The sequence below is a fragment of the Cervus canadensis genome, chromosome 11 (genome assembly GCF_019320065.1).
Source record: "Cervus canadensis isolate Bull #8, Minnesota chromosome 11, ASM1932006v1, whole genome shotgun sequence".
Taxonomy (NCBI): domain Eukaryota; kingdom Metazoa; phylum Chordata; class Mammalia; order Artiodactyla; family Cervidae; genus Cervus; species Cervus canadensis.
In genome coordinates, this window is record NC_057396.1 from 36,798,950 (window position 1) to 37,052,468 (window position 253,519).

At 43.2% G+C, this 253,519-nt stretch overlaps 2 protein-coding genes and 1 non-coding gene across 4 annotated transcripts; 2 read left to right on the forward strand and 1 right to left on the reverse strand.

The window, feature by feature from the left end:
- Positions 1-63,103: 63,103 nt before the first annotated feature.
- Positions 63,104-235,637, reverse strand: PARVA (parvin alpha). Of its 2 annotated transcripts, XM_043482462.1 has the most exons (14): positions 235,230-235,637; positions 132,681-132,770; positions 132,529-132,599; positions 129,514-129,616; positions 125,493-125,573; positions 109,754-109,894; positions 101,004-101,119; positions 97,403-97,461; positions 95,799-95,818; positions 94,201-94,262; positions 93,468-93,536; positions 90,718-90,819; positions 89,613-89,685; positions 63,104-65,163 (listed from the first exon to the last, which is right to left on the reverse strand). In XM_043482462.1, the coding sequence occupies exons 1-14, from the start codon at positions 235,483-235,485 to the stop codon at positions 65,087-65,089; spliced, it is 1,320 nt and encodes a 439-aa protein (XP_043338397.1). In that variant the 5' UTR covers positions 235,486-235,637; the 3' UTR covers positions 63,104-65,086. The 2 variants fall into 2 exon arrangements, with proteins under 2 accessions (XP_043338397.1, XP_043338398.1); XM_043482463.1 differs by lacking the exon at positions 125,493-125,573 and having other exon boundaries at positions 235,230-235,608.
- TRNAG-UCC lies at positions 201,404-201,476 on the forward strand. The gene has a single exon. It is a non-coding gene; the product is annotated as a tRNA-Gly (tRNA).
- On the forward strand, positions 230,505-231,468 carry LOC122450238 (60S ribosomal protein L6-like). Its single transcript, XM_043482464.1, has one exon. The coding sequence runs from the start codon at positions 230,545-230,547 to the stop codon at positions 231,406-231,408; it is 864 nt and encodes a 287-aa protein (XP_043338399.1). The 5' UTR covers positions 230,505-230,544; the 3' UTR covers positions 231,409-231,468.
- Positions 235,638-253,519: the final 17,882 nt, after the last annotated feature.

Genomic DNA, 253,519 nt, shown 5'->3' on the forward strand with positions numbered 1-253,519 from the left:
TATCTAGTCAAAGCTATGGTTTTTCCAGTAGTTACATATGGATATTAGAGTTGGACTATAAAAAAAGCTGAATGCTACAGAATTGATGATTTTGAACTATGGTGTTGGAGATGACTCTTGAGAGTCCTTTGGATTGCAAGGAGATACAACCAGTCAACCCTAAAGGAAATCAGTCCCAAATATTCATTGGTAGGACTGATGTTGAAGTTGAAACTCCAATATTTTGGCCACCTGATGTGAAGAACTGACTTATTGGGAAAGACCCTGATGCTAGGAAAGATTGAAAGTGAGAGGAGAAGGGGACGACAGAGGATGAGATGGTCGGATGGTATCACTGACTCGATGGATGTGAGTTTGAGTAAGCTCCAGGAGTTGGTGATGGACAGTGAAGCCTGGCATGCTGCAGTCCATGGGGTTGCAAAGAGTCGGACCTGACTGAACTGAACACCAGAGTCTGGCACACAATAGGTCCTCAATGATTGTTACTTTCTCTAAGGAGAGGACTTCCAGAACTTTCAGGAAGCGAGAGGGCATTAAAAAAACCAAACCAAACCAAAGAAACTGAAAAACATGTAGTGGGTTAGATGAGGCTAGGTTGGACAGAAGGCAATACTATCAAAATAGAAGGATTCAGATTCAACCAAGAGTACTAACAGGTTGAGGAGCACTGGGCTCAGAACTGCACATATACTGACTTCTGCTGTTGTTCAGTTGCTAAGTTGTGTCCGACTCTTTTGAGACCCTGTGAACTGTAGCCCCCCAGGCTCCTCTGTCCGTGGGATTTCTCAGAAAAGAGTACTGGAATGGGTTGCCATTTCCTTCTCCAGCGGATCTTCCCCAGCCAGGGATTGTATATATGTCTCCTGCATTGGCAGGCACATTCTGTACCACTGATCCCCCAAGGAAGGTCATGGGGTAGATATACAATCACACTGCGTTAGCCACAAACGTGTGAAGATGATGGTCTTTATCTAGTTGGCAAATGAAGAAATGATGTCCTGAAAGACTAAGTACCTTGCCCCAAGTCTTGTTGCTGGAGCTCTCTTCAAGGAATGAACGTCTTCTATGCTTTTTTTTTTTTTAAAGAATGTTCATACTGTGAAATTCACCTCTAGATAGTGGTTCTTACTATTCACAAAAAAGGGCAACTATATAACTGTCTAATTATCCACTATATAACTGTCTAATCCCAGAGTAATTTCATTGCCCTAAAGAGAATATCTGTACTCATTAACAGTCACTCCCCATTCCTCCCTCCCTTGGACCCTGGCTACCAGTGTTTTGCTTTATATTTCTATGGATTTGCCTTTTATGAACATTTTATATAAGTAAAATCAAACAGGATGTGACCTCTGTGTCTGGCTTCTTTCATTTAGCATAATGTGTCAAAGTTCATTCATGTTGTAGCATAAATCAGTATTTCATTTCTTTGTTTGACTGAGTAATACCCCATTGTATGGATAGGTGACATTTTGTTTATTCATTCATTGGTTGATGGAAGTTTTGATGATTTTCACTTTTTGAGTAAAATTGTGGTGAACATCTGTGTACGAATTTTTGTAGATATATGTAGATATATGCTTTCAATTCTCTTGGGTATATATACCTAGGAATAAAATTGCTGAGTCACGTGATAAATTTACGGTTAACTTTTTGAGGAATTGTCAAACTGTTTTTCCAAAGTGGTTGCATCATTTTACATCCCCAACAGCAATGTATGAGAACTCCATTTTCTCTACATACTTGTCAACACTTGTTATTATTTGTCTTTGGGTCGTAGTCATCCTAGTGGTTGTGAAGCGATATCTCACTGTGGATTTGATTTGCATTTTCCCAAGGACAAATGATGTCAAACATTTGTTCATGTGATTATTGAGATATATATAAACACATATATATATGCATATATATAGTCACATTTTAAAGCTCTATTAAGGTAGAATTTGCATACCATGAAATTCACCAATTTTAAGTTTACAACTCAAATGGCTTTAAGACCTTAATTTTTTCCTGATATAGGTGCTTAAAACTATCCCTTTAATCCCTGCTTTAGCTACATCCCCAAAATTTTGATATTAGGTTTTTATTTTTATAGAGTTCAAATTATTTTCTAACTTTTCATGTTTTTTATATTGAACTATTGTTGATTTACCATTAGTACATTATGTCAGTTTCAAGTGTGCAGTTAAGTGATTTAGTTATTCACATATACGCATATACGTATTTAGATTTCAGGTTGTTTTCTGTTATAGTTTATTACAAGATGTTGAATACAGTTCTTTGTGCTATACAGTAAATTCTTGTTTCTTACATATTTTGTGTATATTAGTTTGTATCTGTTAGACCCATACTTCTTATTTATCCTTCTCCCTTTGGAAACCATAAACTTGTTTCCTACGTCTGTGAATCTGTGTTTGTTTTGTATATAGATTCATTTGTATTACTTTTTGATTCCACAATAAGTGATATCATATGATATTTGTCTTTCTCTATCTGACTTCACTTATTTTGATATTCTTTAAGTCCATCCATATTGCTTCAAATGGTAATCTTTTATTTGTTTTCATGGCCAAGTTATGTTCCATTTTCTGTATTTATATCTCTATCTCTCTCTCTATATGTGTATATCACATCTTATTAAACCAATCTGTTGATGAGCATTTGGGTTGCTTCTGTATCTTGGCTATTGTAAATAGTACTGCTATGAACATTGGAGTGCATGTATCTTTTCATATTAGAGTTTCATCTTTTCCAGATAAATGTCAGGAGTGGAATTGTTGGATCATATGATAGCCTATTTTTAGTTTTATAAGGAAACTCTTTCAGTTTTCCATTGTGGCTGCACCAGCTTACATTCCCACCAATAGTTTTGAAAGGTTCCCTTTTATCCACATCCTACCCAGTATTTATTATTGATATTTGCAGACTTTTTGATGGTAACTATTCTGACTGGTTTGAGGTGACACCTATTGTAGTTTTGATTTGCATTTCTCTAATAATTAGCAGTGTTGAATATCTCTTCGTGTGCCTTTTGGTCATCTGTATGTTTTTCTTAGAGAAATGTCTATTGAGTTCTTCTGCCCATTTTTTGATTGGGTTGTTTGGTTTTGTGATTGGGTTGTTTTGGTTTTTGATATTGAGTTATATGAGTTGTTTGTAAATTTTGAATACTAATCTCCTATCAGATGTATCATTTGCAAGTATTTTTTCCTATTTCATAAATTTTTTTTTTATTTGTGGTTTTCTTTGCTGTGTGAAAGATTTCAAGTTTGATTAAGTCCCATTTGTTTATTTTTTGCTTTTATTTCTTTTAGGAGACTGACCTAAGAAAATAGTGCTATAATTTATATCCAAGAATATTTTACCTATGTTCTCTTTTAGGAGTTATATGGTGTCATGTATTTTATTTAGGTCTCTAAACCACTTTCAGTTTATTTTTGTATATTGTATTAGAGAATGTTCTGATTTCACTGATTTACATGTAGTTATCCAGCTTTCCCAGGCTTCCCTGGTGGCTCAGCTGGTAAAGACTGCCTGTAATGCGGGAGACCTGGGTTCGATTCCTGGGTTGGGAAGATCCCCTGGACAAGGGAACAGCGACCCACTCCAGTATTCTGGCCCGGAGAATTCCATGGACAGAGGAGCCTGGCAGGCTATAGTCCGTGGGGTTGCAAAGAGTCGGACATGACTGAGCGACTTTCACTTTCATCCTGCTTTCCCAACACACTTACTAAGGAGATTGCCTTTGCTTCATTGTATATTTTTGCCTCCTTTATTGTACATTAATTGACCATAGGTCTGTGGGTTTATTTCTGGGCTCCCTGTTTTATTGCTCTATATGTCTGTTTTTTGCACCAGTACCTTGCTGTTTTTGACTACTGTAGTTCTGTAGTATTATCTGAAGTCTGGAAGAAAGGGTTGTATCTCCAGCTTCATTATTTTCCTCAGGATTGCTTTGCAATTCTGGGTCTTCTGTATATATATATGTTTCTGGGAAGTGTCTTCAGCTGCTTTTTAATTGGATTATGTGTGGTTTTTATTTATTTATTTATTTATTTTTTTATGTGTGTTTTTTTAAAAATATAAGAGTTCTTTATATATTATAAACACTAAATACTTATCAGATGTATGATTCACAAATATTTTCTCTCATTCTGTGGTTTGTCTTTTCACTTTCTTGATAGTGTCCTCTTATGCTTAAAAGCTTTTAATTTTAATTAAGTAGAATATATCGAGTTTTCTTTTGTTACTTGTGTTTTTGGTGTCATATCTAAACTTCTACTGATTAAGTTAAAGATCATGAAGCTTTATCTTTATGTTTTCTTCAAAGAATGTCACAGTTTTAGCCCTGATATTTGATCTTTAATCCATTTTGAGTTAATAAGGACCTAACTTCATTGCTTTGCATGTTAAATTGTCCTGCACTATTTGTTGAAGGAATTATTCACTCCCCATTAAATGGTTTTGGCATCCTTGTCAGAAATCAGTTGATCATAGATGTATTCCTGGACTTTAAATTCTATTCTATTGGTCTGAATGTCTATTCTGGTGTCAGTACCACACTGCTTTGATTACTATAACGTTTTAGTGAATTTTGAAAGAAGTAATATTTTTCTTACTGTATTCTACTTTTTAAAGATTCTTTGCATTTTCATAAGCATTTTAGGATCAGCTTCTGAAACTATATCAACTGGAATTTTGGAAGAGATTATACTGAATATGTAGATCAATTTAGGGAAGTATTGCCACTATGGCTTTCTTGGTGGCTCAGATGGTAAAGAATCTGCCTGCAATGCAGGAGAGATGGATTCGATCCCTGGCTTGGGAAGATCTCCTAGAGATGGAAATGGCTACCCGCTCCAGTATTTTTGCCTGGAGCATTCCATGGACAGAGTAGCCTGGTGGGCTACAGTCCATGGGGCTGTAGAATTGGACATGACTGAATAACTAACTTTCACTTTCTTTTCATTGTCATTTAATAATATTAAACTTTTTTTTTACTTATTTTTGTTATAGTTGGGGTATAATTGACATATTATATTAGTTTCATGTATAGAATATGATTCAATATATGTATACATTGTAAAATGATCACCACAAGGTCTAGTTAATATCCATCCTCATAATAGTTAGAAATAAATTTTTTCTTGTCATGAAAGATTTTAAGATTTACTCTCTAAGCAAATTTCAAATTTGTAATACAGTATTGTTAGCTATAATCATTCCAATGCACATTGTATCCCCATAATTCATTTATTTCTTAACTGGAAGGTTGTACCTTTTGCCTCCCTTCATCCATTTATCTCATTTCCTACCTCTCACCTTTGGCAACCACCAATCTGATTTCTGTATCTTTGAGCTTTTTTTCTTGTTGTTGTTTTAGATTCCACCTATAAGTATGATCATACAGTATTTGTCTCTGTCTGATTTATCTCACTTAGCATGATGCCCTTAAGGTCTATCCATGTTGTACCAAACGGCAAGATTTCATTCTTTTTTATGGTAGTATAATATTCCAGTGTGTGTGTGTGTATCACATTTTCTTTATCCATTCATCCATCAATGGATACTTGGATTGTTTTCGTGTTGACTATTGTAAATAGTGCTTCAATGAACATGGAGTACATTACCTTTTCAAGTTAGTGTTTTCCTTTTCTTTTTTAACATCTATTTTTCAATCGGAGTATAATTGCTTTACACTATTGTGTCAGTTTCTGCTGTACAAGTGAATCAGATATAAGCATACATATAATCCCTTCTCCTTGCATGTGTTTTCCTTTTCTTCAGATAAATGCTCAGCAGTGAACATTTTGGATCATATAGTAGTTCTATTTTTAATTTTTTGAAGCACCATTATATTATTTTCCATAGTGACTGTACCAATTTACATTCTCACCAACAGTGCACAAATATTCCCTTTTCTCCACATCCCCGCCAACTCTTATTATTATTTCTTGTCTTATCTTTCTTTCCTTTTGGCTGCACTGGGTCTTTGTTGCCACGTGCAGGCTTTCTCTAGTTGCAGCGAGCAGGGGCTACACTTCATTGCAGTGCACGGGCTTCTCACTGTGGGGGCTTCTCTTGCTGCAGAGCATGGGCTCTAGTTGCATAGGCTCAGTGGCTGCAGCACGTGGGCTCTGTAGTTGTGGAACATGGGCTTAGCTGTGTCACGGCATGTGGGATCTTCCTAGACCAGGGATCAAACCCATGTCCCCTGCATTGGCATGTTGTTCAGTTGTAAGTCATGTCTGACTCTTTGTGACCCCAAGGACTGCAGCATGCCAGGCTTAGGGATCCTTCACAATTGTCAGGTGGATTCCTAACCACTGGACCACTAAGGAAGTCCATATTTCTTGTCTTTTTGATAGTAGCCATTTTGACACGTGTGCAATATCTCATTGTGGTTTAGATTTGCATTTCCCTGATGATTAGTGATGGTGGTCATCTTTTCTTGTACCTGTTAACTATATGTCTTCTTTGGGAAAATATCTGTTCAGATCTTCTGCTCATTTTCAACTGGATTGGTTGTGGTTTTGCTATTGAGTTTTATGAGTTTCTTGTATATTTTAGATATTAATCCGTTATTATGCATATGTTTTGCAAATATATTTTCCCATTCTGTAGGTTGCCTTCTCATTTTGTTGCTGGTTTCCTGTGCTGTACAGAAGCTCTTTGGTTTGATCTAGTCTCATTTCTTTATATTTGCTTCTGTTGCCTTTGCTTTTGGTATCAGACTCAAAAAATCTTTGCCAAGACCTATGTCAAGGAACTTTCTGCCTATGTTTTCTTCTAGGAGCTTTATGGTTTTAGATCTTGCATTCAATTCTTCGATTCACTGTGAGTTAATTTTTGCCCATTGTGTAAGATTGTGGTCCAGTTTCATTCTTCATATTGTGGCTGTCCTATTTTCCCAGCACCATTTATTGACGAGATTATCCTTTCTCTGTTGTATATTGTTGTCATAAATTAATTGGCTATTTAAGTGTGGGTTTATTTCTGAGCTCTCTATTTTGCTTCAACAACCTGATGACTTTTATTTCTTTTTCTTGCCTTGTGCCCTGATTAGCTCCTTCAGTACAATGCTGATTAGAAGTGGTGGGACAGATATTCCAATCTCGGTCCCGACTGTAGAGACAAAGCATCAGTCTTTCCCCCTCAGCTATGATGTTAACTGTGAGTTTTTTGTAGATGCTTTTAATCAGTTGAAGAAATTCCCATCTATTTCTACTTTGTTAAATATTTTTATTATGAGAGAGTGCTGGGTTTTGTCCATACTTTTGCTGTATCTTTTGAGATGATAATGTGGTTTTATCCTTTATTTTACCAATATGATATATTACATTGATTAATTGTAATCAATTATCATATGTTGAATCACCTTTGAGTTCCTGGGGTAAGTTTCACTCTGTCATGATGTATAATCCTTTTAATATGCTGTTAGATTTGTTTTGCCAGCATTTTGCTCAGGATTTTTACATCTATGGTCATAGGAATATAGTTTTCTATAGTTTCTTTCTTGTGAATTCTTTGGGGATTTGGTATCAAGGTAATTCTGGCCTCAAAGTGTGAGTTAGGAAGTATTCTTTTTTCTTGTATTATGTTTGAATTATTTAATTTTTCTTCAAATTTGTCAGTATTTTGGACATCTTACTTCACTAAAAACAGAACTTTATTCTGGGCTGTGTGGCGGAGGTGGGGAGGGCAATGCATGAAATGTAATTGGCACCCAGATGCTTATGCTGGTAGATCATATATCCCAAAGTGCCAAAGACAATGCCATCATGAGTAGACAAGCTGAATACATAGCCAAGTATGTAGTCAATGCATGTTCAGCCTGGATAAACATAAAAACCTATGTTATAAGTGAATCTCAATACACAACCTCTCTTATTTGTAGACTAACTTTGAAATTTCCAACTAGAGCTGCATCTCTCTTCTCATTTGATCCTCATGGATTCTCTTGACAAAGGACTGCAAAGATTGTTTTCCCATTTCTCCCCCAAGGAACAAATACATATATTTCTTGTTTGTGACTGTTTCCAGTCTAATTTTGTCTTTGTTCAAGCAATGCACATCAAAATAGCTCAAGGAACTCATCTCCTAGTTATCTCTTGCCCTACAAACGTCCTCTTTCAAGAAACTTTTCAGGAAAGTCCAAGCCTAAAATGTTAATGGAAGGATCACACAGTTAAATGTGTATTGAGTAAAGAGAGAAGTATTGTGTGGGCTAGATCACCTTGTGAGGTCTTCATGAACCAGGCACAGAGTTGAGCTGAGACTTGAAGTATAGGAAAGACTTGGAGTGATGTAGAGATGAGAAGGGTCATTCAAGCTTCAGAAAACAATGTGAGATGTTCCCAGCTCTCAGTGGTGATATTGCTACCTATATGTGTAGCAATAAAGAGGTAACCTGATTGGATCTGTGTATGGGAAAACTTGGTAAGGTAGCGAACCATTGAGAGCATTTTTAGAACTTCGAATAGCATTAGAATTCTATTTCCACCATTCTCCAATATACACTTCTTAGTACACTAGTATCCCTCTTAAGTATTGTTTTAACTGAGATATAATTGACATATAACATTACATTAGCTTCAAGCATATAATGTAGAGATTTAGTATTTGTATAATTTGAATAATGATCACTACAATAAGTTGTTAATATCTATCACCACACATAGTTACAAAATTATTTTCTTGTGATGAGAACTTTTAAGATCTACTCTCCTAGCAACTTTCAAATATACAATACAGTATCATTAACTATGGTGGTGGTGGTGGTGGTTTAGTCCCTAAGTCGTGTCCGACTCTTTGAGACCCCATGGACTGTAGCCTGCCAGGCTCCTCTGTCCATGGGATTCTCCAGGCAAGAATACTGGAGTGGGTTGCCATTTTCTTCTCCAGGGGATCTTCCCAACCCAGGAATTGAACCTGGGTCTCCTGCATTGCAGGCAGATTCTTTACCAATTGAGCTATGAGGGAAGCCCAACATCCTCTAACTATTAACGAATTTCTCCCAATGGAAAAAATATTAAGAGGTTCTGTGGTCAACTCCATGCAGTGATTATTGTTAAAGTCCTTACAGAAAGTTGTCTCAAAGCCTTCAATCAGTGAAGACTTATGTATCTTTAATGGGGCAGTGTAGTATCCAAAAATTTCCTACTTTATTTGGCCATCATGTCCTGTTTAGAAGAAGATGCAAGCAGCATATTCAAGATAGAAAATTAAATATGGATTTTAATGTTGATCCAGTCCAACCTCTAACCTTTCAAATGTAGCCTTGAGGAAAGTGCTTCTCTAAGGTTACACATTAAGCCAGGGCCTGTGCTAGGGCTAGAATCCAGGTCTCTGATTCTGGCCCCTGACAAATTGTGGTGGGTCTTGGTTGTCATGTGTGTCAGTTAGGGGAAACACTAAATGCTCTAACAATCAAAGTCAAAATTTCAGTGCCTTGACTCAACAGAAGTTTATTTTTAATTCATGCGGTAGTCTAGTATGGGAGTCCATGGTTAGCAGGCACCTTGCTTCCCTGTTGCTAATCAGAAAACCGGGACCCTGCAGTTGTGTGACTCTGCCATCCCCTGAGGCCACAGAGTAGCTAGGGAACTCCGATTTGCTTTCTAAAGTCCCTGGCCCAAGAAAAAGCATAATGCAATGGTTAAGAGTATGGACTCTGGAGTTAGATGTCTTAGGCTGGAATTTCATATCTGAGACTTATTAGCTGTGTTCAACTAATTATTCAGTAAAAATTCAGTAATTATTCAACTACTCTGACCCTGTTTCTTTGTCTGTGAAATGGAGACAATAATAGAACTTACCTTATAGGATTGTTATGTGCATTAAATGAGTTTATGTTTGTCTAACATTTATCTATATCTGACACATATTATGCACTTTATAAAGGGAAAGTGTTAGTCACTCAATTGTGTCTGACTCTTTGTGACCCCACGGACTGTAGCCTGCCAGGCTCCTCTGTCCATGGAATTCTCCAGGCAAGAATACTAGAGTGGGTAGCCATTCCCTTCTCCAGGGCATCTTCCCAACCCAGGGATTGAACCCAGGTCTCGTTACATTACAAGCTGATTCTTTACCATCTGAGCCACCAGGGAAGCCCATGCACTTTATAAGTGTTTTATAAATAATAGTAATAATCATGATACTTATGACTCTTGCTCGCATTCCACTAGCTATGTCTGGTTGTAAGGAGAGCTAGGCAGTTATTTCCCAGTGATTCTTAGAAAGGAATTTTTGAATTATTTGTAGAGAGCTAACCATCTTTGCAAAAGCTAAACATCAAAAGTTTTTGGAAATAAAGTTTTATTGGAATGTAGCCGTGTTCATTTTGTAGTTTTTTCCTTTTTTTAGTGATTAAATACCAAGTGGACACCTTGATCTAAATATCCAGCCTCCAGAACTGTGAGAAATGGATTTCTGTTCTTCATAAGCCATTCAGTCTGTGGTATTTTATTGTAGTATCCTGAATGAACTAGGACAAGTGTGTTCAGTGTGTGTGTGTGCTCAGTTGTTCAGTCGTGTCCGACTCTGTGACCCTGTGGACTGTAGCCCGCTAGGCCTCTGTGCCCATGGGATTCTCTAGGCAAGAATACTGGAGTGACACATGGGTTTAGTTGCTCTGCAGCCTGTGGGATCTTCCCGGATCAGGGATCAAACCCGTGTCTCCCATTGGCTGGCAGATTCTTTACCACTGTGACAAGGGCCTAAACTAGCTTATTATAGTGGGAACAAAGGACAACAACGCATTAAACAAAATAATAAAACAATAAAGTAAAAGAATAATTCACACTGTGTTCTTGAACATCATGCTCTCTCCTAAGCCTCTGTCAGCCTCAGATAGGGGAGTGACTTGTAACTGCACTTGGCAATCATAACAGCTTCCTAGGGAATGGCTTGACTTTGCCTCTGAATAGTTTTTAAAAACCTAAGGCTAATTATGTTTAATGTACTGGTGCAGCTTGGGTTTTGGCTTATTGGCTATTATCTTAATGACAGGATTTTTTCTTATCTTGTGAACTGAAATCTCTTTAACATGATAATTATTACTGAACAATACAGGATTCAATTTATTCTGAATATAATCATGCTGTAATATCAGGCATTGCTCTTTGCAATCAATGGAGATTGTTTTTTTTTCATTATAACAGAAAGAAACACTAATTTTAGGAGCCACAATAGAAAGATAAGGTCCATTGGAGCCATTATTGGTATAGGCAACTGATTTCAGGTCATAGCTAGTATTGTTTGCTGAATCACAATAGACTGAGATCCCAGGGCCACTTGTGTAGATAAAGGTACTGATGTAAAATACACACCTAATCTGAGGGAATTGTTGAGTAAGCCATGTGCTTCCTAGATATCAGCCAAGTATAGAACTGTTCCCATCATCTTGGTCTGTAGCTCATTGTATTGGGCAAAAGCCTTCCTAGGAAACTGCCTCATCCAATATCCAATATTCAAGTTTAGTATAAGATCACTTATCATTTCCCCAAACCACTAATGGACATGTATGGGAATATATTAGTCCTTTTGTTGACATGATATTTATTATTTAAAAAATTGCCAGGAGAACTGGGTTATGAAAGTCAATTCAGCAAATATTTACTGAGCACCTACTTCTCCTGCTTATTCTAAACAAAAGCCCTCATTGCAATGAATGTTCTTACTCTGGAAAGCGGGGGCAGTGAGTGGAAGATATAATTTAAGTGGTATGCCTATGTGGTTGCCCTGTACACATTAGAGTTTTCAAAATGCTGCTTTAGAGTTCAATTGTCATGTATCTTCTTTATATTTTAACTTTTTATTGATATCTAGTAGTTCAAGTCCTTCAGTGTTGCTCTTTTTTCAAGTTGGTCTTGGCTCTTCCCAGCTTTTGCATTTTCATATAAATTTTAGAAACAGCTTATCAATTTCTCCCAATAAAACATTGCTGACTTTTTGATCAGAAGTACACACAATTTATAGAATCAATTTGTGGAGTTGGTATCTTTAAAATACTGTCATCAGTTTGTGAAAATGGTATATTCTTCCACTTATTCAGATTTATCTTTATTTCTATCAATTACGTTATGTGGTTTTCAGTGTAGAGGTCTTGCATATCTTTTATTATATTTATTACTATAGGTGCATGTGTGCCAAATAGCTTCAGTCATGTCCAGCTCTTTGTGACCCTGTGGATTGTTTCCCACCAGACTGCTCTGTCCACAGGATTCTCCAGGCAAGAATACTGGAATGGGTTGCTATGCCCTCCTCCAGGGGATCTTCCTGACCCAGGGTTCTAACATCTTGAACCTGCATTGCAGGCAGATTCTTTACTCCTGAGCTACTGGGGAAACTCATTACTATAGGAACATGATGTTTTTTGATGCTACTTTTAGAATGCTGAAAAATGGACCCCTACCAATATTAGGTCCTAATCCCTGAAACCTGTAAATGTGACCTTATTTGGAAATGAGGTTATGCAAATGTGATTAGGTTAAGGGTTTTGAAGTGAGAAGATTGTCCTGGATTATCTGGATAAACCCAAAATGCCACCACAGGTCATCTTTGAAAGAGAAACAGGGGGAGGTTTGACAGAGGCACACACGGGAGAATGGTGTGTGAAAATGGAGCAGAAAAAGATTTGAAGATGCTGGTTTTGAAGATCAAGTGATGTTACCACTAGTCCCAGAATGCCAACAGCCTCCAGAAGGCAGAAGAGGCAGGAATAGACTCTCTTCTAGAGCCTCCAGAGGAATGTGCCCCTGCTGACATCTTCATTTTGTCCCAGTGAAACTGATTTTGAACTTCTGGCCTCCAGAGGAATAAGAGAATAAATGTCTCAAGATCCTGAAAGAAAATAAAGCTTTGGTAGGCTTCCCTCGTGGTTCAGCTTGTAAAGAATCGCCTGCAACGGGGGAGACCTGGGTACGATCCCTGGGTTGGGAAGATCCCCTGAAGAAGGGAAAGGATACCCACTCCAGTACTCTTGTCCAGAGGAGTCCATGGACTGTATAGTCCATGGGGTCGCAAAGAGTCGGACACTACTGAGCAACTTTCACTTCACTTCTGAAGTTGGTAAATGTCTCTAGTTAAAGGGACTCCAAATTCCTGATACCACCACACTTCTGCTTTCTCCTGCATCTTGGCCCAGCAATTTTTAACTGTTTTTTGGGTTCCTCAATGATTCTGAACAGATTTTAAAAATTTTTTAAAGTTCAGCAGAAGAGTGGTTATCTAATTTCACATTACTCAATAACCACATCTGGTTTTTCCTGAGTATATTATAATTTTTAAAAAGTTTATTAATTTCTTGTATTGTTTCTAATTTCTCTACCCTACTGTCTTTCTCTCTTTCTTCTTTTCTTTCTCCTGTCTCTTCATTTCATGTTAATCTGTTATGTTAAAACATAAACTTTCTCTAGATGTCTAGGGGGTCTTGTTTTTTAAAAACATACATTTGAGAAAAGAAGACACTAAATGTTGTTTGGAGATGCATGTGTGTTTGTGTGTGAGAGAGAGAGAGAGAGAGAAGAAGGAGGTGGGGGGAGGTTGTTAGCAGACTTCACTGATTAGGGCTAACCTGGCCATTTCCTTGAGAGGACATTAAAACGTTGGTATATGTAAATCCTTTCTCTTGAGCAGCGGTACACTCCTAGCTTTGAAAGTCCTGGGAAGCCTCACTAATCAGTTTGATGATTTTTCACTTCTTTCTTCAGTATTCAAGCCAGTGCCTCCCGACTTCCTTGATTTGTTCCCTAAGTTTAGAGCGCCTCTGCCATGGGCCTGACCAGTTTCATTTCTGGCCCAGTCAACTGCCATCAGGGACCTGGTCACATAGAGTATAGAGCTACCACTTTTGTACTGAGGCTAGGGTATTTTTCCAAGAGGATATCAAATGGAAGGACATTATGAGCCAACTCTTTATAAGGCACATGTGTATATCTTGACTCGCTTTCTTAGAGTACTTTTGAAAGTTCTGGAATCTGTTTCCAGAGAAACTACTCCTTTTGGTTTGGGTGAGTGGGAAATAATCAAGCTCTCTTGAGGAATTATCTTCTTATCTTTACAGACTTAAAAGTTTTCATAAGACTAGCCTGGGATACATTTCGGATGATGGGATATTCATCTACTCATGATGGCCCTGGGCCCTCTCATAGCAGTGTCAGTTATGGGACCTGCAGAGACAATTAGAGTAGAAACTTCTTTCATTGTTTAGGTGAGTTCTGTTAGTTTCAAATTTAGATGAAGCGACTTGGTGAACCTACTCATATTCTGACTCTTTGCGACCCTGTGGACTGTAGCCTATCAGGCTCCTCCGTCCATGGGATTCTCCAGGCAAGAATACTGGAGTGGGTTGCCATTTACTCCTCCAGGGGATCTTCCCGACCCAGGGATGGAACCTGGGTCTCCCGCATTGCAGGCAGACGCTTTAACCTCTGAGCCACCAGGGAAGCCAATAGAAATGTAGTGGTAAGCAAAACAGAAATCCCTAAAGATCTTTCCATATAGATTCAGGCCACTTATTTTTTACAGTGACAAAATTATTTTACAGCTGAGGGGGCATCTATTGTTTTCTCTTAGTCTGAATTTTCCTTTTCATTTCCAATGGTGTCTTTTAAACAACAGCTTTTCACTTTGCTTAAGTCCAATTTATGATTTTTTTTCTGCTTTCATGACTAGTTCTTTTTTGATGTTTAAGAAAATATTTGCCTATTCCAAGGCTATTATCATGTTTCCTTCTAGAAATTTCATGTTATATCTATCCCTTTATGTAGTATCTATCCCTTGATTAAAGACTTGACCTGGTCTGAATCACAAAATTGGTCCAGAAATGGTCAGCTACAGCTCCAACTAGTGCATGAGATACTCTTTACCTTTGGGGCAGTGAGTTTTGTGGCACGGAAGTCTGGGCTGCTGTTGGCTGTCTTTGCTTCCTGAGCATGAAGTATATAGAGAAGAAGAAAGCAGAGATGAGAGATGTAAAGAAGCAGCTTCCTGAAAGCATTGTTTGGATACCTGGTTCCCACTGGACCTGAAGCCATATATCTTGAAGCCATTCAAGTCCCTACTTTGTCCTCTGGAAGTTTGAGTTGTGTTTATTTCAACTACACTTAAAATTTAGATGACTCACGAACAATGTAAGGATGTAGCACACAGGCTTTCCAGGTAGCACTAGTGGTAAAGAACCTGCCTGCCAATGCAGGAGATATAAGAGAATTAGGTTCGATCCCTGGGTCAGGAAAATCCCCTGGAGGAGGGCATGGCAACCACTCCAGTATTCTTGCCTGGAGAATCCCATAAACAGAGGAGCCTGATGGGTTACAGTCCATGGGATCTCAAAGAGTCGGACACGCACACACACAAGGATGTAGCACAATGTATTTAATTCGTTCTCTATGGACGGACATTTAAGTTGCTCCAGGTTTTAACTATCATGAGCCATGTTGCCCTGGCGGCTGAACAGAGGAGTAGAATGGAGGAAGACTTTGCCAAAGTTTATCTATCTACCTGGCTGCGCCAGTTCCGTACACAAAGTCTTCTATCTTTGTTGCAACATTCTGGATCTTTTTAGTTGCAGAAGGCGGGATCTTTAGTGGTGGCTTGCAGAATCTTTAGTTGCAGCATTTGAACTCTTAGTTGTGGCATGTGGGATCTAGTTCCCTGACCAGGGAGAGAACCCAGACCCCCTGCTTTGGGAGCGTGGAGTCTTAGCCACTGGACTGCCAGAGAAGTCCCAGGAAGATTTTAGATAAATGGCAGGGCTGTGTTTTGAGGGAGATGCTGTAGATTTCAAAAGAAGAATAAAGCCAGCCTGCATAACTGCGCCAAGGAAAGGGGATTGTATCATCAGACTCTCCATGAGAGGACTGGAGAGCCCTACCTAAGGGCAAAGGAGTGGCCAGGAAGCATGTCCCACATGCCTCAGCACCTGTGCCAGGAAAAGGGAGAAGGCAGGAGAAGCAGGCTGACATTAAGTGTGCTCCTGAAGTGGGCTCTGAGAAGGGGCTTGCCATGCTCACGACCATGGTCTTGGCTTCAGCCCTGTACACAGATCTCTTCCTGCTCACCTCTGTGGAGGTGACTCATCCTGAAACACAGGGTCTTTCTGTGACCTTGGCCATAATCTTGGATACAATCATTTGAGTAATTTTAAAGTTTGCAAGACAAAATATGTGATAAAGACAATATCATCAGCCTCATCATTATTATTATTACTAAGGTGCATTTGGAAAGTGAGAGAACATACTGGAGATAAAAGTGCTTCAGCATAAACTTTGGAGTCAGATCTCAGAAACTTTTACTGGCCTAAACCTCTGGGCAAGTGACTTCTCTGTTGTTGCTGTTAGTCTCTAAGTTGTGTCCAACTCTTTGCAACCCACGGACTGTAGGCCACCAGGCTCCTCTGTCCATGGAGTTGTCCAGGCAAGAATACTGGAGTGGGTTGCCATGCCCTCCTCCAGGGGATTTTCCTGACCCAGAGATCGAACCTAAGTCTCCTATGTCTCCTGCATTGGAAGTGTCTTTTGCAGTGGCAGGTGAATTGTTTACCACTGAGCCACAAGGGAAGCCCCGAGTGATTTCTTAGGCCTCCATTTATTAGTCTATAAAATGGGGATAAAAAACACTTCCTTCATATAATTGTTGTGAGGAGAAAATGAGGTAATTTTTAGCAGCATGACCCAGGGAACAGAGCCAATGAATGGCTCAGATGGTAAACAATCTGCCTGCAATGCAGAAGACCTGGGTTCAATCCCTGGGTTGGGAAGAGCTCCTGGAGAAGGGAATGGCAACCCACTCCAGTATTCTTGTCTGGAGAATCCCATGGACAGAGGCTAGAGTCCTTGGGGTCACAAAGAATTGGACACAACTGAGCAACTAACACTTTCCGACATTATTAATAAGAAACAGTTCAGGAAAGTAGAGACAGGTCCAAATTCTCATCACCAGGGAGAGTCCAAAACAGTCTTCAGTCCTTGAGTTCTGACACTTGTTCTTGCTGATACACTGCACAGCTTCTGAAGTGACTTTTGAAAAGGATGCATAGGAAAAAAACTATCCTCATAACTGGTGAAGGGAGATTTTTTGTTCAGCGTTAGACAGTTTTCCTCTCTAAAATATTCTGCGAATACTGACTTGCTTACTTATTTATTTATTATTGGAGTATAGTTGCTTTTACTGGTGTATTTAGAGTGAGGTCCTTGCAGGCACAGACCTAGGGCAACCGCAAGATTTCCTGCTGCAAGTAAGAAGTTAATTTTAGTATGTTTTCTTTCCTCCTCTGAGATCTTTCATGCCTACATACAACTAATACCACTTCTCATCACCAGCCTCAGGTGAACACTAATCTACTTTCTGCCTCTATAAATTTTCTGAACAATTCATATAAGTAAACCATATAAATAGGCATTCTCAAGTGTCTGTCTTTCATTTAGCATCTCAATTCTTTTTGAGATTTATCTGCAATTTAGCCTATGTTAGTAGTTTGTTTCTTGTGCGGTGTGTGTTTAGTCACTCAGTCATGTCCAACACTTTGCAACCCCATGGACCACAGCCTGCCAGGCTCCTCTATCCATGGGAATTCTCCAGGCAAGAATACTGGAGTGGATTGCGATGCCCTTCTCCAGGGGATCTTCCCAATCCAGGGATCAAACTCAGGTCTCCCACACTGCAGGCAGATTCTTTACTGTCTGAGCCACTAGGGAAGCACAAGAATATTGGAGTGGGTAGCCTTTCCCTTCTCCAGGGGATCCTCCCAGCTCAGGGATCAAACAGGATCTCCTCCATTGCAGGCAGATTCTTTGCCAGCTGAGCTACTGGGGAATCCCAGTTTGTTTCTTGTTACTTTCAAATAATATTTCACTATATGTTGTGGCTCAGACGGTAAAGCGTCTGCCTGCAGTGCGGGAGACCCAGGCTTGATCCCTGGGTCGGGAAGATCCCCTGGAGAAGGAAATGGCTCTTTCCTCCACTCCAGTACTCTTGTCTGGAAAATTCCATGGACAGAGGAGCCTTGTAGGCTACAGTCCATGGTGTCGCAAAGAGTCAGACACAACTGAGCAGCTTCAGTCACTCACTCATATGTTTGTATCAGTTCAGTTCAGGCACTCAGTCGTGTCTAACTCTTTGCGACCCCATGAACTGCAGCAAGCTAGGCCTTCCTGTCCATCACCAGCTCCTGGAGTTTACTCAAACTCATGTCCATTGAGTCGGTGACGCCATCCAACCATCTCATCCTCTGTTGTCCCCTTCTTCTCCCACCTTCAATCTTTTCCAGCATCAGGGTCTTTTCAAATGAGTCAGTTCTTTGCACCAGTGGCCAAAGTATTGGAGTTTCAGCTTCAGCATCAGTCCTTCCAGTGAACACCCAGGACTGATCTCCTTTAGAATGGACTAGTTGGATCTCCTTGCAGTCCAAGGGACTCTCAAGAGTCTTCTCCAACACCACAGTTCAAAAGCATCAATTCTTCTGCACTCAGCTTTCTTTATAGTCCAACTCTCACATCCATATACGACTACTGGAAAAATCATAGCTTTGACTAGATCTTTGTTGGCAAAGTAATGTCTCTGCTTTTCAATAAGCTGTCTAGATTGGTCATAACTTTTCTTCCAAGGATCAAGTGTCTTTTAATTTCATGGTTGCAATCACCATCTGCAGCTATTTTGGAGCCCAAAAAAATAAAGTCTGTCACTGTTTCCACTATTTCCCCATCTATTTGCCATGAAGTGATGGGATCAGATGCCATGATCTTAATATGTTGATCAGTCTTCTTCTATTGTACCATCTTGAATTTCTAAAATAAATCCTAGTTGGTAATATGGATTTTACTGTACATTTTATCCACTAGTACTTTGTTTAGAATTTTTCTTTCTAAATAAATGAATGAGCTTGATCATCTTTGTTTTGTATTATCTGTAACCAATTTGGTTGTTAAAATGTTTGCTAGTGGGAATTCCCTGGTGGTCCAGTAGTTAGGACTCTGTTCTTCCATGGCAGGGGGCGTGGGTTTGATCCCTAAAGTTACAGAACTAAGATCCTGCATGCCATGAGGCACAGCTAAAAACAAACAAACAAACAAAAACTAACTAAAAAGTGCTAGTAAAATGAATTGGAAAGTTTTCTATATTTTTATGTCTCTGGGAATAATTTAAATAGACAAATAATAATTTGTCTTATAGCTTAGATGAAACTGAGTTCTAAACCCATTTGGTTTTAATGCCATTTTTTTTTTTAAAGAAAAAGTATTTATTTATTTGGCCATACTGGATCTTAGCTGTGGCACATGGAGTCTCCAGTCTTTGTTGTTGCATGCAGAGTCTTTAGTTGCAAACTCTTAGTTACAGCATGCGAACTCTTAGTTGTGGTCTATGGGATCTAGTTCCCTGACAAGGGATCGAGCAGAGGCCCCTAGCACTGGAAGCTTGGAGTCTTAGCCACTGGACCACCAGAGAAATCCCTTTAATGTCATTTTCAATGCTAGATTTTTGGGGTCATTTTTCAACAAATTTTATATTTGGTCTATTCAAACTTTCTATTTCCTTTCAGATTAATGTTGACAATTTTAATTTTGCTAGAAAATTATCAATTTTTTGTAGGTTTTCAAATTTCTGCCTATGGATTTTGCATGAGATATTCTCTTAACTCTTTTACACTCTATTTTGTCTTTGGTTAGAAATTGGTTATACCAATGTACAATTCCATCTAAAACAGGAAAGAGTTTCTGTTTCCTTCTGTCTTCTTCCACTCCTGATGTTATCAGATGTTAAGTCGCCAAGCTGATGTGTACAAATTTTATCACAGTAATTTTCATTTCTCTGATTATAAATGAATGTGAATATTTGTTCATGAGTTTTTCAGTTTATGATTCTCTGTCACTGCTGAAAATATGTTCCTAACCTTCATCTCTTAAAAAGTTATTTGTAACTTCCAGTGCTGGTCAAGATGGGTTAAGTCCACTACAGCCTATGTTTCCCACAGATTATAACTAATAACTCGGGATAAAAATTAAAAAAAAACTAGTTTAAGTCTTGGAAAAATTTTTAAAAAGTAATATTCAGATTGGGGGAGGAAGTCAGATCTTGAAGAAAAATCAGTATGGGAATGAATTCCTGATTTTGTTACCTCCTTTCTATCCCAGCTTTAACCCATGGGTGGCTCCAGTTATAGAACCGTAACAGGTATGGGGAGTAAATCTCAGAGAAAAACTTCTGGCAAGAAGACCAAGGAAGGTAACCTCTGTTCTTTCTGCTTGAAATGAGTTTCTTATAGGCAGCATATAATTGGGCCTCACTTTTTTTTCCCTAACCTATCTGACAATTTTTGCTTTTAATTAAAGCAATTAGACCATTTACACACAATATGATTACTGATATTGTTCTGTTTACTTCCCCATCCACCGCTATTTGTCCTATTTTTCTTTGATCCTTTTACCCTCTCTTTCTAACTTCTCTTAGATGAATTGAACACATTTTGTGATTCTATTTTATCACAAAAGTTATGAATAGATTGTTAATTTTAGCTCTTTTTATTGTTTTAGAAGCTGCTCTAGGGTTTGTAATATACATCGTTGACTTATCACATTCTACCTTCAAGTGATATTACGCCACTTCATATGTAATATAAGAACTCTTCAATAGTGTGCTTCCATCTCTTTCCTCATAAACTCTGTGCTATTGTTATGTTGCTGTGGTTGTTGTTCAGTTTCGAAGCTGTGTCCAACTGTTTGCAACGCCATGGACTGCAGCACATCAGGCTTGTCTGTCCTACACTATCTCCTGGAGTTTGCTCAAACTCATGCCCATTGAGTCTGTGATGCCATCTAACAACTTCATCCTCTGTCGTCCCTGTTTCCTCGTGGCCTCAATCTTTCACAGCATCAGAAACTTTTCCAATGAGTCAGGTTTTTGCATTAGGTGGACAAAGTATTGGAGCTTCAGCTTCCACATTAGTCCTTCCAGTGAATATTCAGGGTTGATTTCCTTTAGGATTGACTGGTATGATCTCCTTGCAGTGCAAGGGACTCTCAAGAATCTTGTCTAACTCACAGTTCAAAAGCATCAATTCTTCAGCAGTCAGCCTTCTTTATGGTCCAGCTCTCTCATCCATACATAACTACTAGAAAAAATATAGCTCTGACTATATGGATCTGTCGGCAAAGTGATGTCTTTGCCTTTTAATACTCTGCCTAGGTTCTTCATAGCTTTCCTTCCAAGGAGCAGGCATCTTTTAATTTCCTGGCTGAAGTTTACTGTCCCCAGTGATTTTGGAGTCCAAGAAAATGAAATCTATCACTGCTTCCACTTTTTCCTCTGCTGTTTGCCATGAAGTGATGGGACAACTATTGTTACAAATTTTCCTTTTACATATGTTATAAAATCCACATTCAGTCATTGTTGCCTTTGTTGAAAGGGTCATTAACTTTATTAGAATTTATATGAAAGAAGAAATCTTATATATTTACCTAGGTTGTTACTGTTTGCAGTGTTCTTTCTTTGTGCAGATCCGTTTTTGAAATCTTATTTCTTTTTGCTTCTGCCTGAAGGATTTCTTTTACTATTTCTTGTAGTGTGGGTCTGCTGGTGGTAATTTTTCTTTCTTTTTTTTTTTTAGCTTTTGAGTATCTGAATAAATCTATTTCATCTTTTCTTTTGAAAGATATTTATGTTGAGTATAGAATTCTAGGCTGATATTTATTTTCTTTCAGGATTTTAAAGATTTTTCTGATGTCTTCTCATCTGCATTGTTTCTGGGAAGTTATTCTTGTTCCCCCACATGTTATATATTGCTTTTTATGGGTTTATTTAGGTATAATTGATAAATTATAAGGTATTTATAGTGTACGTTTTGATGATTTGCGACACATATACATTGTAAAGAGATTCCCACCATCTCATTAATTAATGTCCCATGATGGGACTTCCCTAGAGGTTCAGTGGTTAAGACTCTGCATTTCCGCTGCAGGGGACACAGGTTTGATCCCTGTTTGGGAAATTCCTGCATGATGCAGTGTGACCAAAAAAAAAAAAGACAAATCTCAAAAAACACCCAATTGAATAAAAACAACACCCACATTCACTACCTCATATATTATCTCTTTTTTTGGCTAAGAACATTTAAATTCTACTCTTTTAGAAAATTTCAATTATAAAATACAGTGTTATCAACTATAGTCACCTTGTTTTACATTAGCTCCTCAGACTTTATTCATTTTTACCTTAATATTTATATCCTTTTACCTGCCTCTCTCTATTTCCCCCACCTTCTCTGGCAATCCCTTTTCTACTCTCTGTTTCTATCACTTTGACTTGTTTTTTAAGATAACATATATTTTAGTGATAGCATGCAATATTTGTCTTTCTCTGACTTGTTTCACTTAGCATAATGCCCTCAAGTCCTATCCTTGTTGTTGCAAAAAGCAGGATTTCCTTCTTTCTAATGGTTGAATAATATTTCATTGTGTGTATGTTTATGTAAGTGTGTCTGTGTATCTATCTTTCTTCTTTATCCATTCACCCTTGATGGAAACTGAGGTTGTTTCTGTGTCTTAGCTATTGTGAATAATGCAACATGAACATGGGAGTACAAATATCTCTCTGATACTATGTTTCCATTTCCTTTGGATACATACCCAGAAGTGAAATTGCTGGATCATATGGTAGTTCTATTTTTAATTTTTGAGGAAATGCCATACTCTTTCCCATAGTGGCTACACCAATTTACATTCCCATCAATAGTGCACAAGGGTCTCCTTTCTCCTCATCCTTGTCAACACTTACCTCTAGTCTTTTTGATAGTAACTATCCTAACAGGTATGAGGTGATATCATGGTTTTGATTTCATTTCCCTGATGATTAGTAATGTTGAACACCTTTTAATGTACCTATTGGTCATTTTTATGTCTTCTTGAGAAAAAAATGTCTATTCAGTTTTTAATTGCATTGTTTTTTGCTATTGAATTTTATGAATTCTTTATATATTTTAGATATTATCCCCTTACCAGATATACGATTTGAAAATATTTTCTCTCATTCAGTAGGTTGCCTTTTCATTTTGTTGGTTTTCTTTGCTGTGTGGAGTTTTTTAGTTTGATATAATTCCATTAATTAAATTTTTTTGCCTTTGTCTTGGCATCAAATCCATAATATCATTGCCAACACCGAAGTCAGGGAGCTTACTCCCTATCTTTTCTTCTAGGAGTTTTATGGTTTCCTGTATTACCTTCAAGTCCTTAATCTGTTTTGAGTTAATTTTTGTGTATGGTATTAAACAGAGGTCCAGTTTCACTTTTTTTGCAAATGTCTGTCTACTGTTTTCCCATAATTTATTAAAGAGACTCTCCTTCCCTATATGGTATTGGTTCATTTGTTGTAAATTAATTGACCACATATGCATGGGTTTATTTCTGGACTCTGTATTGTATTCCACCAATCTATGTGTCTGTTTTTATGCCAGTACCATACTGTTTTGATGACTATAGCTTTATACAATGGTTTGAAACCAGAAGTTATGATGCAACATATTGTTTTGTTTTAGCTTTCTTAAAAAATATAACTGCTTTTAGGTTTTTTATCACTTGTTTCGAATGATTTATGATGGGAAGTGGTATGTTTTTCTTAATATTTCTTGTTCTTGTGGTTTGCTGAGGTTCTTGGATCTGTGGGCTTATAGATTTTAGCCAGTTTTAAAAATTATGATAATTATTTCTTGATATATTTTTTCTTCTCCTCCACTTTCTCTCCTTCAGGGACTCTGATTATAAACACAATCAGGCCACCTGAAGTCTATGGGAAGACTTTATGCTCATTTAAGAAAATTTTTCTTTTCTTTCTAGTTTCTTTCTTTGGATAATTTCTATCCTTCCATCTTCAGGTTCATTAACCTTTTTTTCTGCAAAATCTAATTTGCCTTTAATCCTATCAAGTATATTTATCATCTCACTGAACATTGTAGTTTTCTCCTCCAGAATTTTTGTTTTGTTTCTGGTTCTTTTAAAAATATCTTACATACCTCTACTTAACTATTTTTTAATGTGTGGAATATAATCATAGTAAGTGTTTTATTGACTGATGTTTGCTAATTTTAATATCTGTGTCAGTTCTGATTTGGTTTTAATGTTTGTATTTATTTTATCTCACTATGGGTCATCTTTTGCCTTTTTTTCTTTTGCATCTGGAAATTTTAAAACTTGGATCACAGACATTGTGGGTTTTTCCTTGATGGATGCTGGATACTTTTGTTCTCACCCTTTGATCTGAGATACAGTTAAGTTATTTAAAATCTTTCAGGAGTTGTTTCTAAGATTTATTAGGCAAAGCTAAAGCAGTGCTTAGTGGAGGCCTTAACTATTCCCCACTATTAACACAAGAGTCTTCTGTGTGTTCTACCTCACACTCTGAGAATCATAAGCTTTCTCAGCCTGACTGGTAGGAACAGGCACCATTCCTAGCTCTGTGAGAGTGCTGGACATTGTTACTTCTAAATTTTTAGATGGTTCTTTCCCCAGCCTTGGCTCCTTTCCTCACACACATGTGCTTATTATACTCAGTTGAATAGTCGAAGAGACCTTCTACAAACCCTGGAACTCTTCTTTTGTGATGCTTGGTCTCCTGTTTTACTCTTGTCCTGTAAATGCTAGTACATTTACAGTCTCCTCAGGCTCTCAGCTACATCTCCTCAAGTCAAGGATTATTTCCTTTTTGGTGAATTGACCTCTTTATTATTGTTAAGTGTCTTTCTGTATCCATCACTATATTCTTTGTTCTAATTCTTGGTATTACTAATGAAGTGACATCCTTCTAAGTATTCCACCCAATGCCTATGAATTAGGAGGTTTTCCATGTTGGCTGGCAGGAAAATAAACTATTCCTGGCTTGGTGCGAGCTTTGGGGATTTTCCCTCTGCTATTTTTGTTTGATTATTTCCCTATCCTTAGGTAGTTTTCTCACAAGCATGCTCTGATCTGTACTCAGCTGAAGACTCAAGAGGCTCTGATGTTCTCTGGAGCTGTCTCTTGGCTGATTTTTCTCTTCTCTGGTTTTCTGTCCTGGGAGCTCTAGCCACTTCGGCCTCCCATCTTATAGCTGTCTCTTTTCAACATAAGGAAATTGCAAGTCTCTGCCTCCCTTCTCTTTTCCTGTGTTGTGGCAGGAAAACTCCCTCCAAGCAGTAAGCTGAGGCAATTGTTGGGCTCAGCTTTTATGTTTCCTCTCTCTTAGGTGTCACTGTCCAGAGCTGGCTGATGACCAATATCTGAAGACCATTGTTTCATATAGGATGTCATTTTGGGGTTGTTTCAAATGAAAAGCATATCCTATCTCTGTTACTTCATGTTGGCCAAAAGTGGAAGTTCTCATCTTTGGTAACTTTAAGCATATCTATCTTATGGAGTCAGACCATACCTAAGATTTCAGTTATTACATCGTGTTGTATGTGGGGCACACAGTTTACTCATGGTTCATTAGTTTTCAAATGTCTGACATTGATATCTTTTATTATAAGCTCATCCTCAGTGGGCATTTTCTGTTGAAATCCTCTGGAACCAGTCAACACTGAAGGCATATCCTTCCAGGGTAGTTTTGTATGTCTGTCTGCCAGGTTATGTTAATTTCTCAGTTGTTCAGTATTCCCACCTATTAAAAATCCACAGAAGATACACTGACAAAATATATTCAATAATTCTTTTCAACCACTGGACAACTTTGATGTCCTCAGATTACATGGAGAAACCCAATTTCAAGTCCAAAGGCATGTATGTTGCAGGCTTACATTTTTGAATTGTCAAAGAGGCTTTTCCTATTTATCAATCTAGATCCTAAGAAAAGACTGACAAACTTTCTTATGATCCTTACATGCTAATAGATAGTTTTTCCCCCTTAGGAGGTGCTGGGCTTTGTGTAGATACCTCATTTCCAGCTCCTAGCATTACAAAAGGCTTTTCTATCCTTACAAGGGTGTGGAAATCCAAATCCCTAGGTTACTGAAACCGGCATCACTCTTCTTCCTCAAGGTCTTTCACAGAGTCACTTCTCACATTTACTATTCTGATTTTCAGTTTCTTCTTCATTCCTAGGATGTGGAGATTTCTCTTTATTTCTTATGACAGTAACTATTAAGATATATATAACTATATATTAGTATACTATATAGTTTTATATAGTTAATATATAACTAGTAAAAGGATGTGTGTGTGTGTGTGTTAGTCACTCAAGTTGTGTCCAACTCTTTGCAACCCTATGGACTGTAGTCTGCCAGGCTCTTCTGTCCATGTAATTCACCAGGCAAGAATACTGGAGTGGGTTGCCATTGCCTTTTCCAAGGGAATATAACTCTTCCAGATAACTACATGACATCTTTTGGATTACTAGTTAGTGGCAACTTAGTGAAGCTTCCAGCCTTCAATAATTTGCAAGTAAAAAATAAGTACCTAAATACAGACAAGACAAAGGGTTTTAAAAAAGATATTGTCAGTAATTAAAGAAAATGGTGGTTGAGAAATGGGAGCAGGGAATGAAAAAGCAAGAGAAAAAGAGTGGGATCCAGGCCAAAGGGGATAGGTGAGGTAAAACTAATAACCACCATTCACTCACTGACAATGTGTAGGTCATTTCACATGTGGTGTCTTGCTGTCTGAGCCCAGGGAACCAGAATGTGAGAGGTCTGATTTTAACTGAATCTGTTATTTGTATTAAAATGTGCTGCCTCCCTTAAGTGTAGAACACACTGGATTCTTGTGAGAAAGAAGAATGAGGATAAGATTATTATAGCCCCTTGGAATGAACATCTTGATCCTGATCTCACTATTTTGCAGTGAGAGTGTATGCATATATAGACATATATGTATGTACATATATGTGTACATATACATATGTAATTATATTTTCTATATGATAATAATGATGATTTTATCTATACTTATACCTCCAAAGCAGGATTTTTTGTGGTGATTCAGGCTACGTGTCTATCTGATTTTGTCAGTGGGAATTTGCTGGATGTCAGGCCTAAACACTCTTGCACTGTGTTCGGTGAAATTTTTCTGCAAAAGTCTGGGTAGTAAATATTTTTGGCTTACAGGCTGTATGTTCTCTTCTTGCAACTACTCAACTCTGCTATTATAGCATGAAAGCGGCTATAAACAATATGTAAATACATGAGTGTAGCCCCGTTCCAATTACATTTTATTTACAAAAACAGTCAGTGGGCCAGAATTAGTCTATGGATTACAGTTTGCTGACCCCTGCTCTTGAGTCTATTCCATGATGAAACGCCATAATAATATACATTTACCCATAAACCAAGCCTTCCACTGTACTCATGAGCCCTTCAGGGGCTGAGTCAGATAGAGTCTGGATAGCAACTCTTGAAATTGCAGCAAGAGTTGAGAGAAAATGAGATGTACTCTCTGGCACACAAGTCTTCTTATCAGAGAAAAGTTAAACAGTGCTGGTGATGGCCAGGGAATTTTCACAAAGATAGTTATATTATTCCATTGATACTTTGAATCATCCTTGTCTTCTCAGAGCCTGATGGGGCTGGTAGAATAATCAATGTGAGGTTGGGTTTTTAGATTATTACTTGTTAGAGAATTGTGTGAGTTTTAAGGAAGTTTTTTAAATAGTAGTTTTGTGTTAATCTTAACAGTTAGTTTAGTAATTTTTTTCCCATTTATTTTTATTAGTTGGAGGCTAATTACTTTATAATATTGTAGTGGTTTTTGTCATACATTGACATGAATCAGCCATGGATTTACATGTATTCCCCATCCTGATCCCCCCTCCCACCTCCCTCTCTACCCGATCCCTCTGGGTTTTCCCAGTGCCCCAGGCCCGGGCACTTGTCTCATGCATCCAACCTGGGCTGGTGATCTGTTTCACCCTTGATAATATACATGTTTTGATGCTGTTCTCTCGAAACATCCCATCCTCGCCTTCTCCCAGAGTCCAAAAGTCTGTTCTGTACATCTGTGTCTCTTTTTCGGTTTTGCATATAGGGTTATCGTTACCATCTTTCTAAATTCCATATATATGTGTTAGTATACTGTATTGGTCTTTATCTTTCTGGCTTACTTCACTCTGTATAATGGGCTCCAGTTTCATCCATCTCATTAGAACTGATTCAAATGAATTCTTTTTAATGGCTGAGTAATATTCCATAGTGTATATGTACCACAGCTTCCTTATGCATTCGTCTGCTGATGGGCATCTAGGTTGCTTCCATGTCCTGGCTATTATAAACAGTGCTACGATGAACATTGGGGTGCACGTGTCTCTTTCAGATCTGGTTTCCTCGGCATATACGCCCAGAAGTGGGATTGCTGGGTCATATGGCAGTTTAGTAATTTTATAAAAATACAAAGGGCTGGGCCAAATAGTGACTTTCCAGTCATGACAACTTCCCTTTTGAATGCCATTGATCTTAGTTTCATCGAGGGTGTAACAGGCAGGGCTGAATTTGAACTGGTACCCACTGACCTGATTTGACTACTCAAGACTCTGGGGCCCAGAGAATGGATGGGGCCTGAATGATATTGTCTTATGCATCGAGGTTAAATAGATTCACTTGGCATATAGAATGTCATTTAAGAAACCATGATTTTTTTAGTTTGCTTTCTGTTTGGACTAGGACTTTCTTACATAGTGTTTCTATTTTCTTCAGGGAGTTTCTTTCTCTTTTTTTCTTTATTTTGGCCCTGCAGTGTGGCTGGTGGGATCTTAGATCCCCAACGAGGGATCGAACCCAGGGCCTTGGCCATGAAAGCATGGAGTTCTAACCACTGGACTGCCAGGGAATTCCCCTTCTTGGAGTTTCTAATAGCCTTTCTGTTCTTGTGTTGATAAAAGGATAATATGCCTTCATCTTATAATCCAATCTATGCAGTTTCCATTTTTAAATAAAATTTTCTATTTAATTTTTGGAATAGAAATAAAATTTTAAATAGAAAATTTAATTTTTGGAATATGGTATACATTTCCAAGGGTCAGATATCAGTAATTCTAAAATAGTCTCCTTCTAACTTTATTCCTATATTTGCTCAATTCCTATAGTACTACTCATTATTATTAGTTTATTAATAATCTTTTCATTGAATTTTTATGCATATGCAAGCCAGTGAACATAATATTTTTTCTTCTCTCCTTTTTATACAAGGGATCATATAAATATTTTTCTGTATCTTGCTTTTCACTTAGCAATATATCTCCATGATCTTTTTGTGTTAGTCCATAGAGAACTTTTTCATGTGTTTTTACAGCTGCAGTTTTCTGTTGTTTAAATAACCATACTGCATTCAATTCTTATTTTATTGACATTCTAATCTTTGGCTAATGACAACAATGTTGCAATGAATAACTCTGTCCACTGGTCATTTTGCATGTGTCTAAGTATAGAATAAATTATTAAAGTGAATTTTTGGGTCGAAGGTTATATGCATATGAATTCTGATAATTATTGGTAGGGGCTTCCCCAGTGGCTCAGCAGTAAAGGAATCTGCCTGCCATGCAGGAGTCACAGGAAACAGTGGGTTCGATCTCTGGCTTGGGATGATTCCCTGGAAGAGGGTATGGCAACCCACTCCAGTATTCTTGCCTGGAGAATTCCATGGACAGAGGAGCCTGGCAGGCTACAGTCCATGGGGTCACGAAGAGTCTGACATGACTGAAGCAACTTAGCATGATCGCACACAATTATTGGCAACTTGTCCTCAACACAGGTTGTACCATTAAAACCCCTAATGGAAATGTATAAAAATAAACGTTTCTTCAAAATGATGTCATCACATCAGTCTAAAATCTTTTGGATTTTTGCTAGACTGATGAGAAATAATATCTAAACATAGCTTTCATTTACATTCCTTTTATTATGAATAAAGTTGAATATTTTATATGCTTTATGAATTGTGTATATTTTTTCTCTGAATTTTTTATATCCTTTTTCAGTTTTTTTAAAAAATTGTAGTTTAGTTTTTTTCTTGTCTCTGTCTAGGACATTTTATATTGTGAGGAGATTAGCCTTTTGTTCTGAAAAGAATTGCAAATATTTTCCCAGTTTGTCATTTACCTTTTGCTATTTTGGTTGTTTAGTAACTAAGCTTGACTTATGTTAGAGTAGTTCTTTTTTGGTCTTCAAGTTGTTTTTGTTTTTTACAGGAGTCAAAATTAAACAATTTTATTTGTGGTTTTTTGATTTTGTGTTTTGATTAGAAAATTCTCCACTCCAAGGCTATAAAGAAAATTGTCTGCTATTTTTTCTAATACTTTATGATTATCACTTAACATTCAAGATTTGATGCTTTAGAATTTATTCTGGTATGCAGTGTGAGATATGGTTCTAACTACATCTATCCTCATTATTCACAGATTCTGCACTTACAAATTCACCTACTTGCTAAAATATGTTCATTACTCCAAAATCAATACTCACAATGCTTTTGCTGTCATTTGTGGACATACAAGGAGTGGCGAATATTAGAATTTCCTGTCATATGCATGTTCTCAGCTGAGGTTGACCGCGATGATGCTCTCCCTTCTTGTTTCAGCTCTGGTACTGGAAATGAGTGTTCTTTTTGTGGTCTATTTAGCACCACATTTTGCATTTCTGTACTGTTTCTTGGGAATTTTGCTATTTAAAATGGCTCCCAAGTATAGCACTGAAGTGCCGTCTAGTGTTCTCAGGCACAAGAAGCTTACAATTATAGTACCTTACAGAGAAAATATGGATGTTAGATAAGCTTTGTTCAGGCATGAGTTACAGTGCTGTTGGCCATGAGTTACATATTAATGAGTCAACAATGTACATTAATAAGGGGTCTTTAAACAGAAAGGCCCATAAAACAAGGTATTTGTTGATCAGTTGATGAAATGTTGTGACCAGAGGCTGGCAGAACCCTAATTCTGTATTTCTCCTAGCAAAAATGGTTCAGTATTCACTAATTCAGTGTCTGCAGCTTTTTTATAGAATATAACTACTGTTGGTAATTCCCTAGTGGTCCAGTGGTCAGGGCTCCGTGCTTTTACTGCTGAAGGCCCAGGTTCAATCTCTGGTTGGGAAACTAAGATCCCGCAAACCCACCCTTCACCCCAGCCTGGCACTACATACATACACACACACACACACACACACACACACATATATATATTTAAAACTACTGCTGATGAGAATTGAATGTCTGTGGGTTTTCACAATGGCTCCTAACTGCCCCAACACCATCACCGAGTAGTTCATCTCTCTCCACTAATTTGAGATGTCTACACTACAGTCTCATTTCTTATTCTTTTTGTTCATCAGTCTGTGAATTCATGTACCAAGAGCACATGAAGCTTTATTAAAAAAACTTTTAAAATCTGCTAAGCATAGTTCCCTCCTCATTTCTCTTCTTTTTTTAGAATTTCCAGGATAGGTTTGTTTTTATCTTTCATATAATTTTTAGAATCACCTTATCTAGTTCTGAAAAACTTACTCATATTTTTATTGAGTTGATTTACAAATTAACTCAGGAATAATTGACATCTTTATGATACTGAGTCTTACTACTCACTTAGGCAAAACTTTTATTTTCTTCGGGAGAGTTTAGAAGTTTTCTTCATGTAAACCTTGCAAACTTCATTATTATTATTATTGTTACTCTCACTACTATTATTTCTGTGAGATTATCAGTCTCAGAAATCCACAGGGCATCTATGGAGGATGGGAAAAAGCACATATGTTCCAAGCCTGATTGGTATATCTAAACAATATTTTCACATATTTAAGGAGAGAGAAATGTAAATAAACCAAATCTTATGTGGAGTAGAAGAGATTAATAAAAATGTAGGAAAGGCTTTATGGTTCATTTAACTTACTTTAGCAAATACTTCCAGGGCTTTACTGTGAATCAGACACTGTTCTAAGTACTTTATAATTATTAATTTATTTAGCCTCACAACAACTGTTTAAGATGGGTTTATTACCATCATGACCCTCTTTTTACAAATGAGGAAGCTGAGGCAGACAGAGGCTTGAGGTCACACAGCTTGTTGAGGGGGCACCTGGGATCAGACAGAGTTGACTGGCTTCTGGGGCCTTGCTTTTAAACAGATGTTATTCTGCATTATATGGAGGAGCGGTTGGAATAGAGACTAGATTATTATGGCCCAAATCGTAAAGCTTCAATGTGTAGAAAATAGGTAACTTGCAGAACAAGTATGAGGTTTTTATTCATGACTTGAGAGAGATCTCACAGTGTCATTAACACTGTGGAGGCTAGAGGCGGACTGGAATATAGTGGCAGAAGAGTCACCTTCATTCGCAAAGCTAGCCCCATGAGAGGGGCAGGGGAAGAACCTGGGTCCCTTGAGTAAGAATCAATGAATCTGGGGGTGGTGAGGATACCTGTGGGATTCTGTGCAGGCCACATGGCCATGGCGAATCATCCAATGATCCCACAAACTTAAAAAAAAATTTGGCCATACCTCATGGCGTATGGAATTTTAGGTCCCCAACTAGGGATTGAATCTGTGCCTCCTGCATTAGAAGCACAGAGTCCTAACCTCTGGAGCACCAGGAAAGTCCTGAAATTCAACTGTTTTTTATTCTGATTAATAAGGAGAGAGTGGCTAGTTTAATGGGACTGGGAGGAAGCTATGTTATTTATAGTTATTTTGTTGTTGTTCAGTTGCTAAGTCATGTCTGACTCTGTGACCCCATCATGGGCTGCCGAAGAACCCCATGAAGCATGCCAGGCCTCCCTGTCCCTTACTGTCTGTCTCTTGGAGTTTGCCCAAGTTCATGTCCATAGAGTTGGTGATGCTATGTAACTATCTCGTACTCTGTGCCCTCTTCTCCTTTTGCCTTCAATCTTTCTCAACATCAGACTCTTTTCTAGTGAGACAGCTCTTCCCATCAGGTGGCCAGAGTATTGGAGCTTCAGCTTCAGCATCAGTCCTTCCAATGAGCGTGCAGGGTTGATTTCCTTTGGGATTGACTGCTTTGATCTCCTTACCATCCAAGGTAATTTCAAGAGTCTTCTTCAGCACCACAATTTGAAAGCATCAATTTTTCGGTACTCAACCTTCCTTATGGTCCAATTCTCACATCCGCATGTGACGACTAGAAAGTTCCCCTTCACTTCCTGCCGTTAGGGTGGTATCATCTGCATATCTGAGGTTTTTGATATTTCTCATGGCAATCTTGATTCCAGCTTGTAACTCATCCAGCCTGGCATTTTGCATGATATGTTTTGTATATAAGTTAAATAAACAGAGGGACAATATACAGCCTTGTCATATTCCTTTCCCAATTTTGAACCAGTCAGTTGTTTCATGTAAGGTTCTAACTCTGGTTCTTGACCTGCATACAAGTTTCTCAGGAGACAGGTAAGATGGTCTGGTATTCCCATCTCTTGAAGAAGTTTCCACAGTTTGTTGTGATCCACACAGTCAAAGGCTTTAGTGTAGTCAATGAAGCAGAAGTAGATGTTTTTCTGGAATTCTCTGGCTTTCTCTATGATCCAACAAATTTTGGCAATTTGATCTCCGGTTCTTCTGCCTTTTCTAAACCCAGCTTATACATCTGGAAGTTGTCAATTCAAGTACTGCAGAAGACTAGCTTGAAAGATTTTGAGCATAACCTTACTAGTATGGCAAATAAGTGCAATTGTCCAGTAGTTTGAACATTCTTTAGCACTGCCCTTCTTTGAGATTGGGATGAAAACTAACCTTTTCCAGTCCTGTGGCCACCGCTGAGTTTGCCAAATTTACTGACATATTGAGTGCAGCACTTTAACAGCCTCATCTTTTAGGATTTGAAATAGCTCAGCTGGAATTCCGTCACCTCTTCTAGGTTTTTTTTGTAGTAATGCTTCCTAAGGCCCATTTGAGTTCCTAGGGCCCACCTCAAGACGTCTGGCTCTAGGTGAGTGACCACACTATTGAGGTTATCCCAATCATTAAGCCCTTTTTTGTATAGTTCTTCTGTGTATTCTTGCCACTTCTTAATCTCTTCTACCTCTGTTATGTCCTTACCATTTCTGTCCTTTATCAAGCCCATCCGTGAATGAAATATTCCTTTGATATCTCCAATTTTCTTGAGGAGATCTCTAGTCTTTCCTGTTCTATCATTTTCCTCTATTTCTTTGCATTGTTCATTGAAGAAGGCCTTCTTATCTCTCCTTGCTATTCTCTGGAACTCTGCATTCAGCTGGGTATGTCTTTCCCTTTCTCCCTTGCTTTTTGCTTCTACTCTTTCCTCAGCTATTTGTAAAACCTCCTCAGACAACCACTTTGCCTTCTTGCATTTCTTTTTCTTTGGGATGGTTTTGGTCACTGCCTCCTGTACAATATCATGAACCTCTGTCCATAGTTCTTCAGGCACTCTGTCTACCAGATCTAATCCCTTGAATCTATTCATCACCTCCACTATATAATTATAAGGGATTTGATTTAGGTCATATCTGAATGGCCTAGTGGTTTTCCCTACTTTCTTCAATTTAAGTCTGAATTTTGCAATAACGAGTTAATGATCTGAGTCACAGTCTGCTCCTGGTCTTGTTTTTGCTGACTGTGTAGATGTTCTCCATCTTTGGCTGCAAAGAATATAATCAGTCTGATTTCAGTATTGACCATCTTGTGATGTCCATGTGTAGAGTCATCTCTTATGTTGTTGGAAGAAGGTGTTTGCTATGACCAGTGAATTCTCTTGGCAAAACTCTGTTAGCCTTTGCCTTACTTCATTTTGTACTCCAAGGCCAAACTTGCCTGTTACTCCAGGCATCTCTTCCTACTTTTGCATTCCAATGTCCTATGATGAAAAGAACACCTTTTTTTGGTGTTAGTTCTAGAAGATCTTGTAGGTTTTAAGAGAACTGTTCAACTTCAGTTTCTTTGGCATCAGTGCTTGGGGCATAGACTTGGATTACTGAGATGTTGAATGATTTGCCTTGGAAAGGAACTGAGATCATTCTGTCCTTTTGAGATTGCACCCAAGTACTGCATTTCAGACTCTTTTATTGATTATGAGGGTGACTCTTCTATGGGACTTTTGCCCATAGTAGTAAATATAATGGTCATCTGAATTAAATTCCCCCTTACCCATCCATTTTCGTTCACTGATTCCTAAGATGTTGATGTTTACTCTTGCCATCTCCTGTTTGACCATGTCCAGTTTACCTTGATTCATGGACTTAAGATTCCAGGTTCCTATGGAGTATTGTTCTTTACAGCATCAGATTTTACTTTCACTACCAGACACATCCACAACTGAGTGTCATTTCTGCTTTGGCCCAGCTACCTCATTCTTTCTGGAGCTATTAGTAATTACCCTTCATTCAACTCCAGTAGCATACTGGACACCTTCCAACCTGGGGGGCTCATCTTTTGGTGTCATGTCTTTTTGCCATTGTATACTGTTCATGGGATACTGATGACAAAAATGCTGGAATGATTTGCCATTTCCTCTTCCAATGGATCACCTTTTGTCAGAACTCTCTACTATGACCCATCCATCTTGGGTGGCCCTGCACATCATGGCTCATAGCTTCATTTAGTTATGCAAGCCCCTTCACCACAACAAGGCAGTGATCCATGAAGGGGATTTACAACTATAATGCCACATAAAAATGGTTTGGTTAAGTAACTACATTATCTCCTTTCAGATTAGAGATGAGGGTGGTCAAACCTATACCCTAAAACTCTGGGTGAAAGATTCTATTCATAAATAGATAAGAAAAATTAAAGAGGCACGGATATATAGATTGGAACTATGGAAAGAAAAAGTATATAGGAAGGATAACAAGAGGTGAAGGAGATAATTGACATTAATTATGCACTGACTGTGCCTCTGTTCTTTACAGACATGTTGTCGCTCAGGAATAAACCACTAAGACAATGAAACAAAAGGTCTAGAAACAGATCTTTGCATTTGTGGAAATTTAATGTATGATAAACATAGCACATCAAAGAATGGGGATAGGAACACTGGGTCTCCACTTAAGAAGAGAGAGCTCAAGTTCTATCCCCAAATAGATTCCAGATGGAATATAGAGTTAAACCTAAAAATAAAAAGTTAGAAGAAGGAAATACACTCCTTTATCATTGTGAGTGGGAAAGGACACAAAAGTCAGAAGCCATATGTAGAAAGAAATGGATGAACCTGATTACATCAGATTTTAAAAACTTTTGTGTGACAAACTGTATTATATCAAAGAAATAGCCTAAGTGAAGCTTTTTGCCACAGTTGTAATAATATTCAGAGTTCCTAAAATCAATAACCAAAGACAAAGACCCCAATAGAAAAAGTGGGCAAAGATGATGAGTAGGCAATTCATAGGAAAAATACAACTTGCCAACAATCAATAGAAATCAAGCTTAATGTCACAGTACACCTGGAAAGAAAGTGTTAGTCACTCAGTCATGTCTGACTCTTTAATGAATGATGAAATACTATTTTTTGCATATATTTTTCAGTGATTTAAAAATTGATGGCATCCGTTATTGTCAAGGGTGTTAGGAAGCAGGTAGTCTTAAACAGTGAGGGAGGGAATTAAACTGATACAGCATTTTTGGATTCAAATGTTCATCCCCTCAGACGTAACAATTCAATTTCAAGATATCCATCCAAACAAAGGAACACAGTGATAAGAACCAAGTCTTTGGAGCAAGGTTGACTGGGGTCCAAATCCTGGCCTGATAACTTATTTCCTGCAGACTTTGGGGGCAAGTCATTTAACCTCTTTTTTCCCTCAGTTTTGTTGTCTGAAGAATGGAAATGATAATAACACCAACCTCAGGTGGCTTTTGTGAATATTAAATAAGTTAATGCATGTAAAGTACTTATAATAGCATGATGATAATTACTATTTCTGTTCTACAAACACAATAGCCAGGATGTTCAGTATTATTTGTAAAGATTTTTAAAAATGGAAAGAAACCATCTATTTGAATAAAGTAACCATTCTTTTTACTTTAGTGTGGAAAGGTTCAATAAATACTATTGAAGACCATGTAGACATTAGAAGAACAAAAGAGGCTGGTCATTCATTAGTTGAATCTTTCTTTCTTTCTTGGGGCTCCCAGTTGGAGCAGTGGTTAAGAGTTAAGAGTTAAGCAGTGGTGTCTGCCAATGCAGGAGACACAAGAGATATGGGTTCAATCCCTGGGTAAGGAAGATCCCCTGGAGGGGGAAATGGCTTCCTACCATATTCCAGGGACTGTTCTAGCACTGGAGATACAGTTGTGGAGGGAACAAAATCTTTAACTGAAAAAGAAGGTGCACCAAGAAATGTTCAAAAGGCAGTTGCAGAACAATGTGTTTGGAATAAATCTACTAATGACAAAAACTAATAATCATATAAAAATCTATGGATATGTGGAGTGTTGAGAAAAATATGTAGAAAGATACCCAACATCTTTAAAAATTTTTTAATCTCTGAAGTGGGCGTGCATCTGACAATTGATGGCATTTCAGATTACATGAAATCTGGTATGAGCAAAGGTAATCTCCGACGTAGGATCTACGATTGGGTAAGTGATGAAAGACTTCTGCATTGTTCTATATACTTTAATATTGTTTGAAACTTTACTAAGAGGCTTACTTGTGTAAGATAACAACAACAAACGTAAGACGTTACGAAAACTTGAACGGACTTTTTGGCCAACACAATACTTGTTTATCTTTTAGCCTTTGGAAATGAGATGGAAAGATGTCTTCTTGCAAACACTGGAGATAAGATGAGACAGAAAAATAAACTCCAGAGCTCCCAGTGTCTCCATTCTCTCTCTATCCTAGTCTAATGGTGCTAGAAGAAAAAAGTCTTATCTTAACAGCCCTTACTTAACAGTTCTTACTACAAAGAACTCTTCTCAAAGGTTTACCAGACCCTGGTGCCAGTGCTACCATAGTGGGAAGGAGAATCAGAGCACAGGGCTTCCAGCAGAGAGCGTTTCTCAGTATGACCAGCCCAAGAGATGTTTAGGGGACATGCAGAAGTCTCTGAATGCATAGGCTCAACTTTCCTTTTTAGTGTGGCAGTAAGATATGTTCTTTTTTTTTTTCCCCAATTATTTTTATTGGTTGGAGGCTAATTACAATATTGTAGTGGTTTTTGTTCTTTTTTTTTTTTAATTGAAGGATAATTGCTTTACGATATTGTGTTGATTTCTACCATAGATCAACATGAATCAGCCACAGGTATATATATGTCCCCTCCCTCTTGAACCCCCACCTCTCACCCTGTCCCACCCCTCTAGGTTGTCACAGGACACCGGTTTGAGCTCTCTGAGTCATATAGCAAATTCCAACTGGCTATCTATTTAGTGAGACATTTTCTGATGAGCTGCTCTTTGGGGGAGAACGTGAAAATCATGGTACCTAATTTAAAACAGAAAATTCCACTTCTACCATTGTCCTCCATCAGATGTAGCCTTTCCTAAAAGCTGGAAGGAGTTGTAATGTGAGAATTCTGGTGAGCTCACCTGGTCTCTCCAGTAGGTTGTAAACGATACAGTGAAGCCCTTCAGGAAAATTAAAATGCGCTGGGTTTGAGGCCCTCCCGGGGAAGGACAGAGAAAGCTGTAGGGATGAGCTAGGTAGGGAAGAGGGGGTTGGGCACATTTCCCTAAAGTCATTTTCTTGAGGATGAGAGAAAGAGGGACAAGTATAAAGATCAGCTGAAGAAGTGGGACTCTCTGATGAAATTCTTTTAATGAGCTCCCATCCGCAGCCGTGCGGGAAGTGGCCTGTACCATTTTACTCCTGGGCAGCTGTAAGAAAGAACTGAGCAGCGGGTTTCTGTCGTGTCATGGATGTGAGCAAGGGCGGAGACCTAGCTGGTGCTCTGCAAAGCATCCTCGGCCAATGGCGCCCTGTGCATTTTTCTGAGACTCTGGATCATTCGCAGTTTGCCCCATAACTCCCACACATTTGCCTCTTAGTGTCCCAAAGCTCTCCCTGCTTCAACGTTCCCATAGGAATGTGGATGCCTGCCAAGCGACCTCATGAACATTCCATTCATCTCCTTGGCTGGGAGGCAGCAAGGAAGCCAAATTGGCTGATATTTAACTGTTTGGGTCCCAAATTCACCCTGCAATGAATGCCAAGCTTGTTGGAATTTTCCAACAATCATGAAGAAAAACAGAAGATAAAACAAAAGAGAAATACTTATTTCTTCATATGATCCCGTCTCAAAGACAGTTATTTTTAAAGGTAGCCTAATGAAAACCACATTCTCTGGTTCTCCTTGTGAAATGGTCTTCCGGCAGACAGGCATTTTGAAGTAAGGAGGCTTTGTGAGGTGTGACTAAAAGCAACGTGACTTTTTTTTTTCTTCTTCTACCCAGCAAACACAGCAGAATATAGCCATCCAAATGAAGGTTTCTGTCTTCCAAGTAACCTCAGAGGGATGTTATTCTGCAATTCTAAGATGCTAAAACGTGTGCAACATTCCTTTTAGGGGAATTTCTCTCTGAGTCTTGCTCTCACTGTTTTGCTTTCTGTTTATCATTCACCCAGCATGGTCTTAGACACCCCCTGTGTGCCAAGCCCCCTGCCAGGCCCCTGGGGACAGAGTGAGGAGGGAGATGCAGTCTCACTGAAGGATGGTAAGAGGTCCCCAGGGGTCAGTGGAAAATCTTAGCCCAACCGAGGTTTGAATCCCACTTTGCCTTGTGTGGGTTGTGTAACCTTAGGCAACGTTTAAACACTCTTTGAGTCACAATGTCCTCATTCCGAAAATAAAGATGGTAAAACCTACTTCATAGGATTGCTTTGAAGGGAAAATCAGATAAAATGTGTAGTAAGTAGCTTTAATATAGAGGCTAATACAGGTTAAGTGCTCAGCAGATGAGAAAGCTGGTAATTATAATTGAATTATATAGCCAGTTCAATCATCTTATTTGGACAAGACTCTAAATGTACCTTTGGAAAAATCAATTATTTTATTATTGTTTATATGGGTAATACAAGATACTAAGTGCAAAACAAATAAAAATTAAATGATGAAAACAATACCTCTTCCTTTCCTTTGCCCCTCTGGCACTAGTTTTCCTCCGCAGGGGTAGCTAGTATGACTAGGATCTATTTCTTGGATATGGGTCTCTAACAACATTTGTTCATCCTTGCTACATCATTCTGTTTCTAATGATTATTTGGCATTCCATCGACTACGTGTATCATACTTAGTTTAGCCAGTCCCTTTTCGATGAACATTTGTTTCTGATCTTTGGCCATGACAATGCAGCAAAGACCATTCTTGAGCTTGGCTTTGAGTAAGAATGATGAACCAAAGACATACGGTGGACTCCTAAGACAGGTTGGACATTGTCTTTGGAATAAGGTGACAATGTCTTTGGAATAAGGTGACTAGTTGGAAGCAGATAATGCTGATCTGAATGGATTCCTTCTGGACTGTTGTCTCAAAAAAATACTAACTATTCTATTCCTAGAATGTTCATACCACTCCTCAAATCTGTCTATTTGAAAAGTGTAGAGTCTACATAATAATACTATAAAAACTGAGGCATTTTCAACCAGACATGATTGCCATAAAACCCCTCCAAGATACATCATAAATGGACTAGTCTTTCTTTGGTTGGCAAAAACGAGTCAAGGATGCAGAAATTACAGACAGCTACTCTAGAAGCAGCTGTTAAGAAGATTCACACTCTAATTTTCTGCCACAGCTTGAAACAGCAAAATGTATTAAAATGCACCACATCGGTTAACATGCGTTCGATTAGATGAAGCCTGCCAATTTGGAAGGAGGGCAGATATTCCTTGGTGGCCATCTTTGCTGTTGCCCAGGCCTGTGTGTGGCTGTGTGGGCTGTGTGTGGAACCGAATCAGAGAAAACCTGTATGTGAGGTTCTGGACCTGGGGATTAGCCTTCCTGGATGAATCATTATTTCTGAATCAGGAGAAAGGCCCACGTGGAAGGGAGGCAGGGGAATAGAAGTCTTTCTAAGAAGTCTCTGCTGTCAGAGGCACGGAGGCTCAAATGAGCTCCATGCAAATGAAAACCGGTCCCAACACCGTCTTGAGCCAAAGAAAATTCTTGGTTGGGGTTGAAAAAATGTCAGATAAATAGTTTCTCCTTGCTTCTCAGCAGGCCCCGGCTATCACTGCAGTCCAGATCTGGCCTCTGAGCAGTTCTGGCAGGTTTATCTTGGACCAGCCGCTGTGATGAAATCGCAGTAATTCCAGGTTTCCCTCAAATCTAGACTGAGCCAAAGGCAATCTGGGCTTCTAGCATCCGGCTTACTTCACTGCCCTCCCTCCAGTCCCTCCTCAACTTTCAAGCTTCTGATTTTTTTTTTTTAAACTGAGATGGGGATGGTGGACAAAGCCCTTCCAGGGCAGCCCAGAAATCTGAAAAATGTCTGTTTCAGGTTAGTTCAAGACACATATACGGAGCACAGGTGGATCTGTTTAGGTGGGCTGGGTGGAGTGATGCTGACGGACTTGGATTGTGTATCTGACGATAACGCCAGGCTGTTTACCACACTCCCTACACAAAAGCTCTCTAATTCACCAACAGCAGCGCGAGGTGGGAATCGCTGTCCCTATTTTACAAAAGAGGAAACTGGGTCTCAGGAAAGTTACCTTCGAACTCAATGGCAAGGAGAAGTATCTGGATTTGAATCTGGCTGAAGCCTGGATCTCAGGCCTGAGATCTGTTACAGGCTTCTCACTATGTTACAACACTGGCCATAAGCCAGAAGACCTTATTTAGCATCCAGGAAAATTGGCTGGGATAGAAAAACTAAGGTGAATGACGGAGGGGAAACCAAATCTCAGATGGGAGAAGGTAGAAATGGGTGGGTAGGGTACCTGAGAAAAATGACAGAGGCAGGCCTGCATTCACCCCGAGCCTGACCTCTGAAAACTTAGTGAGTCCTGGGAGCCCAGGGGAAGGTTATTGACCAAACTTCCCCAAAAAGCGCTTATTTGAGAAGAACTTTGAGTGACTGGCACAGAGCCCGAGGTGCTCTGAGAAGCTGCCTGTTGCTCTTTGCTGCAGAGGGAGAGGAAAAAGATTCCTGGTGCATACAACATAGAAATACGCCTGTGCTCTAAGGGGTTCTGGTTCCAGACACGCTGGCCCAGGCTGCTGAGAGACCTGCAGTGAGACTCATGGGGTTTAGGGAATGATGTTTATGGAATTTCTTATAATTCCTTTCAAACAGACTTCCTGGGCCAGATGGGTGGCTCACTGACTACTCCTCCAATTCCGGGCTCCCAAGAGGGTGGCTGCAGATCTGTTTTAAGCACAAAGCATCCTCAACCCAGAGACTCTGAGCAGAGTACACCCCAGCAACATCCAGCAGCATGTGCCGGTAGAGAGGAGCATGACTCACAGGGAACCAGTGGGATCCTGGACCTCCTGACACGTCTGGAAGGATGCTTGTGAGCAAAGTGGGCCTACAAATGTCTTTTATCTTCTCCTGCAGCATCTTAGAGCCTATTCCTTGGATCATCCTGAAGCAGCTCTAGAAGGCCCAGAGGTACCAGGAGGCTGATGGTAAAAGTGAGGAACTTTGGATTCAGATTCTGACCTGAGGAAAACCTATTGTCTAAAAAGCAAAGAGGGAAGAAGCATCTCACATCCCTGATGACAGGTTCTCCCTGGACTGAGTCTCCAGCTGAGGGAGGGGAGACTTTGAATCTCTGAATTATTTTGTTGGAAACTATGTGAGGCATTATGAGCCACAAGAACGTGGTAAAACTGCTCAACTCTGCATCTCTTGGAAGGGGGAGGGCAATGCCTACTGAGTAGAACAGAAGAGACAAGGAAAGATAAGCAAAAACTGACCTTATGACTATATGACTATAACTTTTGAGACCCACATATCCACATGCTAGTTTAACTTTACACATTTTTTTAAAATTGGTAAACTAGAACATCCGATTGGGCAAGGGGCACAGAGAATGTGACTGATAGAAAGAGGGTGGGCTCTGAGTTAGATACAGCTGAATTTGTCCTTGGGCCTGACACCCTGGGGCCCTGAGACTTTGGGCAAGTTACTTCCTGTCTCATGATGTCACTTAATCATTTGCCAATGGGAACCAAAAAATACCCTGACAATCTTTAAATGTTTTTTTTTAAATTGGAAGATAATTGCTTTACAATGTTGTTTTGGTTTCTGCTGTAAAACAACGTGAATCAGCCATAAGTATATATATATATTTATATCCCCTTCCTTTTGAACCTGCCCCCACCCCACCCCCATCCCATTCCTCTAGGTTGTCACACAACACCAGGCTGGGCTTCCTCTGTTATATAGCAGCTTTCCATGAGCTATCTGTTTTACACATGATAGTGTATAGACGTCGATGCTACTCTCTCAATTCGTCCCACCTTCTCCTTGTGTCTGCAAGTCTGTTCTTTACATCTGTGTCTCTATTCCTACCCTGCAAATAGGTTCATCAGTACCATCTTTCTAGATTCCATATATATGGATTAATATACCATATTTATTTTTCCCTTTCTGACTTCACTCTGTGTAACAGGCTGTAGGTTCATCCACCTCACTACAACTGACTCACATTCATTCCTTTTTATGTCTGAGTAATAATCCATTGTATGTATGCACCACAACTTCTTTATCCATTCCTCTGCTAATGGACATCTAGATTGCTTCTATGATCTGGCTATTGTAAATAGTGTTGCAATGAACATTGAGGTACATGTGTCTTTTTGAATTATGAATACTCTGTATCTTGACATGAATGTTAACATATTTTCAGAATTTGTAGCACATTATGTGCACTTAAGTAAATGCTAGTTAATAATAACAGCAATAAAAATAACAATAACCCAAAGGTGTCAGATGGTAAGCTCAAGGGTAGACCCTTTGCCATGTTCATTTCTATACTCCCAGCACCTTACAAACTCCTTGGCACATATAGTAGGCAACCTCGAAATGTCTATCGTATTAAAGTGAGCTGCTTTGTTGGGTGCCACCTCTCTGTAAAGCATTGTTCTGGATACACTTGGGGGTCACAGAAGTGAGTGAAAGGCTGGGTAAAATCCAACAGACAAGGATTCAAGTCTCTGAGTTCTTCTCAATGTTATTGTTTCACTTAAAGCTAGAGAAAATAGCATCTAGCAGGATCAGAGATAGTTGGTTAGCTCCGCCTAAACCATTCTCCCCTTTTTCCTTGCTAGCAGAATCCTGATTGTATTCAGGGCTCCATGCTTCCTCTCCATGACTCAGGGAGGCAGAGTAAATATTCACTGTTTCAGGACAGTCATCCTGGTGATCTCATTCCCTTAGGTTGAGATTGTTTTAAGGGTGGCCATGAGGCTCAGTCCTGGCCAAGGAGACATGGGAGACATCTCTAGTGGATACCAGGAAAGGTGTCTTTGCTTTAAAAAAAGAGGAAGAGGACACATGGGGGGAGAATTTCTGTCCCTTTTCTACTGGCTGTTGTTGAGGCTGTCTGTGAGGCCTGTTGCGGAGGCAGCTATCTCAGGCCCATACAGAGAAACACTGAGCCATGAGGATGGCAGCACTGAACTCCAGAAAGAACCTGAGTCCTTGATGACATCACAGAGCCACTGAATTAACCAGCTGAGAGCTCTTGTTTTGTCGATGAAGTTTCCTTTTGGTTTAGGCTGATCAAGTCAGAACTTAATGCACTCTCTAGGTGAAGGCAACCTCAATGATACAGTCCTTCGCGGGTTTGTTAACGTTGGTTCTCCTTCCTTCCCCTTCCCAGAAACAGGACGTCCATCCGCCAGGAACACTGCGGGAGGGGTTCCTGCCTTGTGTGGGAAATGAGGCAGGTCCTTTCAAACTCCGAATTCTCTGCTCCTGTGCTCCTCAGACAGGAACTCTGAAAAGCTATTGGATAGAGTCCCTTAGGGAAACGAGAGGCAGTGTGGGGCACTGGAAGGAGTGCAGGACTTGGAGGAAGAAATCCTGACCTTGATCAAGGCCAGCCCTGCAGTTCTGGCTGAATCACATAAGCTTGCTGAAGCTCAGTTTTCTTACCTGCAAAATGGGGATAAAATGAGCCCCCCTACCTCAGGATAAGGATTAAGTGAGAAAATGTCAAAATGTTTTACAGTGTGAATGCCTCTTTACAGACGATCTTAAAAAAGGCTCAAAGAGCAGAGAAGAAAGGCTTTCATTTTCCTTACTAGAAATATATAGAAAAATAGAGAGGTGAAATATATGGATATTTGTTGGGAAACAAAAAATTGGGGGAAAGTGGTGGTCTTCTCTAGGAAGGATTTCATGTCCTCTTCCCAACCAGCTTCCCCAAACAATATGATTCTTTCTAAGTGGTTTAAAGAGCAGAGCAGCTAAAAGCATAGGGAAAAAAGAAGTCCCTTGGACAGTGGCCTGCGGCCCTGCTACCATGAGCTATTAATAGCCTGTAAACTCTTGGAGCAGAGCCCCAGCCTCTCCTACCCGGGGACTGCTGAGGGGTCAGAGCACTGCCTGATATGGTCTCAGAATACTGGTGATCCCGGGAATTCTCCCAGTTAGGGAACTTTTTTCCTGCTGGGCTGGGCCTGGCTGGACTTCCTCCTGCTGAGCTCCCAGCCTGAGTTACTAGTCAGGTTTACGTTCGGTCCAGTAACAGAACCCGATTCTGAGAGTGGTCGTGTCCTGTTCAAGGTTGTTCAGAAAGGAAATTCGGTTCTAGAACCCGCTTGCCTGTCTCTAAACCAGTGCTCTAACACTTATATCACTGAGGAGTCTGGAGACTGCCGGGCCTCCAACAGGACCATCCACGTCCTCTGACTATGCCAGCAAGAGGTGTAAGGAGCAAGAGAGCAGCAGGGCCGAAGCCGCCTGGCGCCTGGACGCTACGGGCCCGGGAGCCGACATGCCGTTCGGCACGGCCCTGGTGGCCAGGCTGTGTGCCCGCGGAGCAGGCAGGGCCTCTCTTTCCCTCTGCTTGCACATCACACCTGATCCTTTCACTTCTGTGCTTAGAGAAACTTAGAGACCCTCTGGTTCCCAAACACGGGACAAACACAGTCCCTTAGCTTGACATTCAAGGTCCTTCACAACCCAACCCCTGTCCTCCTTTCAACCCTTATCACTACTCTGGTGCCTTCTGTTCCCACTCAGACCTGTTTTACAAGTCCGAGTATAGCCATTTCAAGGGCAAAGATGTGTCTTTTGCCTTTCTGAACCCCCAGAGCCCATCCTAGCATCTGGAGGAGCTGTGATGCTCTGGAACTGCAGGAAAAGCTGTCTCCCTTTTAAACTGGGTTCAGACTGCTGGGGATCCTGGGTCTGGGATGCTGGGTCTTTTTTCCTTTAGGATGTGCTGGGGTCTGGGGTCTTGGTGCTTTCTGGGGTTTTGGGTGAAGTCTGCTTCCAGAAGTCCTTTTCCAATGGGTTTGGCACAAATATTAGACTATGAGTGTTGTTTTTTGGGGTCTGGATGGCAGTACTTCCTATAGGGGAATGAAAGCATGAACATCCCCTGAGTGCTACTGAAGGGCCAGGAATTGTGCTGGCAGCTGGTGCCCCAGGAATCACGTCCAGACAGGAGCCAGTCTATTGAAGATACAGTTTTTCCCACAAAGACTGGAAAGTGGAGAGCTTCTTTGGTTGGCCTATTCTGAGAACTCGGATCACTGAGCTTATACATAGTCTACTGAGCTTGTGTTCCCTCACCACCAATACCTGGAGCTCTGGTGAGTATAACAGAAGGGTTTGCTGGGAATGACTGATCCTACACTCTGCAGTGAGAACCTGACCCAGTTTGTACTGCATTCTAGTGCACCATGGGAGGGGGGAGGTCTGAGAATTACAGGGTGAGTTGTCTCTAACCTGACTCAGGCAGGAGTGCCCTCCTTCCAGTTTCTGTACTTCCCACCTGGGAACTCACTGCCAAGTTTTACTGGGTGCCCCATCCTTGGACCTGCAGGGAATTATCAGCATCTGCAGTGATTCAGTTGGCTGTGAGCACAGTCATGGGGAATTAGCGACCATCAAGGTTACTTCTATCTGGTTGGTCTGCCCTACCACCCAAATCCCCAAATGACTTCTCACCTGTGACCTTGCTTGCTCAGAGTTCAGTGGCCTGGATGTCTTTGTTCTCCATCCCAATCAGCACTAGATCCCTCCTGCCCTGGGGCAGAGAAGAGGTCGCCCTCCCTCCGCCTTTGATGGGGGAGGCATTTCTCCGCTGGGCACAGGCACCTCGGGGGAGCGGTGAACTCAGGGCTCTGCCGCTTGATCTCGCCGCATTCTTGGGTGCGTACTTTCCCACGTTCCACGCGCTCTTTCGGTGTCCTCATGGAAACTCTGTGAAGTGGAGATTACCATCACTCCTGTTTTGCAGATGAGAAAAGATTCAAAGAGGAGCCGCCACTAGTGGCCAAGTGGGAACTGCATACAGGACTCCTCAGTACCTGACTCACGTCCTTCATTCAACCAGTGAGAAGCTGGCCCTTCAGCACAGGCCCAAGGGTTTCTCCTCCCTGCCTTTCCCAACCATCAGGGCACCTGGAAGTGCGGGATGCCCTTTGAAGAAGACGTGTTCACAAGACTCCATGAGCCAGCTGCTGGGGGGCCTGGGGCTTTGGCTGGGACGTGCTTTGGACCACGCCCTGTCCTGAGGCTGAGTCCTCTCTGGACACTCACACTGGGTCACTCTGTGGTCTCATGTTACCTGTCTTATACCATTTTTTTTCCCCGGACCTTCCTCAGTGCACCTTTGGGGTGGAATGGTTTCATAGGTAACCCATTTCCTGAGACAAGCCGAGCTAACTTGCTTTTTCACTTTTCACCACTTCACATTGTCTGTGCCATTTTCTCCCATGTCCCATGTCCCTAAGAAGGGAAAGTAAACTGCTCCTATTTAGTGAGAACCCACTGTATGCCAGGCATGGACACATCATCTCCCTGAATTTACTCATAGTAAGTCTGTGAGAGTTTATTCCCATGTTTACAGTTCAGGATAGTAGCTTTTCCTTTAGTATCGTTCCTTACCTAAACAGTGACGAAAGTGGAATTTGAACCTGGGCCTTGTAACTACTCCTTTTTTATATCCCCATTGTCTTCTGAGGAAGTTGGAGCCCACTGTGGTGGCCACATAAATTCAAACTCTGCTGGGTCTGCACATGGGCTCTGTCAGCTTCCACCGACTTTGATCTCTTGTCCCAGGCACTCCGCTCAGCCCTTCCTTCTAGTGGTTTTATTTGCTGAGAATCCTAGGCTCTGGGAGCTGAGAGGAACTTCAGAAGTCCCCTGGTCCCCCTCCTGCTCAATCCTCAGAGGCCCCTTGGAGGTTAGCAGGACAGATATTGTCTCCTCCTTTCTTAGAAGAGGAAATGTTTTCAGAAGGGCTGTGCTGGGTCGTCTCTTTGCCCCTCCAGTCCTGCTTCCATGCTTCTCTGTGCCCCAGGAGGCTGCAAGAGCTGGGCTTTCCTAGGGGCCGGCAGGAGACTCGAGGACCAGAGGAGAAAGAGGGGGTGTTTACCCCCCTGCTCCTCTCTGCCCAGCCTTGGTTTGGTAGTAGTGAGTAGATTCTTCCACCAAAAGCCACAGCTCCCATTTGGCAGCCCTTTCTTGTAGCTATAGATCCTGTTGGGTCCCTGTAGGGCCCCTGCTCCCACCCCTGGTGTGGTACCAGGTCCCAAGTGGTGCTTGCTTCCAGTGCCTCAGCATCCCAAATTGCTCCCTTAGCCCCACCCCCGGCTTTGAAACTGTGACATTCTCCCTCCTTCTGAGTGGCCCTTGCATTTCCTGCAAGGACTCCTGCAAGTCAGTACCTGACTGAGACAGAGGTGCCATGACTAGCCCAAGGTCTCTCGGCATCTCAGGAGGGGAGCTGGCTCTTGAACCTGGGTCCCAGGACTCCTTGCCTGATGACGCATCTCATGTGCTATCTGCAGCCCCAACACTTCTGTGCAAGGCTGAGCACCTTTGCACCCCATCTCTCCTATGGATTCCTGGGGTACACCCCTGCCTACTCTGGGTCACTTTGGAGGAACTGATTACTCTTGGCTCTTCTGGGTCCAGACCCCATGCCCTGACTGGCCCCACCTTCTCCAGGGCTTTCATCGCTGACCCAGGTGCAGTTCAGTCCTTCAGCTTAGTAGTCAGAACCCAGCCCTTGAGGCCTTTTCTGTCCCTGGACTCAGCCCTAAACTCCAGGGATTTCCCCAAAGCTTCTAGTCCATCGAGCTCCTGGTCACTAGCTAGGTAGGTGGCCAGATTCTCCTCCCTCTGCCTGGTGTTGGATATTGGAATCACGTCTGCCCATGGGTCTGTCTCTTCCACCCCATCTAAAACTTGTCTGAGCTTCAGCAGCCATACCGGTGCCGGCTCCTCAGACTACCTTCATCATCAGCTCCAACACCCTCCATTGGTGCCAAGAGCTCTATCCCTTTGAGGAGACCATAACCAGTAGCCAGATTTGGGGGCACAAATACTGACATCCTTACCCTTCACCCCTCGGGAAGGGAGCCAAGGCTGGGCTCATGATCAGTAATACTTTGGAAAACAAGAGAGATAGGAAAGGAAACTGGGGCAGAAATGCAGGTGTGTTGGGAAATGGCGAGAGGCCACCACTCAGCTCTGCATCCTCTTAGGCTCATCAGTGTGAGTAAGATAACCTCACTGGGGCGCTGAGGGGCCCTCTGTGGGCCCAGGGCCTGAAGGAGGCTGACCTTGTGGGTAGGGACCTCGTGGCCTGAGGTGCACAGGGTTGGGGTGTATGTATACAAGAGGGGCAGTGCAGGGGGACCCACAGGACTGGTGGGCCTGTCCCCAGGTGTTCTGCCCATTTCCCATTCTTGCCTATGCAGAGGTAGGTCCTCCCTTCTCTCTCCTGGCAGATGTATCAGGGGGCTTTCATCCTTCCCCCTCCCCCACTGAACATCGTCCTGGACTTGCAGCCTGCTGCCTCCTCCATGAGCCATGTCACAACGATTCTGACTCAGCCTAGTTTATAGAACACGAGTGACACATTTCTGTCACCTCTGGGGACCTCCATGAGGAACGGCATGGGATTTGGTTTAAATCCTGACTCTACAAGTTCTGGCATTCCTGGGCTGGAAGGCCAACCTCACAGGGCCGCCCTGAGGAGTAAGGGGGTACTTGATCTGCAGAAGGAGGGACTCAACACGTGAGCCACATTCGGGTCAGGATCCCGCCGAGGCCTGGAGCTCAGCCTCACTCACAGAGGGCCTCCCCAGACCATCCTCACCCAGAGGCAGCAGGGGACAGAACCCATGTGGGTCTCATATGTGTCATAAACAACCTGTTCTCACCCAAGAGCTAGCGGCACTGTGGCTAGTGCCCAGAGTCTAGGCTGGGGAGTCGTGCAGACCTGGGTTGGAATTTGGCACCACCATCTCTAAGCTGCAGACAGCTCATTTACAACATCTGTGCAAAATGAAGCTGATGACATGTCCCTTAATGGGGTGCTGTGAAGATTAGGAGAAATGCTTATATACAGAGCACACATTCAAGTGTATGGTCAGGCCACTCAAGATGACTGTCCTCTTGCTCTTTGGACATTCCCCTGCCTGACCCACACCTGCTTCACCTCCATTCTATTGACATGAATGTGCTTGTTCCCTGCCCATTAGACTGTAACAGCTCCACCTGCTAGCTTGTTAAAGGAAAACCTTTGCCTTCATGATGCTCATTAACCTGAGGGGTTGTGAGGGGCATGTTCCTGCTGCTGGTTTTCCTGGTAGCTGATGCGCCGACCTGATGTCAGTTCCCCTGTAAATGGTAGCCTCATTCTCCTCCGGATGGCGAAGGCCTCTGCTGTGTCCTCCCCACCGCACATGGTGGGGTGTCGCTCCGGGACCTTGCTTCAGACATGTAAGGTCTCCCTAGCCGTTAAACCACTGAGGTCTCTGTCACTGTTTCTGGTCTGCTTAGTTGTCTTGAGACTGAACAACTACCAGGCCTGTGGAGTGCAGCCCAACATCAGGCATGCCAGCAATTTTAATGTCATCCTGTAATGGGGTCAGAGTGTCTGGGGCCAGCTTTACTACCAGTCCACTCTGTGGCCTTGGGCAGACTGTCCATGGTGGGGCGGTGGGGCTGAATGAGATTATTTCACAGTGCTCTCAGCACCCTGACCCCATGACTCTTCCTCCCCTTTCTCGGCTCTGCAGATCAACTTCCTGGGAAGCCCACTCTAAGATGCGGGACTGCCAGGGCCAGGCAGACAGGGAGTGGGGAAGAAGATACACCTGCTGGGAGCATGGATCAAGGGCCAACACCTGTGAGGGAGCAGGAGAGGGCGGGGGGGAAAGCTGAACGGTGAGGCGGCTGCAGCTCTCACCAGGAGTTCCGAAGCTGGGCTGGCTACATGGAGACGACCTGGACGGGAACAAGGTACTGGCCTCTGTCACTGTGGACCAGTGCTTGGGTCCCCAGGGGAGGACATGTAGACCTGGACCACCCGTCTCCTTGGCTGAGGCTGATGGCGGCATGGGAGGCAGCTGTGGGGGGAAGGGAGAGGAGGTGGGGGCATGAAAGCCTGGTTCTCAAGGGGGTTCTGGGTGGGTGCCAGAGGATCCACAGCAAAGTGCTTCCCACCCCAAGACTTTTCTAGAGGAGAGTTGGTCTGCTGGCTTCTCCGTCTCAGGTCTGGCCTGGCCTTCCCCAAAAGAGGCGAGTCAGTGTCTGTCTGTGAACACTTGCCCTCTGCCTGAGGCTGCCAGAAATTCTGAAGGCAAAAGCTGAAGAATTTGAAGCATTTATGACTTAGCAGGATTGTTCCCAAACTGCCGGCTTCTTGATATAGTGCCTTCTGGATTTTACTGAGGTTGCGTCTCAGCTCTGAGAACCTGGCCAAGGGCTCCCCGGGTCTCACTTTCCAGGCTGCTCTCTGGCTGCAGGGTCTCTGCAAGGTTGGTTGGGTAATGTGTGGGTGTTTGCAAACCTTGCTGCCTGCCCAAAGGTAAAAAGCATGGAAGCTGGTTCTAGCCACTTCTAGAGGGTCATCTTGACCATGCCACTTAACCCCCCCGGCTTTGTTGGCTCATCTCCCATGCGGCTTGGTGCTACCCTCAGAACCTGGGATAGTGGCTTTTTCAGAAGAGAACAATTGTGGAACAGGACACTCTCTTCCAGTAGACATTTCCTCCTCTCAAGCTTGGTTGGTAGTTACTCTCGGATTCTGCCTCCTGCCCCTACTCCCAGTTGCAGCTTATTGGCTCAGGAGTGGGCATCTGACCTAAACAGGGGCAGTGACTAGCATTCAGGCACCTATTGGAGCCTTGTGTTGGTTTCCTAGTAGTAAACTCTGTATAGCATTGTGTTGGGAAATAGCTTTCCTTTCCTCCCTCGCTCCCACGCTACGGCAGACATCACTGGTCAGTCTAAGAAGGAAGAGTGTGGGCTCGATTAGTCATGTCTGCCACAGGAATGTGAGAAACAGTGAGCAGGCTGCTACTGGCTGACCCTGGTCTTGTGCTTGCAGGAGTGAGAGCAATAAGAACTTCATGCCTACCACGGCATTCCCAGCTCTGCAGAATGGCCATAATCACACTCATTCAGTCCTCTTGACAAGCGCTGGGTTATACAATGGTCCTGCTTGGTCTGGGATGGTTACTGTCGTAGTTGGAACAAAGCTTCAGAAGGGAGGCCTGAAGAGGGTGAGGTGGGAAGGTGGCACCTTCTGAGTCAGGCAAACAGAACCAAGCCCAATACTTTGTGTGACAAGCCCCGCCTCCCCTTACACCTTTCTATAGAAAAAGAGCCTCAGAGAGGTAAAGGTACTCACCCGATGACACACAGCTAGCAAATGCCAGAGCTTGAACCCAGGTCTTTTGCTCTAAATAGAAGTTTTCAGGGGTTCTAGCTGTACCTAATGGTTGTACCCTCTTTCCTGGGTTTGTCATGGGTCTTTGTAAGTTGACTCCCTGTGTCACTGGGAAATCTAAAAGGAGAAGATGGCTGCTGTGTATGGCTTGCTTTCTTTCTCTTGAAAATCCATTCTGAACTGTGATCTTATAGTTATTGTAAATATGCATCGATGCGGCACCTTAAACTTTTTGAAATGCATTTATTTGGAGGCCAGTGTGAGTAATCCTGGGTCATTGGGGGAGGAAGCAGAGACTTTCAGTGGAGCCATGCTCTGAGCAGGGAGGCTGGGCGGGGCCTGGACTGTGAGCCAGGATGGCTGTCATCACATTTCTTTAGTTTCCCACTGCTGGGTCCTGGGTCCACTGATATGCCTAGCCACAGACACAGGAGCCAGCTCCCTGACTGCGGAGTTTGGGAAGAAGACTGGAGAGGATGGGGGTAGGGTCCAAGGCAGACAGCAGCTCAACAGCCCTGCAAAGGTTGGGTTATTCAAGACCCAGTGTCTGGCTAGAGTGCGTGGGCACTTTGATGGCAGCTCTCTTGCCCTGGCTCTCTCGTCCTGGCTTTCTCGTCCCCCTCATAGGCTTAAGCTCCTGTCTTTTAAAACTTTTTAATTTAGTTAGTTATTTTTGGCTGCACTGGGTCTGCATTGCTGCGTATGGGCTTCCCTTAGCTGCTGCAAGCAGTAGCTACTCTTTGTTTCAATGAGCGGGGTTCTCCCTGTGGTGGCTTTCTCTTGTTGCAGAGCACAGGTTCTAGGCATAGCAGTTGCAGCACACAGGTTCAGTAGTTGTGGTACACGGGCTTAGTTGTTCAGCGACACATGGAATCTTACCAGACCAGGGATTGAACCCGTGTCCCCTGCATTGGCAGGTGGATTCTTAATCACTGAGCTACCAGGAAAGTCCTTAAGTTCCTGTCTTGACCCCTCCCTACATTGCCATTCCCCGGTGGAGCTCAGAAGGCTAGTTGGTCAGCCCCCTCGGTGATCTCAAGCCTTGTTTACTGCCAGGGCTCCGCGCTACCTGCTGGAGTCCTTCTCCCTATATACCTGCCTGGACTGTGGAACCTGTGTGAGTCACACCTCTGGGACCTCAGCAGGTCTGGCTGCTTGCCCAGGGCCCAGCCATTGTCAACAGCCTCAGCCGGCCCAGACCCAGGCCCTTCCCTCCCTCCAGCCACATGCCTTGTGCTCAACCTGTCTCCTGCTTTCCACCCAAAGTTGCACGGCCCCCCAAGTTGCCACTCCAGGGCAATGACAGGCCATGTCTTTGGAAAGGAAGTGAGACTCCTTCAGACTTTTATGCCTGCATCCCTTCACAGAGCATCCCAGTAACCAAGTGTTTGGCAGAAAAGACACAGAACATACCATCAAAATAACACCTTTGGAGTTTTGTTAAACCTCTCCTCACCCTAGGCTTCCCTGGTGCCTCAGATGGTAGAGAATCTGCCTGCAATGCAGGAGACCCAGGTTCAATCCCTGGGTTGGGAAGATCCCTTGGAGAAGGAAATGGCAACCCACTCCAGTATTCTTGCCTGGACAATCCCATGGACAGAGGAACCTGGAGGCTACAGTCCCTGGGGTTGCAAAAGAATCAGACATGACTGAGTGACTAATACTTTCACTTTCTCTTCACCCAATTACAGAGTTTCTTACAGTCAGTTAAGAAAAGCCCCACCATTCCCCCTTTGCCAATCAAATGATGAAACACATAAAATGAAGTCAAGAAGAAATATAGTATTTAAGATGATCCACAGTTAAAGTCAAGCCCCACATTGCTCTTTTTAAAAGATTTTTGTTTATCTTTGGCTGCACTGAGTCTTCCCTGCTGCGAGCGGGCTTTCTCTAGTTGCAGTGAGAGGGGGCTACTGCTTGTGGTGCACGGCTGTCTCATTGAGGTGGCTTCTCTTGTGGAGAAGGTGGGCTCTGGGTGTGCAGCTTCAGTAGTTGCAATGTGTGGGCTCAGTAACTGTGACACACAGGCTTAGTTGCTTCACAGCATGTGGAGTCTTCCCAGACCAGGGGTTGAAACCGTGTCCCCTGCATTGCCAGGAGGATTCTTATCCACTGCACCACCAGAGAAGTCCCTGACCCCTGTTTCCAGCTCATGTGGCCTGGCTTGGCCAGGATTATAAGAATATGAAGGCAGCAGGGAATTGTGGAAAGAATTTCAGAGTGGAGATTTCAGAGTCAGAGCTGGGTTTGAGTCCCAGCTGGTGAACCTCTGTGGACACTGTTTTCTCTTCTATAAAATATGGATAACAATAGTTCCTACCTGAGAGTTTGCTGAGATGTCTGCAGGAGCCAACCCTATGCTTGGCACATGGTCAGAGTCCAGCAAGCGTTTATTTAAAGTCTTTGCTTTGCAGCTGCAACTCATCACTGATTCATGGCCTCCTGAGCAGAAAGGGGCTGGAAGCTTAGCTTTCGCAAGAGGGAGCATCTGTCCCTGGCAACACCCTTGGCTATGGCAAAGCACAGGTTATGTATGACACAACCAAAGGGAGGTCTGGTCCCAGAGACAGGGAGTAGCTGGGTCCTAGCAGGGATAGCAGGTGGAGGGGCACAAGACTGAGCAGAAGCATGGGAGATGCAGCCCAGGTCCACGTGGGGTCTGGAGTGTATACACAGGGGGACGAGGCATGTCTCTTTTGTTCTCTGTGGTGTTCTGTGCCTAGAACAGTGTCTGGAGGCATGCTGCTGCTGCTGCTAAGTCACTTCAGTTGTGTCCAACTCTGTGCGACCCCATAGACGGCAGCCCACCAGGCTCCCCCATCCCTGGGATTCTCCAGGCAAGAACAGTGGAGTGGGTTGCCATTTCCTTCTCCAATGCATGAAAGAAAGAAGTGAAAGTGAGGTCGCTCAGTCGTGTCCGACTCTTAGCAACCCCATGGACTGTAGCCCACCAGGCTCTTCCGTCCATGGGGTTTTCCAGGCAAGAGTACTGGAGCGGGGTACCATTGCCTTCTCCGTCTGGAGGCATAGGTAATGTCTAAATATTTATTGAACGAGTAAAGAATAAATTGATGAATGAACAACCTTATCAGTCAGAGCCTGGTTGTTGCAGGAATTCCATTTAAAAACAAGGCAAGGGAGAACAGCTGCTGGCTCTGTCGCTGACGAGGCATGTGAGCCGTGTCAAGTCACTGAGTCTCTCTGTGCCTTCATTTTTCTTTCTGTAAAATAACGATGATGATGGTGCCTACCTCATAGGGTTTTTGAGAGGATTAAATGAGAATATTTGTATAAAGTGCATACTGTAAGTTCTCAAGAAGCACCTCTGTTCATTTTGTTTGACAAGGTGTAAGATTGTCTGAGCTGTGTTTCAAGAAATTTAAGCAGGAAACATGCACAAGATGGAAAAGCGCAAAGGGAAATTATTTCAGAGGCCATCACAATGTCCAGGTGTGAGAGGACAAGGTCTAAGTCAGGGAAATCATTGAGTGCCTGAAGAGGAGGGGAATCAATGCAAGACAGATGGTTCATGAAGACATAATTAACAGAACTGAGTGGCTAAAGCAGTGTGGGGAGCAGAAAATTCAGAGCACGTGCATCTGAGAACGAGGATTCTTGGGAAGAAGAAACCACTTCTGGAAGAGACAAGGGATGTCTAAAGGAGAAGCAGGTGTAAGGAGGATAAAAATTCAGTCTGAGATGTGCCAGGTTAGATGTGGGCTACCCCATTCAAAAGGAGATGTTGTAAAACTGGAAATGAACTGGCTGGGTGAGACGTTGGGACTGAGGGGGAGCAGGTGCAGGTGGCGGCCACAGAGAGACGTAAGGAGAGAATCGTGGAGGTGCCTCCAGGGGGCAGTCACAATCGGGGCTGGGGCAAGGAAGACGGAACCTGGGAGCAGACAGAGCAGCAGCCAGAGTGTGGGAGGGAAGCGGAAGAACACAGTGCCTCTGAAACTTTGGCAGCTGAGTTCCTGGAAAGAAGTGATGGACAGCAAGGTCAGATGCTCCACAGCCAGGGAAATAAGGGCTGGGTTAGCCTGATAGATGGAGTGATGACCGCTAAGAGCAGTTTCAGCTTCTTGAAAACTAGTAGTAGGTCTTAGGAATTCATAAAGGAAGGAAATGGGATCAGTATGGGTCTGTAGACTTCCAGGGAACATCTTGAGGAAAAGAATGGGGGGAAAATGGAATTTCAGGGGGGAGTGGCACAAACACAAGTATTTTTCATCCTAGAAATAGGCATGGTTTGGAGTGAAAGTCAAGATACTGAAGGAGGAGGGAGACTTGAGTTTGTAGGGGGATGAGGGAGCTGGTTTGGGATGAAGCAGGTGAAGGTAGGGGCAGCCTGGGAATTGAGGTGGGAAGAAGTGAGAGGCAGCGAGAAGTTGATGTTGTGGAAAGAACATGACACAAACAGCTTTGATTTCTTAGTGAAGAAAGGGATGAAAACTTACAGGGGGAGGAAGTGGGAGAGTGGCCTGGGGAAAAGGTAGGAATAGGTGTTTGGGGAGATGAAGGTAATTCACACGAGATGAGAGGAGACTTGCAGAAGCTAGGGATCCCCTAGTGGCAACTGAAGATGCCCCCAAGAGTGATCAGTTGCTGGTGTATGTTCACTCTGATTTTTTTGCAGCAGTTCTGTGCTGGGGATTAAGACTAGCAGTGCCTCTCAACGGGGCTGAACAAAGGGTGATTTGGAGTGGAGAGAGAGATTTGGGTGCAGTGACAGAGTCAAAACGTCTTACAGTTAAAATGTCAGGTTGGACTTTGGGCTCCTTGCTGGCTATTTGGAATTTGTGGAATGAAGTGATTTTCCAACAAAAAAGCAAGACTTTAGAAAAATGTTCCTAAGTCTCCATTTGGCTATCGGGTGAGTTGTGTGGATTTTTTTTGAAGCACCAAATCTGTATGGAAGATGAAATTGCTGATCCTGGGGGCAAATGCCACTAAGGATTACATGGCAGCTGGGGCTGGGGTATTTTATGAGAAAAGCTAACTAGGGACCCTCAAAGGTATCTGTCCTGCCTCATCACTGAATTATCTCAAATGAACTGCATTTGTCACCCCCACTAGGATGGAAGACTCCATCTGGACAGGGATCCTGTACTTTCTGATCCCATTCTCTGCATAGAATGGGGCTGACCCCAGAACAGGCATTTCACAAATATCCTCTAACTTGATTGCATTCTGATCATGTGCAGTTTGGGGACTTGTTCCAGGGTATTTGGTGTTTTGTTCATCAGTACTAGGGCAGGCCTGTGCTGCCATGGGCGGAACACCTCATGTAGCCTTTGGAATCATCATGAAAAGAAGAAAGAAAGTTCTGTATCTTAATGGAAAATTGCACTGGTAGTGTGCAGATCAGAAAGTCATTTAATCCATGAATGAAGACACATGGATGGGTAAATTTTATAAACTAAAACAATCTGGCAGATCCCCTGCTGAGAGTGGTTGCTGGTAAGCCTGGTCATGAGTCTGGACTACATGCAATCCCCATGCAGGACAGTAGGATGTTATGGAATTAGCTGGAGAACCAATGATGCAGGAAGTGTGGGCTCAAGTACTGAACAGAGGAGGCAATCAGTGCCCCTCCCTGCAATGTGCACTCATCACCTAGAGACTCACAGCATGGAGGAGATGCAGCATACGCGGCCTGAGTACCTAGCTTAGCACGTGCTCACTGGTGACTGTCTTATTATCTATTATTTCAAGCCAAATGTCTCCTATTCCATGAGAGTATATCCTCCAGTATCGTGGCAAATAAGGAATGATTGGATGTCCTTTGAAGCTGGAATGAAGAAAGCCTTCCAGGAGCTGTTTTTCAGAAACACTGGCAAATGTTTGCCATGGGCAACACTGTGTTTCTAAAGGGCAGGTGGTGAGGCCATTGTCAGGGTTTCCAGGAAGATACATAAAAGCCTGAGCATCGTGCAGTCCTAATCCTAGCTCCCAGACTGAGCAAATGTGTAGCAGATTAAATATTTATCTATTGTCCTGTCCACCTCAATAAAACGGGGCACTCTTTAAAGTGGTTGCCTTAATGACGTTTGTGTGTCTTGGAATGCCACCCCAGGGCAAACAAACGACATCTGAAAATGTGAAAACATGAAAATCAATAACAAGAAATGAAAAGTTCATTTCACTGATAAAACATCATTTATCTTAATCATTGGGGCTTCTCAGAAATTCCTAAGTGCCCTTTTAAATGCCAGCATCAAGGCTAATGCCCACAGTGTGCAGAGGGGAGTTGAGGCGAGAATCCTGATTGCTTGGGCCAGGGAGCCTGCTAAGGAGAAGAATGCTTGTGGGGCAGGTGACCACTGGACTGCTTTCCAGCCAAGGAGCTCCCAAGCAGGGGTGTCTTCTAATATTTCTGGTATTTCAGTTCCAGTGAAAATAAAATTATATACTACTTTCCTATGAAAGATATTTCACAAGACCCTAACTGTGCAGCAAAAGTGACCCACTTTTGGTAGGCCTTATGTAATAATAATAATTCATGCTGATTAATAAGAATTGGGAAAATGAAATTACTACTGCACTTCCAGACACCCTATACCTTGCCCTGCTCCCAGGCTGGAGAACAGCATTCCGACTCCCCACATTGAACCCAAATAGGGATGAAATGGTAGAAGTCCTCTGGTAAGCAGGTTGGAGGCACTGGTCCCCAGGGAACAGCTTTCTGGCGGTAGTCTCTCCTTTGCTTTACATGTGCAGCCTCATCCAGCCTTCTGGTTTCCTTGTGTGTGTGTTCAGTCGTGTCTAACTATTTGCAACCCCATGGACTCTACCTCACCAGGTTCTTCTGTCCATGGAATTTTTCAGGCAAGAATCCTGGAAATCCTGCTCCAGGGGATCTTCCTGATACAGGGATCTAAACCGCATCTCTTGGGTCTCCTGCATTGGCAGGCGGTTTCTTCACCACTCCACCACCTGGGAAGCCCTGTTTGGTTCCTTAGCTCTTCTCATAAGACCCAAATGTAGAGAGGATGGGGATGGCCTGAGAGCTCCTTCGATCCCTGCAGGAGGTAGAGTATTGAGCGCCCAGTAGGCCTTGCCTTTGGATAGCACACCCAGGCTTCCTGTGCATGCTTGAGACCAGATTAGCGTGTGGTGGGGCAGAAGCTGGAGCTCCTCTCCTGGGCCCTTTGCTCTCCAGCCACAACCATGATAAGGCAATGGGAAGGGCAGTCCATATTACTGACATAGGTTTCTCCAAAGTTTTCCCACACAGTTGCCAGAAGGCTTTTTTAAAAACATACATTGCTTCCTATTTTTCCTATGATAGAATCTGTAATCCTCTTATCTGACACTTCTCCCCTCTCACTCTGTACTCTAGCCATCCTGACTTCCTACCAGTTTGTTTAGGGAACGGAGTCTTCTCCTAGCTGGGATCCTGTTCTTAATAATTCTTTACTTGAATAGCTCAGTGATTCAGGTGTCACTTCATTTTTATTTATTTATTAGAAAGTCTTTCTTTTTAAAAAAAACTTTGTTTTTTTATTTGGCTGTGTCAGATCTTCGTTGCATCCCGTGGGATCTTTCGTTGTGGTGCATGGACTCTAGTTGTGGCTCGTGGGCTCAGTAGCTGTGGCACACAGGCTTAGCTGCTTCTTGGCATGTGGGATCTTTGTTCCCCGGCCAGGGATCCAACCTGTGTTCCTTGCTTTGCAGGATGGATTCTTAACCTTTGGATCACCAGGAAACTCCCTCAGGTATCATTTTAAAATGTTATTTTGCCAGAGACCTCTCTTGACCTCAAAATCTAAATGAGACCTCCTTCAGAGTTTTATGTACTTCTCCAAGAGGTCATCTCAATTTGTCAGTACCTTTAATTTGTGATTATTTTTAAGCTCTCTGAGTGAGCCTTGCTGGCCACTGGTCACAGTTCACCTAATGCATCGTGGACACTCAATACATACTTCTAGACCATATGGCCTAAGGGTTAAATGAATGGATGAGTTCCACAGAGTACTCAGCCTGCAAATACTTCAGGGACCAAATAGGTCCCGTGGTCAAGCACGACTGGGATGCCCTCTTCTGTCCCCCCTTAGAGAGTCATAATCTTCATTAGTGCAGGGAACACTGAGTCGGGCTCCAATGAGGAAAAAAAAAGCATAAAATAAAACCCAAACTGTTTTATTAACAGTTTATTAAAGGGAGTTTAATTTTCTTTGGCCTCTTGTTTTCTCAACTCAAGGGTGACATATTTTTCACCTCACATCTATTAACTTCTTACAGAATGTACTTTTCAGAGATGCTTCACTGGTGCTTCCTGCCTGGGAAATCTGCAAATCCAAAAGATGGTCGAGCTTGGGGTGGGGACTGGGCATCCTCCATTGAGCACACTCATGGCGCCTGGCTGTCATCATGAACACATGTGCAAACACTAAAAAAGCAAAGCATCGGGCATGAGCAAATCTTGTAGCTACCCTGGGTTTATATTTTTTAGGAAAGAGAGAGGAAAAAACAGTGAAAATTCTCTGTGTGCAGATAGAATCTTTGCAGTTATAACAGTGAGCAACTCCTATATTACTCGTCTTTTACTGGAACCTGAATTTACAAGTGTTAGGAAGCTGATGAGTCTACCAACCACCCAGTAATTGCATCTCAATTGTTTTCTTGTTCTCAGTATTCGCAGCAACTCTTGAATTTTCCAACGGATATAAGTGAATTTTGGGCGGGGGTGGAGATTGCATGCAATATTAGCATTAGTGGAGGCTTCAGAACACACCCTTTTGGCATCTTTAGTATGTTGTATGTAGGTAGGGTTCTTGAGGTGGGGTTGTAATTAAGTGCAGTGGATCTGAAATTATTTTTGATCAGCCCCTACTTAGGGCAAAACTGCTTGACTTACCGACTCCATCTAGTCTCATTTTCCAGTGGAAAAATAAATTAATGATAATTTTGGGGGAGTGGATTATGTATACATTTGTTCTAGCACTGGAGTATGGATGATTCATATTTGAACCACAATGTATACATGTCTGAGAGTCAAGTTATTGGAAAATTACAGCCCAGGGATACTGTTGATGCAAATAAGCTTCAGTGTACTCTGTTGGGTTAACCAGGAAAACCACAACAAAATAAACTGATAATGATAAAGCTAAGCTAACTGTAATTCATAATTAAAAAGTACCAAGAGCAGCAATTGCAAATAGCAACCAACTCAAGACAACATTGATGATGTGCTGATAAAGAGTCCTTCTCCCAGACTTTGGAAATGTCAGCTCTGTGCCTGCACATGTGAAATTGGAGCCTTCCCATAGAGCAGACGGGCTCTGCATGGGTGGCTGGGCTTGTAGCAGGATACTGTGGGGTACTCAGTGACTTTTAGTATTTTCTGAGTCAGTTACAAATTAGTAGCCCTAGTAATATGTACAACTACAAGCTTAATCAAACTGTTCACCATTTACCATAATGATCCAAAGGAGGCCTTTAAGAAATAAATTCAGTTGAGGACACAGGGGAATGTTTCTGGTAATGTCCTCTCCAGCCCCCACCCCAGTAGGTCCCAGTCTTGACTGTTTAGAACATTACCTCGTTCTGGTGGGGCTTTCATTTTCTAGCTCATACAGAGCAGGGATGTGCATCTGGATTTATAAAGTACTCATATTCTCAGTTTAAGGAGTTTTAATACCCAGCACAAAATAATCTCTAAGATAGAACATTAAATGAAAAAAAGCAGTGTGCATGATAGTATGTATAATATGCTATTTATGCTTAAAAATTGGTCTTATATATGTTGACAGATATTTATATACCTTATATTGTGGGGGTATCTGGAAGCTAATACTAGAAACAGAACAAAATAGTTGCCTCTGGAGACAGGTATTGTCTGCTGGGAAAAAGGAGGGAGGAAGATTGGGTTTTTCATTAGATATCCATTCATGCTTTTTGAATTTTGCACAATTTACACATTAATTATCAAAAATATGAAAGAATCTAAATTTAGAAAAGAGGAAAAAAGGATCCAGTGAGCCTACAGAGACTTGATTTTTGCCTCAGCTTTTTTTTTTCTTTTAAAAGAGACAAGGGTTATGTTTGGTTTATTTGTTTTCTGATGCCTTTTACCCCCTCTTCAAAAACAGTCATGTATTAAGCAGGAGGTTCCATAATATAAAGAAAAACCTCTAAATGAGATGGCAGGGTTATAAAACCAGGCCCAAGCCCTGGAATTTCAGAGTAAGATAAAGACCTTGGTCTCAAAACACCATTTTCTGACAAATTGGACCTGCTATTAAAAAAATTTCCAAGTGTTCTGATGTGTTTTCATATAGTGCATATGTAAAATACAAAAAGGAGTGCGCTTAATAAGTCACTTGCCCACTGTCCATTTGCAGCTTGAATATAAGAAAAAAACACAAAATGGAGACAAAATTCATATAGCAAAGCACATTTAAATGAGTTCATTTCTCTTATTTCATCTGCTTTAGTATTGCTCAAGGAGACAAAGCAATTATTTATGCTGATTTGCTATCAGGAATTTAAAAACGAGCAACAGAAATAATACTGTATTTAGTGTTTCCTAATGACAAATATTTCACTAATTATGTAAAAAAGGATTGTATTCTTTTACACAGATTGACACAAGAGAGTGCATATTTCTCTGTATCTTAAAATGCTGAGTAATACTTCTTTCTTAGAGTGAAATCTCTCCAGAAATAAGTAGTATATTGAAATTATATGGGTTTTGAGTGACTGCAGTGAGACTGTAGAGTAAGAATTGATGAAAAGCAGGAAGGAATGTTTGGACACGATGGAAGGCCTCCCTCTGGGTGGTGTAGATAGAGGTCATGACGAATTCCTCAAATCAGAGAAGGGCTTTGTGCTACTGGGCCTAAAGTAGTACTAAAGTAGGCACAGACATCCAGAGGTGGGAATACAGGCTGGTGTCCACTTAGCATACTTTGGAAAATTCTACAATGAAGATACATCAGTACAAGTTATTACCTATCCCAAGGCTTTGGTCAACTTAGAGTACAAATGTTAAATACCACAAGCCAACATCCCACGGTCTGAAGATGTCCCCTGTATGCTAAGTGTGCAAGTATTTGCCCCACGCTTTTTGTCCTCCTAGTCAACCCCCTTCAGCCCCTTTCCTATCCCAGGCCCTGAAGGCTGGGACAACTTGAGCCCTGTATTCCAAACTTGGGTTCATGTAGAGGGGATCCATGTAACCACAAGCCCGCGGGTAACCCATGCAAGGAAACCTACTCAGATTGGGTCTAAATAACTTACATTTTTGCTTGCCTGAATTAGCCAGTAATTGCATGTGGGTAGACTTCGCCAGAAATGGTCTAAATGATCAATTAGAGGGCAAAAAGGAGTTCCTTTCTTTAAAGCTCAAGAGTCCCTGTTGAAGAGCCCTGCTTCCCAAGCCCTGCTCGCATGGGCCTGTGCCCAGCTCTCTGCGGTGCCTGGGTATATTGTACATTTGCCTAACGATAATGAATCGAGGACTTATTTTGTAGGAAAATATAGGGCACTTCCATTACATGCAATCAGGCAAAAAGGCTGCAAAATGTGCCACTCCATTAATTTTAAACAGAATCCTTTCCAAATGTCACCCTGAAACCAGAACAAGGGGTTATTACAAATCTGAAGGAATTAAGAGTAATTTTCATTTGTACAAAGGAGTTGAGGGATACGGCTCCTGCCACACACACACTATTAATTGGGCTAAATTTGATTTGCCAATTTCAGTGTGAACCACTGAGTCCTGACTTAGCCTGCCTGGTGCTGAGATCAGGGGGTCCTTCTTCTTGAAGGGCGCAGGTGCACATGCACGCATATACACACATGCAAACGCAAGTACAGAATGTACAGAAAATGTAACATAATGGGCTAGTTATTAACCAATATGTTCTTCAAAGAAGCAAAACAAATGGCAGCTTCTGGGAAGTCAGGCAACCTCTCTGAGCCTGTTTCCTTATCTGTAAAAGGGGCTGATAACATCATCTTCAGTGGGAGTCGTGAGTATTCACGAGTTGGAGTAGGTCAGAGCACTTAGTGTGGTGCCCAGCCCATAGGTTACACCCATTAAATGGTAATTCTTATCTCTGTTTTCATTTTCTGAGGGTGGGTGAGTGGGTGGGTGGGCTCTTGTGCCTAAGCCGGTTCCAGATTACACAGAAGGAAATCTGGACCTGGAACCAGGTTGGGACAACCTTCACAAGCCATTGTGGGGTCAGCCTCAGAGCCTAGGAGGTCAGATCAGCCCACTGAGTCACTGGTCATTTCCTTCCTGATCTCAGTTCCCACTAACTCTGGGAAAAGAGCAGCCGGACTTGGAGGAGAGCGCAGAGCAGGAGACAGGAATAAGCAGGATAAGGCGGCTCTGGGGACGGTCCAGTCTGACGCTCACTCCACATTCCGGTACTTGGTGAAGAGGTTGTACAGCACTCGCAGCGTAGATTTCAGGTCACAGTTGACAATGTCTGCATAGGATACAGAACAAAAAACACATTGCTTCAGTGGCGCCCAAATTGGCGGTGTTTGTCCCCTTCCTCCCGCCACCCACCACGGGTGCCCAGCATGTCCCAGGGGAGGGTGAGCGCGCTCTCTCTCTCTCCCCCTCCCCCCCTCCCTCCCTCCCTCCCTCTCCCCACCCCCCGCCCCCCGTAGGACGTCACTGTGTGCTCCAGAAAAGCCAGCTCCCTGTCCTGCTGGGACAGAAGAGCATCCCACAAGACGACCAGGGGCAGGTGGGTGTTGAAGGATGATGGGAGGGCTGTGCAGCCAGACTTCAGAGCAGGGGGCAGTGAGGGGCAGAGGTGCTGGGGTATTGGTGTTGCACCTCTCACTGAGAGACAGCGGGCCCCAGGGCATGCAGACTTTGCCCTGGAATCAGCATCTCAGGTGCGAGGACCCTGACCCGACTCTGTCCCCTGGTCTCACCTGTGTCTGGGGGCCCCTCTGCCTTTACCCTGCACCACAGAGCCAGCTGTGAGTGGTGGAAAGGAGGGGACAGCCTGGGGCTACAGTGGGGGACAAGGCGGTGGCTTAGGACTAAGCCACCTCTCGTTTAAGAAGGGAGGGCGGGCCCCTAGATGGCATAGGAGCCCGCCTGGCAGGGAATACTAGGTAGATAGGTGTCGTCTGAAAGGTTAAGGACGGAGCAAAGTGGCCGGGTTTGAGTGGGGAGCTGGACCCTACTATCAGGAGAATTCCACTGCAGGTCCTGAGCTTTCATGCAACCATTTCCTCCCATCCTGACTTCCCCTGTCCCCTCTCTCTGTTCTTCTCTTCACTGGTCACTTTCTCTGGCTGCCTCGCTAACCGTCTGCTGACGCTGGCTCCTCCACCTTCCCTCCACAAGGCTCTGCTCTGGCCCCTGTGCAATCATGACCCTGCTGGAGAGCCCTCCCTGAAGAACCAGCATAGAGAAAACATAAAGAAAGGGCCTCTTTGCCTACTATAGGGCTACATGTTTGTGCGTGCTCAGTCACTTCAGTTGTGTCCAACTCTTTGTGACTCTATGGACTGGAGTCTGCCAGGCTCCTCTGTCCATGGAATTGTTGAGGCAAAATACTGGAGTAGGTATTGCTATGCCCTCCTCCAGGGAACCTTCCTGACCTGGGAATCAAACCCGTGTCTCTTGCATCTCCTGCACTGCAGGTGGATTCTTTACCCACTGAGCCACCTGGGAAGCCCATATAGAGTTAGACTGTAATTATAAGGAAAAGTTAAAAAAAGAAAAAGGTAAAAGCCTGATGACTATACAAGGCAGGAGAGTTGGGGTTGAGGAGTACGTAAGGCCAAAAAGGGCAAGTGGAGGGTAATTTCAGGAGCTGGGGTGGCTGTTTCCCTTGAACTGGATGCTAGTTACAGGTGGCTTGTGGAATATTCCACTAACCCACACTTTTATGTGCCACTCTGTTTATGTGATATTTTTCATAGTAAAAGTTATTAGAAAAAAAAAACCCTAACTGTGCAGAAGGTCAGATGAAGTAAATAATGTCAGAGGATAGAAAGTAATAAATGCTCTAGGATTCAAAAATAGGAGAGAGAGGCTGAGCTGCTGTGAGAGAAGGGTTTGGGGACAGGTCAGGGCTCCAGCAGTGGTCTGGTGAATAGGAATGGGGATCACTCAGGACCAGCAGAGTGGGAGGCGGGGGCTCCAGCGGCTCCAGGTCTTAGCCTGGGGACTCTGGCAGTTGTGGCTGCTGCCATAGTTAGGTGTGCCCAGGTCCCAGCACTGCAAAGATTAAGACCAACTGGGCCCTAAGCTGAGGGCCTAGGACTTGGGAATCTCCTTAGGGCTCCGTCAACTCCTGGAACCCCTCCTGCCTGCTCCTGCCCAGGCCTTGTCTCCATTGTACACCAATCCTGCTCCACCCTGTTGGGCTCAGACTCTGCTCCAAGCTCACTTGCTGATAGATCAGGGGCTCAGGGACCACCCACCAGGCCTGGAGCGCAGCCCCCTTTCTCCTTCCGTGTTGGTTCCTGCACAGGTCTGAGCCTCTAACTGGGATCCTGCCCCGTAGCTGAGACCTGCTACCTCACCCTTCTCAGGCTGAATCACTTTCTGCCAAATACGGTCCCATGTCCTCTGGGCTAATTCCTGTCCTCCCCTTACTGCCTGATGTTCAGTGTTCCTTAAATTCCACCCAAGTCAAAGATTAGGGAGTTAGCCTAAGGAGGAACTGTTAGAGAGGCAGATAGGGGCAAAGGTGAGCTCAACAAGGGAGTGAGTGAAGGGGCAGGTAGGGTAACACTGGGGCCACTGCAGCTGGTTCCTCAATGGGCTCTTCAAAGCCTCTTGCCCTCTCCTGTCCATTGTACTCATTGCAGCTTGACTACTTGGTTTCTGGGTCTGGTTGTACAAGATGCACACTCCACGGTACATTATTCACATTTGCACGGTGTTACCATAGACAACAACATAACTCTGGTCTTAGGAGGTTTCCCTGCTGGCTGAGATGGTAAAGAATGTGCCTATAATGCAAGAGACCCAGGTTCGATCCCTGGGTCGGGAAGATCCCTTGGAATAGGGAATGGCTTCCCACTCCAGTATTCTATGGACAGAGGAGACTGGTGGGCTATAGTCTGTAGGGTCTCAAAGAGTCGGACATGACTGAGTGACTAACAGGAGTTGTCCATCTCACAGCTTGTATGGTCATATAGCCACGTCACTTAAAAGTCCAAAATCCTCATCCATGGTTTTACAGGGCAAAAGCTGACTCCATCCCACCTCTCCAATCTCACGTCAAGCCATGTTCTGCTCATTCACTCTGCACTGACCACACTGGCTTTCTTTTACAACCTCCCAATAGGCTATCCTCCTCCATTATCTCAGCCTCTGCACACACTGTTAAACATCTAGATTGTTCTTCCCAAGTAGCTGACTCCCGATCCTCTTGTAGACCTCAGCTCAAAGCACTGTCTCCTCCGTGAAGCCTTTCTGACACCTGGTCTTGGTGAGGGCACCCTGTCTTATGTTCTCAAAACTCCCACACTCTTCCTTCACAGCACTGTCTCCAGTTCTAAATCAATGATTTGTGTGCTTATTTGATGAAATCTGTCTCTACCTGGACTCTGAGCAATGTGACTGCAGAGAATTGACCGTGTTTTACTCCAGTTCCTGGGCTGGTACCTGGCATGCACAGACCTCAGACATGTTAATAGGAGATAAATGAATGAACTGATGCTGAAGCTGAAACTCCAATACTTTGGCCACCTGATGCGAAAAGCTGACTTATTTGAAAAGACCCTGATGCTGGAAAAGATTGAGGGCAGGAGGAGAAGGGGACAGAGGATGAGATGGCTGGATGGCATCACCGACTCAATGGACATGGGTTTGGGTGGACTCTGGGAGTTGGTGATGGACAGGGAGGCCTGGCGTGCTGTAGTTCATGGGGTCACAAAGAGTCGGACACGACTGAGTGACTGAACTGAACTGAATGAATAATTGCCCAATGTCCTGGAATAGCCAAGAAAGAAAATTCCAGAAAGAGGGGATGAGTAATAGAGCCATATGCTCCCAAGAGGGTAAGAGCTGGAATGATTCTCGAGAACACAGTCCTGCTGGTGGCTTGGGAGTGAGCATGGCCATGTGCAGGTGGGGGCAAAGTGTTCACAGCAGAATGAGCAGTGGCATGGGTGCAAAGGAGGAACTTGGGAGCCTGATGAGGGACAGACACGGATGGAGATGAGAGGATTTGTTTTTCTCCTTTAAAGATAGGTGAGTTCTAAGGTTGCTTGAGAAAGAAAATAGCCAATATGGGAAAAGGTTTCAAAATGACCATTTAACCTAATTAATTTTATTTCTTCTTTTATTGAAGTAGCTTGGTTTACAATATTACATTAGTTTCAGGTGTACAACATAGTGATTCAACATTTCCATAGAGTATACTCCATTTAAAGTCATTAAAGACAATGGCTATATTTTCCTGTGCTGTACAGTACATCCTTGTTGTTTACTTATTTTATACAGAGTAGTTTGTATCTGTTAATCCCCTACTGCTCTCTTGTTCCTCCCTCCTTCCCTTTCCTTCCTGGTAACCACTAGTTTGTTCTCATATCTGTGAGTCTCTGTTTTGCTGTATTCATTCATTCATTTTTCAGATTCTACATATAAGGGAGATAATATAGTATTTGTCTGTCTTTCGCTTATCTCACTAAGCGTAATATTCTGTAGGTCCATCCCTGTTGCTGAAAATGGCAGTATTTCATTTGTCTTCATGACTGAGTAGTATTTCATATTATACATATACCACATTTTCTTAATCCATTGATTTGTTGATAAGCACTTGGGTTGCTTCCAGGTCTTGTCTATTGTAAATAGTGCTGCTGTGAATATCAGGTGCACATATCTTAGAATTAGAGATTTCATCTTTTCTAGTTACATACCCAGCAGTGGTATTGCTAGATCATATTATACTTCAACTTTTAGTTTTTAAGGAAGCTCCATACTATTTTTCATCAGTTCAGTTGCTTAGTCATATCCAACTCTTTGCAACCCCATGGACTGCAGCATGCCAGGCTTCCCTGTCAATCACCAACCCCCGAAACTTGCTCAAACTCATGTCCATTGAGTCGGTGATGCCATCCAAACATCTCATCCTCTGTCATCCCCTTCTCCTCCTGCCTTCAATCTTTCCCAACATCAAGGTCTGACTTTTCCAATGAGTCAGTTCTTTGCATCAGGTGGCCAAAGTATTGGAGTTTCAGCTTCAGCATGACCTCTTCCAATGAATATTCAGGACTGATTTTGTTTAGGATTGACTGATTGGATCTCCTTGCAGTCCAAGGGACTCTCAAGAGTGTTCTCCAACACCACAGCTCAAAAGCATCAACTCTTCTGTGCTCAGCTTTCTTTATAGTCCAACTCTCACATTCACACATGACTACTGGAAAAACCATAGCTTTGACTAGACAGACCTTTGTTGGCAAAGTAATGTCTCTGCTTTTTAATATGCTCTCTAGGTTGGTCATAACTTTCCTTTTAAGAAGCAAGCATCTTTTAATTTCATGGCTGCAGTCACCATCTTCAGTGATTTTGGAGCCCCCCAAAATAAAGTGCTCACTTCAGCAGCACATATGCTATTTTCCACAGTGGCTTCAATAATTTATATTCCTACCAGCAGTGTAGGAGGGTTCCCTTTTCATCCTCTCCAGCATTTACTATTTGCAGGCATTTTCCTGACAGCCATTCTGAGAGGTGTGAGGCACTATCTTACTGTCATTCTGACTTGTGTTTCTCTGATTAGTGATGCTGAGCGTCTTTTCATGTGCTTCTTTCCCATCTGTATATCTTCTTTTGAAAGATGTCTCTTCAGGTATTCTGCTCATTAATCAGGTTGTTTGACTTTTTACTATTGAGTTGTATGAGCTACTTATATATTTTGGATGTTGGTTTAGTTGCTCAGTTGTGTCTGACACTTTGCAGCCCCATGGACTGTAGCCTGCCAGGCTCCTCTGTCCATGGGATTTTCCAGGCAAGAATACTGGAGTGGGGTGCCATTTCCTTCTTCAGGGGAACTTCGCAACCCAGGGATTGAACCCAGGTCTCCTGCATTGCAGGCAGTCTCCCGCATTGCAGACAGATTCTTTACCAGCTGATCTGCAGGGGAGCCTCTAGTAACCACTTACTGGTAATACAATTTGAAAATATTTTCTCCCATTCAGTAGGTTGTTTTGTTTTGTTTTTCAATGTTTCTTCTGATGTGCAAGCTTTTAAATTTAAGTCCCATTTATTTATTTTTGCTTTTGTTTCTTTGCTATTAGGAGAGAGATCTACCAAAATCTGCTACAATTTGTCAATTTGTCAAAGAAGGTCAAAGAGTATTTGGCCTTTGTTCTGCTGTAGGAGTTTTATGGTTTTAGGTCTTAAATTTAGGTCTTTAATCCATTTTGAGTTTATTTTTGTATATAATATGAACAAATGTTCTAATTTCTTTCTTTTACATGTAGCTGTCCAGTTTTCCCAGCACAAGTTATTGAAGAGACTGTCTTTTCTCCATTGTATATTCTTGCCTCCTTTGTTGTAGATAAACTGAGCACAGGTGTGTGGGTTTATTTCTGGGCTCTCTATTCTGTTCCACTGATGTATATGTCATTTTTATTACTGTAGCTTTGCAGTATAAAGTTATGGCAAATGATTCTCCCAGGTTTGTTCTTTATTCTCAAGATTACCTTGGCAATGTGGGGTGTTTTGTGGTTATATATAAATTTTAGGATTATTTTTTCTAGTTCTGTGAAAAATGTCATGAGTATTTTGGAAGGGATTATGTTAAATCTGTAATTGCTTTGAGTGGTTTGGACATCTTAACAGTATTAATCCTTCCAATCCATGAACATGGAATATCTTTCCATTTCTTTGTATCATCTTCAATCTCCTTCATAAGTGTTTCATGGTTTTCAGATTATAGGACTTTCACTTCCTACAAGTTTACTGAATTCATTTATTACTTCTAGTAGTTTTTTGGTGGAGACTTTAAGGTTTTCAAAATATAGTATCATGTCATCTACAAAGGTGACTTTGTAGATGTCACCTTTGTAGTTTTTCTTCCTGCCCAGTTGGATACTTTTTATTTCTCTTTTCTGACTGCTATGGCTAGGACTTCCAACACTGTGTTAACTAGAAGTGATGAAAATGGGCATCCTTGTCTTATTCTGGATTTTAGAGAAAAAGCTTTTTAGCTTTTCACTGTTGAGTATGGAGTTAACTGTGGGTTTATCATGTTATTGTTCAGTTGCTCAGTTGTGTATGACTCTTTGCAACTCCATGAACTGCAGCACGCCAGGCTTCTTTATCCTTCACTATCTCCCAGAATTTGCTCAAACTCATGTCCATTGAGTCGACGATGCCATCCAGCCATCTCATCCCCTGTCATTCCCTTCTCCTCCTGCCTTCAATCTTTCCCAGCATCAGGTCTTTTCCATTGAATCCACTCTTTTCATCAGGGGGCCAGAGTACTGGAGCTTCAGCTTCAGTATCAGTCCTTCCAATGAATATTCAGGGTTGATTTCCTTTAGGATGGACTGGTTTGATCTCCTTGTTGTCCAGGGAACTCTCAACAGTGTTCTCCAGCACCACAGTTCGAAAACATAAATTCTTCGGCACTCAGCTTTTTGTATGGTCCAACTCTCACATGCATACATGACTACTGGAAAAACTATAGCTTTGACTAGATGAACCTTTGTTGGCAAAGTGATGTCTCTGCTTTTTATATGCTGTCTATGTTTGTCATAGTTTTTCTTCCAAGGAGCAAGCATCTATTAATTTCCTGGCTGCAGTCACTGTCTCTAGTGATTTTGGAGCCCAAGAAAATAAAGTCCATCACTGTTTCCATTGTTTCCCCATCTATTTGCCATGGTGTGATGGGAATGGATGTCATGATCTTAGTTTTTTGGATGCTGAGTTTTAGGCCAGCTTTTTCACTCACTTCTTTCACCTTCATCAAGAGGCTCTTTAGTTCCTCTTCACTTTCGGTCATTAGGGTGGTATCATCTGCATATATGAGGTTATTGATAGTTCTCCTGGAAATCTTGATTCCAGCTTGTGATTCATCCAGCCCAGCATTTCTCATGATGTACTCTGCATGTAAGTCAAATAAGCAGGGTGACAATATACAGCCTTGACATACTCCTTTCCCAATTTGGAACCAGTCCATTGTTCCATGTCTGGTTCTAACTGTGGCTTCTTGACCTGCATACAGGTTTCTCAGGAAGCAGGTAAGGTGGTCTGGTATTCCCATCTCTTGAAGAAGTTTCCACAGTTTGTTGTGATCCACACAGTCAAAAGCTTTAGCGTAGTCAATGAAGCAGAAGTAGATGTTTTTCTGGAATTCTCTTGCTTTTTCTACGATCCAACAGATGTTGGCAATTTGATCTCTGGTTCCTATGCCTTTTCTAAATCCATGTTGTACATGTGGAAGTTCTCTGTCATGTACTGCTGAAGCCTAGTTTGAAGGATTTTGAGCATTACCTTCCTAGCATGTGAAATGAGAGGATAATTGTGCAGCAGTTTGAACATTCTTTGGCATTGCCCTTCTTTGGGATTGGAATGAAAACCAACCTCTTCCAATCCTGTGGCCACTGCTGAGTTTTCCAAATTTGCTGGTATATTGCATGCAGCACTTTAACAGCATCATCTTTTAGGATTTGAAATAGTTCAACTGGAATTCCATCACCTCCACTAGCTTTGTTCATAGTAATGCTTTCTAAGGCCCACTTCATACTCCAGGATGTCTGGTTCTAGGTGAGTGACTACACCATTGTGGTTATCCAGGCCATTAAGACCTTTTTTGTACAGTTCTGTGTATTTTTGCCACCTCTTCTTACTCTCTTCTGCTTCTGTTAGGTCTTTACTGTTTCTGTCCTTTATCATGCCCATCTTTGCATGAAATGTTCCCTTATTATCTCTAATTTTCTTAAAGAGATCTCTAGTCTTTCCTGTTCTATTGTTTTCCTTAATTTCTTTGCATTCTTTGCATAAAAAGGCTTTCTTATCTTAAATCACCTTTATTGTATCAAGATATGTTCCTTCTATACCAACTTTGAGAATTTATTTTATCATGAATGGATGTTGAATTTTGTCAAATACCTTTTGTGTCTACTGAGATGATCATATGATTTTTATCCTTCCTTTTTTTAATGTGATGTAGCACATTGATTTAGGGATACTGAACCATCCTTCCATTCCTGGGATAAGTCCCATTTAATTTTGGGATTTTTATATTGTTGAATTTGGGTAATATTTTTGTCATGAATTTTTACTTATATTTATCATAGATATTCACCTGTAATTTTTTATTTTTTGTAGTATCTTTGCCTGATTTTGGTATCTGGGTAATGATGACCTTGTAGAATGAATTTATGACTGTCCTCCTCTCTTCAGTGTTTTTTAACGGTTGAGAAGGATGATATTAGTTCTTTGTACTATACAGTAGGACCTTGTTCTTTATCTGTTCCATATATAATAGCTTACCTCTGCTAACTGGAACCTCCCACTTCATCTCTTCCCCAACCCCCTCTACCTTGGCAACCACAAGTCTGTTCTCTATGAGCCTGCTTATGTTTTTTATATATGTTCATTTGTGTCATATTTTAGATTCCACATATAAGTGATTACAGACGGTATTTATTTTTCTTTTTTCTGCCTTAACTTCACTTAGTATGGTAATCTCTAGTTGTGCCTGTGTTGCTGCCAAGGGAATAATTTCATTCCTTTTTATGGCTGAGTAGTATTCCATTGTATATTAATACATGTATGGATTCTTCTTTATTCATTCATCTGTCAATGGACATTTAGATTATTTCCATGTCTTGGCTATTATGAAGAGTGCTGCTGTGAACACAAGGGTGCATGTATTTTTTTGGATTATAGTTTTGTCCAGAAATATTCTGAGGAGAGAGATTGCTGGATCATATGGTAATTCTATCTTTTGTTCTCCGAGGAACCTCCATACTGTTTCCCATAGTGGCTGTACCAACTTACATTCCCACCAAAGTGTAGGAGAGTTCCCTTTTCTCCACATCCTCTCCAGCATTTGTTATTTGTAGAGTTTTAAAAATAATTTAATTTACTTATTCATCATTTGTGGCTGCTGTGGGTCTTTGTTGCTGCGCAGGGGCTTTTCTCTAGTGGTGGCAAGCAGGGACCACTCTCTAGTTTGGCGCACAGGCTTCTCATTGCGGTGGCTCCTCTTGTTGCAGAGCACAGGCTCCAGGGCACACACGCTTCAGTAGGTCCAGCACATTGGGCCCCGCAGTTGCAGACCCGGGGCTCTACAGCACAGGCTCAATAGTTGTGGTGCATGGACTTAGTCACTCTGTGGCTCATGGGATCTTCCCAGATCAGGGATTGAACATGTGTCTTCTGCATTAGCAGGTGGATTCCTTACCACTGACTGAGCCACCAGGGAAGCCCCTGTAGAGTTTTTAATGATGGCCATTCTGACTGGTGTGGGGTAGTACCTCACTGTAGTTTTGACTCGCATGTCTCTAATCATTAGCAAAACTGAGCATCTTTCCATGTGTCTTGACCATTTTTTATTGAGAAAGATCAATTTAGGTCTTCTACCCATTTTTGGGTTGCATTGTTTGTTTTTTTTTTGTTGTTGAGCTGTATGAGCTGCTGTGAATTTTGGAAATTACGCCCTTGTCAGTCACATCACTTGCAAATATTTTTCTCCCATTTTGCACATTGTATTTTTAAAAATGGTTTCCTTTTCTATGCAAAAGCTCGTAAGCTTGATTAGGCCGCATTTGTTTATTTTTGTTTTTATTTCTATTGCCTTGGGAGACTGACCTAAGAAAACACTGGTACGATTTAAGTTAGAGTATGTTGTGCCTATGATCTCTCTAGGAATTTTATGGTGTCATGTTTTATGTTTAAGTCTTTAAGTCATTTTGAGTTTATTTTTGTGTATGGTGAGAACGTGTGTTCTAACTTCACGGACTTACATGCAGCCCTTCAACTTTCTAACACCACTTGCTAAAGAGACTGTTTTATTCCCATTGTATATTCTCACTTCCTTTATCAAAAATAAAATTACTGGAGGTGTTTGGGTTTATTTCTGGGCTCTCTGTTCTGTTCCATTGATCCATATGGCTGTTTTTGTGCCAGTACCACACTGTTTTCAATTACTGGAACTTTGTAGTAACCAAAAGTCTGGGAGGATTATGCCTTCTGCTTTGTTCTTTTTCTTCAGGATTGTTTTGGCAATTATGGATCTTTTATGGTTTCACATGCATTTTAGGATTATTCTAGTTCTTTGAACTATGAGTAATTTGACAGGATTGTATTAAATCTAGAGATTTCTTTGGGTTGTGTGGAGAAGGAAATGGCAACCCACTCCAGTATCCTTGCCTAGAGAATCCCATGGACAGAGGAGCCTGGTGGGCTACAGTCCATGGGGTCACAAAGAGTCAGATATGACTGAGCAACTAACACACACACTTGGGTTGTATGGCCATTTTAACAATATAAATTCTTCCATTCCAAGAGCATGGGATATCTCTCCACTTCTCTGAATCATCTTCAATTTCCTTTATTAATGTTTTATAGTTACTAGTGTATAAGTCTTCCACTTCTTTTATCAGGTTTATTTCTAAATATTTCTTTTTTGGGAATTCAACTTTGAAAGTTTTTTTTTTTTTTTAATGCTGCTTCTAGAATATTTATCTTAAATTTTATTTATCTATTTTTGGCTGTGCTGGGTCTTCACTGATGTGTGCCGGCTTTCTCTACTTGTGGCGAGCAGGGGCTACTCTCTGGTTGCGGTGCATCGGCTTCTTAGGGTGTTGGCTTCTCTTGTTGTGGAGCATGGGCCCTAGGGCGCTCAGACTTCAGTAGTGGTTTCACGTGGGCTCAGCAATTGTGGCATATGGGCCCAGCCGCCCTGTGGCATGTGGAATCTTCCTGTCCTTTGCATTGGCAGGTGGATTCCCAACCACTGGGCCACTATGAAAATCTGGTACTGTTTTTTACATTCCTTTTCTGATATTTCATTGTTAGGGTAAATAAATGCAATTGATTTTTGTGCATTAATCTAATATCCTGCTACCTTGCGGAATTTATCAGTTCTAGTAGTTTTTGTGTATAGTTTTTAGGGTTTTCTATATATATAGAATTGTGACATCTGCATGTAATGACAATTTTACCTCTTCCTTCCCATTTGGATAACTTTTATTTCTTTTTCTCATCTGATTGCCGTGGTTGGTAGGACTTCCAATACTATCTTGATTAAAAGAGGTGAAAGTGTATGTCCTTGTTCCAGATTTTAGCAGGAAGACTTTTAGCTTTTCATTATTGAGTATTATACTGGCTATAGATTTGTCATGAATAGCTTTTATTATGTTGAGATATGATCCCTGTATACCCACATTTGTAGGAGTTTTTAACATGAATGGATGTTGAATATTATCATATGCTTCTCTGGCATCTATTGAGATGATCATGTGTTTTTGTCTTTTGTATGTGGTGTATCACGTTGATTTGCATACACTGAAGCATCCTTATGTACTGGGGATGAATCCACTTGGTTGTGGTCTATGATCTTTTTCATGTGTTGTTGGATTCAGTTTGCTAATGTTTTGGTGAGAATTTTTGCATCTATATTCATCAAAGATATAAGCCTGTGGTTTTCGTTTTTGGTAGTATCTTTATCTGGTATTGGTATTGGGGTGATGGTGGCTTCAGAGAATGTCTTTGGGAGTGTTCCCCCCTCTTCAGTTTTTTGGAAGAGTTTGAGAAGGATTGGTACAAGTTCTCCTTTGTTTGGTAGAACTGCCTGTGAAGCCATCTGGTCCTGGACTTTTATTTGTATGGAGTTTTAAAACGACAGATTTTGTTTCATCTCTGGACCTCCCTGGAGGCTCAGTGGTATAGAATCCACCTGCCAGTGTGGAAGACACAGGTTTGATCTCTGGGCCGGGAAGATATTCTGGAGAAGGAAATGGCAACCCACTCTTATATTCTTGCCTGGCAAATCTCATGGACATAGGAGCCTGGTGGGCTCCAGTCCATGGCATCACAAAAGAGTAGGACATGACTTAGCAACTAAACAACAACAACAACAACAACAAAAATTTCATCTTGAGTGATAGGTCAGTTCAAACCATCTTTTTGATTCAATTTTTGTATGCTTTATATTTCTAGAAACTTGTCCATTTCTTCTAGGTTGTCAAATTTGTTTGCATATAATTGTCTCTAGTGAATCAGTTATAAATATACATATAGCTGTTGTTCTGCCACTCAGTTGTGTACAACTCTTTGTGATCTCATGAATGGCAGCACACCAGGCTTGCCTATCCTTCACTGTCTTCCGGAGATTAAATCAAACTCATGTCCATTGAGTCAATGATGCCATCCAACCACCTCATCCGCAGTCACCCTCTTCTCCTCTTGCCCTCAATTTTTTCCAGAATCAGGGTCTTTTCCAATGAATCTGCTCTTTGCATCAGGTGGCCAAAGTACTGGAGATTCAGCATCAGTCCTGCCAATGAATATTCAGGACTGATTTCCTTTAGGATTGACTGGTTTGATCTCCTTGCTGTCTAGGGGACTCTCATGAGTCTTCTTCAACATTACAGTTTGAAAGCATCAGTTCTTCGGTGCTCAGCCTTCTTTATGGTCCAACTCTCACATCTGTACATAACTACTGGAAAAACCATGGCTTTGACTAGATGGACTTTTGTTGGCAAAGTGATGTCTCTGCTTTTTAATATGCTGTCTAGGTTTGTCATTGCTTTTCTTCTAAGGAGCAAATGTCTTTTAATTTTGTGTCTACAGTCACTGTCCACAGTGATTTTGGAGCCTAAGAAAATAGTCTGTCACTGTTTCCACTTTTTCCCTATCTATTTGCCATGAAGTGATAGGACTGGATGCCATGATCTTAGTTTTTTGAATGTTGAGTTTTAGGCCGACATTTTCATTCTTCTTTTTTAACTTCATTAAGAGGCTCTTTAGTTCCTCTTCACTTTCTGCCATTAAAGTAGTATCATCTGCATATCTGAAGTTGATATTTCTACCAGCAATCTTGATTCCAGCTTGTGATTCATCCAACCCAGCATTTTTCACAATGTACTCTGCATGTAAGTTAAATAAGCAGGGTGACAATATACAGCCTTGATGTACTCCTTTCCTGATTTGGAACTAGTCTGTTGTTCCGTGTCCAGTTCTATCTGTTGCTTCTTTACCTGCATACAGGTTTCTCAGGTGGTAGGTAAGGTGGTCTGGTTCCCATCTCTTTAAGAACTTTCCACAGTTTTGTGATCCACCTAGTCAAAGGCTTTAGCATAGTCAATGAAGCTGAAGTAGATGTTTTTCGTAATTCTCTTGCTTTTTCTGTGATCCAACAGATGTTAGCAATTTGATCTCCGGTTCTTCTGCTTTTCTAAAACCATCTTGTACATGTGGAAGTTCTCGGTTCATGTACTGTTGAAGCCTAGCTTGAAGAACTTTGAGCATTACCTTGCTAGCATATGAAATAAGTGCAATCGTGTGGTAGTTTGAACATTCTTTCGCATTGCTGTTCTTTGGGACTGGAATGAAAACTGACCTTTTCCAGTCCTGTGACCACTGTTGAGTTTTCCAAATTTGCTGGCATATTGAGTGCAGCACTTTAACAGCATCATCTTTTAGGATTTAAAATAATTCACCTGGAATTCCATCACCTCCACTAGCTTTGTTCGTACTAATGCTTCCTGAGGCCCACTTGACTTTGCACTCTAAGATATCTGGCTCTAGGTGAGTGATTAAACCATTGTGGTTATCTGGGTCATTAACAACTTTTTTGTACAGTTCTATATATTCTTGCCACTTTTTCTTAATCTCTTCTGTTTCTGTTAGGTCCAAACTGTTTCTGTCAGGTCCATACTATTTCTGTCCTTTATCATGCCCCTTTACATGAAACGTTCCCTTGATACCTCTAATTTTCTTAAAGAAATCTCTAGTTTTTCCGATTCTGTTGTTTTCCTCTATTTCTTTACAATGTTCACTTAAGAAGGCTTTCTTATCCCTCCTTGCTAATCTTTGGAATTCTGCATTCAGATGGGTATATCTTTCCTTATCTCCATTGCCTTTCACTTCTCTACTTTTCTCAGCTCTTTGTAAAGCCTCCTCAGACAATCATTTTGCCTTGTTGCATTTCCTTTTCTTGGGGATGGTTTTGATCACTGCCTCCTGTACAATGTTATGAACCTCCATTCATAGTTCTTCAGGCACTCTATCAGGTCTAATCCCTTGAATCTATTTGTCACTTCCACTGTATAATCATAAAAGGAATTTGATTTAGGTCATATCTTAATGGCCTAGTGGTTTTCCCTACTTTCTTCAACTAAGGCTGAATTTTGCAATAAGGAGTTCATGATCTGAGCCATAGTCAGCTCCCGGTCTTGTTTTTGCTGACTGTATAGAGTCTCTCCATCTTTGGCTGCAAAAAATACCATCAACCTGAATTTGGTCTTGACCATCTGATGATGTCCATGTGCATAGTCATCTTTTGTGTTGCTGGAAAAGTGTGTTTTCTATGACCAGTGCATTCTTTTGGCAAAACTCTGTTAGCCTTTGCCCTGCTTCATTTTGTACTCCAAGGCCAAACTTGCCTGTTACTCCAGGTATCTCTTGACTTCCTATGTTTGCATTGCAGTCCTGTTTGATGAAAAAGACATCTTTTTTTTGGTGTTCTAGAAGGTCTTGTAGGTCTTCATAGAACCATTCAACATATACGTATATCCACTCTTTTAAAAATTCTTTTCCCATGTAGGTCATTATAGGGTATTGAGAAGAATTCCCCATCTATACAGTAGGTCCTTGTTATTTATCTCTTTTATATATAGTAGTGTGTATATAATAATTAAGGTTATATGTGTATAATCCCAGTCTCCCAATTTATGTCTCCACCTCTTCCTCCCCGCTACCATAACCATAAATTTGTTTTCTACATCTGTGACTATTTCTGGGTTGTAAATAGGTTCATTTGTAACATTTTTTAGATTCCATGTATAAGTTATATTGTATGATGTTTTTCCCTGACTTACTTCACTCAGTAGACAATCTCTAGGTCCATGAGTTTCAGTGCAAATGACATTATTTCACTGTTTTTTTATGGCTGAATAATATTCCATGTATATATGTGCTATATCTTCTTTATCCATTCCTCTGTTGATGGACATTTAGGGTGCTTCCATGTCCTGGCTATTGTATATTATGCTGCAATGAATATAAGGGTGTATGTATCTTCCTCAATTATGGTTTTCTCCGGATATATGCACAGGAGTGGGACTGCAGGATCATATGGTAGTTCTATTTTTAGTTTTTTAAGGAACCTCCATACTGTAATCCATAGTGGCTGTTCCAATTTACATTCCTACCAACAATGTATGAGGGTTCCCTCTCTCCACACCCTTTCTGACAGGTTCTTTTTTATATTTTAGTTCCTTATTAAAATCTCACTGTATTAATCTATTATTTTCCCTAATACAGTTTGCATTCTTATTACTAATGCTTTGAACTCTCTATTGAGTAAATTACTTCCATTTCATTGTTTCTTTTCCACCGGTTTACTCTTGTTCTTTCAATTGAAATAAATTCCTGTATCTTGTCATCTTGCTTAACTTGTTCTGTCCCTATGAGATTAGGTGAAACACTTACCGACTCCATGGATGTCCTTGTGTGGAAGTGACTCTATACAGTCTGCATGGGTCCAGTGGCTTTGGTGGGAGAGCTGGATCTGACATGAGCATAGGTCACACCTTTCCCCATAGTGTTCTGGCAAGTGTCACATTGGTAGCAGGTGGCGTTGGAGATGGAGGGGCTAGATGGAGAGCTAGGTGTGAGCTGGGCCTTCTGCTTTGCTCAGTGGCTGATATCATCCCATTGGGAGAAAGGTTGGGTTCCAAGTTGCTGAAGCAGAAGCCCTAAGGTAGGCTCTGAACTGGCTCTGTTCCTCTTTGCTCTCCCCCTCCCATCACCCTCGCCCTAGAGCAGAGCAGGATTGGGCTGGACTGGGTCACAGAGGTGGTCTGTGTGTGGGCTATGGCAGTCCCAGCCCTAGTTAGGGTCTTAGACCACTTCTGATGTGCTGTCTCCATACGCACCAGTAGAAGTTTCCCTGCCCCCTTTCAGAGACTGTTCCATGTTCAAATGTTCCCAGCTCCATCCCTCAAAACTGAGCACTCCCCTTGGCCACAGCAGCCCTAGCCTTGGTGTGGAGCAGCATCATGGAGCAAGTGGGGCTGGAGTGGTACTCAGCTCAGGCTGGGGCAGTTATGGCAAAACCAGCCAGGGTCCCCTGCTGTTTCAATCTGCTTCCTCTGCCTAGGTTTCATACAGCCCTCCTATTTGTCCTAGTGATTTTCAAACCTGAGGGGACTCATCCACCTGGTGTTAGATTCCAGGGCCAGGGTGCCCAATATGTGGCTCAGACTGCCCCCTCCCCGTCTGAGTCCCCTCCCAGGAGCAGAGGTCCTTGATCGCTTCTCTTCCTTTCCTACCCAATTCTGTGCAGATTTTTATATAGCGTTGGTTGTACAAGAGTCTTTCTGCTAGTCTCCAGTTAGTTTTCAGTGAAAATTACTCCACATGTAGATATATTTTTGATGTGTTCATGGAGGAGGTGCGCTCTGCATCCTTCTACTCTGTCACCTTGATATGTCTCCTCTTTTTTAATATTAATGTCCACTAAAATTTGAAGTGCATCTTCACTACAATGGGTTAATGATCTGCTTAAAGCCATTTAATGTCTTGGAATCGGTTTTCTCACTGGTTAAGATTGGGTTTTGTGAACATATGTGAGAGAGAGAGGTCACTCAGTCATGTCTGACTCTTTGCAACTCCATGGACTGTAGCTTACCAGGCTCCTCCGTCCATGGGATTTTTTCAGGCAAGAGTACTGAAGTGGGTTGCCATTTCTTCTTCAGGGGATCTTCCTGACCCAGGGATCAAACCCAGGTCTCCCGCATTGAAGGCAGATGCTTTATGAAGGGATCCCTAGATGGTAGTTTCCTTTCAACTTTCCCATCTTTGCCTAGTAGCAGAGCTTAATGGAGAGCCATTAAGTCTGCACTGCACAGCTCCAGGGGGTACCATTCACATCAAGTAAGTGCTGCTCCTTGGGAGATCTGAGTTCATTCTTTCCATAGGTTATCACCACAAGGTGGGCCTGGCGAAGTGCGGGACTACAATCAGAGACACTACTTGTTGTGTGTTCTTAGCAAGAAGGCCAAGGGCCACACAGGTAGTTCCTGGTGGGCCAGTAGGTGGGCCCTCTCAGCCAGGAGAGGAGCTTTGGATTCCTGGGAATGATCTATGATTCCCTGCAATATAAATACAGCTTCCTATTTGAATCAGTCCTAATGAGATGGATGAAACTGGAGCCCCTTATACAGAGTGAAGTAAGCCAGAAAGATAAAGAACATTACAGCATACTAACACATATATATGGAATTTAGAAAGATGGTAACGATAACCCTATATGCAAAACGGAAAAAGAGACACAGAAATACAGAACAGACTTTTGAACTCTGTGGGAGAATGTGAGGGTGGGATATTCAAAAGAACAGCATGTATACTATCTATGGTGAAACAGATCACCAACCCAGGTGGGATGCATGAGACAAGTGCTCGGGCCTGGTGCACTGGGAAGACCCAGAGGAATCGGGTGGAGAGGGAGGTGGGAGGGGGGATCGGGATGGGGAATACGTGTAAATCTATGTCTGATTCATATCAATGTATGACAAAAAAAATAAATAAATAAAAAAACAAAAGATAAATACAGCTTCCTTAAAACCCTGGGCTAATAAATTGTATTATTAGCAAGTCAGTACTGCTCTGATCCCCTCTCTGTGCTGGTCCAGAGTCCCTGTCTGGGGGCGGACAGTCAGGACGGTAGGGCTCCTGGATAGACAGCCAGAGCAGAAGCTGTCTGGCTGAGGCCAAGGAAGAGACAAGTCAGACTCAAGGCTGTGCCCTCCAAGGACCCATCTGGGCCACCCCAGCCTCCCTCATCCCAGTCTGAGGTCCTTTCTCTGATGCCTTCCTACAAGTTCCCTGACCAAGGTGGGAGGAAGCCTGGGGGCTCAGTGCTACCAGCTGGTGGGGGCTGGAATAAATGGGGTGGTCACAAGCCCCCTACTCAGGGTGGGCCCAGCCTCTAAGATGGCCTTTGTGTTCCAGCCTCCATCCCACCTCCAATGGATGGAGCTCACACGCAGTCTTTGCCTTGCCCTCCTGTTTCCATCCTTCAGTATGGGTTATTTTGGTGGTGGTTTGCTACCCTGTCTAGTGATTTAGCCATAAACTTTACACTAACTTTCTTCATATGACAAGCATCCAGAAAAGTACATGCTATACACACACATACACACAGAGTTTTAAATAGTTGTATGAAAACCCTCATGTAACCACAATTCATGTCCAAGGTAGACCATTGTCAGTACCCTAGAAGCACCCCCTTCCTCTCTGCATTCAGGTCCTCAGTCACCCTGCAAAGGTAACCACTATCCTCACTTTTATCATGATTACTCTTGATATATACATCCTTGCTCCTCTTCATAGTTCCACCAGCAACATATGAACCCTTAAACGTCAAATTATAGTTTTGCCTATTTTTACACTTCATATACATCAATTTATACTACACATTATTTTGTGATTTTTTTTTACTCAAAAATTGTTTATAGGATTCATCCTTTAAACAGTTTCATTGAGGTATAACTAATTAACAATGTTCTGTTGTCTTTCAAGAAAATTTCTCAATTTGTTGACTACTTCTGGTAAGTTTTCAGTGCCTTGAAATGGCTGCTTTTGATCATTTTGTCCAGTTTTACACTTGCTTTTTTTGCAGAGGATAATCATTGACCTCTTCATGCTTCAGTAACTAGAAGCCTCTCTCATGATTTCTTACTTCATTCCTTTTTATTGTTGCCATTGTGCAATAATCCATGGTATGAGTGTACTTCAATTGACTTGCTTACTGGGGATGCACATGCCAGTGTAGTCCATTATGGATATTCTTAAGACTAGTGGCCTGGTATATCGGCCTGCATACTTATTAGTGGAATTGTTAGTCATAGGGTATATTAGTTTTCTATTGCTGCTCTAACATATTACCATATATCTGGTGGCTTAAAACAATCCAAATTTATCATCTTACAATTCTAAAGGTCAGAGTCTAAAATGGGTCTCACTGGGATAAAATCAAGGTGTCAGCAGGGCTATGTTCACCTTTGGAGATTCTCGGGGAGAATCTGTTTTCTTGCTTTTTCTAACCCTCTGGGGGCTGCCTGCATGCTTTGGCTTATGGCCTCCTTTCATCTTCAAAGTCAGTGATGGCTGGTGGAGTCTTTCTTGTGCTGCATCATTCTGGTTATCCTGGATCATCTGGGGGGTTCCAATGAGGATCCAGCTAAAGATCCTCAACTTATATCTTCAAAGTCTCTTTTATCCTATAAGGTAATAACAGGTCCCAGGGATCAGGATGTGGACATTTTGAGAGGCTGTCATTCTACATTTAATACATTTGTATGATAAATCTTAAAAAAAATTTTTTTTTATTTATTTTTGGCTGCGCTGGGTCTTAGTTGCTGTGGGTGCTTTTTTCTTTTAGTTGAAGCAAGCAGGGGCTACCCTCGAGTTGTGGTGCTTGGGCTTCTTATTGCGGTGGCTTCTCTTGTTGTAGAGCATGGGCTTTAGTAGTTGTGGTGTACAGACGTAGTTGCTCCACAGCATGTGGGATCTTCCTGGATCGGGGATTAAACCCATGTCCCCTGCATTGGCAGGCAGATTCTTACCCACTGTGCCACAGAAGCACCACCAGGGAAGCCCCTATGATAAATTTTAAATGTATTACATAAGGACAAAAAAGGACTTCCCAGGTGGCACTACTGGTAAAAGAACCTGCCTGCCAATGCAGGAGACACAAGAGATGCGAGTTTGATCCCTGGGTCAGGAAGATGCCCTGGAGAAGGAAAGGGCAACCCACTTCCGGATGCTTGCCTAGAGCATCCCATGGACAGAGGAGCTTGGCAAGCTACAGTCTATAGGGTCACAAAGAGCTGGACACGGCTGAGGTGATTTAGCATGCAGGCACACAAGGATAAACAGAAAGCCTCTGTTGCTGCACATCCTTGCTAACACTTGGATCAGAGCTTAAACATTTTTGCCACTGGTCTGTAAACTATCTCCTAAGGGAATGGGGGAGGGAAGTTCAATCATTTCTCATATTTCCAGCCTCTGACCAAATCCTTCCACAAACAGTATTGATCGTCTACAACTAACCTGCCTTCACCTGCCTGGATTTTCAGCATTGTTTGAAGTAGCCTGGTCCCAACTATTAGACTCCTTATATTTTAGACATTCCATCAGCCTGCTGGCTGTCTTACATGCAGACTTCATTCCTATCTGTTTCTAAGTGTCTTCTAGTCCCCATCTGCCTAGAGTTCTGGTATTTTAACCATGTTCAATGATGACTCTATTTGAATGATTATGGAGTGGTCATGTGCAACTGAAGAGGCATGGTATGACACCCTAAATAAAAAGCCACCACCTTCATGCCAATATTTCAACTGCTCCATTGGCCATGAATTTGGTGCTAAAGCTTGGCTTGCATTTACACTAACTGGGGCTGATTCATTAGAAAAGACCTTGATGCTGGGAAAGATTGAAGGCTGGAGGAGAAGGAGATGACAGAGGATGAGATGGTTCAATGGCATCACTGACTCGATGGACATAAGTTTGAGCAAGCTCCAGGAGATGGTGAAGGACAAGGAGGCCTGGAGTGCTGCAGTCCATGTGGTTGCAAAGAGTCAGACATGAGTAAGTGACAGAACAACAACTGGGGCACTAAAAGGTTATGAAGCGTGAGTAGCAAAAGTCATCTGAGATGGAAACCCAAAGTTTCCAGGGGATTTCAAGGTATAACAGAGCTCTGAGTGTCAAATAGCATGGCAGAGGAAACATTTTCCTGACCTTAAAAATATTTGCCATAAAAAATGCCTCTACTACAGCCAGTTTGATGTTGAAATACCCTCAAAGAACTAGATTAGCACTTTTTGAAAAGTCTACAGCATTTACTACCAAATTTCACTTCCCAGGTAGAAGCACAGAAACTAGAGAGAATGCTGGGGTATACTTCTCACAAAGTACAGTCTCACAGAATTCCCATTTCACTTCTACTTTATGCATTGGAAATTTTCAGCATGGGCATAGTGCCCAGTATAATAGCACATAAAACAGATGTGCTTTTCCATTCACATCGGTCAGGAAATTTCATATTAAGCAGTTCAATAATTATATAAGAAATGTCATCTATATGGTAAAATATCCCTATAGACTAATTGATATTGGAAAAACTGTGTTAAAGGGTATAAATGCTTGAAAACTGGTGTCAGGAGGAGAACTTCCAATCTGTAACCAGGAAGTTTCACATTAGGCAGTTCAGGAAAATGGAAGCTGAAATGCTGGCCAGAACTCTTCCTGCTACGTCTCCCATACCCAGGAGCAGGGTGCTTTTAATAGCTGGCCACAGGACGCTTGGAGTCCACTTTTAAAGGCATTAGAATGGCTGGGGTGGCCTTTCAGGGAGAGCGCCTCGAGAGGGACAGCAGCATTGCTAGAACTCCTCCTCTGGCAGCAACCAGGTGCTCAGAACGAGGCGATGGTCAGTAGGACTAAGAAACTGGCTTTTGCTGGCCAGCTTGATAGTTACTGAGGTCTGGAAAGCATCACGAGACAGGGACCAACCAATGTCTTCACAATCGACCTCTCTCCTCTGGTTTTCTTGCTTTGTCCTCCAGCCTCACGAGTAAAGGCATTCCCACAAGATACTGTCTCTAGCCCTTCCCCTTTCCTTACATGCTTTCCTGTTGTTCCATTCTCTCTTGGTGTATAAGTGGAAGACTTGCAATGATATAACCACAGCCCTGCTCTTTTGCCTGAACTCCAGTTCTCTTTGGTCAAAACCTCAAGGTTTCCAAAGCTGCCGCTTACGTCCCCTCTCAAGCTTGTTTTTCCTCTTAGGTTCCCCAGTGCTGCTGATGGTGCCCCACACTTAACTATCTGTTCTTCACACTGCCTTCCAAGTCATCTCTCTGGAATAGAGCGCTGATCACACCACCCACCTGCTCAAGAACCTTCCATGACTCCTACTGTTATGGAGTCAAGTCCAAACTTGCTGCCTTGGCATCAAATCCCTCTAAGACTTGCTTCACCATCGTCGGCTAAACTAATTAAACTCAAAAGCTTTTGCAAAACAGTGGAAACTATGTATAAAATGAAAAGACAACCCACAAAATGGAAGAAATATTTGCAAACAATGCTACCAACAAGGGATTAATCTTCAAAATTTACAAATAGCTCATGTGACTCAATATAAAAACAAACAATACAAAAAAAAATTGGCAGGCCTAAATAGACACTTTTCCAAAGAAGACATATAGATGGCCAAGAGGCATGTGAAAAGGTACTTACCGTTGCTAATTATCAGAGAAAGACAAATCAAAACTACAGTGAGATCTCACCTCACACCAGTCAGACTAGCCACTGTCAAAAAGTCTACAAACAATAAAATCTGCAGAGGATGTGGGGACATGGGACCTCTCCTACACTATTGGTGGAAATGTAAATAGATACAGCCACTGTGAAGAACAGTGCAGAGATTCCTTAAAAAACTAAAAACAGTGCCCCCATATGATCCAACAATCCTACTCTTGTGCATACATCTGGAGAAAAACATGGTTTGAAAGGATACATGCACTCCAATGTTCATTGTAGCACTGTTTACAATATCTGGGACATGGAGGCAACCCAAATGTCCATTGACGGATGAATGGATAAAGATGTGGTACGTATATACAATAAATATTATTCAGCCTTTAAAAAGAATGAAATAATGCCATTTGCAACATGGATAGACCTAGAGACTATCACACTAGGTGAAGTAAGTCAGACAGACAAATATGATATCACTTATATGTAGAATCTGAAAAAAATGATACTAGTGAACTTACTACGGAACAAAAAGAGACTCACAGACTTAGAGAACTTGTGGTTACCAGAGGGGAAGGGATAGATGGGGAGTTTGGGACTGACATGTATACACTGTTATATTTAAAACAGATAATCAACAAGGACCTACTATATATATAGCACAGGGAACTTTGTTCAATACTCTATAATAACCTAAATGAGCAAAGAATTTTAAAAAAGAATAGATCCATTATATGTATTACTGAATCACTTTGCTGTACACCTGAAACTAACACAACATTGTATACTCCAGTATAAAAGAAAAAAAATACAAAAGCCTTCCCTGGTCCTTCCAATTTAGCCCAACTTCCACCATCTCCTCCGACACGCACAAATGCGCACATTGCTTTAAGCACAAGCAAGGGAGCGCTGCTGGAGCATTTTGCTGCTTTTGCATTTTTTCAGCCTTAACCTTTGCAATGCAAACCTGACAAATCAAGCCTTGTCCTTAGGCAGAGTTGGAGCTGGCAGAGCGCAGAAAAGGTAATTATGCTCAGAGCAGAGCGCCTGTGATGACCTCTGCATCTTCCCCTTGCCTACCTGGGAGATAGCTCTCGGGCAGGTCAGCACCCTGTCCAGGGACAGAAGAACCTGGAAATCAGGCCAGGACAGTTCCTGCAGCAGCACCTCTGCTCTGCATCTGCATGGGCCCTTATGCCGATGATCCCACACATGGGATTTCAGGTTGTTTTTTTTTTCCCCATGGTTGTGCAATCTACAGCTCACCAAAGATCCCCAGAACTGAGCAGCTGCACCCTGTCCCACCTTCCCTTGCAACTGGCAAAGAAGGTTTCAGAGGAGACAGTCTTCCCTCTGGTATCAAACATGAATCATGCTCTGTGCCGTGAAAACCTGTATGCAGGGGAAGGTCTTGACCTCTTGCCACGAACCCAGGGAAGAGCCAAGTACCTTCTGGCCGTGGTTTTGGCTTTTCCAATCCTCCGTCTTGCATGAGCTCAAAGGCAAAGGAGACGTTCAAGACCTGGAAAGAGAAATGAAGTGTGTGAGGCGCTGCATACTCATTCCTGGACCCATGCGGCTCCCTGGGACCTGCCCCTGGAAAGTGGAAGAACCAGCACTGTAGCCAGAGGGGCAGGGGCTGAGCTAAACTGAGGCTGGTTTTTGAAGCAGAAACAAGGCAGCCAAAGCGGGCCTGCCACCCGGAGTGTGGACGAGGCCTAGCCTCTGTTGGTGAAGCACTCCCGGAGGAGTTAAAGATTCTCTCCGTGTCCTACTGTGTTCCTGTGTCACTGCCAGGACTGTAAACTCAGGAACGTATGTGCTCACAGTTGAAAGAATCAGACAGTAAGACATCTTCAAAAGGACCTTCCTGGTGGCGCAGTGGTTAAGAATCTGCCTGCCAATGCAGGGGACACCAGTTTGATCCCTGGTCTGGGAAGATTCCACATGTTGTGGAGCAACTAAGCCCGAGAGCCACAACTACTGAGCCTGTGTGCCCGAGAGCCCGTGCTCCACAACGAGAGAAGCCACCACAGTAAGAAGCCCATGCACCGCCATGAAGAATAGCCCCAGCTCCCCAGCAACTAGAGAAAGCCTGTGAGCAGCGAGGAAGACCCTGTGTGGCCAAAAATGAAATAAATTAAAAAATAAAGTTTAGAAAAAAAAAGACATTCAAGAGGCAGAGAAAGGTTTCTGCTTGGGACCAAATGCCTGTTGTCTAGCAGGTGGGCGGTGGCAACCCAGGAGAGGCTTCAGAACTCGGCTGAGCGGGATCCTCATGTCCAACCACTCTGCAGCCACCTTCCCTGTCACCCCTGGGGAGGGATGAAGCGGGGCTGTGGCCCCCAGCAGGAAGGTGTGGCCAGGCCACCAGGGTGCAGGGGAGGGATGCTCAGGGGCTGTAGGTAGCTGCTCCCCAGCTCAGCTGCCGCCCCCCGCCCCCTTCCAACCACTGAAGACCCTAGGCAGACAGGAAGCCGCTGCCTTTACCCAGATGGTCCCAGCTCAGGTATGGGAAGCTGGGTTGGGCATGTGGGCTGGGGCCTCCTCTTACCTTCTGTTCAAAGCTGTCCGGGGTCAGGAAGAAGCTGTGGAGGGGCACGAAGTAGCCCTCCAGGAGCCCCATGAGCAGCACCAGGTACACCCCATCTGCAAACTGGAGGAGAGAGCCAGGTGAAGGCACTGGGCCCTCCAGCCCTCCAGCCCTCCAGCCCCGGCCCATCCAGGGGCCCATCAGCTTCCAGGTCAGCCCCCAAAGGCTATGTCCCCGGGCAGGCTGCTGGCAGGCAGTGACGAACAGTGGCCTGAGGCAGGTAGGTCTGTGGCCCCACGTCCGGCTGGTCCACACACAGGCCCACGCTCCTGATCTCAGCTGGTCCAGTATTTATTGAGCGCTGACTATGTACCAAGCGCCGATCTGGCACATGGAGCACAGAGGCGGGTCAGGCGTGGCTCCGGCCCTGGAGGAACTCACGGTCCGGCGGGTCCAGACAGGCCCCACATGTGCTGTGGAGGACAGGCATGCAGCTGCTGCTGCTCTGCGGGAGGGAAACATGCGGGCCTGCGGGAGACCGGGAGAGGTCACTCATCCCGTGGCAGGCACCAGGGAAGGCTTCCGGGGGAGGTGCTGCCTAGATGGAGACGTGAGGGATAAGCAGGAGTTAGCTCGGGAGGGCAAGCAGGAGGGAAAGGGTAAATATGTGTACGGTGTCTAGAACACTGCTTGGCATGTAGGCAACACTTAACACATATTAGATATTAGCTATTGCTATTTTTTTTATCCTGGAAAACAACAAAGCAGTCAGGACACAACGTCCTGGCTCTTGCTGACAAAGCACCACTGTGTGCTCAGGGCCATGGCAAGAGGCTTAGAGCTGGTCCCTTCCATCAAAGACAGCAGAGGCCTGATGGGCTGAGAACCTGGTCTGAGGAACAACAGGCGCCGAAGCCAAGCAGAGGGGTGCAGGCCTTCCACTCAAGGGAGGGGAGGTACGTGTGTGCTGAGCAGGCTTTGTGGGGACAGTGGGGGCCCATGAGATGAGAGGAATGTGAAAGGAGTAGATGCTGTGGGTCTGGAAGATAAATGGCCTGAGTGAAGATATGGAGGTCAGGTGCATATCTGATATTCTAGAACCTTTCAAAGGAGGCAGAGCCATCAAATATTTGTATAAACAACAGTTGCTAGAGTTCACAAGAGGTCAAAGTTCTTGGAAGCATCTTAGGAAACTTTTAAAATACTAGATTGAATTACCCGGAATCTGGGCTGGGCCCAGAGTCTGAGCTCTGCTGGGTGACTAGATGGTGGGCCTGTGGCTCAACGTGGGTTATGGGCAAACAACCCTGAGCATGAACTTGACCTAGGAGTGGCTTCCTCCCTGTGTTCATCCATCTGGCCTTCAACTCAGGCGGGTAGGGCCTGAGCATGACTCATTCCAGGCCACCCCGGGGTGGACCATGGGAAGCAAACCCCAACATCTGTGTCAAAATCAAGGCCCTCCTACGGAATTGGTTAGCTGGGCCTTCCTCTGGCTGTGGCTGCAATGGGTTGAGGATGAAAGAATCCAATCTGTCAACTCAAGGGAGGACATTGGGTTAGGGTCAGGATTACTTATAGCTCTGAGTGCCACAGACCTAGCTGCTCTCACCCCCGACTGCAGTTCCAATGACTTGGTGGTGAAACTACAGACAGGCCCCACATGTGCTCAGCAGAGACTCCCTTCCCTGCCCATGAAAAGTGAAGAGGAAGTTCCCAGGGCTCATTCCAGCTCTCTCCAGGAATCATTACTTCTGCAGAGTGCCCCCATCTCCCATATATGATGCTGCCTCCAGAGTCGAGACACACCCTGGGAGAGCTCAGTCACAGGCCTTTAAAAATACAGGAGATGCCCATGTATTCAAAAGAAAATCACGCTTTAGAAATTAATTGCGAATGAAAGGAGATTGGGAAATGGGACACATTACATAGTCTCAAAGTATCTCCTAACATAGATTAGCTATTAATTATAAAGGGGAGGAGCTTTACAGTAGGGAAATCTGAGAGAATGCCAACTTAGCCAAGTGATCAAAGTTACCACCACCAGGTACAGAACTGATGGACAAAAACACCTGAGAAGAACACAGTATTGTCTCAAGGGTACTGTTCTTGAACATGCATAACCTACCTCTAATCATGAGGGGGAAAAACAGAGAGATTCTATGTACCATATAGCTCGCATTCTTCAAAAATGTCAACGTTAGGCAGACAGGCTGAGGATTTGTTCTCTATTAAAGAGAGACTAAAGAGACATGACAACTAAACGTATCAGGTGAGAATACGAGGACATCTGTGTTTCTTGGAACCACGTGACACTACTCATGTCAAGAGTAGTCAAGTATCAGCAGTTTCACATGGTTCAACCAAAATAGGTTAACATTGCACTGATGTTAAAACTGCCTGAATTTGATTACTGTATTGTGATTCTCTAAGAGCATGTACTTGTTCTTAAGAGATGTATGCTGAAGTATTTAAAGGTAGAAAGAGAAAAAAACCCCAAAATGTGGACAAACGCTAACAATTGGTGTATGTGGGTGAAGAGTACATAGGGGTTCATGACAATACTCTTGCAGATTTTCAAAATAAAAAATTGGAAAAAATTCAGAGAAATCTCATGCAGTTCACCTCTCAGAGTGGAATAGAATTCCCTCTCCCTTCCCCAGAGAAGCTCCAGGGTCAGGGTGGAAAGCCTCCTGACAATGTGGGGCCCTGGGAACAGTGGCGGTCCAGGGGGTCTTGTCCCCCACCCTGCACTCGGGGCTGTCACCCACCTGGGTTTCCAGTTCTGTGACCTCCAGGTTCAGTTTATTCAGGTGTTTGTTCACGAAAGTGATGAGTGTCTAGAAGAAAAGCACAAGCCAGGCCTTGAGAGGGAGACTCTTGCCCTGGAGGCTGCCCCATGACTCCACCGTGAGGACACAGGATGAGGACCAGCCAAGGGGGCGCAGCCAGTGACGCTCTTGTGAAACTCCTGTATCCACAGGGAAGGACGGCCCCCAGGATCTGCAGTCCCAGGCACTGTATGACTCAAACAGCCAGGCCCAGGACTGGGCAAGGAGCAGGGGGTGTGAGAGGACAGAACGACAGCTGGAGTACCTGAGCCCAGGCTCGGGGGGCCAGAGGAGACATGACCACATTGGGTGCCTTCCAGTCCCCCTCCACGAGGTACAGATGCCTGCGACCAGGGAGACAGAGGGAGGTCTGTGTGAGGGGCAGGGGTGGCTGGGGGTTCAGTGTGCTTGGGAGACGGGGGCCCGTAGCCTCAGAACCTCCCAGAGGTGCTGTCATCCGAATGGGAGAAGAAAGAAACTAGGTAAGGCGTCCAGCGAGAACAAGACAGGTGAAATGGATATCAAGCAGGAAAGCCCTGTGTTTGTGGTCATCTGGACATGACACCAGTTTCAGAAAGCTTGCAAGCTGCTGGGGCTGGGTTTTCCTGATATATTTTGACATCTCACTCCCCTTCCTCCCTCCCGCCCTCCCTCTCAGGCATCTCTTTCCCACCTTTTTCACCACGTTGAGCTTGTCTGGTGCGTGGTCGAACAAGGTGTCAAAGGCATCACGTTCTGAAAAAAAGAGAAAGCAAATAGAGCCCAGAGCTAGTGCCACCGCAGGTCCCAGGCACCAGCCTCTGCAGACCAGTGGCACTTCCAGGTGGGAATTCTCTGGGGGATGAACCGTGCTGCAAATTCAGGACACTGGGCTTGGGCAGAGGTTTGGGGTTGATTCTTATCTTGGGGACCTTTCCCCAGTGTGTGTGTAAGCATGTGTCCATCCTCTACATCAACCGTCTTTAGGCTGGGTTGGGGGGCTCTAGCAGGCAGTCTGGCTTGGAATTGGCCATTTTTCTTCACTATTTTGTATTCCTTGATACCATGATTTAGTCATGGTTCTAAAGTGTTTCTGAAGCTTTCTGGAAGCAGAATGTCATCCAAATATCAAATCACTTCACTCGCTAATTTTCAAAACCAAGACAGGCTTTCTGGTAGAAAGCAGATAGGCAGACTGGGAGCCACAGAGCTGCAGCTGAGAAGGGGGAGCTCCCCCTCCTGAGGGATCCAGTCACTCCAATCCTTTTAGCCTCGCCTTCCTCTTCTATAAAATGTGCACTGGACATGAAGCTCCCCTAGGTGGGTAATGAGGATGAAAGACTAGAAAGTACATGCTCCTTAAACTCTGAAGTATCTGTTGATCTGAGTTATTATTAGCATGATTAGAATATTTCAAACTATTATGCACAGTGAATATAGAATCAGAGAAAATAGTGAAGCCATGCCCCCTGCAGGGATTTTCCTCGCTACAGCCCCTAGGTCCTCTTATCTGAAAGGTGAAATAGTGGAAGGAGGTATTTCCCTGGTGGTCTAGTGGCTAACATTCTGCTCCCAATGCAAAGGGCCTGGGTTTGATCCCTGAATAGGGAACTATATCCCACATGCTGCAACTAAATGATCCTGCATGCTATGATTAAGACCCAATGCAGCCAAATAAATAAATAAAAAATAAATAGTATAAAGAAAGAGTGGAGATGGATCTGCCACTGGGAATGGGGCGTCTCCAAGAGGAGCCCAGGCCTGGGTGGTTTGTGGTCCTGGGCTGCCTCTCCCACTCTCGCACCCACTCTTTTTTTTTTTTGCACCCACTCTTGATGATTAAATCTGAGAATGGGAATTGTGATCTTGGACATTCAGAGACCTTAGAAACAAACCCAAGGTTCTGGGAAATGGGAGATGTAGGAGGCGTGATGAGGAAAGAGGCAGCTTCGAGGAGGTCTGGACAGAGTGGGGAGGGGACTGTGCTGTGCGCATCGCTTGCTCTGCTTCCACAATATTCGCAGAGCAAGACTGCCCCGCCAGCGCCCAGGACCCATGCAGAAGCCCAGCAGTGTCGACAGTCTAGTGACCTGCGGGAGGACTGCAGCCGTGGTTCCTTCTCCTCTTCCCACCAGCGGCTGGCCCTCCCTCCCCACCAGCCAGTCCTGTCACCAGGCTGGCGCAGACAGACACGCAGGAAGCAAGCTGAGTGCCTGTTCTTCCAGCTGCTGCAGAATTAACTAGACCCCACTGGCAGTCACCAGCACCAGAGGACAATCTTACGCAACTCACCATGCCTTCCAGAAAGAGCCCTGCAGGAAGAAGAGAAAAAACAGTGTGACCCTTCTCTCCTCACCTTTGGCTGCAGATCCCCCAAAGCTTCCTTCCTTGGCATCTTATTCTGCACTAAGTCTCCAACTATGGGTGGTCTTTACCACATTACCACTTCTTTTCCCCCTTTGCTTTACAGATATACTGGGGTTCACACAAAGCCTGGTATAAGTGATGCTTAAAGGACTTGCTTTAACTTTACTTCTTGCTTTAAATAAACTCATACTATTGCTTACAGCTGAGAAAGAATATTGGATTTAGAGATTCAGGATCCCCAACCATGTTTTAGGAGCAGGGTGTAGGGACAATCCCAATACGGCATTTCACTGCCCAGTTTGCTGAAGGCATCGGCTTGGGAAGGTACATTTGGCTCTCTCCTGTCCATCCTGTGATACCCACCAAAGTGTACCTGCCATTGACCTAGAACAGATTTTCTCAAAGAGGGCAGGAACTGGAACCGTACTCACAGCAGTGATGCAGCATAGTAAGAGCACAACATTAGCAACAGACCACTTAGGTTTAAGCCTTTCAGAGCTGTGTGCTTGCTGTGTGACCTTGGGCAAGCTACCAAACCTCTCTGGGCTCCAGGTTGCTAACCCTTAAAATGAAGATAACACGGTAAACAACTCAATCAGATGTTCTGAGCATTACAAGATTTAATATACACAAATATTTTAGTATAATTTCTAGTATATACTAAATGCTCAATACACTTTTTTCTCAGTTTTTATTATGTTTATTCTAACTGTATATCTATCACCTATTAAGCAATGACTTGTAGGTGGTGTACTAGGAAGAATAATGAACTTAGTGTTCAAGTCAAGTAAACCAAGGGTGGCTTTCTCCTCCATCTTTGGGTTGTGAGGTTTTAGGGAGTGTAATCAGTGCTTCATGCGCCCCTGCCCTTTCCACTGGCTCTCTTGTTCAAAGGATTATAGAGGAAAACTGGGGGAGCAGGAGAAGATACAAACAAATTTTGCCTGGTTTTGCATGTGGCCAGGCTCAGGCCTGCCCAGTGATCTCAGACCACCACACACCATCCTGCTCTTTGTGCTTGAGAACAAAACTTATCTTTCTTATGACACACCTCTTACATATTCGGATATTCCAGTTTCTGTGAATGTAAATAAAAAAAATAATAATCCACTACTCTAAGGTAGAGAGGGACTTTCTGGGTCATGGCACGTGACCATATAAATCAGATTCAGAAAAGGAAGAAAAATGTCCTTTTGAAGGTTAACAATTTAAATTCAACCCCATGTTTATGGCATGATGATTTCATGCTGGTTGGCTTTTTTGGGCACACTTTTTCCTGGAGTGCCACAAAATTAGAATTTTTCAATCACGGCTAATTCCTTCTCCCCACTTCCCCACCCAAGTTTGTACCTTAAGCATTGAGAGGCATGTTTTGAATGCACGGAAAAGGCTAAACTATAATCATTGGCTGAAGTCTAATCCCTCTTGCAATCCCAATAAATGAAAACTAAATATCAGCAAATGGATGAATTTCGGAGAAACATCTGTGTTCCATTACAGAATCGCTGGCAACAATGGTGTTGACATACTCTGTGTTACCAGTTATTTCCTCTTGGATTTGCCGAGACTGGAGGATTCCTTCTCGTTTCTGAAAACGGGGGTGGGGTGGGGAGAGGGTTGGGAGGAGAAGAGAAAAATATGCTTTAGAAAAATACAAAAAACTGATTAACATTCCTGATACTGAGAAAGTTACTGGCATTTAAGAAGTGAATCCAGCGATAAGATACTGCTAGAAGTGAAAGAAGGCCCCTGGTTTCCTGGGACTGGACTGTACCATTCATACTTAAATGCAATTAGTGTTTATTCCAAACAAGTCGGCTGTTTCTTGGATGGCAACTCTTTTCTTTCTTTATTGGAAGACCTTCTGCTGGAAGCACACTGCCTCCTGGAGAAATCCACAGTACACCAGTGGAAATGAAGGCCAGGGCGTGTCTGCCTTCCGGCTGGGGCCACAGGGGGAAGCAGAGAAACACGTTTTACTGGGGGGCAGAGGGGCTCGGGTGGAGGAACTGAAGCCAACTTGGAGAAATCAGGAGAGTTTTTAAAAAATGTTTAACTAGGGGAGCTTTTAAGTAAGTAGTACAGTCCTTAGGTAACTAGCTTATGCTCTGAGAAAAGGGTAAGCAGTTTGTCAGTCCATCCACTCATCCACTCATCCATCTGCCTGTCCATCCACCCACCCATCTACCCATCATCTGTCTACCCCCTCCCATCAACTTATCCTCTTTCTTCTCTGTTTCATTAATCAGTGCCTTCTACATACAAGCCCCTCTGTTGGACTTATGACAGTTTCGGACCTCGAGGAACTTAAGAGTAAAATGGGGTAGATGAACAGGTAAGCAAGAAGGTTTTCCCCCAAACAAGCCCCTGGTTTATGCCTCAGGGCCCAGCTCAATTATTAGAGTAGGATCCTCTTTCCCTCTCAAGTGTGTGGTGGATAAGCAATTACATGGTCGCCCCCTGCAGAGAGGAGGTACTGAGAGCAGGACCAGAACAAGTGCTTTCAGCTGGGAGGGTCAGCCTAGGACTGGGCTGGACACAGGTGAGAGACCACTCTAGTGGGAGGGATGGCCCCAGCAAAAAAGGCAGAGTCAGGAGAGCACAGGCACGATCAGAATGCTGTTCGGAGAGGCAGAGGCTGCTGCTAGTCAACTTTTAAAAAATTAACTTATTTGGCTACACCTGGTCTTAGTTGCAGCATGCAGGATCTAGTTCCCTGATCAGGGATCAAACCTGGGTCCCCTGCTTTGGGAGCACAGTCTCTGCCAGTGGACCAAGGGAAGTCCCTACTGTTAGTCAGCTGAGTGCTGGTTTACGTGGGCATGTGAGCTGATGAAGCAGTGCTGGGGTTCAGGGAGACCTTCTGATGAAGGTGAGGAGAGAGATGCATTCATCAGATCCCTACTCAATCAGTTACCAGACACTTGGAAGATAGTCTGGGCGTGGCAAGAGGTTGTCAGAGCAAATCCATCTTCCACAAAGGCCAAGGTATGTCAAGAAGGAGCCTCCAAGCTTTAGTGTCTTAGCTAAAACCTGCCTTCTGACCCTCCTGCCCCAACTTTCACAACCTTTTCTTGGCATTCCCAACAGCCACGGAAACTTAGCATCCTTACAAAATCCTTTTACAGAAGGAAAGGTAGAGCTGGATAAAGGCCATGACTGTATCTGGATTAGATTAAGAAGAATGAACTATCAAAGCAAAAAAGGAAGAAGAAAATGTAAAATACCATTTAAAAAAGATCCAGTGAGGATAAACCAGGACTTTCTCCAAATTCAGCTTCAACATATGTAAAAATTTTCACATAGGACTAATAAGGCCATTCACAGACATCAAACCTCATCTCCAACAACAGACAGAATTAATAAATGCTTGTACATAGAACAGAAAAGAATTCTGGGTTCAGTGCCCCCTCACACAGTATCCTGATTCACTTCAATACACTATTTGTTCCCTAAAGAACTAACCCTCTAGAGTTCAGTCAGCATCTTATAGCCATTTCTGAGTCATGCTTCTGTGCCTGTTTAACTTGATAAAGCAAAACACCCCATAAAATCTGACATGCCTTGATGCCATTTTATGCAACACGTCCTCCTTTCTCTCTCATGCTAACAAAACTGCCTGCAGGAGAAATTAAACCAGCGACAGACTTCTGATGGCCTATAATTGAGCTCAAAATAAGGCATGAGACATGGGCCTGCAGTGACCACTGTTTCACCCCCCCATCCTCACAAATCCTGAATCATAGTTTTAAAAAATATAATAAAATGGATTCACACTTTATTGATTGGTAAAAAAAATGACACAATAGAGATGGCCTGGATTCACTAGGAAGATGCATATACCAGAAGGCTCTGGGCTGGCCACGTATCCATAAAATCCTTCATGCCATGCTTGACACAGTTGAGAGCCCAGTAAGTGAGGCCATTAGTCCCTTTCAGCCAGCTGCACTGGCTGAACCACACACATTTGCATTGACAAGGGGCCTCTGATAGCCCTCTCTGCTGCTTAGGTAGTCCTGTGTCTGGGTAAGCAGGGCCAAGGTGTCATATTCCTATTATACCCTCTTAATCTTTAGCAAGTTAAGTACCCAGAAGGCATTGGAAAAAATACTTTTTCATTAGGGCACGGCTGAGTGGCACCCCCATGTCCGCCTTTCCTCTGGTTCACTTCTGATCCCTGAAAGCCTGGCCCAAAGACCTTTTGTCCAAGAAGCTGGCCTGGCCTGGCTTCTCAAGCAAAGCCTACTCACCCTCTAGGCTCTTCTTCACCAAGGGATGGCAGAGCCGCCAGACAGAACCCTGGATAACCTTGAATAACCAGGGAGTTGTTCATTAGGGATGTTCTCCCTTGCAGCATGTTTATTTGGAAAAGAACAGAAGCCAGCAAAATGACGACCTTTTGCTCAACAGCATAAAGTTGGAAAATAAAATTGAATTTGAGTATCTAATGGGGTTAGGAGCAGAATGAGATAGTCATGGGGAGAGAGCATCCCCTTATTGTGGAAAGGACAGAGCCGTGTGTGAATGGAAATTCCACATAATAATCTGCACAAGATGACTTGGTACCACAGCTGTGCTTCTCTGGGCAGGTGAAAAGCGGCAGTGCCCTCAACATGGGCACGGGCTGTCAGGGTCTCTCTCAAACACACATGTGTGCACACGCACATGTGCCCTCACATGCACAGATACCTGTCTCTTCTCAATAACTGTGCATTGGTTGTTTAACCAAAAAATGACTCTCCATGGCTTGCAGGACATACACAAACACACACAGGGATATGTTCTCCTAATCCTACTATACAGACCTCACAAATATATATACCCCCCACCCTCAAATATATAATACCCAGGCACCTTCCTCAAGAAAGCATGTAAACCCCAGGCACACGCCCCACATAAGGCTGTCCCAGACACAAGCACACGCTCTTCTACCCTTTTTGTACATATATCGGAGATAAGCCCACATGCATCAGAAAGCTCAGACATGCCTCCCAACACACAGCACACCCAGGCACACTCAGCATTCATTCAGTCCACCTAGCAAGCTTCCCAGTGTGCCTGAGCTCACACGGGAGCTCAGCCCTTGCACCCCTTTAAGGGCACCGATGTTTGTAGTGGCTTCTGACTTACCTGGACCACAACCACTTGGATGGAAACATGGTCTGGGAGTCGGATTGGTGCCCGGAAATACTGGGACAGAGCAACTAGCAGATGCAAGATGGCTACCAGGCTCTTGGCATGAACCGCTGAAATAAAAGATAATTTATAAATCAGAGAATCTTCTTCTAGGTTCTAGGCAGATATAAACAGATATTCAAAACATAGCAGTACCACATGGGGCTAATGGAGTCTGTCCTGGTCTTGTGAGGCCGTTCATGGCCATCAAAGCTCATCTTCAGCTACATGCACAATCAAATGCTTGTACACAAAATGGAAAAGAAATACGGGTTCAGTGACCCCTCACCCAGCATCCTGATTCACTTTGATCCATAATCAATGCCCCTTTCATCCCACCCCTATGGGTTAGGGGACACCCTTAATCATAGTAGGCCTCACCCTGGGCCCCCTCGGTTCTCAGCCAGATCCCGTGGATTTACTTCTTAGATCATGTTATTGCTGGATTGCAACGCAGTGCTTCTCCAGTCTGATTGGGACCCTGACAACAGGTGAAGCCTGAGCTCAGATCAGTGCTGCACTACCTCCATGTTCTTGTTCACTCTATGCCGATAACCACACGCATGTCTGCTGTACCCCTCACCCTTCCCATCTGATGGTGAACTCTATAGGTTATCACCACTACTCTTGTTCCAAGGCTCTACACAAAGCAGGCCCTCAATCAGTGGACACTGAGTCAGGACACTGGGTGCCTTCCTTCGTCCAGAGCTTTAAGACCCCCTGAGGAAGGCACGAGAGATACCCAAGGATTTTGTTGCTCTCTTGAGTGCCATGCATGGTCAGTCCAGGCAATGCCCTTTGGGTCATAGCTGGGAGCGGATGTTCAGGCCCCAGTGCCTTCTATAGCTGAGCTGTGTGCTGGATGTTAAGCCGTGTATGCCAGAAAAGGCTGGGAAACTACTGAGCTGTAGTTTTCTGAGATGAGAGGAGAAAAAGGCTGTGATGTAACGGGCACACAGGGTCAGGCCAACTGGAGCTTGAGTTCTGACTTGACAAACTACCATTCACTTACTGAGTACATGGCCTTGGGTAAGGCATTCAAGGCCCCTGAGGCTCAATCTGCTCAACCTCATACATGAGGATAACAATACCTTTGAAGAAATGCAGGTGGTAAGAATTTCCAGACATAACATAGGCAAAGCTCCTGGCACATAGCAATGCCTAGGAATGGTTGATGTTTTATTATCACTTACGAGAAAGTGCCTGGCATCCAGGCAACTAAACCATGTCAACTTTTTCCCCTTTCCTTCATGAAAGGAGAAAGTCCCCGGATACTTGACCTGCCTTCACAGTCCTAACAGCCTTATGGGTCTAATTACAGGGGCATTTAAGGAAGGAACAAGAAACGTCTATTTTGTGTAGTTAGTGAGTGTGAACTGGGCCCATTATTAGGGTGTCATTCTGTCTGCCCTGGGATCAATAAGTCTGCTCTAACAGAAGCTTTGGGAAATCACCAAGAAAATGAAATGATTCAGACCATTCTTAGGAACTCATTAGAGTTTTCTGTTATCCCTGCTGCTTCCAAGAAGGTTTTCCACTATGATGAACAGCAACTCAATACTACCACCAAACAGCAGATGAACTGCTCCTAACTCATGGCCTTCCAGGAGGAGTTTTCAGCTTGGGGCTTCTGGCTTTGTCAACTAAGAATCCCCCAACATTTATAGCTTTAAAAAAGGCACCTGGGGGCTTCCCTGGTGGTCCAGTGGTAAAGAATTCATCTGCCAATGCAGGTGACATGGGTTTGATCCCTGATCAAGGAGCAAAGATCCCGTGTGCTATGAGGCAGCTAAGCCCATGCAGCAACTAGAGAGACTGCACATCACAAATAAGACCCAGTGTGACCCACTCACCCTTTCAAAAAAGGGCGCCTGGCATGGGACTGACCCACTGACATGATGCACAAAGGCAGAATATGGGTTTGCTCTTCTGACCACATCAGAGCTGACCACATCAGTCCTGTCACTGAGGGTTGTAAGGACATTTGCTACCTCTACCCTTTTTTCATAATGCTGGAAAAACTGCGGTCGGAAATTTTGTTCTCACACTCTGGTGATGTATGCTACCTTGACTGTCTCGGTAAGCAAAGTAGAGCTATGTTGTAGGCACCATATGGATGTCAGACTCTTCCAATGAGTGCTCTGTCTTTCTGGGTACACTTTCAAGAGAAAAAAAATACAGAGTTTCTCTCTTTTTCTCTCTCTCTCACATCACATACATGCTATGTTAAATAATAAATGCTGGAGAGGGCATGGAGAAAGAGAATCCTCCTATCTTGTTGGTGGAAATGTAAATTGGTGTAGCTACCATGGAAAACAGTGCAGAAGTTCCTCAAAAGATAAGAGTTAGCATATGAGCCAGCAATCCCACTTCTAGGCATATATCTGGACAAAAATCATAATTCAAAAAGATACATGCACCCTTATGCTCATAGCAGACTATTTACAATAGCCAAGACATGAAAACCACGTAAATGTCCATGGAAAGATGAACAGATAAAGAAGATGTGGTATAATCAACAGAGGTATGGATAAAGAAGATGTGGTAATAAATAAATGGAATATTACTCAGCCATTAAAAAGAACGAAACAATGCCATTTGCAACAACATGGATAGACCTAGAGAGTGTCATACTGAGTGAAGTAAGTCAGAGAAGGAGAAATATCATATGACATCCTTTAAATGTGGAATCTAAAAAGAAATGATACAAATAAACTTACAAAACAGAAAGAGACTCACAGACTTAGAAAATGAACTTGTGGTGGCCAGAGGGAAGGGACAGTTAGGAAGTTTGGGAAGGTCATGTACACACTGCTATATTCAAAATGGACAACCAACAAGCACCAGTTGTATAGCACCTGGAACTCTACCCAATGTTATGGGCCAGCCTGCATATGAGGAGGTTTGGAGGAGAATGGATACAGGTCTATGTATCGCTGAGTCCCTTCGCTGTTTACCTGATATTACAACATTGTTAACTGTCTATATCCCAATGCAAAATTAAGTTTAAAGTTTGGGGAAAAAAAAAAAAGATGTGGTATATTTACACAATAGAATACTACTCAGCCATTAAAAAGAATGAAATAATGCCATTTGGATGGACCTAGAGATGATCATAGTAAGGGAAGTAAGCCTGACAGAGAAAGACAAAATATCACATGATATCACTTATATGTAGAATCTAAAATATGACACAAATAAACTTATCTACAAAACAGATTCACAGACATAGAGAACAGACTTGTGGTTGCCAAGGAGGAGGGTGGGTGAGGAAGGGATGGATTGGGAGTTTAGGGTTAGCAGATGCAAAGTATTATATACAGAATGGGTAAACAAGGTCTTACTGTATAGCACAGGTAACTGTATTCAATATCTTGTGATAAACCATAATGGTTGATTATCATATATTATCACTTAAAAAAAATCTGGAAATGCATATCCAAATGTAAGAGGATGGTTTAGACAAGCAGTCTAACTTCAATTTTTTTAAAAAAAGTAAGCAGAGACATCCTTTGTTCCAAAAGTCATCAGGCAAAAGTGATATGAAGGAGTATAGCTGCTCTGGTCCCGTTATCCTAACTACAGCACTGCTTCCCTTCTCCTTGGTGATGCTTGACTTTTTCCTCGCAAATCCCGAGGTCGGGACAAACATGGTTTAATAGTCACTGCTTTAATAAATTATAGAACATCCACAAGATGAGACAGTTTGCATGCATTGAAAATCATTGTTAAGACAAAGTAGATGTAAATATTAAGAATATAATATTAAAGAGAACTAGAAATAAGGTAAATACATACATTTATGGATTTATGCATATAAACACATATATTTGTACATATACACATACATACATGTATATAAACACACACACATACACATATGTACATAAATACACACATACACACATGTACTTGTTGCCAAGCCTTGGAAAGTGGAAAAAAACAAAATGCTATAGCTGAAAGATTCTTTTTTCCTGCTTCAAATGTTTCTTTAGAATAGAGACATGTTATCTTTTCAATTAGGAAAGCTTCTGACAACCTCTGTGTATCTGGGCACTCTCATCATATTATCTCTCAGCACATCTCCTGGTGTCTTCTCCCTGATGCCGGGCAGAATGCAGGGCCACTGTGCTTCTGTGCTCAAGTCAGGGTGGAGACGTGCAGAACGGCAGCAGGGCTGAGCAGCTGAGACTCTGCTGTATAAACTGGGCCCTGCAGCCGCTGTGCCAAGAGGGTCGCTCCAGGACTGGGAAACTGTTTCAAGGGTGCTGCTGAGTGAGAAACAGTCCTCCAAACATGAATTGTGGTGGAAACAGAAATTGGTGCAATTTGGGAGGAGGCAATTTGACAGTATGTGTGAGGACCTTAAAATGTACATATCCTTTGGCTCTAAAGTACCACTACTGGGTTTTTATCCTAAAGAAGTAATTATTATCTACGAGCAGACAGAACTCCTCAGTCTGTACTGATATTAGTGAGAAAATGGAAAAAAATCTTAAAATCTATCATTAGTTAAGTAAATTATGATATACCTAATCTATATCATATTTTTAAAAGTGACATATAGAAGGATATACAATGATCTGTAAAGATAAACATTTTCTAAACAGTATATACAGGTTGATCTCATCTTCATAAAAATATATTTTATATGTAAAGCATATGCACACCTTTTATTCATTTATTGATGTATTTAATTCTTACACACACACACACACAGCCTGAAGGAACATCACAAGGCTGACAGTGCTTTATCTGATGGATGGCTCAGGGGGCAGTGTGTGTGGGCTCAGTACACAGGCTCTGCAGCCAGACTTCCTGGGTCTCACTCCTGGCTCCACCGCTCACCCACCATGTGACCTTGGACAGTGACACTCCTTTAGCAAATAGTATTGTGCTCAGTATTGCCAATCATTTCCCCAGGCTTTAGGGACACAATAGTAAAGGGGCAAAAATCCTTGCCCTTGGGAAGCTTACATTCGTTGTTTCTTAACCTGTCTATGCCTTCACTTTCCCATCTGTAAAATGGGGACAGTAGAATCCTTACCTCAGATGGCTAAATAATGACTGCAAGGCTCAAAATATGTGAAGTGTTTAGATAAGTACAAGGCATACAGCACTATAAATATGTTAAATATGTTAGATATTATTTAAGCGTCTTTTAACTGTATTTTCTAAATTTTCAATAATAAAAATTATTATTGTGAATTAAAAAAAAACAACAACGAAGAATCCCCTAAAACCGTGGATCAAGGACCTTAGAAACTCAGTGCTGTCCCTGTCACCTTGATCCTGAGTGTAAAGATGACACAATGTCCTCAGAAAGAGCCAGGGAAGATAACTGAGAGAGGAGGGGTTAGAGCCTGCCCTGGGAGTCATGCCCGCCACATTCCTTATCACAGAAACCACTGTTGCCTGAAGCCCCGAGGCATCACAGGGAGCTGGTTCCTGAGATAATTATTCCCTCTGACCTAGTAATTCCTCTCGGTTCTGGAAAGCTATCTGATGAGAATAATTCAAGAGAAGCAGAGTCACAACCTAACATTTAACTCGGCACTATCTGATATTAGCAATAAGCTGGAAAACATTCTAAAAAAGATCAGTGTCAACATAGGGTTTAAGTTAACCATGGGATACCGAGCCCAGGAAATAGAGCAGCTATCAAAAATTATAACTACAAAGACCACATGCGACTATAGAAGATGTGTATGATGTAATATTAAGAGAGGATAACAAAATGAGTTTGTACATGCCTTCATCAAGTAAAAATATGAAAAACTATGCATTGATGTGGATAGTAATGGCAAAAAAATGAAAACAGCTAGATGAGAGTGGTAATAAATGTGATTATTTTACTTGTAGACATTTCTCTATAAGAAATGAAAGTGAATGCGAACCCAAAACAAATCATTCAAAGCCATTGAAGACAAGGGTTCTGATGTGGCTTTAAAAAATTCCAATCTTAAGCCAGGCAAAATGGTTTGGGGATGGGGAAGATGAAATGAGGAATGTTTCAGATCAAGAAAATATCTTCCAGAAAGGGTTCTAGAAAGGTGGGAATATTGTGCCCTATTTAAATGAGGCCAGTGTATGGATGACAAGGAGAGAGGCTGAGACAGCATCAAATACATTTGCGGACAGAGAGGTAGGTGGGGGGCTGGCCAGATGTTAAGGGTTGATTTGCTCACTCCAGCCTCAAATTCATCCTGGAGAAGGAAATGAAAACCCACTGGAGTCTTAGCCTCCAGTCCCCCTGAATGTGACCTTATTTGTAAAATCATTGCAGATGTGATTAGTTAAGATGAGGTCATGCTGGAGTAGGGGGAGTCCCTAATCCAACATGACAAGTGTCCTTATCAAAAGAGAAAATTTGGACACAGAGATATGCATAGAAAGAAGGTGATGTGAAGAAATATTGTATGAAATCAGCCCTCTGCGAGCTCAGGAGAGAGGCCTGTAACAGATCCTCCCCTTGCAGCTCTCAGAAAGAACCAAGAAACCCACCCCTTGGTCTCAGACTTGTGGCCTCCAAAACTGGGAGCAAATAAATTTCTGTTGCCTAAAAACAAATGAAACAAAACAATTCCATCTTTCCTATTCCCAAATTGGATTCCATGATACACGAAAAGGAGTTTTGAAACAAGGTCCTACTATAGTAGGACAGGGAACTATAGTCAATATCTTGTGATAAATCATAATGAAAAATAATTTTTAAAAGAATGTATATATATATGTATGTATAACTGAATCACTTTGCTGTACTGCAGAGATTAACACAACACTGTAAACCAATTATGTTTCAATAAAAAAGAAAAGAGAGCTCCAGAGGGCTTCCCCAATGTTTTACTCCTTCCCTGGTGGCTCAGACGGTAAAGAAATTGCCTGCAATGCAGGAGACCTGGGTTCGATCCCTGGGATGAGAAGATCCCCTGGAGAAGGGAATGGCAACTCCCTCTAGTATTCTGGACTGGAGAATTCCATGGACAGAGGAGCCTGATGGGCCATAGTCCATGGGGTTGCAAAGAGTTGGACATGACTGAGCAACTAACAAATCAACTATACTTCGATTAAAAAAAAAAAGAGGTAAAAGGTGTTTTGTTTTGGAGAGGTATATCGAGATGGTCCATATTCAAAGGAGTGGGAAATAGGATCAAACAAAACTGACCAGCGGTCACCATCAGAGGACTTTAATGCTTATTACTGTTATGGATTTCCAGAATGCAGATACATTACCCAAACTAGTGATCAGCTCCCTTTCCCTCCCCCACTGAACATGATTAGCATTCCTGGGTCCTGGGGCAGCCTCTGGGGCTCACAGCCACGGCCTCCCCTCCTCCCTCCCTCGGTGTCTTCTCTGCTCGGCAGAGGATGCCTTGTTCCCAGTGCTCTGTGCTGCTCCAGGCAGCTTATCATGCCTGCAAGCAAACGTGTAATTATGCTGAAGGAGGCACTTGGCGTCTCTCTGCCAATGTCGGATGTTCAGAACCTGCTGAAGAGATGGCCAGTGGCAGCTACTGTGTCTCTGACTTGGAGAGGTGAAGATTCCCTTTACTTTCTCAGGTCTAAAAGGTGGTGTTTTGGGGTGGGGTGGGGTGGAGACGTCCATTTTAAGCAGTATACATCAGGACCTCCCTGGTGGTCCAGTGGTTAAGAATCAGGCTGCAGTGCAAGGGACATGGGTTTGATCGTTGGTCTGGGAGGATTCCACATCCTGTGGAACAACTAAGTCCATGAACCACGACTACTGAGGCTGCACTCTAGAGCCCACACACCGGAACTACTGAAGCCCGGCGCCCAGAGCCTGTGCTCTGCAACAAGGGAAGCCACCGCGACGAGAAGCCCACACACTGCGTGTAGAGACGGCTCGTGTGCAGCAACAAAGGCCCAGGGCAGCCAAAAATAAATAAATACAAATTAGAAAAAAAATTTAAAGTTGTCTATGTCAGATGCAGTAAGATATAATACTCAATCCCTTAATACTTAAAAGGCAAAACCTACAATCTAAGTCATTTTATTCATCTAAATGCACATTTTTATTCTATCACAGAACAAAACAATGTTGGGCTCCTGACAGGAAAACGTGTTGTTGCTACTGGATTCGCTCAAATCTATTGATCTCATGTTGACTGATATGGACTCAATTAGGTCCATATTAGACAGCCGGGCTCTTGAGGCAGCAAGAGAATGAACGGTTTAAAATCTCTGAGATCCTTGAGCTACACTTGCATGAAAACCTGAATCTTAAAATCTTATTTCAGTACCTATGCTCTCAACCATATCTTTGCTCCCTCTGGACAGTAAGGGGGTGAGAGGAAGAGGGTGGGCGTTGGGACAGAGCCAAGTCCCTGCTCCCCGCTTCTCAGCTGCTCAAACTAGGGATCTCCGCTTCCCACAACCTTGAGAAGCTGGAGACAGCTTTCTCAAAAGGTTGTGCTGGGACTCAGAAGTAGCTCAATGAACAGGAGTTTCTTTCCCAACAATCTACATGAGGTTTCTACAGAACGCCTTTTATAGAAAAAGCACACTAGATTTTGACATTTTGTGGTTTTCCTCAGCTTCCTTTGGATGAGGGTGATGAGCTTGAATTCTAAGGAAAGGCACATCTCGCTCAGATGGGTTTGCACCCACCCAGCTCATGATGCAACCTCCTGGGGAAACCCCACAGGTGTCCTGTAACAATCCCCATTTCCCTTCATAAAACTCACTGTCTACATTCCACTTGATGCTCCGAGGAGGAAGTTTCAGGGTTTCGTTGATCTTCTCCAGGACAGTCTGCAGCTTTTGCTTCTGGGCAATCTCTGACTGGGTGACCTCAGCGACGTTCAGCTTCTCACTCTCGAGTTTCTCTGGGGCGACAAGGGAAAGAGAACAGCTATTAGCTTTGCTACACACCACCCGAAGCCATGCACTCACACCTTCACTCATTCACTCACTCACCAAATACACACTGAGCACCTGAGAAAGGGTTGCTGCTGTTCCTTCCTCAGCTGATGGTGGCACTGTGGTGCTAGTATGTAGTGTGAAGACCTAGGGATTGTGTCTTGAAACCCCAAAATGATAAGGCCTTAGGACCATGAGTGAGTGAGTGAAAGTCACCCCGTCGTGTCTGACTCTTTGTGACCCCGTGGACTATCATATACAGTCCATGGAATTCTCCAGGCCGGAATACTGGAGTGGGTAGCCTTTCCCTTCTCCAGGGAATCCAGGACCATAGGTGGGCATTTAACCCAGCTTATCACATTTGATCTCTTTTCCCTCATATCTGGGGTTTACCCTCTTTTTTTCACATCTGCCTTCTTCTCCAAGGACATGCCTGTGCCCCGACTGGAAAGCCTTCCATGCTTCCCCTGGGCAGTGATCAAGTCCTAATTCAAGGTATTTTGAACCCTCTTGTCGTATAGTACAATATGAATCATATTTATATCTTAAGAACCTTCTTTCCTTTTAAACCCACTTGGAAGATAACTAATTTGATGTGCCCTATTTAATCAACTCTAAGGCACACATCCTTTCACATTTTAACATCCCTGAAATCAGGCTATCTTAAAACTGATGGTATCCTACAACTGCTGACAGCCAGATGGAAGAGTTACCACTGCTTCTATGTGGAGGAACTTGGTCATAACTCTTCACGGTGTGGTCACTTCCACGTCTCAGTAAGCCTACAAGATGCTGTGTAGCAGAAATTAACACAACATTGTAAATCAACTATACTTCAATAAATTTAAAGAAAGCCTACATGAGCAATTTCAAAAAGTAGAACATAAACATTCCAAGTCATAAGAAAGCATCAGGTAATAGTTTAATTGAAGGTTTTTTTTTCTCTTTGAGTGGTACTTATCCTGGTATGTTTTAAAATCATTGGTTCAGGTATGCAACGATATAACCCCTTAATACTTAAAGGCAAAAAAAAAAAAAGTCTATTTATTTTATTCATGTAAATTTATATTTCTATCTTAAGGAACAATTTTGGATTCCTTAATGGGAAATATGTTGCCTGCTATTGGATTCACCTAATCCACTCTCCGCAACTCACTGGAGGATTGACAGGACTTTCTTAAGTATGTTTAAAATGTCTTTTCTCAGATGCTCCACATCACTCATTATCAGAGAAATGCAAATCAAGACCACAATGAGGTACCATTACACGCCAGTCAGGATGGCTGCTATCCAAAAGTCTACAAGCAATAAATGCTGGAGAGGGTGTGGAGAAAAGGGAACCCTCTTACACTGTTGGTGGGAATGCAAATTAGTACAGCCGCTATGGAAAACAGTGTGGAGATTTCTTAAAAAACTGGAAATAGAACTGCCATATGACCCAGCAATACCACTCTTGGGCATACACACTGAGGAAACCAGATCTGAAAGAGACACATGCACCCCAATGTTCATCGCAGCACTATTTATAATAGCCAGGACATGGAAGCAACCTAGATGCCCATCAGCAGATGAATGGATAAGGAAGCTGTGGTATATATAACCATGGAATATTACTCAGCCATTAAAAAGAATTCATTTGAATCAGTTCTAATGAGATGGATGAAACTGGAGCCCATTATACAGAGTGAAGTAAGCCAGAAAGATAAAGAACATGACAGCATACTAACACATATATATGGAATTTAGAAAGATGGTAATGATAACCCTATATGCAAAACAGAAAAAGAGACACAGATGTACAGAACAGACTTTTGGACTCTGTGGGAGAAGGCGAGGGTGGGATGTTTCGAGAGAACAGCATGTATATTATCTATGGTGAAACAGACCACCGGCCCAGGTGGGATGCATGAGACAAGTGCTCGGGCCTGGTGCACTGGGAGGACCCAGGGGAATCGGGTGGGGGGGGAGGTGGGAGGGGGGATCGGGATGGGGAATACATGTAACTCCATGGCTGATTCATGTCAATGTATGACAAAACCCACTGCAATGTTACGAAGTAACTGGCCTCCAACTAATAAAGATAATTGAAAAAAATAAAATAAAATGTCTTTTCTCCTCATTTTTTAGGCATGCCGTACAAACTAATGAAACTTCACCATACATCAGTGGTCCCCATATAGCTTACATTATCTTATTTTTCAGTAGTTGTAGCTTATCCAAGTCAAATGCCCCTTGAGTAATTCTTTAAAGACAAAATTGCCCAGTAGAAAATGGGTTATGGAAAAACCTGAACAAATTTTTTTTGGCCAACCCAATATATAACAGATCTTATTCAATCATTCCCCTGTAGATACAGAGTCAGGTTATATTCCACTTTTTCCCCATTTGTAATAAAGTTGCAGTAAACATCCTGTGTGTGTGTGTGTGTGTGTATATATATGTATTACCAACTGATTATTACTAGTAAAAATAAAAGTTATTGTCTTACAAATTTTCTTCTTGAACACAGTCATCTTACCAAATTCCTTTATTATTCTTTGAGTTTTTAGTATTCTCTAGGCATACAAATAACATAAAACATTACTGTCCCTATTTTGTAAGCTTATGTCAATTATTTCAATTTTATGACATTTTAAGATAGATTTCTTTGAGTCTCTTCTACTGTTTCTACCCTTCATATTATTTTAAAAATATTCAACCCTTAAAATTTAAGAGATCTACTCAAATAGTCCTACCGTTAAATAACTTCATTCAGTGTTACTAAGAATTTATAGATAATTTCTTTTTAAAGTCTTCTTGTTTTTTTCCCTTTATTCAGCTAATTTCAGCTAGTTCTATGAAAATTTTCCATTATCAAATTTTTATTCTTCCAGGAAATTGTTTCTCTCATGTTTTTATAGTTCTGAAAATTGTTCATCATTAGTTTAACTTGTCATAAAGTAGTAGGCATGATTTTGAAATAGGATGCTATTTAGAAAATTTTCTCAGGTAGGATTACATTGTAAATCTTTCCATTGTTTTTGAAGTTAGCATCCAAATAGGCTTTTGCAGAGGTTATTTACAGAAAACAATGAAACAGTATTCAAAAAGTTCTCAAATACCAAAACAGAGCAGAATAAACTCAAGTATTCTGAATGGTTGTCATTCAGAATTGTTAGAATTGTTAGATATTCTAACAAACACAGTCGCCACATATATCACACTATATTAATGTAACCACCCTTCAAAGAATTAGAATACGTGAACTACTCCTTCCAATATGAACAATTCCTAAGTTATCATATTTCTGTTTCCAAAAACATGGAGAGGGTTAGTTTAAAAAAGTTTTTGTTTTACTGTATCATGGTCAAAGAATTTGGTCTGTATAACTTGTTCAGGCTTTATGGACAGAGTCAAATTTTATAAGTGTTTCATGCAGTTGAAAAGAATAAGAATATTCATTTGGAGGTGTTGTTGGTCATTTAGATTGCCTAGCTCTTCTCTAGTTTTTGAACTTTTTCTTAACGTGTTATTAAAAGAAATATGTTAATGGTAGATTTGTCAATTTGTAATTCTGACCGACATTTAAAATTTTTATATGGTAACATTAAATGCATAAAAGTGTTTTAGGTTTAAAATGTCCTTATTTCCTAGTAATGTTAGTCTCATTAATAATGTAGAGACTCTCCACAACAATGTTTTTCTCCTTAGTCTATTTCATATTAAAATAGTTACCCCAGCTTTCTTTTAATTAGTATTGTCTAGTAGATATGATTATTTCCATTTTTTTCTTTCAACCCTTCTGTATCCTTATATATTAAAGACTATGTCTAGTAAACAGCATATAGAAAGATTTTTTGTTATCTAGTCTGACAATCTTTTAAAAGGATAAAGCCAATTTACATTGATTTGGGTTTACAAAAATATACTTGGATTCACTTGTATCAGCTTATTTTGAACTTTTTGTTACTCTATTTTTCTGATTCTTTAAGTCCCCCTTTCACCCTTGTCTCTTAGATTAAGGCTTCTATTCCCTCTCATTTCATTTTCTCCTTATTAAAAGTAGGGAGGTTATATGCTGTCTTATCATATTTTATCACGTGTATTTAACTTACAGCCTTATGCTAATTAGTCTCTTTATCCACGTACTAATACAAGGACCTCAGCACACGAACTCTAATCACTCTTACTGACTTAAGTGCTATAGTTGTCTGGGATTCTGATTCTATTATATCTTTATTTTTTGTTGCATGTCATATCTTTTCTGGGGGTTCATTTTCCTTGTTTGTGGAGAATACTCTTTAGAAATTCCTTTTAGTGAGGGTCTGTTGGTGGTAACCCTCTCACTTCATGTTTGTTTAAAATGCCTTAATTTTCTCCCCGTTTTTAAAAGTTTTTTTTTTTTTTCTGGATTTAAACCTGTAAGTTAACAATATTTTTCTGCACTTTGAAATTTTCATTCCAATAGCCTTGGGATTTTATTGTTCCTGATAAAAGACAGCTTTCAGTCTGTTGTTATAGGTAATCTCTTTTTTTCTCTTTGCTTTTGATCTTTTCTTTGCCTTCAGTGTTCTTAGGTTTCATTATGAAGACTTCTGATTACTTGTCCTGTTTCGGATACCCTGAGATTCCAGAATCTAGACTTCATATCTCCCATCAGTTCTGAAATTTTTAATTCATTATGTCTTTAATTATTATCTATACACCATTCTCTTTGTTTTCTCCTGCTAGAATTCCAATTAGCCATGTGTTGGGTTTTCTTAATCTCTGTTTTTTATTCTCATTTCCCACTCCATTGTCTTTCTCACATTGCATTCTGGGTAATTTCTTCAGTGCCATATTCCAGCTCATCAATTCCTAATCAGCTGTGTCTAATCCACTGAAGTTTCTAATTACATTATTCCATTTTTCCCCCATTTCTAGAAGTTCTATTTAGTTCTCTCTCATAGTTGGCTTGGCCAATTTTGATAGTTACTTGTGCTTTTATCATCCTTTCAATAGTCTTAAGACTTTTGACATATTAAATGTATTTTATATTCTATAACTGATCAATTGCTAATATCTATAGCATTTGTGGGATGAATCTGTAGTTTATTGTTTTGGCTGATGCTGTCATACTGGCTTACATTCATGTGTTTGGTGATTTCTGATCTTGAGCTCATTTACTTTGGAATTTTATCTCTGGGAATTTTTTTGTAGCCTGGGTTTAAGGTTCATCCTTTTAAAGAGGCGTATGTTTGCTCCTGCTTTGGGAAGCACTAATAACTTGGAACAAGTTTTAACTACATTTTCAGCTTGGGGCATTTAAAACCACATAAGTACTGTGAATTCTAGTCCAAAATTTGTTTGAGTACAGACATTTGATGATAAGGAATTATCAGTGCAGACTTCTTTCTTGTGTCCTATTCACGTCCAAGACTGAGATAGACATTTATCCTTACTTACCCTCTCTGTGGGACAAGATTTTCTCTTTCACCCACTGAGAGTGTTACACTTCAGAGACCCTGGTGTTACTCAGGAGTATCTGATCCAATTCCCCTTCCTTTCAGGCTTCAGGCTTTCTCTCTTGACCCTGTAAGTGTGAGCCATTAAACCTCAGGCTAATTACTGTTTAGAAATTAACACTTATTTTACTGGATTTACACTTCCTTGTTGTTCTTGGCATCAGTAGGATTTCATTCCTTTCCAGTTAAGCCATACAATACAAAAAAATATGTGTTTTTTAAAGTTTATACAGATTTTTAAAGTATGCAGGCCAAGAAGATTTGCTTCAACATTTAGTGAGCCATAATGTTCAACCTGAAAACCTATTTCCTTATCTTATTACATTAGCTTGTATATCCAAAACACTTATAATGGTGGTGATAGCTACCCTTTCTGACTTGTTCCTAATGCCATGTCTTTGATATTTCACTATTCAATGTGTTCACTGTTAAGTTTTGTATAAATGGTCTTTATCATATTTAGGTAGTTTCCTTTTCTTCCTGTTTTACTTGGGATAGCTGTTGAAATGTATGACGTATTATTATTTGACATCTACTGACAGATTTAGTTTTGCTATTGAAATTTACAGATGTACCTTAAAATTGAGAACATACAAACATGGACAAAATTCAGGCTGTGAAAATTAAGTCCCCTCTTCCCTCTGCTGTCCCAAATTCCCCAGTTCCATGCTATAGAGAGCTTTTGTGACTCACCAGAGATATTCTCTACATACTCAAATATCAGATGTGTCTCAATGCACACATACACTGACACAACATTTCTGCACCATACTTTTTTTTTTACTTAGTAAGACACTCTGGAGAGCTTCTCTACTACTTATAAATAGAAGAATAAGAATAAAAAGACTTTCATCTGGCTTTTGAGTTTTTCAGAGACCAGAAAATGTCCCGTCCAATTTAAGAATAGCAGTATACATTATCTTCAATTATGTTAGAATCAATGACTATCATAGCAACAGCTAGGGCAGTGCTATCCAAAAGAAATTTCTGCTATGATGGGAATGCTCATTTTTGCACTATTCAGTATGGTAGCCACTAGACATATTTGGCTAGGGAGCATTTGAAATGGAGTTGGTGTGATTAAGTAAACAAATTTTTTAATTTAATTTTAATTTTTAATTTTAATTTCTTTTAATAGCTACATGTGGTTAGTGGGTACTATATTGAACAGCTCTACTGTAAAGCTGTACAGGTCATCTTCCTGGTTTTATAGAAGAGTGACCCCAATGGCAGAGGAATGTTTTTGTGGAAGAACCAGGATTGGAACTCCAATCTATCTTGCTTTTCATTACTCTTTCAATTTTAGCATAGCTACTACTTCAGGCTAAGTACTTTTTGGGGGTGGGGAAGAGATTCTCGAAACCAATATGACCAAACCTTTCAAGATGCTGTTCCTCCTGGGGCTCATGGAATCATCCCTATTTAACACTCACCATTTAGAGTATAGCATCATTGAATCAATGGGCATGAATTTGAGCAAACTCTGGGAGACAGTGGAGGACAGGGGAGCTTGGTGTGCTGCAGTTCAAGGGGTTGCAAAAAGTTGGACATGACTTAGTGACTGAACAACAACGATGTAGAGTCAGCCTACTCTACATTCAGCTGCTCATTCTACACATTACTAGGTTCTCTTAAGAGATGGGAATACCAGACCATACTACCTGCCTCCTGAGAAAACCGTATGAAGAGCAAGAAGCAACAGTTAGAACTGGACATGGAGCAATGGACTGGTTCAAAATTGAGAAAAGAGTATGTCAAGGTTGTATATTGTCACCCTGTTTATTTAACTTATATGCAGGGTGGTGGTGGTGGTTTAGTCACTAAGTTGTGTCTGACTCTTGCAACCCCAAGGACTGTAGCCTGCCAGGCTCCTCTGTCCATGGGATTCTCCAGGCAAGAATACTGGAGTGGGTTGCCATTTCCTTCTTCAGGGGATCTTCTCAACGCAGGGATCGAACCCAGGTCTCCTGCATTGCAGGCAGATTCTTTACCCACTGAGTACATCATGTGAAATGCAAGATTGCTGGGAGAAATATCAACAACTTCAGATATGCAGATGATATACTTTAAAGGCAGAAGTAAAGAGGAATTAGAAAGCCTCTTGATGAAGGTGAAAGAGGACAGTGAAAAGGTTGGCTTAAAACTCATTTAGAAAACTAAGATCATGGCATCTGGTTCCATCACTTCATGGCAAATAGATGGGGAAACAGTGGAAACAGTGACAGACTTTATTTTCTTGGGCTCCAAAATCCCTGCAGATGGTGACTGCAGCCATGAAATTAAAAGATGCTTGTTCCTTGGAAGGAAAGTTATGACCAACCTAGACAGCAGATTAAAAAGCAGAGACATTACTTTGCCAACAAAGGTCCACCTAGTCAAAGCTATGGTTTTTCCAGTAGTCACGTATGGATGTGAGAGTTGGCCTGTAAAGAAAGCTGAGCGCCGAAGAATAAATGCTTTTGAACTGTGGCATTGAAGAACACTCCTGAGAGTCCCTTGGGCAGCAAGGAGATCCAACCAGTCAATCCTAAAGGAAATCAGTCCTGGATATTCACTGGAAGGACTGATGCTGAAGCTGAAACTCCAGTACTTTGGCCACCTGATTCGAAGAATTGACTCATTTGAAAAGACCCTGATGCTTGGAAATATTGAAGGCGGGAGGAGAAGGGGATGACAGAGGATGAGATGGTTGGATGGCATTACTGACTCAACGGACATGAGTTCAAGTAAACTCTGGGAGTTGGTGATGGACAGGGAGGCCTGGCGTGCTGCAGTCCATGGGGTCGCAAAGAGTTGGACGCGACTGAGTGACTGAACTGAACTGATGAAGGTGGAAGAGGAGAGTGAAAAAGCTGGCTTAAAACTCACCATTCAGAAAACTATGATCATGGCATCTGTCCCATCACTTCATGGCAAATAGATGGGGAAACAGTGGAAACAGTGACAGATTTTATTTTCTTGGGTTCCAAAATCAATGTAGACAGTGACTGCAGCCACAAAATTAAAAGACGCTTGCTCCTTGGAAGAAAAAATATGCCAAACCTAGACAGCATATTAAAGAGCAGAGACCACTTTGCTGACAAAGGTCCATATAGTCAAAGCAATGGTTTTTCCAGAAGTCATGCATAGATATGAGAGTTGGATCATAAAGAAGGCTGAGTGCTGAAGAATCGATGCTTTTGAATTGTGGTGGGAGAAGACTGTCAAACCAGTCAATCCTAAAGGAAATCAACCCTGAATATTCATTGGACGGACTGGAAAGACTTCAGCTAAAACTGAAGCTCTAATACTTTGGCCACCTGATGGGAAGAGCTGACTCTTTGGAAAAAACCCTGATGCTAGAAAAGATTGAGGGCAAGAGAAGGGGGCAAAAGAGGATGAGATGGTTGGATGACATCATTGATTCAGTACACGTGTTTGAGCAAACTCAGGGAGATAGTGAAGGACAGGGGAGTCTGGTGTGCTGCAGTTCACGGGGTTTCAAAGTGTCAGATAGGACTTAGCGACTGAACAACAACAGGTTCTCTTGGAGCTTTTCCTTTCCTACTACCACTCCTCTAGTTTGACACCATCATTATCTTGTAAAAAGATGCTTTGCTGGAGTTTCTTCTACTGCCTCTAAGCAATCCTCTTGCTGCTCCTATTTCTGATGGTGCCATTATGCTTAGAAGCCATCAACAGTGACCACTGCTCACTGAATATAGTTTAAAATTCTTAGTGCAAAGGCCTTCTATGAGGCAAGCTCATGTTCCTTTAAACAAATTTCTCATTTTAGAGTGGTTTACAGATTTATAGAAAAGCTGAAATGACAGTGCAGATAGTTCCTACATTCTAAACCCAGGTTCACCTATCTTTAACCTAGTTTACATTACTATGGTACATTTATCACAACTAATGAACTGACACTGGTACATGACTATTAGCTAATTTATTTGGGTTTCATTAGTTTTCCCTACTGTCTTTTTCTGTTCACCCCTCCTCATTACCTGCCTTAACTCTTCTCTTCTAGGATCATTTTTTTTTCCCCAGAGATACCTGTTTCTTCAAAACTTTGACAGTTTTGAGGGATACTGTGGTATTTTTCTGTTTTTCTCATGGTTAGACTGGAGATTTGGGAGAGGAAGACCACAGAGGTGAAGGGCCCTTTTCATTGCATCCTATCAAGGGTACATGCTATGGATGTGAGTTATCACTGGAGATGCTAACCTTGATTTGGCCAAAGTAGTGTCTGCTTGAGGTTCCTCCATACCCTAATCACTGGAAGCCAGTCACTAAATTCAGTCCATTTCAAGGGTGGGGAGTTAACTTCTACTTCCTTGAAGGAGTTATAAATTAATAACTTATTTGGAATTATTCTGTAAAGATTTGTCACTTCTCCTTCATTATCTGTTCAGCTATTTACTGATATCAATATGAACTTAAAGGCTATTTATTTTAGACTTTGGGTTATAATCCAATATTGTCACTCATTTTCTTGCTTTAATTTAGCCATTGGGAACTATTTCACATGGGCCCTAAACACTTTCAACATGCTGCCCCATACACATGTGTATATTTTTCCTTAGTGCCTCTTTCTGCACTGCAAGATGCTACAGGCTCATTCGTATGCCTAGCTCCAGTCTTAGAGTCGCCGATACTCCAGAGGCCCTGGTTTCTATTATTGGAGACCAGTGTCAGAAACCGAGGTCTGGTTGCTAGGTCCCATCTTCTTTGCTCACCACATACCCCACTCAACCAATCCTGATGGTCATCGGATGTGCTCCTGTCTCTTTGACACTCTCTCTTCACTCACAGAGAAATCTACAGGGGCTTACCAGCAACATTTTTTACTAGAATGTTCTTCTCCTCCTTCATCTGGCTGAAATTCTGCTCCTTCCAGAAGGCCTGATTCAAAATGTCCCCTCTTTCATGATGCCTTTCTAAATCTTCAGCTTGATAGCCCACAGCCCTTTATAGTACCAGGCTGAAGTTTCTGAAGGTGGCACTGTGATGTACTTACCTCTACAGCCCTACACTCAGCAGTAGCACATAGCAAATTAAATGGCTATTGCTCGATGAATATTAATTGGCTAGATTAAGGTCGGTGTAAGATATATACTCTTTAGGGTTGCCCAGGGGAAAAGACACACACACAGACACCCAACACAAAACTAAAAACACTCCTGCAGAGACCCTTACGGTCTCATGCTTGAAGAAGATATCCTATTTCAGTCCTATGCAATTGTGAAAACCAGAAGGGAGAGCCTTATGGCTTGCATCTCTCAGAACAGGCTTTTTCTGTTCCCAGTTACACACACATGTTCATAGACAGGGATCAGGGGAATCAAACATGCCATAAGGAAACTGGCAGAGCTGTCCCAAGTCAGAAAACCTCAATAAGCAACAGGTAGCAGCCCACGGTCAAATGGAATGATGATCTGGGGTAAGCATTTCCCTTGAATCCTTTGCCTCCTGCCTCGCTCACTCAGTCACATCTACTGCCTTGGTGTTGGGAATGCAAATATAGCAAGGTGTCCATGGATGCTCCTGCATAGTGAGACGCTGGGAAATGTGTCCCACCTTTGGGCCATTCTGAGACTCTGTTACTGGTGCATTGGGGTAAGAGTACACCCAGGGGAACTGAGGATGTTACATCTATCAGTTAACCTGAGAAGAGTCTCTGAGTGCGTGCTCAGTCATGTCAGACTCTTTGAGACCCCATGGACTGCAGGCCGCCAGGCTCCTATGTCCATGGAATTCTCCAGGCAAGAATACTAGAGTAGAACACTACTCCAGGGGATCTTCCTGATCCAGGGATCAAACCCACATCTCTGGCATCTCCTGCACTAGCAGGCAGGTTCTTTACCAGTAGCGCCACCTGTGTAGCCCTGGGAAGAGGCTAATCCCGGGATAAAAGATGAGGTGAAGTTTTGCACAGGGTAGGGAGAAACTTCTTCATTTTGGGGGTGGGGTGGGAAGCTTTTGTTCTGAGGTGTGGGAAGGGCTGCCCACTGCTCTGAGAGCCCAGGATGAGGTACCATGCAGAGGCAGGCCAGAGTGGCCAGCAGCTGATTTTTCCCACGTGGCTACAGCAAGGGTACAGAGAAATGGCCGGTGTCGGGAGGAGCAGCCTTACAGCAGAAGCTGCACCCTCTGGTCTTCCTAGATGATGCTGATACCCCTTTCCAGAACTCCCTGCGTTCACCTGCCACTGCAGGCAGCTCTCAGCATGCTGATGGTTCCTGTCTCTAGCCCTGAAGCTCTCTCCTTTTCTACTAGGAGTACAATCCAGGGGTTCTTAATTCCTACACAGTCCTCAACCGCACAGTGATGGGAGCCACAGGATAAACGTTCCTGCTCCCTTTCCTGATTTTGATGGGTAGTGTCACCTGGTTTCTCAGAGGGACCCCTGCAGCCCTGAGCCTTGGTTGCAAACAGAGCTGTCATCCTTATCAATGCACACTTAATGGTGTTTCTCTCTTCCTTTCTTACATTCTCCACTTGGTTACTTGTATTTCCTAAGATTACCCCTCACATAAACTTCTTCCACCTACGTCCTTGTTTCAGCATCTCCTTTCAGGAAAACCTCGTCAGCTCTGCTGCCAGGACAAGAGGGAAGATGCAGACGACAGAGGCAGCAATGGGCAGCTGGGTTAGGCAGCTTGGAAAGAAGGACCAGCAGAAGGCTATGCCAGAAGAATTTCCCAGGTATGCCTAGGGACTCAGAAAGGCAAGCAGACCAGGCACTGATGCTGAGCAAGTGGCATCTGGCCACACAGAGGAGCACCAGGTATGCTGCTGCCCCCTGAAAGCTCATGATCAGAGAGCACCCAGCCAGACAGTCCACCTGTCACCTCATGGATGCTCACCTATTCAGAATTTCACCGTAACAATAACACACACCACACACCACACACACAAACACACCTGTTGGTCCAGAGATCCCTGCCTTGGCATCTTGCTCATTTCTGAGTTGAGCCCTTGCTGCACGATATCATCAGCATGGATACCCAGATTCCAGATCTGTATTCTGCTCCCAAGATGTGACTTGGCATATCTGGCCTCCTGGCGGTCCCTATGCCATTTTATCTTTTCTAAGTGTCAGTATTTAATAGTTAGTTTATTAATCCCAAACTCAGTTCCCTCCTACTCGCCATGCCCAGCCCCAGTACAATTTGAAGCTATATTTCTGGAAATGTTCATGCCTGATTCACCTTGGTACCACCAGGTAATAGTACTGTACTTACACATGGCTGTGTATTTGAGCAACAAAGAGCAATTTCAAAACACTAAGTCATACACCCAGATATTGACTTCTTAAACACCATTCTCAAATTCAAGACACTGGGCCTCCTTGGAGAAGTAGTTGATTCTAGGGTCAGAATAAAAGTGAAATATAAGATGAGCCTGGAGCATCTTATGATATTAGAAAGTAAGAAAATGCTCAGGAAAAAAAAAAAAAATAAATAAATAAAGGGCAGTATGTCCAGGAGGTGCTTGGAGTTAACTAAAAAGAGCTCCCAGTGGTCAAAGCTGGAAGTATATGAACAAACCAAGAATGATGATAATAATGATTACAACGTTTGTAATGATCATAAGAAATGGTATGGACCTAACAGAAGCAGAAGATATTAAGAAGAGGTAGCAAGAATACAAAGAAGAACTGTATAAGAAAGATCTTCACGACCCAGGTAATCATGGTGTGATCACTCACCTAGAGCCAGACATCCTGAAATGTGAAGTCAAGTGGGCCTCAGGAAGCATCACTACAAATAAAGCTAGTGGAGGTGATGGAATTTCAGTTGAGCTATTTCAAATACTAAAAGATGATGCTGTGAAAGTGCTGCACTCAATATGTCAGCAAATTTGGAAAACTCAGCAGTGGCCACAGGACTGGAAAAGGTCAGTTTTCATTCCAATCCCCAAGAAAGGCAATGCCAAAGAATACTTAAACTACCACACAATTGCACTCATCTCACATGCTAGTAAAGTAATGCTCAAAATTCTCCAAGCCAGGCTTCAGCAATATGTGAACCATGAACTTCCAGGTGTTCAAGCTGGTTTTAGAAAAGGCAGAGGAGTCAGTGATCAAATTGCCAACATCCACTGGATCATCGACAAAGCAAGAAAGTTCCAGAAAAACATCTATTTCTGCTTTATTGACTATGCCAAAGCCTTTGACTGTGTGGATTACAATAAACTGTGGAAAATTCTGAAAGAGATGGGAATACCAGAACCATTTGATCTGCCTCTTGAGAAACCTGTATGCAGGTCAGGAAGCAACAGTTAGAACTGGACAAGGAACAACAGACTGGTTCCAAATAGGAAAAGGAGTACGACAGGCTGTGTATTGTTACCCTGTTTATTTAACTTACATGCAGAGTACATCATGAGAAACGCTGGACTGGATGAAGCACAAGCTGGAATCAAGATTGCTGGGAGAAATATCAATAACCTCAGATATGCAGATGACACCACCCTTATGGCAGAAAGTGAAGAAGAACTAAAGAGCCTCTTGATGAAAGTGAAAGAGGAGAGTGAAAAGGTTGGCTTAAAGCTCAACATTCAGAAAACTGAAGATCATGGCATCTGGTCCCATCACTTCATGGCAAATAGATGGGGAAACAGTGGAAACAGTGTCAGACTTTATTTTTTGGGCTCCAAAATCACTGCAGATAGTGATTGCAGCCATGAAATTAAAAGACGCTTACTCCTTGGAAGAAAAGTTATGACCAACCTAGACAGCCTATTAAAAAGCAGAGACATTACTTTGTCCACAAACGTCCGTCTAGTCAAGGCTATGGTTTTTCCAGTAGTCACGTATGGATGTGAGAGTTGGACTATAAAGAAATCTGAGCACCGAAGAATTGATGCTTTGGAACTGTGGTGTTGGAGAAGACTCTTGAGAGTCCCTTGGACTACAAGGAGATCCAAGCAGTCCATCCTAAAGGAGATCAGTCTGGGGTGTTCATTGGAAGGACTGATATTGAAGTTGAAACTCCAATACTTTGGCCACCTGATGCGAAGGGCTAACTCATTTGAAAAGACCCTGATGCTGGGAAAGATTGAGGGCAGGAGAAGGGGATGACAGAGGATGAGACGGTTGGATGGCATCACCGACTCAATGGACATGAGTTTGGGTAAACTCCAGGAGTCGATGGACAGGGAGGCCTGGCTTGCTGCAGTTCATGGGGTTGCAGAGTCAGACACAACTGAGTGACTGAACTGAACTGAATGATTATAAATTAAGTATCCTTGTATCCATATTAATATAAATAAATACTGAATACATATGTAAGTCTTATCCTTAGAGAAGACTTCAAATTAATAAATGAAGAAGGAATGGGAGAATAGGAAAATAGAAAACCTCCACTAGACTTCCACAGTAATAACCAGCAGACATGTTCCACCGATTATAGTTAGTGGGATGAGTGTAAGAAAACACAAGATATGTTCAAAGTCTTAAAGTATCTCCCTGCCCAGAAAGATAAAGAACATTACAGCATACTAACACATATATATGGAATTTAGAAAGATGGTAACGACAACCCTATATGCAAAACAGAAAAAGAGACACAGAAGTACAGAACAGACTTTTGAACTCTGTGGGAGAAGGTGAGGGTGGGATGTTTTGAAAGAACAGCATGTATACTATCTATGGTGAAACAGATCACCAGCCCAGGTGGGATGCATGAGACAAGTGCTCGGGCCTGGTGCACTGGGAAGACCCAGAGGAATCGGGTGGAGAGGGAGGTGGGAGGGGGGATCGGGATGGGGAATACGTGTAAATCTATGTCTGATTCATATCAATGTATGACAAAACCCACTGGAAAAAAAAAAAAAAGTATCTCCCTGAAAATAAGTTAATAACAAAGAGAAAAATAGTAAAAATTTATAGTGAAGAAAGCCTGGCCAACACCACCTTAACTGAGTGGTCAAGGTTAATGTCACAAGTGACCAGTCACGGTAACACTGTGTCTGCCCTGAAATGATACACTGAGGACACATCAGCTCTGTGGCACCCCTCCTCAAACATACAACTCGAATCATGAGAACACATCAGACAGACCCAGATTAGGGGCCATTCTGCAAAATAACCAACCAGTCCTCCTCAAAAGTGCCAAGGTCATGAACGACAGGAGACGTGACAACTGCATGTAATGGGGGATTCTGGGTTTACCTCCTAGAACCAAGAAAAGACATGAATGTAAAAACTGGTGAAATTCAAATAAATTCTGCGATTCGGTTAAGCACTGTCCTGAGGTTGATTTCTTAGTTTTGATGCTTCCCCTCTGCTTGGTAAGATGTTGACATTAGAGGAAGCTGAGTAAAGGGAGACGGGAAACCTCTTGGCTGTCTCTGCAACTCTATCAAAAATTATTTCAAAATAAAGAAGTTTTAAAGAAACACTGACACATGGGCTATGGGTTTAAGTGGTGAAACAAATTGTGAAATATAAAGAAGATCTGGGAGAACTTCAGAATGCTTCTGAGGCAGGAAACAGCTTAATGTAAGAAAAGGAGTTTGGAGCCAGAGAAGTTAAGACAGATGATGAGGCTCTGAGCTAAGGAGGCAGCAGTGGGGTTGGAAAATATTGCTGACAGCCACCCCTGACCTAGTGCGCGGTGACCCAGGCACTTTTACAAATGCTGCACGTGTTCTAGCTGATTGAGACATGAGATGGGTTTGACACGTATATATGGGAATACAGTTGTCAGAACCGTGACCAACAGAATATGAGGGAAGAAGGAGCAGTTCAGGATTACCCCCAGGTTTCTAATCTGGGCTCGTGATAGCATTCCTCAAGGTGGAAAACAAAACGGGTTTGGGGAGGAGGAAGGTAAGCTGAGTTCGGGGCAGGCGGGTTACAGGTGCCTGTGTGACATGCAGGTGGGCAGGCTGGGAAGAGAGAACCTTCTCACAGCTTCAGAGAGTTATTCCAGAGATAGAGATCTGAGGGTGACGAGCATATAGTTGATGGTTGAAACTGTAGGGACAGATGAAATCACCCAGGAAGAAGGTATGAAAGAAAAAGAGAAGGAGGCCAAGGATGGAAGCTGGAGGAAAGCCAACCATTATGGAAAGAAGCACAGAGGAGGAGGACGGCTGAGAAGCGGGTGTCAGAGGCGGGAGAGAAACAGGACAGCATGAGGTCCCAGAAACAGTCGGGTTGGGGAAGGCAGATGAGACGTTCAGTAGGGGCAAACGTCACCACGGAAGAGGAACTCTCAGGTGACACTGGTGACGTGGGAAGGAAAAGTTGACGGCAAGGTGGTGGCAGCCAGCCCGTACCTCGGGAGGGACTGCTTAGTGGTGGGGAGGCGGGGAGAGGGAGTGCCAACCATTATTTTGAGAGATGTGGTTGGGCACGAAGAAAGGAAAATAGCCAGAGGGGAGCTCCAGGTCAGAGGGGTCACCCAAAACTCCCATCTCCAGACCAATTGCTCCCAGGAGCTCCTGATGCACATCTTAAACTGCAAACGAGTTCTCTCCAGTGGGCATGCTGTCTGTAGCTTCTGAATGTGTGTGTCTAGCCTTAAACTCACACTTAGGTTGACAAAAAAAGGCATCAGTTCTGCTTTTAATCACCTTTTCAACGTGAAGTTTGAGATCTGAGGTGGTCTAACCTGACTGTACTTGATGCCTGACTTGGGGCAGCATGGATGATGCTGGGCAGTTTTGTAACCATTCCCAGAGGCGAGATTGCTTCATGACCGTGTTCCATTACCCCACAGCCATGTCCCACCCCTGCTTGGAAAGTCCAGCATAGAACACTTGCAGACAGTGTCAGGTCCCAGCTAGAAATTTGGTGGTGAAGTTAAAAGCTACAAATGCTAGGAGAGGTGATCAGTGAGGCTCAGGGTTTTTCCACATCTGCATGTGCCAAAGCACGTTCCCTTCCGTGTTCAGTTACATTTACGAGCCTTTAAATATTAATACTCATTAATATTGATGTTTGAGTACCAAATGAGCTTAGCTTCCTAGACATTACTAGATTTTATATTATTCATTCATTTGTTCAGTATACATTGATTAAGTGATGGGCAATGTGTTATTACTGGAGAAGACTGGAAAAAGGAATATGACATGGCTCCTGCCCCTTGAGAAGCCTACATACACTTATACATGTGTGCTTAGTCGCCCAGTTGTACCTGACTCTTTATGATCTCATGGACTGTAGCCTGCCAGGTTCCTCTGTTCATGGGGATTCTCCAGGCAAGAATATTGGAGTGGCTTGCCATGCCCTCCTCCAGGGTATCTTCCTATTCCAGGGATCGAACCCAGGTCTCCTGCATTACAGGTGGATTCTTTACCATCTAAGCCACCAGGGAAGCTCAAGAATACCGGAGTAGGTAGCCTATCCCTCCTCCAAGGGATCTTCCTGACCCAGGAATCAAACCACGGTCTCCTGCAATGTAGGTAGATTCTTTACCAGCTGAGCTACCAGGGAAGCCCTGGTATACATTTACATAAACAGCTACAAACAAATGGAATAATAAAGGCTTACATATTATGTATATGTGTCTTATGTATCTATAACATAAAAGCATGTATGTTATATATATGTGTGTATATCTATATAACAAAGGCATACATATTGTGTACATGTGTATGTATCTATATAATAAAAGCATGAATGCTTTATACACATGTGTATATCTATATCTGAGGGAACACAGAAGAACACACGACTGTTTCTTCCAGATGTGACTATGTCGTAAGGGGAGGCACGTTTGGTTGACTCTACAGACAGGAAGAATAAGCGATAATGGTTTATCTCAGTGGATAAAGGAGGAAGAGGGGCCTCAGAGGCAGAAGAAAAGAGAAGAGAAAAGAAAAGAGGTGTGACTATGCCCAGTGTATGTCATAATATGGCATGGTGTTCAAGATAGCATAGCTACCAATGAAATGATAAAAGATACGGACTGACTGGGCACTCACTGTGTGTCAGGTGTGATTCTAAGCGTTTTACACGGCATGAGCCACACGTGTGAGTGACTGGAGGTGAGGCTGATAAGGCAGATGCAGTGTTCTGAATGTTGTGCTAACAGGTCTGGACTTTGTCCCACGGGTACGGGAGAGCGAGTACCGACAAAATGAGCCTTGCAGTTAAAAAAGGTTCCTCCACCAGCAGCCCCCCTGCAAAGGGGAATGGGCTGGAGGAGGTGAGATGGGAGGCAAAGAGGTGAGCTCGGAAATTGTTTCAACAATTCAGATAAGTGAAAATGGCAGGGAGGAGGGGATGCGGGAGAGAATTCTGAGCAAGAAATGGGGCCGTGAAGACCCCCTGCCCCACAGCCACGGAGGGGCAGGGAAGAGAGGACGGGGTTCTACTCACTCAGAAGGAAAGAAACATCCTTAGGAAAGGGGATGCGCTCAGTGTGAGGCCCTAGTGGGAAGCTAAGAAGGAGAGTCTAGAACTTAGGGCAGCAGTTAGGATGACAGAAAGTGGGGGACAGAGAGGAGGAGTCCGAATCTAGTCACGATGAATCTGTCCTCTCAACACTAATGTCACCCGGAGGTCTCCTTTCCTTCCCCAACAGCCTCACACTTTCACATAACAGCTGTGAACTGATGCAGGGATGCATACGCTGCCAGAGGCGAGACACCTGGAGACACACGGGAGCCAAGTGTCACAGAGGTCCACACACCTGCATACTTGCACCAACTGGAGAGAGGTACACACAGGAACACACACACGCACAAGGCCACAGATCACAGAGGTATACATATATGCATGCAAACACACACACATGTACAGGTCTATAGGTGACAAATGTATACAAACACACCCACGCAGATCCACGCACATGTAAACACACCTACAGAGGCCACAGGTGCACAATTTTCTGGACAAGGTGAGGCATGTTTTCAGTGCGCAGTGGAGTCCTGTCATCTGCCCGGCTGGTGATTCTCAGCTGCTAGGCGGAGCAATCCTGTCTGGCCCCAAAGCCTCCCTTTGCAATGTGTTCATGTAAAACACTCCCAAGAGTACATTTCACTGGTCTGCTAGCCCAAGGCTACCCATCCCTATTCCATTCCAGGTGAACTATTGTGACCGGAGAACAGCTCCAAACTAGATTTAAAGACACCCACTGCTCGACATTCAACTCTCCTCTTACCAAAAAGTTTCTGTAGGACTTGGCCATCATATAAATCTTCAGCGAGGTCTTTCACAATGATTCTTTCTCCGACCAAAACATCGTTAATCCAGTCAATTAATACCTACCCAGAGAGAGAGAGAATAAGAGAAGAGTCATAGGGTGTTTCCTTGTACACCAGTGATCTCATCCTGGACAGTTAAAATTTGAATGAACTTCAGATTTTGAAAGGAGCAGAATTATCCACACGCCTGAGTATGTGTCCAGCAGCTGTGAGTGTGAGCCCAACACTCCTGTTAACCTGCAGGTATAGGCTCTGCTAGTGCTGGTGGCACCAGTGTCTCTGCTAACACCTCTGGCCCCTACCTTCCCTTCCCCGAATGGCAAGAACGTTCACACAGTGCTTGGCTGTGTGACTTTGTAGGCAGGACAGGATGGGCTTTGGAGTCATGCAAACTGGGGTTGAAACCCTCACTTTACCTACTAAAATAATTTGTGCATCTCTGGGATCGACAGACTGTTATGTGTGTGTGTGTATGTACCTCTGTCATCCATGAACCACTGTGTGTATATCTCTGTGATTTATGAATCTACAGCAAGCTAGTTATCTGCTCTGAACCTCTGACTCCCCACCTCTATAGTGGAAGGTGAAGGCACCTCCCACACTAGGTGGTGGAAAAGAATCACAGGGTCTCCCTGGTGGTCCAGCAGTTAGGACTCCACACTTCCGCTGCAGGGGGCATGGGTCTGATCCCTGGTCAGGGAACTAAGATCCCACATGCCACACTGAGTGGCCAAAAACCAAAACCCATATCAGGGAAAAAAAGAAAGGATTTACATACAGCAAGGGCCAAATGTCCAGTAAGGGCAGATCTCATTAATAAATAAAGCACTCTCCCGTTATGACATCTGGCCAGATGGTTACTGTCACCCCTATGTTCCGGAGGTAAAACCAAACACAGAGGTGAGCACGGCCCAAGGTCCCAGAGCTAACTGTGGGCAGGGACAGGAATAGCCACTCTTGTCCACCTCACTCTACACACAGCACACGTTCTCCTCCCTGCGCCAGGCTCCCTCTCAGTGGGGCTGTGCAGTGTCCTCCGGGGCCCGTGTCTTAGCCTCTGTGCATCAGGCATCCAGCAGAGGCGTTCCAGGTGACCAGTCACTCAGTTAATCCACACGGCATCCCGAGAGGCAGGTAGCATCAGTTTCGTTTTTCAGGTAAGGAAACTGAAGCTTGCACAAGGCCACTGCCTTTTTAATTTCAACCTCTTGCTTTATTTATGAAGGTATTATTCATATACAGTAAAATTAACCAATCTTAAGTATACAGTGTGATGACTTTTGGTCACTGTACACGGTTGTATAACCACAACGACAATCAAGACACAGAACAGTTCCCTCACCCTAAGAAGGTCCCCCTGGTCTCTCTGCGCTCAGTCACCGCTCCTGATCACAAGCTTCAGGCAAGCACTACAGTTCGGACTTTTTGACCATTTCACCTAACCGGAACATCACCCTTTTTTGTTTTTGGGCCATGCCACGTGGTATGTGGGATCTTAGTTCCCAATCAGGGATTGAACCCACACCCCTTTGCAGTGGAAGCGTGCAGTCTTAACCAGTGGACTGCCAGGGCGGTCCCAGAGCATCACCTTTTGTGTCTGACTTCTTTGACTCAGCATAAGCAGATTGCCTTTACAACACAGGCAGGAGCTGGGCTAGATTTCCACCCTTGAGTGGAGGCTCGGGCTTTCAAAGCACATTGCTCTACTGGCCTTCGGCAGGAGCTTCCATGCTTCCTCCCTCCCTCCTCCCCTTCCCCTTCCCTCCCTTCTCTCCTTCATCCATCCAACATCTATGCATCCAGCATTTATTAATATCTGCTATATGTCGCTCTGTGCTGGATCCTGAGGGTACAAAAAAAGATTGTCCCTGATGAGAAAAAAAGGACAACCTTTAACCCCAAGCAGCTCCCTACTTAGTGAAGGAGACCGAGAGGTATGTGAGTAGTTGGAACATCATGTGATGACAACAGGATAGAAGTATATGCATGAACCGCAGCAGCACGCAGAGCGGCCGAGTGACAGCCCGGGGCTTTAGAGAGGGCTTCCTGAAGGACGGGACCCGGCTTCGGCTTCAGGCGAAGAGCAAGTAGAGCGCCTGCACAGAGGGAGTGCACGACCAAAGGCCTGGTGGTGGGAGAGCTGGAAGCATGCCGTGTGTGGGTGTGTACCGGGAGCCACCACGAACAGGTCTGGCGTCCTTGGAGCATCCTTGCGAAGCAGGGATGATTTGAGGTTAAAGCGGCAGCTGGAGCATGCAGATGTCAAACACCACCCCCAGGACTGTGGGCTTCAACCTGAAGTTCATAGGAAGCTACACACAGGTTTTGGACAGGAAAATGATACACTCAGCTTTGCATTTTGAGTGAATCACTCTGCACCCAGTGCCTTTTGGTCCTGTTTTAAGTGCAGCTTGGAGAAGCTGAAGAAGACAGACACAGGATGAGGAAGCAGAAGGGAGATGAAATAGAGATTTTTTGAGGGTGACCATTGGTCAGTCACTGTGCCAAGTACATTTATGCACAGTATGTTATTTCATCTGAATCATTTCTGTTTGAATCTCATCTCCTCCACTCAAGCCATGACTATAAATGAACAATCACCTGGCTTTTCTGAGATGCAGTTTCCTCATCTATAAAAGAGATGGAGATGATCCAACTTCAGAGGGTACTTATGAGGGTCCTTGGGAAATGCGGTGAAAGGACTGTGTGAGTGATAAGATCCTGGCAAATGTGTTTTTTGCACTAAATTCTCCAGTGCCTATGGTCAATACCATTCCTTGGGCACCTGTTATGTCCCACCTCTGTTAACCTGTAGATGTCCGCCTTCTGGACTGCAAGCTGCCTGTGGCCAGGGACTGCTGTGGATTTCTGTTCTCTCTGCAGTGGCTCAAGTGGCGCCTACACAGGGTGACTGGTCTAGAGACACCTGTGGAGTCGGGAGGCACCTGAAGCCCCTTCTAATTTCCTCTTACCTTCATCAATTCCTGAAGTTTGGGGTCGCTGCGTGAGTTGGGATCCACCATCGTTCGCACTTCATTCTCCTCTTTAAAAAGAAAAGGCAGTCAGCGAGGTGGTCGCTCTGAAGGCATCAGGCTAACCCACAGAGAACAAGAGACCCCATTACCCAGCATCGTGTCCTCAGGGTCCAGCTCGAAGGGGATGGGGCTGAGGGGCAGGTTGATGGCGTTCATGCCTTCCTCCTGAAGCTCGGACACTGTAAGAAGGAAGCACAGCGTTATGCAGCAGCCCGTAGCTGTGTTCCACATTGATGCAGATTGAGAAACGAAAGCATCAAGGTTAGCCTGCAGCTGTGATGCAGCTTGCATCTGATTCCTGCCTCTCCTTGCTAGAAGGACCAAACTGTCCCCTTCATCTCACTCCTTCTGACTGTCATCTCACTCGCTTTTCTAGAAAAATCAGGCATGGAAATCTGCCTCCTTTCAGAAATGATCTTGGAATAAATGGAAGCGAAGTGAGCACTGATGCCTTTCTTAAGTCTCTGCCATGCCTCCCTCTTGTCCCTCCTTCAAGGGCTTGCCGTCCGGTGCAAAGTGCACGCTTGACAAGTCTCTGCTGACTGGATACACGAGGTCCCCACGCTGAGGCTTCATTTGAGCCACAGGCCTTTTCCATCCTCAGGTCAACCCTCCCCTGACTTCTCTCCTGAATTGGCTCCTGTGTATTTTTTCGGACATTTTCCTCCCTCCCTCCCTCCTTCCCACCCTCCTCCTCCCACCCAGCACTGATTTATCCCTTCAACCATACGGAGTCATGAGTCATGGCCCCTGGGGTCAGGCACCTCACTTCTCCAGGCCCGTTCCCTCAGCTGAACATCAAAAGCTGGATAGGTGACCATCAAGTTCTTTTATACTTTCCCAAATCTTAGAAGTCTACAATTCCACTGTTCTCAAGAAAAATAACAAGAGGTCAGTGACAACTAGAGACTTCCAGTCCACCCTCTCCATCCACTGACCCCCACCCCCTAGCCTTAGTAAAAAAAAAAACAAAAAAAACAAATTCCTACCACAAAACCAGTTGTGTGATGGCCCTTTGCTGAGCACTGACCTTGGATTATTACCTCTCCTAAAAGCAGTGGCTCAAATCCCCTCAGTTCTACTCAATTCCAGTTTGGGCAATTCCTTTGCACCAATTAAGCACAGAACAACCATTTCCTCTGAAGGAGCTGGTCACCAAACAGTTCTTAAAGAGGTGATATGGCAGCTGCAATCAACCTTAGTAAAAGCAATGTCCCATCTTTCCATTTTATTTTTTTGTATTGACTCTGGCCTCACCCATTGCCAGCATACACTTGCAAGTACTCTTAAGCACAGGCAGCTGCTTACAAAGAGTTCTTTCATTTTAGCAGACGTCACTGATGGTTGCAGTTGGATGGGGAGTGAGATTGCCTAACAAAGGGAGTGAAACCCACTCTGCCCTAGACACAACTCGCATTATGAAGCTGGTATTCAGTCCTGTTGCTGTGGGCTCTTGACATTCAGATGGGATATCAGCCAGGCACCATCTTGAATCTCCAAATCCAGACACCCACCAGTCTATATAATTCCCCCCACCAAACATAATTGAAAAATATAAGCGACACTTTCAAGGTTTAAATGATTCTATAAATAGGTGCTTGCATTTGCTTTCCAGCAAAGCACAATTGCTTCTTTAGACCTTATGATGTCTCCTAGCACTCTTCCTAGGACTAGCAGTTTGCTTTTGTTTCCAGGCTGTTTCTCACAAAGAAGCAAGATTTCTACCACTTAACAAGCATCACTACCCAGGCAATGGGAAGTGGAAATAAAGTTATGTTTCAGTGTGGGTGTGAGACTGGGTTAAGTGGCCAGTGAAGAGACTAGCTCTTGCCCAGAACCTTCTCCACCTGTATATTCCATCCCACCCCACCCTGCCACCAGGTATGTGCTGTCCGATACAGTAGCCATTAACCACATGCAGCTATTGAAGTTTAAATGAATTAATAACTCAGTTTCTTAGTTCCACCTGTCACATTTCAAGTGCTCAGTGGCCCCCATGGGGCAGGTGGCACCCTGCTGGACACTGCAGATGTAGATTTCCATTATCACAGAAGATTCAGTTGGATGGTGCTATCCTGGCTGATCCCATAGATCCAAATGCTGATGATATCCAAATTTAAATCTCCAGCCTGATGTATGCTGTATTATATATTTTTAAAGTTAATAAGATTTTATTATCTAAAACTGAATTCAAGGCAACAAAATCAGGGATAGGATAGAAATGACACCTCTTCCTAGATATTTTTCATGTACAAAAACAACCAAGCTCTGTCCTAATTTATTCTTTTGAGTGGTTTTATTTGCCCAGCCTCATTGGGTTGTGAAAACAACAGTTAACTCATTATTAAAACAAGAACCAGAAACAAATAAAAACAAACAAAATCTCTAGCCTAGGCCTGACCCTGAGCTCCAGACTCACTCAATATCTCCTCTTTTGTCTACTAATGGAGATCTCAAATGTATACATTCAAAACAGAACACATGTTCTTCAGTACCCTTACCTCCACTGTAACAAGACTTGTCCACCTTCCTTCTTATCCTCCTCAGTAAATGGCACTACCATTTGCACGAGAGTTCAAGCCAAAATCTGACGAATCACCCTTCCCTTCTTCTTTTCCTCACTGTTTGCAGCCAATACATTGGCAAGTTTTCTGGGTTCCACCTCCAAGACAGGACCCTATTCCAACCACTTCTGACCAGCTCCATCATCATCATTCTGGTTCAGGCCACTGTTATCTTTCACCTAAATAACCAGAACCACCTTCTAACCTGCCCACTGCTTTCTGATGCATTTTAGCCATGCCAGTCTACTTCCTAGGGCACAATCAGAATGATCTATAAAGACGTAAACATGATCATACATTCTCCTGCTTTATGCCTTCCTGTGGCTTCCCCTCATGTGCATGCTTAGTTGCTCAGTCATGTCTGATTCTTTTGTGACCCTCTGGACTGTAGCCTGCCAAGCTCCTCTGTCCATGGGATTTCCCAGGCAAGAATACTGGGGAGAGTCGCCATTTCCTTCTCCAGGGGATCTTCCTGACCCAGGGGTTGAATCTGCATCTCCTGCATTGCAGGAGGATTCTTTACTACTGCCACCTGGGAATTCCCATTATACTCAGAATAAAACCCTAATTCCTTCCTAAGACCTACAAGACCCTCTGAATAGCCCCCTGCCTCCCTCTTGTGTTGTATTTTCTCCCTAGCACCCATCACAATCTGAAATAACTATTATTTCTATATTTATTATCTATCCCCTCCTCAGCAGAATGTAAGCTGTGGAAAGACTGGCACTTTTTCTCTTTTGTTCGATATTAGATCTCCGAAGAGGAGTCAGACTGCCTACATTCAAATCCAGGTTCTACCACTTACCAGTACGTGACTTTGGACAAGCTCATCCATCTTACACCTCAGTTTCCTTATCTGCACAATGGGGGTGATAATAATATTGTCTACCTCCTAGAGTTGTTGAGAAGTTTAAATGAGTTAATACATGTAAAACATTTAGAAGAGTGTCTGGTACCTGGTTAAGAGCTATGTAATATCTGCAATTATTACTTAAAATGATAAGCACTCAAGGACCATTTGTTGAATAAATGAATGAACCTGTTAAGACTACCCTTCCACTGCACAGGTTATAAGTTGAAGCACAATTTACCAAAGCCGTGTACAGCATGCAAAGAAGACTTTCAGCCTGTCCTTAGGGGAGGAAAATCATACTTTGGCCTGATCCTGTGTGTGCGTGTGTGGGCACATTTCTAGGGCAGCATTTCCAGCTTACTTTTTGTAAAGAGAAGAAAGCGACCTCTGTCCCAAGACTGTTGACCAGTAAGAGCCAATCTGTGAATGTAGAGATATTTATACCTCTAACGTGTGACTAGAGACACCATATTTGCAGCCACGGCTCCTAAATGTGGGTCCGAACAGGACCTCTTTTTCTGTGTAGATCATTGTTAAAAATGTTTTCAGATGAAAAATCCCTAGTCAGAAACACTCCCCTCTGCCCTGCCTCTTTAATTCACTCACAGAGACAAAACAAACCCGAGAAGAAAGGCTGAGATATGTTTGCAATTGCAAATGTTTTTTTTTTTTCAGGAAATGATTTGGTACAGGAACGTCATTCCCATCCCATTAACTGCTGACTCGGAGCCAACTGTTTGTAAAAGTGAATATGCAAACTGCCCGGCTCAGGCTTGGCCCCCCGCCCCATGGGGCTGCATTAGTGGCCACGTTCCCAAATCAGCCCACGAGCTTTGGAGGTTTCGTTTCTGTTAAACCAAAGCAGGACCCAGCAGAAGCCCCTCGCCCGCCCTGCACTCTGAAAGAGAAAGAGCTGCAATTGAATTTTCTCGGCATAGAATATGAATATGATGTTTTCCCCCGAACCTCCTCTAACAATCTAAAACTAGGTCTGAATGTGCAGCCTTCGGTGTCTCGCGGCGCCATTAGTCATAACTTAATAAACAGATTAAATGCCCAGCTGAAGGTCGGGCTTGGGAGAGCAGGGCAATTGCCTCAACTCCTGAAGCGCTCACCATGAGGGAGGGAGCCTGGCTTTTCTGGGAAACACAGCGTGACTCCGGGTCCAGCCGTGCAGCAGAACAAGTACATGGATGGGCTTTGAAGTCTGAAAGACCTGGATTTGAATCCTACTTCTCTTTTTAATCAGCCATGGGACCTTATGTTGGCAACTTAAAACATGTGACTTCGAAATGTGGTAGAAAACAATTTTGTTTAAAACAAAGGTGTAGCTGACACTATTAGTTTCTTCCCCAATATTGATTTTATTTTTTCTCTCTCTCTGATGAAATAATACTCTCTCATTTTGTTCCAGTATACACTGCACAAACCGCTCCCCCCACCACCACCATGCCTCTAGGTGAGATTTCGATTGAGTTAAGCTAATCATGATAATCTCAATTCCTTTAGCAGTGACTGGCTCAAGCATTGTCATGTAACACAATTCTGGTCAAAGAGCTGTGACTGGAAATTTCTAGAACCTTCTAGAAAAATTGTCCTTCATTTAAAAAAGAGGCTCAAGGAAGAGAAGGTATCTTTCTCCTTCTAACCATTACTGCTTCAGGATGTTATGCCTAGATTTGTAGTCATGAGGTTAAGTCTGCCCAAAGAGGAAGCTCATACGTTAAGGTTGGCAGGGAAGAAAGAAAGGAGTTCTTGTTGATACTGCTAGGCCACCATTCCTAGAGCCACCCTAGCTTTTTGTATCTTGTTATAAGTGATAAAGGAAGTTCTTTTTTTATTTAAGTCAGCTGAGCTGGTGTTTTCTGGGGCTTGGAGCCGTAACTCCCTAATCGGTGCATGGGACACCAAGATTATAAAGTTGATGGATGAAGACAGTAGGTCTACAAAGAACAGTAATTTTCCCTTCCTTTTTTTCTATGAGAAACAGAATAGCTGCATATATCTCTTATACTCCAGCATATACATACAAGGGCCTAAAGAATACCAGATGGAAAACGAGTATGGTAAGAAGAATAGACAGAGGGTTCTAAGGGTACAAAAGGGTCCATTTGTGCAAAGCTAGTAATTTCATTCATTTGACCGATACACACTACTGGGCACCTCCTTTGAAGCAAACCCTGTGCTAGCCCTGGGTTTGGGGATTTGACAGGAGTCTGCCTCAATCTGTTCTGGTGGGGGAGGCAGGCACAGAGAAACACAGTGGGCAGTACGCTGCACTCGGATGAGATACATGTAACAGAGGGCTGTGGGAGCTCAGTGGTGGGGGCAACAAGGTTAACTTTAGATGGGGAAGACTGGGAAGGATTCTCAGGCGGACACGTGAACCGGACTTTGAAAAACTTAAATTTTCATCCAACACAGGTGCCTCACAAAAAGCACACCTTGTATATAAACAGCAAAATGTAGACAAACAGGGCAGCTACTGAGAGAGCAGTAATTATGCCTGAACACTGGGAATATAGGGTGCACACGGGAGAAACAGGGTGGAAGAACAAAGGGTGAATAAGTAGGTAGGGCCCAGAGTGGGCTGTGAACTCATCTGTTCCCCAGCATGCCCTAGACCATGCTCCCCATGGCTATAGATGAAAAACCCAAACACCAGACTGAGGGAGGGCAAGAGGAAATGCAGGTTGTTCTTTCTCCTTTAGTGCAAGTGAACCCCAGTGAAGGTACTTAGGCTGCTCTAGCTCCTTCTCGGGACTCCAGTGATTAATTTCTGGCCCTCATGAAAGCTCACTCAAGTTCCTTTAATTTCTAACTGGCTCAGTGGTCTCCCCGGAAGTTCTTGCAGCTTGAGACATCTACACTGTCTGATTGGCAAAGCCCAACAATTTTTCTCTATGTGGAAAATCAACCTGTAAGAACATCTACCAAAAGACACTGAATGGTGAGAAAATGGATGCTTATATCCTAAGATATAGGATATCTTGGAAACAAGACAAAGATACCTCCTCTATTCAAAATCATACTAAAAATTCTAGCTATTACAATAATGCAGAAAAAGGAAATAAAAGGCATGCAAATTGGAAAGGAAGAAATACAACCTTCCCTTGTGGCTCAGAGGGTAAAGAATCCACCTGCAATGTGGGAGACCTGGATTTGATCCCTGGGTTGGGAAGATCCCCTGGAGAAGGGAAAGGCTACCCACTCCAGTGTTCTGGCCTGGAGAATTCCAAGGACTGTAATAGTCCATGGGGTTGCAGAGAGTCAGAAACGACTGAGCGACTTTCACTTTCACTTTTGTTCGTAGATAATATGATTGATTGTATAGAAACTCCCAAAGAATTGACCAATGATGAAACAGAACAACAACAACAAAACCCCCATAGTCTTATGTGTTAGTCGCTCAGTCACGTCTGAATCTTTGTGACCCAATGGACTGTTCACAGGAAGCCAGACTCCCCTGTCCATGGAATTCTCCAGGCAAGAATACTGGAGTGGGTAGCCACTGCTTTCTCCAGGGGATCTTCCTAACCCAGGGATTGAACCCAGGTCTCCTGCACTGCAGGCAGATTCTTTGCCCTCTGAGCCACCAGGGAAGTCCATACTCTTAGAACTAATAAGCAGTTATGGCAAGGGGGCAGGATAGAAGTTTAACAGACAAAAATCAATTGTTTTCCTATGCACCAACAATACATGATTCAAGTTAGAAATTAAAAACACAATATGATTTATGTGCTGTGCTTAGTCACTCAGTTGTGTCTGGTTCTTTGCAACCCCAGGGACTGCAGTCCACCAGGCTCCTCTGTCCATGGGGATTCTCCAGGCAAGAATACTGGAGTGGGTGGCCATGCTCTCCTCCAGGGGATCTTCCCAACCCAGGGATTGAACCCAGGTCTCTCACATTGCAGGTGAATTCTTTACCATCTGAGTCATCAGGGACGCCCAATAATGTTTATAGTAGCACGCAAATAGGCAATACTAAGATATAAATCTAACAGCATGTACACAGGGATGGCATACAGAAAATTACAAAACTCTGATGAAAGAAATCAAAGAAGATCTAGATAAACTGAGAGACAGTCAGTGTTCATGGATTATAAGACATAGTATTAAAGTGTCAGTTCTTTCCAAGTTCACCTATAGATTCAATGTAATCCTAGTCAAGAGTTACAGCAAGCTATTTTGTGTATATTGACAAACCAATCCTAAGGTTCACATAGGAAGGCAGACTCAAAGTAGACAACAAAATATTAAAGAAGGACAAAGTTGGAGGATTGACACTACCAGACTTCAAGACTTATCATAAAGCTACAGTAGTCAAGGTAAAATGACAGTAGCAAAAGAGCAGACACATAAGTCAATGCAACATAATAGAGAACCCAGGAACAAACCCACACAAATACAGTCAACTGCTCTTTGACAAAGGAGCAAAGGCAATTCAATGTAGAACGGACAGTCATACCAACAAATGCTGGAACCATTGGATGGCCAAATGCAAAAATTAATCTAGACACAGACCATACACCTTCCATTTTAACAAGATCTTATGCAGATTTTAATGAAGTCCAACTTATCGATTTCTCTTTCATGGTTTGTCCTTTTGGTGTTGCATCTAAAAACTCATTGTGAAACTCCTTAATCAAACAGATTTGTTATATTTTCTTCTATAAATTTTATACATTATATTTTATATTTAAGTCTGTGATAATTTTGAGTTTTGTGAGAAGGTCATTAAAAACAAGGAAGGTCTGAGAAAATGTAACAGCCAAGAGAAACCTTAGAAGATGTGACTGCTGAGGGTAACACGGTATCCTGCAAGGGAACTTGGGACAGAAAAAGGACATTAGGTAAACGCTGAAAACAATCTGAATAACTTAAGTTAATAATATTAATATGGGTTCATGAATTATAACAAATGTAGCATATTAATACAGAATGTCAATAAGAGGAGAAACTGAACATAGGCATAAATGAGCTCTCTGTATTATCTTTTCATTTTCCCTATAAATCTAAAAGTATTATAAAAATAGTCTCTTAAAAAAGTCAACCCAAATTTGCTATTTTTCCAACGAAATATAGCGCTCACTGGGGGGAAATCCATAATTTTAAGAGACACACATGTTTCTTTCCATCACCAAGGAGACAGTGGTAATTTGTCCAACATTAGCTGACCCCTATAGAAGCATTTGTACAGAAAACAAAGCACAGAGACCATTTCAAAGTCCTATAGTGCAAGCTGTACTTACTCCCAAGTGAGAACTTGTTTCCACATAGAAACTGCATGGTTTTTAGGTTTGTTTCCAGGGCTGGGATGAGAAGACAGAGCTTCCCCATAACTTAAGGATGCCTGGCAAGGTCATTTCTGCTTTCCCAAGAAGAGATCTGTCCCACTAGAACAACCATCACTGAAGGTGTCTTTATTGCTTTCTCTGGAACTGCTTTGGAAGCTGAATCTATCCATTGTTCCTGATGGGGCTTTTACGACATGGGCTGTTGTATTAGTTTTCCGTTGCTGTAGTAACAATTACCACACACTTGGTGGCTTGAAACAACACAGATTTATTATCCTTATGGTTCTGTAGGTTAGAAGTCCAACATGGGTCTCACTGGGCTAAAACCGAGGCATTGGCAGGGTCTGCTCCTTTCTGGAGGCTCTGGGGGAGGATCCATTATCTTGCCTTTTCTGGCTTCTGGAGGCCACCTGCACTCCTTGGCTTGTGGTCCCCTTTCTCCACCTTCAAAGTCAGCAGTGGGGGGTGGGGGTCAAATCCTTCTCACAGTGCAGTACTCTGACCTCTTTTTTGCCTATCTCTTCTATTTTTAAGTACTCTATGATTACACTGGGCCACCTGGAAAACCTAGGACAATCTCCCTATTTTAGAGTCAGCTGATGAACAGCCATAATTGTAGCTGCAGCCTTAACTTCCCTTTGCCATGTAAGCTAATACATCCATAGGTTCATTAAAATCCACATCTGGGATATGGATATCTTTGGGGGGGCATTACTCTGGCTCCAAGAGCTTTCTTGGGGGACAGGTTCTGTTCTCAATACTCACCCCCGACTATAACATGTGGGTTCATTCTTCTTCTATGTGAAATTATCAAAAGGAAAGGCAAAATAACCACCCCCTCCATCCTAGCCCTTAAACCAGAGTTTTATTACTTAAAAAAAAAAAAAAACAACTTATTTCAGCGGCCATAATATAAAGCATCAGGCAAACATGGGAACAGCTCAGAGTGGCCTCAGCAGACAGTCAGGGTCTCCCCACACTCTGCTCTACCTGACATGGCTGTTTAGTCACCAGGGTCTGACATCTGGGCCTTGAAGCACAGCCAAAAAAGGAACTTAGAGGTTGGTATTGTGATGGGAGCTGACAGGGGAATCTATAGTCCCAAGTCTTAAAGTTTCCACTCATGTCTTTGTTTTGGTCAGTTTTATAGTCTCTGCAGAGTTGGAAGGCTGCCAGGCAGATGGCCCCTGGACATTAATTCATTGTTCAGCCAAACACGTGATCCAACAACCCTCCAATTGCAAGTACAGTCAGAGGGAGATGGATGCACCGTTGACTAGCTTTGGGCTGTCAAAACCATGCGAACTGAAACACTGGTGAGGTCTCAAGTAAGCCGTGGGAATTTAAAACACTGCTCAGGCACAGAGGGTCTCTGATCAAAATCAAACACATCACCATTCTTTGTCTTTTGCTATACCATGTCCGCTACCGCTTTAGATCTAGCACCAGAACCATTTGCTTGTTTTAAAGGTCTGTTCCTACTTAAGTAGAAAGTGATGTAGGTGTGTCACTCTGGGAGTTTATAATGGGTAACACCAGGCTGTCATGCGTGCGTGTGCACCTCTGTGCATCCATATACCCTAGCATTTGTATTAACAACAGCCTTGAGGAGACCATAGAAACTGACCTGGTATGTTAGCTAATTAGATGCGAAGTGTGGGCACAACAACTCAGGACAGCCAGGGTGGAACTGGCACTGCTCATCTCTTTCATTCATAAGCACATATGGGCACCTCTGGTACCAGGGGCTGGGCCAGGAGCTGTGAATACAGCGACAAACAAGTACTTTCCTTCTGGGGTTGGTAGATGTCCGAAGAACAGCTACCTGTGGTGACGGCGAGAAACCAGTACGCCAGGCATGTGCTGCTAGACACTCAGTAAGTGCTCAGAAGATGCTGTAGTTGAGGCGGGAGGGGAAAGATGTGCACACAGACTGCACTGTAGTGATGTTATGGTCCTCCACGCAGTTCTGAACCAAGTCCTGAGAGCAGAGGATTCTTCCAAAGTGGAGAGAACAACAGAGGAGTACATGGGAGATGCAGAGACCATGGGAAGACCAGCGGGGCTCAAGGCAACCAGGGTGGCCTTTGCAACTCATTTGCTTTGTATCTCTTTATCGCCTGAGTCAAATTTCTTTATTTCTTTCTCTGTGGCTCTTTGACCTTCATGTCTATAGCCTTCTTATTTATTAATTCAAAGTAGGCCAGTCATTTCTTTTTGCAGTGGCTCAGTGCTGTTTAAATTGCCACATCAAGTACCAGTCCATTGGAATTTCCAAGTGGTGGACTCCACTGAAACAAGGGCTCTGGGTAGGGGGGTGGCCAGTGAGTGACCATGGCATCATTGTGTTTTGTTTGGCTCAGTTCACTAGTGGGCTAAATCTGGATTTGCCTGGAGGTCAGCTGGTGGGCTATCCTGAAGGAGTGCTGTTGGTGGAAACTCTCCAGTGAATGGATGATGATGAAGTGAAAGAATACATGCTTGCACTGCATTTCCTTTGTACCAGGGACACCTTCTTTAATAATATATATATATTTACTCATCTAATCTTCCCCAAAATCCAGTGAGTAGGAACTGATTATCCCCATTTTACGAATGAGGAAAATGAGACCCAGAGAGGTTATGTAACTTGAGCAAAAAAGTGGAACCCAGATTGACCCCAGGTCAGCTGGCTCCTGGAGTTTGCTCAAGTTCATATCCATTGAGTCAGTGATGCTACCTAACCTTCTCATTCTCTGCCACCCTCCTCTCCTTTTGCCTTCAATCTTTCCTAGCATCAGGGTCTTTTCCAACGAGTTGGCTCTTTGCATCATGTGGGCAAAACACTGGAGCTTCAGCTTCAATATCAATCCTTCCGATAAATGTTCAGGGTTGATTTCCTTTAAGATTGACTGGTTTGATCTCCTTGCTGACTCTCTCAAGAGTCTTCTCCAGCACCACAGTGATTTGAAAGCATCAGTTTTCGAATCGTCAGTGCTCGGTGCTCGGTCATTTTTATGGTCCAACTACACTCACATCTGTACACTACTGGGAAAACCACAGCTTTCACTATGTGGGCCTTTGTCAGTAAAGTGATGTCTCTGCTTTTTAATATGCTGTCTAGGTTTGTCATAGCTTTCCTGCCAAGAAGTAAGTGTCTTCTAATTTCACAGCTGCAGTCACGAGCAAACTCCGGGAGACAGTGGAGGACAGAGATGCTGGCGTGCTACAGTCTGAGGGGTCGCAAGGGTCGGACATGACTCAGCAACTGAACAACAGCAGCTGGCTCCAGAGTTTACATCCTTAACACTAGTTCAGTGTTAACTAGTTAAGTTAAGTTAACACTAGTTAAGTTAACATTAGTTAAGTTAACTAAACAAAGTGTTCCAGCTTTGTTTACATTTGTGTACATTTGTACAAAAAATGTTGTGGAACATTTTTTGTACATTGAACCCTACAGGTGGTCTGGTCACTCTTCGTAGGCTTAGCCTCTCTGAGGACAGAGGTGACAATTAAGCTGTATTTTTGTTTGTTTTAAATAACAAGTTGACTTATTTCTGGGTAGAAAAGAAAAAGTGCTAATTTAAGAGAACCTGAAAAATATTAAAAAACTAAGAGGAAAACAACCCTACTGCTTCGAGGTAACATGTTATGTTTTCTTCTGTTTTTCTACATTTTATATACACACTTACACATACTCCCATATTGGGTAGTTCTATGGCCAGTTTTTATAGTATCAGGTAATCTCACTGTACTTCCTTATGCCATCAAAAATATCCCTTTAACTGGCTTTCTCAATCTCTGTTGAAGGTACACACATACATTACTTAACCATTCCATAACTGTTGGACATTTAGGGGGTTTCCAGTCCTCGGGGAAGGCAGCTGGGTCTGGAGGGTTGAGTCATTTGCCAGCTATGGAGGGGGGTGAGCAGGGAGGGGAGGGGGTGCTCAGGCAGCGGGACCAGCAAGTGCAAAATGTGGGGCCTCTGGGGAACCAGATGACAGCCTGATGCGAGGTTCAGGCTACAGGCTCTTTGCTCTCTTTAGTGGATGAGGAAGCTAAAGTTCAGAAAGTATAGGAGATTTCCTGAAAAGTTCTCTGGAAGATGATTCTACCAGTTAGCTGTCTCCTTTCCCTAGTGTATGAGTTTGAAGTCATTTGAAAGGGGAAAGAAATCCCAGGAAAAGGGGTGAGGGGCGAGGAAAGAGATGCAGAGACACGGGAAGAGTCAGCAAAGGGGGTACATGTTACTGAGCTGGTTACCTGTGGGCACCTGAACCGCAGCTCCTGTGGGGTAAGGAACCACACGCAGTGTCTCCAGGAGACTTCCCTACTACTGAGGTGGCCCCCGGGTGCTATCTCTATACTTCCAGGCCACGCTGGGTGCCGAATGAGGGAGCTTCAGAGGCCAGAGCCCTGGGATAGAAAAGTGGAGGTGCCTGATTAAGTGGGGAGCCTTCTGTGTACACCAAACCATCTTCCAAGCTGGGCTGAAAAAGGAGGTGACCTGGGATGCTGTGTTCAGTGCAAAAGCATCTACTGTGCTCACCCAGGGATCCGGGGGCCAGGATCTGTCACCCTTTCCCCTAGGAGACAAATTCTAGGAGATCGGGTGGGAGCTAAAAGGGTATGTTTTTGGCAACATATCTGGGAGGGGAACATACTCTTGTTCTCCAAGGAAGAAGTAAATCAGAATGGATGGGCTGCAGAACCCTGTTCATCTTATTCTGACACTAAGCCCGTGCCATTCCAAACAGACATTCCCTTAGTGTCCACTGTGACATGCCCAGGACGGAGACTCAGAGCTGAGCAGGAGATGGACCTGACCTGGCTCAGGTCTGCCCTGAGAGGAGGCTGGTACTGCTGCTGGCCAGGGTGCTTACATCAGAGCACAAGACCACTCTAAGGAAACTTCTAGGGGGCAGGGGAAGGGACATACCTTGTGCTGAGCTCCTGAATAGGCCAGGCCTTATGCTGAAGACTTCTGCTCATTATTCACTCCCTCCATCCCTTCTGGAAGAGAGATGCCTCCTTCTTGGGATGGAGCAGAAGTTTTGGAACTAGCTCATCATCACACCACTATGATCACAGCGCTGAGGGAAGTTTCTGACTTCTTCATCTAATGGAATGAGGCCTGGTAAAATGTGCTCATTGGTTTCCTCCCAGTCTTAAATACTGATTGAGCACCTGCTATATGCCACACATATTCTAGGAAAGAATGAACCCTTGCCCTAGGAGCTCACATTCATGTACACCTGAAGTCTCAGTGGTCTGAGGGCCAACATAGGCATGGCTCTGGGTGATGAGGGAGAGCAGGCTAGGCTTGCACTGCCAGGAGGGGCCAGGGAGGGCTTCATGGAGAAGGCAGTGCCAGACCCTTCCATGGATGCATCTTTGTTCTTCTATCCACCTCACTTAGCACTGTTTGTAATTATCTATCTGTGCACCTATCTGAAGAACCCATCTCCTCTACTATTTCAAATGTGCCAAGAGGCGTGCCCACTGCTGCATGGCCATGAGATGTTAATACGTATTTTTGGAATGAATGGGCAGTGTGGCCAGGCTGATCCTTGAACAGTGCCCCCTTCCAACAGAAATAAACACAGCACAAACAAACAGCTCCGCCTTCTAGGTCAGAGCCAGATGGTAATCTTCGGTGGGTCTGGGCTTTAAAAAAAAAAAAGAGAGAGAGAATTGGAGACAGCAAAGGAAGGAGCAGAGAAGGCCAACAGGTCTTGGCTCTTTAGGTGGAAGCATTTTTTGCTTATTATCTAGGCCTCTTCAGCTTTATGACAGAGTGTTGTCCCAGAGACATCTGTGACCATCGCCCTGGAAGCAGTGACAAAATGCTGCCAGTCTCTGTGCCTCACAAGAGTTATTGCAGCTCCCTGGGTTCTTTTTTTTTTTAAACTAAACCAATAATCCATGTTGACAGCTAATCTGTACAGAGAACCTATTAAAAGAAATTGTAGTAAATCAGAGATGCTTTAACTGTCTGTCTGGTGTTCTGATTGCCTGCCCGGCACTTCCACTGTAACTTCCTTCTGTACAACCTGCCATTTGATTCAATTCCACGGATAATTATTGAGTCTTGACTACGTGCAAGACGATGCGTTGGGAGCCTCATGCCAGTTGCATCTTCCGGCCCAGAGCAAACTTTAACTTACGGACAAAAATACACATGTACAATGGAAGCAGAGAGTGACAGGGGCCACAGGAAACTATAAAAACCATCTCAAGGAAGGCAACATTTGCCCCGTATGAGCAAGCATGGGGTGACTGGTACCACACACTCATTCGTTTGTGTAAGTGTGGATTTAACAGTGTTGCTGAGCAACTTTCCTGGGCCAGGTACTATACAGAGAACCTATTAAAAGAAACTGTAGTAAATCAGAGATGCTTTTACTGTGTTTGGTGTTCTGATTGCCTGCCTGACACTTCCACCTGCCATTTGATTCAGTTTCACAAATAATTGGAATTGAGGTCAAAGGGACGAATAAGACCCACTCCCAGAGCACAGTCCCCTGGGGGATCCAAAGCAGCATCACTTAACTCATCTGGAGGTGGAAGTCAGCGGGGAGCGCCTTAAAAGAGATGCTTCAGTTACTTCTTAAAGGAGAAGTAGCAGTTTATCAGGTGAAGAGGGAGCAGGAGACAGGAGAACAGGCCCATTTTCAGGAAGACTGCTGAAGAGCAATGAGTCTGTGAGGTGTTAGCCAAGAGCCAGAACACACAAGGTGTGGATTTACTCCTGAAAGCAATGTAGGATAAGGAGAGCAGAGTTCTACAGGTTTACAGAAGGCTCAGGAAGATTCCTTAGTGGATCCATCCATGCAGAAGTCCTCCTGGGATCTAGCACCATGATTAGGTGATCTGAGCTGGCCTGGGCTCTGAAGAAAGGATGAATCCCAGCTCTGCCTCTTATCTAATAACTGATAAGATGCCCCTCTGAAATGGGAATCATAATTCTTAGCTCACAAGATTGTAAGAATTGTAAGAAGAATTGTAAGATTGTAATAAGCTTAGATGACATAGCACACATGAAATGCCCAGCACAGTAGGACATGCCCTAGTGAGCATTTGGTAACCGCTAGCCCACTTCTCCCCAGAGTGTGTCTAGGAATGTGGACAAGCCCTGAGAGAGAGTGGGACTGCTCAGAGATGATCTCATGAAACATGCAAGACTTTGGCGAGACAACAGAGCCTAAGAACAAAGTTGGAGGAGACTTTTAAGAAATGATGATCTATCCCTTTGTCTTGCATTGATAAGGACAGGATTGTGAAAGAGGCAGAAGAAAAAGGCCCATGAAATGCTTCATAATGCAGAAGGAAGTTTTGGGTCAAGTGGCATGGTGAAAGTACCCAGGTAGGTTAAGAAGGAGTGTTTTGTGGGTGTTACAGAGACTGGGAGGTGGTCTGGAGGCAAGGTGAAGGCCAGATGGAGATGATAGAGGGGGTGATGACCATCACGGTTTTAACAAGTGGTGGTGTCGACTGTGGTTTGGCTGGATTTTCAGAGATGGGAAAAGATGCTGTTCAACACGCATAGCACTTGGATTGTGGGCTCTAAACAATAATGTCGTTTCCCATAAAAGGAATCAGGGCTCCTGGAGAAATGGCCAATTCTAGCTCTGAGGCAGAAAATATATAAGATGAGCCTGGAGCATCTTATTGCTAGAAATCAGTTAGGTATAAACTTGTACCAGATTAAGATCACATCCAAGAGGCTTTCACTGGCCAAAGACTGAAAAATTTGAGCATCGACATGGATAATAACTGCAAGGGGTTCAAATACATCAAATATAGTTAAATCCACGAGTCAATAATGACGCAGAAAAACAAAATAAAACTCAACACCTCTCTGTCACCTCTGGAGGATGCTAGGAAACCCCTTCATTCTGAAAACTGGTGAGTAAAGAGAAAATATCTGATGTTTATCCTCTCTCTTTAAATCAAACCATACCTGCATTGATCAAATGTCTAATGAGGCAACATTTATCTTTATAAAGCATTTCAGCTGATAAATGATGATAGAAGAGATGAATTAAAACATGATGATTTGGAAACCCCTAATGAATGAAGGTTTCCAGGCAATGAGTGCTAATGACTCCTGACAAATCAGTGACAACCAGACATCATGCCTCTCCTTCCTCTTGTCCCCAGAGGGACACACCACCATCAGTTCTAGGTCTACCTCTCAATTCTCAGGAGACACAGGGGACAGACGAACATGTTAACTGACACTGTCAACATACAGCTAGCAAAATCTAGACTGTGGGAACTCAATGAGTTTCTTCAATAAATATATTCCAAGGAAGAAATGAGATCTGGAATAATATCAATTAATTGCCAGGCATGGGTCTTATTTTGATCTTGATTTCAACAAACTAAAAATAATAAATGATCAAAATTATGAGACTGAATAGCTAAACATGTTAAGGAATTATTAGACTTTTATCTACATGTAATATAACAATTGTGTTTTTCTTTTTTGAAAACAAACAAACAAAAAACCCTTTTCTTTAAGAGCTATAACCGAAATAAAAATACTGAAATGGTATACCTGGGATTCACTGCAAAAGAATCTTCTGGTGGGGGCTGAGGGTCAGATGGGAGGTATACATGAAACAAAGTTGGCCACGGATTAATCCTTGTTGAAGAGAGTGATGGGCTTAAGGGTGTGTACCAGCTCCTCTTTCTACTTTAGTATCTGTCAGAAGTTTTCTATAGCAAGTTCTTGTTTGTGTGTGTATGTGTGTGTTTCATGGTACTGAAGAACTAGATTCTGGGTGAAGAGAAGCAGAAGGAAACCACAGGCTTGTTTTATAAAATAAGAAGGCAGATCAGGTCAAGCAACTAAGAATAAGGTCAATCTGGAAACAAAAAATGGAACTAATAGGGCAAGCATGATTAATATTCTTAATGGATAACAACTTCTTTCTAAAAATCCATAACAACAGTCTATCAAAGCCCCTTGGGAAATATAATACAATATATTATGTGGCAATTAATATAAGGAAAACATATATAATTATCTAGTAAATAAAGGGGGAAATCATCCTTTCCAATGGTCTCCACAATGTATTAAATGAAACAACAAAATGCCTCTCACTCAGCATCAGCCTGAGTTCTTTTTTCTCCATTCCTTCCTTCCCTCTGCGTCTGCTCCACCCCCTGCCACAATTTTGACACCCAGCCCAGGGTCAGCTGTTAACTTCAGGATCCCTCAAGTCTCCTTCTTTCCCCCCAGTTGCTGGGACTTTCAACACAAGTACTTTCCCAGAGGGTGCAAATGAGTGACTTTGGGGTGCACTGATTCATCAACCAGCTGTGAATCTGTCATAAAAGCACTGGGGGCCCCCGGGAGGAGTCAGGTCCCCCCTGCACGTCTTCAGCGGAGCCAAGGAGACTGTCAACACAGCCATCCCTCGGGCTCTCATGTTAACTAAATGTTGCTCACAGCTACCTTTTTACTCCTGTATTAGTTGTGGTCTTTTCAGAGCCCAGATCCAAGAGCCCAAACTGATGTAATCTTTAACCTGTCAAGGTCCGTGGGGAGGAATTTCAGCCCAGGCATAAACCCAAACATGTTTAGGTTCAAGCCATGTTTAATCTGAGAGGAAACCGAGTGGAAAGTCTTGCCAAGGACTTGCATGCACATCAGTCAAACCCATTTCAGTCCTTGCCTTTATCTATTTATTCCAAACTATTTGGGAGAATTTCAAAGGTCCATTAGGCATCAGTGATTACGAGCTCTTGAAGTAAGATATTTGTCCAGTTGATATTACTGTCACTAATGAGAATTACAACACCCTCCCTGCTCCAGCTACTGAGCAGAGCAGGCTGTTAGGTCTCGGGAAGAGCATTTAGCCAGCTAATAGCTCACGGAAGCCAAAAGCTTCTCACTACACTTTGAGAATGCATGCTTAGATTTACCTTTACAAGGGAACAGAGGACAGCATGCAGTAAAATTAGGTAGATCTTTTCTTTTAAAAGTCCTTCATTCTTTTATTTCCATATTCATCCTCTTTTTGCCACCCCCAACCACTAAACATCTTACACACCCCCCCACACCCTCACCCCCCCACACACACCCTCCCATCCCTCCAGAGCTCTAACAACAGAGCTAGGCTAAAGCAGGTCAGATTGACACAACAAACCTTCAGAGGCAAAAGGAGGGGCATCTGCCATCTCAGAAGCCCAAACACAAGAGATGCAACCAGGAGGTGGCCAGGGCACCCCCAGCAGAGAACCACCCCTACCATAGCACATCCAACTTCACCCAGACTCTGACCCACCTTTAGGGCAAAGTGCCCCGCAGCCCATGGTCTAGGAGTTCAGCCACAATCATGGTATCTTTTGCCCAGAGCTGAGCCCTCCCTGCGGTGGCCCTCACTCCTCTGCTTTCAGGCCCAGTTTCCAAGGTTCGGAGGTCTGTGGAGCTACAGCATCTTTTCAGCCATTTCCCGAGGAGAAGGCTGCTTGCTCAACCCACAACTCTCAGCTCAGTGCATCAGTTCAGAACAAGTGGCTGCCTATATAATTTAATATGATGCCACATGGGACTCACAGACCTGCTGCAAAGCAAACAGGATTCTAGCGCTTGCCTCTTGGCAACTAGAAATCTGGAGTGCCTGTTTTTTTCTGCTCAGGCTGGGTATACACCTCAGTGAAAGCTGGGCAGGGTGTTTTCAAGGGGCTGATGCTTAGACTGCTGAGAAGTGAGTCTCATCTGGGGGGACCTGAAATTCCTTAGCCTGCCCACAGACTCAAGGTCACAAGCATCTCTTTAAGCACAGCAAAGTATGGGTACAGCTGGGAGACCTAAAGTCGCCCCAGATACAGCATGAGGACCATGCTGTGCTTTCAAGTCTTGTCTCAGTTATGGGGAACCCATCCTTTCAGAAAAGATAACCTAAACCCACGGTCAGGTAATACAGATGGGAAGGCATCTACATATACATTTCCAGGCATGAACTTATCATCTTAGACATGCATTAAGGCCAAGAAGAAACTGTTCTTGTATTTGAACATCTGCCACCATGGCCCATTGGGTTTGTTGGCTAGGGGCTTAAGGCAAAGGCCTGGCTGGGGGTGAGGGGTGGGCTGTGCACCTGTTTCACTCCCAGATGAAGCTGGGAGGTGATCCAGTACTGGCACTGGCCCAGTGGACGCCTCAGATGCTGGGACAAGTTCATCTGCACCCTAGTAGAGTACTGCAGAGACTCAGGACAGGTTCCCAAGATGCCAACTCGTGAGGCATTGGTGGGGATGCCCACCACTGTGATCAGTTCTCCAGGACCCTGTGTCCAAATCACTCTGCCCCAGGGGTGGGGAGAGACTTAACAAGGGGACAATGATGGCTTCACTGAGAGTCAGTCCTGGAGAAAATCTCTAGGCTGGAAGGAGGTGCCATGGTTAAGCAGGGGATTTTTACTTCCTATTCTATCTGACCCCAAAGATCAAGGTATGGATCGTGGTGGAGACAGCACTGCAGAGGGGCCCAAGGACACTCAAAGGCCCAGGAGCATTGGACACCTGGAAATGCTATGGGTGTGTTTCCAAGGCAACATGCTTTGTGCACCCACATGAAGGGGAGGGGGGGTCAGGATCAAGTAACTGATCCAGACCCTCCCCTCTACCCATCTCTAGCAGGCTGACTGGGTGATGAGTGAGTTTGCCACTGTTGTTTAGGCAATGAGGTGGTAGGAGTCTATCTGGGGTAGTTTCCTCTAAGGTCCTACTGACCACCTAAAAACCCTGGAAGGAGAAATCCTGGGATGTAATTACTATCCTTGATCATTTAAAAACAGAGCCAGCTCATAAACTTCAACTTTATGATTATCATCTAAGAAAAACTATAATTCTTCAAATAGCTTATACCTAAAAGGCATAAAGTATGCAATTCAACTAACATTTTTTGATTAATTATTATGTGGCTGGCATTAAGTCGACCCTGCATGCCCTATCTCATTTAATCTATGGGATGCAGAATTTATGACAGTGAATTTGTGTCATACCTGCTGCCTAACGCATCAGAGTATGTAAAAAAGAAGTCCAGAAATAGCACTGCAGGACTGGCCTAAAAGGTTTTGATTCACAGCAAAGGAAATTTAATCAAAGCATGTAATGTCAATTACTGTCATTCATAATCATATTAGACCTCCCCAGAAATAATACAGATATAAAAGTCTAGAGTTACCTGCATGTTTGATGTAAATAGGATAAAATTATCTAAGTTCTGAAAATGTCCAGATATCAGAAAGAAAAAGAAGCATCTCTACCTAGCATCATGTGGCATCAAATTTCATTACGTAGGGACTTGATATCCAGCCACCAGAAAGTCCATCCCTCGTCTGAGAGTGGGTTATAAAAACGTCCAAAGGTGCCTGGCAATCTTGGGTTTAACATGGTCATGATTTTTAGCTCCTATAAACAAAAAGACGTTCCTGCTTGTTTTGACAAGGCCCAGGAGAGGCCAGACAGAGAATACTCTTAGCCCGTCCCCAACACTCTTTGGACTCTATATGGTGATAAGGACCAGATCCTTTCACGGGGCAGCTTTGAGGTCCAGTGGAGGACAAGAATCAGAGGAAAGCTCCAGGGCAGAGAAAACATGGCACAATTGCCAAGCCACAGCTAGGTCTCAACAGGTCCATCTATGGGCATCCAACACACTGCCATTTCATTCCCTGGTCCCTTCATCACTTACGGAGTGCGCACCACTGCCAGAACTCAAGCTGAATACAGAGGTCACTCGGGGAGCAGGAGAGCAGTAAGATCCTCGCATGCTTAGGATTACAGTGCAGTGGGGGAGAGGGACACTAATTTTAAAAACATACACATTCATAAAAACAAGGCAAGTCCCTACATTACCATATGTAAAATATATAGCCAACGGGAATTTGCTGTATGTCTCAGGAAGCTCAAACAGGGGCTTTGTATCAACCTAGGGGGTGGGGTGGGGAGGGAGATGGGAGGGAGGTTCAAAAGGAGGGGATATACATTTACGTATGGCTGATTCAGGTTGAGGTTTGAAAGAAAACAACAAAATTCTGTAAAGCAATTATCTTTCAATTAAAAAATAAATTAATTAAAAAAAAAAAAGGCAAGTTCACCTGAGACTTAGGTTCTGCAAATCTTAAATGGATATTCTAAGACTTATTGCGAGAGGTCCTGGCAAAGATGAAACAAAATATACAAAGCCCTTGGCTTGATAAAAATTAATAAAAAGTCTATTGCTATTAGTACTATTCTTACTGTTAGTGAGGGTCTTCACCAGCTACTGGCTGTGTGACCTTAAGGAAGTTAATTTTCTCATGTTTCATGGTCCCCCATCTGTATAACGGGATAACAATCATTCCTAACAAAAAAAGATTAAATGAGCTAATATGTAAGAAAGTGTTTGGAACAATGCCTGGCACATAGTAAAAGTTTGATAAACGTTAGTTGCTAGTGGTGATTATTATTTTGCCAGAATCTAAGACATCACGTCAGCTCATAACAGGCTTACAATCTAGACCAGGGTTTCTCAACAGAGCCACTATTGATGTTTTGGACTGGATCAGTCTTTGTTGTGGGAGGCTGTCCTGTGCAATGTAGGGCGTTTAGTAGTAGCCTGGCCTTCTACCCACTAATGCCAAGAGCATCCACCCCCACCGTCACGACAATCAGAAATGTCTCCAGACATTGCCTAATGTCCCCTGGGAGGAAAAATCGCCCCCATAAAAAAACCACTGGTCTAGCTGGAAAGTATAACGCACCGAGAGGAAGGGAGACAATGCAGTGCTGGAGTCTGTGGTCAAGAGGAGAAGAGCGACAGTAAGTCCACGAGGGAGCCCTTTAACAGAAAGTCGGGGAAGGCTGCTTCAAGAGGGGCCGTAATGGTGCTTCATGACCCATCTTGAATCCATGTCCCTCTTGCTAAACAGAAAATTCACTTTAGTGAGATTTCAGATTTAGAAACAAATTAAGCATCATGACTAAGCCCCAATTAAAGCAACCATAATACACTGAATATAATTTTCCATTACCTACAGTTAGTTCCCTCCTCTCACCAAAATCCTGATAGAGCTTCTTGGCTAAATGTTACCCACACAGACTTAGATAAGCTGGGGAGAGAACAAAGAGAAAGGAGCAGGGAAAGGGAAATTTCTGGGTCATCCTCGGAAAACTCTGGAGCAATTTCCACTGACATCTGTAGAGACTAGCCCAAAGTTTAACCCAGTGGCAGCAAGTGAGTCCGCTTTCAAGGGGAACAGGGCTTGGTCCACACTGGCTCCCAGCTGCTGCATCCCATCCCATCCTCATGACTTGGAACAACTGACTGACATCTGTGACTCAGTCCTGCCTCAGTTTCCAGGATTCCAACTTGATCTGAGGCTGTCCTGGGCTCAAGAGCATCATCACCTGACCCCAAAACAGAGCTTCATTCTAGTACCAGACAGAGTTCATTATCCAGTCTGTTATCAAAGTTCTTATTGTTGACCTTCTGCCTTAGTTCCTGTTGATGAAACCTTGTCCAAAGTACCCCCTTCCCCAGTGTCTGGGGCTAAATGTGTCCCAAGATGTGCCATCTGCTTTTTTGCACATCTGAGCATCACTCCGCCAGGTTCCTGCTGCTATGCTCCATCCGCCGACTGGGACATCCCACTACTTCGTGTTGGACACTTCTTTGTTACTGTTGGTTTTGGGGAATGGTGATCAGAGATTACTGTATCCCATGCTGGACAGACTGCATCTTCATATTAGTATGTGGACCAGTATTGCGCTCAGAGTGCAATCCATCGCTGAGAAGAGTCACATCCATATCCCATCCCTTTCTGACTTCTTCCTTCTGTTGTTTGTAGCTGGCCATGCCCCAGTATGGCCAAGAGAGATCATATTCCCGGTGTTTGGTTATCTCTGTTGTGTGGTAGGTGAATCAGACTGTCACTCTCTACATATGACTCAATTATCATTCAGTGTATATATACTATAAACCAAATACCTCCTGTATGCAAAATAACCTATGGGAGAGAAGGGGACGAGAACTAACGCTTATGGAAGGTTTATTTTGTACCATACACTCATTTATGTTCATTACAAGATTACTTAATTTTAACTCACAACCACTCCAAGAAGTAGATACCATCATTAACAGTTTCCGTGTGAGAAGGAGAGGCCATGAGGCATCAGTTCGGTTAACACTGGTCCAGCTGACTACAAAACTTATGCTCATTTCCTTGACAACCAGGAGTAGTCCTTTTGATGGATAACTGGAGCTCCATGGGGTTTCTATCCTTTCTTCCACCTTTTATAAATTTTCATAGTATATATATGGCATCTACTTCCAGGGCTAGTGACTGAACTCAGAGCACTCACACAAACTTTCCTCAGCCTCCTCTCCTATGCTTTTTCTGCTATGAGAATTCAGGTTTCAAGTGCTTTCCTCGAGGTCACACAGAAGATGAAAGGTGGAATTTCCACAAACACTCTCAAGGGGTCTGTATACAAGAACTTATTACATGTTTATGGGAGTCACTGTCTCAGTGAGCAAGGTACCAGAGGACCCTGGGTTTCCCAGAGGAAGTCAATGCACCCAAGCAGCCTGGGAGCCACCTGCAGGGCTTGGGGTTCAGCCGCGTGCCCCAGTCCCTCTCTCCCTGCTGCCAGAGATCAAGGAGTTGGCAGACACTGGCTGCTGGTTCACAGGAAGAACATGGGGATTGGCATTTGTAAGTTTCACATTTGCACAATGAACCCTTATTTTTAACAGATTAACATTTAAGGCTTTAAAAATACCATAAAAACATACACTAGAGATTGAATTGTCTTTTTCCTGCAGTAGGGGGTAGTAACTAGATTGACCTTGACATGGATGGACCTGAAACGACTTCAAGGTTGAGTTTAAATGGCTATGTTCAAGGATTTGAGTACCACATAGACGGAGCCTCATCACCTACTAGAACCAGGTGCATTGGTATTCATGGATCACAATCAAGAGGGAGAGAAAAGAGACAGGCAACAGAGGGTTCCACAGTCGAGGAATACAGCATTAAATAGGAAGTGGCCACCCCTCCTGCGGGCTTCCTTGGTGGCTCAGTCGATGCAGTAGAAAAGGTCTTGATCCCCTGGAGGTCATGAAGATCCCCTGGAGAAGGAAATGGCAACCCACTCGAGTATTCTTGCCTGGAGAATCCCATGGACAGTGGAGCCTGGCAAACTACAGTCCACGGGGTTGCAAAAGAGTCGGGCATGACTGAGCGACTGAACACCACCACCACCCCTGCTGTATGGAGATACATTTGAAGAAGGAACCAGCATCACCCTTGACACTTAATCTAAAAACCAATAGGAGTCGGAGCCTTATTCTTACTTTACTCATTATTTTTATGGTGAACAGGCTACATTTAGAATATCTAAAATCAGCAATAATGAATAATGAGCCAGAAACCACAGAATACATGTTTACCTTAGAAAACTGATGAACTGCACAGTTTAGACTCTTATCTGATCCTTATAATTAGACAAAACTAGCTTTCACATGACCACATCATTATTGCCAAAGTTTCACTGTACTTTTTCAAAACTTAACAGGTTAAAAGATACCTTCTCTCATGTTTACAAAGTGAATATATTTGAAATTTTAATAATATAATACTTATTCTAGACTATTATATGTCAGTCATCACATAATTGTGGGTAAATTGGGCTGTCTTAGGTAAAAGTGTGTGTGTGTGTGTGTATGTGCATATGTACAGTTAATCCTTGAACAACATGGGGATTAGAGGTACTCATCCTCTCCTTAGTCAAAAATAGTCAAAAATCGAACATAACTTTACAGTCAGCCCTCAATATTTGAAGTTCTGCATCCAAGAATTCAACCAACCGCAGGTCATGTAATACTGTAATACATATCTTTTGAAAAAATCTTTGTGAGTAAACCCATGCAGTTCAAACCTATGTTATATCAAGGGTATGTATATATAATATACAATATAGTATATATACATTTTTCTAATAATACTTTTAATAATAATAGTTTTTCTAATAATTTTCTTGGGATATATTTCCAAAAGTGGAATTGCTGAGTCAGTCAGGGATTGCTTTTGTGTCCTGATACATTTTACATATCACCAAACTGTCCTCTAGGAAGGGGAAAAGAAAAAGAAATATTAATGCTTTCTGCAATGTGCATGTTCCTACAAAGCCCTGTTCAAGTTATATTTTATAGTTTTTATTTATTTTTGATAATATACATAGGTGTGAAATGGTAACTCATAGTTGTTTTAACTTGAACATATTAAATTACCTCCCTGGGATTTGTTTACAGTGAATGTTTCTCTTGTGTGAATTATCTACTCATATCCTTTGACCATCTGTCCAATGAAGTCTTGATTGTGCCCTTTAAGATTTATATAAAATTCCTCAAATGTCTGGATGGTGAGTTTTAGCTGTTATGTTTATTGTAACTACTTCCCCAATCTGTTGCTTCTCCTTTTACCTTTTAGCTTTGCTGGTTTTCTTCGTACAGAAAAAAGAAAAAAGGTGATTTTTAAAAATGTAATTGAACCCATCAAACTTGTCAGTGATAATTTCTTCAATTGCTTCAATAGTCAGAAAATTGTCTTTTCTCAACAATTGGGATAAGTATACCATTAAAAAAAATTAGCTTTTTTAACCATCTGGCATTTGTTGTGGTATAGGGATACAGTGACCATATTTTCTGAATCAAAAATTGGAACATGCGACCTGACAAGTGCCAGTATTCTTATGGGCAAAATGGGACAGAATATTTGAAATTGAGACTGTCTTGGAAAATTGAGGACATATGGCCCCCGTATGTATGGAGCAAGCTGTTATTTTAAAAGTACAGTGCCAGACCCTCTTTTCTCAGCTCCTGTCAACTCTAAGCAACAGAGATTTTCAGCCTGAGGCTCACATGAATCCTGAGCCCCGCCTTTATAGGAGAGACAGGATGTTGGTAGGGCCAGTTCCCTCAGAAGGCAGGATCGAGAATTAGTTATGTTGCAAAAGCCTACAGTTGGCCCCTCAAGAACCATTTTGCCTGAGAGTGGCTGTGTTAGTGGGCAAGCTTGCCCTCTGCCTCTGATTAAGTAGACCAATGGGAAGTGGCCCAGGAAGGCCAGGAGAGAGAGAGAGTAGCTTGGGTTATTTCCTGATTTTCTTGCTATGGAATCACCATCACCAAAGGTCATAGGCTCTGGCTGTTGGGTGGCCCTCTGCGCACAATTTTTTTAATCTCTGGAATTCAGTAAACACTCAGGCCCAGGAGTGGTAACAGCTCCCTATGGTTACTCACCCCAGGATGGAGTACACTTAGCTCACTTCTTTTACATAAACTTGAGTATGCAGGGACCTTTACTGAGACACCCAATGTCCAGGCTGCTTCGTGGTGTAAGTATATGCAACGTCCAACTGCAGTTAGTTTTCCCCAGGCTCCATCACAATGCTCAGTTTCCATCTTGAAGCACAGCCCTCCCCAAGACTACAGCCTTCTTGACCACTTTGACAGCCCCTGACTTGGAGGACAGGACGCCTCAGCTCTACCCACTGACTATAGGACTGCTCGATCCTAGATAGGCCACCAGGCCCTACAATCCAGCTGTTCATATGATCTTGAAACCCTAAATTTCCTGTCCTAGTTCTACCCCATTCCAGCTGCTTTCTCTTCCCCCAGCCCAGGGTTAGGGGCTCAGAAGGCCCAGGTCCAACCATGTGGCAACAGTCAGTGGCTTCTTCCTTCAACCAGAAAGTCAGACTAATACCTTTAAGACACACTGGGCCAGTGCCCTTACACATAAAAACCAGATGAGTCATTGCAAGCACGGGGAGATATTCATCTGAGCTGCCTGTTCCTGATCCCGCACATGTTTTTTAGTGGGGGCCCACCTCTTCTTTGCCCTTGAACTGTGCCTCATGGTGCTGTCTGGAGGACCTTGCAATGCCTCCTTTGTCTACTGACCTATGTCTCACCCACAGCTGTTCACATTGACAATGTGGATCCCACTTCTGCCAAGTCTATACCATTTGGGGGCAACACTGACATGCCCCCACTCTGTAGAGAAACCCAGACAGAAGTCAGGGCAGAAAATTCAAAACACACAGTGCTGGAAGTGACTATCTCTGGGTTCAGCTCAACAAGCCCCCACTGAGCCAGGCTCAGGATCTATAAACCAAGCTGCAAAGGACAAGGCAAACAGGAATGAGATCTCAAGACAGGAAATGTGGGGCACAGACAACAAGCAAGTGGTGATCCACACATATGAGAAGATCTGGGAAGGCTTTAGGGGAGAAGCTGGGCTCAAGCTAGAACTTAAAGGTAGAGGAAAGGAAGAAAGGACAGAAGCAAGGTCTTAGGGACAGAAATCAGCAGCAACGGTCACTGTATGAAATCACTATTGGCTGAGGGCATGGAGAGGAAAGTCAAAAATTATGCCACACCTGCTTCCATCCCATCCAAGTACCTACATGCACCCATCTGATACTCACTATGCTGCATCTCTGATTCCCCTGGTCTGGAACAGAGTTGAAAAAGAGCAGGCATCATAAACTCTTGTTGAATAAAAAAATGAATCAATACACTTGACTCTGTTATTGCCAAAAGCCCAGAGTTCAGCTTTCTCTTTGAATTCTACATCTGCAGGGGGAAGGAGTTACCCAAGAGAAAAAACAGTTTGTGACAGATGCTTTTAAAAACTTAAGTCAACAAGAAACATGAAACACCTGGATAGTTCCCCACTGGCTATGGAAACAACCTCTATTTCATTCAGGGGCCATAGAAGCCCTCTGTCTTCTACCCTCATGAAGCTTCAGGTTTTTATCCCCTCGCGTCCTCAGACTCACACTTGGCATCTGGTTCCTCAGGGAGCCTGGTGGGTAGCTTGTAAGAGCTCTGCTCTTAGGCTGAACTCCTGGAACTCAACCCAGATTTCTCTCTAGGGCCTAAGGCTTCTGTGCTGCACAGTGGCTGTCCCCTTCTCCCTTTTGAAAGCAGCTTCAAGCTTCCAGTGTTAGATTTATTGGCCTTGAAAACACAAAGCCTCTTCCTGTATTCTCATTCCTGTCTTGGGCTCCATGTTCCTCTTCTTTAGGCCATCCACCATGGAATGGGAACCTAGGGACTAGGTTGGATGGGACTAGGTGGGAACTTCAATGTCTTCCTATTAATAAAGCTCATATAATACAATCACTTACATTTGCTTAACGGTTTACAAAGCTTACACATACATCTTCTTCAATTCTGAAACAATCCTGTTAACTAGGCATTATGATCTCTAATTGACACTGAGGCTCAAAATTGCCATTTCCCCCAGCAGCGGCACCAGGTACTATCCAAGATCTAGGATTCCTTATCTTCATTCACAGCTGCTGCCTCCTTATCTCCTGATTCACTCCAAAGAGTAGGATCCAGCAGAGCTGAAGACCTCCTGTCTCCATACTGCTGAGTTGGTCCATGCATTAAAGAAGGGTCAGACTAGGCTACAAGAGGTGAAGATCCTTCTATCACTCATCTCACAATCCTGCAAACTGCCACCAATGTGCCACAAAGTATGCTTTCTTTCTCAAATCCCCCGGTTTACTAGGTTTTGACACTCAGCTCTGACTATTCAGTTTTTTGAAGCTAGGCAGTGAAGTGGACAACAATTCTGTATCTCTGATTTCCTGCAGCGTCTGGAAAGTTGTGTTAGGTCGGGTACATGAAGAGCTAAAAGCAGCAGGGGGAAAAATCATAAAAAATGTAGCCGTTTTGTTTTAGTCTGCCTCTCTCCGCAGATTTGGTTGGTGACCTCTCTCTGAGTCACGAAAGGCTTTAAAATTTGCCCTGATTTACATCTGCAGGAAACAGAGTTTACTTCTTGCATTTTTCCTAAAAAAAATTTTTTTTTCAATCCCAAACCATAGTTTATTCCTTTCTATGTGGAATTTCTTGATAATACCTCAAGACAAAAATATACATACATAATACTTTTCGGCTGCATGGTGTGCCTTAACCAAAACCGCTCATTTCGACAACAGCCTGTAGGCTTTAAGCCAATTACCCCCAATGTATTCTGTAAGCTTTAGCTGGGCGGTCCTCTCCTCATCAATTAAGTCATGGGAAAAGGCTCAGGATCACCAATGATCTCATTCGGAGAGCAATCCGCAAGGAAAAGCATTAAAAAAAGAAAAAAAGTTTTCTACCCAAGAGTTTAGAGGCAAGGGTCTATTTTCATTATTTTTGGCATCTGAAGTATGGCAGATGGTCTAATCTTTCACATCACTATATACTGAACTCTATTCCAGAGGAAAAAGAAAAAAACCACAATTTAGCAGAGGTCAAGAAGACAAAGTTTATAACTGTACACTCACATCCCCCCACTCCACCGGGCTGCCCAGCCTCTGTGGATTATGGCCATTGCTCTTCAATTGCAAATAACAGATTCCCCCTTCCACCAGTCCTTCAAGCTAGTGAATTAAAGGAGCTTAGAAAAATGAATACTGTGATAGTCAGAATCCTAAAGTCGGCCCTCAAGATTTCCTATCCTAAAGCTAGGACTGTGACTCTATCATGCCCTGATAATGTTAGGTTAAAAGGCAAAAGGGATTTTGTGGATATAATTACTGGTTAGTTGGTTTTAAGTTAATCAATAGAAGATCATCTGGGTGAGCCTAACCTAATCACATGAATGCTTTAAAAGCAGAGTTTTCTCCTGCTAGTAGCAGAATTCAGAGAGCTTTGTGAGAGGGATTCGATGTGTGGGAGGGATTCGATGTGTGGGAAGCTCTCTGTTGCTGATGAGTCGGGGGTCACATGGCAAGGAGCTGAGAGTGGCCTCTGCAAGCTATGTGCAATTCGCGCCAAAAGCTAGAGAGGAAATAGAGACCTCAGTCCTACAACTGCAAGGAACTGAAGACTGCCAACAAGCTGAATGAGTTTGGAAGCGAAATCTTCCCCAGGGTCTCCAGATAAGAGGCTGGTCCTGCCAATTCCTTGGTTTCAGTCTAAGACCCTGAGCAGAGAACCCAGCCCACCCAGACTTCTGACCTATAGAACTGTGAGATAATAAATGGGTGTTGCTTTAAGCTGTTGAATTTGTGACAGTTCATGACATAGTCAGAGGAAACTAATACCCAGACAAATCTATGGACAAAACAAATACAGAAGCCAATACAAACATCGTTAGGCCATGATGTGAAAGAGAATCCCCTGGCCGTGAAACCTCCTCTGAGACCTGGACTCTCTCTCCCTTTAGCTTTTCCTTTGATCTTGACTAACTTCCCGGGCTTACATGTGATGAACATGGCTGTCAACCCAAGCCTGACCGACTCCATGGGGCCACACCTATCTCTAACCAAGAAAGTCACTGTGTCCTCAGCTCAGCTCCTGAGAGGGAAGCTGGTCATCTCATTTATCTGGCAAATATGAATGGAGAGCAATCAGTGTTGTAAGAATTGTTCTAGGTACTATGGGGATACAACAATGGACAAGATAAACGCCTGCTCAAGGGAGTTTCAGGCCTAGTGAAGGGGAGACACAATGAAAAGGCAAGCAAATACATATGTTAGGCCAGCAAAGACAGGCTGTAAGGGACCACACAGCAGGACAATGGGATACAGGGAAACCAGAGTGTTATTTTTAAACTGGTGGTCATAGGCCTGCAGAGAGGGGAGCATTTTAACAGATTTGGGTGATATGAAGGAGCCAGACATGCAAACACAAAGCAGAAAGAACATTCAGGAAGAGGAAACAGAAAGTGAAACGGCTTTTGTGTGGAAATGTCCTGTGAAGGGAACAAGGAAGCCAGTGGAGCTGGAGGACAGAAAGTAAAGGGGGGACACTAGGAAAGAGGTGGGCGAGGTGGCCTGGGCCAACTCAAGGAGAGTGGAGAGGCCACGGTATAGAGTTTGGAAAAGCAGTAGAGTTGACTGCAAGGGAGCGACATGACTTGGCTGAGATCCAACAAGATCTAAAATACAGTCTCCCAGACCTCTCTTTCCTGGGTTATGAGTCACTTTAGGCTCCACCTTGCCTACCTTAGCCCCATCCTCTCACAATCTTCCTCCAAACTGGATAAGCCAACCCCTAACCCCAAACTGCCTCTTCTGTCCCCTTCCTCTCCGTTCCTGGAATTGACCCAATGAACACTTACTGAGCACCAGCCTCGTGACATTATGCAAGGCAGGAGGGATTCAAGCCCTCGCTTCAAAACCTGATATGCTACTGATTAGCTGCCTTAATTCAGGCAAATAACTCAACCTCCTGAACTGCTTCTATGACGCGGAGACAAAAATACCTACCTTGAAAGGATGTTCAGGGGTTAGCGTTATTAAGCAAAGTTTGTAACACAAAGAGCTGGACAGAAAATAGGCCCTTGGTGAGTACTGATTGAATAAATGAATAAACGAGTGACAGGGTTGAAGTCTATTTGACGATTGGATATTGAAACTGTGATGAGTGCTTCAACAGAAGTATGAGGTTCAAGGGTGAATGGAAAGCAGAGACCATGCTGCCGTCTCTTCCTCTTCCTCTCTGTCTGCCTCCCCAGCACATTCCCTACACAGGCTGCCTGACTCCACTTCTGGGCATCAGCTTCTGCGTCTTCCCCACATGTCCTCCTCAGAACAGATGAATGGCCTCCTCCTTCCCGAAGGAGTTTTGGTACCAAGTATGGCCTTGACATCCTTTCTTTTATACCTCAACATGTCATCATCTCTACATCTACCCTCCAAGTCGGCTGTCTAAATTCAATTTAATTCTTGTGAACAAATCTTCACTGAACACCTACTACGTGCAGGGTAATGTGCACAGAGATGAAAAGGCTTCAGTATCCATGCAGAGCTCACATTTTAGCAGGGAGACCACCAAGATGGCCAGTCCACTTGGTCCCACAACAGTAGCTATGGGAGTATGTCCATGGGGACTTCCCTGCTGGTCCGTGGCTGAGACTCTTCACTCCCATTGCAGGAGACCCGAGTTCAGTCCCTGGTCAGGAAACTAGATCCCATACACTGCAACTAAGAGTTCACATGCCACAACTAAGGTCAAAGATCCTGCATGCTGCAACTAAGACCTGGCATAGCCAAACAAAAAAGAAAGAAAGAAAGAAGTATGTCCGTGGGACAGCAGCAACCAGAGGGCTGATCAACCTCTCGTGAGGCCTGGGAGTTTTGGGGGAGGTTGAGAACAGAAGGTTTCTCAGAGGAAGGGATCCAGGAGTTGAGCTTCAAGAATAGATAGGATCTTGCCTGATAGAGGAGGGTAGAAGATACCCTTCCTATATCCCACCTCTTCCTTTCCAGGGATGCTATACCTTTTTTTTTTTTTTAATAAATTTTTATTGGGGTATAGTTGATTTGGGCTTCTCTGATAGCTCAGTTGGTAAAGAGTCCGCCTGCAGTGCAAGGGACCCGGGTTCGATTCCTGGGTCAGGAAGATCCGCTGGAGAAGGATAGGCAAAGGTCCATCTAGTCAAAGCTATGGTTTTTCCAGTAGTCATGCATGGATGTGAGAATTGGACTATAAAGAAAGCTGAGCGCCAAAGAATTGATGCTTTTGAACTGTGGTGTTGGAGAAGACTCTTGAGAGTCCCTTGGACTGCAAGGAGATCCAACCAGTCCATCCTAAAGGAAATTAGTCCTGAATATTCATTGGAAGGACTGATGCTGAAGCTGAAACTCCAATACTTTGGCCACCTGATGCGAGGAACTGACTCATTGGAAAAGACCCTGATGCTGGGAAAGATTGACGGCAGGAGGAGAAGGGGGCGACAGAGGATGAGATGGTTGGATGGCATCACTGACGCGATGGACATGAGTTTGAGTAGGGCTCTAGGAGATGGTGATGGACAGGGAGGCCTGGCGTGCTGCAGTCCATGGGGTCGCAACGAGTTGGACACAACTGAGCGACTGAACTGAACTGACAGCTGATTTAGAATGCCGTGTTAGTTTCTGCTGTACGGCACAGCAGATCAGTTACACGCACCTCCACTCTTTTTCAGATTCTGTTCCCATACAGGCTGTTACAGAGAACTGAGTAGAGTTCCTTGTGCTATAACAGCAGGTCCTTATTAGTTATCTATTTTAATATACAGTAGTGTGTATACGTCAGTCCCAATCTCCCAATTTATTCCCACCCCCCCCCAACATCTTTCTTATTCCTTTAGCAGAGCGCTTCTCAAGCAATCTGAAGAAAAGCACCAGCTTTTTAAAATTTCCAAATCATTGTAGACTGGTATTTTGCAATAACTGACCAAATAAATTACTAGAAAATGTTGAAATAACAGAATACACAAAATGCATGCACATTGATCATGTGCTCTGGTGCTGCAGTGAGTCAAACTGCTGTAAAGGTTTCTCCTCTGGGGCTTCCCGGTAAAGAATCCTCCTGCCAATGCAGGGGACACAGGTTTGATCCCTGGTCTGGGAGGATCCTACGTGCCTCACAGCAACTAAGTTGGTACACCACAACTTCTGAGCCCACACACTTCTACTGAAGCCTGTGTGCCTAGAACCTTCTTCCACAGCAAGAGAAGCCACTTCAACGAGAAGCCCACACACCACAACTAGAGAGGGGCCCCTGCTCTCTGTAGCTAGAGAAAGCCCAGGCGCAGCAATGAGGACCCAGTACAGACAAAAATAATACATAAATAAATCTTTTAAAAAAGTTTCTCCTCTGGTGGTGATGGTGGCATGAGAATTTAAATGTACTTAATACCACTGAACTGTGCACTTTAAAAAATGGCTAAAATGGTAAGATTTCTGTTATGCATATTTTGCTTCCCCAGTGGCTCAGAGACAGAGAATCCACCTGCAATGTAGGAGTCGCAGGAGATGTGGGTTTGACCCCTGTGTTGGGAAGATCCCGTGGAGGAGGAAACAGCAACCCATTCCAGATTTCTGTTATGCATATTTTACCACACACAAAAGTTTCTCCTTCATTTTCATAATACCCCCGGTCAAAGTTTTAGAAAAGTCAAAGTTACTTTTAAGTCATTTTGTGCTTTCATCTCTGTGATATTGTGATTTACAATAAGAAACATATATTTGATCTTCATTCTCATTTCTGGTACATAGCTCCTAAAACTGCTGAAATTTCCTGATAAAAGCAACACAGGTTTTATACTCATTACAAGCCCCTTTTGATCACACCTGAGTTTCTGTTAGTGAGGTGGATTTATGTTAATAAGGATGGGGCTGGTTGTCAGGGGAACCAACTACCAGGTGAGAGGGTTGGAATTTATCCCCACCCCCTGATCTCAAGGGAGGGGAGCGGGGCTGTAGATTAAGTTCAATCACAAATGGGCAATGATTTAATCAGCCATGCTTACATAACAGAGCTTCCATAAAAACCTGGAAAAGGATGGGATTCTGAGAGCTTCCAGTTAGTAAACACGTGTATGTACTGGGAGAGTGGGACGCCCAGTGAGGGCTTGGAAGCTCTGACCCCCATTCCACACACCCTGCCCTAAGCATCTCTTCCATCTGGCTGTTTCTGGGCTACACAACTGATACAACTAGGTAATCTAGTAAGTAAACTGTTTTCCTGAATGCTATGAGCCACTCTAGCAAATTAATTGAACTGAGGAGGGGGTTGTGGGAGCCTTCAATCCATGGTGGGTCAGAGACATAGGTAACAACCTGGACTTGAAACTAGTTTTATTTAAAACGAGTGGGTATGGATGAGAGACCCTTGTAAAACTGAGGCCCTTAACCTGCTGGATTGGCAGCATCTTTCAGGTAGATAGTATCAGAATTAAGTTAAATTGTAGGACATCTGGTCAGTGGCCACTGAGAATTGGATGACTGCTTGACAGTGTTGAAAAACACACACTGAAACTACAATATGAAAATGGTCACTATTATTTTTTGAAGGTGTTTTTTATTTTTTTTTTTTTATGAAATAGCTTGCACCCCCATCTTTTCCTTCCCAACCTAACCCTGCACTTCTTCAGATCAGGTTCTGCAACCATCTGTCCAATGTCCTCCTTGGCACGATTCCCTCAATCAAAAATGTCTTATATATGAGGAAGCTAAACTAAGCTTCTGAAAACACTGTTTTCATGTTTCCACTCAAAAATATTTAGTGACTCCCTGGGGCCTCTGGCATCAGTTTCAATTTCCCTACCTAACTTTAATAAAAGCCCAGGACTGGGACCTCCCTGATGGTCCAGGGGTTAAGATTCCACCTTGCAAAGCAGGTGGGGTACAGGTTTGATCCCTGGTTGGGCAGCTAAGACCCCCACATGCCTCACAGCCAAAAAGCCAAAGCATAAAACAGAAGCAATACTATAACGAGTTCAATAAAGACTTTTTAAAAAGTGATCCACATTAAAAAAAAAAAAGCCTATGACTGTATCACTCACTACTCGCTTCATAACATGACATACCACTCCAAGCAGCCATAGTTTCTCTCAGGCCACTTGTCCCATCTACTCCAGCCCTCACTTATCTTTCTATTCTCAGAGCTCCTACTATGCAATTTCAATGAAACCTGGATTAGAGATGATTACTGAAAGCACTCTACCTGTACTGTGCATGATTTCAACCAGCCTGAGGCCAGGGACAAGTTCTGCTCAATCTCTCCTCAACTCTTGATGCCAGTGCCATAAAAAAGATGATGTTAAGTAATATGGGGTAAGTTGTCAGCTGAGTAGTGACTTAAGGGAATACCACTGTATCAGTTCAATCATCCTACTGAACAAAGTCTAGCAAATCATGACGTCTTCCTAAGATGTGCTTTATCCCCAATCCTGGGTAGATGATAATGTTTATCTATTTTACAAATGAAAACACTGAGAGACAGCCAGGAGAGAAGTCAGTTGCCCAAGGTCACACAACTGCTAAGAGGAAAAAAGGATTCAAAATAAAATGCCTAACTCTAGACCTAGCACCATTTCCACTGTATACACCAGCTTTTAAATGGCAGCTCTTCTCCAGGTTCTAGGAACTGCCCATTCATTGTTCCTGATGGCCTATGGGAACTGTATACACAACACGGCAGTGTAAACCCTCCGCAGATGTCATGGGTTTGCCCCTCTACAGCCCACCACGAGTGCCACCAAAATGAATACTTTTCAGCCCTGAGACGCGTGCCATCATCTCAGCAGCAGACTGTCAGGCACCATGGGTCACCTAGTGTTTCCCTTCCCATCCGTGCTGAGTGGGAAGGATGTTTTCAGAAGTGGGTTGAAATAGGGTTTCAGAAGATCAACTCTATTTGCTTTTTTCCCACCTTGCAGGATCAAGGTCATGGATAGGAGTGAGGGGAATGGTGGCAGAGGATGGAACTCTGGGAATAATAATTTTTAAGAAGCAGGAAGAAAAGGAAAATTCTATGGAGGAAAAAACAGATGAAGTGCTCAGGGAACCCTGAGAGATACCTGTTACAGCCAAGGAAGAGGAGTACTATTCCAAGAGGCTGACCACTGAAGAGAGGTCACCTGAGACGAAGAAAGAACATTTGGAAGTTGGGCAGTCATGGGTAACCTTTGCTGGAACAATTTCACAGGAAGCAGAAGTCAGATTGCAGTTTGATACACCATTAGAAACTGCGAAAGCACCGTGCTGTAGGTGGATTTTCAAGACATTTGCTGAATAAGGGGAAAAGAGGAGATGACGGAGGAGGAAGGATTTGGGCGGCCCTGAGGGTTGGGGTAACGTTAGAGTCAGGGGTTTGTCCCAAGTCCTTCGGGCAGCTTATGAGATTATCTCCAGCAGCTCTTCGTGGACCAGTGCCAGGCTCAGCAAAAAGGCCTTGTGAGTGGATTCAGGCTGGAGACTGCACAGCTGGAACAGTGAGAGAACAAAAGGGGTTGGAGTGGAGGTTGGGAAACCTGAGGATGCTGGAGAGTGTGGCTAAAATGATCTCCAGTTGACCAGGCTGAGGTGTGGGGGACTGAGGGTCTGGGAGAAGCGAGGGTCAGGAGCGAGAGGTTGGCAGGCACGTCTTCCTGGGGATGACAGGCTAGAAGAGGTGCTGACACAGACGGTTGTGGGCAGGGAGGGGACGCCCAGAGGGCAAGCATTTGGGATTCCAGGCGTGGGAGCAAAGTCACATGGTGGAGTGGATGGAGTAGCTGTGGATGCCAAGGGGACCGAGGAGCTGCACGGCTGATGGACAGGTCAGGAAGGAGGCTGCTGCGTTCACAGAGAGGAAGGGAGTGTTTGACGACTCCAAGTGCTCAAGTCCTCCGTGAGCAAGATGCTTCCAGGGGCTTGTAATAGGGGTATGTGTGTGTTGCCAGTTCCTCCTCCAAGGGTGTGTGTGTGTGTGTCTGTGTGTGTTGCCATTTCCTCCTCCAAGGAGAGTAGGCTAATCCTTAAAAGCAGGGCAGGTTTCAAAGGAGTCCTGGAGGCCAGTGAGCTACAAGTGTGCACGGAAAACCAGGGGAGTGTGGGGAAAAAGGCCATGTCCCAGAGACAGGCCTGAGTGTCGGGGAAGGCGCATGAGGAGTGGGCTCAGGTGGTCTGACGGTGGGGAGTTTCTTGACAGCAGAGCCAGGACTCCGGACAGAGAGCTTGGTGGAAGGGGTGAGTGGAGGCGCCTGGCAGGAGGAAGGGGAGCTGCACTGACCTAAATGAGAAGACCGAGAACGCAAGAGAGCAGATGAGTGGAGTCCCATCTCATGCTGGCCTCTCAGAGAGGGAAGGCAATCTGGTCTTCTACTCTGAGGCACAGCAGTCATCTCACAGAGGCCCAGAGCAGCCCGCGGTCCCCGAGAGAGTCACCTTGGCCCTCCCTGCCTCCAGCGGTCCCACGAGCAGAAGTCCGGTCACCTGATGGCGGTCACGGCCGCAGGTAAAGGCAGCAAGGGCTACGGAGAAAGATAAGAGGTGAGGGCCAACATGGCCTTGGCGATGGAACGTGGGAGGGAGAAAGAAGGAGAAAACATAGCGACTTCAGGAAACCTAGTTTATGACTTTGGTGGGAGACTATTCTTCTGAAGGGTTAAAAAGGCATAAATGCCTTTCTAATCCTAAAGAACATGCCATAAAGGAAAGCACAAGCCTGTCTCAACAAGCTCCTTCCTAGCTAGGCCCTTTCTGGGGACTCAGGTCTTCTGTCAAGCTCAGAGATCTCTCACCTTCTCAAGAATCACGAAGGCCTAGTTCTAATTCACCGGGCCCAGCCTGCAGCTGCAGCCGAGGTAGCAATCATAGCAATAGGAAGGCAGGATTGACCTGTGCCCCTCAGGCTGCAAAATGCCGCTCTCTGCTCTCCTTCAGGGACCAGAGGGCTGCAAAACTGCTCCCTGCCAGTATGTTGGACTTGCCCCCTCTGCCTTTCCAAACAGGATGGAAAAACTGCTTACGTTGTATGATATTTTAACCAGAGGGCACTTGGAAAATCAGAAAGTGAGGGTAGCCTGCACAGGAGTCTCAAGGCCAACCGTGGATTTATGGAAACGTCAAGCAGAGGGTGGCTCGGATCCGAGCCGTGGAGGTAAGGCAGATTATTGCTCGGCCGGCCTCCCATTTCTCTCTTTATTTTTATCTTCGGGATCAGGCGTGTTGGAGAGAAAAGAGGAGGCCTGGTAACAACAGCTTCCCCGTCATTCTTGGTTACTTACATCTGTGGTCAATTTTCCACACTTTATTCCATAAAAGGTAAACGAGGCACGGTACTTGCAAGAGGATAATCTAAACAATATGAACCATGTTACTGTTGAAGACCATCTGGTTGATCACGCTCAGCCCCAGACTTTTAACTCCTTGAGGTAAGAAAGATGCCAAACCTGGAGAGGCCAGGCCCTCCTTGGGTCTTTTACTCCAGAATCTTTCCCTCCCTCTTCAAGTCAATTAAAACAAGGACCTCTAAGGTCTCTGCCAGCCCTAATATTCTAGGCTGGCTGCTGGTGAAATTCGGCGAGCTTTGTGAATGAGCAACTTGCAAAATGCTTCTACCAAATGCCTCTTCTCTTCTTTCTCTTTAAAAGGAAACATTAAAAGCTGGGGGAAAAAAAAAAAGCAAAGCAAAAAAAAAAAAAAAGAGCCCAACACACAACCCAAACTAAAATATTCTTGAGTGCTAGGTTTGTTTCCTTCATATCTGATTCTCCTACTTCCAGCCAAGGGATGATTTACATAATTTTAATTTGAAAAAGCAACTGACACTTGTGAAGACACAGTGAAGGCGTGCTTTGCTTTTATTTGGGCTTACACATTTTCTGGCCATCTGTTAGTCAAGAAAGTTGCAAACTCCAATAAGAGATGGGAAAATTGGAAATCAGATGGTGTTTTTCATCCTTTGGGTGGGGAGCTGATGATAAGGGATTCCTGGAAAGTTTCTAGGGGGTAAGGTCATCACAAAAATGAGACTTGGCTTTCCCTTGTAAGGGGCAGTGTTTCCACCTGCAGGAGGAATTCAGCATCTGACCTCAAGGTTCAAGTGTATTTAATTCTTTCAGTCCGTCATTAAGAACTCTAGCTACCCGCCTCCCTCTGGCAACCTCTAAGGGTATTCAAACCATTATAACAATTCAGTTTAATATACCTTTTAATATTTTAACCCATGTGGTATTGCAGTATTCCATCAGGAAAGCATCTTTCAGTATAATGGCCACAATAGAACCCTCATTTCTAGCCCAGATCTCCTTTGTGTGTAACCACAGATTAGACCTAAGTAGTCAGTTTTCTGGAAAAAGGTTTTCTGAGGTCAAGGCAGAAAACGAGCTCAAATACTATGGCTCTGCCAGGCTTCAACAATAATGTCTAAAACCAATAGAGCTAGAGCTACTCCTAATTCCCCCTTTACTGCTAATTCCCCCTTTTAAAAGCATTCTGCAAAATCTCGATGACATAAACAGAAAAAGAAGACATCAAAGCCCAAGGGAAGGCCACTTGGCATCACATACTCGTGATAGAATGTGGCTCTTAGTTTGTCAAAGCACTTTAAATTCTACAGCATGGAGCAGTGGCTTTGCTGTTGTTGTTGTTTAGTTTTGTTGACCTGACAAATGAACTGCTGCATCCTTCTTCTCCCTCCATCCACCTTGCGAGCTGCCTCTGCTGGATAAAAAGACGGAATGCTGAGTTGAAGAGTTAATGGTCACCAGGAGAGCCCCTGGGAAATGAAGCTTCATATTCCATGATCATAAATCTCTTTCGAGGCAAGTTTGAACCAGGACTCAATTCTGCTACAGCTCCCAAAGCTCAGCATTCATCTTCAATTAGATAAAGTGACTTTCACATCTATTTATACTCTCTTCATTTCCCAACACATTTATCTCATGAAATGACAACTGGAAAACACTCCTGTCCTAAACACGCATGTTATTTTTAAAGCGAGTTACTGAACCAAGCTGAATAATGTAATTAACAGGCCTTTCACTGGAATTCACTTTTAATATATGTTCTTAAACATCTGTGAGCAATGTTTTTCAAGCAACAGGCAAGAAAGAAAATGAGGGGTAAAAAAAAACACAACGACTTAATTATTCCTCAATTGTAGTAGTAATTTCACAATTCAAAGCATAGTAGGAGCTATTTGGGCTTCCCTGGAGGCTCAGTGATAGAGAGTCCACCCGCCAAATGCAGGAGACGTGGGTTCGATCCCTGGGCTGGGAAGATCCACTGGAGAAGGAAATGGCAACCTACTTCAGTATTCTTGCCTGGAAAATCCAAAGGACAGAGGAACCTGGTAGGCTACAGTCCATGGGGTCACAAAAGAGACACGACTCAGCAACTGAATGGCAACAGGAAAAATTTCATGTTAATTGAAGAAACAGTTTTACTTTAACTCTATGATTGGACATCAATCACATTACAGCCCCTTTCCCTTTGGAGAAGTAGATTCCATATCTTGCTTTTGGTCAAATGGACAGGAGATGCCAGTTATCTCTATGAAGATCAGAGTTGTAGTCAAAACAGGGAAAGTTAGGAATTTCCAAAAACTACTGGGTTCGGACTAGTGCTCACACACACACACACTAGGTTGCACTCACAGCAGAAGACAAGGAAAAAGTCTCCAAGGGCAGGTGAGGTGCTGTGACTAAGTGTTGATGGCACAAGGAGAATAACAAGAGGCAGGGAAATTGATGGAGATTGACGTGAGGATCCAGGTGGCGTCAGCCTCAAGGTCATCTGGACATAAGCTAAGCCCAGCCAGTCGGGCAGAAGGTCTGCATGTGGAAGGGCTAATAGTAGATGGTAAGGCTCAAGCATGAATGCGGGGGGGTGGGGGGTGGCTGTTGGACAGGTGAGGGCTCATTGGGTTTTAAAGGAAATAGGATGTGGGAATAAAGGAGTGAAGCTACCTGGGAACCCACCAAGGATGGGAAAGGCAGGGTAGACACATCAGAGAAGGGGCTTGGATTCTGAAAACCCCTTCCTGATTCTAAGCTGCTGAGAGGTCTTCTCTACCAAAACCAAGAGGGGTTGCACAGCCACAAGGCCTGAGCCTTTTGGCTTCAATCCAGAGGTGGGGGCTAGCACACAGGGTATTCTGCGGCTCAAACTTTGTGATCAAGAGGATGCAGGCCAGGGTGATGGTGAATGGGCAACATCTGGGCACTGTCCAGGTAGGGTGGGAGGAGGTGTGGAGGTACCTGCTGGGGTCAGATTGTGGGAAGGTCCAGCACAGCCTGGGAGGGGAAAGCTTGCCCACGCAGGGCAGGAGGTATTGGTGGAAATGGGGGATCAGCTATTCACCAACCAACACAAAAATGACGTGCTACGTGTCGGCAGGCAGGTTACTCCAACCTCCCACTTGGTGGTTTTCTTTCACATCTGTGTAAAAGGAATATTGCTTAAGAAAGGAAAATATAGCTGAGGGTGGAGCCAGCAGAGCTTGTTTTGGTCAAATTTTTCAATAAAAATATGCCTTCCTGATAAAAATGTGTGTTTTTTTATATTAGGAATCATGTCTCTTTGTTCTTGTGGCAGGGGGAATAAAAAGGTTGAGAACCTCTCTAACCCGTCAGGCAGGTTTGGGTCTCTTTCAGGAGGCTGGGCGGGAAGCGGGTGTGAAGAACACTGTAGGGCAACCAAGTTGACACCTGGCCCCAGTGCTCCGTTTATGACCAGCCTCTGAGATCCTTCTTTCTCATGTTTAAAGAAAGAGATCATGGAAGTAAGTGTGAACTGTAAAGTTGTTAGGAACTGCACTAAACGTCAGGATCAGGGTGAGTAATGGGCTTGGTGAGATCCATGTCAAACCCCTCAGAGAATGCTTGGTATCAGATTCTGGAAAGAAATGAGCCTCTATGTGAGTTCTCCTGCTGGGGCGGCATGAGCAACTACACCCTGTATGACTGGGAGAAGGGAGGGGAGAAGGTATATAGAGTTCCTCCCCAGAGAGGAGACCTCCCCCTCATTATGAGTGGGGGCCATTGGGGTGTTAGAGCCTGCTCTGACCAGCTCTCTGATATTACGTTTTTCAGGAATTCATGGGGCCGGTTGTTAAAAACAGCCATTATTAAAATTTGAATCATACACTTATAATTAAATAAATGATACTGGAAAACAAGGGTAATAAATACTCAACATTCATCACTTCTTCTGTTATCTATGCTCTTGGGATTATTTGTATTTATGGGATTTGTATGGTAGAAATGCTGTGTAATGATGTGCTGTATAACATTTCTCTTCCCAAGTCCACATTCAAAGATACCACAAAATTGGCCACGATGGGGTGGTATTTATACACTGTTGTTGTTGCTGAAGTCATCGTTAAGTCATGTCTAGCTCTTTGGCGACCCCACTGACTGTAGCCCACCAGGCTCCTCTGTCCATGGGATTTCCCAAGCAAGAATACTGGAGTGGGCTGCCATTTCCTTCTCCAGTGGATCTTCCCAACCTACATCTCCTGCATTGGCAGAGATCAAACCCTCATCTCCTGCATTGGCAGGTGGATTCTTTACCACTGAGCCACCAGGAAAGCATGCTACAAGTATATAAATAGCAAATACTGCAGGTCAGAGCTTGGTTTCTTGTTCTGTTGATTATGTACAGCTAAGAAAGTAATGGAAGAAATGTCAGTAATGCAGATGTGAGTCATGTCTGTAGTCATTACATTGTGAATGGTGTATAAAAAAAGGAAAATACTCTCCCAGTATTTGAAAACGATTATTTGATTTGGCAAAGAAGGTGTTGAGGTTGGTGGTGGATGAGTAAGCTCTGACAAATGTAATGCTGAAGCTGAAAGAGGTTTCAGTTTAGTGAACATAACAAAGATCATCCCTGACTTGTGATGAAGTTACATCCCGATAAATTCATCGTTGGGGCTTCCCAGGTGGTGCTAGCGGTCAAGAACCTGCCTAACAATGCAGGAGACACAAGAGACGTGGGTTTGATCCCTGACGTGGGAAGATCCTCTGGAGAAGGAAATGGCATCCCACTCCAATAGTCTTGCCTGGAAAATTCCATGGAGAGAGGAGCCTGGTGGGCTACAGTCCATGGGGACACAAAGTCAGACGTGACTGAGTGACAAAGCACACAAACCCACCATTAAGTCTGAAAGAGAAAGCGAAAGGGTTAGTCACTCAGTTGTGTCTGACTCTTTGTGACCCCATGGACTGTAGACTGCCAAGCTCCTCTGTCCATGGAACTCTCCAGGCAAGAATACTGGAGTGGGTTGCCATTCCCTGCTCCAGGGGGTCTTCCTGACCCAGGGACCAAACCTGGGTCTCCTGCATTGTAGGCAGATTCTTTACCATCTGAGCCACCAGGGGAAATAGCAAAAGTTGAACATGTATTCAATACATCTAACCTGTCAAACATCATAGCTTAGCTGAGCCTACCTTAAACATGCTCAGAACACTTACGTAAACCTACAGTTGGGCATACTCATCTAACACAGAGCCTATTTTATAACAAAGTGTGGGATGTCTCATGTAACTGATTGAATGCTATACTGAAAATGAAAAACAGACTGGGTATATGAGTACAGAATGGTTGTAAGAGTATGGGTTGTTCACCCATGGATGCCTGACTGTGAGCTGTGGCTGCTGACACTGTCCAGCATCATGAGACAGTATCAAACCAGTAGCTCATCACCAGCCTAAAAAAAGACCAAAATTTAAAAGTTGAAGTACGCTTTCTACTGAATGTATATAGCATTCACACCATCGTTAAGTTGAAAAATCATAGGTTGAACTACTGCACAGGGTGAAAAAGTAGCTTAGCAAATCACGTATCAAATTCAGTGACAGCAAATGCACTGGGAAAGAGTGGGTGGATTGGGATGAAATTCCATTAGTCAAACCACGGCTGAACCACAACCACGGGCTAGCTATGGATAACACAACACAAAAATAGCAAAAACATTCAGTGAGAATCAACTGGAGTGTGAAATTTACAAGAAAGAGTATTAGAGATTGTATTATTACTTGTGAATTGTGTGCTGTAGATCCTTCCTATCAGTTAAGACTTAAATGGTAAAGAATCTGCCTGCAATGCAGAAGACCTGGGTTTGATTCCTGCGTCAAGAAGATCCCCTGGAGAAGGGAATGGCTACCCACACCAGTATTCTTGCCTGGAGAACTTTATGGACAGAGGAGCCTGATGGGCGATAGTCCATGGGGTGGCAAAGAGTAGGACACGACTGAGCAACTAACACACTCACACACGCATTCAGACACACACTTTTTTCCCAGAGAGCTGATTGATTGTTAAATATTTATCAGTGCGCTTCTTTTAAAACTCTGAACCTGATTAGATTCTGGATTAATACATATCACACACTCCTTGCCAACTGACAGAATTTGCTCCTCCTCCAAATTCCTGAAGTTCTTTCTGTTTCTACTCACTTGGCACTTAGCAAAAGCAACCCCTATATTGACTTCTCAATTTAAAATGTTTTAAATTTATGCCCCATCTCGTTTTAGGACAAAAGGTCAGTCTCAGAAGCTTTCTCCATGCCTTTTAAAGGTGCCAGTGTGGAGTTAGGTGCTCAAAAGTGTCTCCATTCAGTTGGTTGATAGGTCAATGTAAGGTTCATGGAGTCTAATCTCTGCATTAGACACTTTGCCAACCCAGGAGTTTCAAGATGTAAGAACAACCTGTCTGTCCTCAAGGATCTCACAGCTTTGTAATGATGACAATGCTGGTGATGTGATGACTGTCAGTGCTTGCTAAGTACCAAATATGTGCCAAAGCTATGCCAAGGATTTTGTATATAACATCTAGACACACCAGTGTCTGTGAACTTGTGGCAGACCATCCAGAGAAGATACCTAAAGGTTATGGTACCTTGGCCATCTCAGGAGCCCACTCTGTCCTAGCTTAGTAATGTCAAATGCACGCATGAGTGTGCAAATGAATGACTGAATGGCCTAGTGTTAGCATCTAGTTTTCCATCCTTTCAGCTGCTTCTCTTCTCTCAGTTTACCTCACTTTCCTTCCTTCCTTTCATGTCTAACGCACAGGGCTTGAGACTGCTTTATTGCCCCTCTCTGCTCATCTGCCACCCACTGTTCTGCAAGTTTCCTAATCCCTTTTACAGAAAGCAACTGGAACCACAGAAGAGGGCTCGTGGCTCTCTAAGGAGGGTCCCATAGGTCAGGAGCAAGCCGAATCCCAGGTGTGAAGACTTCTCCCAGGAGGAGGGAGTCTCGGAACAGAGTCAGGTGAATGAGAGGGTCTGTAAACCTCTCATTTACATAAGGTGGGCCTCGCAGTCACTCCCGGGGGCTCCGCCCCCCTCTCTTGCCCTCTCACTACAGGAGTTTCTGGGCACACACCTAGACAGACACAGTCCTGCTCCCTGGAAACCGAAAACAGGTTTCCTCACATCTCAGCTGGAAAGCCTGATGGTAATTTACTTCTCATCTTTGTGCATTCACCTTTTCTCAAGAGAATAAGAGTAACACAGCAGCTATACTTGACCTTTGTACCTGAACACTTATAACCTAAATTCACCCACAGATGCTTCCTTCTAATTTGTTCAGTGCACTTGATAATCCATATGATAAACATACAAATCTTGCTTTTTAAAAATACGTCTGTTGGGGTAGAAAGCATTTCTAAAGCAGATGAAACCCATCTCCTTATGGGTTGAACGTAATGTAACCTTTGCTTGCACAAAGGCAAGGCCATCTCTACTGCTGGTACTTGTTGATTTGGGCTAAAATAACCATGTGTACACGCTGATGGTTTCATTTTTCTATTTTAGGAAGGGATTTAAACAGGATAATGCAGACTGGTCAGACTTCAACAGACAGGGAAAGAAGAGGGGGGCGGGGGGAAGAACGGGCCCCACAGAGGGCAATAGATCTCCTCTCACATCTCTGACAATAAATTGTTGACTAATTTCATTAGCTCACTCAACTTATCTGCTTCAGCTTGGTTAGCTAATTTAGCTAGGAGTTATAAATATTATTCCATACAAGTGACTCACTTAATAATAATTATCGTTTTTCACTTTTCTTTTTTCTAATTATCAATTATTAGTTTGATTCGTACTTCATTTCTGATCCTAATTTTATTTTATTTTCTTGCTATGCTTTTGCTGGTTACTTTTCCACCCCCCCTAAATTCTAAATTCTTTAAAATGAGAATTCAAAGATTAAAAAAAAAAGTCTAAGTAAAGCATATTTATTCCCTTATATCATATTTCCTTTTCTAACCTTTTGCCCTGACCCCCAAATACCAATTTCTTCTCAATTACATGGTACCCCCTGGTTCATGCTTTGACCTCTCACCTGGACCATTGAAAGAGTCTCCTAATTTATCTGCCTGCTCCTTTACTGCCTAACTCCATCAGCCACACAGTGGTCAAGTGATCTTGTGGCAAGGCTCTGACCCAATGGTCAGAGCTTAGGCTTAGGCTCTGGAGTCTCAAGGCAACCTGTTTACATATAGACTCTTTCACCAATATTCTGTGTGACTCCAGGCTAACTGCTTAACATCTCTAGGCCTTGGTTTCCTCAACTGGAAAATGGGCATAATAAAGTACCCATGTAATATGGATGTTCTCAGTATTAAGTAAGATTATACGTGGTAATATTACTTGGACAGTACTAGGCATATACATTGGCTTGAAAAAAAAAAAACCTCTAAAATGTATGTCGGATAGCTTAAAATCCAAGTACTTTTGAATCTGAATCTGCCTCAACCATGGGAATTTCCCCTGTATTCACCAAGCTCCAGTCATACACTGGCCTTTTTTTTTTTTTTTTTACTAGAAATAGTTGGCTCTTTTAAATTGGCTATTGATGGTATAATAAAATAAAATATTAAGTGGCACCTAATTTAAACATTTTAAATAGTTCATTGAAGGATAATCTACAACACAATATGTTCAGCCAAAAGTCAAAATAACACCTTTTTTTTTATTTCCCCAAGAAAGAAGAAATAAAGGCATGATCAAAATTATGACCAACAACTTGGGTTCATTTGGACACTTATCAATGGCTTTGTAGGCATATTGGCAGGCATGATGTTCAAATATCAGTCAGGTCCACTTGACTTTAGAAATAATGGTAATATTTTTAAAAAGAAAGCTATATATTTCAGAATTAATGTTTGAAATTAAAGAAAAATATCCACCAAATATCACAACAGATCTTTAATGACTAAGTTTTTCTAACATTACAATTGTTATTTTAGGGAACACTTTTTTCTTTGAACATTTAATTAAATGTTCAATGACACGATGGTCTTTGATGGTTTCTCAGACCCACTAAACTCTTTCACACTTCATGGCCTTTGCACAAACTGTTCCCTCTGCCGGGTTTCTTTACTTGATTATACTGGGCTAATGACCCATCCTTCAGCACTCAGCTTAAATGTCACTTCCTAAACTGACTGAGGCCCTAAACAACTGCCCAGGCTAACTTTAATTGTCCATATCCTTCTCTTGCCTTTATAGCACTTAATACAATTTGGAATTGTGTATTTGAAGGCTGAGCACCAAAGAACTGAAGCTTTCAAACTGTGGTGCTGGAGAAGACATTTGAGATTCCTGTGGACTGCAAGAAGATCAAATCAGTAAATTCTAAAGGAAATCAACCCTGAATATTCATTGGAAGGTCTATTGCTGAAGCTGCAATACTTTGGCCACCTGATGCAAAGAGCCAACTCATTGGAAAAGACCCTGATGCTGGGAAAGATTGAAGGCAAAAGGAGAAGGGGGTGGCAGAGGATGAGATGGTCAGATAGCATCATTGACTCAGTGGACATGAATTTGAGCAAACTCCCAGAATTAGTGGAGGACAGAGAGCCTGGCATGCTATAGTTCATGAGGTCACAAAGAGTTGGGTGTGACTTAGTGAGTGAACAACAACAACTTGAGACAACAACTGAAACCAACAACTTATTGGTTTACTGGTTTAATAGCAATCTCCCCTACTAGGGTGTGAACACCAGGAAGCCAGGGACTATACTGATTTTGTTCAACCCTGTATCTCCCACACCCAGCGCATGCTAGGTACTCAAGAGTAATCTATTAGTGAAGGGGAAATAGCGGCTGAATTAACAAACTTGGAAGATGAATCTGGTCCTTTATGGAATCTCTTTTGCCTTTTTCTCCTCCTAGGTTACATAAAACTTGCCCTTGGCCACAGATTTTATTGGCTTTGTCTGGTAATGAAATGAGAATCCTTAATTTATCAAAATTCTTATTCAACAAGTATTTCTTAACTTCATCCACATACTCAGTTTTATACATTGGACTCTCTTTACTAAACAAAAGAAATAGAAAACCTGAAATCTCCCTGTACTCCCAACCCTACAGGGATATTAGACATATGAGACATACATAATTACACAGAAGATAATTAGATAATATGACAAGGCTGTGGATAGTTATTTGCCAAAAAGAATGACATGATCAAGGAATACATTAAGATGAGAGCAGAGAGAAATCACTCAGAGAAAATCTCAGACAGAAACTTTGGGTGGATCCTCAGGGTGAATGAAAGGTGAAGAGGAAAAGGGTATTCTCTCCATGAGAAACTCAAAAATGGGAAGAGGTAATGAGGTCAAGGGATGGAGGTGGGGAGAGAAGGAGACTGACCTGGGGACTCAAGTTGGGGAGTCCAATTGGAGGGGTTGAGGGGTAGGGGGAAGCCTTGAGGAATCCAATGAAGAGGGGATGTGAAAATCCTCATTCTTTTTGATAGCCAATGTCACATTCATCTTGTCAGCCAGCATGCTGCCTAGTGTTTTACCAGAAGTTTACATTCAATGTAAACTTTGATGGCGTTTGATGAACTAATTATGAAAGTGAAAGTGGCTCAGCTGTGTCCGACTCTTTGCGACCCCATGGACTATATAGTCCATGGAATTCTCCAGGCCAGAATACTGGAGTGGTAGCCTTTCTTTTCTCCAGGGGATCTTCCCAACCCAGGGACCAAACCCAGGTCTCCTGCATTGCAGGTGGATTCTTTACTAGCTGAGCCACAAGGGAAGCCCAATAATACTGGAGTGGGTAGCCTATCCCTTCTCCAGTGGCTCTTCCCAACCCAGGAATAGACCCAGGGTCTCTTGCATTGCAGATGGATTCTTTACCAACTGAGCTATCAGGGAAGCCCAATTATATTGGATTAAAAAACTAATTATATTGGATAAAAAATTATAAACATGAAGAGACTCATATCAGAGAAACTGTTTGGAAAAATTTTGCTCCATCCATACATTTCTAAAAGAAGCCCCTAATGAATTCTCAGGAGAACATCACTAAATTTCCACATACCAGTTACATAAACTGTTTCAAAATATCAGCTCAGTCGCTCAGTTGTGTCCGACTCTTCGTGACCCCATGGACTGCAGCACACCAGGCTTCCCTGTCCATCACCAACTCCTAGAGCTTGCTTAAACTCATGTCCATCAAGTCGGTGATGCCATCCAACCATTATATACCATAAAGTCATGTTAGGAAGCCAATAATATCCTGACTGAACATCTAATGAGGACAATACTGTGGGGGGTGGAGGTGTCTTGAAATTATAAGACTATCTTAGTGAAGAATATAGTTTAGTAAATCACAAATAATACCCTACAGACAGGGGAAATTTTCAAAAATGAATAATATGAGCTATTCTACAAAGATAGAACTTGCACTACATGGGGAAATTTATTAGGATTGTTTAACACTTTGATAAGAAAAATCTATTTTTATTTTTTATTTATTTATTTTTTTTATTAGTTGGAGGCTAATTACTTCACAACATTTCGGTGGGTTTTGTCATACATTGATATGAATCAGCCATAGATTTACACGTCCCGATCCCGATCCCCCCTCCCACCTCCCTCTCCACCCGATTCCTCTGGGTCTTCCCAGTGCACCAGGCCCGAGCACTTGTCTCATGCATCCCACCTGGGCTGGTGATCTGTTTCACCATAGATAGTATACATGCTGTTCTTTTGAAACATGGATTCTGAGAAGGCCATCATTAATGTCCAATACTAACTCTTTATAAGAAACCTTTGATTTAGGAAAAGGGGATATTTTCCTTAAGATAAGAATGATTATAGGTTAAAACCTGAGTATCAATATTATTTTTAGTGTGGAGAGCCTTGATTAGAGCTGTCCATTCTCTGTAATGATGGAAATATTCCTGCACTGTCCAGTGTAGTAGCACCTAGTCACATGTGGCATATTGTGCACATAAACGTGGCTAATGTGACTGAGAAACCAAATTTTTAAGTTTACTTAATTTTTAGTTTATTTGAATTGAAACATAGCCATCAGTGACTAGCAGCTAACCATAATGGATAGCACAGTCCTAAAGGCTCTACTTTGCAAACATAGTCAGAGGTCTAAGATTCTTCTCTCGGTATTTCTATTAGAAGTCATAGTAGAAAAGATTATAAGACAAGATGAATAAGAAATAGAGAATAAATACAGGAAAGGCAGAAATAAAAATACTACTTTTTTTGCAGGTAATAATGTCTGAGCCACCAGGGAAGCCCAACAGTGTAGACAGAGAATGCAAAAACAATCAAATACATACGGTGATATAAAGCTAGAAAAGGCAATGAAAAATGATATGATTCCCAATACTGGGGGGAAAAAAATAACTTGAGAATCTAGATGAATCTAGATGAATAGCATATCATGGTGAAGTAGAAATTATTGATATCAAACTATAATGGGAATTAAAAATAAAGAAATACTTAAAGTTAGAGCCACTACTCTTGATTTAGAGTAATATCACTAACATTAGTCTATAAAGCAAAAACAGATTAGCATAAGAACAATTAAATTCCTGCTAGAGTGCTCTAGTATGTGATAAATCACTAGCAAAATTTCTAAGTAAAACTGCTGCTAAGTCGCTTCAGTCATGTCCGACTCTGTGCAGTCCCATAGACGGCAGCCCACCAGGCTCCTCCATCCATGGGATTTTCCAAGCAAGAGTACTGGAGTGGGTTGCCATTGCCTTCTCTGATAAGTAAAACTAAATACACAATAATACCAAAGAAGATTGGAGGAGGATGTAATAATCAAATTTAAGGATATATTATGTAATCTTCATCAAAACTGAATTTTGTTGGATCAAAGCCAGGATAAAGATTAGAATAAAATAGTGATCCCAGGGGTGAATTTAAGCACCTATAAGTCCTTAGAATAGAGCATGCAAGCAAACAAACAAAAACTAAGAATCACAATAAGTGGATGAGAGAATCACCATCTAATAAATACTGGTGGAAGAATCTAGTATCAATAAGAAGAAAAGTAGATTAAATCTTAACTTACCTAATATGAGAATACTTTCCAAATTGGTCAATGAACTAATTAAACTCACAGAGCACTTAATCAAAAAGTGTATTTACTCCAGTTATAGCAGAGATGACTTCGTGACTACTGACTAAATAGTATTATTAATATAAGGCAGGAAGAAGGTAGACTCAAATATTTTAAAATCTCTTTAAAGCCTCCTTTAAAATTCTCAACAAAATATTAGCAAATCAAATCCAATAACATAAAAAAGATCATACACCATGACCAAGTGAGATTCATCCCAAGTTCACAAGGATGGTTCAACATATGCAAATCAATCCATGTAACACACCATGTATCAACACCATGTATCAACAAAAGACAAAACTATAAGCACATCTCAAGAGATGCAGGAAAAAAACACTCGACAAAATTCAACATCCATTCATGATAAAACTTTATCAAAGTGGGTATAAAGGGAACATATTTTAACATAATAATAGTTATTTATGACAAACTCACATTCAGTGGTGAAAAGCTGAAAGCCTTCCCACTAAAATCTGGAACAAGAAAAGGATGCCCACTCTCATCTCTTTTTTTCAACATAGTTTTGGAAGTCCTAGCCACAGCAATCAGACAAGAAAAAGAAATAAATACAAGGTATCCAAATTGGAAGGGAAGATGTAAAATTGTCATTATATGCAGATGAGACAACACTATATATAGAAAACCCTAAAGATACCAAACAAAAACTACTGGGACTGAGAAATGAATTCAGTAAGGTAGCAGAATACAGGATTAAGATACAATAACCAGTTGCATTCCTTTACACCAACAATGAAGTATCAGAAAGGAAAGGTAAAAAAAACCAATACCCTGTAAAACTGTACTCCACAAAATAAAATACTTAGGAATAAATCTGACCAAGAAGGTGAAAGATTTTGACTCTGAGAACTATAAAACATTAATAAAGGAAACTGAAGAAGATTCAAAGGAATGGAAAGGTATTTCATGCTCTTGGATTGAAGAATTAACATTGTTAAAATGGACATACTACCCAAAGTAATCTACAGATTTAATGCAATTTCTTGTAAAATAACCCACGATATTCTTCACAGAACTAGAACAAATAATCCTGAAATTCGTATGGAATAATAAAAGACCCGGAATCGACAAAACAATCCCCCCCAAAAATAATAAAGCAAGAGGCATAACTCTCCTAAGACTTCATACAATACTACAAAACTAGTATTTTAGCTACAATTTTGATACTACAGTAATCAAAACAGTGTGGTACTGGCACAAAAGCAGACATATGGACTAATGGGACAGAATAGAGAGCCCAGAAATAAACTCATATGCCTATGGTTAATTAATCTTCAACAAAGCAGGCACAAATATACAATGGGGAAAAGACAGTCTCTTCAGTAAGTGGTATTAAGAAAGTTGGATCATCTCACCATACACAAAAATAAATTCAAAATGGCTTAAATATTTAACATTAGATATGACATCATAAAACTACTAGAAGAGAACATGAGCAAAACATTCTCTGACATAAATCATACCAACATTTTCTTAGATTAGCCTCCCAAGGCAATAGAAATAAGAATAGAAATAAACAAATGGGGTCTAATCAAACTTAAAGCTTTTTCACAGCAAAGGAAACCACAAAAAATGAAAAGATAATGTACAGAATGGGAGAAAATATTTGCAAATGATGTGACTGACAAGAGCTTAATTTTCAAAATACACAAACAGCTCATAAAACTCAACAACAACAACAAAAGCAAAAACCCTATCCAACAATGGGCAAAAGACCTAAATAGATATTTCTCCAAAGAAGAAATACAAATGGCCAAGAAGCACATGAAAAGTTGCTCAACATCACTAATAATTCAGTTCAGTTCAGTTCAGTCGCTCAGTCGTATCCAACTCTTTGCGACCCCATGAATTGCAGCACGCCAGGCCTCCCTGTCCATTACCAACTGCCAGAGTTTACACAAACTCATGCCCATCGAGTCGGTGATGCCATCCAGCCATCTCATCCTCTGTCATCCCCTTCTCCTCCTGCCCCCAATCCCTCCCAGCATCAGGGTCTTTTCCAATGAACCAACTCTTCACATGAGGTGGCCAAAGTATTGGAGTTTCAGCTTCAGCATCAGTCCTTCCAATGAACACCCAGGACTGATCTCCTTTAGGATGGACTGGTTGGATCTCCTTGCAGTCCAGGGGACTCTCAAGAGTCTTCTCCAACACCACAGTTCAAAAGCATCAATTTTTTGGCTAATAATTAGAGAAATGCAAATCAAAACTACAATGAGATACCCTCTAACACCAGTCAGAAAGGCCATCATTAAAAAATCTATAAATAATAAATGCTGGAGAGGATGTGGAGGAAAAGGAATCCTCCTACATTGTTGGTGGGAATGTGAGTTGAGGCAGCCACTGTGGAAAACAGCATGGAGGCTCTTCAGAGAACTAAAAATAGAATTACTGTATGAATCACTAGTCCCACATCTGGGCATATATCCAGACATAACTATAGTTCTAAAAGATACATGCACACCTATGTTCATAACAGCACTATTCACAGTAGCCAAGACATGGGAACAACCTAAATGTCCACCAACAGAAGAAGGGATGAAGAAGACAGGGTACATATATACAATGGAATACTACTCGGCCATAAAAAAGAACAAAAGAATGCCATTTGCAGCAACATGCATGCAACTAGAGACTATCATACTATATGAAGTAAGTCAGAAAGAGAAAGACAAATACCATGTGATGTTACTTACATGTGGAATCTCAAATATGACACAAATGAACCTATCTATGAAACAGAAGCAGAATCACGGCCATAGAGAAGAAACTGGAGGCTGCCAAGGGGGAGAAGGTTGGGGAGGGATGGAGGAGAAGTTTGTGGAGGGATGAAGCAGAAGGATGGGGCTAGCAGATGTAAGCTTTCATATACAGAATGGATAAACAACAAGGTCCTACTGTAAAGCACAGAGAACTATATTCAATATTCTATGACAAACCATAATAGAAATAATATTTTTAAAAAGAATATATATGTATAAGTAAATCATTTCACTGTATAGCAGTAATGAACACAACACTGTAAATCGACTATACTTCAATTTAAAAAATAAAAACTAAAGTCTCCTTAATAAAAACTAACAAAACAAATATAAAAGGAGCAAAAGAAAGTTGTAAATTATGATAGATATAACAGATATTTACAATCCAAAACAGGAATGAAATCTTATATTATGATATAAACATACTGTCGTCAGTAATGGCACTCTATTTGACAAATGGCTAATGAGGGAAAGGGGAAAGAGAGAAGGAACATTAGAAAGTGGTACCCTGTGCCAGCCTCTTATATACACATTATGCTCCCTGGAAATGTACCCAATAAACCAACACGGAGAAAATGTTCCACCTCAGTAATAACTTAAGAAATATGAATCAAAATAACTGTATACCTACTAACAAACAGCACAAGAAACAACAATAGAACAATATTGGCAGAGATGTCGGGAACAAGCGTGCTCAGCCATCGCTGGGAGCACTGGGAGTGCTCTGGCGTTTCTGCAGGCTGCCTGTTGCCATGGAACAAGAGCTATAAAACCTCTGATCCTTAATTCTTCTTTGGGCTATATTCCCAAGGAAATACTCAAAAGGAAAAGAGAGACAGAAAGGAAGAAAGTAAGCAATGCGAACAAAGTTTCTAACAGCATACAAAATCAAACCGGTTTAAACGTCCAATCACAGAACAGGTTAAGTAAACTCAGTATAGCAACCCAACAGGATTCCATGAAGTTATTAAAAACTATAGTGATCACATAAGTAGATCTATGGATAGAAATGTAAACATGGAACAATTTTTAAGTTAAAAAAAAAAAGTGTAAGAATCCTAAATGGGAGCAAGCACACTCCTGAACATTTCAAATCATACACAGAATATGATGACTGTAAGTGGAAGCCCTTACCTGAATGGAACACTTGCTCTCCAAATGCAGGGAGAAGTGAAATTAAAGCAGCAGCATCTGGCTGGCACAGCCATCTACTAAGGCTTTGAATTCTATCAATAGATCTTGAACTACACAATCTAGGATGCTCCAGGAATGACCCATTTCCATATTCTAGAGCTTACACAGTCAAACTCCAAAAGAACATAATCAGAAAAAGATTTGAATGGCCCCAACACTTTTGAAACACGTCCATCTGGTTTGTCCTTTTACTTCATGGATTAAGGATTGGAGTGTACAGACGATAATTACACAATTTCAGTTGAAGAACTTAAGCTGCTGTTTCCCACCAAAATACATACATGGCTAAAAGCACTGCACCTAGATGATTGCCAACAAATGGCTGATTTCTAACTGCCCTTGCAATCATCACCAACCTGACTGTAATGCATGGCCTGAACAGTTAGGTATTAAGAGGCGGGCAGTTGAGACATGCCTTAGTGGATATCCTAAGCCCATGGGAAGTCCATTTCAGCAAAACTAGTCTGCAATTATCACAAAAATAGGAAAAAAAAAAAAAGCAAAAAAAAAAATCTATTGTTGGGATTCATCTGGCATTTAGACTCACAAAGAATTTGATAAATATAGTTAGACTCACCACGTTATACACTCTTTCCAGGAAAGTTCATTCATTCTCATGGCCTAATGTCCACTGTGAACACCCCCACCCCGAATTCTAGTCCCACATCTTTGCCTAGACATCTGAGTAGGGCTGAGATGTTCGTAATCCCTCTGTTACCAGGCTTGAATGCCCTTGTCTGTGCCACGACTTCATAGTGAACCAGATCCTCAATCTCCTCTCTTGTCGGCCTGCCTCCCTGACCATTCTATGTCAGGTAATCCATAATGGCAAATCCCTGAGTCCATGAAGATGTTACATACAGTAAACTCAGTACTAACTCTCAGAGCTGGTACAGATTGAAAAATACCCCCCAAAATGTCCTAAACAGGTTGATATGAACAGACAGATGACTGCTGTTTGGGTGACCTTGAGGGAAACAGGAATTGAAGACCTCTGGCAGTTCACCCCTCCCATTCCTTGCTGGGAGCAGTGGGTGGTGTGCAGGGCACAGGCTCCGGAGTTCACTGCCTGGATCTGAACTCTGGTTATGACACTTACTAACTGTGTGACCACAGCAAATCACTTCCTGGGCCTCAGCTTTTCCCAGCTGGGGATAATAGTGGTTCTTGCCCCACAAGATTGCTAAGACTGTAAAGTAATTTAAGACCTATCTTGTGCTTGTAACAGTGCCTGACACATAGTAGGCACTCGATAAATGTTAGCTGCTATTATCATCTTCATTATCCTCTAAGGACAAGTCTTGGGCTCAGGATCAGAGTTCACAGAACAATCCTTACTTCAAGCAGGAGCAAAGACGGAGAGAAAAGATCCAGAGGGGAGGGGCAGGAAGCCATCCAGTAGCAAAAGAACAGAACAGAGTCACGTTAGTGGCAGGATGCCCAACAAACAGTCCAGAAACTTCTACTACTGAGGCCTCGCCTGCTGCCTGAGGTTCCGAGCACCCTTCATGGTCCTCCCTCCAGCTCTCCTGCTCTCCTGGGTGTCTGCTCAGCCTCTGGCCCACCCAGTCTGCTTCTTCAGACTTCCTGCCCACATACGACCTTACAATAATCCCCACTGACCTCAGGTCATTCGAATAAGACTCTCTGCCTCTCTGAAATGAAGATCAACTAGCTGTGGCCTTTGTTTTCTAGAAGAAGACGTGAGGAATCACTGAAGGAGAGGCACCAGGCCTCTGGACTCCCAGCACAGTGCTCTCTCCAGGTGAACCCTCCCCTGGCTTGTGGCACGGTCTTCCGGCCAGGCTGCTGCAGTTCCAGGTTTGTTAGCCTCAGACACTGAAGACTTCTCCCGCCTTTCAGGGGTCTGCAGCAGCAGTCATGGCCAGGGTTCTTCCTGCCGCAGTACAGTGCTCGCCATTTTTAACATAAATAATAGAAACCAAAGGGCGTGCACGGGCTGCAGAGACCTCTCTGCACGCTCCCCAGCGCTGCCTGTCTCCTGTTTCCTCGCCTGCTCTGGCTGTGCTCGACTCATTGTTGCTGGAACCCCTGACAGGGAAGGCTGAAAGGGACGAAGAATTTAGCTCTGCAGTCATTTCCTTGAGTCTCTGAAAAGCCCTCCCTCTCATAATTAGCAGCCTCACTTCCTCTGTGTCCTGCTTTTTCTCCCCTACTGTTGCAAAATCCATTTTCCCTGTCAGTAGAATCTCCCTTTTTGCCCAGCCAGAAGAATTTCTTAACTTCCCTGCTCAAATTTCAACCCAATAATCCTTCTCTAACGCACACCACCTTTTCCCCCCTTTAGACTGTCAAAGGCCCATCATTTCCCCATCTTCTCCTAGTTTTTTATTCTTACTTGGACTTTTTGGCTCTCAGCCCTTTAGGACTTTTTCTTTTTTCTGCTTCAAACATTGTCTGCTAATACAGTATTCTTAGGCTCTTTTTCTCTTCATTTTGGGCTGGGATCCAATCCCAAACTGCCTTTGCTTAGTTGTAGCTTCTTATCTTTTTTTTTTTAAGTCTCTTTACACTACTCAACACCACATAGGGTGCTGGCTCCTGTCTTCACATCTTACTTTTCCAAACAAAATGAATAGAATTTGCTTATTCCCTCATCTTTCCTCAACTATAGATCACCCAAAAGTATTCCTTGTTTTGCTATGGCACCAAAAGCAAAGGCTACAAAAGTAAAAAAAATAAATAATAAATTGAACTACACTAAACCTAAAACTTCTGTGCATCAAAGGACAGAATCGACAGAGTGAAAAGGCAACCCACAGAATGGAAGCAACTATTTGTCAATCATATATCTGATAAAGGGTTAATACCCAAAACATATTAAAAATTCCTCTAACTGAACAACGAAAAAACGAACTACCTGATTAAAAAGTGGGCAAAGAGCTTGAATAGACATTTCTCCAAAGATACACAAATGGCCAAGGAGAACATGAAAAGAAGCTCACATCACCAATCAGGAGGGAAACATACATCAAAACCACAATGAGGGACTTTCCTGGCAGTCCAGTGGTTAAGACTTCTCCTTCCAATGCAGGGGTGCGAGTTCAATCCCTGACTGGGGTGCTAAGATCCCACATGCTTCAGCGCCAAAAAAGCAAAACATAAAACAGAAGCAATACTGTAACAAATTCAGTAAAGACTTTAAAAATGGTCCACATCCAAAAATCTTTAAAAACACATACACACACAATGAGATACCACCTCATACACACTAGGATGGCTACTATGAACAAAACATGTGTTGGGGAGAATGTGGAGATATAGGAATTCTTGTGGTGGGAACATAAAATTGTATAGCCATAATGGAAAACAGTATGGCTGTTCCTCAATAAATTAGAAGTAGATTTAGCATAAGACCGAGCAATTCCACCCTGGGTATATGCCCAAAAGAACTGAAAGCGGGAACTCAAACAGATATATCTATGTTCATAAGAGCATTATTCACAATAGCCAGATGTCTAGGAACAGATGAATGGGTAAGAAATCTGGTGTATATATATATATACATAATGGAATATCATTCACTCTTAGAAAGGAAATTCTGACACATACCACAACATAGGTAAACTTTGAGAACATTATGCAAAGTAAAATAAGCCAGTCACAAAAAGACAAATACTGCATGGTTCTACTTATAGGGACAGAAAGTAGAACAGTGGCTTCCAGGGTCTGGGGTGGGGGAGCGGTAATAGGGAGTAGCTATTTGGTGGGTGTAGAATTTCAGTTTTACCAGATGAAAAAGGGCTCTGGAGATCAGCTCCACAGCAATGTGAATTTGCTGACCACCACTGAACTGTGCACTTGAGCATGGTTAAGATGGTAAATTTTATGTTATGTGTTGTTTAGACATTCAGTCATGTCTGACTCTTTGCGACCCCATGGACTATAGCCTGCCAGGCTCCCCTCTCCGTCCGTGGGATTTCCCAGGCAAGAATACTGGAGTGGGTTGCCATTTCCTTCTCCAGGGGATCTTCCTGACCCAGAGATCAAACCCAGGTCTCCTGCTACCCAGGAAGCCCATGTTATGTGTATTTTACCACAACTTAAAAAAAAAAACAAAAACAAAAACACTTGGTGACAGCCTGGTTATTTCACTAATTCATATACTAACTTGGGCAAGTTATTCAATTTCTCCATGGTTCCATTTTTCTCATCTGTAAGTGGGATTAGTTCGTACCTGCTCCAGAGGCCATTGTGAGGATTCAGTAAATTTCTATATGCAAAGTATTTAGAAAACTGCCTGACATAAAGTATTGTTCAGTAAATGTCAGTTATCACACCAGTAATAATATTATTACGGTGTGTGAGGTATTATTCGAAGCACTTCCCTATGTTAGGGAAGTAAGTCTTCAACCTACCCATCTTCCCCTCAACCTCCACCCCCAATAAAGCTGAAATTTTACAGATGAGGAAACAGAGGCTCAGAAAGGATAAATGATCTGCCTGGATCACATAGCCAGTGGGTGATGAATAAAGATTAAGTCTGGCTCCAATGAGGTCCAGTTGCTGAGAAGTAAGCAATCAGCACGCTGGTTCCAAATCAAGTCAGAACTGAATCTTCCATTCCAATCAAGAACTAGGCAGTTGGGGGAGGCTGTGGCAGGGATGGCTGAGAAGCTGGGCTCTGCTCCAGGCCAGCAACCCACCAGCTAAAGAATCCCAACTGTCTTGGTCCTCCTCCCACACCCATCCTGCCCCGGGGATGAGACCAGCTGGATCCAACAAAGAAAAATCAAGACAAGAGTGGGAAGTAGTCCCAGAGGTCACCATAGCCTTCCAGCAGATGAAGAGCAGATACAGAAGGGACTTCTCAGAGGCCTGTGGTCAGGATCTGCCAGAGCACCCTTGTCAAGTCCACAGGGAGGGAATAAAACCCCACGTCACCCAGAAAGTAGAAGCATTTATCACGGAAAAGGCAGCGAGAAAGCCCCCACACCCCACCTCAGACCCTCGAGGGGCCCATGCTGATGTGCTTGGAGAACTTCTGAGAAAGGGGCATGAATGCAGTTTTTGGTTTTCCTCTGGACCAAGAGGGCCTGGGTCCAGCAAAAATCTTCCAATGACTGGCAGTCTAGGGTTTCTTTTTTCTTTTAAATAAGTGATTTCTCCTCCCCCTCCAGCCCCCAAGTCTTTTAAAATACCAATGCTGGCCTTGGGTGGTCTCTGGTCACTTGCCATTAGAACCTAGAGTCTCCAGCCCAGAGGAAAGGGTATCTACCATCTGGCAGAGGTGCCCCTGCTGCCTCCTCCTCCAGTGCTGCTGGCTGCAAGGGCATCCGGCCACCCGAGGGGCCTCAGGTCAGGCTGTGAGCAAGAAAGACGGCTTGGCACCAGAGGGCCCTTGAAGCAAAAGAGATCCAGAAACAGGATTTTGACATTTGGGAAGGTTTTTTTTTCCCCCCTTACAACATTGGGAGGGGCTCTGTAAACACAAACTTAACTTGGGCCCTTCTCTGTGGGAAAAAAGCTTGAATAAATCCTCTCTCAGAGTGAAAAATCCCCCTCTCCTACCAATTGTTTTTTTTTTTTTTCTTTCAATGGTTTTTTTAGAGTAGGCAAGTAATACATATTCATTGTAGAAAACAAATGAGAAATTGCAGACAAGAAAACTAAAATCACCCCAAACCCTACCTTCCTAGTTTTAATCATTATTAACAGCTTAGGTATATCCCTCCAACTGTTTTTCAGTATAAATATAAATGTTTATGCACATATAAACATATGCTTTCTGAAAAATTTTTAATATACTGTGAAAATCATTCCATGTCAAAAATACAGAACTGCATTGTATTTTTGAGATGTTATAGTATATGTAATAAACATACACCATGATTTATTTAATATCTATTAGACGTATATGTTTATTTTAAGGTTTTTACAAGTATGAACAATGCTGTTAGCCACACAGTGTTCATACCTTTGTCTAATTATCTCTCATGAATAAACTTCTGAGAGTGGAACTGCTGGATTCAGTGGAACTGCTGGACACAGCGGTGGAGGCCATGCAGGAGAACGAGGCGCTGCAAGAGAGGATCTTGGAGACGGGGAAGATCATGGACAGGTTTGAGGCGACTGTGAACCAGGCGATGGAGGAGGCTCAGAAAGAGAAGGAAATTATCAAGGCCGAGACCCAGAAGGTTCTGAAGGAGAAAGCTCAGCTGACGGCAGACCTGTACTACAAAGGAGAAGTCATTCTTCGACCTCTTCAAGCGATCTGAGAAACAGAAGAAGGTGATCGAAGGCTACCGCACAAATGAAGAGTCGCTGAGGAAGTGCGCTGAGGATTTTACATAGACAGGGTCAAGGAGGAGGGCCAGGAGCTGAAGGCCCAAGGGAGGAGAGGCTTCAGCAGGCAAACGAGGAGATGGCCCAGGTCTGGACCAAGGCCCGGACAGACGCCCTGCAGCTGCAGGTGGTCCTGAGGAAGGAGCAGATGCGAGTCTCCTCGCTGGAGAAGGTGGTTGAGCAGGAGACTAAAGAGAATGATGAGCTGTGATGACCTCATTTCCAAGATGGAGAGAATCTGACTTAGCAGCCCTGACCTGTACTGTCTTCCCTTCATGGGCCTGTGTGTTTGTCTGTCTGTCTAGGTTTTCCTGCTCTATTGATCTCAATTCATTTTTAAACTAGGTTGCTTTTGGAAAAGACTGAATAAAGTTTCCCTTAAATCTAAAAAAAAAAAAATTTATGTCATACACATAAATCTCCCGAATCCAATATTTCACTGATATATACAAGTTTCTTTAAGTGAGGGACCTCTGCCCTGTGCTTGTAATCTGAACCAGCCCTCAATTTTCTCAAACACAGTTCTCCATCATAAGCAGTTTCAAAAGAAAACTCCTTAAACCCCTTGTCTATGATCTCATAAGTGACTAAGTGGCATTCAAAAGATACACAATTTTATTTTGACTGTAGTAATCCACTAAACGACTGAGTGGCTAAGCACAGCACAGCACAATCCGCTAAGCAGAGACCCACATGACAGGGCTACCAGGATACTTGCCACACAAAATATATTTGTACAAAATTAGACTTAACTACCCACCATCGGACACCCCCAACCTCTGCCCCTCCGTCTCTCTGGTCCTTCTCCCTTCTCCTTCATCCCTCCTTCCATCCATCCACCCATCCATCCTTCTTCCTCTACCTTTCTTCTCAAATCACTCCCCTTCTTTCTTTTTCATCCCTGCCCTACTCTTTCTCCCTTTCTTTTCTCCCTGCCTTCCTTATCGCCTCTTCTCTCCTGAAGCAGTCGGGACCCTTTATCAGGGCAGACAGTACTGCAGTTGCACGAAGCTTCCAGCTGCACAGAGAGCTGGAGAAGCCGTCTGTGAAATCCTCAGTCTTTGGTATTCATTATTTAAGTTCTGTGGAAATGGGTTCGCTTTGAAGTCTACTGACTCATCCTCCTCCTTAACTTCTTATTTCCTGTAAATGACCCATTAGTTTTTGGCAAGGCCCATGTCACACAGCATTCCCATCAGAAGGGGCTGTTCCACAACCCTGGGCAGTGTGAACACTGCCTTTTGCAGTGGAACTGGAAGCATGATGGGGACGTGTAGACTCTGCTTTCTTAAAAGTTGCTTCAAACAGCCCTAATGCCGCCTCGAATTAATAATGTGAAACACATGCTCCATCTGCCTGCTAAAGGGTGACAAAGCCATTTATGTTCATAATGGCCAAAATTATTCTACAGATGAAAAGTTTTCTAAAGCAGCTCACATAGGCTAGTCAATCAGTTCCACCAAGGGGGAAAATTCCCCCTCAATCATCCCACTTGAGACCTCTTTGCCAAAACAGCGAGTTCACTGTGGCATTAAGATGTTGAAAGGGGAAAACAAATGGAGATTATAAACAGTTCTCATAAGTTTTCAAACTTTCTGCCCCTGGTAAGGCATGCATAGATTAGCGCCAACAGCTTAGTGGGAAAGGTCATGTGCCTTTTCACAAAGATCCAGGGAGCCACGCAGGACTCTTGTGGACTTCAGAAACTAAACAAATCATTTACAAAGGGGAAAAAAAAAAGTTCTTTAAGAAAAAATCAAATTGAGTTGGAAAAGTACTATTATCAGCAAAATGCTAAATCTTCCCCCCTCCCCCCACCCCCATTCTCCCCGCTCCCCACACCCGGCTAGTGGGAGCAGAAAGATATTCCTTTGATATCAGAGCAAATAAAAGTTTGAATTATTGACTGCTCATGTTAATGCTGGATTTTACTACCACCATATTTCAAAATGAAATTATTCTAACATCTATGCCTCAAATTAAGATCTGTGATAATATATATTACAGTTCAGAAAATGTCTTAGGTTCAGATGATGTAAAGGCTGATTCCCCTGGAGAGTAAACACTGGCCATTGTTTCTGAAGGGCTAAAACTCTCCTCATCCCTCCAAATAAATTTAAGTATTGATGACATCAGGGAGTGTTGCCTGGTTATTAAAGCACATCTGGGGTGGGGGTGGGGAGGGCAAGATAATGCCACTTAATAGTCAAAGTGGTGGAAACGTCTTAAACGCAGGGTTGTCAAAAGAGGGCTTTCTCCTATAATTTACAGATATGAAAGCCCTATGAGAAAGTTTGGCACACAACACATGAAACTTAACTCTTTCCACTCCACCATGTTGGAATCCTGGTTTCAAGCTTCCCACTCCACCTTTACTCCCACGGGCCCTACAGTGTCTTTCGGGGGTATTCACAGATGTCCAGGGCCCAAACGCCCATCTGTGTAAGTACAGTTGGCAGCTCACTTGTCAGACATAAACTCCCCCAAGTCCTGGGGTCCTCGGTGCTCCCTACTGGCCTCCGCACATCACTCGGCAAGGCGGTGGGGGAGGGGCACGTGGGTGAAAAGCAAAGAGCTGAGCCTGCCCGCCAGTGCCCAGGTGGGCTCCGCAGCCAGCCTTGCATTCTAAAAAGAGCACAGTCCTTCAATGTATGGCATTAGTTCCCGACACAGCGGCAAGATGTCTTCTCCTCCCAGGAGCTCCATGAAGCAAAACTTCACCCACTCCCACCAGGCACACCAGTGAGACGTTCATCGTGAACAGGCATCAGGGGTCAGCCACACCCTACGGAACTTCTCTTCCACCCCAAAGAAGGGGTCACTGGCCAAACGACGCTACGCAAATAATTCTACATGAGGAAAAAATATATATTTCCACTTTTAAAATTACGTTTCACAATTCCTCTCACTTCTTATGAAAACAAGATCAAATGTTTGTAAGGACTCGCTTGAATATATTTTCACTTTCCAAGCGCAAAGTAGAGGACAAAAAAAAAAGAAAGAAATTCTCAGCAGCCACAAGACAAGAACGTCTTTCTCCTTCCCTGCCAAATCCAAGCATTATGCACATAGAATGAACATGATGCAATAAAAACATCTCCAAATGCTTTCTGATACATTCTCTCATTTAATCTTGCAACTCCTTAATGCTCACATTTTAATTGCAGTTTTAGAGACTTACATTCCTCCAAAGGTGCTAAAATACGAAAGAATGTGAAGCATGATTTCATACTAACTAGAAGCAAAAGAGGAGTTTCAGGCCTCTTAAAATAAAAATCTATCTTCAAACCCCTCAGAGTCTGCATGAAACACAGCAAACTCAGTCTGTTGTCCCGAGGGAAGCAGGCTGCTGTAAAATGTAAGTAACTCTTCACTGGCACTGTTAGCTTTTTTGTGTGTTTTAATTTTAAAACCCGAGTGTAATTATCTCTTATTTACTAGAGTCACAACTCTTGCCAAAGGGAATACAAACCACTTCTTTGGGGATGAAGTTGCTGACAAAGGTTTGACAAAGAAAAATAATTAATAGCTCCATGCTGACCCCGGGGTAAGTCTCGGAGCACCTCAAAGTGAACTTGCCAAGGATGAGCCGGGCATGGGCGCGTGATGCCTGGCAAAGGGCATGGCACACACCCGGTCCTGAGAAGCTTGGCGGCTTCTGAAGGGACTCAGGCTATGGGACAAAAGTACGAGAGGTTTTTGCACATCCTCCTTTAGTCATGGTTCTGTGTTGAAACTGCTTTGCACTCCAGTTACAAACGCTCTCCTGTTTAAGAAAGCTGTGGATGGACAATTAATGCCTTTCAGCTGGGGCTGGAGTGTTCTCCAAGTTTGGTTCTGGGCTCTACGGTTTAGCATGCTCATTCTCAGAAGTTCTGGCAAGACAGCCTTTGGGATAGGGAGCCACCAGGGCCAGTTTCCTGAAGCCTGTCTGATGGCTACCTCACCTGATCACCATCATATTTGGTGACCCAAACAGAAGGTGGGTGCGAGAGGATCATAAGCAGCTGGGTCAAAACCCTTAGGAGGAGGAGTCTGCCTCTTAAAACATGCGAGTTCAGAGATTCCATCTTAACTTTGCTCTTAAACTATAAGAGCGTCTATATATAACACTTCTGAGTGCAAACAGCATTAAATTCTAGCAGATACCCACTCCTCCTGTATTTTCATTTGTTTACCGTGACTGCTGGGAAGCTTGTGGCCCCAGAATTGTAAGATACTCTCATCCTTTTTATCATTATTATTAATGATGGGTTTACTTGCAATACCATATCTTTCTGTCTCCTGCAATAATCCCATCCCATCCCCTGGAGCACAGACATGTATCATGATTGACAGCTATTTTAGATCCTTTTGGGGTGTGCTTGTGTGACTGACAAGACTTCAAGTCTTGAAGCCAGAAAGAATTTGATTTCCAGCCTTGACAAACCACTTAATGTGGCTGACCCTCAGCTGCCTCACCTATGAGATGGAGCTCGTATCTTTGTAGCAGAACGGGTGAGGATTATGCTGCTTTAATTCCCCCTGGATGCCCAAGGGCAAGTGCCTGGCAGGGGCAGAATCTCCATCTCAAAGTGTAACATGGAGTAGGTACCCAATACACTAGAGCTATTGTTATTCTTATGAGTGTTAATAATACCAGCCACAAGGACAAAATTAAAGAGGTTACTGACCCCAGAGAGAAATTCCTAATTCAAGCTTCATTATCTTAAATTAACTCAGCTATTTTTCCCCCTTCTCATAGAATTCAAAAAAAGCCCTGAGATTTTGGCTCCAACTTCTCAGTGATAATCTTGGCTTTAGTAATATCCATTAAGAGTTTCCGATCCAGGGAGAACTATTAACTCTGGAGTGGAAGCAGAAACTGGGAAATCTGAATGAAGTGAAGGTCTGCTGGCAGTTGTAACAAGATCATTTGCTCCTGCAAATGTTATTTCTTGGCTATCGGTATCTTTTGTGCCAATTTCTGCAGGCAGAGATCTCTGGGGGAAAAGACTGTCTGGGGCCCACACGTGTTTTCAGAACAGGCTGGTACATCCTGTCCTTGCTACAGAGCCTGGTACATCAATAGCAAAACAGACCTCTCTTTGGACGCACTTTTTTTGGTGAATTCTGCAGGACTCAAGGCTGGCTGCTGAAGCCACCAATGAATCTTCCTCTCGGGCTGGGTCGGTTAACTGCTCCCTGGAGCCCCCTGGTGGCCATTTCCATGTTCACACCATGTACAAACACCCCTCAGGGGCAGGGAGAAAGTGGCTTTAAAAGAGCCACCCAAGGGCTGGTTACTGGCATCCTTCATCCACAGGGGCACCCCCACATTTTTAGGATCAAGGAAACGTGCTGTGTTAAGGCTGGTACAGACACAGCACCTCTCTTAAATGTCAGAGTCATTCACTGAACAGCTCTTGAGCATTTACTGCATGTCAGGCCTCACACCAGGCATCAGGAATACAGAGAGGGTTATGACTCAGTCCCTGCTCTCAAGAAGCTTCTGGCCCAGAGGGAGAGGTGGATCGGTACCTGTACCAAGAAGAACAACACAGAGAGAAATGCCAAGTTTTGAGGGAACCCCGGGGACAGTGTCAGCCTCCTTAGGGAAAGTGGGAAAGACATCAGGAAGGGGGCAAGAGTTAACCTGGATCTCAGAAGCCAAGAATTTGCTGGACAGAGAAAGGAGGGCAGGCATTCCAGGTAGAAGAACCAGTATGCATCAAGGCCCAGACTTCTTGGAGGACTGTGGTGAGTCTGGAGGGCTCCCAGCAGGGAGAAGAGGCTAAGAAGTGGGTAGGGCAGGCTGAGAAGGATCTCATAGGCCACACCAAGGACTCTGCTTATCTACCCATGATTCTCTAAACTGTGCTTGAGAGTTCCCGCAGACATGTGATTCTAATTTCATGGATGCTGAAGCTAAGAGAACTCTGTGGTAGTCATCCACAATCCACTGACTGCAAATTCTAGCGTTCAGCTCCAGGCTAACCAGGAGAGAAACATCAAATTCCAATACAGGGGCATCCTGCAAAATATCTACAAAACACCAGTACTCCTGAAAATTGCCATCAAAAACAAGAGAAGTCTGAGAACCTGCCACAAACAACAGGAGCCTAATTCCTTAGAGGAGCCTAGTTCCATTTCTGAGTGACAATTAAATGTAATATGCTGGGACTTCCCTGGTGGTCCAGTGGTTAAGACTCTGCACTTCCAATGCAGAGGTCCCAGGTTCGATCCCTGGTCAGGGAACAGGACTCGGCATGCAGCAACTAAGACTCAGCGCAGTCAAGTAAATAAGTATTCTAAAAACTAAAATAAAATGCCATCATACTTAAAAAAAATAATAAATGTAATCTGCTATCCTGGATGCAATTCTGCAACAGATAAATGACGTTCCTAGGTAAAAACTAGGGAATAATGTACAGAGCCTAGTTAATGATTATGTATCGATCTCGGTTTATTAATGGTAACAAATGTGCCATACTAGTGTAAGAAGTTAACAATAGGGGAAACTAGATGCAAGTAAATGGGAATTTCTGTAATCCTCAAAATTTTTGATAAATCTGAAATGGTTCAAAAAAATAAAATTAATTTTTAAAAAGTTCTGTGTTCATACAGATAGCCGAACTACTGTCTGCACTGGGTTGTATAATTACACAACTGTATAATAAAATGATAATACATGTTACACATGAGAACTTAGAAGATTAATTCATATTCTTGTAACAAGAGCCAACATTTATTGAGTACCTATGCTCAGCCAGGCACTCTCCTAAGTAATCACTTCTGATCTCCAAAACAGCCCCGTGCACTAAGAACTAACTGCCAACATCCCATTTTACAGGTGAGGACATGGAGACAGCAATCAGACAACTTGTTGGGATTATATAAGTGGCAGAGTTTGGATTTGAACCCAGCCCTGTCTGATGCTGGAGTCCAGATACTTAACGACAATTCTATACTTTACTGCCTCCTGGTATTCAGCTTTATATATTGATATTTCACTGAAAAAAAAAGTGCATTGATTTCATTATTCTTTTTAATGTTTGAAACTACAGCTATAAATGGGGTGATGAGAGGAGGGGGATTTCCAGTCGATGAGGGACTAGGTCAGAGCTGGTGGTTGGTGTCGGTGCAAACATTCTGACAGTTTCAGTGTGAAGGATGGACTGGTATGGGCTAGGCCCCTGCTGCCGAGATCTTCTAGCAACATCTCCAAAAGGAGGAGGAGAGGCAACCAGAGAGAATGAACTTCCCTAAAAGGATAAAGAGAAAGCCCTTGCTTTATACAGGAACCCTTTGTGTCCAGCCCCAACCAATCACACCCCAGGCATTGCTGAGCCCCTAACTTGTGCCTGGGCGGGTCTGCCTCCAGGAGCCCCTGTTTGCCGCCTCCACAGACAGGACCTGATGATTAGCAAAGGGAAAATAAGAGCAATCCAAGCAGGGAGCAGCTGGCCCAGAGCCCCCCCAGGGGAGGGGCAGGGCCTGAGAAGGGGTGTTAGTGGGGGCAGGGGGAGGGGGGCTGGGGTGCCTCATGGAGGAGGCCTGTGGGCTGGGCCCAGGGCAAGCCCACCCCTCCCTGCAGTCCTTGTGTCTGGGTCACCAGCCAAGGGGATTGGAGCTGAGAGCTCAACCTCTTACCACGAGCTCAGCCGCTTCCCCTGCCCTCCCAGGTCAATGAAAAGCAGGCCTCATTTCAGTTCTGTACTAGAGAAGCTGCTATGTGCCACCAGAGGCACATATGGAGTTCGGTACCCTTAGAGGTTGTGGCAAACACAAGAAAGTCTCCTAGACGGTCAACTTCTCTAGAGTCGTCTTATCTAGCCTGGCATGCTGTAGGCATCAATCAATAGTCGGTGAACTAAACGGAAATCTTAAAACGCATGCGTCATAGGTCATACTGGAGTGAACTAAACTGGAGTTTGGAATATTTAGTACAAAATCTTTACCACATACTTAGTGGCTTGAAACAACACAAGTTCATTATCTCACAATTCTGGCTGTCGGATGTCCAAATGGGTTTTTCACTGGACTCAAATCAAGATGTTGGCAGGGGATTTCCCTGGTAGTCCAGGGCTTAAGAATATGCCTGTCAATGTTGGGGACGTGGGTCCAATCCCTGGTCTGGGAAGATTTCACATGCTACAGGGCAACTAAGCCCGTGTGTCACAACTACTGAAGACTACATGCTCTAGAACCTGAGGGCTGCAACTACTGAAGCTTGAGCGCCTACAGTCCGGCTCTGCCACAGGAGAAGCCCACGCCCCACAGCTAGAGTGGCCCCTGCTCAACACAACTAGAGAACCCACGCACAGCATCAAAGACCCAGAGCAGTCACAAACAATTAATTAGTTAAAAAAAAAAAAAAGATGTTGGCAGGGTTGCATTCCCCTCTAGAGGCTCTAGTTTTTGTTGTTCAGTTGCCCAGTCGTGTCTGACTGCAGCAGGCCAGGCCTCCCCGTCCCTTACCATCTCCCAGAGTTTGCCCAAGTTTATGTCCATTGCACTGGTGATGCCATCCAACCATTTCATCCCGTCACCCTCTTCTCCTTCTGCCTTCAATCTTACCCACCATCAGGGTCTTTTCCAGTGAAAAAGCTCTTTGCATCAGGTGACCAAAGTATTGGAGTGTCAGCTTCAGCATCAGTCCTTCCAATGAGTATTCAGGGTTGATTTCCTTTAAGATTAACTGGTTTGATCTCCTTGCTGTCCAAGAGACTCTCAAGAGTCTTCTCCAGCACCACAGTTCGAAAGCGTCAATTCTTTGGCACTCTGCCTTCTTTACGGTCCAGCTCTCACAACTATACGTGACTACTGGAAAGATCAAAGTCTTGACTATATGGACTTTTGTTGGCAAAGTGATGTCTTTGCTTTTTGACACATTGTCTAGGTTTGTTGTTGCTTTCCTGTCAAGAAGCAATCATCTAAGGCTCCAAGGGGAATGTAAAAGGTTCTATTTCCTTGCCTTTTCCAGCTGTGGCCACCTGCACTCCTTAGCTCGTGGCTGCTTCCCCATCTTCAAAGTCAGTGACACTGTCTCTCTCTGACCTACCTCCATGGTCATGTCTCCCTCCGACTCCCTTCTGCCTTGCTATTCCTCTTTTAAGGATTATTATGATTACACTGGACCCATCTGGATAATTCAGGACACTCTCCCTATTTTAAGGTCTCACCTTAAAATTAAATTAACAATGTTAATTCCATCTGCAACCTTAATTCTCCTTGGCCATGTAAGGTGACATAGTGACCAGTTCCAAGGGTTAGGACATGGACGTCTGTGGGGTGCCATTCAGCCTACCACAAACTTCATCTTTTAAGGTCAAACTGTAGGAGACCACCAGTGTTTCGCCAAAAGGTGAAAACATTAATTAACACTTATGAAGCACCTACTGCATACAAGGCATACCACTAAGTACTTTTGCATATATTATCTTATTTAATTGCAGTTAATGTTCAAAGAGTAGTAGTAACTACTACTACTAGTAAACCAGATCATGTTATTCACCTCTAAAATCCTCTGATAGTTTTCTACATGTTTTAGGGGAAAACTCACAGTCTTCTGGCAGTCCCTTGGGGCCCCATGGGATCTAACTTTGGCCTGACTCCCAGTTCCATCTCCCACCAGCTTCCCCTCGACCTTCACGCTTCAACCATGGGAGCCTTTCAGTTCCTTGAACTTCTGTGGCAGCACCTGCAGACCCCTCTTTCTGGAACATTCATTCCCAAGATCATCGACCCTCTCTCATTATTCAGACCTCTAGCCTATTCACTGCCACATCCCAACTCTTAAAATAGTGCTTAGCACATCATAGGCACATGATAACACATTTATAAATGAACTAATCTGAATTATGTCAGGGAGGAAATGAGATGATAAGGCCAAGTTCACAGAGCTGGTCTGCACTCTTGGCTGGGCGGGCTACAAAGCAGATCTGGAGAAGACATGGTCACGGCAAACCAAGAATTCCTTATCAGGTGGGGAAAACAATCCAAATGAACTTCTGGGCTAACCCAATGGAATTGAGGCCTCCAAATGAACCTTAAAAAAGAAAAAAGTTCCAGTCTGCAAAGGAAGTGATTTTTCCATATTCTAACAATCAGAAATATGCTTTTTAAACATCAGAATTCTCATTCCACGTTGCTGTCATTTTGGGGGAATTTAAATAGATGAAATTATGCTTTCCTATGGGTGATGGCAACAGCAGTCCTGGAATGCCATTATTTTAGTGTGTGACAGGGGAGGCCATTGCATCACAGATTCCAGAGACTGAAATCCCAAGCAAGCTAACCACATTGAAGAACTCTTTTAAGATTCCTTGCAAGAGCTCTGAAGAACCAAACATATCAGCAGTGAGCCAGCAAGCATCAGGACAGCATGGAACAATGGCACCAGTATAGGAGGACTTCTGTCCCTTCTCATCATATTCCTTCCTGCCGCAACTGTAGATAAGAGAAATAGAAGGAGGGAATGAAGAGAGTGAAAGACCACGCCAGGCCCACCACCCACACCCATGCCTGAGTTGTGGGGCAGGCTGGGCCAGGAGGAGTGGAAGAGCATGGGATTAGAAGGGAAGCTGAAGTTTTGATCTCAGACTGGACTAGGCCTTCAAACCTACAGGTGAGTCCTAATTCCTTAAATGTCCTCATAGCTGGACATGCAATCCACCTAAGATGTCACAGATCATGTCTGAAGGCCGTGCTTGGGGTAGGGAGAGCTCTTTCCTGACTGAACTCCAATGGAAGTCAGCTGATTCAATAAATTTGTTACAGGATAAAAATCAAACGACCAACAGAATATCATTTTTTGGCTAGCAAATTTATAAGGTAAAAAAACAAAATAACGCCCAGTTTTGATGAGCGAGAAGAGAACCAAGTATCCCCAAATACTTCTGGTATGTCTTAGCCCATTCAGGCCACTATAACAAAATACCACAGTCTGGGTGGCTTATAAACTACAGAAATTTAATTCTCATGGTCTGGTGGCCCAAGTCCAAAGTTAAGTCATTAGCATGGCCAAGTTCTCTGGTGAAGACTGTCTTCCTGGTTCATAACTGGCCCCTTCTCCCTGTGTCCTTTTATGTGGAAGAGGCTAGAGATCTTTCTGGACCCTCTTTTATAAGGCATTAATCCCACTCATGAGGACTCTACCCTCATGACTTAAGGACCTACCAGAGGCCTCACCTACTCATACCACAACCCCAGGCATGAGGAGTTCAGCAGACACATTTCAGAACACAAACATTCAGACTATGGCTGGTTTACAAATCAGAATAAATTGTCTTGGGCAGTGCCTCTCACACTGCAATGTACACAAGTCACATGGACATCTAGTTAAGATGCAGATTCTGATTCAGTGGGTCTGGGGTGAGGCCCAAGAATCTGCCTTTCTCATAAGCTACCCAGTTGAAGCTGCAAGACTTTGGCCATCTGATGTGAAGAGCCAACTCACTGGAAAAGACCTTGATGCCGGGCAAGAGTGAGGGCAGGAAGAGAAGGGGACGAGAGGATGAGATGGTTGATGGCATCACTGATTTAATGGATCTAAGTTTGAGCAAGCTCTGGGGGATGGTGAAGGACAGGGAAGGCTGGTGTGCTGCAGTCCATAGGGTCACAGAGTCAGACATGACTTAGTGACTGAAAAACAGCAACCACAGCTTGGTCATACTGATGGTATTGGCGCAAGGATTACACCTTGAGAAGTCTAGAGAAAATCTGACCAAGTGTAGCAAAAGCCTTAAAATCTTTACTACTTTTGACTCGGTAATTCTCCACTAATGATATATTCTAGGGACTAATAAGGAATATATATATATAAAAAGATGTAACCAAAGATGTTTATCACAATGTTACATCTACAGTGGAAACTGGATACAACCTAAATATCTGACAACAGGGAAATTTATAAACAAATGATGGTAAAGCTATTCGGTGAATAAAACAATATAGCCATATCAAGTTCTTATAAAATGTTTGATGCTGCTATGAAAAAAAAAAAACATTTGTGACATGAGAAACAAAAAGATAAAAATACAAAGATGGGTCAGTTTTGTGTGTCAATTTGGCTAGGCTATAGTACCCGTTACTGAATCAAATCCTAGATGCTGCTGTGAAGGTATTCTGTAGATAGGATTAACACGTACAATCAGTTGACTTTAAGTGAAAAAGAATACCCTCTGTAGTGTGGGCAGATCTCATCAGTTCAAGGCCTTACAAACACAAACTGAGATTTCCCATAAAAGAGGATATTTTGCCTCAAGACTACGGCATTAACTCTTGCCTGAGTATTTGGCTTGCTGGCCCGCCTTATAGGTTTCAGATCTCCCAATCCTATAGTCATGTAAACTAACCCCTTGAGATAAATCTCTTCAAATATATGTGTATGTGTGTGTGTATCTCTTAGTACAAATGCTTAGGTGTGTTTGTATGCTATGTGTCTGTGTGCGTGTATAGGTATACACAATACACACATACAGATATATCTCCAATGGTTCTGTTTCTCTGGAGAACCCTGACAGATGAGTCTAATTCTGCCTGAGTCTAATTCTGTTAAAAACATTTATGTTACAAATTACACTGCAAAAGCTTGAGTCCCATAACTGAATATACAGTATGATTCTTATTTTATTATTAAAATATTAGATATATGAGAGAGAAAACATTCAAATATTAGCAATAAAAAGACGATGGTTTATTTTAATGTTTGTCTTGATATTTAATGTTTTTAAAAAAATTTTATAAGCATGTGTTTCTTTTATGATCAGGGAAATCATAGTTACAGTCTGATTTGCATTGAACACTGCAATTTCAGTGTCCACTGAGAGGGAGACTACACAATTTTGGTCAATCTGAAGAAGAGAACCCCCTTCTTCACCATTTCACCTGCTTCTCAAGTCACAAACTGTATTCTCAGCATTTCCTCCAGACCTGTCCCAGCCCCTTTTTTCTGTCCCATTTGGCCTCCTGTCCTTCATTGTCTCAAATAAAAAACCCATTAGATGGGCAAGGCAGTGACTTTCATTATCCTTGTTTTTATAAACGAGGAAACTGAGGCTAAGAGGGTTTAAGTGGTTTGTACATAGATACCCAGCTGGTAACTGACATAGCCCAAATTCCTTCCTTTGTAAACTGGAAAACCAGGCACATGTGAGTGATTTTCATTACTGTTCCCATATGGACCATGTGAGAATCATGTCAATTATATTATGAGGTCTTCTCCCTGGCCTGCCACAGCCTTCCTCAGTGACTTCAGACAATGGCTCATTAATCTCCAGAAGAGACGTGGATGGCCATGCTGGCCAGGTGCCAGGACCAAAAAGACTCTGGGTTTGGCCGCACGTCCAAGCACCCTGGCCAGGGCCTCTGATGACTCAAGCCCCACAGCTGGAAGTGAACAGGACCACCCGCACTGCCCCAAATGGGGACAAACTCAGCGCTTTCTTTCCAGTCCCCACCTAATGATTGGCGCAAGGTCCTGGCCAGCTGCCATCCCATGCCCATGAGGGATGGCCCCACCGCAGAAGACTTAGGCTACAAAAGCAATTCCCACTGCTGGCAGCATCAAGTCCTTGGACTGGGCTCTAGCATGAAGGGCTTTCCTTCTTCCCCCCTCCTGGGCCTGCTAAGACTGAGTGTACTCTTGAATCCCATTAGGACTGGATCCTTTCCCTTGGACCCCGACACCCACCTTGGCATCCCCAGGGAGCAGGGTCTGCATGTACCATGATCCTTACCACAAATGGGCTGATCTTCCCAAATCATGAGCCCTTCACGTCCAACATGAGAGCCCTAGGACATCCTGCTGTCACCTGCAACCCCAAGACCTAAAGGTAATCCAGGCTGGAATAACACTTGGTTGTTTGCTGAACAAATGAATAAACATACTACACACAGACCATAAGTCAGGTCCTGGCCAGCCTCTACCTAAGCGTTTCCCAGTGATTTAAAAAAAAAAAGTGCTATATTAAATGGTAAGCCAGTTAGATGGCTTCATGGGGTGCAAGTTTATAAAAAATTCTAAAACATCCCTGGAATAAATTGGAAATATGGTACCAGTTAACTTGAGTTTCCACACTGCTTCCCCCATACTGATAAAGCATAATTGGTCCCCCTTTGTCAAAGATGATGCACTTGGTGGGATGGGGAGGAAAGGCATAGTCCTCTTGGAAAGCTACTTTGGATAAAGCTGTCTGCACTGCCAAATGTGCAAACTGCAAGGTGTTAACAAGAGGCCATACCACCAAGCCCCAAACCAGCAAGCTGACAGGATCCTGAGTTCAGCAGGTCCAGGTCTGCTGAAATTTAAAAAACAAACTAACCCTAGCCATTAGACCTATTTAGGGGAATAAGTGATGTATCTGAGTAACTATTAAACTCCCTTTTAAAATATTTTTCAAGACGTTGCTTAGCTCAGAAAATGATGCAAAATAAAAACACTGTAATCCCTTTGTCTTATTGTGAAGACAAAGAAATAGCCTTGCTAGTTTCACTTATACAAATGCCAGCTTCTCCCCATCTGCCCTACATAAATGCTGAACACATACTTCAGTTATTTGGCCTGATATTGGTCTGGGTCCCACAGCAGAACCCCTCAGGCCACAGGGGAAATGCCCAGAGCACTGGCTGGGGAACACAGTGGGGGTTCCAATCAGCTTCTGATCATCAGCTCCCCACCCTGAGGGTTGTGTAGGGTCCCTCTGACCTTGGAGGACTAATCAGGGCACCTGCTCTCCATCCAGGTGACATCAAAGCCACAAACTCCTGCTCAGGGCAAAACTGGAAAACCAAGAGAATCCCTCTCCCTGTCTCTCCACATCTTTATCATCAATAGAAAAGGTGAGGGAAGGGGAAAATAAAGGAGAAGACAGAGTGAAGTAGGGGTTCCACAATGATGCCTTGGAAAGAGAGAGAGAAGAGGAAACTGAGAAAAGTGGAAAGGATCTTAGCGAAGGCCCCCGCCTTACTGGCCTCAGTGAGAAGGGAGGAAGGCCGCCAAGACACATGCTGGCGGGGCTGATGACATGAGCTCTAGCACAAAGATTTAATAGGCAGAGCTAATAAAGCAGGATTGAGAAATGCCTTCTTCATTGTGCCAAGTACAGTACAGAAAAGTTACCATCAGCATCAAAAAATGTATTCAGGTTTCTGGGACTGAGTTAAGGTCCAGCATGGAGATTCAACTACTGAAACACACGATCAGAAAGGTATTAAACTTTCAGATGGAGGGCCAGAACCAGGAGAAAAACAAGCTCCTTCTTATGTACATATGTATTACCTGCAACAAAGCAGAATATACACATTGATATTCCTTTGGAACTGTGAGGAACGGCAACAGCTCATGGCTTCATTTTTACTGAGAGCTTATTATGCACCAGGCACTGCTCTGTGAGCCTGACATGTATTAATTCATTATATTTCTCACATCATGAGGAACATACCAGCAGTATCTCCTTTGCAGAAAGAAAGCAAGCTGAGGCACAATAAGGTTAAGTCATTTTCAATTTTCCGAAAGTGTCACTGAGAATAAGCAAGAGCAATCCTGTAGAAGATTCTGTGACCAAGGGGGAAAAGAGGAAGTGAACTACACAGTACCCATCAAATTAGTTGGGGACTTTCCTGGTGGTCTTGTGGTTAAGAATCTGCCTTCCAAGGCTGTGGATGCAGGTTCAATCCCTGGTTGGGGAACTAAGATCCCATACACCTCGGGCAACCAAGACCACACACCACAACTAGAGAGAAGCCTGTGCACTGCAACTAGAGAAGCCTGTGTGCTACAACTAAGAGTTGATGCCAAAAAAAAAAAAAAAAAAAAGTTCTTTGGTTAACACCTACTGAGCCCTTACCATTTGTTGCCCCAAATCTACTCTCTACCATAGCTGGGCTGGACCAGTGGATGAGACGTTTATCCCCTGGCTCCCTCCCTGCCGGGCCATGGTTTGCTCTTCTATAGCTACGGCTTTCTTCCCAGCTGCTGGTCAGTGCTCCGTCCCTTGCCCCTTCAAGGTCACGGTAGGATCTGTTCCCAGCTGTTGTCGGCCCTGGAGTGCCTTGCCATCCTTGGTTTCCTTCATCTCCACCCACGTCACTTGGGTGGAGCGATGAAGGTCCCTTCATCACTCTCTCTGATTACCTCATCATGGATGCCAACTGCTCCCCGCCAGGCTCTCAACTGATACGTGAAATTCTGAGTTCGTACCATGCATTGTTAATTCCCACATCAACCCTTGTAGGTGAAATTATTATCCTCACTCTACTATAGGCGGGGAACTTGAGAATTCTGATGGGTTGACTCACTGTCCAAAGTCACACAGCTAGCTAAGTGGCAATGTCTGGGTCTGACATATGCAGTTGTATTTCTAGGCATCCACTCTCCTTAACCACTATGTAATATTGGCCCACTAACCTAAATTGTATCAGATGTCTTAGCTTACTGGACTGTCTTGGTTGTTCTATTTTAGTAAAAGGAAGACACATTTTTAGTGCCATTAAACACCTGACCTGTGATGATGACTTCCCAATCCTATTGCTCCCCAAAGGCTACTGGTCTACCACTGGACTTAAAAGAGAGCTGGTGGTGAATAACTACATTCCAAAAAAAAAAAATCAATCTTATAAAGCAAGGGATATGCAACCCCTTGGACGATATAATCTTATCTGGGTCGTGAAGATCTTTTTTGTATAGTTCTTCTGTGTATTCTTGCCACCTCTTCTTAATATCTTCTGCTTCTGTTAGGTCCATACAATTTCTGTCCTTTATCGAACCTATCTTTGCATGAAATGTTCCCTTGGTATCTCTGATTTTCTTGAAGAGATCTCTAGTCTTTCCCATTCTGTTGTTTTCCTCTATTTCTTTGCATTGATCACTGAGGAAGGCTTTCTTATCTCTCCTGGCTATTCTTTGGAACTCTGCATTCAAATGGGAATATCCTTCCTTTTCTCCTTTGCTTTTTGCTTCTCTTCTTTTCACAGCTATCTGTAAGGCCTCCTCAGACAACCATTTTGCCTTTTTGCATTCCTTTTCCATGGGGATGGTCTTGATCCCTGTCTCCTGTACAATGTCACGAACCTCCAATATGTCACTTAGCCCCTGCTTTAGAAATTCAGAGAGAGTATTAAGCCTTGATAGGAAGAAAAGAAGGTCCTTTAACCTAGCTTTTTCTAAACTAATTTGTTGTGCATTTTTTTTGAGTGGATGCTTATTACTAGCTTTCCTAAGTATGAAATTAAATAACTTCCATTCTCAATTCCCTTAATGTCTATGTATTTTAGCTAGTTAAAATTATTTGCCCTTATGGTAACTATAGGTTCCAATTAGGGTCTTTTTCATTGCTTAAAAATATCCACCAACCCTGGAAGGGGACTGGAGGTTTGTTAAGGTGAGAATCACCTGCAGTGGAATACTCTGGTGCCTCTACCACTGCTATACCTGCCATTGGCACAGACTTTGAAAGGGCTCATGGAGAAATCACAGTCTCACTGACAAATATCTCCTGATATTAACTGTGAAAGTGAAAGTTGCTCAGTCGTGTCTGACTCTTTGCGACCCCATGGACTATACAGTCCATGGAATTCTCCAGGCCAGAATACTGGAGTGGGTAGCCTTTTCCTTTCTCCAGGGGATCTTCCCAACCCAGGGACCAAACCCAGGTCTCCCACATTGCAGGTGGATTCTTTACCAGCTGAGCCACAAGGGAAGCCCAAGAATACTGGAGTGGGTAGCCTATCCCTTCTCCAGGGGATCTTCCCAACCCAGAAATCGAACAGGGTCTCCTGCATTGCAGGAGGATTCTTTACCAACTGAGCTATAAGGGAAGCCCAATATTAATTAAGAGCTCTCAACAAATCCCTTTAAGGGAAACACAGGTCCACATCTATTGCCAGACCTCAGCCTGAACCGCTCCTCAGGCCTCACTTTGCCTACACAGCTAGTAAAGCACACAGCACATGGAATATGGTTAAATATTTGTACTCAGACATCTAGACTTTCCTAAACTCATCCAGATTTCAAAAATGCTTCCTACTTTCCCCATCACTAACAAAAATAGGTCAGAAATTCCAGCAGATCAGTAGTTTCAAAAACTGCTTGATTCAAGTTGGCATGTGATACTTACAAAAGAGGCACAAATTTGACACAAACACAGAAACAAAAGGAAAAGAAAAAAGAAAAAAAGAAAAAATATTTTTGAAGAAAAAATTGAAAATACTCAAGAAATATCCCCAATTTAGTCTGTTGGGCTGCTATAACAAATCGCCATATACGGGGTGTCCTACAAACAACAGAACTTTATTTCTCACAGTCCTAAGGGTCAGAGTCTAAGATCAGGCACTAGCTTGGTTGTGTGCAGCTGATGGCTTCTCACTGTGTCCTCACGTGGTGGAAGCAGGCAAGGGCTCCCTCTGGAACCCCTGTGATAAAGGCACTAACCTCTCTCTGATCACCTCACAAAGGCCCCACCCCCTAACATCACCACTTGGGGGTTAGGATTTCAACATATAAATTTGGGGGAACACATTCATTCAGGTAACAGTCCCATATAGGGAACTGCCTGGCGGGCTAGTGGTTAGGACTCCGAGCTTTCACTGCAGAAGGCCCAGGTTCTAATCCTGGTCAAGAAACTAAGATCCCATAAATGGCATTGCATGGCCAAATCAAACAAAGGAACACCGCAGTCCCATATACTTGCTACATTATCAATGTGTACTATTCGGTCTGAATTCAGATGGCTTATTCTAAAGACAGGACCATCGAGACCATATAAAGGCATCCCCTAATTCTGGCAGCAGAGAAAATGGAAGGACCCAGAAAAACGAGATAATCAGCAAGTACAGACTTTCTGTACGGATTGACGTAGCCTCCAATTTAAAGTAGTCTGAAATCTGTTCAAAGTAATAACATTTTATTCTAGTGCCCAGTCAAGTATAAAGCAAAAGAGGAAATATAAATGGCTACACGCATGGAAAATGTTCAACCTCACTAGTAATCAGAGAAATTAAAAACAATTAAGGCTGTTCTCATTAATTAAATTATAATTACGAATGTAGAAAAGGATGTTGTTAAGCAGACACTTTCATAGACAACTGCTGGGAGCATATATTGGCATATCCCTTTTTGGTAATAACTATTAAGAAATTGAAAAGGTTTCATATTGTTTGATCCAGTAATTCCAATCTCAGAAATCTATCTTATGGAAATACTAAATATGGAAAAGCAATTAGACTAAAACTGTTCAACATCATACTTTTATCATGGCAAATAAATGGAAATATACTGAACCACATGACAGAGGACTAGGTTGGTAATCTGTAGTACATTATTCAGATGGAATATTATCATTATATCATAGTCATTAAAGATTATATTCAAGAATTATTTATAGTGAACATCATAACAGGAAATACAGTGAGAAAAAGAAACGTGACGAAACTAAAAATAAATTTTTTTTTTAAATTCTGGAAATAAACATGCTAAAATGGAAACAGTGTCTAAGTCAATGCAGTTTGCAGTGTGATTCACAGGACAGCAGCAGTCTGTGAACTGTATGTTACCCTATCAGGAAAATAATTTTAGAGTGTGCATTTGGAAACTTTTAGCAATTTAGTATTGCTGTGACATCCAAGCACATGTCTCACGGAACTGTGAGTTGAACAGGGTGCAGACCAGCTTGAATGCTGTCAAACTGGGATGGAAAGTTCCAGGTTATACAAGTTGCACCGTAGTCACACATGGTGGGACATCACAGTCCACAATGGGCTGGAAATACGAGAGAACTGGCCCTTCACGTGGACCACTGGTCTAGGTGATAGCACTGTAGATGATTTTATCTCCCCCTTCCATATTTTTCAAAATTGTTATAATGTTATATTGTTATTATAAGAAGAAAAACAGGTTTTATTTTTTAAATGCAAGTAAAAAGAGGAAACTAAATGTCACTTAACTGCTATAACTTTGGAAAACTTTCCTATCAAAATACATAAACATATATTGGGAGGCAGGAAGACACAGTAGTTAGGAAGATAGATTTCAGATTTTCCAAATTTCTATAGGAAAACTTTACTATAGAAATATATAAACAAATAGTGGGAGGCAGGGAGACACAGTGGTTAGGAAGATAAAATTTCAGAGCCGACAGTCTGGGTTTGAACCCTGGATCCACCACTCCACTATTTACTAGCTATGGGCTAGTAGCTCAACCTCTCTATGCCTCGGTTTATTCATGCATAAAATGGGGATAATAACAGAACCTATCTCATGGTGACTCATAGGTTTGGCAGAATTAAATGAGTCAACACACATAAGACCCTGGAACATAATAAGCTCTATATAAATCTTCACTCTTATTATTACAAATCATAGGCAGGGATGAGAGCTACAGCCAAAACACATTTCCCAATGCTTTATTTGCAAAATGGGTCAAGAGGAACAGTAGAAATAGTAGTAATAACAACAATGAATGTTAAGTGCTTGTGTGCCAGGTCCCAAGCTAAGTTTCTGACATGAATCAGCTTATTCATTATTAACAACATTAGAGATTGGTACTAAGTTCATTCCATCCTTTCTGCAGAGGGGAAAACTGAGGTTCAGAGAAATGAAGTGACTTGCCCAGGATCACCAAGCTCGTAGGTGCGTCTCCCTCTAGGGCACTGAGCTAGGCACAGGAGGACAGGGGTCCCTAGAGGCGAGACTGTGAGCCCTTTGAGAGCAGAAACACACTGTCTTGTTCCCAGGGGCGCCAGGGTCACCAGCCTATTCAAGGACCAGGCCACAAGAAAAACCCAGGACTCGTTTGCAGCGCCCTCCCTGGGTCCCCCTCAGCCAGGCCAGCCAACAGTGGCTGCGCCCTGCAGCCTGGTCGGGGCATTGCTCTCAGGGAGTGACCTAAGCCCTGAGGAAGGCAGCTGTTGGAATGTGATGGCAGGATGCAGAGGCTCGTGAGTCATTTCACTCCCCCTCCTCGCTGTGGTCCGGGATACAATTTATTACCTTCGTCACTGGGCTTTCTGCTCCTGGTTGGCTGGGGGTTGGTGAGGCAGTCATCCCTAAAAGGAAATCAATCTGTTCGCAAGTCCCATCTCTCCCTGCCATAGGGGCTGGAGGCAGAAGGAAGGACACTGGCAGGACCCAGCTGTTTCCGGATCTGGACAGATTCAAGGAGGCTTGCAGGATGCTCAGCAAGACCCTGGCTTCAGCCATCTGCTGGGGGATGCTCTCCTGTGACTTTCTCCATCGGTTAGAAATCTGGGCCCTTTGCAGCATAGAGCATCCCTTCCAGAAGAGTGTGAAATCTCTACATATTTATCCTGAAAGTTGAAGGGAGAAAACAAAAACCCTTCCCTCAGAGAACAGGGATGGGGGCCTGGGAGTAGACAGTTAAGAACATACAGAATTTTGCCTTGAAATCCAGAACATTCTATCTATACCAGAAGTCTGAAAATTTGATGCCTAAAACTATATGGCCAAGGAAAAACATTTCCAATAAAACTACAGTTCAGGACAACTTTTCATTTTTCTTCCCAAGTATTTCCTTTTTAGTGAGCAATTTGGTAATAACCAACAAAATTCAAACAGAACAAATTTTTGACTCAGCAATTTCACCTCTAAGAATTTACTCTACAGATAAACAGATACAGAATGTTTTCATTTGCAAGCCTATACAATGCAGCATTTGAAGCAGCAAAATACTACAAAAAAATTAAATGTCCATTGATAGGGAACTGCTTAAATGTTAACAGTGGCACATCCAGACAGTGCATAAAAATATTTATTAAAAAAATCAGATAAATCCATATGTGAAAGATACTCAAGATAAATGAGTATGTGAAAAGTATAAACCGCTGAATGCTCTTTTGGAGAAGGCGATAGCAACCCACTCCAGTACTCTTGCCTGGAAAATCCCATGGACGGAGGAGCTTGGTGGGCTATAGTCCATCGGGTTGCTAAGAGTCAGACACGACTGATTGACTTCACTTTCACTTTTCACTTTCATGCACTGGAGAAGGAAATGGCAACCCACTCCAGTGTTCTTGCCTGGAGAATCCCAGGGACGGCAGAGCCTGGTGGGCTGCCATCTAAGGGGTCGCACAGAGTCGGACACAACTGAAGCGACTTAGCGGCAGCAGCAGCAGCTGAATGCTCTTTACAGTGCTATTCCAGAGAGAGTATAAATACATGCTTTATAAGGGACTACCTGACTCTACTACCTAGTGTATCATCATCAGATACACTATTATCTTGAAAGCCTGAGAGTTGGAAAAGAAATGGGCCCTTCCTTACTTTCCAGTTCATATTTCTTGCCTCTTTGAACTTTTTTTTTTATCATAAATATCTTTAGTTTAATAAAAACAGAAGCAATAATAGCATCTGGCCATACATACGAGGTAAGTTCCACAGGAGATAAGACACAGCTATCTCTATGGCCTTGACAGTGTCTGCCAGGGACTCATATATATGGAAAGGGTCAGGCCCCACTTTAAACACTTTGCAAGTACCAGTTCATTTAACCCTCATGACACCTCTGTGAAGTGGGTACTAGTAACATCCCATTTCACAGATGAGGAAACTGGAGCTCAGAGAGAATGTCCCTGGTCACACACCCAGTGTGTATTAGGACCAGGGAGTCTGGTAGGCTCTGGAGCCAGAAACCTCCCTACTGGGCTGCCTCTTAATAAATGTTTGTTGAACAAAGAAAGGGACAAACTAGAAAAGCTGCCACCACCTTTAAGGCCAGAAAAAATGTAAATCATTAGCCACTTACTCTTGATACTGTTTTATTCATCACTGTTAATTATTATTACTGGCAAAAGATAAACTATTCAGAAAAATGAAAGTCGCTCAGTCGTGTCTGACTCTTTGCAACCCCACGACTGTAATCCAAGTCCATGTAATTCCATGGACTGGAATTCTCTGACAAGAATACTGGAGTGGGTAGCCCTTCCCTTCTCCAGGAGATCTTCCCAACCCAGGGATCGAAAATGGGTCTCCCACATTGTAGGAGGATTCTTTACCATCTGAGCCACGGACGCTGTTCAGAAAAAGCCAGTTGTTTTAGAGTGAGTGATGCACTGAATTTGAGTATGAAGAAACAAATTATGTTCTCTGCTCTACCACTGAGCAGCTGAGAGACCTTGGACAAGTCACTTCACCTCTCTGAGCCTCAGTTTCCCCACCTGTAAAATGGATATGACAGGATCTCCCAGGGTTATTGCAAGGATTAAATGCAACATCATACATGAAAGCCCCTCTGTGCTGGACATACCTTGGATACGTGAAAAAATAGGAAAAGACGTTGAGGATGGGATAAATTATACTCAGAACACCGCCAAGCCAACCCTCATCTTTTTCAACCTGCTAAGTTTTTTAAGTGAGCTGAAAAACTTACATTCATATATACACCAATGATTTGAGGAGAAAATCAGGGTTTTAATTGTTCTGATCCTGCTTCTAGAATATTGATTTAGGACATTTAATACCATCTCCAAATGCCAGGCTTAATTTGCATCAAGTTGGAAGCCGGGTTGCTAAGCGGTAGATGTTGATTTTAGGCAGGGGCCTGGGAAGCCAGCAGCCCACCTTCCTGCTGGCCCACAGCCAGCCAAGAACTGGCTTCACCTGGGACTCCGGAGAATAGGCCGGCTGAGGAGGCCGCGTCTTTAATGGATTTTCACCGTTTAATTAAAGTGCAGCTGGGGCCTGGGGCCGGGCTGTACCTTTCAGCAAGATATTCATCACGGGCTGCAGAAGAAGCCTGTGTTATCTGAGGCCATTTGGCCAGGGCAGAGCCTGACTTTGACCTGGTCTCTCCTCGCCCAGGAAGCCTGTGCTCCTGCCTTTTGGAGGCCCTGGGGCTCATTTTCAGAAGCTCCATTCTCCAGGCACTAAACCCTGCCTCCAGGTGTATCTCAAATCACAATTTAAACACCAGCCAATGGCTCCTAGGGCCCTGGAAGGCCTGCCCCACGAAACATTCCAGGCCGCTCAGCTGGTCTTCAGCAAACTCGTTTAGTGCTCTGAGCCCACCCTCAGCACTTCATTTACCATCCAGGGGGCTGCAGAAAGTCCGTTCATTAAAGCCTGATTCAAAGTCTCCTTTTTTTATTATAATTATTATGGAAAATTTCAAATAGACTCCCAAGTGAGAGACTAGTACCACAATCCTCCATGGACTTATCACCATCCTACAATAATTGGCAACTCATTGTCACTTCTCCACCAACATTGTATGATTTCAAGCAAATCCTAGACATTTGATCATGCTGTCCATAAACACTCAGGATGTATTTTGAAAAGATAAGGAAGGCGTTTTTTCTTTTTTAACATAGCCTACAAATTAACAAAGATTCTTTAGTGTCATCACATCTCCAGTGTTTACATTTTCCCAACTGTCTCATAAATGACTTAGCTGCTTTGTTTGAAGCAAGATCCAAACAAGGTTCTGGCTGGGTTCTGAATGGGACCTGCAGTGTGTCTGGCTTTCTCATCGTCTCTTCCCTTCAGCCCCAACCTTGTACCGTGGGGTTTTGTGTAAGGGCCTTTCGGAGCCCAGAGATACTGTTTCCTTATGTGGCCTTGGACACATAACCAGCTTCCTTGCCTGGAAAATGGGACCAATGATAATTCCCCATCTCCTGAGTAATTGTGACGAGTAAATAAAGCAGAACATGTAAAATGCATACAGTCATGTCTGGAACAGAGCAAACACTCAATATTTGTTCTCATGGTTATTGTTTTCTGAAGACAGCAACTTTGACAGAATTCCCAAGCACAGCAACCAAGCAGCCACATACAGTTATAGGTGGGAATAAAATTGACAAAAAAACTGGTGCAGTCCACATTTTTCTCAGACTTTGAGCCACTGTTCATGGCGAGGAGGTAGAATGTGCTGGTGTAGAGTCAGTCTTCGGTGCCAAACTGCCAGGGTTCAAATCTCATGTCTTCCACTTGCTAGCAATGGCATAATGACGGATACACTTGCCAAAGCTCATTTCCTTTCCCTCCTGGCAACTCAACTCAACTCTGTTTCATGGCCTCTCTCACATGGAGGTATGGGCCCCATAACTGAGTTCTGGCCAGTGGTAAGTGGACAGAAGTGATCATACAGGTGTTTGACCCATAAAAACCTCCCACTGCAGTCCTGTTCTCTCTCTCACCAACTGGCTGGTTGATGAGGATTCAAAGAACCTGGAGGAGGCAGAGCCACAAGGGTAAGGGGTCTGGGATCGCTGAATGACCGTGTGGAGAGCAATTCAATCAAGAATGCTGCCACTGGGTTTGCTATAAACAAGAAATACGTTTTTATGATGTCAAGCTTCTGAGAAATGGGGGCTTATCTATTACCACTGCTAGTGTTACCTTAAGTAGTACACTAGCCTCGATCACGGGCAAGTTACCTGGCCTATCTGTCCCTTACTTTCCACATCTGTAAATGGGCAAAGATGCTAATAATACCTGTTTCATGGGGTTGCTGCTGCTGCTAAGTTGCTTCAGTCGTGTCCGACTCTGTGCGACCCCATGGACGGCAGCCCACCAGGCTCCCCTGTCCCCGGGATTCTCCAGGCAAGACCACAGGAGTGGGTTGCCATTGCCTTCTCTGTCATGGGGTTGGTAGGAAGATCAAATAAGTTAATATATGTAAAGCATCTACTGCGTCCTCTGGCCCATAACAGCACAAAGGACTTACATAATTGTTGTCATTGTTATGTTAATATTATTATTTGAAAAGTAATGGTGTAATACCAAGAATTTCCACATTTCATTTAAATGGACACGTTCTAAATCTTTGCTGGTTTTCTGGCATATTTTTTCTTTTACAACTTGGGGCTAAAATTGTATTCCAGCCAAACAACTTCTCATTTAATAATGCAAATCAGTGGTGTAATAGGATGATGACAATTTGCTTCACAGGAAATAGTTCAGGAATACAGTCATTCTGCAAGATGAAGATGCACCTAGTACAAGATGCGGCATGTCTCTTGGGCTCCCAGCCAACATTTAAAAAATGGGAGGATGAGACTTCGCCAGGCTTCCCCTTTCTGCATGAGCAGGCAGAACTCCCATCATGCTCAGGACAAAGGAGATGTGCATTGAACTCTATGGCGTTTTAAAAGGCTAAGTGCCCAAGAAGACCTACAAATGGCCAAAAAGCACATGGAAAGAGGCTCAACATCATTAGCCGTTAGGGAGATGCAAATGAAAAACCACAATGAGACCCACTTCACTGGAAGGGCTACAGTCAAAAACACAGATAACAACCAGGGCTGGTGAGGATGTGGAGGCATTAGATCCCTCATTCACTGCTGGTGGAAAGGTAAAGCGGTGCAACCTGGCAATTCTTCAAAATGTTAAGCCTAGAGTCAGCATAAATGTCAGCAATGGCACTCCTAGGTATATACCCAGGAGAAATGAAAACATGCCCACACAAAAACTTAATCTGAAAATTGACAGCTACATTATTCATAATAGCCAAAAAAGTACAAACCATGCAAATGTCTGTCAACTGATGAATGGGTAAACAAAATGTAGTATATCTTTGTAATAGAAGATTGTTCAGTCATAAAAAGGAATGAAGTGCTGAAACAAGCTGCAACATGGATGGACTTTAAAAATAAGTGAAAAAAGTCAATCACAAAAGACCACATATCACAGAACTCCATTTATATGAAATGCCCTGAACAGGCAAACCTGGAGAGACAGAATATATTGATGGTCACCTGGTTGGAGGAGAATGGGGAGGAGAGGGGGAGAGATTGCTAACAGGTACAGAGTATCTTTTGGGGGTGGTAAGAATGTTCTAAAATTGTTTGTATCAATGGTTGTACAAGTTTGAATATACTAAAAACTACTAAGTTATATGACTTAAATGAGTTAATTGTATCTCAATAAAGCTGCAATGTTTTTTTGAAGTGCCCACTCTTTCACATAAACCAGACCACCTCTCCTCTGGACTCGAGCTGTCATCAGAAACCAGAGCACTTTCTCACCTCATCGGAAGCCTTTGAGAATTATGTGCCCTATGTTAAAATCCAGGTGCATCTCTGTGCACAGCTTACAATGCCATGACCCACACATGTTAATGAGTCCAAAGCTCAGGTGAGAGGTCACAACTGGTAGCTTGGGCAGTTACCAGCACATCCAGGTAGGAGATCAAATTGTCATCCACACTCCCATGAAAACTGGTAATCCAACACAACTGTCCAACTCTAGTGATACAAGCAAGGTGTGTTTGGGGTTTTATTTGTTTGGTTTTCGAGTTTTTTTTTTTCCATTTAATAACATAAGCGAGGCCATGAATCACACTTCCAAGAACCAGGAATACTGAAAGGGCTAGGTAGCTGGGAGCCCAAATTACTTAAATTGATGTCATATCATTTGAAAAGCTGACGTTCAAGCCTCACAAACTGAACGACAATTGCTATCTATCTAATTCATGGCCCTGGACTCCTGTTTCCCACCTGCTCCAACACCAATTTAAGCAATTCTGAACTTTGATCTCCGCGGCAGAATGTCTCAGATTTATTGAAGTGTCAGGTCCCAATTGTGCTAACATCCACCCCTGGCAGGGCCATTACAAGGTGTGAAATCTGGGTGCCCCTCACCCCGGCCAAGTTCAGCACAGTAACAATCAGAAGGAACAAATCAACCTGCCTCTCCCGACCATCATGGGAGCCTTGTAATTTACCATAATGACAGGCGTGGAGGAAAAGCAGACGAAGGGATCGTGCTGTTCTCCAGGCACTTGGACATGCAGTGGAGGGGCTGCTGAGCCTCGCCACCCTCAGCCAAGAGGCAGCTGCTCCTCCTTGCAAGGGGCTACTTCGGGACTTGCCTGTATCCTGAGTTGTTTAAGACGGAATTGTGTTACCCTTCTTCTGCCTTTTGCAAACAGCATCAAAACTGTCAGTTCCGACTGCCCCTGTTTCTCCCAACTGTCATCATTAACTAGCTGTCATCTGCAGCTCTACCCACCAGGGCTGGGAGCCCAGGATAGCTCAGCCTTATGGTAAGTCAGAAACCCCCTCCCCCAACCCGAGAGGAAAGTTTATTTCCAATCCTGGAGTCTAGGGGAGGTAAGTGCGGCAAAACCCCGGCGTCCTGTGAGCCTTGGCAGCCTCCCCCGCCTACGTCTACTCTGGGGGAGGTGGTGAACCCTGAGTCCACACCAAGCATTAGCCTGTCTCTGCTCTTCACCTCCTCAGCCAGGGTCCTGACTAGCCTGCTTAAGTTCCTCCTGGAGGAGGGCATGGAAACCCACTCCAGTATTCTTGCCGGAGAATTCCATGGACAAAGGATCCTGGTGTGCTACAGTCCATGGGGTCACAAAAAGTCAGACATGACTGAGCGCCTAACACACACAAGTTCCTCCAGCTTCCATCGCCAAAACCCTGAATCGCAGACCTGATCTGGATGAGTCTCCCTAATTCAGGACTCAGACACCCAGTGGATGCTAAGAATCTCTGTATCCCGCCACCTCGGTACCCACTGCAACAGACCGAGAGTGCCCTTGCCCCTGAAACCGGGTGGCTGGGCTTGCAGACCCTCTTCCTGAACTCCTCTCTCATGTCCCCTCCCCACAGGAAGCATTTCCCCTCCCAGCACACCCCGTAGCCAAAGTCACGTTGGCCAACACAAAAACTGCTTTAGGAATAATGGTTTTGAATGAGAAGTCAATATAACACTGCGATTGGCAGATTAACTATTCTACCAATGTTTCCTGGAAAAAAACAAGTGCAGGGCCTGCTCCACGAAGCCCCTTAGGGTCATCGGGAGCCCTGCAACCTGAGGCAGCAGATACAGGCTGGTAGCCTTGCCCATTCATCATCCAACATCCTCATCCCCAGGAGATCTGCGGCATCATCCTCGGCTCCTTGGTGTCAGGTTGTTCTTCACAGCATAAAGAGGGGAGACGCCTCTGTATTTTCAAAGCGATAAGGGGATGAGTGAAGAGAACAGGATATGACTCAGTGATGAAACAAATGCCCGCAACACATCACTACTAAGGGAGAGTACCTGCCTCCACAAGTGACTCCCAGAAATACCCCCTAGGGTGGTAGGTGTGACGATTGCGTGCTCCAACTGGCTCCCATCCATTCTTAGGAGATGAAATGGGACACCTAACTACTGCCTTCTGTGCAGGTTCAGGAAACCACCCCAGAGGCAACAGCCCAGCCCATTCTGTCAAAATCCAACCCGAAACTCAGAAGGCCCCCAAATCCCATCCCTTCTCTTGTCAGCCTATGGGTTTCTTCCTTTGGCGTCTTGAAGCACTGTATCTCCTCAGGGGTCCTTCAACCCCGACCCAAATCTGTCTGCTGTATTGATTTCCTCCCATCTGTCTGTGGTCACCAAATTGGGGGGCAAGTCCAAGAATTCAGAGGTTAGGAAGTAAGAGGAAGTGATCAAAGGAAGGAGGGACTTCTTAAACAAACCTCCCCTGGGTCTCACACAAGCCTGGGGAGAACTCAGAGTGGGACAGAAAGTGACAGCTCTGACTTCAAGGATGACTATTCCCAAGGCAGCCCCTCCTTGGGTCGTGTTAGAAGGAAGAGCACGGGGGTGAGGGCCAGGCCATAAAAGCATGAAGAATGGCCATGAGAGAATGTTCTGAAATGAAGACCTGCCTCTAGTAGAGCTTACTTTGTACATGTTAGTGGCCAGGCTGGAAATCTGTGCTCTCCTGACCCATTACTCTCCCATCCCACCCCACCCCACTCCACCGGTGACCGGTCCTTCCAGGACCAGAATATTTCAGCCTAACAATGTTGGTTTCACTTTCAAGCAAACTACCAGGAAGACCACCAGATCCAAAAGCAGCCATGTCACCTGGTTATCAATTAAAAACTCTTGATGGTAAGCAAGTCAACTGTTACCCTTTGACCCCGTAATTGTACTTCTGGGGCTCCAAGCAAAAAAATTATTCTGAATATTAAAAAAAAAAATTTATGCATTATTTCTAGAAAAATAAAAAAGAGCACCAAAAGAAATGATTAAATAAGCAATAGGACATTCACTATTATGAATGCAATATTATGCACCAATAAAAAGCATGTTCAATAAAATCTAATAAGATGAAAAATATTTATAATAAATGAAAATAAAGATACAGAATTTTTATCTATATAATAAAGATGATATGGGCTTTCATGGGGTCACAAAAGAGTCAGACATGACTGAGCGACTAAACAACAGAAATGGCACAGTTACAATTATAAAAAAGAAAATATTTATAAAGAAAAAAATAGAAAAAATAAACCAAAATCCTAGTAGTGATTGCTTTTGAGAATTAGAACATTGCATGATTGTTTTCTCTATTTTCCCATAAATCCCACAAGCACAGGTTAATTTTATAATGGAGAAGAAAAAAATAACTTTTATTTAAAAAGTCGGGAGCTAAGTAATTTGGTTTCTTTTTCCTTTCCCCAAGAGAGTGTGCAGTAGTTAAGAATATTTCAGTTTAATATCTGTTTAATATCAGTTTAAACTGATTAAGCTCACTGCTTCTTCCATCCATGGCCTAGCCATTTCCCTAAGGCTGGTTTGAAGGAAAGCCAACGACGCTAGTCACACAAGTGGGTTTCTCTAAGGCTGCGGCAGGCGGGTATGTTCAGAGAAAACAGAATTATCACTTAGAAATGCTAATAGAGCCAGATTTCAAACGAGTGTGAGAGTGATCACACACCACACAGACAGCCGTCCCAGGCCTGAACAAGGTGGCGGTGACCGTGATCGGGAGTGCGGCTGGGCTCAGGAGGGTCCTTCTCCTGGTGGGCTGGTGTCGGGGGCGCTGTCCTGCTGGAGCTCCCTCGCTGAGAAGCAGTGACAGAGGCAGGGCCCTGGCCGACTTTCAGATTTCCTGAGTTCTGCACTTAGTGAGTAAATGAAGCTAGAAGGGAAAAACAGGATGGGGGGACGGGGCTGACTTGGGGGAATGAAAGGGATTCTGAATCTCTCTTGCAAGAGCTTCCATCTGAACATTTCTCTCATCTTCCCCAAACATTGCAAATAGGCTATTTCTTCACTTAAGTGCTTTAACATGAACATGTGAAATGTCATTTCCACAAAGCAAGCTTTTCTGTATGAAAACAAAGAACACTGGCCTGTCACCACCCTTGACCAGTGGGCCTCCTCTCAGGCTCCCTGCTGCCACTGACCAATCCATGCCCACTGGTTCCAGGACCCACTCCTCCAGTCTCAGGGGCCTTTGTGTGTTTGTGAAATAACAGAGCTAAGTGACGTCTTCCCACAAAAGGGTAAAGAGATTCCTGAGCAGAGGGAGGAGGCTGTTTCCTAAGCTCCCTCCCACTCGCCCCCCACCCCCCGACACACAGGGCAAGAAGTAAAGGCATGGGCGAAATCAGGGCACCAGGAGAGTCATCAAAGCTTGGAGCAGAGTTCAAAGTAACCCAGGCATCTTATTCCCACTGACAGTTCAGGAAGTTAAGTACTGTTTTACAGAGCGCCTGTTAAGTGCCAACGCTGTGCCAGGCACATGGGGTACAGTGTGAGCAGAACAAACAGCGCCTGCCCTCTGGAGTCTACGGAGAAGATGGAAAAGAAAGAATGAGGCCTCCTTGTCCTGGGCGCCCAGGTCCTCAGGGAAAGCCCTCATCTAGGCCTCCCACTGACTGCAAAGCTACAGAACATATTGAACATGTAACAGAATGTTTACATTTTTAAAGGATTTTACTTTTATTTTGTAAAGTATTCTGAAATCTTTTATTACGAAAATTGTCATAACTCTTTCCCCAACTGTGTTCTTTTTTCCATGACAGCAAGTGGAGATTTTCGACACTTACAGATGTTTACAGGATTTCATCTCTCCTCCTGAACTAATGGCTAAAACATAATTATGAGCTGCGCTTGTTAACCAAATGGAGATATTCTCTGAGACAAGGAGACAGATTCCTAATATGGAGGTGTCCTTGGGCTGTGGCCCACTTATCCTGGTTTCCATCTTCTCCTCCCGACACAGAGGTGCCTTCATTAGTGGAGGAAAGAAAGAGGTCTTTGTGATGATGTCACTCCCAGACCACCCTACATAGACAATAAAACTGAATTTGAGAGAAGCCTGGTGAAATGAGAGCTCAGAAGTCATAGAATACCAGAACTGCAAGGGCCTCGAAAGGTTACTCAGCCTAATTACTTACATTAGAAATGAGCAAAGGAGAAGAGACTTGTCTAAGATTACACGGCCAATTAGTGGCGAGCTGTTTTCACCAAGAAAAAAAGCGGAAAACTCATCCCATAGAGATTGCAATATCATTATGTGTTAAATGCTATAGCAGGCAGGACGGGCACAGGAGAACTCTCATCATGGTGTAACACGCGTGGCCACAAAGGTGGCGCTGCAGCGTGGCCTCCGTACACAGGCAAGGTAGCATGGAATGACAGAGAAAGAAGCATCTCACTCTTCCTGGTGGATCTCTAGTAGGCCTCAAGCAGGATGGGATATCTGAGTTGGATCTCAATGATTGAATAGGAGTTTGTTGCACAGAGAAGGGAAGAAGGTCAGTCCAGAAACATGGAACAGCATGTGTAAAGGTGCACACGTGTGGAAGAACATGACGTGTTTGGGGGATGAAGAGCAGTTTCTTATGGCTAAGATGGAAACTTCTTGAAAAGGAAATGAAGAAGACTAAGACAAAGAGGGTCGACTACAGAGTAACTGTGAAGGACTTTGTTGGGGAGATTTTATCTTCGTGCTTAAAAATAAAACATATCAGCAAAAGGATGATGGGTGGATTGAACAAAAAAGGACCAGAGACAGGGAGACTAGTGGCGTGGATACGGCAATACTTTAGGTGGAAAATAAAAATGCTCAAGTTTAACAAAATATGCAATCCTGACGAAGACAATGAGGTCTGAATTAAAACAGAAATATTTAGCTGGCAGAATCAGCAGGATTTCATGAGAGATGATTGGATGTGGGGGTGAAACAGAGCAGAGATAGGTGAACGACTGCCCACGGCCATATCCAGTCTCCATCTAATTTTGCACAGCCTCAGTACTACGAATGGTTCTCACATTTCACAAGTGACTGAAAAAGGACAAAAGAAGACTATTTGGTGACATAAGAAAGTTATGTGAAATTCATAATTTATGAAATTATGAATTATGAAAAATATGAATATTGTGAAATTATGTGAAACTTCAATGTCCATAACTACATTTTTATTGAAACACACCACACTTGTTCATTTACCTATCATCTGTGGCCTCAAAGGCAGAGCTGAATAGAGGCCAGACAGCCAGCAACGTCTAAAATATTTACCATCTGCCACTTAAAAAAAAAGACGCTGACCTCTGAAACAGAGGACAACTGCAACATTTCCACCTGAGCTGGTGGAACGGTGAAAGAGAAGCAAATCTGTGCCAAGTGGGACACATAATAATTCCATCATGGGCATGCTGAGTCTGAGGATCCCTGACACACCCAGGAGACAGGGGAAAGATGAATCTGGATACAGGTGAAAGATCTGCATTTGAGATGTGGATTGGGGAACTAGCAATTGGCAGGTGGTTGCCAAAACCATGGGATTAGGTAAAAGAATCCATGGAGGGGAAAACAGAAAGAGGACAAAGCAGGTCCCCCAGGAAATGCTACTGAGAGGTAAATAAATACTAAAAGCCTGAAAAGGAGTACAAAAAATAAAATAAAATAAAGGCACAGGGAACAGTTTATTGTGGATAAGATCAAGGGAGAAGAGAATTTTAAGGGAAAGAAAAAGTTGAATACGAATGCCACCAAGAGCCCAAGTAGAATGAGGATTGACAAGGAAGCAGTGGATTCTGGAGACATTAGTCAGTCAAGGGTTTGATTCAGTTGCTCAGTCACGTCTGACTGACTGCAACCCCATGGACTGCAGCATGCCAGGCCTCCCTGTCCATCACCAACTCCCGGAGCTTGCTCAAACTCATGTCCATCAAGTCGGTGATGCCATCCAACCATCTTATCCTCTGTCATCTCCTCCTCCTCCTGCCCTCAATCTTTCCCAGCATCAGGGTCTTTCCAAATGAGTCAACTCTTCGCATGAGGTGGCCAAAGTATTGGAGTTTCAGCTTCAGCATCAGTCCTTCCAATGAATATTCAGGACTGATTTCCTTTAGGATGGACTGGTAGGCTCTCCTTGCAGTCCAAGGGACTCTCAAGAGTCTTCTCCAACACCACAGTTCAAAAGCATCAATTCAGTGAAGTGTAAATCGTGGAAATAAATTCTCCAGTCGACTTCTAGGAGTCCATGCCTCCCCAGTTTCCCTCTTATCACACCGGCCACTTCTTTCCAGCCTCTCTCGCTGGTTCCTCTACATTTCCCACCTTCTACAGAAGGCAATGGCACCCCACTCCAGTCCTCTTGCCTGGAAAATCCCATGGAGGGAGGAGCCTGGTAGGCTGCAGTCCATGGGGTCGCTAAGAGTCGGATACGACTGAGCAATTTCACTTTTCACATGTTGGAGGGTACTTAGACCTCTTGTATGTCCCATGCTCCTTCCTTGATGATCCCATTTAGTCTCCTGGCTTTAAATACACCTACGCAGAGTGTCTCCAGCCCAGATCCCTCTCCTGACTAGACTCCTAAAACCAGCTGTGAACTCAATATTGCCTCTGGGAAGTCCAAGAGGCACCTCAAATTAAATGGATCGAAAACAGAGTCCTGCCCTTTCTTTCCAAACCAGCTCTTCCTCTAGAATTCTCCAACTCAGCTAAGTCAGTTCCATCTTTCCAGTTGTTCAGACCCAAACCCTGGAGTCATCTTGATTCTACTCTCTCATCTTCCTTCCAGTGTTTCAATAAATCCAATCCACTATATCTTCAAACTATATCCAGAACTGAATGCTTACCCCTCCACTGCTACCACAACACCAGACCACCACGTTTTACCTGGATCATTACAGTGGCCTCTTAGATCATCTCCCTGCTGCCACCCTGCCTCCTTTAGCCACTTATCACCATCAGAGCCATCTTGTCAAAACAGAAGCATGATCATGCTAGTCCTCAGCACAAAAATCTCTAAGACCTTCCCACATCACTCTGAATAAAGGCCTCCACTACACAGCCTGTCCCCACCCTCACTCTAAGTACCCCTGAGACCTCACCACTTCCACAGTTGTCCTCAACACACCAGGCCCACTGCCATCTCAGGGTCTTGGAATCAGCCATGCCCTCACCTGCAGTGCTCTTCTCCAAGATACACATTCAGCTCTCCCTCACTTCCTCAGGACTTTACCCAAGTAAACCCTTCTCGGTGAGGCCTTCTCTAGCCACCCAAATTAAAACTGCCAACCATAGACCGGAAGCCGGGACCTTAGTTCTCTTTCCCATCTTGCAAGATGGCGGGTGAAAAGGCTGAGAAGCCAGATACTAAGGAGAAAAAACCTGAAGCCAAGAAGGCTGATGCTGTCAACAAGGCTAAAAAGGTGAAAGTGGTGAAGAAAGTTAAGAAGGGGAAGCCCCACTGCAGCCGAAACCCTGTCCTGGTCAGAGGAATTGGCAGATATTCCCGATCAGCCATGTACTCCAGAAAGGCCCTGTACAAGAGAAAGTATTCAGCAGCTAAATCCAAGGTCGAAAAGAAAAAGAAGGTTCAGGTTCTTGCTACTGTCACAAAACCAGTTGGTGGCGACAAGAATGGTGGTACCCGGGTGGTCAAACTCCGCAAAATGCCTAGGTATTACCCTACTGAAGATGTGCCTCGGAAACTGTTGAGTCACGGCAAGAAACCGTTCAGTAAGCATGTGAGGAAGCTGCGCACCAGCATCACTCCTGGGACCGTTCTCATCATCCTCACAGGGCGCCACAGAGGCAAGAGGGTCATTTTCCTGAAGCAGCTGGGCAGTGGCTTGCTACTTGTGACTGGGCCTCTATCCCTCAATCGAGTTCCTCTCCGTAGAACACACCAGAAATTTGTCATTGCCACCTCCACCAAAATCGATATCAGTGGTGTGAAAATCCCAGAACATCTCACTGACACTTACTTCAAGAAGAAGAAGCTGCGTAAGCCGAGACACCAAGAGGGTGAGATCTTCGACACAGAGAGAGAGAAATACGAGATCACAGAGCAGCGCAAGGTTGATCAGAAAGCTGTGGACTCACAAATTCTGCGAAGAATCAAAGCTGTCCCTCAGCTCCAGGGCTACCTCCGCTCTGTGTTTGCTCTCACAAATGGAATTTACCCTCACAAAGTAGTATTCTGAACTTCTTGCAAAGAACCTAATTAAATAACTTGTCCATTTAAAAAAAAAAAAAAAAAAACTGCCAACCATCCCTTCTCCCTTATCCCACAACACTCCATCGCCCCATTCCCTGCTTTATTTTGCTCTACAGCACTAATCACCATCATAATATAACACACATATTTTATCCACTCACTGTCTTGTTTGTGATCTGTCTTCCCTACTAGAAGGCAAGCTTGTGAGGGCAGGGATTTTTGTGTGTTCTTTCCCAGCCATACCCTAGTACCTAGTGCAATGCCTGGCACATGGTAGGCAACTCAGTATATAGCTGGTGAAAGAATGGGTATAGGGCATTGGGAAATGACTAGGAGCTAAGAAAGGAGAAACCGGTACAGATGGCTTTTTCAAGGCCTCTGGTGAGCAGCTTGACAGGAAATCAGCATCGGGAGAGTGTCTACTAATGGCAAAGACTCAAGCACACTTGCAGATATTAGGGAGATTAAGCAGCATGAAAAAGACTGGGGGTAAGAGAAAAAGGGTATGGCTACACTGAGTCTGGGAAGAAAGGAAATGAAGGGCCTCCTGAGCAAGGGAAGAAGGGATCTCCTTGGAAGGGACAGGAGGGAACAGGAAAGGACAGGTTTAGACATAGATGGGACTGGGGGGTAGGGGGTGTGAAGAAAATTCAAAAAAAAGTTCTGGCACTTAATTTTTTTTCTCAAGGGACATTAGCTATTATTTATCATTATTTTCATAAAAGTGGTGTCAGAGGAGAAATCTGCAAGCACAGTGCCCATTTGTCTTACCAGAAAGGTGCAAGTTACATGGGAGCATGTGATGTAGAGAACTTTTTGTAATACTCTGGGAAAATGGCAAAGCAATGCTAATATATCTCCTTAACAAAAATTGAGGATGAAGGGTGTGTGTCTAGATCTGGCACTGAATTTTCTATCTCAAAGTCTGGGGAAGAGACTGAGCGACAAGGATTTAAACAGGTCTGTTGGAAAATGAGGATGCAAGCTGATCAGGAGAGAAGGGTTGCTCAGCAATACTGAGACTTCCTCTCATGCTAGAAACCAAACATCTACTTCCCCAGTGACACTGGACAGCCTATGGGAGCCAAAATGGTACAGTTTGGGCATCAGACAAAATATAAAAACTCTAAGGACAATAAATAAGTGGATAAAATAAAGGAATAACCATTGCTGCAGGACTAATTTAGGGCACCTTCAGCTGGCAGACACCATTCAGGATGGTGTTCTTGGAAAGAGCAAGTCTTGAAGACAGATCTGGAGGAAGGAAGGTGAAAAGTGACCCTTTGGCAAGTAGACTCTGAAAGGCGAACCTAAGAACCTACACAGAAGATTCTTTACCACATTAGTTTTAAAATCGCAACTCATTTGTTCCCGTGTTTCCTGTAGGGACTCTGACTGAAACTGAAAAGACAGGAAACCAGAGGGCCATGAAGTTCATCTGCAAGAACCAGCTACAGGAAAAGAGGATGTTTGGATGAGTCAAAGGACTCCACAAAGCAGGTGCACTTGGAGAAAGTGAAGAGCCACATCCCACTCCTCCTGGCTGCATGACCAGAACAGTAGCAGATACACAGAAACCAACTTTGGGCTCAACATAAAGTTTTCTAAAGAGTTGGCAAAGTGGGGAGAGCAATTCTTATAGGTCATGAGCTTCAGTAACTCTGAGCTGCCCAGTCTCAAGCTGGAGGGCCCATATTGAGAACACCATAGGAAAGTTATAGGGATAGCCTAGAAAAACACTCCCCAAGCCACAGTTTCACAGTTTGCTACCACATGTATTGCTCAATATATGTGGCTCACCGGTAAAGAATCAGTCTGCCAAGGCAGAAGACACATGTTCGATCCCAGGGTCAGGAAGATCCCCCGGAAAAGGAAATGGCAACCCACTCCAGTATTCTTGCTTGGGAAATCCCATGGACAGAGGAGCCCGGCACAACTTAGCAACCATACAACAACAAAAGCACACTATTCACACAACGGTTTACCAAAGTAACCACACCTCAGGGGGAACATTTTTAGGGATGTGTTTTGCTGCTTCTCAATTCAATATAGAGAATTAGAAGTCTAGTTCTCTGTGTCATGTTTGATAATTCTCAACACTGAGTTTTCATGATTTAAGATAAGTCAGGAACATGAAACTTATTTTACATATCACCATCACTAACTTAAAAAGGTTTATTCCCAAACCACTGAGGAGTCTGAAAAAAAAATTTTTTTTTAAACTAAGCAACTTCTACCTACACACCAATCACTAGGCCTTTTCCCAAACCGTCACTTCATTGCTCAAAACAACAATCAGGGTGCTACATATAACAAATATTGGAGAGGATGCGAAAAAAAGGGAACCCTCGTACAGTGCTGGTGGCAATGTAAATTGGTGCAGCCACTTTAGAAAACAGTATGGCGGTGGTTAAGATGCTAAGTCAGGACTGACTCTTTCGATGCTATAGACTGTAGCCCAGCAGGCTTCTTTGTCCATGGGATTTCCCAGGCAAGAATAATGGAGTGGGTTGCCACTTCCTCCTCCAGTGGATCTTCCCTACACTGCATCTCCTGCATTGGAAGGTGGATTCTTTACCACTAAACCACCTGGGAAGGGCTTCCCTCATGGCTCAGATGGTAAAGCATCTGCCTGCAATGCGGGTGACCCGGGTTCGATCCCTGGGTTGGGAAGGTCCCCTGGAGAAGGAAACAGCAACCCACTCCAGTATTCTTGCCTCGAGAATCCCATGGACAGAGGAGCCTAGCAGGTTACAGTCCATGGGGTCACAAAGAGTCGGACATGACTGAGCGACTTCACTTCAAACCACCTGGGAAGCCCCAAAGAGGGAAGGAAGAAGGATAAATAAGAGGTATAGGATTAACAGATACAAACAATTACATATAGACAAGCAACGAAGATATATTGTATAGCACAGGGAAATATACCTATTATCTTGAAGTAACCTATAATGGAATATAATCTGCAGAAATACTTAATCACTATCCTATACACCTGAAACTACCACAGTATTGTAAATCAACTACACTTCAATTAAGAAAAAGAAAATATTTTACATGTGAACTGTCCCGGAAAAAAGTAAGTTCTCCTCAATTCACCCTGATGGGAAAAAGGAAATGGTTTTTGCAAGAGGCCTTAATCGTAGAGTTCACAGAAGGGTCAGAGCCCAGGATGCTACAGTGTGTGTGTGTCTAATCGAGGTTTTCTCCTAGTGTGCGAGTTTATCATTTTTCACAAGGTGGGACCACTGAAGACTGCCACCGCTCCAGGCATTCATTCAACAAACATTTGGTGTTGATCTACACATTTACAGAGCCCGGCTTGGCCCTGGGGACGGACGAGAGCTCCAGAAGGCCAAGGCTGCAACCGCATACTAGGACACGATCTGATTTCAAAGACCAATGAAGGCAAAAAGTGACAGTGACGGCGCCCAGAAAAGTTTCAGCAGAAACTTGGAAACTGCCAGCCTTCGGCGCGGAGAAGGCGGGGACTTCGGGCCCAGGGGAGGCCGCCGCCTCCGGGCTGGAGGGCCCAGCCGCCTTCTCGGCCCCTGGCCCAGCGCGGGCGCCTCCCGATTCCAGGCCCCGGCAGCTCCACCCGACCGCCGCGGGGCCCGGGAGGGCAAGCGCCCCGGGCTACAGCGAGCCTGGCGGCGGCGAGGACTGGCCCCGCGAGACATTCCCGGGCAGCGCGCGCCCGCGCCACCGCGCGCCCCCCTCCCCGGCGCCGTGCACCCGCGGCGCGCTCCCGCCCAACCCCCGGAGCTCCGGCCTCTAGCTTCCCGGCCCTCCTCGGGCCGCACTCACCCTCCTTGGCTTTCTTCCTCCGGGCCAGAGTCCCTCCGAGTTTCCCCAAGAAGGAGTCATCTTTCTTCCGGGACGGGGGCGACTTGGGAGTGGGGGACTTGGGGACAGACGGCGACTTCTGCGGCGAGGTGGCCATGGCGGCAGAGCGGGCAGCCGCGGGCCGGTCGGGACGCGGAGCTGGCGCTGGGCGGACGCGGCGGGCGCGGCGGGACTGAGGCTGCGGCTTTCCAAACGGAAGCGGAATTATTCCAAGCATTCGAGGCAGCTCACGCTCGCCTTTCCCTTCCCTCTCTCCCTCCCTCGCGCCGCCCTCCGCCCTGCAAGGAGCTGAGCGCTTGGGGCCCGCGCCCGCCGCTGCCGGGAGCAGGGAGGATGCCCCAAACCTGCCCCTGGCAGGACGTGGGGTCTCATCTGTTTGGTTGTGTGTGACCCTCCGGCCTGGGAGCCCTGGAGCCTGGAGGCAGCTCTTCCCCCGGCTCTGCACTCGGCACACGTCCTCGCTCCAACCCCGGGTTCAGTGATTGCTGAACCGACCCCACCTGCTACTCCGTCTCCCGCTGATTTGGCCCGGCTGCTTGGAGAGGAGCTCGCTTTTCACCTGCTGCATTTGTAAGTGTAGTTATTAGGCCCATCTCTTGTGACCACGAAAGAGAAGGAGGTTGCTCCGGAAAGAAATAAAGTGAACCGAAATGTGTTCGGGCCCTACCCGAACAGCACATCCAGATGTTCTGCTCTTAGCATGGCTGTCAACCTCCTCTTCAACCCCATCCTACAGTAAGAAGTTTGAAGTTCGTGAGCACTCGTCAACACCTACAATGGCTTGTACAGAGGAGGATCCCAAATGTAGGTGGAAACGTGAATTGGAAGATGTGGTCGTCGGCTCCTGTGGGGGCTCCAACCCGCCCCCCCCCCAACTTATGTTGCCTAAAAGCAACAGAGTGACAGCCACACTCGTTTGGGCTAACGGGGGTGGCACAAATGACCGCATTTCAGGGACTCTTGCTGGAAATGATTAAAAGCACGTTTTATAGTGCTTGGCCAAGTTGAGGTTCTCACTTGCGCTCCCCTGCCTGAATCTGACACACACAAACACACCCCTCTCCCCCCCACAAACACACACATCCTCTCCCCCCTAAACTGTTTCCTCCAAGTAGCTACAGCTGACTGATGCTGAGTGGTCACATGATTCAAAGGGCCCTAATGCTTGACTGGAGACCAGCCAATCAGATAGTCTCCATCAAGAACCTGATCTAAGCTAGACACTGTTGTCAGAAGGCCAGCACTTAGTGACAATCATGCAGACTCCAGATTGGGGGCGTCCATTTTTAGCCACAGGGAGGCTGATGCCTGGACTTCCCAGGTGGCACTAGTGGTAAAGAACCCGCCTGCCAATGCCGGAGACAGAAGAGAGGCAGGTTCAGTCTCTGGGTTGGGAAGATCCTCTGGAGGAAGACATGGCGACCCACTCCAGTATTCTTGCCTGGAGAACCCCATGGACAAAGGAGCCTGGCAGGCCACAGTCCATGGGGTCATAATGAGTCAGACAGGAATGAAGTGACTTAGCGCTCACTCATACTGATGAGTAGAGAAGCAAAACAATGGAATGAAGAAGTGTGTTGGAGAAAGCTTGTGGTCCGAATAATGAAGAACCTCGGGAGTAGCTGCCTGGACTTAGAACCTCTTTCGAGGGCCCAGCTGTAGTTCTCAGGAGGAACCCTTCTGCTTCCTTCCTAGGACATGCTCCTAAAGCCTTGTAATAACCCATCTGCCTGTGCTTGAGTTGATTAACAAACCATTCCTGAGAACATAAATTTAACAAGGTGGTCAACAGATTCTCAGTGTTCTTCTTGTCTTTGCTTAAGAGTCATAATTTTACCTGTTTTGAAAATTATACTTTAGCTGTTCCCTCTTATCTAGCAGATACTGCTAGATGACTGAGCTTCTTCAGAGCCCACCATAGGAAGTGACTGCAGTCTGATGGCTGCTAGAAGGCAGGTATTCTTTCCTTCCTGAGTTCTCTCAGGACTCACCCTCTCACCCTCTGTGTGGCTGCAGTTGCTGGTGACTGTGACATCCTGTTTAACAATATGGCAGGGAATATTCCATTTCTCAACATCTCCAAAAGCTCCCTGGTTGCCTAGTGGTTAGGATTTGGCAATCTCAACATCTCCAAAATCTGATTTCCAGCCTCGAAACTCTTATCAAGGAATCATGAGACACACAGCTCAACAGCTGTGTGATCCTGGACAAGTTTACTTCCATTTCTCAGTCTCTTTCTTCATCTACAGAATGATGTGGTGGGAGAGCATAATGGTTCCCAAACAAACCTGATTGTGCTCTAGAAATTCTGATTTGATACATCTGAAGTGAAACCAGGGATAGGGATTATTTGCTGTTTTTAAAAATAGGGATTAATTACATCAGGGGATTTTGATGTAGTTGATTCAGGTACTGATGTTCGGGTATCTTGAATCACTTCCAGCTCAAAAGTTCTATGTTCTCTATTCTTTACCAACTGCTAATCTCTATGTGAAAGTGCTGCACTTAATATGCCAGCAAATTTGGAAAACTCAGCAGTGGCCACAGGACTGGAAAAGGTCAGTTTTCATTCCAATCCCTAAGAAAGGCAATGCCAAAGAATGCTCAAACTACCGCACAATTGCACTCATCTCACACGCTAGTAAAGTAATGCTCAAAATTCTCCAAGCCAGGCTTCAGCAATACATGAACCATGAACTTCCAGATGTTCAGCTGGTTTTAGAAAAGGCAGAGGAACCAGAGATCAAATTGCCAACATCTGCTGGATCATCAAAAAAAGTAAGAGAGTTCCAGAAAAAACATCTATTTCTGCTTTATTGACTATGCCAAAGCCTTTGACTGTGTGGATCACAATAAACTGTGGAAAATTCTGAAAGAGATGGAATACCAGACCACCTGACCTGCCTCTTGAGAAACCTGTATGCAGGTCAGGAAGCAACAGTTAGAACTGGACATGGAACAACAGACTGGTTCCAAATAGGAAAAGGAGTACGTCAAGGCTGTATATTGTCACCCTGCTTATTTAACTTATATGCAGAGTACATCATGAGAAACGCTGGGCTGGATGAAGCACAAGCTGGAATCAAGATTGCTGGGAGAAATATCAATAACCTCAGATATGCAGATGACACCACCCTTATGGCAGAAAGTGAAGAGGAACTAAAAAGCCTCTTGATGAAAGTGAAAGAGGAGAGTGAAAAGTTGGCTTAAAGCTCAACATTCAGAAAACTAAGACCATGGCATCTGGTCCCATCACTTCATGGCAAATAGATGGGGAGACAGTGGAAGCAGTGTCAGACTTTATTTTGGGGGGCTCCAAAATCACTGCAGATGGTGACTGCAGCCATGAAATTAAAAGACACTTACTCCTTGGAAGGAAAGTTATGACCAACCTAAATAGCACATTAAAAAGCAGAGATGTTACTTAGCCAACAAAGGTCCATCTAGTCAAGGCTATGGTTTTTCCAGTGGTCAGGTATGGATGTGAGAGCTGGACTGTGAAGAAGGCTGAGTGCTGAAGAATTGATGCTTTTGAACTGTGGTGTTGAAGACTCTTGAGAGTCCCTTGGACTGCAAGGAGATCCAACCAGTCCATCCTGAAGGAGATCAGTCCTGGGTGTTCATTGGAACGACTGATACTGAAGCTGAAACTCCGATACTTTGGCCACCTCATGCAAAGAGTTGACTCATTGGAAACGACCCTGATGCTGGGAGGGATTGGGGGCAGGAGAAGGGGATGACAGAGGATGAGATGGCTGGATGGCATCACTGACGCAATGGACATGAGTTTGAGTAAACTCCGAGAGTTTGTGATGGACAGGGAGGCCTGGCGTGCTGCGATTCATGGGGTCACAAAGAGTCGGACACGACTGAGTGACTGAACTGAACTGAACTGAAGGATTATGATAGACTAGTTTAGGATTGGTGGACACAAGGTAAGACTTTCAAAGTGTCTTGGAAAGTAAATAGTCTTTAATGCTATCTATTGAAAAGTTTAAAGGTTTTATGTTCATTTCAATGAGATTGTGAAGAAAGTCCTTAAACAGTGAAGTTATTTGTACCTTTTATCTTTCTGTGCAAAAATTTTTTGGAATAGTTTATGTTGATAAAGGGAAGGACAGATAAAGTTCTGTTAATGTGACAGTAACCTATATGGGTATGAATGGCCTCCAAGTTCTCAAAATTAAGCAGCTGTTTTTTTTTTATTCAAACTTTTCTGTCTCTTAGATAATTCTCACTCTTGAAAGCCCAAGTGGAGTGGATGGTGAATTACATATAAATTGGTGTTATTCAAAGTATAAAGAGCAGTATTGTCTACAAACTGCTATTAGTCCTTGATCTAAAGATAGAAACTGAGAGTGTTTAGAAATTTCTATACAATTTAACAGTGCATTTTTACATTTATTCCTTTTTATTGTATTTTACAAAAATATTGATTTGTAATGGATTGAACCTTCACTGTGGATTGTTTGAAAAATATTCTAAAGTACTGTGGTTTGCTTATAGATTTCATATACTCTCTTTTGATATTATTCTTTTATAGTCCTTATGGATATGAATTGTTCTGGCAATTCATATGCCAGAATTTGATATCATATCCTTATGATATGAACTTGTTCAAAATTAAATCAGGTAATATATTGGAAGGCAGCTCGCATGGTGCAATGGCAACCTACTCTAGTACTCTTGCCTGGAAAATCCCATGGACAGAGGAGCCTGGTAGACTGCAGTCCATGGGGTCACTAAGAGTCAGACATGACTGAGCAACTTCACTTTCACTTTTCACTTTCATGCATTGGAGAAGGAAATGGCAACCCAGTCCAGTGTTCTTGCCTGGAGAATCCCAGGGATGGGGGAGCCTGGTGGGCTGACGTCTATGGGGTCGCACAGAGTCAGACACGACTGAAGCAACTTAGCAGCAGCAGCTTGCATGGTGCCTGGCACTGAAGTGGACTGAATTTAAATCTAACTTAATCAGGGACATACACCACAGGATGTTGTTTGATTAATAAGATGCAAACAGGGACCTGCACCAGCTCACTGCAGTCTCACTTGGCTTTTACAATCATGGCTGCACTGACCAGCTAGCTGCCCCTCTCATGCTTGGTCACTGGTTTCATCTTATCCAGTGGTTAGATGATGAGCATGGCTCATAAGTTACATGTGTGTTGCTGTGAGCCTACTAACTCTAGCGAGTCTCTCTTCAAAATCTAGATCTAAGCCAACTGCCCTGGGAGAAAGGAAATCACATTCGAGTCCTGGCTCAGTAGCTAGATGACCTTGGACAAATATCTGCCCCTTCTGTACACTGATTATATTCTTTGCAGCCAAAGATGGAGAAGCTCTATACAGTCAGCAAAAACAAGACCTGGAGCTGACTGTGGCTAAGATCATGAACTCCTTATTGCCAAATTCAGACTTAAACGGAAGAGAGTAGGGATAACCACTAGACCATTCAGGTATGACCTAAATCAAATCCCTTATGACTATACAGTGAAAGTGAGAAATAGATTTAAGGGTCTAGATCTGAAAGAGAGCCTGATGACCTATGGATGGAGGTTCATGACATTGTATAGGAGACAGGGATCAAGACCATCCCCATGGAAAAGAAATGCAAAAAGGCAAAATCGTTGTCTGAGGAGGCCTTACAAATAGCTGTGAAAAGAAGAGAAGCAAAAAGCAAAGGAGAAAAGGAAAGATATTCCCATTTGAATGCAGAGTTCCAAAGAATAGCAAGGAGAGATAAGAAAGTCTTCCTCAGCGATCAATGCAAAGAAAGAGAGGAAAACAACAGAATGGGAAAGACTAGAGATCTCTTCAAGAAAATTAGAGATACCAAGGGAACATTTCACGCAAAACTGGGCTCAATAAAGGACAGAAATTGTATGGACCTAACAGAAGCAGAAGATATTAAGAAGAGGTGGCAAGAATACACAGAAGAACTGTAAAAAAAGATCTTCATGACCCCGATAATCACAATGGTGTGATCACTCACCTAGGGCCAGACATCCTGGAATGTGAAGTCAAGTGGGCCTTAGATAGCATCACTACAAACAAAGCTAGTGGAGGTGATGGAATTCCAGTTGAGCTATTTCAAATCCTGAAGATGATGCTGTGAAAGTGCTGCACTCAATATGCCAGCAAATTTGGAAAACTCAGCAGTGGCCACAGGACTGGAAAAGGTCAGTTTTCACTCCAATCCCTAAGAAAGGCAATCCCAAAGAATGCTCAAACTACTGCACAATTGCACTCATCTCACACGCTGGTAGAGTAATGCTCAAAATTCTCCAAGCCAGGCTTCAGCAATACATGAACCGAGAACTTCCAGATGTTCAAGTTGGTTTTAGAAAAGGCAGAGGAACCAGAGACCAAATTGCCAATATCCTCTGGATCATCGAAAAAGCAAGAGAGTTCCAGAAAAACATCTATTTCTGCTTTATTGACTACGCCAAAGCCTTCAACTGTGTGGATCACAATAAACTGTGGAAAATTCTGAAGGAGATGGGAATACCAGACCACCTGACCTGCCTCTTGAGAAACCTGTATGCAGGTCAGGAAGCAACATTAGAACTGGACATGGAACAACAGACTCGTTCCAAATAGGAAAAAGGCAGTATGTCAAGGCTGTATATTGTCACCCTGCTTATTTAACTTATATGCAGAGTACATCATGAGAAACGCTGGGCTGGAAGAAGCACAAGCTGGAATCAAGATTGCCGGGAGAAATATCAATAACCTCAGATATGCAGATGACACCAACCTTATGGCAGAAAGTGAAGAGGAACTAAAAAGCCTCTTGATGAAAGTGAAAGAGGATGGGGAGGAGCCAAGATGGTGGAGGAATAGGACGGGGAGACCACTTTCTCTCCTACAAATTCATTGAAAGAACAATTGAACGCAGAGCAAACTTCACAAAACAACTTCTGATCGCTAGCTGAGGTCATCAGGTGCCCAGAAAAGCAGCCCATTGTCTTCGAAAGGAGGTAGGACAAAATATAAAAGATAAAAAGAGAGACAAAAGAGCTAGGGATGGAGATCCATCCCGGGAAGGGAGTCTTAATAGAGGAAGTTTCCAAACACCAGGAAACCCTCACACTGGCGGGTCTGGGGAAAGTTTTTGAATCTTGGAGGGCAACCTAACTGGGAGGGAAAAATAAATAAAACCCACAGATTACGTGCCTAAAAGCAACTCCCAGCAGAAAAGTACCCCAGACACCCGCATCCGCCACCAGCAAGTGGGGGCAGGACGGAGAGGAGCGGGCGGCATTGCTTAGGGTAAGGACCGGGCCTGAGTGCCCTGAGGGCAATCGGAGGGAGCTTTTATGAGTTACCAACTTAAACTGTGGGACAGCATAAGAGAGAGAGAAAATTAACTGGCCCGAACACACTGCCGGCCATTCACAGAACAAAGGGACCGAGCAAGTCCAGAGGAGCTAGCCGGCTGAGGACCGGCCGAGCCCCGCCAGAGGCAGGAGGCAGGGGGGAGGGGAAAGGGGCAGGCTCGGCCCCAAGGACTGCATCCCCTACCACACTGCAAACAGGCTTCCAGTTTCTAACCAAAGACTTCCTGAAATTCTGAATGGTCGACACCCGCCGGGAGGGTTGCAGCTAGACACAGGGCACACGCACCGACCGGCGCGGGTGGGGACTGGGGCTGGGGAAGTGGAGGGGAGAAGGCGCACGCACCCGACTGGCGCGGGCGGAAACTAAGGCTGGGACCGCGGAGGGGAGAAGGCGCGCCGCACTCGGGGAGAGTGCGCCCGTCAAGCTCCTGGCTGCCTGAGCTGCTTGGGCCGGGGAAGGCACAAAACGCAGGCGCAGCAGAGTCCGCACTTTTGTGGAACACTTGAGGGCTGGAACCGCGTGCAGCGCAGAGCACGCTCCATATATAACAGCCGGGAGCCTGAGCAGCGTAGACGGGGAAAGCAGCGCCAGCCCCTCCCCGCAGTGCGATGAAACTAGCAACCTGAATAAGAGACCACCTGCCCGCCTGTGTCAGGGCGGAAATTAGGCACTGAAGAGACCGGCAAACAGAAGCCAAATAAACAAAGGGAACCGCTTCAGAAGGGACCGGTGCAACAGATTAAAATCCTTGTAGGTAACACCGACTACACCGGAAGGGGCCTGTAGATATCGAGAAGTGTAAACTGGAACGAGGAGCTATCTGCAACTGAACGGAACCCACACTGACCACAACAGCTCCAGAGAAATTCCTAGATATATTTTTACCTTTTTTTTTTAATTAAAAAAATTTTTTTTCTTTTCTATTTTTTCTCTTTTATTTTCTTTTAAAATTCCCTATTACTCCCCCATTACTCCTTAACTTTCATTTTCATAGATTTTTACGATTTTTTTAATTAGGAAAAAAATTTTTTTTCTTGATTTTTTTTCTTTTATCTTTTCTTTTTTCTTTCTTTTTCTCTTATTTCCTTTTAAAGTCCCCTATTACTCCTCTACTACTTCTTAATTTTCATTTTCATTTCACTATAACCTTGCAAAAAAAAAAAAAAGAGAAGCTCTATTTTTAAACCTAACTTCATATATATTTCTAAATTTTTTTGTGTTTTTGTTTTTAATATTGTATTTTTAAGAGTCTAACCTCTACTCTAGATTTTTATTCTTTGTTTTTCAGTATGTGATATAAATTTTGGACATTTAAGAATCCAATATTCAGTTCCCATTTTTATTCAGGAGTATGTTGATTACTCTCTCCCAATTTTGACTCTCCATTTGCTACCTCAGAACACCTCTATTTCCTCCTTTCCCCTTCTCTTCCCAATCCAATTCTGTGAATCTTTGTGGGTGTCTGGGCTACGGAGAACACTCTGGGAACAGACAACTGCGTAGATCTGTCTCTCTCTTCTTGAGTCCCCCTTTTTCTCCTCCTGCTCATCTCTATCTCCCTCCTCCTTCTCCTCTTTTTCATGTAAGTCTGTGAACCTCTCTGGGTGTCCCTCACGGGGGAGAATCTTTTCACCATTAACCTAGAAGTTTTATTATCAGTGCTGTATAGTTGGAGAAGTCTTGAGGCTACTGGAAGAATAAAACTGAAATCCAGAGGCAGGAGACTTAAGCCCAAAACCTGAGAACACCAGAAAACTCCTGACTACATGAAACATTAAGTAATAAGAGACCATCCAAAAGCCTCCATACCTACACTGAAATCAACCACCACCCAAGAGCCAGTAAGTTTCAGAGCAAGACATACCATGCAAATTCTCCAGCAACGCAGGAACATAGCCCTGAGCGTCAACATACAGGCTGCCCAAAGTCACATCTAACACATAGACCCATCTCAAAACTCATTACTGGGCACTCCATTGCACTCCAGAGAGAAGAAATCTAGTTCCACGCACCAGAATACCGACGCAAGCTTCCCTAACCAGGAAACCTTGACAAGCCAATCGTCCAACCCCACCCACTGGGTAAAACCTCCACAATAAAAAGGAGCCACAGACCTCCAGAATACAGAAAGCCCACTCCAGACACAGCAATCTAAACAAGATGAAAAGGCAGAGAAATACCCAACAGGTAAAGGAACATGAAAAATGCCCACCAAGTCAAACAAAAGAGGAGATAGGGAATCTACCTGAAAAAGAATTTAGAATAATGATAATAAAAATGATCCAAAATCTTGAAAACAAAATGGAGTTACAGATAAATAGCCTGGAGACAAAGATTGAGAAGATGCAAGAAATGTTTAATAAAGACCTAGAAGAAATAAAAAAAGAGTCAATTAAAAATGAACAGTGCAATAAATGAGATCAAAAACACTCTGGAGGGAACCAAGAGTAGAATAATGGAGACAGAAGATAGGATAAGTGAGGTAGAAGATAAAATGGTGGAAATAAATGAAGCAGAGAGGAAAAAAGAAAAAAGGATCAAAAGAAATGAGGACAACCTCAGGGACCTCTGGGACAATGTGAAACACCCCAACATTCAAATCATAGGAGTCCCAGAAGAAGAATACAAAAAGAAAGGCCATGAGAAAATACTCGAGGAGATAATAGCTGAAACTTCCCTAAAATGGGGAAGGAAATAGCCACCCAAGTCCAAGAAACCCAGAGAGTCCCAAACAGGATAAACCCAAGGCGAAACACCCCAAGACACATATTAATCAAATTAACAAAGGTCAAACACAAAGAACAAATATTAAAAGCAGCAAGGGAGAAACAACAAATAACACACAAAGGGATTCCCATAAGGATAACAGCTGATCTATCAATAGAAACCCTCCAGGCCAGAAGGGAATGGCAGGACATACTTAAAGTAATGAAAGAGAATAACCTACAACCTAGATTACTGTATCCAGCAAGGATCTCATTCAGATATGAAGGAGAATTCAAAAGCTTTACAGATAAGCAAAAGCTGAGAGAATTCAGCACCACCAAACCAGCTCTTCAACAAATGCTAAAGGATCTTCTCTAGACAGGAAATGCAGAAAGGTTGTATAAACGTGAACCCAAAACAACAAAGTAAATGGCAACGGGACCACACTTATCAATAATTACCCTAAATGTAAATGGGTTGAATGCCCCAACCAAAAGACAAAGATTGGCTGAATGGATACAAAAACAAGACCCCTATATATGCTGTCTACAAGAGACCCACCTCAAAACAAGAGACACATACAGACTAAAACTGAAGGGCTGGAAAAAAATATTTCACACAAATGGAGAACAAAAGAAAGCAGGAGTCACAATACTCATATCAGATAAAATAGACTTTCAAATAAAGGATGTGAAAAGAGACAAAGGAGGACACTACATAATGATCAAAGAATCAATCCAAGAAGAAGATATAACAATTATAAATATATATGCACCCAACATAGGAGCACTGCAATATGTAAGGCAAACGCTAATGAGTATGAAAGCGGAAATAATAGTGGGAGACTTTAATACCCCACTCACAACTATGGATAGATCAATTAAACAGAAAATTAACAAGGAAACATAAACTTGAAATGACACAATGGACCAGCTAGACCTAACTGATATCTATAGGACATTTCACCCCAAAACAATCAACTTCACCTTTTTCTCAAGTACACATGGAACCTTCTCCAGAATAGATCACATCCTGGGCCATAAATCTAGTCTTGGAAAATTAAAAAAAATTGCAATCATTCCAGTCATCTTTTCTGACCACAGTGCAGTAAGATTAGATCTCAGTTACAGGAAAAAAATTGTTAAAAATTCAAACATGTGGAGGCTAAATAACACGCTTCTGAATAACCAACAAATCATAGAAGAAATCAAAAAGAAATCAAAATATGCATAGAAATGAATGAAAATGAAAACACAACAACCCAAAACCTATGGGATACTGTAAAAGCAGTGCTAAGGGGAAGGTTCATAGCAATACAAGCCTACCTCAAGAAACAGGAGAGAAATCAAATAAATAACCTAACTCTACACCTAAAGCAACTAGAAAAGGAAGCAATGAAGAATCCTAGGGCTAGTAGAAGGAAGGAAATCACAAAAATTAGGACAGCAATAAATGCAAAAGAAACAAAAGAGACCATAGCAAAAATCAACAAAAGCTAAAAACTGGTTCTTCAAGATGATAAATAAAATAGACAAATCATTGCAAGACTCATTAGAACAAAGAGAGAAGAACCAAATTAACAAATTAGAAATGAAAATGGAGAGATCACAACAGACAACACTGAAATACAAAGGATCATCAGAGACTACTACCAGCAGCTCTATGCCAATAAAATGGACAACTTGGATGAAATGGACAAATTCTTAGAAAAGTATAACTTTCCAAAACTGAACCAGGAAGAAATAGAAGATCTTAACAGACCCACACAGGCAAGGAAATCAAAACTGTAATCAAAAATCTTCCAGCAAACAAAAGCCCAGGACCAGATGGCTTCACAGCTGGATTCTACCAAAAATTTGGAGAAGAGCTAACACCTACCTTACTCAAACTTCTTCCTGAAAATTGCAGAGAGGTAAGCTTCCAAACTCATTCTATGAGGCCACCATCACCTAATTCCAAAACCAGACAAAGATGCCACAAAAAAAGAAAACTACAGGCCAATATCACTGATGAACATAGATGCAAAAATCATTAACAAAATTATAGCAAACAGAATCCAACAACATATTAGAAAAATCATACATCATGACCAAGTGGGCTTTATCCAGGAATGCAAGGATTCTTTAATATCTGCAAATACATCAATGTAATACACCATTAACAAATTGAAATAAAGCATATGATTATCTCATAGATGCAGAGAAAGCCTTTGACAAAAATTCAAAACACCCATTTATGATTAAAACTCTCCAGAAAGCAGAATACGAAGGAATCATACTCCAACATAAAAAAGGCTAAAATATGACAAACCCACAGCAAGCATTACCCTCAATGGTGAAAAATCGAAAGCATTTCCCCTGAAATCAGGAACAAGACAAGGGAGCTCACTCTCACCACTACTATTCAACATAGTGTTGGAAGTTTTGGCCACAGCAATCAGAGCAGAAAAGAAGTAAAAGGAATCCAGATAGGAAAAGAAGAAGTGAAACTCTTGCTGTTTGCAGATGACATGATCCTCTACATAGAAAACCCTAAAGACTCTACCAGAAAATTACTAGAGCTAATCAATGAATATAGTAAAGTTGCAGGATATAAAATTAAACACACAGAAATCCCTTGCTTTCCTATACACTAACAATGAGAAAACAGAAAAAGAAATTAAGGAAACAATACCATTCACCATTGCAACAAAAAGAATAAAATACTTAGGAGTATATCTACCTAAAGAAACAAAAGACCTATACATAAAAAACTATAAAACACTGATGAAAGAAATCAAAGAGGACACAAACAGATGGAGAAACATACCGTGTTCATGGATTGAAAGAATCAATATTGTCAAAATGGCTATGCTACCCAAAGCAATCTATAGATTCAATGCAATCCCTATCAAGCTACCAACGGTATTTTTCACAGAACTAGAACAAATAATTTCACAATTTGTATGGAAATACAAAAAACCTCGAATAGCCAAGTAATCTGAAAAAGAAGAATGGAACTGGAGGAATCAACCTGCCTGACTTCAGACTCTACTACAAAGCCACAGTCATCAAGACAGTATGGTACTGGCACAAAGACAGAAATATAGATCAATGGAACAGAATAGAAAGCCCAGAGATAAATCCACGAACCTATGGACACCTTATCTTTGACAAAGGAGGCAAGGATATACAATGGAAAAAAGACAACCTCTTTAACAAGTGGTGCTGGGAAAACTGGTCAACCACTTGTAAAAGAATGAAACTAGAACACTTTCTAACACCATACACAAAAATAAACTCAAAATGGATTAAAGATCTAAATGTAAGACCAGAAACTATAAAACTCCTAGAGGAGAACATAGGCAAAACACTCTCCGACATAAATCACAGCAGGATCCTCTATGACCCACCTCCCAGAATATTGGAAATAAAAGCAAAAATAAACAAATGGGACCTAATGAAACTTAAAAGCTTTTGCACAACAAAGGAAACTATAAGTAAGGTGAAAAGACAGCCCTCAGATTGGGAGAAAATAATAGCAAATGAAGCAACAGACAAAGGATTAATCTCAAAAATATACAAGCAACTCCTGAAGCTCAATTCCAGAAAAATAAATGACCCAATCAAAAAATGGGCCAAAGAACTAACAGACATTTCTCCAAAGAAGACATACAGATGGCTAACAAACACATGAAAAGATGCTCAACATCACTCATTATTAGAGAAATGCAAATCAAAACCACAATGAGGTACCATTACACGCCAGTCAGGATGGCTGCTATCCAAAGTCTACAAGCAATAAATGCTGGAGAGGGTATGGAGAAAAAGGAACCCACTTACACTGTTGGTGGATGCAAATCTTGTAAAACAGCACTATGGGAGAACAAGTGAAGATTTCTTAAAAAACTGGAAATAGAACTGCCATATGACCCAGCAATACCACTTCTGGGCATACACACTGAGGAAACCAGATCTGAAAGAGACACGTGCACCCCAGTGTTCATCACAGCACTGTTTATAATAGCCAAGACATGGAAGCAACCTAGATGCCCATCAGCAGACGAATGGATAAGGAAGCTGTGGTACATATACACCATGGAATATTACTCAGCTGTTAAAAAGAATTCATTTGAATCTGTTCTAATGAGATGGATGAAACTGGAGCCCATTATACAGAGTGAAGTAAGCCAGAAAGATAAAGAACATTACAGCATACTAACACATATATATGGAATTTAGAAAGATGGTAATGATAACCCTATATGCAAAACAGAAAAAGAGACACAGATGTACAGAACAGACTTTTGGACTCTGTGGAAGAAGGCGAGGGTGGGATGTTTCAAGAGAACAGCATCGAAACATGTATATTATCTAGGGTGAAACAGATCACCAGCCAGGTTGGATGCATGAGACAAGTGCTCAGGCCTGGTGCACTGGGAAGACCCAGAGGAATCGGGTGGAGAGGGAGGTGGGAGGGGGGATTGGGATGGGGAATACATGTAAATCCATGGCTGATTCATGTCAATGTATGACAAAACCTACTTCAATATTGTAAAGTGATTAGCCTCCAACTAATAAAAATAAATGAAAAAAAAAAAAAAGAAAGTGAAATAGGAGAATGAAAAAGTTGGCCTAAAGTTCAACATTCAGAAAACTAAGATCATGGCATCTGGTCCCATCAGTTCATGGGAAATAGATGGGGAGACAGTGGAAGCAGTGTCAGACTTTATTTTTTTGGACTCCAAAATCACTGCAGATGGTTATTGCAGCCATGAAATTAAAAGACACTTACTCCTTGGAAGGAAAGTTATGACCAACCTAAATAGCACATTAAAAAGCAGAGACATTAATTTGCCAACAAAGGTCCATCTACTCAAGGCTATGGTTTTTCCAGTGGTCATGTATGGATGTGAGAGTTAGACTGTGAAGAAAGCTGAGTGCTGAAAAATTGATGCTTTTGAACTGTGGTGTTGGAGAAGACTCTTGAGAGTCCCTTGGACTGCAAGGAGATCCAACCAGTCCATCCTAAAGGAGATCAGTCCTGGGTGTTCATTGGAGGGACTGATGCTGAAGCTGAAACTCCAATACTTTGGCCACCTCATGTGAAGAGTTGACTTGTTGGAAAAGACCCTGATGCTGGGAGGGATTGGGGGCAGGAGAGAAGGGGATGACAGAGGATGAGATGGCTGGATGACATCACTGACTCGATGGGCATGAGTTTGAGTAGACTCTGGGAGTTTGTGATGGACAGGGAGGCCTGGCGTGCTGCGATTCATGGGGTCACAAAGAGTCGGACATGACTGAGTGACTGAACTGAACTGAACTCTGTACATTCAGCTCCATAATCAATAAAGTCAAGTCAGGTAGTTTCTACTAACTGGACACCTCACTTACCTTATCATCAATAATTTCAGTCTGGATTATGCCCAACAAAATGAGCACATTTGTTTACCGGGATACATGTTCTAGAAAATTTACAGCAGCACAATTCAAACACCTATTAACTGTTGAATTGATAAATTGGAATAGTCAGACAATGGAATGTTATACAACAATGAGAATGAGCAGTTTGCAACTATAAGCAGCAATAGGAATGTCCTTCACAATATGATGTTGAGTGAAAAAATTCAGACATAAAGGAACATATGCTGTACCATTCTATTCATATGAAGTTCAAAAATAGCAAAACTAGTCTCTGGTGTTAGAGTCAGGTTAATGATTAGGCTTGGGGGCAAAATAGTGTCTATAACAGGGCACCGGGGAAGATATTAATATGAGAGAGGCTACCGGAACTGGTGATGCTCTGTTTCTTGATCTGGATACTGGCTACATGGGTGTATTTACTTTGAATATTCATAGAGCATTTACTTAATAATTTGAGCAATTTTCTTTATGTGCATTTTACTTTAATAACAATTTACACACATCAAAAAAATTGGGTGATTTTTTAAAATTAAGCCATGGGATTTCATGCTCTGGAAGCTCCCCTTTATCTCTATGGTCTCCTTCTCCAACTCCCATGTTTGATTTAGCTGTTAGTTGAGTTGTTCTGATCATCTAACCCTTGGGAAAGATGAAACTGATGACTAATGGCCCGTGTTACTCAACAATCCATTCCAAGTAGGCCAGTTTTGCCCCCAGACCTTCCCACAGAGAACCATTTTTCTAGCTAAGCACATGCAGCTCTCAGCCACCCAGCATTGTTCCTATCCTGGTCCCCTCATCTTTCCTCAACTGTTCCAACAGGTAGGGCTTTGTGATTTACAAGGCAAGACCATGTTATGGTGAAGATCTGGGGCTCAAATCATCATTCAGCAGCCAAATATCTTTATAATTTAATCATTCTGTGCCTATTTTCTCATCAAAATGAATACTTTCCTGAAGAGGTTGCTGGGATAACCAACAGAGTTAGTGTAAATAAATTACTCAGCTCAGTGCCTAGCAGATAACAAACCTTAGTTCAATAACTATTCATTATTAGTGTCTCATTTGAGACTCATAAGTGATATTATTATTACCTCCATTATACAGATGAATAACTTGAAATTTGGAGTTTAAACAACTTGCTTCAGATCACATAGCAAATAACCGAGAGAATGATAGCCCTTAGAATCTGTTCTGTCAAAGAGATATAGAATCTAGTTTTCAGCTAGGATTATAGTCCTTCAGAATAAAGACTATATTTCCCAGCAAGGTGCAGTCAGATGACTAAATGTTGATCAATGAGATGTAAGCAAAATTGTTATGTGACAGCTTCTAAGAATCCTCCTAACAAATATGTGGGAGTTGGATGTTCAGCTTCTCAGACAACCAGACAACTATGTGATACAGGCCAAGCCTCCCCCTGAGAACAGCTGAAAAAGCTGGACAAAATGTAAAATAAGTCTACTTGAGAGCACCGGAAAGCTAAAAGAATTTACAAGGGCAAGATCTAGGAGAAGGATGAACCCCAGAGAAGTAAGCCTGTCACCTGGGACTACTTTCCCCTGAGAGGCACCTGCCAATTTCAGAGGTAGCAGCTGAGAAGCCAAGAGGTTGAGCAGAGCAGTTACCAACCTAACCTACCTACCAAGCTAACAAGGATAGGTAGACAATGACTCAGACAGTAAAGAATCCACCTGCAATGCAGGAAACCCGGATTCAGCCCCTGGGTCAGGAAGAGCCCCTGGAGAAGGGAATAGCTACCTACTCCAGTATTCTTGCCTGGAGAATCTCATGGAAAGAGGAGGCTGGCAAGTGACAGTCCATGGGGTTGCAAAGAGTCAGACACCACCAAGTGACTAATACTTTCACTTTTTTTCAGACAAAATTCAGGCGGCACCTGGGACTTCCCTGGTGGTCCAGTGGTTAAGAACCTGCCTGCCAATACAGGGGGACATGGGTTCGATCCCTGGTCCTGAAACACCCCACATGCCACAGGGCGACTAAGCCTGAGAGCCACAACTGCAGAAGCCCAAGTGCCCTAGAGCCTGTGCTCCACAACAAGAGAAGCCATCGCAATAAGTCCATGCACCCCAACTAGAGAGTAGGCCCCGCTCACCGCAAGTAGGAAGAAAGTCCACTCGCAGCAATAAGCATCCAGCACAGCCAAAAACAAAAAAACAAACAAAAAAAAACCAGCACCAAACTGGGGCCCCCAGTAAGCCCCCCTTGCTTGATTTGGGACTCCAAAATACTCCACTTTAGTAGACAAATTGCAAATAGGGGAACTTTCAGTAAAAAAAACACAACTGAGAAAAATTATTAATAAATAGCAGATCCAAACAGAAGGAAATTCTAAAGTGTATGGCATGAAGAAAGTTTTTCCAGATGGAAGAAGAACAAATAAAAGGGTAAATATACGGGTGTATCTAAAAGAATACTGACTACATAAAATGACAATAATAATGTCTTACAGAGTTTACAAATATATAAATCAAATTAAAATGCACAAAAGCAAAAGCATTTAAATTGGGAAGTGACTAAATGAAGTTAAATTCTAAGATCCAGGCATTGTCCGGGAAGAAGTAAAAGTAACGATTTATCCTGGACTTTGATAAATCAAGGAATCATGTTGTAACCTCTAGGGTAACCATTAAAGGAATAGTAAAAGAGTAACTACTAATATAATGGAGAGAAAACTGGAGTCTGTGTGTTCCATTCAGACAGATTTCATAAATTGTGTTTGTATCTGTCACCTGTCTTTTGCATTCTGTTTTATTTTGCTGCTTTCCTCTTTTG

Excerpts from the sequence above, each read along its gene's own strand:
- LOC122450238 (XM_043482464.1), top strand. The coding sequence starts at position 230,545 with ATGGCGGGTGAAAAGGCTGAGAAGCCAGATACTAAGGAGAAAAAACCT.
- PARVA (XM_043482462.1), bottom strand. The coding sequence starts at position 235,485 with ATGCTTGGAATAATTCCGCTTCCGTTTGGAAAGCCGCAGCCTCAGTCC. Across the intron at positions 132,771-235,229 it reads GAGGAAGAAAGCCAAGGAGG|TGTCCGAGCTTCAGGAGGAA; the intron begins GTGAGTGCGGCC and ends TCCTTCTTACAG. Across the intron at positions 94,263-95,798 it reads GGCTCTTTCTGGAAGGCATG|AACGTGATGCCTTTGACACC; the intron begins GTGAGTTGCGTA and ends TCTTTTTTTCAG.